The sequence below is a fragment of the Falco punctatus genome (assembly GCF_963210335.1).
Source record: "Falco punctatus genome assembly, chromosome: 12".
Classification (NCBI taxonomy): domain Eukaryota; kingdom Metazoa; phylum Chordata; class Aves; order Falconiformes; family Falconidae; genus Falco; species Falco punctatus.
This window is the reverse complement of record NC_137592.1, coordinates 21,080,101-21,368,458: the sequence shown is the minus strand read 5'-3', so window position 1 is coordinate 21,368,458 and position 288,358 is coordinate 21,080,101. Positions and strand designations below refer to the sequence as shown.

Genomic DNA, 288,358 nt, shown 5'->3' with positions numbered 1-288,358 from the left:
TTTTCCTACACAATTGTTATTCACAGCAGGCTTCAGGGAATTCTTTATTCAATAGAGAATATTTCCATTTCTTCTGCCTTCCATCACTAAAGTTTTAAAATCTGGGGTTCAGAGATTTTTCTGCTAAAAAACTAACAATGATCTGCTGTAGCAAAAGATCTCAGATTCTTCTGTTTCAACACACTTCACCCCTGGCATGCCCTGAGGAGCAAAGATGCCTATACAACTACATTTTGGGATGTGTCTACACATGCACCACTAAGAGATGATCCCCTTTCTTTGTGAAAGCTGTTAAAAACAATGTGAGCTACAACAAATACATTCTAAGGATACTTCTTTAATTCCTGATGCCATTTTTAATTTGATAGACACAGAGAAACTGGATAACTGTCAACAGCCAGCCATTCTTTTAAAAGGAAACAACCCAGACATCTGAAATAGGAAGGTGCACGTTCTCACAAGATGAGAACATAAAACAGAAGTCTTGGTGTCTGTGTGAATATTTTTTTTTACCATTTCACTTAAACTCCTCCACATTTCGGTACAGATTTTGCACTTCTGAGGCAAATTCACAGTTGCTAGCAGAGTGCAATCACAGAAAGATACACTTCTCATAGCAATTATAATAGATTAAATACTGATAATACCAGCTACATCCTCAAATTACACTTTGGTAGCCTCCAGTGACAGTAGGCCCCCACAAACCATTCAGTAGCATCTTCCCAGCTGACCCAGTCTCTCACAGAAGCACTCCCCTCTTCTCCCCTAGTTTTTCCTCTTTCTTTCCAATATCCCTACATATACTCCAGAATATCCAAGAATTGCTAACCAGGGATGCCTCTTCTCCCTATACTTTCAGTAAATGCTTCCTTTCACTACGTTAGTGTACTAGCTCATCTATTTGAAATACCTCAAAGTATCCCAACTTGAAATATCATCAGAACAGCAGTGCCTTATATCACAGACATGAAAATAACTCTACTACAGCAAAGACAGACATGTTCAATAATATATCTTCTTCACTCAGAAAGGCCACCATTTGGCAGCGTGTTGAAGGAGAGAGATACCAAGAGGTAAATAGCAGAAGGGAAAAGTGTTCTTTGTTATGCTAAAGCTCTCCAGCTGGCCTCTGTGAAGGAAGACCAAGAGAAGCATTTGACCCTTTGTGTATTTAACAGGATCTGTGCCAGGAAAAAAAAAAAAAAAAAGCAGCCCACACACAGTCCACACATTTATCAAGTATCTTTCAAGAAGTTAGAAACAGTGAGTCTTTCTTGGGCAACAACTGTGTCTATATTGCAAATAGTCTTCCTCATACCTTGTTGTGGAAGAGAATTTGCATTTCTTCCTATTTTTCCTTTCCTTCCAGGCTTGTAGTTCTGTACGTGCCCTGCAAATGGCCAGCTTGCAAGCAGCCACAAAGCCACCAAACCAGGCTTTGCTAACTGATTTTTCTTTAAAACTATCTATCAAGCAGACTATAGTATGTGCATGAAGCTCTTTATGACATGCCTTGTGCAAAAGAGAAATTATGAGAGTTAAACACTTAAATTTCTCTGGATATGCTGCTAATGGTGAAGTAAAACACATCTGCAAGTACCTAAATGGGAGGTACTTTTAGATTGGAAGAGGATAGTGCTACAGAGGGTATGGGAGGCATGAAAAGAAACAACACAGAAACCAAAACATACTGAATCATGCTGGTCAATTTAAAGAGTACAGCATTGTCACCCAAGTGGAAGGGAGCAGGAATCCACAAAACTCTCAGCTTCCATCACATCCAAACAGGCATATTTCACAATGAATGCTTCTGTAGGGATCTGCGGTGAATCTGGAGCCACCCACGTATTGGGTATTTTGTTTGTTTAAAACTGACATGCTCCTTTCCTGGGCTGATGAATGGGAGATAGAAGTGAAAGGGAATAAATAAATCTCACATGTAGAAAGAAATACATTTCCCCTCTTCATAGAATCAGGAAGAGAGAACTTGCCAAACTCTGAAAACTAGGATGGCAACCGCATGTCATTTTATCATCTCTGAAACTGATAGATGATGTTAATAGGAAAAATAAATCAAGTTTGTCACAAAGTCTCTTTCAGATTGATTTCTTGGCACTACATTGGCCAATACAAATGAATTTATGGTATCAATGCTCAAAAGTCAGAGGCCAAGAGCTACAAGAACAGCCAAGAGATAGCATTTCTTTAACATCTGTAAGTAAGGAACTATACTTTTGCCAGACAGAACTGTTACTTGTGTCCTTCTTCCCACCCAGGTGCCCCACACTACTGAATGCCTCTAGTATTACATAGCTTTCTAATCTCCTCCTTCACATCCATGAAGGGCTCCCGTCTTCACACTCTCAACAAGGCAAGAGGTAGCCATTTACCCCTTTAAAGAACAGAGGTTGTTAAAACCAAATGTTGGCCTGCAGTCCTTGGGGAAAGAGACAGGGCAGGTAGCTAGGAATCTCAACATCTCCCATGCCTGGAAGGGAATTTTTTACTGACTCCTCAGTAAGGCAGCTTTGAGCCTAGTGAAAAGATGTTGTCCAAACAGCAACAGCATGCCATGAATGTGTCCTCACACATGGGAAGAGAGCCTCCCTCCCTAGATCTTACAGCAGAAGCTGCTGGTGCTGTCTGAGCTGGCTAACTCAGCCTTGGTAAACCTTCTGCCATGAGCTCAACAGATTCTGTGTTTTCCTTAACAGAGAAAGAAAATTACATTGGACAAGCATGTTAATACATTTAATTTCAAATGGTTCATATGGGCAAGGACTGAGGAAAAAGACCATGAATTTGGTCCATTTGCATGATACTGCAAAGATGACCTTACCATCGTACAGTTCACTAGGCCATTTTCTGCACTCAATGTGATTAATAAATTCCTCCATCAGTGACTACCAATTCACATCCTATTTTTTTAAGTTTCTTTTTGTTTGACAGATTTTCATGAAAAGCAAGTCATACCAACCTTTCATGAGGTGATTTTTATTCTTATTTCTTTACCTTCAGAACATTTGACACAGTGTTTTCAGTTTCAGTGAATCATAAGAAAAGGAAGGATGGAATCTGCCATCTGGAAATGATTATGAAAACTTATTGTACTGCATAAATACACTTTTTTTTTTCTCTGCTAATTCTAACACAATGTGGTGATATTGAAACAGATGCCAGACTAAACAGTGGAGAAAACAATGCAAACATGAACTTTGCCACCAGCAACCCAAGTACTTAGCTTGATCATAAAGGAAAGCACGAGCTGGAGCACATGAATATTCTGAAGTGGGTGAAATGGTCTACTAGGGAAAGCAAAGTGAAGTTTAGGTAGGTGTGTGGGTTTTTTTGTTGATGTAAGCAAAATCTGGTATCATTGAAAACTAGCTGGACTTAAGCTGCTGAAGTGCGAAATCACAGCAGAAAGATTTAGTTTCTAAAAAAGCTCTAGGAAAGCATGCATCTCTAGCACAGAGGAAGTCAGAAGGAAATCAGCTACAAAGAATGTCTGCTCTATTTCCTCTGAGACAAAGGTATTTCTATCTCCCAAAAAGGGGAAACAACCATAGCTTGCCTTGGGCCCCAGCTCCCTCAGCTAGCTCTTGTTTGGGTTTTGTAATTTTCCTTTTTGTTGTTGAGTTTTGAGTGATCTGGCACCGCTATCAGTCTCCTTTTTAATATTTTTTTCTGTGTTCCAAGAATCACTGATTCTACATTTAGCTAGTAATATGGCATTGGATTGCTTGACCTTATTGAAAAATTTTTCTGTGTCCTGAAAATTCAAGTAATATTTGCATATATTTATCAAACTCATTTATTCTTGATTTAATCAAAAACAAGTTATCAAGAATATCAATATCCTTCTGATGTCAACCACACAGCAGGATTCACAGTATTTGTTAGCAGGTGCTCACCCTGAAGACTTTACAACCATTGTATGTAGGTGGGAGCGCAGTGAGACAGTAGGGATAGAAAAGCTCTGCTAAAGATCTACCCAGGGTACAATCAGTTTACCAGTTAAGCAGTTAAAAACACAGGGCTTTTAAACACTCCTTCCATTTGACATCTGATTTTTGTTCACACTAAGTAAATGCATGTACCTTCATCTTAATGTCCCTCTTACCAGAACATCAGTGTAGGCACAACTGGCAAGCAGAATACTGGATCTGCACTTCGATTTTCACTTCAGCCTCTTTCTCCTCAGCCGCCTTCTCCACCTCTAGATTCCTGTCACTGCCCTGCACCCCCCATCAGCCCTGTAACTCCAGGGGACTTGCTGCTGCCTCAAAACTGTGGAAAGCCCTAGTAAAATAAGTTTACACTATCTATTAACTGGGGCTGTGCTTCTAACTGGAACAACCTAATTTGTAATGCTGTCATACTTCCATCATGATACCCACCTGCTTAGTGGCAAAGCAGGGCTAAAGGGGGCAGACCAAACAACAGGCTCCTGTCCTGTTCAGCATCTGGTCCCCAGCATCAGGATGCAGCCAATGTGTAACCAGCAAACACAAGACCATCTCCTACCCATCTTTGTGTGACAGCTACACAGCAGCCCTCTATAATCTCTTTTGCCTGTGCCCTATGCAAGAGCCCACATACACAAGATCTTTGTCCATGCCTTTCACATAATCAGAAGCTGGAAACAATTCTACCTATTATATTTAGTTTTACGCACAGACTGAGGAGTTATTAATGACTGGTAGGCATAGAGTACTGTCAGTCAGCTGACAAAAGAGCGATCTATAGATCATATGTATTAGGATATAGGATATCTGGATATTTAAAGCACTGATGTTAATCACATGCATGTTATGAATACCAGGTGGCTGCTGATGTTATAAATCATAAAAATTATGCCTCAGCTATTTATCACCTCAAATGTCTAGAAAGTGATGTTATTGTGCTTGATTTTCTGTGTTTCAGTGAAATGCCAGAATGAGAGAATTCTCTGAAACTGTATAAAAAGTAGCAGATTCTGAAAGCATAAGGCGGCAATGAAAGTACATCTTTTCACTCTTGCTCCACTGTATTTTTCCAGTGTAGAAGGGAGTATCCAAACTTTGGAAATTCTTGTGGAAAGAGATGACACTGGTAAACAGACATGAAACAGCTCAGGAAATTGCTTGTCTAGGAAACAGGTATACACTGAAGTCGCACAAGCCACATCCCAGACTGTCTTCATTAGCCATGGCCAAGTAAGGCCTCAAGTCATTGGCCCAACCTGCCTTGAGTTCCTACTGCTTGGTGGGACATGGTTCAAGGTCAAGCTACTTCCCATGCGGGGCTTGATCTTCCCTGCCTGAGAAAACACAGTTGACTTGCCTGGGGCCAAGCTGAAACATGACCCAATAACAGGAAGCAAGGATGGTGGGAGAGCTTGGACTGAAGCCATGAGCCAACATGTAATTAGGCACAAATAGCACCACGTCAGAAAGCACTGCTGAAACCAACAAGTCAGCTCTGGCTGAAACCAAGTCAGTTAGGTGTTATCAGGCAGTTATCTAGGCAGGTATTTTAACTGGAATCACAGTATCATCTGACTTTTAATGCTGCATAAGGGAGGGGGTTGATTCCTTTTATTTACAAATCTTTGGATATGACTGAACGAGACCCAGAAACCAGCAGGTTTTCAGATGTTTCACCCTTAATATACTGACTCCAACCAGCAGGAACAGCTTGGAGACAAGTTGCTTAGTCTGGTCAATCAAATATCCTCAAGTGCTGTATCCCTTTCATTGATCTGATTACAGAAAGGAGTTCAAGTGGGAATTTTCAACAAGTGCTTCAAAAAATACATTTTGAACTGCTACTCAGCCTCATTAGGTTTCCAGCAACCAGTCAACTGCTAAAACTTTTTTGTACATGCTTTTCTATTCCTGATGGCTTGTTCTGCTATTGGCATCTAGGTGCCTGAATGTCCAGTTAACATCTTGGAGGTAGACTGTCTGAAGCTTCTGCCTTAAAGGAACTTTCAAACAAGAGCAAGCTATATCCCTGAACAAGAAGGACAGATAGGCTTGAACAAGTATCTCAGGCTGAATCCAATAAGCACCATAGCTGAATGGGAGATAGATTGGTAAGGAGAAAGAAAAAAATGACATACACTGAGCAACATGCGAAAGAAGAACACCACCTGTTGCAGCACAAGCAAGATATCAGGCTGCAACAAGGCTTTACCTCAGCCAGTCTCCTGTCTGTGCTGTTTCTTTTCTTCTTTTTCTTCTTCCTCCAGAGGCCAGACCACCCTGCTGCTCCTCCATCCAACCCCCTCTCCCACAATCCTCAGTGCTATTTAACTACTTAGCAGGGACAAGCTACAGCTGCACATCATCCATGTCAATCAACCCACTGCCACAGCTGCATATCATCAAGTCTAATCAACCCACTGCCTCCATTCCTCTACAAACACCCATAAAAAAGAGAAAGCACAGCATAAAGAAGGAAATAAAATTGGGGCAAGAGGTGGCCAATATGCTTCCAGAACACCACTGCCAAAGAGAAAACCTAACCCCAAAAAGGGTAGAGCAAATCTGGAGGAAAAGGTGGGTCAGCAGAACTGGGGGAAAACAAGAAAACTGAATCTTTAAAGTTTATTTGACAAACTGTGGCCTTGTATTCCAATGAACTGTAAGACTCATGTCTCTGAGCATGGCTGGCACTTTGAATTTGAAAACCCATCCCATAAAACCAAACAGAGCAGTTCCCCTAGATCAGACAGCAATGGAGAACTCCTGACTCCAAGCCCACAGTCTGCTGGTTCTGATCAGTCCTAAAAACCCCTTGCCTAGCATCCTGAACATCTGCTTTGAGCTATTTCAGGCACAAGTAGCAGGTCTGAAGTGTAGTCCAAAGTCTGTGGTCCCTAAGGAACAACTCTTTGTCTGCAAGCCTTTCAATCAGACACCTGCAGGGCTCTCCAACATAGGCAGTCCAAGCCCGAGCGGAAAGCTTTTAAATACATATTGGCTTTTAAACACACAAGTTTCATAATTCAAGCCCAGAAAGCTACTACCAGCCTAGTCATAGCCAATGCTATTATGAAGTGCAGCATCTGGTAAACAAATTCCAGCTTCTTAAGGGTATCTTGATAAGACTAGTGGCACCATGCATACCTGTCCTCTGGGGTCTGTGTATTCACTGCTTAGCACAGGCAAAGCACGTTAACAAATTGGAGAGGCTGCAAATGTGATTCAAGTGCTGGGGTAAACACAATAGTGAGAGCAGGTAAATTCAATCTGTACAGGTTATCACACAAAAAAAGTGAAAGGCAAGCTGATTGTCACATAAAATCTTTCTGAAAAGACACCACCAGGTATTCAAGAGCTCTTCACTTTGAAGGACAGAAAGATTGAGACCTGCATTCAGCCACTGGAGCCAGACCAAAATCAAATTAGGCTGCAGAAGCACATTTTAATCATAATGGTGATTAACTACTGAGGAAAAACTTCAAAGGAACAGTGAGTTCCCCACATCTTGCTACTTGTCCTATCAAGGGTAGATGCTTTTCTGGGGAAGATGATTTCAGTAGGCAAATTAGAAGCTCAGTGCAGGTCTGGGTGAAACTCAGCAGCCTGTCCTGTACAAAAGATCAGGCTGGATGATCTAGTGCTGCCTTTTGGCATCAAAAATCTGCCTGTGAATTTATGAATCCCTTCCTGCAGTGCCAGTGGCTGTGTGCACGAACAGATGAGATGCTCCAAGCGCAGTGTTGGTGCCTCAGCCCTTGCGCTCTGCACCTGAGGCGGGCACTCACAGACCTCTGCTCTGCCTGCCTGCTCTGCCCTGCCTCTGCTCTGCCAGCCCTGCCTGCCTGCCTGCCCTGCCTCTGCTCTGCCTGCCCTGCCTGCCTGCTCTGCCCTGTCTCTGCTCTGCCTGCCCTGCCTGCCTGCTCTGCCCTGTCTCTGCTCTGCCAGCCCTGCCTGCCTGCCTGCCCTGCCTCTGCTCTGCCAGCCCTGCCTGCCTGCTCTGCCCTGTCTCTGCTCTGCCTGCCCTGCCTGCCTGCTCTGCCCTGTCTCTGCTCTGCCTGCCCTGCCTGCCTGCCCTGTCTCTGCTCTGCCTGCCCTGCCTGCGCTGCCCTGTCTCTGCCCTGCCTGCTCTGCCAGCCCTGCCTGCCTGCCTGCCCTGTCTCTGCTCTGCCTGCCCTGCCTGCCTGCCCTGTCTCTGCTCTGCCTGCCCTGCCTGCCTGCTCTGCCAGCCCTGCCTGCCTGCGCTGCCCTGTCTCTGCCCTGCCTGCTCTGCCAGCCCTGCCTGCCTGCGCTGCCCTGTCTCTGCCCTGCCTGCTCTGCCAGCCCTGCCTGCCTGCGCTGCCCTGTCTCTGCCCTGCCTGCTCTGCCTGCCCTGCCCTGCCTGCCTGCTCTGCCAGCCCTGCCTGCCTGCGCTGCCCTGTCTCTGCCCTGCCTGCTCTGCCTGCCCTGCCCTGCCTGCCTGCTCTGCCAGCCCTGCCTGCCTGCGCTGCCCTGTCTCTGCCCTGCCTGCTCTGCCTGCCCTGCCCTGCCTGCCGCCCCTTCCCTCACGGCCCGCGGGCCAGCAGTCGCAGGGCACCTTGCCGTTCGCTAGGAGCTGTGAGGGCCTCGGCTCACGGGGTGCTCCCCCCCGGGGACCCCCCGGCCGTTAACCCACGCCACCCAGAGAGCTCACCCGATGGAAGCTGTGAAAAACGTACATACAAATCTAAATCCTCCGAACTAACCTCGGAGGAGCGCCAAGCTAGTGCCCCTGCGCGCGGACACGAGACCCAGGGTAACACCTGGGAAGAGCTCTGAGCTCTGACCATTAGCGCGGTGCCTCTCTCTGTAAAACCGGCCGCTTTGTAACTAAAAATCGCAAACAAAATAAGACCCGGTGCGATCGCCCTTTCCGGCCCGCGCCTTCCCGCCGCCGCGGGGGACGGGCGGTGGGGCCGCCAGGGGGCAGCGCCGCGCCGCGCGCCGGGCCGGCCCTTGGGCTGAGGCGGCGGGTGGGGCGGGAGGGCGCGCGGCGCCTCCCTCAGCGCTCTGCAACGGCCGCGGCCACCTGTGTCCGGCCGCGGCCCGGGCCTTGGTTCAGAAATAAATATAAAAACGGTGATGTGAGGGGGTCGGTGAAGCTGTTTGATCAGGAGGGGTATAAAACCTGAACTGCAAATTCAGCCGAAGAGCTGAAACCCAAGGGTTTTTCACTGGAAGTGAAAGTAGAGGCATGGGGCACCAGACCTCGGTGAGGCATCACCGATTAACTCACATTTGTGACAAAGTAATACAAGATATGAACGCATTAAGCTTCCAGAGTGTTTGCTGTTGCTTAATATATTTGCACACATATGCGTCAGGGAAGGTTCCTGTGAGAAAAGTGACCGTGACACACACCAAGATTTATGTTTGCAGAGAATATCCATGGGGAAACAAAAGTTGTAAATGTCTAATTCTTTGGCTTAGTAACTAGTACATTTTAGGAATTTACTAGCCTTGTAAACTAGGAGGATTTGGAGCTTTTGTAAAACAACTGTTTGGCGAGTCAGACTTGCTGTCCGCGTCACACTGAATTTATGTGCTAAGCGTCATTTCTGATGCCATAAATGCCAGAGTGCCTGCAAAACTCTGTAACGTGACAGTGTTTTTGCTCTGCTCACCCTGAATTCAGAAAACATGCTATTTTAGTATAGCATTAAATTCTGCTTTTATTTTTTGCATGTGTTGATAAGTAGGCAGACATATCGTGGCAATGAATGTTTGCAGCAGAAGCACCTATCACCTTCCAAAGCATTCAGCTGCTTTCCAGAATTTGCACTTGAGATATGGCAACACTTCAAGACACAAGCAGCATGACACAGTAGGTGATGGAAACATCCTAATTGCTCAGAAGATGAAGTTTGGCCTCTCTCTTTTTTCCCCCATGCTGTGACTTTTATATTTATTAAGACCAAACTATCAGGAAATTAATTTTAAATTTAAAATTACTGTGCACTCAATACCTATTACTGCAAACCCCAGTCATTAGACTTCTCACTGTTGCCCAGCTAAGCAAAGTGAGCTCCCTTTACCATTGTCATTTGTCTTGTGCTGCCAGATCCACACCTTTCTCCCTAAATGCTGCCTGGCTTGTTTTCCTACATTGGTAAAAAGCAGCAGGAGAATTGACTCAATTCTTTTATCTTACAGTCCCTTATTTTCTTCAAATACAATTTTTTTCATCCAAAAAAGAAAGATACCATAACATTTGGACACAGATCTTGAGAGGATAAGAATCAAGAAGAGGTTTTGCTTCTTACTTCATTTTCTTGTATTATATCACCAAAGGTTAATATCTTTTCTGGCATGTTCATGTTATCAACGAAATATTTCCTTTTAATCAATAGTTTCTGATAGATTACAAGTTGCATTTCCTCTGCTTGAAAGGGAAATGACAACAAATAATCATTTTTAGAAGATAAAGTTAATTCAACAGGAAAGAGCTATACTTCAACATGGTATGCAATATTTTTTTAGATGGTTATTTATTTCCTCTCACTGCAGTTTTTGTGGAATAAAGGGCTGCATACAATATTTATCTGAATGACGGTTTCTTTAGGTTTTCTGTTGTCAATTGTAGATCCAACATCATGAATGAACAAAACAAAAAAACCCACTTTATTTTAAACAGTCTGAAGGGCCCTCCAGGCTCTATCTATTGCTGCTACCTACTCACTTTCCCTTTGATACTGAAACAGTTAAAAATGTCTGGACTAGACTGACCGGGCCAAATTGCTCCCTGGTGCAATTCCACAGAGTATATCGGGGATGAATTTAGCACCATTTCGTCAGCATTATAAAAGCTGCATTCAGTCATTAGCCAGTTGATAAATTATTCAGGAGATTTTCTTCCATGCAGCCCATTAGGGACAAAGAAAATCCTTTTTCAATCAGTCATTGTGTCCTCTTTATTTTCGGTACTAATTTAAGAAAACAGACCGCATTAGCAAGTGATTAATAACATAGGCAGGCAGTGCTGATGGACCATCGCTGCTCTGTGTGTGTGCGTAGGTGCAGCTAGAGGCCGTCCCATGTCCCACACCAAACACAAGCAGCTCAGAGCTGACAGCCTGGTGTGTGCCCTCATTTACCAACTCTGCCTCCCAGGAAAGTTTCACCCCCGTAAGCTGTGGATTAGCCCCATGTTGCCCAGCTGCTGCGCCTCTGACTGCTCACTTAGCTCGGGTGTCCTCTTTGGGGCTGCCAAAGCACTAATTAATGCTGCTCCTGAGGGGAGCTCTGGTGGGCACAGATGTCTCTGGCAGCAAATCCAGACATGCCAAAAGCAATAACTTTCCATTACTACTGGCAGAGGCCAGAGCCAAAGATGTGCAATGAAAACAAAAATTAAGCCTCCATCATCGTGCATCCATCCGCTCAGCTCACCCCCAGTCTGTCATTATACTTTTTATCAGTGCTCATGACAAGCCTTTTCTATTACAGAGTTTGTGAGGTGGTCGGACACTGAGCATGGCATGCCTGGTTTTCTTGATGGTGAGGAGTGTGTCACTGCCACGGAACAGCTACACTAGTCGCTATGGGCCATGCCTATTACAAGCATTCAGACATGTGGCTTTGAGTTGAGGTGCCAAAGTCCCACATTGCTGATTCTCCTGCTTCCCAGACACTACAAATACCCATATACTCTCAGCACCACATTTTCTGGATGTTTTCTGGCCACAGTGTCCAATGGAAGTACCCAGGGCCTGAGTCCTTAACTTGCTTTGGGGATTTCCCACCAGGGCAATTATGCCCTTTCCTTGTTATGCATGTTCTGAGAATAGCTAATGAACACAGTATAGGTCTGGGAGAGAAGGAGAAGTTGTTTCCCCAATCCTCCCTCTCCCAACTATCAGCTCTTGAATGACTAAAGCAATCAGCTAAATTGTGGGAGATCTCAGCTGAAATCCTTCTTCCAACAGCTCTCTCAGAACAGGATATCAAACTTTGATCTCCTCTTTAAGATAGAAATGCCTCTCCCTCTTGTCTCCATCAAATCTGCAGAAAGCCACTATTAAACTCTTTGCTAAATAATTTTTGGTTTGTAGACATTTTTTAGATACAAATCAGAGGATGTCCAGGGATTGAGGTCACCCAGGTGAATGTCCTGGACATAGGGCTGTTGACTTACTGACCTTCAATATCAATAGTTAACTGTAGTGAGGATCTACCATCAGATCCTACCATGAGCAACTAAGACACATAAGCAGCCAAGAGGAACAGAATTATTCATCATAGCCCAAAAACAACGGGATGAGGATGCTTAAAGATATTTTTCTATCAAACATCAAGAAAAGATCCATGGACAACTACTCTTAACTGTAATCACAGAGTTTTATCTGGATCAGTTAAAAGCAGGTCTGCCATGTAAATTAATGTTGGCGGTAAAATAGAATCATACAATTTATCTTTTCCTTACTTCTATTGTTTCATGGGATAGAAAGTTTTCCATCTGCCTAGCAGGAATGCTGGGAAACTGATGCACAGAAAATGGAAAAATATCAAAACTATTCCTGAGTTCAGAAGCGCAGCAACTTGCACATTCTTATCAGCCTGACATTTTAGAACTTTTATAGAATGTGGGGGAGAATTATAGAAGTTTCTAGCAGGCATAGAGGGAAGTATGGGCTATCCTAAAATTGTATTTGTAAAATATCATTAGTTTTACCCCTATTTGAATTATGTAGTTCTTTTAATATAGTCTCACCACAAGATACATACCTGGCCCGTTCTCTCTTATAGGGAAAGAATAAGCGAAGTCAACAGTTAGGATATGTCTGTCATACCAGTTTGGGCTCATTGCATCAGGGCCCAAAAGGTAATGCTTAGCTCTGCAGCAAAATACTTGCTGTTCTGTCACGCAGGTGAAACTAATTCACATTAGGAGATAGAGTTACACATTCAGAAAGCCAATAACCATGCCAAAGCTTTGATGCATTATATAAAAACTCAGTATCAGTTTTCACTCCCCTTCAGTTCTGCCTCACTTAAAAAATTCCCCACTCAGCTCTGTTATTTCCAATCCAATCCAACACGAATTCTTTGCAATATAAGAAAGCACAGAGCACAAACTTCTTCAAAACCAGATGATATTTAAATTAGCTTCATCTATTTGCTTATTTAAAGCAGCATGACAGCAGGGATAGCTGAGCTCCACCTTCATGGTATAATAAACTTGAACCTAGTGATATGTGTAGGGAATTGATTTATGCTGTTGACAGATTCTAGGCTTCAACAATGAACATGTTAGAGAATATGTAAATGCAAATGTCCACATGGTTTCCTGAAGACATGAGTGCTCCTATGGTCTTATACTGATCACTTCCACATTTAACTCTTATTTTTCTCTGTGTAAGCTCCTTAGTTTTCACAGGAAGCTCATGACCATCCAAACTGAATGCATTTATTCACCAGAAAGATTTTTTGAATAATAATCTCCAATTCTAAACTAACCAACTGAACAAAAAAATTATTTCATTCTAAAACAAAGAAAAAATAATTTCACTTTCAGAATTATCCCTTGAAGGTACCTCCTATACGTGTTAGACCACAACCTTGACTAAATTACAACCAACATAGGGTAAAAATCAGTATAAGAAGTGTCAACCTGTATTTCCTATGTTGATATAGATAAATTTATACTCTTGTTTTTTACCATCTCCAAAAAACTTCAATCAGAAACACACATCTGTGATGACAACATAAAGTTCTGTCAAAAGGTAGCATTGGTTTTCCCCCTCTCACCAGCTCCTGTCTCCCTCCCCTTCTCAAGAACCACAGAGCAACCTTCAGTGCCTGCTCTCAAACTGACTTCCAGAGCGTGGGTGTTTTGCTGGTGGATTACAGTGAGACAAAAAAAATGCCAGAGATGTTGTTACTTTTCCACAGAATTCTTGCCTTGCTTAAAACAAAACATAAATTTTGAGTTATAGAAAACCTGTTACAAGAAGTTGGAAGAGGGGAAATCCTGATGCCTTAGCATTATAATTACCTATTGAAAAATGACTCAGTGTTCTTATCAATATAACACAGGTATAGCCATGCTGACAGTGTGGTAGGAAATACTTGGCTCCTCAAGCTTCCAAGAAGAGCCTAACACACCCACTTCACAAAGTGGTGCATGCCGCAGAGCACAGCTCCTTCCCAAAGCACGTCTCATGCGAGCAGACATTAGCATGGTTGGCTTTTTGAGGAAGGAAATGACCTTGCCTATGAGGGGACAAGGTCACAGACAAACCCGCAGCTGCAGTTTTGCAGAGGAAGTACCAAGTACACAGCTGATGTTACCTATTCTCTTCTTGAGTCTTGTATTAAAGGAAACAGAAACCAGACAAATTCAGAGGAAAATCTTGGCCCGCAGCAAAGTCATTCTTACAGTTCAAGCCTCTGCCACAGCTCCTGACAACTTGAATGAAATTTTAAACATAAGGGGGCTTATCTTGCACGTCATCAGGGTATGGTGTTATGAGGGGGGAAAAATAATGGAAGGACAGACAAGGCTGCCCATCTGGCTCCAGCCTGGCAGGCAACAAATACCTGCTAGCTGATACCAAACAGCAAGAGGTGCCCACAGTTTTCAACATAGGCTTATTTCCTTGTCTCTCTGTATTCAGGCAGCCTTGCCTCTAACCCCGTCCCCTTTCCCTGTACTCTAAAGGGAGCAAATGCAAATGGAAGGCCTTTCCCAGTTTGTCTGTGGAATCAATAGTCAAATCAGCATTACAAATTTGTTGTTTGTCCAGGCTCTGCTCAGGAGCATTTTATTGTCAAAATATACAATACCTCCTGGGCTCTGTTTGCCCTTGATCTTGAAACTGTTGGTTTTACAATAGAGACATTTATGCTAATAGGAGCTTTCCTACTGTTGCAAAAGAAAGAGAAGATATTTAATGCCAGGACTGCAGAAAATGGAGCCTTAAAGAAAAGAAAGTCACAACTTTCACGATACTTTTGGTAAGCCTGAGGGCGCTGCATATCCTCTAATAGCCTTGCAGTCTCTGCTGACTTCTCATGTGAAGACTCACAGAAGAGAAAAGTTGGTTTAGCAGCACCCAAATTACAAAAAGCCAAGTTTTCAAAGCAAAACAGGAAGCCAGCTCTCTGCACCGGCTACCTGACTCATGGCAATGAAACCATTGCTAAAGTGCTGTTCAACTCCCAGTCAGCGAAGGCCATCTCACAAAAAGAAGTATCAACGACCCAAAAGAATCACTACTATTTTTTATTTTTATTTTTGCATTTTGTCTTGTTTTTTGTTATTTGGGACAGATTTGCTTTCAAAGATTTTTATGGGCTATGAGGAAGTCTATGAAATCATTACATTATACTTCCTAGTTCTTATGCGTATCCCTTTATAAACCTGAAACCTGATGACGTTCTCAGAGCAGGCTTTATCTCTCTGCTTTAGACAGAGGGAAGTAAATCAGGTTGCCCCAGCCAAGGCCAGGAGTCAATGTCCAAGTTGTGATTAGCACCCTGGACCTCAGCATGCCGTTCAGCCCCATGCAGGGATGGTCTTTGACGGACAGTGGCTCATCGCGGTAGCACTGGTGGGCAGCATTGCAAGCTTCAGCCAGAGGCTGCTGGGGAGGTGCAGTTCTTTATGCAATTGGTAAAAGGGTTCTAGGTTACCAAGAGTTAAAATGAAATCAAAGTTATGACCCAAATGAAGAGTAAAATTGAAATTTTGTTAACTTGGGCTGTTTCTGAAAGACAACATCAAGCTGGTAGCTAGTGTGTAATACAAGTTCAGTCACCTTAATAATGCCCAAAGAATTCATAGCTTGTTCAGCTTTAGAATTTAAAGGACTGTTGTTTGTGCAAGCTCTGCTCAGAAGTATTTTGCTGTCAAAAACTGGAAAATATCCTACAGACTGAAACTTCAGATACTGTTCATTTGCCCAGAGCACAATCTTGGATACTCTTTGTGTGACCCATCTTTCTGAAGCAGCATATGCATCATTCCTCCTGGAAAGCAAAGCAGAGTCACAGAGGACTAGGAGCTGGACAGTGTCAGAAGGGCAAGAAGTCAGTTTCTGAACAACTGAATCACACCCACTGCACTTGGGTAATTAAATGGAAAGAGCCAGCGAGGCTATTATCTTACCAGGAGCTCTTCGTATCAAGCAAGAGGGATGAGTAAAACACTTCAGATTTCATTTAGCTCTAGTGTTTCTTCTTCTAACTCCAACAGCCTGATCAACACCCAGACCTGTGCATTCACCTATTGCCACTATTACAAAGTATCTCCAAGTAGTGAATGCTTTGCATAGTCTAATAATTCCTTGGCTAGAAATAAAAATCCTCCTTTTCCAGCATCCAGCTTAGATTACATTCCTCAAGTCCCTTTCACTACATTGTAGCATAATGGTGGAAAAGGCTATAAAGCACCTCTCAGTATTTCAGCTTCCCACCATCCTTGCCGTAAATGTCCACGTAGATAGCTTGTGTTCCAGCGCACTGAGTACTGTGTTTTTAAAATTATCATACACACTCACAGAAGAAGTTGCATATGCCCTTGAAGGAAGAAATGAGTTGCATGCTCGTGCCTACAGGGCAATCACTTCTAAACTTTTTAATTTTATTTATGGCAATATCATCTAGCTTCAGCAATTAATTACCTTGCTTGGTATGATGCAGCTGCTGTGACTTAGCAACTGATCATTCGTATTCTGGTCACAGGGTGGAAACCCCAAAACAGGTACCCTGGGAGAGACCAAGATTCCTGACCTTAACTGTAGGTGGCATTCTTCATCTGTTCATTTGAGTTATTGCTCAAGAAACAGAGACAAATGAGTAATTTTCAGGTACCTTTGATTCATTTTATCAGCTCTCTCCTAAGTTTAATTAAATTTTACTTTTATTTGGAAAGAATGTAGTTCATAAAATCTGAAGTTGTGTAATTATGTTACCTGGAAAGATTAAAACAATTTTCTGCTGTTCTTGCCCTGAAAGCTGAGGAATTGACATGTGTTTGAGTGATCTGGAGCGTTTCCAGAGAAATTCTTCTGTCATGTGCTATGAAGAAGAAAAAGCTGTAATGCCCGAAGGTTTATCCATGGTCTAGAGACCATTTTCAATTACCTTGCAGCACTAGTGAGTAAATCCAACTACACTTTAAATTATCAGTGTTATCTCTAGGGAAATCTCAAATAATTTCCTTTAGTAGAGGGATTTTGGCATGCCCAGAATTTCTCATGTGTACTTGGTTATCTGAGACAACTCTGCACTCTTCCAGCAGCCTTAGAAAGGTTACAAGGAAAAAAAAGAGAAGACATTTTCTTCTTCAACTTAGCAAAAAATATAGTGAGCTTGAAAAAGAGAACAAATCATGCTTGGCTAGAGTCAGACTGAGCTACAAGCAAGGAAGTTATCTTTGAGTATCCCATGAAGCTCTGAGTACATTTTGCTCTCAAAGCTTTTCCAGCCCTGATTCTTCTGATGTAATGCCATCAGTGGTATCAGATTATGTGCATCCTTCATGACGCAGGCAAACATCCACAGAAGAGTAGGCTAAGGACACAGGGTTCATCTACACTTGTGACCTGGGAGGGTAGACAGCTTCTAATCCTGCAAATAAATCTTCCAAATAGAAATGCAATTCAATTAAATTATTCATTTCCCTTCTCAGCTTAATCAAGATTAAACTACAAGAGATACATACTTGTGCCAGATAACTGAAAACAGATGGCTAAGATTTGTTTTGTTCATCAGAGAAAATGGTAGGTCAAAGACACTGAGTCCCTCAAATAGTAGGCCTTCTTTCTTTAAAAAACCCCTTACTTTATGGGTGACCCATCTTCTCTTAATATTTTTTTCTGTTGTGACAGTGAGGTACAGTCAAAAATGTTAAATGAGCTGTTTATCCACATGGCTGAGAGGATTACAGGAAACATTTCACAGGGATGTACTAATTTTTCCACATTTTTTTCTGTGTAAAATATGTTATCAAAATATTAATTTCAGTCTTCTCTATGACTGAATTAAAATCAAGTATTTTAGTTTTATCTGAGGAAGAACACTAAGATAAAGTCTAAATTAAATATTCTGGAAAGTTTAATTTTTTCAGTGGCAGTTTGAGGCCCAATGCAAACAAAACAAAATACTGAATTCAGCTGCAGAACTGATGTTATTTTTGACCAGTTCTAAATATTATTGCTCTCTATTTCCACAACACTTATGAGCAATAAACCTGAAAGAATATGAATTCTTTGGTCCTTGCAAAAGTTTAGCTGGATGGAAGTGCTATTCTATTTCCTTTGTAGAAAAATAAGTGATTGAAAGACAAAAATTTGGCAAAGCCCTTTCCAGGAGTCATGGCTAGATTTCACTTTACCTTGTGTGGGTTTTCTGAAGATGGTGAAGGGAGACTAAGTGGGCTGTACTCATCTCTTTCCCCTGTCTTCCATCATCACTGCTTGGGTCAACGTGCCTTCACTGATAAGTGATAGGGAAGATGTCATGAGTCCTGTCTTTCCCATTCACAATATTGCTGGGTTCAGCCTTAGCTGAACAGAGCAGAAATACAGATCAGTCACCATGAGAAAAACTGAAAGCCATGAAAATTCTGTATCATGCTGGATAGCACACAGATACACTTATTTTTTCCTGATAGAGAATAAATGAAAAGGTTCTACTGTGCTTGTTTATGGCTTATTATTATTAAACATGCACAGAATGGTGTATTAGAATCTGGGAAAAGGGCATTAATTTATTGGTTTTCCCATTTGTTCATCTACTAAGTGAAGTGTGATTGTATGAAAACTTGAGAGAGCTGCCTATCAGGCCCAAGCCTCAATGGGTATCTCAAAAGGAACCGTGTCCACTGGGTGCAGGGCTGGGCTGCTGCCTGTGGGGAAAATACCATGGAAGTGCTGTGTAAGTGTAAAGACTAATAAAGTCAGTCTTAGATTTGCTGCTGATTACCACAAAATGACAAAATATTTCAGAGTTCACTAGTATGAACAGAATTTTAGATCATTTAGCTGTAATAAGTGGATAGAAAATGCATTACTAAAGCTGGCTCTGTACACTTGAGAATATATTACAGGACAAAATCCTGATGAGATCAAAGCTCCAAACTGTAACTTGGTCTTTAAAGAAGGCAAACATAAATGAAAATTGTGCAGCCCAATCTGCCTAAGCTCGTGGATGATTTAAATTTCAGCCTTACTTACCTGAATTTTGGAAAGGGTCAGCATAACAAGTTCTTGAGTTTTGGCCTTTTGACTTTCAAATTAGATCAGTGTTGATGAGGTCTTCAGTAGCATGGCTGATAAATATGAACAGCCTTATTCTGCATGAGGAAACACACCAAGGCTATATAAAACAGTCCTCTACTACGTTTTGCAGCTCCCTTCATGTTCTCAGATCTGGAAAACACATTTCACAGTGACAATTTAACTAGAGAGTGTGAGCCAAAGCCTGCAACAGGTTTCTAGGTTTCATTTTGGGTAGAGAGGAAAAAATAAACAGCTTTGGCTTTTGTAAACGTTAGCCATTTTGGTATTAACTCCATCCTACAACTCGGGCTGTTTCAGATACACATGTTTTAGCACTGGAGTCAAGCAGTAGGTAAATGACTCCCTCACTCCCTCACAAGCACACTGCCATGCAGAGAGAGCAAATTTAAAATATACATTCATAAAGGTGCATTCTACAGTGCAATATTTTTATCCCTTCAGTGAAGAGACACGTGATGTGGTGCTCCAGATGATATCACATATGTCACAACTCTGCAGGAAAACTGAGGTTAGCAGCATTGCAGTCATGTTGGCTGCCTGGGATCATAAACAGAAGTATCTTTAATTAATGGGCAACTGTGCAGCTATTTAGACTCTACCTTAATAGATTTAAAACTGCTTCAATGTCTTTCCCGTGAATTGTTACAAGGTAAAATTCATGTTCACATAAACGTAGGTTAGTCAGATGGTTGTAAAACCTCTCCATTATGCACACAGTGAAATGAAGATGAGATGGTCATGGGTCCTTTACATCAGCCCAGGGACTGAACTAACACATCAAGGAGGCTGCACTTCATGTTCTGTGCCATGGCATCTGATTCTTAGAGGTGGTTGTAGGAATTAGTTTCGCAAATCCCTTTCCTCAGGTTTAATAAAAGGATTTGGCTAAAACAAAGATCACCATATAATCTGAAGAGAAGCATTCAGAGGAGAAATCCTCATCACATTATAGACTTAATAATCAGAAGCTTCAGGTGACCCACCTGGACCACATCTTTGCAAACATTGCAGTGATTTTTCCAAATTAAATTCATTCGATGCTTTGGAAGAGTGCCTTGGAAAATGAAGTCCATGATTCTTCTTGTATCATGCTGACAGTGCGTAGGTATATTTTCCTATAGCATAAGAATAGATAGCACATTTTCCCACTCCCCTAGAAACTGAGTTAATGCAGAATGACTAATGCATCTGTTTGGACTATCAAAATGCTTGTTGTAAACTCGATGCATCATTTAGCCTAAGTACATTGTAGCAAAGGATACAGTCCAAGGAACACAGTTTCTTTTCCCTTGATTAATAAAGGCTTGGAAACCATGCTTAAGAGCATTCTGTGGTCCCTCAAGGTCATGAAAAAGATCCAATACTTAGGAATTAGAAGTGGTTCACTCTGAGGCATTAAGTAGTACTTTAGCTCACCCTACATTGCTCAATAATTTACTTTAAAAACTTCCATGTGACTTCATCTACCCTTCCCCTCTCTCTCTGCAATGTTTTTCCATCAGGATGGACAGCGAAGACCCTAGGGCTGCCCACTCAGTCTTCAAGCCATGGGCAGTAGTAGCTCAGCAGAACTGTTGGAGGGAGGCGTGCACTTCATTCTTCTATAAAGCGTCTGCTTCAATGGGAAATACTGTGCAGACCTCTGACAGGAATTAGGGCAACAACCCAGATTTATTCGCCTTTTTATGTATGATTTCTTGAGTTCGGAATTTGCCAACAGATAATGCAAGCTGACTTCACAAGGTTGCTATAAAACTTAAGGAAAGGTGGGGTTTTGTAGGAACTACAGGGTCAGGTTTTGTAGGAGCTATATGCAGCATCAGCAAACATTTTCCTTGCAGCCTCCTTCTCAGTGATTTATTTCCAAAATAAACTGCAGTGGTTGTGTCAGTACTTAAACAACTGTTCCCCTGACTCACCAGTGCTAATAAACTTTTGAATACACAAGTAACAGGGGTGTTCAGGCAAAACCAATGAGTCTTTTCTGTCATAACACTGCTGAGGGCAGCAAAGAGAAAGAAAATATTCATGAAGAAAGATTACCAAACCAATGAGCATCACTCGGGACCTACCCATCTGATGCAGGAGACAAAAGCTGGAGTACGGAACAGTATACATGACTCGTGGGGACACAGAGCTGTACCCAACAGCACTGGCTGGAAGGTGAAAACCCACTTGGTACCTTTGAAAATGTATCGCACAGCTCAGTGGTGAACAGAACATTTTCAGAATCCAAAATTTTATACCTTCCTCATGCTGTTTTGCAGGGGGTTTTAGCCTTTTTACAGACAATGAAAGTGTGGTTCAGTGACAACTCCTGTGTATTTGTTTTCCATAACATCTTGTGCACAACTTAGTACAATAAGTTCGAAGAACTTAGTTATAAATGCTTTTGAACCGTTTCTTCAAACAGTGACACAGTGAAAGTACTATTTTCTCTCTGCAGAAAAAAAAAAAAAATATCTTTTAACAGCTTATATAATATGCAGCACTGAATGTCTTGACTAATGAAACCCCAAGGGATATGGAATAGAGCTCATATCACAGGAGCGATTTTAAGGCCCAGAAGCCTATTATTTTGTATGAATTACTATGGAAATACAAGCATTCATTGCAGCATGTTCATTAGGAGCATTTCTGTTTTATCATCACTGGAATACTCTTAAGATCTGCTAGTCATTTCAGGAATGTGAGGTTGCTACAGGAGGGAAACTTTTTAAAGGATGGAAGGTGTTCATCTGTCTCAGGAGCTAGACTGGACAGATCAGGATAATATTGCTGTCTATAAAGGAAGGTGCTTGGAGCACTAGAAAAAAAGATGAATATCAGGTTCACGTTTGTCAACACAGGACCTTAAAATCGTGTATTCCAAGTGTGCTGAATGAAGAGAAGGAACAGTTACCTTCTGGTCATCAACAGAAGGAAAAAAAACCTTAAAAAATAGGGGAAGTGTTTTCACTGCAGTTATGAATTTGAAATGCTCACTGATAACAGCTCCAGTATCATTTTACTGTTCCTCCAGTAATTATTGATCAGCTTAAAAAGAAATTACAAATACAGTTTTATGGTTGTAACTGAGAAATATTAAGAAATATAGATGTCAATAAATACAATAATTTCACATTAGAACAGTTCACTTTTATTTCCAATATTCCTCTATAGAAGCCTACAGTTATCGAATTATATACAACTGAATAAAAAATAAACTAGAAGCAGATATTCTTTATGTCAACGAAAATATAGCTAACTTTGTCCAAAAAATATAAGGATTGGCAACAGCACAATACTATGACCAAGGTAAGGAAAGCAAACTGAAATACTCAAAAGTAAATGAAGCTTTAGTGAAAGTATGCAGTGGCAAAGAATATAGGAAAGAAAAGTTCAGGAAACATGCAGCAAAGGGATATAGCTAAAACAAATGGGAAAGAAAAAAAATAAACAAGGAAAATGTTGTTTAAAAAAACAGAGCATGAAATACAATATTCTACCTTCACTGAAAACAAATCTAGTGTCTACTTTTATACACAGAAGTGTAAACACTCGCTAAAACACACTGGCTTCCAAACAGCATTGCCAACATAAATACTGCCAGGAGACACAAGTTGTGTGTAGTGCTTGCCCCATAGTTAATTCTGTTGTTCTGACTTCTACAAGCACAAAGCACTGCTTACATTGTTCGGTAGTGCTATACCTGTACAATGCACATTGAACAAAATGCTGTTAGTGTGGACGGATTGCTCAGCAAAGTGAGAGGGAGCCTGCCATGGGGCTCTTCCACGGTGCCCTGCGGGGCACCAGCCACAAACCCATGGGCTCCCTCACTGCTGCTCATGAAGCTGTTCAAATAGAGTATCTTTCAAATCTGGCATCTTATCTCTGAAATGCAGAAAACCTACATCGCATCGTATTTTACACTGGTGTCCCTCCACAGCTAAAGATAATCTCACAGCTGTACCCTCGACAGCTGGAATCTGCACTCAGATCTGCGCTAGCTGCGTGACCCATTTCCCTAGCATCCATCTACACACGTTTGCGACAAACTGTCTGTGATCGAGCTTCCCTACTGACTTCAATAGTTTATCATAAAATAGCAGAGTATGAGAACCATTGGGAAATGTGAGGGATTTAAGTGGATGTTGCTCTGGTCAGTTAGAACTGGCGTGGTGGCCAAAGCTTGTGGACTTCATGGAAAACATGCCCACTGGCACGCAGCTACCAGATTCTGCTGGGAACAGACGTTACTGTCCAAAGGCTTTCTGGCTCTGTCAGTATCCTCTTGTTTGGTGACTTCTGCCCCTGGCTAAGAGAGGAGGCACAGTGGTGAACAAGTGGTTCTTAGAGTTTACAGACTCTGCATAGGGTCCACAACATATGCCTGGCATAGCACATACCTGTTCTTGGGACTGGCTTTATTCAATGCTGACATCAGTTTATTTGCACTCACTTTGACGTGTGAGTGAGATCATGTCTTTGCAGCCAAAGAAGACTCAAGTTGAGTTAGTTCTCAACAAACCTTCCTGAGGCTGGTATGTGCTGGCTACCAACAGTCTGTCCAGCAGTGTACATGAGCCAGTCCGTGCCTACCAGTTCTGCTGGGATAAGATTAAGTAAATACAAGGTTGATTTAGGTTTAGAATATCACTGAGACTGGATAAAAGTCACAATTCTTTTCCCTTTCTGAAGAATTGCTGTGGTTCCTCCACACCCTTAAGACACTCAGAATTATAATCATTTTGGGAGGAAAAGATTAAATACTTTTATATTGTGCTGTGGCCTTTTTTCCCAAGTAACAAGTGAAGGACAAGAGAAAATGGCCTCAAGCTGTGCCAGGTGAGGTTTAGGTTGGATATTAGGAAAAATTTCTGCACCGAAAGGGTTGTCAAGCATTGGAACAGGCTGCCCAGGGAAGTGGCTGAGTCACTGTACCTGGAGATATTTAAAAGATAATATAGATGTGGCACTTAGGGACATGGTTTAGTGGCGGACTTGGCAGTGCTGGTTAACATTGGACTTGATGATCTTAAAGGTCTTTTCCAACCTAGATGAATCTGTGATTCACTGATTTAAAGAAAACCTTACCTGCCATGGCTTTGCCTTGAATATTCTTCCTTTGATGTAGGAAAGGTAGTATCATACTTAAAATCTTTTCATGGATGAATGTAATATATATTGAATTTGTGTCAGGAAGAAACATTTCTCCCCTTCTTTATTGCCTCACCAATTAATTTTGTAATGAAATGTTTTCCTTATTAAAATTTCTGAGTTTGTGGCATAGACTTTTTTACAACTAGAAGCGCGAGTTAAAATAAACGTATCTTGACTTGATCACTGTCTCCTATACATTTGAAAAGGTAGCCTATGAAGATACTTGCTGAACTAAAAATACATAGTGAGCCATCGATCTCTCAAAGCTATTTTTCCGATAGCCTAGAACCTGGAAATTAGTCCAAACAGGAAACACTTAAATACAGCATACAAATAGGTAGAAAGTGTGACTCTCAGTAATGACCTTTTAAGGTTCACATACTTCTCAACATTTTCTTACCCAAGAAGCAATGTTCAGCCATCTGAGCCCTTGCAACGAGGTAGCAAATTTCTGTTGACAGCTATGAATGCACTTGCAACTCGGATTTCCCTGAAGTCCAAGTCTTGACCCCACGAGGCTGATTTCCTATGTCACAAGTAAATCAAGTAATAATTTGATGTTAAATGTACAAAGGCAGGTGTTAGAACTTTTCAAACTGATTTGTTATTAAGCAGCATAAAAGTTTTACGAAAAAACAGATAACAGCTTGTGTTTTAACTAATCACTTCACAGAAATAAAGTTCAGCTAATGCTTAAAATGTTGTGCAAACATTGCACATTGACTGTCTAACAGCAGAAAACTAGGGGATGGAGTAATCTGCAGTTTTCATTTCAGTAGACACCAGTGATTTTTATGGTGGAGAAGACAAACAGAAAACCTGTCTCAGGTATCTCAGGAAAGAGCTGCCCAGCCTGTTACTAAATAAAATTACTGGCAAAGTGTTTCCCAGCACAGTAGCATTAAATTCTTGTTTTTCCCATGCCCTACCTTGAGAATAAACAACAGATAACAAGAATGACACTTTTAAAACTGTCCAGTGTTACTGTTTGGAACATACCAGATTTCTGAATGCTAGAATTATAACACATGCATGCATACAGAGACAGATGTTCTTAAGTGTAAAATTAGAGTGCAAAATTAATGCTTGACTATGCAGCCTCTGGGCAATTTTAGGAGAAGGGACATCAAGATCCCTGACTTCTTTCCATTTATCCTAAAATATATGAGCAACATTTCATGAGGGTTTTTTTTGCTTTGCTTACTTGATGGTTGTTGTTTTCTTTTACTACTTTGTTTACTTTTACTATTTTCACATTTCATTTAATAGGTAAGCATTCTACATTTTTTTCCTTTTTTTTTTTTTTTAAAGCTAGGCAATTTAGACTATCATAAAAATAAGACCTATTTGAAAAAAAATGCAGGGTGGTTTAAGTTAGAAATTCAAGAGGGTTAGAGTAATGGTCTCCAGGTAGCAAATTCCAAATCTTTCTGCCTGCCCTCCATGAAAAGTTAGTTGTTGCTCCTTTCTCCTTTCCAAGCAGTCTGACAATAGGAACTTACAACAGTGAAAATGCAGAGTAAATACTCCTGAGAGCACTTGACAGAAAAACAAGGTGTGTCTCAAATGAAAAGCTTAAAAAGACATTTTTTTATGGCAGAGGTTTTGCAAAAAGTTTGTTCTTATAAGCCAATGATTCAGTAGCATTTTCAAGATCAGGAAATCCTTTCTCTACAATAGATACTTTGTCATGCCAACACACAGATCCAAAATTGAGTTGTGACTCATTCATAAGGCATTCAAACATTTTTATTTTCTTCAAATGTCTGGAGTTTGAATCATCCAAATCTCCATCAAAAGAAGCATCAAGCAAGCACTTTCTTCTTTCAGACAGGATGTTTTGAGAAGAGGCTATGCCTTTTGCTGGCCGGCATGGACACATGTGGCACTCGGAGACTGGCAACAGCAGTCAGTGGTGTTTGCAATATCCTGGGCACTAAGGGGCTGCTTACCAACTTGTCTCTACAGATTTTTGCCTCTTATAGAGCCTTTTAAAGAACAAAAGTACTTTGGCTGTGGTAAGGTATGTGTACATCATAATGACTTTGTACAGGCTATGTACTGTTGAAATTAATCTGTTTAGACAAGTTCCTCATCTGATTCACAGCTTAAGTAATGTACCCTGAAAAGCTTTTCATGGGGTTTTATTAATTTCCTGTGTTGCCTCTACTCAAGTATTATATTTTTTTAGATGAACACAGGAACAGTGAAGTTTTTCATCATTGACACTCACAAAACTCCACAAATTGCTTTCAAAAGTGATTTTATCCTCTGGTACACTGTATATTCTAGAAAGCAAAAATAATGAGTTCACAGGGGGGTTAAAGAATTAGTGCACAGATATTTTAAATCAATGTTTGTGAAATCTCACTAATAATCTGTGAGGATTTATTTACTTTCTGAGGAAAATCTATTGTGTTGGGTTTGTTTCTCATTGTGATTATCTGCTGTGCTGTTCAATACTGAGCACTTTTTACTTGTGAGTAGTGGAAAATGGAGTCATAGGTGAAGAAAGTTAGTTTTGGTGTCTTCTCCCTTTTTCTTTTATCTGAGAGTGATTGGGTTTTATTACAAATTTAAGTAATTGCTGCATACAGTGAATTCAAAATGGATATGAGAAGAACCACACAGGGTGAAGGATCAAGAATTTTGCCTTTTCAATCAAGTGCCAACCATACTTTGCCATTTGTTGATCAGGCACAAGTGCATCACGTCACAGAGAAAAACTAAGCTCACATCTTTGAACCAAATAGTACTGAAATGGCTGGTATGGTTATTAATATCATATAGTTAACCAATGATCACTGAACTGTAGATTCATGGTCAATATTGATAATGCAACAGATACACCCCAGTACCAGGCATTTATGAAACATTTAATCAACACCTGAAGATTTCTAAACACATTTCTAGTACCTTTGCGGTTACTGCTGTTTCACCACCAGCTGCAAAATTTCATGCTTCTTTATAGACCATCCACCTCTTCCAAAACTTATAATAACTATTAGCAATCAAGAACTGTGAAATATCTAGGTTCCTGCTTACAAGCCAAGCAAATTCACTAAGCTGTTACAAATTATTCATTCAGCTGCCACTGAAACAAAATACAACACCTCAAATTTAAGACTCTGTTCCTGTGGGCTCCTACAAGCCCCTGTAGGACTGACTAATTTTACCTTGGGGACCAGTTCCATTTGGTCACTGACACAAAGAGAATAAGGTGAGTAAAGTAAAATTATGAATGTTTGTTTGATACTTTACGTCTTAAAAGCTGGTCTACTGAAAACAAGGTACTCAAAATGTTCATTTAAACTTGTTGATTACTCTGACTTTATTTTAATGATAAATCACGTTTTAGTCTCTTCATTGCAACAGTGTTCAGCAGCTATTTGCTAGAAGCTTTACAAGCTATTTTAAATTGTCTAGAATTACGCCATGGATAGGGTTTTTTATTATTTTTCAAAAAGTAGTTTGAATATTTTATTAAAACCAAGTCAGTTCACAAGGTTTTAATAGACAAAGTTCAATCAGTAATGAGGAAATATAAAAAAAACCCAGCTGCTTGCACAGTGTGGGGGCTCGTGTTTTCAAACTCACCAGTGACACAAAAAGGCACACCAAGCCAACGAGATTCCAAGTCTCAGTATCTCAAGATTCCCAAGCACTCAACCTTAAAAAGCCTTATGAATAGGAAGTACAGGATCTCCACATCCCCAATACTTGCTTCTGACTTCTGCAAAGCAAAATCTCAAATGCTGTGAAGATTGGCATATGCAATTATCAGTTAATTGAACACATATACCATGGCCCGTATACTAAGTCGGTGCATTTCCACAAATGGCGTGTCTGACTGTACCAAGATTTTGGAGGTACTAAATATGTAATTCCATATTTTGCGATCTAAAATTAGCAACATTTTTTTGCCATTTCTATCAGTTATAACGGCCTTTAAAAAAACTTTAATCTCCACAAAGTGGTTCTACCACATTTGTTCCACCATCAGCTAGAACATTACAGAAAAACAGTCTACCTTTTCTATGTCAGGTTATTAATCCATTAGAATTACCTTTTCAGATTTAGAGATACACATGCAATATAATATTTCCAGTCTTTGTTCACCTCTGTTCAGAGCTGGAACAAATCTATGTAAGAAATGCCAACTGGAAAAATACTGGTAGGACAACAGATTTGCCAGGGGCTGGATTACACCATGAAACCATAAAACCCCCAGGAGCATGTTTTAACCACTCTTTCTGGAATAATTTGTCCTTGTCTACTGTAGCAAGTCTTATTAAATATAGAGCTAGTTCAACAGCAGCCTTTACTGACACCCACCAGGAGCAGTAAGTGACATTTTAATGTAGATCATGACCGTGGGCAAAATCATGACCTCAGTCTCTCTCTCTGGAATACCATTGACTCCAGTGGACAGAAGGCCAAAGACCATTTGAATCTAATTGCTATTTTTGGGGAAAAAAAAAAAGTCAGATATTATGTATGTCAGATAATATATTAAACAGCAAAGTAGATTGACATTTTTGCTTTATATGCTGGTGTCAACCAGCATCAGGCAGCATTTTAACTTCCAAAGGAAAGTTACGGCCAATAAAAGTCACTACTACCTGCCACTACTTTGCAGAGAAAACTGGCCATTTCCCAGCCCGTATTATGTACTCAGTTGCCATTGGGGTGGATGTTTGCCTCTGTGTGCATTCGCAGCCCTTACCATTATGAATACTCATGCAATAGTGAATTGAAGCTCGACTCTCTGAATTGAACTGTAAAACACAAACTTCCCCGGAACAGGATATCCATTGATATACCAATCCATCTTAGAGAGCTTATGAATGGCTGTCATGGCACAATAAACTTACTTTGAATAAAAAACAATTAAGCTCTAAACAACACTGCAGCACAAACTGAACATGAAGTCTACATAACGGTAAAGCAAACAAACAGAACCTACTAGGAAGGAGCTTAGGCTATCACAGTAAGCCATGTCACATAATTTTCCTCGCTACCAGCCCTGCGGACCCATGAAAAAGAAAGTAAACATCATTAATGCCTCCCTGCAGTCCACCAGTCACTGGGTACCAGGCTGTCCTCTGCTTGTTTGCTAGCACAGGTTGGAGCCAAAGTCGGGATTATCTCAGCTGTACCAAAAAAACCCCATCCCACTAAAGGAAGAAAAACTACAGCCTGCGTTATCTGTGCTCATCCTCCCTTGATCCTGCCACCTTAGTGAAGAAAAGTTCAATGCTAATTGAATATGCAATGCAGAAAAATACTTTCGTATTTCAAGCAGAATGTGAGATGAATATACCCAAATATAGTTCAAGAAAAACAAAGAGCCCAGGAATATTACTACTAAAATGCTCCTCCAAGAGGGGCACGTGATTCTGCTGTTCAAAATTAGTTATACATAGTAAGAAGACCCACATGGTAATGACCAGGAAGCTAAGTAAGAGACTAACTTTTCAAGCCCCTTGTTCAGTAGGAAATGTTTAATGCGACACATTTACATTTACTGTTTTGCTGATAACAAAAATGAGCTCTCTCCTGGAAGATGATGTTGGCAGTCTCTTTGGCCAAAAGACACGTGGCAGCAATTTCCTTCAAGTACTCCAGACAGCACAGTGACCTCCATAGACCTACCAGTCCTCCCAGCTTCAGTGTTGCTCAGAACAGACTTCTCTAGGGATGCAGAATGGGCGACAGAAGTGACTGTCCACCCAGATCCAGCAGAAAGCATGTCTTCTGAGCTCTGATACCAGCACAGGCAACTGGCAAGAGGGTTCCAGGTTTAGAGAGTAAGAAAATGATCAGAGGACTAAGAAAAATCAAAAGCAATTACTCATAAACCTGTAATCAGTCATTTATGGTAAGAGATGGTAATGGAAAAAGTTACCTTTTACTGTAATCCTGTCATGCATTTTGACCAAACTTTTATTTTAGAATTACTGTCAAACTGTCTCAGCAGTAGGCATGACATGAAGAGCATCTCTGGCTCCTACCCTCATGCACTCAACCTGGGTAATTCAGTGGTCTCAGAAACACCCTAAGGCTGCTGATGGCTTTGTACTGTGCACACATCTGTGTCCATTACAAAACCCAGCAGTGCTTTCCTTTTGGGAAACCAAAAAATTACTCAGGTAAACATACCTAAGCCAGGAGAGAAGAGGTAGAACAGTTCAAGCCTCAGTTACTTCCCAGGTGACTGCTGGTTACTGGTGACTTTTGACCATCCCAAACCAACACATAGTTTCAAATGGAGTCATCTTATTCTCAGATTCAATGCAACAGGCTAACAAGGGACATATGAGGAACAGGGATGGGACTTCTTCAGAAACAGCCCCACTTAGAAAAAAATCACGCTTTTTCACTCATTCTTTCTTTGCGCTTTATTGTGAGTGCTAACACTCTGTACTGTGAGCATCAGTGATTGCAACGCAAACATGTCATGTAATCACGCTCTACGGCTCTATTTCCTCCATGAATCTCAAGGTACTTTACAAAGGAAGAGAAATATTGCTATTCCTATTTAAAATGGATGGTTCCTATTTCACAGATGTAGTTACCATAAAATACGGTCCCCTCAGACAGCAGTAATGCTTCCTCAGTGCAGCTCTAGCTATAAAGAGAATCAGCCCAGTGATGCATTCGTACCAACATGCACAGGAGAGACATGGCTTGAAGCATTTTATTTCAAAGTCTGTATCTCCAGAGGACATATGAAGATTAGAGGTCTTTCTCACAGACACACAAGCTCAAGCACCTGTATGCTTTTTTGAATTTATTGTATATGATTTTTCTTTCCATTCTGTTTTACCAGCACATCTTCCTGACAACTGGAAATGGTTAGAAAACAGCAGGAAAATGGGGGTGGGAGGGAAGCAGGGGAAAAAGAGAATATTTACATGCTGCTTTAAATATTTTCCAGATTTGAGGTTTCAGGGTGGGGGGAGGAAAAGGAGGGGCCCATTTTTCTAAAAAGCATGGGAATCCAAAAGTTGAAATCTTTAAATTTCCAAATGCCAAAATTACATGGCATTAAGTCAAAACAGATGTTTCATTTTGGTTTTGCATTTTGAAAATGGATGTAAGTTTGAATATTGTCATTTCATAACAAAATGTTCCATTTTTAAAAGTGCTATGAAGAACTCCATTTTCCTTTTACTTGTTTTTTTTGACAGAAGTTTCCCCAGGGAATTTTCAACAGGAAAAAAGAAGGGGCGTTCTGACCTCCTCTATCTCCAAGCTTGACTTTAATCTGCAATGAAAATGGCTCGCCTCATGGTCTTTATTATGCTGTGCTCAGAAAAGGATGACCAAAGAAAGTTTTAGAATATTCCCTATTGGACCTTATCTGATGATACAATGAATTATGGTCATTGCAGACACTACCTTTTACCACTTATAGTTTAGGGGGGAAAAATAGGATATAAAACTGAAGAAGTGAGTACAGTTTTCATTTTGCAATGCAGAACTGTGTACTTTTATAATTTTATAGCTCTGGGTGTCTTTATTTTGTATTATTTTCCCTGGCAAGTTTTGAATAATATTTAATGTATTTTTTATTATCAATACTTGACTTTTTTTTTTTAGTCGCCATTTTTTGAAAGATGGTATTGTACTCACTTGAAAGAACCTTAGAGCAGTCCATGCAAACATACATATTTAGTATATGCAAATATGTATACCTCTGTATTTTCATTTTTAATCTACTGTGATACAGCATGCCTTCAATACGAAGGGGGAAAAGGAATTCTAAAGGCTGATTTTCCTTGGCTTAACTATTTGCTATATTGAAAATGCTGCTTTGTGAATGGTATAGTTGACACATTTGCCAGGAAATGTAAAATCTTTTATAAATTTTGAAACTAATCACCTGGCCTCTGCAATCCATTTCCCTTGTAAAGATTCCTGTACCACTGCAGTAACATTTATGCAAATACGCCCACTGAGATGAGACTGAAAGATTGGAAAGCAGTTAAAGGGATTTTTTTGGTACAACATATAAGAATAATCTGAGAGGAAGAAAAAAAGCAGTTGCAAAATAGAGTTGACGGTGTGGATCCTGTGCGGGGGGAAGGAGTAGGGAAGGAGAGGAGGGAACACGTGCCTGAGGACTCAAGCTAAGAAATACTAGAATTGCTTTGCAAAAGGCAGAAATAGTTCGTGTGCTATTTTTGTCTTTTGCAAAGCAAGCCTAAACAGCACACTAGAGCCCAAGGGTCAGATTTTCTAAAACACAAAGGATATAGATAAGACACTTTGGGTGCAGAGAGAAAGTGTTATCTGGCATCTCACTCCCACTGCAAATCAGGACATAAGCAATCCATTAACTTTAAAAAGTGAGCCCCCACCTCCACATGCAGGCAAACTGTAAAGCAAGTAGCATTTCCTCATTAAAATATTTCCATAATCCTTTGAACAGTGATAGCGTACAAGAGCTTTTTGGCAAAGAGCAAAGTGCAGCAGGAGCACTGCAGTACAGCAGGACATGTCTTCTTTTCACTATTAAATCTGCACCCTCAGCTGTCCCTTTGTAATACAGTGCAAGAAAATACATCCATTACATTGGGCTCCTTCATAGCTGGGCTGAGCCTGTGGTTTCACAGGCAAGAAGAAAGCCTGCAGCTTTCTGAAAAAGTGATTTTTGCTCGCTTAGTCTGGACCTCAGCCACACACTGTCTGCAGAGATGGGGCAACCTTTTATTCTTTTATGAATTACCAAGAATAAAACTTCAAAGCCTGGTGGGGTTCATTTACCCAGAACAGCATTTTCTGGGGGTGACGAGGTAGCTCTGGAAGTGGGTGAGCTGTAAAACCTGGCTCCTCCAGAGAGCACAAGCTTGCTCTTCAGTCCCAGAGAAGCAGGGATATGTTGCCTGTGGCAGGGATGGGTGAAGCATGTGTGGGAGCTCCCTGTGCGCTGGGTTGGCTCCATCCCAGGCTGTCAGTGTAGAGGCCCATCACAGAACAATGCTATGTTTACCATTAAATGTATTAGCACCACTGTCCCTGTGCTGGCTTTTGATTCATCTTGCTGCCTACAGGATGAGTAAATCCCATTTTATGATGGGAGTGTGCAGCTAATGTGCTCAAGGTTGCTTTTGGTCTGCGATGGGGCAAAACACTTCTGTGCTTGGAAAAGGGTCAAAGCAGAACAGCAGCTGTGGCCCAAAAAAGCTCTCTCCCTTTGTTTCCATTGGGATATTTTCTGTTATTATGCAACTTTAAGAGTAATCAAAACCAAATGATTCCAAGCAGCAGCTAAATAAAGTTAAGGAAGAGGTTAATATAAACTACACGGAAAGATACAGATCACATGGAAGAGTTTTCAGTGTAAGCAGACAAGGAGGGTCGGCCAGTGAGACATAAGGAGAGCCCGTATCCCACTCAGCATCTCACAGGGAGCTGGTGAGAGTGGTACAGCTTTCTGAAGTTAAACTTGAATCGCACTCCGTTTGTCTAGCTATAAACCCATGTGTCACAGTCCCCTGTGACACTCTTCAGTGGCTCAGGAGTGAGTCTTCAGTTCACAAAAAGCAATTCTTCAACTTTGTTTTTACAGTTTGGGTCAAACTTCCTCCTCCTTAAGTGTGTGGTAAGATAGGTATTTCTGATTCATTAAACACAGTATGTTCATATGACTGTGTGTTTCAGCACCAGAGTCTTATTTCTGTGTTTACTAATATTTACAGAACACTATTTACATTTCTCATAACAATCACTAAACCATTGTTACTCAGAATGGTTGCTTTTTCCCTCAGAATCGGCACTTCGAGTTCTCTTTTTCCTTTCTCCTTAGCCTATTCTCATTCCCTTTACTTTCCAAACCCATCCTGTTTTCTCTTTGGCGATTTACAAGGTCCTTGACCTACCACAGTTCAACTCTTGTACAAACTGGATGGACAGATTTTAAGAAAGAGGGTAGGTAGAGGGGTCTAAATGCTTGGCTGGTGGTGCAGCTTCCCCAGAGCTCCGGCTGGGGCTGGGCACTGTTCACAGAGCTAGACGACATCGTTACACACCATTAGCTGCCCAAGGATTAAGCAGGTTATAACACTAAGTTTGCAAGAAATTATTACTTCTTGACATCCCTTTGTTTTGACATTAGCCTCTATTTTACTGTAGCGGGGTGATTGCAGTATTTCTTGCAGCATTTCCTCATTACTCCGAGCTGAACAAGTGCAGCCAGTGATTAATAGCACATTCATTGTGGGTCTTGGATACCTGGTGATCCGCATCACAGTGCTTAGTTCCCAACATCTGCTACATTCAGAAAACATTATGAAGAATGAGGCCTTTGTAATGTTTCTCTCAAGGTTTTTTAAGCATGTTTGCTTGCAGTGTGTTTACAGCAATCATGTCTATTATTCCTGAGCTGGTGGAACTTGTGAGGCCTGAGCTATGTCTTGGCACCTGCACGCAGACATTGTATAAATACATACAGAGCAGATTTTTAGGCTGCTCAGGACTGGACTAGCTATTGCTTTCTGGCAATACCTTAGCAAGCAAATTTGTTGGCACAAAATACTCATTAGTTTAAAACAAGTCTGAAGTGGCTCTTACAGAGTTCTATTTTGAATTGGTATCATGAAAAATCTCAGTAGGAGCCCAGTTCCCTGAGGTATAGACATCTGATCGAGGAATGTACTGGAACAGTTGCATTCAGCAAACACACACTCGGCTTCACGTTTTTGTATGTTATTAAATACTTGCAGAGAATTGATATTTTCTACCGCCACTCCCCATCCTAAAATTCCTTGTGCTTCCACTACAACACTTTCCCTCGTGGGCTTTCATCAGCCAAGTCCCCAACAGGAGAAAACCTGCCCCCCCAAAACATCTCCCAAGCAGAAGGAATGCTGGTGTCTGTGCTGCTGGGGATGTCTGGGGCAGAACTGGTGGACTGTAGCCCCATGAGCCGCTTCTCTCCCTCCCTGCCAAGGGAGGAGAGAGCTCAGCCAGTCTGCTCCACATCTGGTTGACTGCTCAAGCTTTTGGCACTGAATCTGCATGGATACTTGAAGTCTGTCAAGTGGTTTGATGAACATGTCAATACGATGGTCAAGCACGTCAGTTTTCATTTCACGTAGCATTGCCAAAGTATGTTTTTATTTAAAGTAAGGCTATTTTGAAACTCCCTTTCATTCTTCTGTGATGTCTCACAGATTACTGAAACTCATTTTTGGAAGGCTGAAGTGGCCTTTACAGCTTAACCTCCATTCTTCCCAGGCTGCTCAGGGAATCTGCACGCTCTTCTCTACCACAGACAGGTAGAATGGCTTTCAATGTTACAAGTTATGCGTACCGAAAAAATCCCAGTAACACTCACATTTTGTGAGTTTAAACATAACTGCAGAACAATCTTTCTTCCTGTTGGAAGGGGCTGCTGGATCCAAACAGTGTAAGAGCTGTCCCACAACAGGGGAGTCTTCTTCAAGTGACTAGTACACAACAAAGAAGGAAAAAATAAATGTGTTTGAATGTGCCTTTCTGTATACAAGGGTTAAAATCTGCTCCCTTTCTTCCTTGCTCCTGTCAAATTCCCCCCTGCAGCGTGCTTCTGTAGCAAACCTTTCCCTAGGAATATTTTCTGCTCCCTTTCTGCTCCTGAACCATTACAATTGGCCTTATCTCACCCATATCAGTGGTTACAGCAAGGATTATCTGGAGGGACAAATAAAATAAGTATCACAGAAAGGCTAAAAAGCCTTTAAAAAGGGAGCTTCTAAAAAAAGGGGTGGAGGGATCAGCTAATCCATGATACTGGGGGAAGGTTCTTCAGAAAAAGGTAAAAAACCTGTACACAGGGCCATGTCCTCATCCACTTCTTTGTCTGTAACGTTCCAAGGAGGAGACACCTGCTCTGCCTTCCTTCCTTGAGGTGGCTGGCGAGGGTGCCCAGAAGGCACCGCACTGATTGGCATCGCCTACCAGATAGGATGCAGTGTACCCCAGTTAAGCCTGGTTTGAATCTCTCCCTTCCTCCCTCTTTCTGCACTGGTCTTTTTTTTTGGGGGGAAGGGGCCGGGAAATATCACTGACTTCAAAGAGAAGCATTGTATCAGCCCAATTAGCCCAGCAGTCACTACAGGAGAAATGTCCCAGCATTATTTAAGTTCAGGCTAGTAACATCCGAGAGGGCTGTAGGCTTGTACAAATGAGGACACCCAGGAAAGTTAATCCTTATTTGTCTTTAAAGTGGATTGGTTAAACTAAATTAAATTCCCACATAAATGTTTTTACTCTTCCAAAGGGAATAAACACTGGCAGCCTCAGTGGTGTGTTTAACAGTGTCCACAGGGCAGTTTAATTCAATTTAATTAATTTATTTTGGAATTCACTCCTTTAATTAAATAAAAGCTCACTTTCTAAATATATGATTTGATAAATATATATTGACAAGCCCTAAATTGATAGCCCTTCAAACAAGGTTGTCTTTTTTGCTAATCAAAAAATGGGAGAAATAATTCTAGGATGCTAGTGCTGCTTAAGGGGAAGAAGCTGTACAAGAGTGCTTGGCTTTGTTTTAAATTACTAGCCTTTCTATGACATTTTGTATCGCTTTTCTATTCCTGTTTCAGGTTTCCAAGGAAGAGTTCAAGATGCAATTAAATGATAAGAATGTCTCCTGGTTTGGTAAGGAATCATCCAGTTTCTGTAGATTTGTAATGACTTGAACCTTATCAAAAGAAAGACCAAACATCTTCCCTTAGACAAATGCATTAGAAATGGAGACTGCTCAGTCCAAGGCTTCATCCCAGGTACCAAGAATGGACAGAAAGTATTACATTCATTTTTACACAAAGAAATGCCAGCGATTTTAGTTCAGTGAGCTGAAGACTCAGAGAGATCCAAGACCTGTTGGATGACTAGATGACTACAGCTTTTGGGGTAAAAGAAAAATAAACTGATAATATAGGGTGCATTTATGGTACATTTGTTTATGTTCTGACGCCCCTCAGCCCATGGTATTTTCAGGATGCATGACTACGCTGGTGCGTAGCAACCTTCCAAAGCCTTGTTAAAAGTCAGATGCTGAGTGGAAACCTTCACTTTCTTGGATCGCTGTTTATTATCTGAGAAACTTTGGGCAGCTAAGATACGATTCCCCAAGGGGTTATTAGACATTATCTTAATCCAATGAAGCACTTAAGCACTGAGCTTAAGAGCTGTGCTGGATTTTTAAGACAGAGGGCTCTGCAGCACCTTGCTTATCAAGTCCCATGTGAAAGCTGCTTGGTGAGGAACAGGAAAACAAAGCGCTTCCAGCTCACTAAGAGTTAAAAGCACAGCTGCAGCATTCCAGTAATAACATCCGGGAAACATCAGTTCCCATAAGATCCCATTGACCACAAAAATGTCTCAAGCTTAAACACTCAGAAAATTGATTACTGCTACTTTTTACAAAAGCCCTGTTCAGTGACAGCAGGTTTATGAAGTAGATTTATGGCCACCAGTTACAGCCAGTGTCAAGTGGATTTCCTCTCTGGAAAGAGAGGATAGCAGCAGACACTGTCCTCCAAAGGTCTAAGAAAATAAAAACTTGAGGGACGGTTCAGAGACCTTTCTCTTGAGCCCTCGAGAAGAGGGAAGGTGGGCATTAGCAGTCATCGCCTTCCACAGTTATGCAAGCTCCAGATCACACACACTCACACACATGCATCCAACATAAAGCCAGTTTTCAGACTGGTGTACCAACTTCGCAGCGCTGCAACTACGTCTCATTCAACACCCAAGTGTTTCATTCAGTCAGACGGCTGGGTCATCAGTTTTGCTCAGTGATGATAGGGTATAGATACGTACGTTTGCTGGAAGCGTAAGTACAGATTCATCACAGTCCCAGATGCATGAAACAGCTCTGTGGGTATTCTGGAAATTATCCATGAAGAGGCTGATTGGGTTTGGTGTACACACCCATGGTGGTATCGGGGCAACTGACCTTTGCTAAATGTCTGGGTGCTGCCTCAGCTTTCCCTCTCTGAAAATATATTCCCTGGGGTTGACTTGTCCTGAACTTCCCTTTCAAAGAAAGGAAGAGTCTGAGCACACAAAGTAAGTCAAATGTCTTATCTACAGATTTTCTGTTCTTCAGGGACTCCACAGGGAGTCTTCCTGCCTGGAGATGATGCAGTGCTGACTCTTATGAGGAGAGTTTTACCTTATTGATTGGGACCTTTCCATAACGCTTTCACATCACTACTTTCTTCTGGCCCTGGACGGTCAGCTGTGCACTTTACCCCTTCTCCACTTCAAGGAAAATAGCTTATGAGCTAAAACCTCCTCTGGTTTCCACCTCAAGGAGTTCATTGATCGAAACAGTATATGGCTGATTCTTCCCCTGCCTCAGCTCTTAAATACACCACTTCATCTTTTTTACAGGCCTTCATCTCAGCCATCTTACACTTTTCCTTAGCTTCTCCTTTTATTAAAAAAATATTTTTTAGAGGTTGTGTTCCCTGCTGTCTTTCTGCCACTACTGCCCACCTACAATCCTGCCCAAGGCACTAGAGAGCTATTGCCCAGCTGCTGACCTTTCCAGAAACCTCTCCCCGTGATGCAGCACCAGTGACTCTCTGGGTTCCCATCACAGCCCTTTTCCATGAGGATTCCCCCCTTGTGAAGCCCAGCATATACTGGCCTCATCCCACCACTGCACTCTGCATCCAGCCTCCAAGCCTGCACCTGCTGCAGACACGATCAGGGAGGAAAAACTCATCGATCCTGTGTAAGTTTGGGTCCAAGCCTTTGTTTCTGTCCCAGGTCAGTGCTGTCCTCTCCAGGGAGGCAGAGAGAAACCTTGAGTGAGTGGTGGCTGAGCTGCAGAAGACAGCCCCACTGCAGTAAGGGTGAAGCCGAACTGCAGAAGAGGGAAGGGGGGGATTAACATATGGGATAACACCTGCAGCCGGTGGATAACATCAGGCTGACCTAAGAGGCTGAGCAAGGTGGAATGGCCCCTGCAGCCTAAGTCTGCATGAAACCTGCCTCTGATCCAGGCTAGTAATGAAACATAGATGGGTAGATCTGAGCCTAACTTACTTTTAAGCATGACAGCACCGAACCCCATGATCTTAGACAATACTGTAGCACTTGAAGACTAACAAGGTATTAATTTTTCTTCTCCAGGACTATTACTTGGGTTGACTGTCCTCAGCAGGACGTGTCTGTGCATCCATGCACACATATGCAGGGTGGAGAACTCACCATGCCTCGGTAGATATCTGTAAGATAGGAAACTGTCTCTTCCTGGGTGGTATTGATTTCAGCTTCTCATCATACTGATTCTTCCATGGCACCTTGACAATATTCAGATTTATCTGCATGTCTGGCATTAAGTACTTCAAAAACACATACATATGCCAAGACTAGCCTGAAAAAAAACCTGTGTGAGATCTGAAAACTGTATGTATTTTTCCTGCTTTTGATACAGCTTAGCTCCATTTGTAATGATTGCAGCCTCAAATGGCCATAACATTAACAGAACAGCATGTGGTATTTAGAGAGCAAGGATGATGCAGCAGTTGAAGCAAGGTCTGTAAGCAGAAGCAATACATTTTATTAGACTTGCTGCTGTTACAGGAAGAAAGAGATAAACTCAGACCTTGTGCACACTGAACATCTTCTGAATATCTTTTGTTTCCTTTTTCCTCTCTGCAAATGACGCCTTTCTTACGTCTTATGTGATAGAGGTAGGTTAAAGAATAAACAGGTAAAAATAAGAAGGCAAAGTTGGTTCCATCAGAAATAAAAAAATGAATATAACATTTTTCAAATGTTAAAATATTAAGTAAAATCCTGGATTCATGCATGGTCTGTTTATTCCACTTTAGGTCTTAACATCTGAAATATGGCCCAGTCCATATATCTGACTTATTGCTTTCATTTTTATCAAAACTAAGTAGCCCAGAAGCTCCTTGCCAACCCATCTACTTGTGCCACACATGCAGAAAGCAGATTATTTTCTGGTTGTTCCATTCTTTTTTTCCGAGGAGATCTTATGTCACTGTTCAAATCTTGGTAAAGGTCTATTCTCCAAAGCATTATAACTGCAGAAAATCAAAATTGCAGTCACAAATGCAAAATGTTTAGATTCTTGTTTGGGATCAATCTGTAAGTCTAGAAGATTCATCTAATTCTATTTCTGAAACATATGCAAGCACAGATGTGAAAAGAAAGGAATTATTTCAAGATATGAAAACTCAGTAGTAACTGAATCTCACGGGATTTCTTTCAACTTTGGCCAAAACCTTTGCCTTTTCTAATACCAAGGAAACTTGAAGGATGCAGTAAAATAATAGACGGAAATTCTTGCCTGGCAATTGTTTATTTAAAAGCCAGTTCAACAACACATAATAATAATAATAATAATAATAATCATCTGGGGCAGGTGAAGAAGGCACAGCCTTATTCTCTTGAAAGGGCAGCTGACAAATAAGCAGCAGTACAGACAAATAAGGTGATAGCTGAACTGCAGTTTATGGCTTGATCTAAAACTTTCCACAAACAAAACCACAGCGGGTGAATCAGAGCTTTTGCTAGGGTACCCACACTGCCATCACTATTCACGCAGGAAAATGCCTTACTGCGGCAGCAGGCCAGAGCCTCACGCCCTGGCTGGCAGCGGGGCCGCAGGCACGGAGAGGGGCACCCACCAGCCTCGGCGCTGACCCAGCTCCAGGCCCGTGGGGTCGGAGGCGGCCAGGCGTTGGGTCAGCGCTGGTTGAAAGATGGGTCTGTCAGCAATCCCTCTAAACTCTCCGTAGGTGTGCTTGAGGGGCTGACTCAGAGGGAAACATGTCACCTACTGACTCTTGCAGCAGCTGGGATTTTCCCTGAAAACTCCTGTTCAAAACTTCACACGGAACTTCACTGATTTACGGGTAAGGGATCATGCAAGACAAGCAAGACTCATCACACAGAACGAGAAATTGGATCTGCTTACTGGACTTTCTCTCTTTGCTTTGTACAGTTTAGACTTCAGTTTTTACTCAGCTAAGCTACTGTAGATGTCAGAATTTTTTTCCTGAGAGGACCTTGTATGGTACTGCTCTACAAGTACTGTACAAAACAAACTGCGATTTTCCAGTGAAACAATATTTGCTTCAGTTTTATGGGATCATTCTGCTCAGGGCTATTCCCACAACTAGAGCCTCTGTGATTTGTATACATTAGCGTCAGTGGACTTCTTGCCCAGATTTGTAGTTGTCTAGAGTCAGCCTCCTTCCGTACATAGATTGTAGAAGCTTTACATCACTAAAAGAGCTCTTGATGATGACTAGTGAAAGAGTTCTAAAATCTGTTATTTTTTTATGATGCTGTTCTTTTACTTCTTTGTCTGCAGAGGGAAATTACTGTTATCTCTCTTTTTTGTGTGTGTGCCAGATTCTGCTTTTGTTTACATTACTGTTAATTTTTAACAACTATTTTTGTTTATCTGTATTATTATTTGCATTGTTTACAGCAGAAACTGGAAGCCTTTTTTTTTTTTTTTTTTGACAGCTAGTGAGCCATACCATACTTTGTTACATGACCATGCACTTAAAATAAACCCTTTCCAAAATCCATTGCATTTAGCAGAGGTAGCATTCTCTCTCACAGTTTTCATTAGTGATTCCAAAGTCTTCTTTTCCTTTGCATGAGATAACTCTCATTTAGATCAACTTCAAAGAGTCTTTCCTTGAGAAGACAGTGTCAAAGCCATTGTACACATTTACAAGCTAATTAAACTGCACACCAGCACTACACTTGCTGTTTCCAAAGCTGTGTAAAAAAAGAAGGTTCATTTTTTGCTGAGTGTGGTCCCAAATACTTCCAGGATGCTTTTGTGGCTGTTTCATTACAAATTCAAATTTTATATTTCAGAGGATTTAAACAAATAAATAGCTGAGTTAAAAGCTGTGCATATGTTGCCTGGCCTGGCTTTCTGACAAGATACCACCTATTTTTAGCACAAATAGACAGAAACACTCAGAAAAGAGCTCTGTACAATTCCCTGCTGTGTAGAAGGTGAGACTGGATTTAGATGTAATCACATTCTGGTGCATGCTCACTCATGTAGCAATTTGTCTTTTTGCATCAGGAATAAAATATACAAGCTGCCAGTTTAAAACATGCATTTTCCCTTCTTCTTCTGTTATTCTTTCACTGGCAGGCCCCAAAGTCCATATTCTGAAATGAATTTCCAGAGTTAGGGTATGTTTGCTTTCGGCAGATCAGATTTCAAGGCTTTTCTCCTACACGTGAGAGACCTGAGGTTAGCTGAGCCTCGTTGCCTTAAAAACGGGGCTGAAAAAGGGGTGTAAGAAAAACTGACTAATCTGCCAGAAGAAAGGGGTCAAGCACCCACAAAGAGTATGGTATCTATTAAAAAGAGTTTTCATGCTATCACATGTTCAGAGCCTATTTTTAGTTACAAATATGATCCACGGTCAGATGGCTTTTTGTTGTCACAAGCAAAATGCCCGTTGACTTCCTTTCACTGTTGGGTATCTCTGGCTATTTTCTGCCAAAACCAGGTGAAGTTGAGTGGCCAGAAAGATCAGTTGCTACTGATGTAGGGCTTGGCAGTGCCAGGTCCTTGGTACCGGTGTAAGAGTTCATGGCTACCCCTCCTCTGGAACAGATGAGAGGACCAAAGGACAGGACAGCACAGAGGAACTGGTGGCAGCTCAGCACCTGGGCAGATGTGCTCCTTTCTTGGCCTACTCACTGCCCCTTCATGGAGCATGGAAAGGCAGAAAGTTTGCAAAGGTGAATTTAGAGAAACATCAAAAAGACAGAGGAGATAACATGGGGGAGGAGGAGACCACACTCTGTGTAATTCATTCACTCAGTCTCCTGTTAACATCCAGTATCTTCCGTATGCAATGTAATCTCTCACCCTGTAATTCTTCATTTCTGCTCTTTGTCCTGTCTCCCATGAGTGCTACATGCTCGTGTTCCGGCTCCAGTAATTTGGAGTTGCCTCCCCCCACAGCCTGTTGAACAACTATGGCTCCCCTTAGGAAAATGAACACCACTTCTAGCTGCACTGAAAGCTGCTAAATTAATTCTTCAAGCGTCTGCCAGCGCATAGGGTTACTTCCCATTTTTGTCAGCATTCAGCCTTCTGGCCATAATCTCAGCCGCTCAGTCTCTATCCTTCTCCCCTCCAGCCTGCTTTTCATTTCCTGCCACTCAAATCCAGCCCTCCCAGCCCCCTCACCGAGAAGGAAGAAGAGAAAATAAAACTATCCTAATAGCCTTTCACAAATTCACAAAGAATAAACTTATCTGCCAACTGTCAGGCACCAGAACTACCCACATCTAAGACACATTTTTACTTGCACACTGAGCAGCATTGTATATTGCCTCAGAGAAATTCAGAAAGAAGGGAGATTTTTGAAATATCTGCATTTCTTGCCATATATTCATTCTTTTCCTGCAAGGAAATGTAGTGCAGTCAATGTATAAAATAGTGTCATTTTTCTTTGATCTACAACCATACCCATATTTTAGCAGTAGAAAAAAAAAAAAAAAAAAAAAGAAGATTTCCTAACAGCCAAAGGGAAAGAAAAAAAAGATTGCCTATTAAATAGCGCCAGTGTTGATGAAAACAGATTCCGGCAACTTGACATTCACATTGTCTGTTGCTCATTACAGCAGCACACAGTTGTACCGATTACAGCTCAGACTGTCAAGATTTCCATCCTGCACCACTTGACCAGATGTATTTGCTCTGGGCTGAAATGTAGCATGCTGGACATGGGGCATCTTTTATTAAGCAAGCGGCAATTGAAATAATAGTGAGACCTTAGCCAGCACCGAGTTTCCCTCTCAAACCCATAAGCCCATGCAAACTACTACTAAAAGCAAGAAAGAAGTCTCCTGCACAGCAAAGCACTCTTGCAGCAGACGATCGCAAATAATACCACATTATTCATCACAATAGTATCTCATAATAACAGATGGTTATCACTATAGCTATAAGCAAGACAAGGCTTCTAGGGAAAAACAATTTCTTTTATTAGACTAGTTGGCATATTTGGAAGAAATGAACAAGCTTTGAGGAACACAAACTCTTCTTCAAGGCACCATCTGAAACCATTTTCAGCCCGTTCTTTCCCCAGCCACTCCTTACTCCACAGAAAGGATTATTTTTTTTTTGTTCAGGGAAGCTTAAAGATCATAAAACAAGTTACCCTCTCAATAGATTTTGTCCTGGCAGATTGTGTTTACACCACAAATGTTATTTGTACCATTAGCCAGGATGCCTGACTGTGCGGGAATCAGAGGAACTGTATAACAAGGCATAAGTCAAGAGGAAACTGATGATGAAAGTTTTGGTGTAAAAAGACATCAACTTCCTGGCTTTAGTGATTTTTTTAAAGATTATTATTGTATTAGCTATGCACATTGGGATGAACACTGTAGGTGAGAGGATCAGCAGCTGGGAGGGAGGTCTCCAGCCCACGCTGCTGCTCAGGGCAGGGTCCCAACTGGGCTATTGGGCTGCTGGGCGTGTGGCCTTGTCATGGCAGCGAGCACCCCACAGCAGGAGGGGGGCACCCACAGGGACAGGAGATGGGTGATGCTGGCATGCCAAGGGGGACCCTGGCCCAGCAGCCCATGCGAAAGCCATGCCCTGTGGCTCTTCCCTGCTGTTACCCCCAGGTCTTCCTCTGGGTCTCCTGGGGATTGTCACGCACCATAGTCCAGCACAGGTGAAAATCGGCAGGGGCTCCCCTGTGTGCCTCAGGCCAGAGGCAGAGCACCACCCTCCTCCTGCTGCCAGGCAAACCCACCCCTCACCCTGCCCTAGCCCCAGGTGACGGTCCCCTCCTGGCCATGCCATAGTTCTCCTGAGGTTCAATTCCTCCAGGGCCCTGCAGGCAGCACTTCAAGTCCCCATCACACATCTGAAGCAGGGAATTGTGCCAGAAGGTGCAGGGGGGTGGGGGGTGTCACGGGTGGCAGGAAGGCCAGGGAGGCTGTGCTGGCTCACTGCTGTCAGCTCCATGAACCCCAGCTGTTGGTGGGAGCGGAAGAGCTCCCGTCACTGCAGCAATGCACGTGCCTTGCTTTTGAGGAGAAGAGCGGAGGACACGTGTGGCAAGGGCGGTGGGTGACAGCCCCGAGCTGGCAGCTGCCTCCAGCAGACTGCCCTGCTCCACCTCGGGCTTCGGTAGTCCTCACCTTCTCCTAAATACCTTCTCGGCTGGAACGCCGGGCTCGTGCTGCAGCCACCTCCCAAAGCCTTTTGGGGTCTTTAGTCCTGAATGATGAACCTTCCCAGATTAAGCCTGTCACAGCTTGCCTACATCTTTCTCACTGTGCTTCCCATCCCGAGCTCTGGCCGTACAGACAGGTTAGCTTGCACAATGTTATCAGAAGCTCATGCAGTCTGTAATTTTCCCAAGATTCCAGCTCTTGGCACACAGCAAGGTTTTGGCTTTCTGTTTTATTAAGTACAGTTCCAGCCCTTACAGAAGTAGGAGATTTGAAAATTAAATGCTATCAGTCCAGAAAATAAAAGGCAACCAAAACCAGATTCTATAGTTATTCTTTTAAAAAAATACATGATGTCAGACTGTCTCAAGATTTCTGAAGCTTTGGGGTTGGCAGTACAAAACCTGCCTCCAGTTCCTGGCGTCTGGAGAGACATGTATCTGTATCCAAAGCACATCGATAGAGATGTCATCCTCACCCTGTTATCACCCATCATCACTTTGCCAGGCGCAGGCACACACACACCCCCCAAACCCCATTTCAAGCAGTCTGGGCCACATCCTTGTTTAGAGAATAGTCTCAGCTTCCTTGTACTTTTGCTCAGTGCCCGCTTATGCCATGCGGCACATTAATGTAACAGCTGACAGAACTAATCAGCAGTAATAAATGCACTTGCATGACTTGACCCGTATAATCTATTTCAGGACATTTCTCTCTTGCCTGCTTTTTCACTCACCCTCTGCTTTTATGTCTAGCTCACTTATTTTTACTTGTCGTCTGCAAAGCAATTTAAACACGCTGCAGCGCCAGTGTGATTGCTGAGTTACACTGCAGGAGTTACTTTTGGCACTGGCTATCATACAAAGCAGGTCAAATGTGTCTGCAAAGCTGGTTTGGGGCTGCCTTTTTTTAATTTCCCCCCCTCTCTCTAAATGAAGATCTGTATTGGAAAAATGTCATTTGGTGCAAGACTGAAAAAACCACCTAAAAATAAATCCAATTAAGTTTTCAAAAAATATTAAGAAGAGTCAAAACAAAAAGTAAAAAAAGAGGAAATAAAGAGAAGGAAAAAGTGTTCCTTGGAAATGACCACAAGAGTTATTACGCTTGACAGGAGATGTCACTCTTTCGTCCTGGTGTGTTATTGTTGTTAATGAAGTACTTTCACCTAACCCAAAGACACAAAAAGGAAATGCTCAGACTAGGGCAATGAATTTTTTTACAGATCTGTGGGCCTTCATTATGAGAAGAGCTGAAAATGTCTGATTTTATTTCACGTGCAAAGAAGGAAATGATGAGGACATGAGTAATTCAACAAAGCCAATAGAAAGGACCATTCAAGAAGAAATAATTTTCAGCTGTAATCCAGGTAGAAGGACAGCTGTCTGCCCAGGCTGGTGGTGGAGACAAGGCAAGTCAAACACCAGGAAATTCCTTTTCATGAAGCTACTACACATATGTGTGTTTTTCCCTGGGAATACTATTTTGTGCTACTTCCCAAGGGCTTATCCCAGGACATTTGTGTCTGTGTGATCATCTGAAGGGTGATCTTCCACACTGACCATCCTGCATGGCGTCTTAGCTATGATAGCAGGTCTCCAGCACTGGGCTGGCTCTTCCTGCTCCCATAGGTGCCAGGATGTGCAAGGAGAATCTGATACTGTGACCGATGTGGGAAAGGATGTCTTTCTGCCCCCAGCTTCTCACGCACATGGTGTCATTGTTTAAAGTACGGGCAGATGCAATTCCCTATGCTACTTTTAGATAGATGGCTAAGCTTCAAAAGAAAATGAGCATGATTATGTCAGGTTCTAGAAACAAGCTCATTTCTTTGAGGTGTGCAAACCTTAACACTGGTTAATCTTCACTGTTAGGGTGTTCAAAAAGAAAATCTGGAAACAGAATGTCTTCTTTGTTATTTACTGAGCTCAAGTAAAGAGAAAGAATTGTTGGTACAGATCAACAAATTCAGAGTAGATGGGAGAGGGTTGATTTTGCTTTTGAATTTTTCCTGTGCACCTCCTCCTGACAATCCTTAATGACAAATCTCCCCTGAGGCTTACTGCTATTGGTTCCAATTAGATTTGTTAGAAATATCAGCTATTTTGGATAGGCACTCTGGTGTCTCAATGTTTGAGCCAGACCATTCACCAACTGAAGAGGTTCCGCAGTAGTTGAGGTTCTGGACTGCCCTGCACACCACACAGATGTTTCCAATAACTCCTCTTTCCTTGCCTTGTCAAAGCATAAAACTTTACCCCAAGAGGGGTTCTTCAGCTCTTTCTAAAATATCATCAATTAATTAGCAAGCGTTTGAGGCTTCATGAACAGGCATCTATATTTGCACATGCTTCTCACTGGTTTAACTTGCAGATCCCCAAACTCAAGTTGATGGTGTTTCTCTATTTGTCTGTCTGCATTTTAATGAAACAATAGAGCTCAGGAGGGAAGCTTCACATAAAACTGAATTGACTGGCAAAGTTCCAGCCCTTCTCTACACAAGTCTTTTTACACAGTGCCTGGCTGAGCTGTGGAACTCTTTGTCACAGGGCATTGCAGTTCCTAAATGATGACATAATTTCATAGAGTGGGTGGATTAAGATATGTAAGTCAGCATTTTGGGCTGTAAAACCCAAAAAACATTACCTCTAGGACAGGAAGACTCCAAGCCAAAGTTTTCTGGAATTGGAAGAAATACTTTATTGAAGTTCTTATGCTTCTTCCCAGGATATACTATTGACCACTCTCTGTGGGAGGACAGAGCAAGGTGAGGATATACAATCTTTGATTATCCGTTGTCCTCTTTTTTTTTTTAATCAACATATGCAACAAATAAGAAAGTTCTACAGGTATTTTAATTCACTTTAAATTTCCCAAGTGACTTATATATGCAGTCATACAACAACCAGTAATTGTGCTTTCAGTCTGTCATGTTTTCTTCCCTAAAGCCAGTTCTTGGCAGCTCTGCTGAGTCTGATCCGCAGGAAAGCTCCAACACTACTTGAGACCAATGGAGAAACTGAGAGGGTCTTGAGCAAGCATATTCAGAAGGCATCACTTGCTTCAGTTAAACCTAGAAAGAACTGGCCAACAAGAAATCAGCTGGAAGGCTCAACCATTTATATCTAGGACTGCCACAGCACTAAAACTAGTAGGCTGCAACAAGGCTTTTACCATCACATACCAAGTTAACTTCAATAAGTAGTTCCCACACCTTGCCCCAGCCTAGTCACCAATCCCCCACAAGGTTTCAACAGTTCATCTACCATTCATGCTGTTTCTTCATACTTTTCAGGCCAGTCCTTGTCCCTCCTCCATCCAGGGCACTCTTTCTCCTCCCTCTGCTTCTCCCAGGTCTCTCTTCATTAACAGCTCCTCCTCTTCTATCCCCCTTAGAGCTATTTAACTACTTAGCAGGAGCCAGTCACGGCTGCACCTTATCCACATCAGCCAACCCACCGCCCCTGAAGCCAGCCCACAGCTGTATATTATCAATGCTAATTAACCTGCCTTCATTCCTCTATAATTCCTCTCCATAGAACGTGGAAGTGGATGAGCCTACTTTTCATATAGTGGAAGGCAGAAAATGGCCAGCAAGCTGTGACCATGAAAAGGAAAAGAACTGGGTAAAACTCTGTGTAGCTGGAGGACTCAAGCAGCATCAGCAGCACAGACAAGATAGAAAGCAGCCCTGAAATTAAAAAATAGCAAGTAGAAGAAAAAAGGAAGTTTATAATAAAAATATGCATTGGAAGTGCATTTCACAAAGCATTGTAAAAGCTTGAAAAGGGAATTGAAAATATTAAGGCCAGCACAGTTAAGAAGAGATTTTTAAAAGATTGGGAGTGAAAGGACTAAGTTGTTCAGTGCATGTATTGGAGCAAATGGTCAGCTTTGAGAAAATGGCCAGATTTTCAATAGTAATAAATAAGTGAGAACAACTGATATTAGTGGGAAGGCCTGGACAATTTCGATCCAAGGATCTTACAAGAACTGGCTGAGGACTTTTCTGAACTCCCTCCTTGAGTAATTTTTGGTTATGGGGTTTTTCTTTTTCTTCAGCAGATGTTGGAATGTAGGGGAAAACCTGGGAAGAGAGATGTAAATCCTTTAGGATTGTGCCAATATTTAAAACAGGTAGGTAAGATGAAAATTATTACATGGGTGCTTGTCTCTGAATCTTGAAGGATATATCCACATATCTCTCATCAGTCTTAAAGACTATATCTATATTGCACAGTGCAACTCTGCCGAGATAATATCTTGGTTTCAGGAACAATATAGCTGTATCAGTGCAGCCTCTGCCCTATTTTAATTAGCCTGGGCATACCACTGTGCTGATGTAGCTAAACTGTTCCCAGTTCTGGAGCTGGTTCAGTTGGAGTTATGTCAGGTATTGTAGCATATTTTGGTATTGCACCATAAAGACAGAAAGGCTAGACTCCATGTGTCTGACCATGTATTGCTCAACAGAAGGGTCATACTTGCAGCAGTAAAGAGAACTTGGTATTGGAAGAACAGGCAACAACACAACATAAATCTCAGCAGCTCTTCTTCCAGCAGGGTAATTTGTACTTGTCTTCAGCAATCGTGCACTTACGGTGTTACAAACAATGATATATGAGCATCCATGTGAAATGTGGTTCAGATGTTGCCACCATATCATGCATGAGACTTCTTAGTGCAGATGAGGTCAACAAGAAGGTGCCAACCATAGTGATTTATGCACACAGAACCAAAAGGAAAAAAAACCAAAGTTGAGAGAAAACTCTTGATTAGAAGAGGGAATAAAAATACTGAAGACATAAAAAATCATCGCATATTCTAGAGCATAGTTTGTTAAAGAATACAAAATGGGATCTCTCATCTGTGTATCATTTTGTTTTCCTTTTTGGTAGTGGGATTTTTTTTTTTTAATTATTTCTCTTGGAGTCTTACTTCTTCTACAGTAACTGCCCTGGAAGCTATTATCCTAATTGCACAGATAATTTGTGCAACCCACAGGCTAGTACTTGGACTTGGCTTTCCCTGCTGCCAACTTTTCTTTTTCCCCATCAGATTTTCTTCCTTGTTTAGTGCCACACTCCTCATCTTTCTCTTTCCCTCCCTGCTGAGAAAATATGTTTCTTTTCTGGTCTCTCTAAAGCTACTCTCGCCTGAGAAGGGTATCTGGGATCCTGTGGAGCTGTACACAGGCTGCTTGTAAATGGGAAAACAGGGTCTGCAGCACTTGTAAGGTCTGCCGGCTGCCTGGGGCAGTACCCTCCCAAGTTACCTCCAGCAAACCCCTGCTAGCTGAGAAGCATCACCAGTCATTCCTGGAGGAGTGAGTACATGGCTATCCTGTTCCATGAAGCCAGAATTTCCTGCTCCCACGTACCATCACAGTACCTGGTGAGCAGCACTTGGTGCCACCAGCTCGCTGCAGGGTGGCTCAGGCTCTGGCACAGCTGGCGCAGGCTGTATGCATATGGCCCTTTTGCTTTGAAGAACATCAGCAGCCCATCTTGAATGTACTTAGTTGCCTTCATCTGCATGGCAAGCAGACAAGATTTATGGGAGCATGGACCAGAGGTAAGCCCACCTGAGCTCGACAACTGGCCCTCCCTCCTGTCCTTCAAAACATAACAGAGATGAGACTCCCACCAATATCTGCCCTGCTGTTGCTTGGCCTCTGTCCTCAATATTCATGAGTTTTTGCCCTTACTTACAAGACATACCTCCAACATCCCTGAATATACATGCAAATTCTTACGAACAAAGCCGTAGAAAGAAAGAATAGTTATTGTCTGTGTCTGTGTCTCCTTCAATGAGTGAGGCAAAGTACTAAGGGGAGCCCAAGAATATTTCATGGTGGCAACAAGGCTTTCCTTCCCAAGCTAACACCCAATCTGCTTTACCATGAGATTAGGGAAGAAAGAAATACAGTCTTCATGATTAGTTCCAGAATTTGCAGAGAGATGCTTAGCTCTCCTCTCCTCTCATAGAAGGGCTTTTGTGTGTGTGCATATGCTTTTTAAACTCTTTGGCAACCTCCCATCACTACAATAGATTCACTGCAAACATATGCATTGTATTAGTAAGTTATATTGTCCTTTACCTTCCTTCATCATGTCAGCAGTATCAAGTTCTGGAATTAATTTGATGTCCTCTCTCTTCATTCTAATCGTAATAGACCAATCCTTCCCAGCTACTCATGTAATATTTTTAGTGTAATATTTCTAACTCTTGCCATTTGAAGGTTTGTGGATTTATTTTTTTTTTAACTCTGGTTTCTAGAGTCCTGTACATCTAATTTAAAGATTAATTTGCCCCTGGGTTTACAGAGAAAAATTGAGATGAAATTATAAACTTCTAACAATCAAAACCAAATGAAAAGAATTGCACAGCTAGTATTTTTTGATCTCATGATTTTTAGACCAATCTAGTGATTTTTGTGATCTGCCTTTCAAGTTCAGAATGCATAGGGCTGGTGCATCTGCTTCAGTCCCTGTTGCGCTGAGGGGGCACAGTGTTCACACACTGAAATTCTGGCACTTCTTAGGGAAGAAATCTTTTATTGGGAGGTAACTCTACCATGTAGTTCAGGATGCTGCCCACATCCCATAAAGAAAGGAACAAATACTGGGTAACAGCAGCTCCAGCTGAAAGAAAGGAGACATTATCTTTTCCATCAGTAATTAAAGGTGGGGTTTTGTTTATTAATTTTCTGCCTGTGCTTCTCATGCTCGCTCAAGCATTACCTCCCAGCCTTTGCTCTGCAAAAAGCTTGTACAAAGCAGACATGAGTTTTCACTTATCAGGCAAGGACAGCCCATTTCTTCAATTTAGATCTTAAACTCACTGGATCAAAAAAACTTTACTCCTGATCTACATCTTTACAAAGTAGGAACAAATCAGGTTTATGACATCCTATGTTTCTCCTGAGTTTTTTTCAACTAGTGAGGTCTTGTTACAACTCTGTAGGCGCAGAGCAGGGTCCGTCAGTGCAAACGGCTCATTTATCTGTCCCGTGGACACCTGCGTACTGCCAAGTCTCAGCTCTAAGCCAGTTCCCAATACACAGGCTGTACTATGCAGCCCAGTACATATGCATAGTTGAAGTAAAGTAAGTCTTTTCCTGCATTCTCTGCACGTATTTTGTATCTCTGTTTCATACAGCTACGGTAGAGTTTATTCCAAAAATGAAGGTGCTAAAAATATCTAGGCTTCAGAACTGAAATAGCATCCACATACTGCAGCTTTTTTTCATCTAGGTATATCCTTCTTATCAAGAAATGTTCGTAAGACTATACACAACCACATTGCAAATAAAACAGTAGCACATGTCTTTTTTATAATCTTTTTTAACAGCATATACACAGACATCTGGCTAATAATCATTGGAAGACATGGTGCAGTACTACCCCAGTTCTTGCATTTATACAAAATGCTGAACCAAAAGGAATCTAGAAGACTCTTCCTCTCTTCTTTACATTCATAAATTAAATACACAACATGCCCCTTCTGGCAAATGCACACCACATTTCCAACATTTAGTCATAATGAAAACCAGAAGGCCACAGTCTGGCTGCTCTGGAGTGTGTACACGCTGCGGAGAGAAGGAATAAGGACCATTTCCTCTGTTTGCATGTCTCTTGTGAAGGAGCTAAAGTCTCTGCAAAATGGTGGGGTGAGAGGCTGCAGCCTCCATGTCCTGAGGTTCCCCCCTGTGGGCCCTGCATCTGCATGGGGTCTCAGCTGATCATTCAGCTCTGATGGACATCAGAGCTGGGGGGAAGAAAAGACAGGAGGAAAAATAGCTTTTCTATATGAACTAAATCTGATTTCAAAAGGTTGGAGGAGTAGGAAGCGTCCCTCTCATCTCACTGTGTGTTGACTCCAGGATCCTCATTTTGCACATCTTGGCCCTAGAGCTGAGGGCTCCAGAGGCGATGGGCCCAGTGGAGACAGCACCAGCAGAGAGCTGGGACAGCCTCACCGTAGCCGAACGCTGTGAGGCAGCCAGGGGAATGCAGCAGAGCCCCTGGCTTTGTGGGCCCTCTGCAAAGAGGAGCCACGGTGGGCTTCCCCACCAACCTCCCACCTCCCCAGATGCCTGCGGACAACCGGCTGCCACTGCCATCTGCACCTCCACGGGCAGCAATGAGAACAGGGACCCCCTGCCCACAGCACAACTCAGCCACCTGTGAAAGGGTGAGGAAGTGGCACTTATGGTCCACAGAGGCCTTCTAAAATATTTTTTTTTAAATTGGATACGAATATAACATGCTCTTAGCTAATATACCTAAGAGTCAGCTGAAGGCACTGGGGACAGCCAAATCCTTTTCTCCCTCTGTAAATACATACAATTTCCCTCTATCTGTGTACAGCACTGCTGGATAAGAACAGCCACAAACTGTACTGAAATGTACTTTCCAAACAGTAATCAAATTTGCTTAATTTATAGTCACATCCTTTTTGGATCCTCTTTCTGAAAAGATCCTGCTGAAAACATCTCTTCTCAAGACTGCTCGTCTTGAAAGAGCAAACGTAGAAATTCATAAAGATATCGTGGAAGGGGTAGCAATTGCAGATTTGCAGAGACTAAGGGGTGGGCTGAGACAAAACGGTGTCCCAGGCAGGAATTGCTGGCTCTGGAGCCAGTTGTTCGGCTGGTACTGCTAGAGAGGTACCACCAGGAGCTGGTACTCAGGTGTCCCTTTTTCACTGAGTCTGACTATGAGAAGTCCGACTCCTACACCTGCAGTGAGCTGAAAACATGGGCTGACCGCGTGGAAAAGGAAGAGAGGCTGAGCCGAACATAAATAATTAACTCTGTTGCCTCTCAGGGAGCCTAGCAGCCCTTTCAGGGTACGAATAACACCATTAAAGACTGGTGACTAGCAAGAGAGGAATTTCATGGTGAGGGAAGGATTTGTTACCTCCTCCACATAACAAGTGGAAAACTATAAAGAGGGGAGAGCACTAAATTACCTATGCAATCTGCTTGAGGAACAGTTCGGAGACATGGAAAGTCAAAGGTAATGTACTGTTGACAGGCAGAGCACAGGAAAAGGAAAACGCTCTGTTGTGCTAAACACATTACACCACTCTCCAAGGGCTCGCAGGAGAGAACGCTGAATTCTCCAAAGGATGCCAGCATGGAAGCGAGCAGGACAAAAGTTTATTTTCTAGAAAGCTCATCAAATCCAAGCATTAGGCTTTAAAACAGTAGTAAAGGAGAAATATAAAAGACCACTGAAATAAAAAAAGAATTCCAAGAATTGTACGCAATGAATCGTGAAACAGAAATTAATGAAGTAATTGGTGCATCCAGATCAAAACTCCAGATCACATTGTTTGAATAATAACTGTGTTACTTTGCTAGTGTAGAAATAGTTCTTGTAAAATACATTCTTCATAGATAGTTAGAACAATTCACAATCCATGGGGAAAATGAGAACTGCATTGCAAGTATAAATTAATGCATAGCTTTTACTTGAAATACACTTAGATTTACATGCACCAGAGGTGGATCCAGTTTCCAGTGTTTTTTTGTTCTACTTGATGTTAACTGGCGCAGTAGATCTGACCGTGTTCCTATCTATTTGCCCATTCAGAGCAAGCACAAGGGATCTATTGTTCATCCATGCTTCCTGCAGTGGATTAGGAATAAAGATCAGGTTGCTGTCAGGGTGGCTGTTGCAGGCAACCCATTGATGTGATTAAGGCACTACAATAGCAAAAGAGGAAGAAAGATTTTTATCTAACCATTATCTCCCCAGTTTTCCTGCCAGGTAACACTTTTGTATGTCAGGTAACATAACTGTATAGCATTTTCTTCATCATAGATAGACCTGCCTTAATATGAGCTTAAGGGTAACAACTATATTTATGAGGATTTGGAAGACATCTATATTTAAAACCAAATCTTGGGAATGGGAGCTTTAGGAAAATGTTAAATTTATAAGATGTGGCCAAGCAAAAAGCTGTTATCACATCTAGACAGGATTTTGTCATGAAAAATGCTTATGGAGATTTCATACTTACGGCTTCACTACAAAGGGATGATACGGTGCCGTAACGGAGCATGTGAATTTGCAGAGCACCAGTTATCCAGCACTAGCTTCCTGCCTGGACACCCTTAATGCATAATGGATGTGAGGTACCTTATTCCATGCCTTAAAGTAAAAGTGGTAGCTTTGCTATGAATACATAAGCCCAAGACTTTGTCTTTTATGACAAAGTGGAGAGGAGGGGAGAGGCAGTTTGCAGAGAAATGCCTGTTACTGAGCTGTTATCTAGATGAAAGCAAGGTGTCTGGAGTGTTCACAGCAGGTACTGAGGAGGGTTTGGGATGATACCATGCACCTGTGCTTGACCTCTCCTCTGTTGTCCAGCAGCAGATGCACAGTGCTATATCTCCATTTTATTTTCAAAATGAGACAGCTAATGTGCAATAGAAAACGGCCAAAGCTTCATCCCTACTGTTAGAAAGGCGTATTTTTACTGTGTGCTTCGTTTCCCGTGCATAACCTTTGTGGGTGCAAAGCACTGAAGATCTACTGGAAAGGTGAAAAAGGTAAGGTGAGGCATCAGTAAATATTATGCTGGCCTGTTCTTGACTTAAACAAAAAAGACAGCAAAAACAGTTGGTTCTTTTCTTCACTTTTCCCACTAGCACCAGTTGCCTTATTGTAGAAACCATTCTTGGTTCAGTGAAGGGAAAGGACTGGGTAATGTGAACTAGTAGGAACACAAAGCCCTAGGATATGAAAGGGGACATTTTTTTCCAGAGAGTAGTAAAACTTCAAAATTCCTTAATTCAATGCAGAATTAGCCCAGCAATAGCTTTCAGCAGTCATACATGTGTCTTTTATGTAATGTCTTGCTCTAATTCAACACTATTCTAAATAAAAAATTGTTCCATTGAAACCAAACTCTATATAGTTTAAAAATACATCTTAAATTTTGACTGATACTACTTGGTGAGGGATTAACTCCTCTTTTGAAAGAAGATAGGAAAAACTGATTTGACAATCAACACAGAAAGAGGAGCACTCTGCCTCCCCGAATAATACCACCAAAAGGACTGCAAGAATTACTGTGGATATTAATAAAAACAAACACTGGAAATTTATACCTGATATTTATTTGTGAGTTGAACCCTTAAAAGGAAGGAAGGAAGGACAGAAGGAAGGAAGGACAGAAGGAAGGAAGGAGGGATAAGAAATGATAAGGTTCACATGGTGTCATTTTAATCCCGTACTGCATATCCCACCAACTACGGGTAGAGCGGTAATGGGAAACAGCAGTTTGGAAATTTGAAGGCAGTGGAGGAATGTCTTCTACCAACTCATTTTATGCAAATGGTGAAAGGGCACAGACTAAGTCATGGTGGTTTTCCAGTACCAGTAAACACCTAGAGAAATAAATTAAGCTAACACAGATTAGGAGGTGGATGTTAAAATCTTTTCCTGATTTTTTTTTTTTTAATGTTCACAACACTCAGTGCCTGAAATGTGAGACTCCATCTGGCTTACCAGCCGCAGATTCAGATCATCTTGACAACTGATGGCCACCTCAGCATTGCCCTGGTATATGCAGGGAAAGAAGAAAAAAAAAAAAAAAGAGGTGATTTTAAACAGTGAAAGTAAAAAATAATTTCATTAAGACATACAGTGTCCTAGGAAGGTTTTCTTAAGTATTTCTCTCTTCTATAGGCAAGCAAACATAGCTTTACAGACTTTAAAATCTTCTTTAAACAATAATGGGGAAACATTAGTCATTACATACACTAAAATATAATTGTATAAAATGAATTGAATTCATAGTGGAAGGTTATCTTTTCAATCACTGACATTATCACTTAAATAATATTGAAGTTTTGTCATTGACTTCAAAGAACACAGGATTTCATCCTTAATTAATTTTTTCTAGTGAAATTATAAGGCCTAATGCAAAACCTTCTGAAGATAATGACAAATACTCTAGTTGATGTCAGTGGATTTAGTGGGAGTAGGCTGTAAATTAGCAATGTATGAAGGAGCTACTGAAAATATGCAAGAATATTTCCCAAATCTTGCAGAATGCCTCTTTCAAATTCTGTACAGCATATTGGTTGTTCAGGCACATATCAGTAAGTTGGGTGAAATGAAAGGAATATTTTAAACTTGAGCCTACTGGATTTGGAGTAAGTGAAGGCTTGTCTCTCATTTTCGTTGGAAGCAGTCCTAGTCCTTTCCAAGGCAGAGCAGATCATGAAGTGAATCAGTGACACAGTATTGCTAAGGCAGGTTTTTCTCCTGAAAATTATTTGTGTGCACTCAGTGTCTGCTAGACACAGCCCTTGCTTCTTTTTTATGTAGTTTATCACAGAATCTCCTAATCTCTGAAATGATTACTGATAAATAATATTAAGCCACATTTCATTCAGCATTCAACTGACAGTTTCATTTGGTTGAAGAAAGGTTGGAAAAGCATGGTCATAACTGGAGGGTATGGTACCAGACCTGTATCTTTGCTTTTCTTGCTCTTGCTCTGCCAATTTATCCTTCTTTTCAAAGAGATGATGAAGAGCCATGTGTATTTATTCCAAATAAGATCCAAACTCAAGGGCTACACTGCACAGCCAGCCTGTAGTCCTTTGTCACACTGGATGTCCCCGACTTCCCCGGGGATCCCTCTGGCAAGGCCATGTGCAGGGGATGGTGTCCGCATCAGTCATGGCCAACCCTTCCTCATAAGGCAATGCTGGTGTGGTGCGACTGATAAATAACAGGTGGCTAGTGCAAAGGAATGCAGGCACATTATGAAGGCTGTATAGGGTTAAAACATTGGGATTTTGCCTGCAGCTGTCCACAATAAATATGTATAAGTTCATTTTTTGCTTAGTTATGGATTCATCCACCTGTTTTCCTGAGTGCCAGACATTTTGTACTCTAATTATTACCAGGTTCTATCCCAAGTCCATTTAAGTTCGCAGAAAAGAAGTTGTCAGTGATCTCAGGGAACTGGGATCAAGCCATATGGAGCAGTTTCACCAGCATATTTATATTACAGGTTCTCAGTTTTGACCTTACATGAGCAAGGCTTACAGAAAAAAAAAATAAATGTGATCTTTGTACAAGGGACGTAAGATTCTGCGCCCTCCTTATTTCCAGGTAGTTTTAAAAAATAAACCTGTGCTCCTGTTAAATTACAGATATCTTTGCAGAACCACAAAGTCAATGGAGGGTTCAGAGCTGCGGTCCTGGTCAGCAGAGATCAAAGCTGCTCTGCTGATTGATGGCTCCCACCTTGATTTAGACTTCAGACCTTCCCTGGTCAGCTTTCACACTCCAGGGAGCTGCTTCATCTGCAGCACAATGCTGCTTGTAAAGCAGATTTTATAAAACAAACTGTTGCTGCCACAAAAATGAGCACATCCCCTCCTTCTGACCACCACTTTGCTCCCCACTAATACATCTGATGGTTGCTGCTTTCTACCTGTTCTCTTTGACTGTTACCTTACCATCTTATGTCTGACATTTATCTCTGTTGCCTGTGTACCCAATTAAGGCCATAGGGCATCGTACAGATGTAGTTTATCAGTGAATCCACAGGCAGAACAACAGCCCTCAGAAACACAAACCTACCAGGGAGATATAATCTGTAAGTGATGCAGAAAACTTCAGATACAGGCACCAAGATTTACCAAAATAAACAACCACAATACAAAAAATAATAAGAAGAAAGGAATACCTAGAGGTAAGTTCCCATAGGAGTAATTCAAGAGCTCTGTAGATATCCAGATGTACAAAGCATCGAGCATTACCAGTTTCCAGTGAATTTTAGGATCCATTTCATAAATCTACAACCACACCACATAATATACTATATATCAGTTATTAATACATTTAATGATGTAAGCCATCATATCATGCAACCTGGCCTCCTCTGTACTCCCTTTCCCCTCTTAATGAAACAATCAGTGAAGCAATTTCTTGAACATGGCTACTCTGAATTGTTAAATCTCATGCCTTATTTTATAACAAAACCTCTAGGTAATCGACATCAGACTTATCTCTTTCTATTACTGTCTGGTATTTACATTGACGATGTTGGCTAGAGTTGAAACTGAGGTGGTAGAAATGTGGTTTGCATTTAAACAACGAACCCATGTTCACTGACACCTCTCTGCGCAATTATTTTCTGGTGTGAGTCCTTTGGGATGGAGATTCTTGTCAGCCAGGTTTCGTGAGGTTCATGGATATGATTAGGTGACAGTGTCCCAAGTGGCTAGTGCACGCAAAACGATATGAAATCTGTCTTCCAGTCTTGGCAAGTAAATGGAAGAAGAGCTGGCCTAGATTTTTTTTCTTTAATGCATCTTTACTTAAATTTCTACATTAAATTTTTACATTTACATTAAATTTTCTACTTAAATTTCTTCATTCCTACTTTATCCTTAAGTTAGCAGACTAACCTAAAATGTTACGGGTGGTTTTCCTCTCTTCAATATTTTGATTTACGTTAGCTGTTAGCGTAGACCTACTTATGTGACCTGTCAGTAGCGGTCAATGGTCTGGAGCTGGGGAAAAAAAAAAACCCAAGAAACAGGAAGATTATTTCCCCAAATCAGTTTGCTTTATAAAGGCGGGAAGACAAAGTTCGAAATATCTGCTCCTAGTATCACACTGGTGGGTCAAGATGTATTTGCTTGCTGCTGACCATTTTTCACATGGTACTCTCGTGACTATTTGAGTAAGAAGAGCAAGAGGGCCCTCCCGATCCGATGTGGGATGGGAATCCCTCTGTCGGATCTGGATGTAGAGAAGCAGAGCTGCTCGCCCAGAGTGCCCCAGGAGAGGCTGAGAGCTTCGCTCTCTGCAGCCCAGGTTGGTGCCTCCCCAGCTGATCCATGCCTTCTCTCACTAAGTGTTGTGCAGTCAAATCTAAGATCAGAGCTATTCCCTTAATAGATGCATTTCTAAAAAAATAAAATTGTGCTATGATTATTTCAGCACAGAAACACCATATGGTATTTTCTGCTTCTGAAAATTGCTGCAGCTCTGTGGATGTCTAATGATTTACTCACTGCTTTTTTGAGACAGACATCAACATTTCAGAAAAGACTATAGAACTTATAGATTTTTATTGCAATATATTGTATTAAAATACAATGTATACCATAGATTATATATCATCTAGTCAATACATTATTATGTATCTATCATATCATTATTCTTGTCATAAACTATAAATACAGTAAGATTGATGATGAAATTAGAAGTCTTTTCTGAAATCCTGAAAACATGAAATCTGATTACAACAGAATTTCAGGTATCAATTAAAAGCAATTTCCATATCCTCTAGCATGAAGAAAGCTCAAAAACCTAAGCTGAACGCAAACTGAAGAGACCAAAGGAGAAGAAATGTATTTGTCAAAGCCTTCCATAAGGTGATTTCATACTGTGAGTAGAAGCCAGATAAAAGTTGATTAGACGCCTAAATAGTAAAAATTGCTAGCAAGCAAAAACTGAAATGGTGCTTTGTACAAATACGAGGCTGTTACTGAACTCTGGGCCTGAATGCCTTCCAGCCTTCCTTGGTATGGCCCAGAAATTTTAAGAGCTACATTTTCCTTTTAAACTAATATTCAAAAGAAAAAAATAAGATAAGACTTCCAGAAAAGAATCTCCTAGGGGTTGAATGATGCTTTTCACTGGAGTTTGCTGCAGCAAGTCAGGCTGTACTGACTACTGCTGAGAATTAAAGAGGTGATTAGTAAAAAAGCAGCGAGAGATGCCCAGCTGGGTGAACATGTACAGCTCCGATGCAATCCTCAGCCCAGCATCTGAGATGAGATGAAGACAGACTTAAGACTTTGCTTTGCATTCTCCTTTGATATACAAATGCACATGCACAACATTAAAGCTACATTTTTAGTAAAATCACACAGCTATAATACCCGATGCAAAATCGCGCTTGGCTTTAGAGGCCTGGCCTGCATCATAAACCTTATGTATGAGAAGTCAATAATTGATTTGGCTCTGTATTCAAGACAAAATCTTATTTCTCAGAAGCATCAGCATATGCTGTAAAGGGACTTGAAGCTTATGGGAAAAACATGCATCGCAGAAGCATGCTGATTTTACCATAAGTAATCTGCTTCAGGAAAAAAGTTCTGCAAAGAAATATCCCCTGAACTTAATAAAAAATATAAAGTGCTTATTCCTAGTAAGCCTAATTTTTTTCTGGTGAGATTATCCCATGCAATAAATTTGGCAAGAAACACCCCTTAAAAAATTAACTGGTCTTACTAAGTATCATTAATAACGTATTTTAAATCTAAGACACATATGCAAAGATTAATTTAGCAAAAGATTTCCAAATTTTGCAGCAAATTATTTTCCTTACAGATGAGCATCCAGAATAATTTCAGTGTAAGTGGACATCAGCAACAGAAGACTTCATGGACACCAAGCAAGAATTTGTCCTTGTTTTACATAATACTTCGTATGTAATGAACCTAAGAACCTGGAACAGAATAAACTATATTACTAGTATATTACTATATAAACATAGTACTAATGCTAGGAATACTAGTTATGTTTTATCTACCTAATGGTATTAACATTACTGCGAGTGTGGATACTGGTATTTTAATGGTAAGTAAAAGTATCTTTGGAGTACTTTCAGAATGTAAGTGTTCTTTTATTAGTGTCTTCAAAGAGCTTGAAATAAATTTAATAAATCAGAGTAAATCTAGTTTAATAGTGAAAATCTTGACAGTCTGTTTTAATACTGTGTTTAATATTGCTGTGTGTCCTGCGACATTATGAAAAGATTTTGATATTAGGAATCTGAAGAAGTAAATAAGTATAATTTTGCTAGCAGATGAATCCACTATTCACAGGTACCAGTTTTTCATCATTTTGCGTCTGGTGTAGTCATTCAGAGATCTGCAGAGTCAGTGTAAAACATTACAAAATTAGAATCAGGTTGTTCCAAATCCCTTTATGAAGGTGCACAAAATGTACAGCAGGAAACTGGAAAGTCATTCCCAGTGTCTTGTGGGTCTCCTACTGATACTGGGCTGGATTCTAGTTCTGTTCAAGTAAATTCTTCAGATCTGATCCTTTTTACCATCAATTCACAGTCAAAGAAGAGATTTAAGGACCTGAACTCACGAGTCCAACCATGTACAATGTGGCTTCATTGAAGAAAAGGCAAGCCGCACTAATAGGGGCAGACCTTCTATTAGCTTCCGTGGGGCTTTTTTTTAGGCATTTGCTAGAATTCATACAGTTAGAGTCTGCTCCGTGCATTTTGCTGGACAGAATATGCACAAAAATACTTTCAGACTAAATGCAGCTGGTTCTAATCCTCTGATAATTCAATCTACATGCATCCCTAGCTTTAACATGAACCAAGCCATCTGTAAAATGTTAGTTACATTAGAAGACACAAATCTAGTTTTTGACCAGACCTGAGTCAATCAATACAACTTTTTTTCTTTGATCTTTGTATTTTCTGGAATAATGGCAAGAAACTAAACAAAAGTCACCACAAAATCAATTCAAGCCATAATGCCGTCTTAAAACGACTAGGCGCTCTTTTTGATGAGGGGTTTCATTGCTGGTAAAGTTTCTCTGCCTGCCACATGCATTCCAGTGGTGATTCAAATTCTTCTGCTGAAATGAACTTAGAGGATAAACTGTACTTGCAATCATACAGCAAGCAGTAGGAATACTAAAAAGGAAAGATGAATTTTATCTTAAAAGGCATATATGACCCTCCTTGCTTTTTCAGATGAAATCCAGACCAAATTTGTGTAAATAATCAGTATAGACAGCAGGAAGAATGCTGAGAAAAAAACAAAACGCAGCCAATTCTAAGTACACCAAAAGCCTTTTATTCACACTGTATGTTCACATTGCATTCAAACTGTGCTTATTCCATACTCTTACATTCCAGCTATAATGTGGTTTCAGCAAAACATTTACCAATACAGTCTGTATTTAAAATAAACCCAAGGTTGTTATATTAAAAGGAAATGAGTTCACAGGACAAATGCCGTTTTTTTGTGAACGTCCCTTTATGCATCATGTAGTTTTCCTCCATTTGTGAGATGCATGCTCTTATGTCAGGATTCTCATGATCCTACATTTCTTTAAATGAGAGCTAGCTGAGTAGGAATGTGCATTAAGCACTGCTGCTGGGGCAGGGCAGTGTCTTGATTTTGCTGGGTACAATTGTCCATGCAATGGGCAGGTGAGCCGAGTGGGAAACTCATACCTGCTCACCAAATCCTCTCTGGACCATGGGGAAAGACAGTAGCACGCAGAATGCCCTCAAGCAATTTTTTTTTGGCTACATGCGAAGATGATTCAAATGCAGCTCTTCACTTGCTGCCTGAATTAAAATGTTTTCAGCAGTACTCCTTCTACGAACCTAAACCCATAAGGCACAGAAAAATTTACTGCTTGACTCCAGGTCTGTTAAAGCAAGGCTGCTCCATTCTTCCCATTATCAGGCATAAGTAATAAGTTCTCCTCCTGTTGCCCTCCCCCCGCCGCCCGGGTGCTGCAGACTTGTATTTTTCTTGCAATTTTAGTTGTGTTTATTAGCTTTAATCTACATTTTTTGCAGTCCTCAAGATCAGTCACTCTTTTCTACTGATGTCAAACCAGCTAGAATAATTTAAAAGCCCTTCCAAACGTCCGTCATCACAACCAAAATGTTACTGTTTCATTTACCTGAAACCCTTATAGTCTAAGTAGTGATATTTTCATTTAGACTACTGACTAAGGTCTACTAGTGCCTGATGGTGCTTTTTGCCATTCCCACATAGCTGTTATCTTTACAGTCTCCTCATAAACCAGAGGACTAGTTGCTCACCCCCTTCTTCCATGTTGGTAAAAGTTTTGGGCAGACTCCATCCTTTCATCCACTCTACTGGTGTGGTGTGCCATGGCAAAATGGGTGGAAATGGTGTTATCCAGGTGTATGGTCAGTACAGATAACCCCTCTGGCACTCCCAGCCTGGCAGGATGCTGACATAGTTAGGGAGGGACAGGACAAAAAATATTCAGTGCAGATGCTCCTGGGCTTCAGAACATTGCCTGAAACACAAAATATAGTAGCAATCATACTGAAATAAGAAAAATAAGAGAAATAATCTCCCTTTCCTATGCTGCCACCTGTCCTCTCCCAGCAAGAATCTGGTTTGATAGTCTTTGTAGAAAGAACATTTAAATCACATTTTGATCTCCATAAATTGTAACAGCTGGAACAGCAAAATATAAACCAGCTCACAATGGTTTTCCTTATGAAGAAATGCTGGACACATCTCTAAATCCTTTGATTTGGCAGAGAAAAGTAGTATGTATAGCCAATATAGTCTGTCTGGTGCATCTTTTATTCAGAAAGAAAACGAAATTCATTATCATGCATACTTCAACTAAAACATGCAAAGAGACAGAAAGAGAGAGGAAACCTTTAAAAGGCTTACATAGGAAGATCACTGTAACTTTGAAGTCACTTGGAGATCATAAGAAATTGTCTTTTTTAAATCTGAAACAAAGAACCTTCAGAAAATCACTGTCAGTTGTGGACTGGGACTGGAACATGCAGTCAACCTGGCAGGGCCATCTGAGCCAAAAAAATCTCTTATGTTCCACAGTAGAAAAGAACATGGTGAAAGAATTAGCAGAGTAAAGAAAAAAAAATTTAGAAATACGTGGCTCTGAAGAAGACTGGGTTGCCTGATCTGAAATGTGGTAAAGGAATCTACAGAGCTTGAGATATCTGCATAGTCGGGGTATAATGTGCAGGAAGAGAAAGAAAAAACATCACGTAAGAATGTCTGTCAAAACAATGGAATTGGGAGCTTGCTAAAAAAAACCTAAAAAAAAAAAAAAGACGCTATTCATAATGTCACAGGAATGGTTAACTTGAGACATTTTTGATGAATTTGATTCTGTACTGTCCCAATGCACTTGCCTTCCTCAGCTATCAAGCTGTAAAGGAAACTTGCCCTTTACACAGTTCAAACTTTATTTCCCTAAAACATATTACACCTCTGCAGAGATGGAGCTGCAGAACCTAATATCGATGCCCCAAACTACCTGTGGAAATCTTACCTCTGCTGGCTGCTGTTTAAAGGGTGAACTCTTGAGTAGCTGGATATTAAATGAAACTTTTGTCTTTAATGCCTGTCTCACAATTTCGGTAATATTAACTTTTGAACAATATTTTTAACATTGAACAATCCCTTTTGAAAAGCATTGCCTTTGCCTATGACTCCATTTATTTATCACATGATGCTCAGGCAGCAATTTTCTCATACGTTGTTTCCAGTCTAAAACGTTCACTGCATCCAGCAGTAAACCCTAGGACTTGCAGCCCTGACACACGAAGGGAAGGATTTTGCCTATTCATCAATATTATATTTACAACAAAATAAAAAGATAGAATTGCTCTGGGCACTCCCTTTGCCTTCAGCATGATTTCTCAAGCATTATAAACCACATAAAAGGACAAAGGTTACTTCAGTGCCAGGCCAGAGACTTGAGCCAAGAAATACCTTTCCAGGATGAAGATCACAGATACTGAGATCACATGCGTAAAAGAAAAGGGAATTTTCAACTTATATTTTCATCACCAAGTAGAAGAGATGTCAGCCAATAAGCGATTCAGAGGCTACCCACCAAAGCAAGGAAGGCAAACCCCAGATGAGGATGCACGCTGTCTCTCTTGCTGCCATCTGCTGTTTTCATGTGGAAGCATGGAAAATTCCAAAAACTATACCATGATTTTTCTCTCTACTTACTGCATTAACCCTACCTACAATTTAGCAAAATTTCATGGGCCATGTGGGGCAACGTGTTATTCACGCTGATTCATTCACTCCGTGGTTGCAGAAAACAGCACGCGCAGCTCTTTCATTTGCAAAGTCACCCACAGCAGCTGCTGTTACTGAAGATGCCAGACTCAGATCTGCACCTGCAAGAAAACCAACCTGTGGAAGGCTAATGCTAGCTGCACACCTGAAACGCTCTGCAGAAGCTGCTCTGCTAATCCTCCGGGAGCAGAAGGGCAGCAGGGATGCACTAAAGGGCACCCCTCAGGAGCTGCCAAAGTTGTGGCGTGTATTACAAGAAACTTCACGGATGCTGCATGAAAATTGCTCCCACGCTTAGTGAGAAGAGTGTATGCCAGAAAGCTTTTGGAAATAATTTTTTATGTGTCTCTTTTTGGAAAGCGTCTGGTAAATTTTGCTCATTATCTTTAAAAGGAAACCCTGAAGTCGTTTGTGGTGCTATTATTGAATGGCTTGCTTTCTCTGAGATGGGGGTCATCCTGTGGCAGAGGCGGCTCAGTCCTGTGACGTTTTTCACTTGACATGAGGAGGAATTGGTATTGTGTAGGACCATGTGTTTTCAGTTTTTAAAGGCAGTCCTATAAGCAAAATGAAAGGGAAAGCTTTAATTGTCCCAATCCTTTATTTAAGAACTATAATTTACTTATTTGACCTGAGAAATTTTCCTTTACTTCTGCTGCCTATTTTAAGGGAGTTTTTTTGACATGAATTCCCATTTGGGGGAAAGGGAAAGGATGATCACTTCTGCTGAAAAGCAAAGCAAGAAGATTAATAGGGGGAATAATGTATTCATTCTGGTGTATTATATACTTTCTATGAGTAAATTTTAATTGGAAGACTTGCATAAATGGAATGTAAATGTGTCTACAGCACAGCATGGGTCTGGTGCTTGAGAAGCCAAAGTTCAACTCCTGATGTCATTATTTAGGAACTATAATTAGTAAATGTAGGGTAGGTAAAGGAAATTGAAACAAATGTCCTTTATTAACTAGTTCTTCAGGTACAGATAAATCTATTTGAAAATGAGTTCAGCCACCCCAGCTACGCACTGCATGCCCAAGACAGCCTTATTCTGAAGAAGTTAATAATCTACTGCCTTTGACTACAGAAAATCTAACTCCCCTGGTTACATCAGTTAAGGATGCACATCCAGGAATCATGGTGCTGGACAGGTTTGAAGGTTTGTCTTTGAGTCTTTACAAATTTGGTCCAAAGAAAGGTCAGTTATCACTGCTCCTGTTACACTAGCTGCATAAATGACTTTGAAGGCCTTCTTAAAGCAGGAGATATTTTGCTGAGACATGTTTTCATGACCATTAAGAAATCAAGATCAGAATTTTTATTTTCTTGATTGATAGTGATGGTCCTGATATTATTAATTCACAAAGATGCAGTCAGGTATCTCACTAGGCTTTGCAAGTGATACACCATTTCTGTATGACTCGCAAATGCAGTGATGGTATAAGGGTGTCCAAAAGCCTGGCAGCCTCTTTGCTAGATCTACATTTTCTAATGGAGCAGTAAAGTAAATGTCTGATAGTGCAGATATGGAAGTTCAGTTGTGTACTGTGGGTATACAGAGAGCAGCCTTGCCCTTAATCCAAGTTATCTATATATAGATACTATTGCAGGACTAATAGTTTTTTTAATGGGAATAGAGTTTCTTTCCACTTTATTTCAGTTTAGCCTATGCTGACCTGCTTTTGGTCTTCATTTTCCAGCCTATGGTCTTACATAAACATCCTTGTTGGTGTTCGCAGTCTGTAAAAGGGAGGATGATCACTGTGCTGCTCACTGAATTTGGGTGCTAACACTATCATTCCTAAAAGAAAACATCGCACACCTGCCCTGCTAGCTAATAACCAGGCAATAGGATGGATGTCACAGCTTAAAAATGTAGAAATGGAAATGGGAAAGAATCCCAAACTCCCAGAGGGGAAAAGGCCAAACATAAGGGAGAAATTTATCACTGAGTATGGCATAGCTGAAAGACAATAAAAGATTCCTTAATCTGGGCATAACAACAGGACAAAAGAAAACCAAAACCTAAACCACGTCTGTTCGGTTTTATTGTGGGGTCGGCTGCAGACTGCCAGCCTGTTTTAAAATCAACACTTCAGAAACTGTACAGTAATGTATCACTTCTCTGCAGGCACTTCCTTCCCCCGACAAATGGTTCACGTGGAGTAATAGCTTAAACAGAATCGCACAGAGGGGTGAGCAGCACTGATGAAGAAGGCTCTGTATGAGCATATTTATTTACAAACACATGCACACAGGCGATTGTGTGGACCAGCTTCTTATTGTGGATAATGAACTGTATAAAACACCAAGCTAGAGGAGATGTTTTAACAATCAGGGGAAAAAAAATATAAATTCCACATGTATCGCTAATTTATTCTGTTCCCAAGGGGGATCTCCATAAGCTTGTCAGTCTAAAAATCAGCTCATCTTGCAGCAGTTTTAACACTTACTAGGCAGCATCGCTAGTTAACACTGCTAACCTGCTAACTTTACCTTTTCCCAGTTTTTTTAAGTAAGGGGAAGAGAAAAGGAATTGCTCCAGAGCTCATCATAGCTCTCTCAAGTACAAGCTGAAGCACATTTTTTCCTGAGGCAGACAATAAACTGCACCCTAATGTAAATGGCTGATACTAAGCCAATGCACCAATTTATGCCTCAGCTAAATCCTTAACTTAGCACTTATGTAAGACATTAGGCTTTTATAGGGCTTGGACCAAGGTATGAACTTCATGAGGAGCTCACTAATTTGAGAAAACAACTGAGTGTGCTCTTTAGTACGACAAACCAGACCACTTATCCATCAGGGAGAGATGAAGGAAGATAATATTCTATTTTTTCAGCTTTCTTAAATGTTTTTCAGATTTCCTCATTCAATATAAGCTCGATACAAACAAAGTTTCAGAATAAAATTTTTAACCCGCTCTCCAGTTAAAATGCTAAGCTTTTCCCCTCATGAGAAAAAAAAAATAGTATTGCACACACAGGGTTTCAACTATCTCTGCTCAAATTCTGCCAATTTTCAAATGCTTAGGAATCACACTGAATCTGCTCATTCCCCACCAGGGCTGGTGAATGAATTAGCACTAAAGCTCTGCTATTTTTCTCCTACTCGATAGTCACATTTCTTGGAGTCTGCCATTTTCTACATACATTAACACAATAACATGAAATTTGGCTTAAGCTAACAGGGTTTTGTAGGTTCTACACTTGAATGAAAATACACATTTAATGAGGATCCCAGGAAATTATGCAGTTCTTGCTGAAGTTTCATTAGTGGCTTGGAATTGCAATTTTGAGATAACCAAAACAAAGCAGCAATGTGTAAACTTGATTCTTCATGAAGTGAATGCTCAGCACTTCCTCAAAATCAAACCATCTCTATTGAGCCTCTCAATATGTGGAGGCCCTCATAAATCTCTAAAAAATATGCTTTTTATTCTGACTGTTCGCAAATTGTATTTATCCTATTAAATTAAGACATTTCTGAACATTTGGGAACAACTTTGCAAACTGTGATCAAAATTGATTTGCAATAAACTGAAAAACTAAACATGCAGAAGTAAAGATCAGCTATATATAGCTGCAAAAGTCAACCCTGCCTCTTTACGAGTTTTTATGTTAGCCAGCAATGAAGTAGTAGCATTACAGAAATAAAGACTACCATCCACCGTACTACAAAAGAACTCACATAACCAGAGTTTAGCCACTTGAAACCTTTTGTCAAACTTTGATATTTTTGTGTTGGAAGACAATTTCTGTTCTTACTTTACACGACAATGGAGGAAGACCAGGAGACGCTCAGGTATGCCTTAAACTCAGACCTCTAGGAACAATTCACAAAACCTCAGTGAAGCAGATACACAGCAGCATCAAGAAGGCTGGCATCTAACATTTATTATACACAAGTAGCTAGGTGACTTTATCAAAATTAATGAGGACAGACACAGTAGCCACAAACTCATCCCCGTTTAAAAAACCCTATGCCATATTTTAGTTAAAGATGTAATTAAGAGCTATAACAGAAGCTCTCTCTCGTTCTCCTCAAGGCCCTGACAAGACTCCTAGTGCCTTCCAGCCTGTTCAGCATTACAGGTGCTGATTCATGCCCTTGGGTAATTTAGAGGGACTGAACCTTAAGTTGCTTCTGTGGGGAGGCAAAATCCCAGCTCAGAAAGAAAAACTCCAGAGACTCTGTGCTGGAGGTAAGAGAAGTACCCTCTATAAATCAGGAAAGAGTAATTTAATCTTCCTAAAGGTCAGGCATCAAATTTTTTCCCTTACATCAGTGACCCCTGGGAACTTCTTAAAACTCGAGCCTCACTTAAGAAAATTAACAATATCCCATGCCTTATGGTAAGCCAACAAAGCTGTTGTTCTTCAAAACAAGGCACCATAAAGAACCCCACCTTGGCTGTGAAGGATCAACATCTCAAACGAGATCCGGGAGTGATCCCACACTGATCCCACCAGCAGCAGCTGTGGGGCACAGCTGGTCACAAATCGCATCACCTCGTTCCCCCTTCCCAGGCCTGCAGGTGGGAGCAGGGGAGAGGCAGGACTAGGCTGGTGGGGTTGGGGCTCCTTGTCACACATCTAGGCTCTTGCTGCTCACTCTGAAGAGGTGCACCAGAAAAACTGCAGGAGGGAGAAGATTTCTTTCAGATGTTTCCACTTTGGTCCTGGAAACCAGACACCATTTTGAGTAACGGGAGATGAGTGCTGCGGGAAGCACGTTGCTCTTTCTAACAGGTAAGATGAAGTGGCTCGTAGCTTCAGACTCCCAGCTTTGCGTACAAGAATCTCAGTAATTTCATTTTCAGTTGTTAATCATTTTTATGTTTCCTTGGTGGAAAAATGCTTAAATATAATTTACATTCAAGCCACCAAAAAGTGATAAACAACTCCCAGGCTGAAGGTTGCCAAACTATGTCAATTAAAACAAAACCAAACCCAACAAACCAAACAAGATAAACAAAGGTATTCTTACAAGAATTACTGTTCAAAAACCCCCAGTCCAAGAAAAATGTGCCAGAGAAATGAAACAATGGGGGAAAAATAGCCTGTTTCCTTCAAGGGCTGGGTAAAAATCTCTGGAATGTGCGTAGCCTCCACTGTGTATTTCAAGGTGACCTCTTTCTGTGGTTCATATTTTCCATAGCTTCCTTTTAGTAAGGAGGAGACTCCACATGTATGTCCAGGTCCTCAGCTAGGGTCCTGTCAGCGTAGTATGACTACTACCTACAGGTAGTAACCACTAATGCCAAACTGATATACTGTAGCAGAGGCAGTAGCTCACTGCTCACCTGCTGCCCCAAGCAGCACAGCTCAGGCTTTCCCTCCCCCAGCATCGGTCCAGCCACCTCCCGCATCAGTGGGAATTGGAAAGGGTCGTGCTGCAGACAAGAATTTGGATTCCCGAAACTGTCAAACTGATGTAAAATTCCTGCCCTGTGGTATCACGGTTGTCTTTGTTTATTTACCACCTGTACATGCAATAAAGCACTGAATGTTTAGCTGATTTGAAAATTGAGGTGAGATATTTTAAGTTTACTCCATCCCTGAATAATGTAATCTTTCCTTAGCATCAAAATGTAAACCAAAAAGAGACAATCCCCGAGCTTGTTAAAACTTTGTAAGAATTATCTTGTTCATGTTTTTGAATCATTGTCAACTAAGAAACAGAAACTAAACCCTTTAAAGCACTATACCACTCCTCATCCTTCCTCTAAGTTGAGCACTAGGTACTATACCGGAGTTAGGAAATCGATGTGTCCTTAGGGTTTGCACCTGGAACAGTCATATTGTTTATCAGACTACAGGCTATATTAAGTAATTTGCCAGCACCTGTCTGAAACCTACACAAACAAAAGTATTTTTTGCCGTAATTGTAAGTTACTTTGCTCAGCAGCCAAGTAAAATTCTTGAAGACGATATACATGTACCTGCATATGTATTTACTGTAGATTTTTTGCTAAAACTCTGCTTGTGTATAATCTATACCACAATGACATCTGTTGTGCACACTACAAACGCAACCAGTAAATAAACACTTCAATCAAAACCCCTCCTAAATTTAGGTAGCATTCATAAAACTTTCCTGAAGAAGTTAACATAAGGACTTAAAAGCTGGAGTTTGCTATATTTTGTGAAGTCTGCATAGCGTTTGCTCTTCAGAAATTCCCAATTAACAAGTCACACCAATGCAAACTCCTTGCTTTTTAAATTCTTCAGTTTTGTTCAGTTCCTTAACTCCACAGTGATACAGTTTTATTTTTAAGATGTTGGAACCAAAGTTTGAGACTTCAGCAGTACTTGAGTTACATTCTCATCTTAGGTTTAAGATAAGATTACAGAGAACTAGCGCTTTTTGCAGCTCTAACTTTTTATGTACTTCTGGCTCTGCGTGACACAGATAATCGAAGGTATTCATTCACCTCCTAACCAATTTCAGTAGGAATTAAACATCTAGATAAGGATTCATGCTGTCATCTTTACCTTTGTGCCTCAGTTTTCAGTCTATAAAATAGAGGCAACACTTTACTTAGAAACGTGAGGATGTTTGCAGTAACTCCGTCACTGCTGTGCCTGAAGGACCGCCCTGCTGAGAGCAAAAGGCACAGCTGGGCATGCTTTTTGTTTGGTTGGTTTTTTTGTTTGTTTTACAAAACAGCACACAAGTTCCACCTGAAAAATTTACATAAGGCTCTGCCTCAGGGGGAAGGGGCCCTTTTCTGAAGGAAACTGTCCACAGGCTTAGAATTCCCAGGGCAGTTTTCCTAGCTGGAGGAAATTTCTCTCTGTACTCCCAAAGCTTTAAGCATCTTGAAAATCTGGCCTGAGGCAAGTAATAAATGGGGAGTGGAGAGATAGGACTGGAGGTGTAGTGCCTTGTTGTTCTTGCTTTTGTTTGTAAAATGAAGCATTTAAAAGGGAATTTTTACTGGACTGACTGCAGCACTTATTTGCAGTAGCTAAAAGACCATGGAAGTCTATACAGAGCCATCCTACAGCAACAGACCCCATGAGCTGATAGGAAGTCTAATACCTGCTAGTAATTAAGGCCAGAACTTAGTGGCTAATGATGTCCCATTTATAGCAGATTGATTGAAAGGCATCTCTTTTGACAAGACTACAGGATGTACGAAGACAGATTATTTATGTAGTTTGCAGGCAGCCACACTCACATTCATTGCTGTGGCAGATGTTCAGTAAAATTTTCTGGAAAATCTGGTGGAGATTAGGTTTTGATGAAAAATTTCAAGGCATTTTCCTCTAACGTGAGCAAGGATAAACCCCTCTGGGTTATTTTATATTGCACATCAGCAAGATAATGACACTTTTGCCTAAGCAGATGGAAGGTGCTGGGGAAGTGTGTGCTGCATCAGGTCTGTGCTGCTCTCCAGCACCACATTTCTCCCCACTCCTGTTCAACAACATCCACAGTCATTAGAGGACGTGGCTGCTGTAGTGGGTTTGCATGGCGAGGTTTTGGTAACGGAGGGGGCTGCAGGGGTGGTTTCTGTGAGAAGATGCCAGAAGCTTCCCCCCATGTCCAAAGGGGCCAATGCCAGCTGGCTCCAAGATGGACCCACTGCTGGCTGAGGCCGAGCCCATCTGTGACAGTGGTAGTGCCTCTGGGATACCATATTAAGAAGAAAAAAAAAAAGATAATCTGTGCCAGTGTGAGAGCAACCGCTCTGCAGCCCCCCAGGTCAGTGCAAGATGGGGGGCAGGAGGGGCTCCAGGCACTGGCACAGAGATGCCCCAGCAGCCCGCGGTGGAGCCCACCCGTGGCCCCATGGAGAGGGGTGGACACACGCTGCTCCTGAAGGTCGGCACTGCGTGGGAGGGACCCACACTGGAGAGGGGAAGAGTGTGAGGAGGAAGGAGCAGCAGGAATGATGTGTGATGAACTGACCTCACCTCCCATTCCCTGTCCCCCTGTGCCACTCAGGGAAGATGCAAAGAAATCAGGAATTAAGTTAAGCCCAGGAAGAAGGGAGAGGTGGGGGGAATGTGTTTTTTTCTGATTTGGATGCTAATAAACTCATTTTCCCCAAGCTGAATCTGTTTTGTGTGTGACAGTAATTGCTGAGTGATCCCCCTGCCCTTACCTCGACCCACACACCTTTTGATGTATTTTCTCTCCCCTGCTGGGCTGAGTTGGGGAGTGACAGAGCCACTTTGGTGGGCACCTGGTGCCCAGCCAGGGCCAGCCCAGCCCAGCCGCAAGTGCCAGGGCCATGCTGGGGAGGCGATGGCCCGTCTGTCTGTGCAGCCACAGCACCAGCACTTGAGCGCGTTGCAGGGAAGTGCTCGCAGCAGGGCAGGGTGTTGCAATGGGGACGCAGGTTTTCCTGACCAGGGCGAAAAGCAACGCGTCGCAAAACTTGGTGGTGTTGCCTAAACACGGGAAACGCTCTCGGCTGAGGCATGAGGTGGTAGGCAGCATGGCTGACTTGAATTTCTGGTTCTACTTTCTCTTTTCCCTCGTCATCAAGCACATGGCTGGCAGTTGCAGGAGGCAGCCGGGTGGCTGGTGGCGGGAGAGCGCCGGTACGCGGCTCCGAGCAGCCCGAGGGTGCGGAACTGACAGTTCCTCTGGCTCGGCGTTAAGCAGGGGCAGCTTCCCCAAACTAGTGTGACCCAACGTTCGTGCGTTAATCGAAGCGCCTCTCCGGTGTGAGGGCTGGGATCATTATATTAAGCCGCCCCATTAACCCTCCCGCAAGCTGCCCCGCGTAGCGGCTCCAGGGCGCAAACCGAGCGTGGTGCCCGCGGGCGAGGAGCGGGACCGGGACCGGCGCCCCTGGCCGAAAGCTGCGCTCAGCGCCCCCCGCCCCGGGGGCCTTTCGCACGCCGCGCCCCCGCTGGGAGCTGCGGGCCGGGGGCTGCCCGCCGGCGGGGCCGGGGCCAGGTCCGGGGCCGGGCCGCCCGCGGGGGAAGCGGCGGGTGCCAGCGCGGGCGGAGTCGGAAGCACGACAGCACGGGGCGCTGGGGCGGCGCTGGCGGCGGCGGGAGGAGCTCGGCACTAGCGGCTGTGCTGGGGTCGCGGCGCAGGGACGGAGCCGGGCAGCGCCGCCGCCGGCCCCGCAGCAGCAGCAGCAGCAGCGGGAGGTGGAGGAGGAGCAGCCGCCGGAGCCGCCTCCTGCCGCCGCCGCCGAGCGCGGGGAGCCGCCGCCGCCGCTGCCCCGGGCGGCTCATGAGCGCCGGGCTGCGGCGCTGCCGCCTGCCGCCTCGCCGCGGGTGAATGAACCTGTCCCGGCCGGCGTCGGCGGCTTCGCCTCGGGCTGCGGCGCCGGTCTCCCCCCCCGCAAAATGGACGGTTTCGCCGGGAGTTTGGGTAAGCGGCGGCGGGAAGCGTGAGGGGAGCGGGCGGGACGGGACGGGACGGGGCGGCGTGCCGGGGGCTGCGCGGGGCGCGCACCTGCGGCCGGCGGGGGGTCCGGGCCGTTCCGAGCCGTGCCGCGCCGTGCCGCCGGGGCTGCCCGGGGACGCGGTGCCGGCCGGGCCGGTGCGCGCAAACGCCGCCCGTGCGGCGGCGGGCGGGGAGGGGAGGGGAGGGGAGGGGATGCCAGTGCGGAATCTGGTCAGCTTCAAACCATCTGTTGCGAGCGCTCCGGCTGCACTTGCCTCCTTTGTTCTTTCCTCGCCGTGGGCTTGCGCTTCCCCGGAGTTAGTTGCTTGGGCTGTTGCTTTTCGTTGGTGCTTTTTAATTTTATTTTGAAATTATTGTCGCGTTTTCCCTTTTCCTCTCTGGCTGCGGGGGCGGGCGGGCGCAGCGGGCCCGGGTGCCGCAGCGGCGGAGCCCCGGGAGCGCCCCGGCGGCGGGGAGCGGCGGGGCTGGGCTCGTGTCCCCCCGCCGTGCCCGCCCGCCGCGGAAGTGCGGAGCGGCGGGGGACCAGCGCCTTCCCGGTGGCCGCGCATCCGTCCGTGTGCCCGGGGAGCCCTCCCGGCCCCCGCGGCGTCAGGCGCCTCTGCCTGCAGCTGTGGGGGGATCGCAAACATTTACTGCTTGTTTATCCCAGTGTTCCCAGAAAACGGCCGGGCTGCGTTCTCCGCAGTTCTGCGGCGGCAGGCTGCGGCAAATTGTCAGCGGTTTCTTTAGGCAGAATTACCTCGCCAGCCCACTTTCTGAATGATGCGGAGGACGGGCTGCGCGGCGTGTGCAGTCGTCCCGATCAAAAGCGTGAGCCGCAAGTGTCGCCAGATTCCGGGGCTGTATAGCCCGCGCGTTCCGGCGTATGTTCCGCAGATGACAGCGTGCCCGGGCGCTGCGCGCGTGCCTACCTGCGCGCCTCCCCCGCCGGCCGCGCGCTCCCAGCGCTCCGCAGCCGCTGCGCGATCCGCCGCGCGCCCTCTCCCCTAGCAGAAGAAATCCGTGACTCTAAAAATCAGATTAATTTATTTTTACGGCACTCCTGTGAAATCTGTAATAATAGCGAATAGTTCTCAAATTTCTGGAAAAATTGACTCGTTTAAATACTGGCGAGCGTGATCCTAACCTTTCAGGTTTTCAAAATGTCAACTCCAGCATTTTGGGCACCTGTCCAAGCCAAACTGGCGCACCGTAATTAACAGTACGCTTTGGTAGTTTGGCTCTTTGCCTGACACACTCTCCTTGCTTAAAGTAACTTCCACGGTCATTTAATATCCGACAATCAAAAAGCGACACAGGGAGGAATTGTAGGGGTTCTGTGCCCGGTTTTCAGAGGGGAGCTTGTGCCTGTGGGTGACAGATGCAAATGTGCCACGGTTAATATTAATGAACCTCTTTACCCAGTAGCGGAACTGATCACTGAATCAAAGGGCACCGATATTGCTTTTAACGCCCGGAGTATTTGCCCCGCTGAGGTGGATGTTTAGAATAACTGTTTTCTGTTGGAAGTGGAAAAACCCCCTAATTATTTTGAAATAATAAAGCATCATTTCTCCTGTGCGGAGCTTGCTCCCTGAGCGATGGCGTGGGCTGGCCGGGTGGCCCAGCACCTTGCGCTGGTGCAGGGATGGAGGGGTGATGGGCGCTTCGGAGCATCCCGCTGGCCTTATTAAGGGAGGCTCCATCTGGGCCTTTAATTTGTTTCACTGTTTGGTCAGGAAGGCACCGTGGTTTTATTAGAATTTAATGAGGATTAAGCTCCGCTCAACCTTTTGAACTGTGTATCGTGATATTCACTGTTAGTTGGCCTTTGATTTTGCTTTTATGGCGAGCACTGATGCGCAGTGGTTTTCTGGGCTTGGGCTGAGGGGAGGGCATTCCCAGAATCCGTGGCTTTGAAGTACACGACTTTCTTGTTCTCAGGTTTGAATCGTTTTGCTTAGTCCTCTTTGTATTTATAATCACTTGTTGGTTGCTCTAGCTGCTAACAAGCCTGTAGTGTCTGTCCACGACGGTGTGTGAATTGTTCTGAGATAATTTTTTTTTTTAAAACATCTCTAATTAAAATCTAATGGCTTGAATTTAATTAGCTGTCTGCTAAGTGTCTTTTAGGAAGGCCATAAATTAGTGTCATTTAGAATGAAATGTAAAAATTAATTGAAATTATTGTTGGCAAAACTGTGCTATCTGTGTATGTGCATGCTCAGCCAGTCAAGCGAGCTTATTAGAGAGCAAGTTGTCCTTTTAATGCCTCCTGTCATTATCTGGAAGGCAAAATGTTATTACAGATTGTGCCCTCCAGCACAGGCAGAAATACCTTCTTACATGTCTTGCAGTTGAAAATACTTTACGCAGCTGTTTTCTTTTGGCTTCCACACTGAAATTTTTATGAGAATAAAAAGATGAAAGAAACTATTTTATATGTAATTTAGAAAATTGTTTTGGTTATTGGTTTAGTAAATGCTTATGCAGCACTCAAGAGTATGCAACTACTGTATACAGTAAAAAAGTATCTGTGTATTATGAGTTAACTTGTACAGCTTAAATAGTTGTTGATTTACTTTTTCGATAAAACAGAGTTATTTCACATTTGCTGGGACTTCAGTATCTTTTTGAGTATCACCAGCAGCAAAGTGAATATCACCACCAGCATTTATTTGCCCCAAGTAGGAGAGTCGTACCTTACATTTGAGCATTCCCCACGCGACTATTGTCAGAGGTCTCAATGGATTTTGGCCAGCTGCTTTTTCAGATGCATCCCTCGAAGTGAAAGAGTGTGCTTCTGGATGGGAACAAGAGGCCCAGGAACTTGGACGGAGCACCTAGGCTCCTGCCTTGCGCCTTTGCCGAGACAGGAGCACAGCATGGGTGTCTGGCTCTGGCTCTGCCAAGTTCTCTCGCGGCAGCATCTTCAGGGAAAAGAAAACACTGTTAATTCTACCAAAAGAATCAAGCTTAGAGTTCTACCAAAAAAACCCACCAAACCCCCACAAAAAAAAAAAAAAAAAAGGGCAGGCTAACCAGAAAGCCCATGTGGGACATAGTACAGCCAAGGCTGCCGGTAAGGGTCGTCCCGCTGTAGCCCTCTCCCTTTGTGCTGCGCTACTGCCCTGTATCATTTCCACCCTCACACTGCTGCTCGTGAGCCCGTGGTCAGCTGGTTCGGAGATGCCCATCAGAGGGCTGCAAGACTGTAGAAGACCAATGGTTTTGCAAACAGTAATTTTGATTTTTACGTGTCATCGTGGAGTATATCGGTTTACAGCCTTCCTGCCCGCCCCAGCTGTTTCCGTGGTTTTCTGCCTAAATTGGCTTTTTAGAGGGTAGGAGAAGTGTGCGGGGCAGGGGGAGGGAAGTGGTAGGAGTCCTCAGCTGGGGGTAGGTGGGATGGTGGCAGTGTGTGGTGTTGGCAGCTCTTAGGTGGCCCTGTTTGTTTATCTCACTTTCTGTAAGGTTAATTGGCTAAGGTATGAGATCTACTAGGTTTAGGCTGGTGAAGAGTAAGCTGTGACTGGCTGCCTGGGGCTGGTGAGGGGTGCTCCTTGGTGGACAGTTTTCCATTGCTTTTAGCTGTTGCATTGTTTTCCCTGCCTCTGCTAATTGAGTTCTGCAACAATAACTCATTGTAAACAAAGATATGGAAGCATTCATCAGATTATGTTAAAAAATGACTACAACCGTTTCCAAGTTTGTCACCAGCGTATGATGATAACATGGTATAAAGCATTTCAATAGAACTCTCTCCAGCGATGAGGTCTGTGGCACAATAATAACTCATAAAAATAAATGAAGTCTCAATTTCTGAGTTCTAGCTGTGGTTTTTGTGCAGCTGTGCAGGACGTCCTGAAGCTTATAAGTAGTCTTTACTGAAAAATTCTCTTATGATTGAAAATATTTTCATGGAAAAAACAAAATCAATCTTCTCTTGAGGTCTTGGGCAAGCAGAATAATTTACCAAGCAGAATAATTTAGGTTGTTTTTTTTAAAGAGTAGTTGAGCTTATGCATTTTTTTTTCAGAGAAGCAGAAGACAAAGGAGAGAGCTGTAATGACTAATTGGAGACCAGTGTTTTGCTCTGTTGTTGATGTTATTGGAGGAAGAACTGGAGAAATAATAAAAGAATCATTTTTTCATTGTATGTAGGATCTACATACTGTTCTGTCACTGTATATGTACTACTGCTAACTGCAGTATATGTACCAGCTACTTACTGGAGGGGTGGCATGTGGGTCAGTTCCTAATTATTCCCCTCTCCCCCGTTTCTTTTACTACATACTGTATAAAAGTTGTTGGGAAAAGTTCCTGTTCCACAGGTGTGTCTGGTCTGCATCGTGTAGCTGCTGGGGAGGTGATGTGGGTGCGGGCTGCTGCTCTGCGCTGGAAGAGCCAGCAGAGCCTGTTGAGCCCCCCCATGGCTTTGCTAAACCCCAGTCAGTGGTCTCCTCGGGAGCCCCCAGCAATGGGCGGGCAGGTACGCTGGAGGGGCCAGGGGAGCTGGAGCTGAGGAGCTGGTGGTGCTCGGAGCCTGGGGAGCATGTGTGCATCATGATTCATCTCTGGCTGGGTTCAGTACCGAGAAATGCGAGCGTGTGGAATGACTGGCTACAGCAAGCTGGGGTATTTGTCATTTATTTGGGCTAGAATGTGAAGTTTTATGGTTGCCCGTCTAGACTGCAGAAGCGGCAGTGGTGCTGCAGAGCGATTGCTCATCGCCAGGGCCAGTTCAGCTCGGTCTGCGGGGCGCTGCTCGTGGGGTTGCTGTGTGCTATTGTCAGTGTGCTGGTCTTCTGAAAAATAAAAACTTTGGCAGGATGTCAGTCTCTCTTGCCTGAGAAGGATGGCCTTGGTTGGTGCCAGGGATGATTAAACTACAGCAGCAAGGAGAACAGGCTGTTTGCTTTAGAAACTCGGCGGTGGCCCACCTTTTGCTGCAGGGGTCTCTACTTAACGGGCAGCGAGAAGGAACCCTTTGCTCTGTAGCCAGCTGAGAAGCAAAGGATCGTGTATTTACAAAACAATCTTTTTTTTTTTTTTTTTTTTGCACAGAGCAATTGACAATATTTGGCCTGGTTGTGAGTAACACTCTCACTTTTAAAAACAAAAAAAGAAACAGAATCACAAACACAGCATTCTCTATTAGAGAGACTCTCTTCTTAGTCCTCTAGAAAGGCTTTTAATGCCTGGGATGCTGAGAAGAATTTTTGGCCTCACAGTGTGTTTTTCATACTCTTTAACTGAATATTTTTGATATGGGAAGTACAGTTATTTGACACAATTTTCTCTTGCCTGAAGATCCTACTCTGAAAGGATATTTTTTCTTCTGTGCTTCATATTGTGAAGCATGTAAGAGGGAAAAAAACTGGTGAAGAGCAGTGCTCTTACAAGCCCTCTGAAGCATGATTTTGTTTTGTAAGCAGCATTATGTTGCTAATTGTGCTGTTAGTAACATACAGGGAGAGCTCTATGTCACTCCTTGCTCTGCAGAGTAGCAGCTTCCCTTCTTGGTGTGGTTTCTGTCAATTACCGAGGTTTATTTTCCCTTCTCTGTTTAGGTCCTTGCTAAATCTAATCCTTAATGAATGTAATTTTAAGGCCAAGAATGTTATTCCTGCTTTACCCACACATAATGTAATAGGAAGGGCGCTAGAGCATAATTAATTTTATAGCACGTGGCATGTATGATGACAGTGCAAGTCTCTGCTCTTGCTGGTGTTGAGCATTTCTAGTAGGAACGTGCTCCCGTTCCGGAGATGAGAATCACCTGATAAACAACAACTCAAAAGCTTCCCTACTTTCCTTTTCAAGTAATATTTTTATAGTTAGTTACGAGCTCAGGTGAAGCCACTGCTTGCCTCGTTTTTCCTCTCTGTAAACAAGTGAGCACAGGCACCAACAGTTTAAAGAGGAATTGTTTGCTTTCATCTGCTTGTTGAAACGGATACAGAATTTTGGTTTTCTAGGCTTTTCTGTCATTGGGTGCTGAAGGATGGGTACCTGGAAACACCACGTGGTGAGGTGCAAGCTCTTCTTGAGAGTTTTGAGTCGACTTCAGGAAACAGACATGAACTCAGATTTAGGAAGGCTGTGCTCACGGGGCACTTTGCAGCCTGAGCCGATAGTTCAGACAGTGGAAGTAAATGGGTGGTGCTGTATGTGGGGTGGGATGTGAAGAGGGAGACACCACAGTCATTAAAGGCCTGAGCTTATTGCTAAATCTTGGAACATCCAGAATGTTTTTTCTCTTCTGGTATTGCCCCCCTCCCCTTTTTTAATTATTATTTTTTTCTTTTTGCTCCGTGTTGTAAATAGTACATACCATCAGTGAGTACTGCAATCTTCTTAAGCTTTCTGCTCTAAGACTTCTTACTGGGTTGGAAAAACTAGTTTTTTTTATTAGGTTTTTGATTGTTTTGCCTTTCAGTTGTCTCTTCTGCTCATCATCAATAGTTTCAGCCTAATGTTTACTAAAAATAGCTGTGTCTTGATCTTTTAACTGCTGGTTTCACAATTACTCTCCTGACTTTTTAATGTCTGTACTGCTCGACTTTGCATGACAGTACTGTTCCTTGGGAAGGACAACTGTTTTTTTTTTTTTTTAGCAAGTTGGAGAATCCAGTTTCTTTCTTTGGTTGATGGTCTACGCTGCCTTTCTGCCCCATTTAGTGATGTGGATTGTGTGCTCTCACAGCTTTCAGGCCAGACACTTTTCAGTGCGAATTTGTCTTACTGTAGAAGTAGTCTTTTTGTATTTAAATATATTTTCTTTAGCTTTCTGGGGCTGTTTGAACATGAGTGACATGCATAATACAAGTGCAGTGGAAGGGACAAGAGTGGAAGCAACACAGCTGTGCTCTATAAACAGTTAAATATTTTGGAGAGGTGCAGCTACCTTGGATTTCAGATGTTGTATTAAATTAAAGAGAAATACTTATTGTTGTCTCTTGCCTGATCCTGTCTTGTTTCACTGAAACTCAGCTTGTGGCTGTGAACGCAGTGCTCCAGCCTGGAGTCAGTTCCCACTTCTCCTGCCAGTTTCTTTGGGCTTTAAAAAAAAAAAAGGGGGGGGGGGCACTGAAACCAAACTGTTTTATGTTTGAATGTATTTTGGATTTGTGTAAACAGTTTTAATGCATCAAGCTAAATTGGCAGGCTTTCGTAATCCTCTGGGAAAATTGGGAGTTTGAAACCCAGTGGATAAATTAAAGTCACAAATGCTTCTAAGCCCCAGATTTGGCTCCCTACAGGGACGCTGTAAATTAGTTAGGCCTAGAAATGTGGTTTAGCTAAAGTAAATGAAAATACTTTTTCATGAGAACTTTATAATTTTAAAGACAGAAGAGTTGGATTTCTTTATTCTGAGTTGAGGACACACAAACAAGAAAATGGCTATTAACAAGAGAAATTTATCGTTGCTGTCCAAACACAAGAGGTAATGATTTCATCACTTTTTATGGTTTTTAATGAAATTATGACATGAGGGTAGTAGAAACGGGTTTAAAATGCTTGATTTCAGTCAGCAGCTGAGGTAAGCAAGCCCTCACATGCGTGATGGCTAAATTAGCAATCCCAAATATACATAAAATGAATGGTAGAACTATTAGCTTGCTTACGGTTTATTGTATGTTACATTTTTTCCTCTTTTGAGAACAAAAGGAAAATGTCGCTTTTACGTCAGGGTTCTGACAAGCTGTGCGCCCAGCGCTGTGCAGAACAACAGCAGTAGAATGGGCTGTAGTTTGCTTCCTTCCCCCTTATTCAAGACCACAAGCAGACCATGCCATTTTCTCAGGAGGTTTCCTGTTGTGTGTGTTATATGGATCTTGAGTTAATTAGACCTCTGAGTTTCAGTGGCAAGTTCCATTTTAAGAATGGCAGAATAAAGCCTGGTCTTGCAGGTTCCGTTTTTGAGGATGGACGTCACCTCCCCAAACTAACCCGTTCTTTTAGACTTTTTATTATACATCTTACAGTACCTCTGGCTTTTACAACTAATAGACAGACTTTGGAGTGGCTTTGGATTGTAGACGTAATCCTTTAGGTAGGGCACGGCTGACCGAATTCCTTTCCAGGAGCAGTGGATACTGGAAACCTGACTGTGTGGAATGGAAAGAGAAGTGTTGCTGTTAGAGATTTTCTCGTACATTTCTAGTGTGATGTAGGTGTGGTGAAATCATGCTTTTGAGTTGGAGCAGTTCTGAGATGAGTGCTCCACATGTACATCTGGGCTTCCCTGGGAGCAAAGTCCCCTTCAGATGTGTTAATGTGTGTTAGAACTGTGACGGTTTGGGGTTTTTTTTGGATGCAGTTTGACTGAATGGAATTTCAGGAGAGCGTACCTAAAAATGTGCTGCTTGGTGTCTCCAAAGAGAGGTGTGGAAAGAAGGAACCTTGAGTGGTAGGAACTGTAAATTAAACTTTTTCAGTTGCAAGATTCAGAGACGTGGTGATACTTACGTCTGCATAGTATCACTTGACTTTTTTTAAACAAGAACTCTTAACAAGGAGAAAATTACAACTTTGTTTAGCTATGAAATCCTGCATTGAACTGCTGTCGCCTGCTCTCCCAGCATGTACTGTGCAAATGCCATCAGAGGGATCTAGCAGGAAATCGGTGGTTTGTGTGGCTGTCATGCTTGCTCTCTGAACTCTGAATGTGTCTGTTAAAGTCATGAGGCAAGGGGGACAACAATAACCAGCAGCCCAAACTTTTTTTTTTTTTTTTTCTAATAGGATAAGCATGAAAGAGCTGAGTCCTGTTGGCAGGTTTGCAATAGCTGCAATAAGCGCTGCTGTGAGATGGTTTTAGTCTCGGCATGCAGCGGGATAGGTGATGGGGAGGATTTCTGCGTGCCCGTTTTCTGAACGCTTAACATGTGGGATGGTGTTTTTCCATGAAAATGATCTGATGTATTTAAGAAAGATGACTTGTTGGCAGTGCTGTTCCCCAGATTTGGATTTGTTGCTGTATTTTCTATAATCTGTGACCATTGTATTTTCTTGAAGATGCCCAGAGGGGTGAAGGCTTGGTTGGGATGGGGTAAGGCAGCAGTTAGGCTGTGACCGTGCTAACAGCCTGCTTGGTTTTTTGCCTGCCCCAGTTCTTGAAGTGAATCCTCAGTAGAGAAGTGAATGTATAATTACTGTGAATATGTAAGTTGCTTTTGGAAGTAGACACAGTGAAATGCTTAGGAGCTTGATTTATTTGAGTTTATTCTTTACCGTAAAGAACCAGAGTAGTAAGGCCATTTATTTAGCCAGTGTAGACTTGATGATGGTATTCCTGATGTAAATGTGGTTTTCTTAAAGTATTATTTTTGAATTAAAAATGTGTTAGGGGAGATGCTGTATCTGTTAACACTTTTATTTTACATTGTTTTAACGTCTTTTTAATAGGCTGGATCTGCAAAACTACTGTAGCTTGGGCAAGTGTTTAGCCTGAAGCTAAAAAATACTTGAAATCTTGTTCTGAGTTTGGTACATGTGTTTGTTTTCCAGAAAGCTTCCCGAGGGATACATGTATTTTCTGCAGCATCCCTCCCGGCTTGTTTTCCTTTTGTTTCTCACCCGGTACCAGAAATCTGCTGTAGCTGACGTGGCTGAGGACTCTATTTCAGACAGGCCAGGTTAGAGGGAGTAGCAACTGCAAAAAGACACCGTGTTGGTGCAGGGTTTATGGTGAAAGTGGTAGACTGAACGTGTAGTGTGGGGAGTGGTGATGAGGACAGATCCAGTAAGGCAGGGTAATACAGGTATTCATATAATTCCTCATGACTTCAGGTTCTGCCTAGCAGCATAATATTCTTTAATTCTGTAACTAAACCTGTGTTTTCTGGCTTTGGTAATCTAGCAGAGCTGTGTCCTCCAATTTGTATTGTTGGTTTGTTTCTGGTTGGGCTTTCAAAATCTTTTTTCTCCAAGGTAGAGTATTTAGCCTTCATTTATACTTCTTTCAGTTCTGTTTGATTTTTAAAATCCTATGAACATCCACATATGATTGGTATTGTGAAGTGATTGGAAGCTGTAGCTGTGAGTGTTTGGTGGCTTTAAACGAAGAGGTAGGAGATTTGAGATTTTCAGAGTAGCTTTAAAAAGGAAATTGCTTGTTTTCCTGTTAAACATAGAGGAAAATGGGTATTGGGTATAGTAGTAGAAAACCGTAAGCAAATCAGATTCTTGGGCAAAAACTTTTTCTTTTTTTTAGTACTTGATCTGGCTTACTAGTGTTCCATGAGAAATGCAGTATGGCACCATTCCTGTGCTCTTTGCTAGCACAAATGGGTGGTCAGATGCAATCATTGAATAGGTGTGTATCCATATCTATTACTGCTGGTGTGCCTCATCAGTTCTGGAGGTGAACGTGCTCACCCAGTGGGACCAGTCCGGCTGGGTGGCTGGGATGCTCTGTGGATCGTAAGCTAAGGAGTGTCATGGTGTGGGACTGCAGTACCATGGAGGAACAAGGATACAGAAATTAATCAGCCCAGTTCTCTTGTGTGTGAGGGAGTTGGGAACTGCTGGGTCAGGAGCTCTGGTCTCATCCCGTGGTGGGCTTGGTAGGAAACGATTGCAGACCCCAAGTGCGACAGAGCCTCAGGTGGGGCATCTCCAGAATCTACCCAGCACCTCAGTCAGTAATTATGTTACAAATTGATACACATTTGATTTGAAAACTTCCAAAGTGCAGAGAATCCAAGTAATTTTTGTGTGGGATTAACATCAGGCCTCAAGCTTTTCCATGACAGCTGATTTAGTGTAAAGGAAATAGATCAGGGCTTGCAGTCTGCAAATTTATAAACTCTGATGTTTAGAACAACCGCAGCCAAGAACTGAAAAACAATCTGATTTTATTCATGATGTGGAAAAGTACATATTAGAAGTTACTGTTTAATCATAGAATGGTTTGGGTTGGAAGGGACCTTAAAGATCATCAAGTTTCAACCCCCCTGCCACGGGCAGGGACACCTTGCACTAGATCAGGTTGCTTAAAGCCTCATCCAGTAACAAATTTAAATCTAAAATAGACTTCAGTTTTTCATTTTTAGATGCCAGATCTGTATATGTTAATAAGTATTAGTTATTTAAATAATGTTGTGGACGCAAGCTTTTGTTTTAAGATGCATTGTATGGAAAGTACCTGTTTTTAGTTGTAACAGTGCAGATACACCCAGTGAGTTGCTTGACTGGTTATATGTGCTAGCGTTGGAGAGAGGAAGTGGGAAAGATGCTGATGCAGGTGAAGGGAGTTAAATATTCCAGGTAATCTGCATCAATTACTTCTTTAGAACTGTTAAGTACATAGTGTGTGTGGCACAAGAGGAAAAAGAACCCTCCTGTCCTGGTCTTTTGAGCATGACACCTCCATATCTTTAGATTTAGTATGTGCAGGAATCCCACCTGTGAGAGGGGGTAGCTCTTGTGACGCTGTTGTGTGCCCTTCTGGGCTTGCAGACAAACAGCTTTGTCACTGTGGGTCTTGCAATGACTCTGTGTGTGTTTTGGACAGTTGTTTTTTTTTTTTTAATATAAACTTGATGTGTGGTTCTACTTTTCACTGTTGCTGTTCAAGTAGAGAAATTAGACCCTGTGCTTTGGTGCATCTGTAAACAGCCTACTAAAACCTCTATTTAAAAACTATTTCCTACCGAAATCCTAACCCTACTTGGCTTTTCTGTTTCTTTGTCTGTGCCAGGCCAGCAATGTGATGTATGACATGAACATGCTAGTTTCCACTTACCTGGTTCTGTGTGCCCTTTCACAGTAAAACTGCTGACCCTTTCCCCAAGGAAGAGCTTAGAGCTGTGGTCCAGGTGGCTGTGTTGCTTTGTGTCCCTGTTGGAAGCTGAATTCCAGCCCCGTGAGAACCAGGGTGGAAGCTGGCTGGAATTCATAGGAGATGCTGCGGTCCTTCTGCAGCGGAACCCACAAAAGGCACTTGTGAACCTTGAAGAAGTGCTGAGGATGCTGGCAGGAAAATGAAATACATGTGCAGGGTCTGTAAATGTATTGCCACAGTAACTTTGGTGCATCGGATTGGCAGTTGTTACCGATCTCTGATCTTGGTGTATTGCAGAATGGTTTCTTCTGAGTTGCGTATCTTGGTTTGCATTAGTAAACACAGGTTGCTTTTTCATTGGGATAATTTGTCAGCGAGTTGTATGTTATTGGGCGGGATTTCAGCTGGCATCCTATTGTCTGAACTGCAATGAGAGGTCTTTTTTGACATCAAGTCATCCGAGCCTTGAACAGATTTTTGATCATTCCTTTTGTGTGTGTGCACCAAGCTTGTGGTTCTGCTGCAGAAGTGTTTGTAGCTGTGTAGAGTGTTTAATTGGAATTTTAATAGTCAAGCGTTGAAGTGGCCATTGGACTCAAGCATGAAGAATGTAAGCTGTTTAATACTGTGTGAAGGTATTGCAAAACACGTGGATGTGAAGGCGGCGAACTGTGCAAGTAGCAAGCAGTGTCTTTCTGTGTACCTGTGGAAAGCCTCGTACGTGACCTGTCCCGGAGTGTGGCTGGAGCTGTGCGTGTGGAGGCTCTGGGCTGCTGGATGAGTGCTGCTGTACGTGTCTGCTCCGGACCCGGGGTGCTCGCCTGGGACCGGCAAGGAATTGTTTTGTGAGAGGGAGGAAGTTGCTCAGTGCGTTGAGCAAGAGAGTGTCTCTGGACGAAGTACGAACGCGCAGCAGCCCCTCCCCAGGGATTATTCAGCATTTTTTCCTGTTGCTGTTACAGGGGGCTCGGACCATTGATACCCATCTGTTTCCTCCTATTTATTTGTCAGATCTTCCTATTTTAAGTGGTACTGCAAGGCTGGGCCACCAAGAGTTAAACATCTGTCCTTTAACATATTTATGGGTTGTAAACTATGCGTTTGAAATTCTGGCTGTGCTGAAGTCCAGAATAATAAAACCAAAAAATGTCCTGTTAGTGCTGATGCTGCAGATTTCACTTTCTGTGTCCCTGCCCTGCAGAAGACCCTGCTTCTGTCCTTGTCCTCCTGCAGCCTGGTGGCCTCTCCTGTCCCTGCTGGCCCCAGTGGCGCTGAGCATGGCTCCGCTGACCTGAGCCTTGCCCGTGCGGGGTGGGGGCTGGGGAAGAGTAAAGAGGGAAGGTGGTCTGAACGCCAGGTAGGACTTGACTGACTTGGTCATCCTCCCTTCTACCCCCCCAGCATACCTAAATACAGTGATCTGAAACCTTCAGAAATATGAAAATGAGAACAGGTGTTTGTGTGCTCTCTGGATATCAGTTTGGTTATTGCCTGGCTAAGTAATAGAGGTGTGTGTGTAGGTGTATTTGCTAATATGCTTTTAATTATCTGCATTTACGTAATTATTTGCACTAGAAATTTCAATTTCCTGTTTCTATAGCTGTAGCTGCTTTACCAGCAGAAGGGCTTTAACTTGGCTGTTGGTTTTGTGAATTAATGGCAACATTTGCTGTTTGCTTTTTATAGACCACAGAGGGCGTTTTTTCAAAGCTATAGATAAAACAACAAAGGGAATTGCAAGAAAGCAAAAGGGAATTGACAAGAAAGCATGCACAGAGTGTTTGCAGCATATAACGTGTATTTATTGGTATGTGCAGATTTGTGTTTGATAGGGTCACTTCCATCTGCCTTTCAGCCTTTAGTTGAAGTTAATTTAAACAGATATATTTTGAATGGGTTTCGTTTCTAGAACTAAATTTCCAGACTCTGGTATGTGCATGTATACACACACCCTGGTTTTATTTAAAGGGCCTGAAGTCTGACCTTTTCTAGCTCCTAACTGAACATTTCAAAGAATGCCATTAGAGTTTGTTCTGGACCTGGTAATATCTTACAGTTTCAGCATCATCTACTACAGGGCTTTTTGACTTCTACAGAAACTGCGTTAAATCGTTACAAAGTGTTCCTATAATCTCATTCTTCAGTTGAAACATTTCTATTATGTTATATAGCCCTACTTTCAGGTACTTTATGTATGATTAATAAATATTTTAGTTTCTTTTCAATATTACCGGGTCTTGATTATGTCATGCATTGCAGTATATATTTTGGTTTTGCAAAACTTTAAGCTAGCTTTGAAGTAGCTTTTTTCCTCTTTGCTATATTGCTGTTTACAAGTCTTTTGCATACAATACATGGATTAAAACTCAAATATCATCAAAGTTAAACTAATGGGCAAGTAAAAGAAGATAGAAATCTTTTCTAGAAGGAAGTAGTGACTTGCCTAAGATGAACAAGAAGCTACATTTGGCAAACAACTCTTCTGTACTATCCTATGATCTGTGTATGTATTTTTAGAAGAAAAATGGGTAGGGTTGATGTCATATAAGAGTTGCCCCTCTTCACTCTTCTTCATGAGCTTAATTACCCTGGGATGTTCTGGACTCTTGAGTGGCAGTACTGGCTGAACAGCCTTGGGTACCGGCTTCTGCTTTTGAGCTGCATCATTCTCTGCTGTGGAACAGGGGTGCAGAAATCACCATTCCATAGCAATTTTAATCATCTGTTTCATCGGCTTTGATGTGTAGGTGTTAGTGTCCCCTCTTCTGTGCAGTGCATAGTACGTGTTGTATCCAGTGTTTTCCTCCAAGCTCCATGATGACTGTAGCTGGTTGGTGACCTTAAGCCACATGCTACCCATGGGCACCATCCTGCTGGGAGGCAGAGCTGGGTCCCCACTGGAGTTTGGGGTAACCCATCTGGGGGAGAACCCTTCGCTCAAGATGAAAACCATCGCTGCAGCTGTTTGCTAATCCCACTGCACATGTGGTCCTGAGCAGTGCCTAGGGAAGCTGGAGATGGGCGGTGTGACAGCAGAGCCTTAAGTGTGCTTGCATGAAACAGGGGTAGTGTTAATCATCAGGTATTAAGTGCAGTTACGGCTTGCTGTGAACAAGCAGCATATTGTAGTAGGGAAGGAAAAGGCAGATACCTGCCCCTGGAAGAAAGGCCTCTAAATCGGGGGCTGTGGGAGCCACCCTGGTCTACCCTGGGCAGTGTCACAGGGATGCTGACAAGCTGGAGCAGTGCTCTGCAGAGCATGCCCTCTCCCTTCCTGTTGTGTTAGGCTGCCATAACATGTGCTCCTCACGATAAATACCTAGGTTGTCCAACCCTATATAATTCTGTAGAACCTTCTCTCCCTGGCCCTTGAGTATCTATATGGATGTTTTATGTGTTTTTTTGTTTCTTTGTTTGTGTGTTAAAACTTTCGTTTCTTGGAAAATACTGTTTTCTGGTTTTCACTGACTGCTATTGAACTTCAATTTTTTGCCGAAAGTTTATTGAGGTGGGTCTTGAGTATTTTTGCTGGTTTTAGAAGCTGCACTCTGATCCCCCAAGAGGAGGTGGGGAAAGGTGCTGGTCATCCTGCTGGTATACTTTGCAGCAGAGAAATATGGTACTGTGGTCTTCCTTTGCAGTGCTGCTGCACTAGGGAGAATGGTGGAGGTGACATCAACTTAAAGTTGATTTTTATGCATTAAAAATACATGAATGGTGAACTGGGGAGGCCATCCGTGCTTTCTCTGACTGGTACCTCGTGGATTCCCTAGCCCCAGCTGGTGACTGCACTTCTGTTGATGCCCCTGGCTTGGGGTCCCCAACCGTGTGTCCCCGACCCTGTGGTGGTGACAGAATAAAGCCATCCCTCAAATCTGGGGGCTGCTGGGGCATGCAGACAGCAGGGCTAGCACAGCCCTGCTCTGCAAATAGTTCTGTTTGTCCACATCTAGGGGTATGCAACATGCCCCCCTTGTTCTCCTGCTGCCCTTTTAGTTATCATAGGCTTTTTTATGTCACGTCAACCTTTTTCTAACCTGTGCCCTCCTCAGATGCTGACTTTGGTTTCAGCATTATAGAAGCTATTTTCTGTCTCCTGGAAGCAGCTGTTAGAATAGGTTTTAGCATTTAACTTCTTATTCTTGAAATGGAAAACTGAATCATGTTGATGCTCTGAGAACTTGACGTGTGGCTGGGCTACTTCCAGGGAGCTTAGAGCAGGAGGGTGCTGCTGCTGCTGCGCGGTACTGGCTGTTCAGTCCAACGAGGATCTTCTAACAAGTTCTCTTCTAACAAGAACCATCCTTCTTATTAAACAACATGATGGCAACCATAAGGCTTTCTTCTTTCCCTTCTTCCCTTCTTCTAATTTTGCATGTGTGTTTATGTACTAAAAGCATCAGGAAGACTATTTTCCATGCCAGTGTAACACTGAAAGTGGGTAGATTTGTACTTGTTATTAAGGACACTTTAATGAATTAAGAAAATGTTTTGTTGATGTTGGTAAAATAGACTCCAGGCGTTCCTGAAGGCTCTTAAATTTGTGGGGTTTTGATGTTTGGATTTTTGGGTTCTTTTTCTTTTGTTTGCAGAATGGTTAATGTATTTTAAAATAATTAACTATGGAAGTATGACACAACTTGTTTTTCCAAAATAGAGCTACGCTTTTGTAATATCTAACATATAATCTTATTTTAGAAGTATTTACATTGGAGAAGAGGTGGGGTTTTTTGTTATACTGTAAGGGATGCTTCACTACTTTGTTAATCATTACGGTTTGATTATTTTGTTTGATGTGTGACTCATTTTTCCAAGGACTTTTATGGCAGCAATTATACACATACAACAGGAAGCCTAGAAAGAAGTGCAACATCAGATCACTGAAGGTTCTCTGCTCCTTTTACAGATGATTTTTATATTTTATGGTGGCAAAGTTAATGATTTCTTGCTGTGCGTCTTCTGTTCCACATGCATAGTGTATATCATGTCTGCCTTATGACTGGATATTTCTTGAACCCACATGTGCCAACATAATTAGTAGGAAACTAGGGTTTTGTAATCAAACACACGGTTGTACATAAGTGCTTTCCAGTGCTGCTGCTTTTGTTGATATAAGAAGTGACCTGTAGTAGCCCTGTAGAATAGTTACAATTATGAAGAGGTAGTGCAGCTCTTCAGCTACATAGTGTGATCTTGCTGTTGCTATAGGTGTTCCTCTATAGTCACTGCATTTCTCTCTCTGCTCCCTTTTGAGGAAGCCTTAGGGAGAAGCTGCAAATTGAACAGTTCAGCTATTTCCTAACTACCAGTGAAAGGTTAGTTTTAGTTTTGAGGCAGTATTTGTAGTCCTTTAGTAGGTCGTTGCTCCTGCCTGCATGAAAACATCACTAAAAGTGTTGGTGAGGGCAAGCCGGTAGACTGGAGTTCTGGTTGTGTTCTCACTGCGTTCCCTCCTCGGGCCACAGGCGATACGCTGCCGCCTTTGGGACCGTGCTCTGCTCCGTGTGTGTAAACGCATCTGCACGGTACCGTGCTGTGCCGGACCCGGTCTGGAGGTGCTCTCGGAAACCTGTGGCTCGAGCCACGTGGCTCGTGGGGCTGCGCTGGGGGACGGCAGTGGGCTACCCAGTGCCATTCAAGGAGCAGGCTCCCCAGTGTTGCTCTCTTGCCTTGGGGGGAAAAAAAGGTCATTAAATTATTATTATTTTTTCCTCATCCACTTTTATAAAACTTCTTCAGGTGAAGACTGCCCCCAAGTGCAGCTATTACTCAGAGGCATGAGAAAAATGAAAAGTGAGTGCTTGAGGCCCCAGTAATATCTGGTATAAAATGTTTAGGATCAGCCGCGTGCGCATCAGCATGATAATGGGTACATTTCTGCAGAAAGTCGGCTAATTAATGATTTGGGTTGCCAGGCTAGGTGGTTTACCTCATGGTAACTGCTTTCTTGTGTGTCCAGGGGTGGTGGCAGCAGTGACTCTTCAATCTTTTCAGTCATGCTGGAGAAGCCCTCCAGCCTTTCTGAGGAATTTGAGATGCTGAGCCTTGCAGGCTCAGCTTTGCCTTCCATGAGGAGCCCAGGTGCAGGAGGTGGCACCAGTGCCATCTCTGCTGCCTTTGGCTTCGGTGGATTGCTGTTAGCGGCTGTATGGGAGGTTACCGGGAGGAGCGATCTGGCATCTCTGGAGGACAGAAGACGTGGGTCTTGGAAGCGAGTGGGCGAATGGTGGTATGAAACCTTGGTTTGGAAACTGTAGAGAGAGCACTGTGCCTTTGCCAAAGCGTCTGCTCCCCCATTGCAAAGACCTGTCTGTCTCCATTGTGGAGCTCCTCTCTGCCAGCCTGGTGGAGCTGGTTCACTTCCCACCCCAAAGGTGAAAATAACCTCCTTGGGGCACGGCTCCGGGGCTGATGCTGTGAGGGAGGAAAACCTACTTGCTGTGGTGGTAGAGCAGTTGGGGAGCCAGTTGGATGCAGGTGAACATCCTTGTTCCTCTCTCCAAAACCTAGCTTTTTTTGCCCTTCTGCTCCTTTTCTTCCACTTCTTCTCTTCCTTTTCCTTGTCACACCATCCTCAAAGAAGGTGTGTGAAAAGAGTCCAGGTGTTCCCATCTTGGGAATGGGTTTTCCTTTCCAAAGCCTTCTGAAAAAGGTGAATGTGTAGCATTAGGCTATGTCATTGTGTAATTTCCAAAATCATATTTAAACAAATGTATTACTGTTTTTTTGAACTGAGCAAAACCCAACCTTCAATGCAGCTAATGATATAATGATCCCTGTTGATTATCATTATTTGTCTAGTTCTCCTTATTAAGGTAGTTATATGTTCCAGATGACAAAATATATTTTAATTTGGTTTTACTGTTCCTGTGTGTTAAAAGAAAAAGAGAAGCTGACCTAATTCAGCCTTTTAGCATGTATATGTTTTATGTAAATGGCCTCAAATTAATGAATTAATAACTTTAACTTAGTATTTAGTTTACAAGACCAGATTGCAAGCTCCATATTCTAAAACGAGCACGTTGTGAGGCAGCTAATCATAAGAAGGGCAAATAAGTATCACATTACAGAATTTTTCTACATTAAAAATACGACCATATGTGCCTTTGAATAATTCCAGATGGAAGGCTGCTGGTTTATAATTTGTTGTTTTGGATTTGAGTGCGTCAGAGTTCTTTCTGGTTTTTTGTAAACAGGTCGATCCATAGGTATGTTACAAGCAGAAGAAAACCATGTATTTGGTTTGCAAGGTGTGTAAATCTAAACTTTTCACCTATTCATTCTCCTTTCCCACCACCCAACGTTTTGGTTGCATAGCGAGCTATCAGGGATGTGTCAGCGTTAGGTTGGTTGTATAGACCTTTACGTATATTATCATTATGTAGTCCCTGAGCGATCACATTTTACAGTACAATTATTTTTTTAATATGTATTTTTAATAAGCATATTCAGATGCTTATCAAGAGTGTTCCCAGAGTGAATGTGAAACCTTTCAAATAAAAAGGTAAATATTTGAGAAAGTTGCAAACCTCTGAAAACAGCATTATAAGGGAAATTGGTTTGCAGCCTTGGCTCTGGCTGCAGCACTAGTGCACGCTGCAACTGCTTTTGGGAGAAACATACTCTGAGAGCTTGCCAGCTTATTCTCTAATGATTTCTTTCTTAAAAAATATATAAAAAAAGGAGTATTTTATCAGATAATTTTAAAGACACTTTTTTAACAAAAGCAACCTTGGAAATAGGTGTAAGTTTGGTTCATGTTGTCAGAAGCAGTGGTTACACATCCCATCTCAGTATCTGCGGCTGTACATGATGAGGTGAGAAAAATGCAGTTTTAGGTTATAGTTAATGAAGTCTTAATTGTTCCTGTATCTGAGGTCACTTGGGACTCCGTTGCTTCAGGAGTGCTTTGTAGTAATCCTCTAGTGCTCTTACCCTCCTGCCCTGAGCAACTTGATCGTTCTTGATACCCGTGGGGAATGCCCGAGTCATGTTTCAGGTCCTTATCTTCTTGTTTTTTATTCTTCATGATAAGGTACAAGGATATCCCAAGGTAATTCAGGATGATCATTGCTGTTCTTACTATGTGTGTCTATTTCTGTTTTCCTTGGGGTTTTTTATTTGTGACTTCCTCACGTGGTTTTAACAGTATTTTGTAAGTCAGTATTGTAGGAAATAATAACTGTACCTGTGTCAGTAGGTTATTTATTTTTAGTTTCACTTAGAGCACCACATGGGGTCTGTGCATGACCAACATAGATGACAGGCTTGGCATCAGAAGCGCCTGTTCTAAGTTGGTTTTTCATCTTCAGCCCTCCCTTGTTTTATTTCTGCTGCCACAGTCCAATTTCTGGAGTTTAAGGAAGGCTATGTACTGTATTCACTCCATGGCAGGGGAAGGTGTAGGATTTAGTCTTGGCCATGACAATTACAAAGTCAGAATCTCTGGAAAACTCATTTTCATGGCTGAGAACTTTATCCTTCTTTTACTACTTCTTGGGGCTAAAAATATTGTTTATTGATTGCTCGGGAGTCATGTGTAGTATAAAATAGGACTTTCAGAACCTTGTGGCTTTTAAGCCTTTATAATCTTGCCCCAATGACTTTCAGCTGGTTGTTAAGACGCTCCTCACGTGCTTTGGTGAGGTATTAGCTGTTCGTGTCTGCAAACTGTGGGTCTCCTCTATGTAATGCAGGAAAACAGGGGTTTGTGATATGTCCTTTTTAAGATAAATGTAAACACGGATTAGATGTGAATGTTTTCTAAAAATCAGATCAATTTCAACCCATGTTATGAGTATGTGGGATTTAAGGGAAATCATCTTGATTACTCGAGAAGCATCATCTTTGTGGAAAAGTGGAACTTGAGTAAAATAGTTTTGGGAGTACAGAACCTACTGTACAGTGCTATTTCTGAAATTCTGCTAGGAAAGAGGCCAGGATTAGAAGGAGAGCAAAATTTAGCAGTATGGAGGACTAGGATTGCTAACGGTAAGCATTTTCTCATGCTCGTGACTGTACCATTTTTACACAGCAGTCTTCTAAAACGTTCAGAGGAGGGGTAACGTGATAATGCCTCTTTGGGCTCAAGTACTTCTGTGGTCGTCTTTATCTGTGGTTTAGACTTTTTTTTTGGTTTGAATTCTGTATTTTAGAGGGTTTTGGCACTTTTCTATGTGAAACCTTTGCCCAGACCTTTCAACATCTTAGGTGAGAGAGTCCTGTGCAGCTAGATATTCTTGTTGACTGGCTTGTATCTCACTTGGTGTTTAAGTTTAAACATGTTCACAAACCCTTGTGTATAAGGAGAAAGGTATATTTCCCTGCAGTTGTTTTGAGAAACCGAGGAATGAATGAGCTTTTGCAATATTAGGCTTGTTTGTGCAGTGGCTGTTCTAAGAACCCCCTCAGAAATGCTGCCTTGCGAATGAAATCCTACCTACTGTTCGATTCATTTTGGAATTAAAGACAACTTATTTGGTGAGCAGTTCACCTGGAACACTTGACGTGTAAGGCTGGTTCATGTGTACAGTGTGATGTTCTTTGCATGCATTTTTGTATTTTTAAACAGCTGATGTAGCAGCAGTGAGGCACCATCTGGCATTTTGTTAAGCTCAGTGATCATTCTCCTCCATCAGGGTTTCAGGAGGATGCTGCTGCCCTACCCACCAGCAGCTCCCTCTTCTCTGGGGACTCCTTTTTCTCCTATTTTCTACAGTGCCTGTGGGATTCAGCCGTTCAGAAGCATTTGTTCAACTTGTTTTGTGAGGTGACAGGATTTTTGCTTGAGAGTAAGGAGCCCTTGAGCAAAACTGTCTCAAGCTGAGAAAATCTGCCAGCGTGTGCCCTGGCTAGGGGCGGGAGGCTGGTGGGGGGTGTGGGTGCACCGAAGACCTTGGAGTAACATGATAGAAACAGCGTTTTGGAGCAGAAATGTGTAGATTGCTCAGTTATGTCAGCACCAATTTTCTGTGCAGAGCGTAAGGAAGCTGCTGTGGGGTGGATGCATAGACACCTTGAGAAGTGGCTGAATCGGTTATATTTGGTCTTTCTACAGAAATTGCCTTTGGGTAGAAAGTGGGCATGAAGAGCACAGGCCTATATGGAATTAATTTGCTGGAGCTGTGGAGAATTAAGACTTGGAAAAAGGAAAGGGCATGCTGTAATGGGAGGTGTGGTTGGCATCCCCAGCATATCCTTCTGCACAAGTGAACGGTGTTCCTTCAGGTGAAATGTGGGCTAGCGCAAAAGGCAGCATTATATCTCTAAAACACTTAAAAAGTAATATGCCACACAAATCTACGTAAAACTGAAGGTGTATGGAGGAGGGGATGCATTAGGAGCTATTACACAGTGTTGTCAGTGCATTTCTAGAGGTGTCAGAGGTGACTGACTGACTTTAAGGATGAAATATTAACTGAAGAAATACCAAACATTATCACAAATAAGACATTCATGCTGTCCTCTCCTGCAGAGCAAAATTTGTTATGAAAGTATGGACTTTTTGAATATGTAGTAATTTTTGTGCTATGCATAGTGTGTAGTCTCACTTCTGTAGTCAGGGATGCCACAGGCAATTGCAGTAACCTAAATGTGTTGAAGGATAAGATGATGCATTGCATAAAAATCCAGAGTATTGTTGAGTGACAGGACTTTGTGATACAGTTAATTTCTTCTCTATGAAGAAATTACTCAAAAACATTACTCAAAAAACATGCCATGGCTTTTGGCACAGATATGTTTATAAACGCAGAGTATTTGGTCTGAAAGGTACCTTTTGTTTACTTTGATTTTCTGTATGGGTGTGTTTGAAATTTTTAGTTTGAGACTACTGAAGAGGAAAATGGTAGGCATGTTCTTGATTCTGTAAAAAGGTGGTGTACCAGAGTAAAACTGATAAAAAGAGGAGCTGCAACTGTTTAAAAATTACCTGTAGGCAGGTGTTCTCAGGTTAAAATCCTTAAATGTGTAAAAATGTACTGTGAAATGTTTCATATTTTTGTTTCCCTAACTGGATTAGACAGTGGTTTCTCCAACTTTTTTTGGTAGTCTAGTTTGTTTACTTTAATTGTCCAAATAAGAAAATCTTGAGTGACATAAAGAGACCACTGGGGACAAAAGGGTGCAGCTGTACAATTGAGTCTTCTTGCTGTTTTTGTAGACGCCTGTAAACCTCTAATCTGTATAACCTTCCTAGTTTAATGAACCGTGATACCAATATTAGTTGTGACTACATACTTTCTTCAAATGTCTAGGTGTTTGCTCAGTTTTTCTCTGTTTTCTAAATGGGTTAACTAGGTGTATCTGTTTAAATCCTGCATTTCTGATGTCATGCCATCTCGAGTCGTGAAGTGTGTCTTGTTCGCTTAGACTGCATTTTTGTAAATGACACTTGACAAGCCAGCACAGGAATTTACAAACTGGCCGGTAAGTGTTGGCATCTTCAGTCACTGATCAAACTCTGCCATAGTTGCGCTCTCTAAGCATTTTAGTTTTCCGAGGGTTTTTTCCCTTTCCTTTACATCTTTTCGTATAGAACTTATTCTTTGCTTGTTAGCTGATTTGCAGCCATATGTTAGTTGGGTTATTTTTGTGTTTATTTCTTTGCAACCAAGGAGCTAGCAAAACCTGTTGGAATTAACCTGAGAGATGTGCAAATACACATTATTGATGTATGTGGTTTTACTTTACCACAATGTGATGCTCAGAGTGTTAATTCGCAGCTCTGCAAGAATGGTGAATTTTAAGCATTTAACATCTTTCCTGTGTTTTTGACAGCATTCCTGTGCTACCTATCCTGTGCTACAACACATTAAAATGCACTGCTTTTGTCAGATGTCTCAGAAGACTTAGCATTTTGGCCAGTAAAACAGGGAATCTTCTACTGAAATAATTTTCCCCCTTTTCCATTTTTTTGGTGGGTTTTTTCCTTTTCTTACATGTATGCATATATAAATTGCACCCAGCATAGTAACTCTTTGTACATCTCACGCAGAAACTCTTACAAGAGAGGCTACATTTTCCAAATGTCAGATTTGACATTCTTACTAATGGTTGAGTACCCTCTCTGCAACGTGTCTCAACCTCTGTTTTTTAATTACAGACCTTTTAGTGCATAACCTCCCTAGTATTTCAACTTCTAAAGTTACTTTAATCCAGAACTGGTCACCTCGGTCTCCTTGATTTGCTTGTGGACTTCTTGTTTGCAAATACCTGCAACTTTAAGCAAGGTGGAGTGAGTGAATATATTTTTTTGGCAGTGTAGTGCTGGACAGTCCTGTTTTCTTTTATCTCCCTTCCTTCTCCCTCCTCCCTCAGGCGATTAGTAGAAACAGAATTCTTCAAAATAGTGGTTTTGAAATGAAAATAGCATTTTCAGCAGAATAGATGAGGTCTGTCCTTGTCACTACAGGAAGCAGGAGGGTGAGTGTGCATGAGGTTATTACTGGCGCTCATCTTGTCTTCAGGTTCTACTGGCACCTACATTTTTCACCCATGTAGGTTCCCCTTATTTGTTTCACCTTAATAGGAAACCTAAACTAGGGCCAGATTCCAGTCTTCAGAGTAAATTTAAGTTAGTCTCCTAAAGCTAACATGAATTTAAGTGACACACGGTGTCTTAATTATATTTATTAGCAAAAAGCAATAATTATTTCTATGTGTAGACTGGTTTCACATTCTTCAGAATGTTGGTGTACTTCCGTCCGCTCCCAACTTAAACTGCCAGATGCTGAAACAACCAGCCTCTTACCCTGTTCTCCTTAGCAGAATTTCTGTTGTGAGGACTGTCCACCAACGTGAATCAAAATTGTCACAACAGACTTCACTGAAGTCTTTTCAACACATGCAACAAAAGCATAGCAGGCCAGGTCCACTGCCCTTGATTGTTATTGATCCTTGTTGTTAATCACTGCCCTAGTGATTGACATCAGCTGAATTTCTGGCCCAGCATGTCCAGCACTCCCAGTTCCCAGACATAGCCGTGGTGGCTCTGAGACACCAGGAGGACGCTTATCTGGAGGGCGGTTTGCTGTGTCAGTTACAGAAAACCTGTTTTCCCTGAGCTGTTTGTTACAGACTCTTTATTGTGACTTTGGCTAGCTATCAGATGCTTCTGTCTAAACAGAGAATTTTCCTCACCAGGTTTTTCTTAAGATGTTCTGCAGTGAGACACCTCTGGCTGAGACAAACACACACCTAACACCCATTTTGATAGCGACAGCAGGATTTGTTCAAATGCATTGATAAATCAGTCTTGGGATTGTGACTTCAGAGTAGGTTCTAGTGGGAGTAAACCAGTGGATGGTGCCTTGAAGAAAATTTCCATTTCAGAGCTCTTGTCTTTTGTCCCAGATGTTCGTTTCCCTTCAAGCCAAGTCTGTGCTACCAGCATCTGTACTACCTGTGTCTGTTGCTCAGGGCTGAGCAGGAAAAAGCTGTGATCTGCTGTATTTAAGGTAGAAGTCCTTACGTACAGGTATGTCAGGAAGAACATGTGTTTGCATTTCTGGGTTTGGGGTTTTTTCTTCCCCTTCCCCTTGAGTTTTGACAGCATTTTGGAGCATCTGCTGACAAGGGTATGTCAAAAGACTGTAGAGTAGTTATCTTCTATTCTTGCCTTTTGATTGGCAGTGCGTTTTGGCTTGCTGGTTTATTACATTTGTAATCCTATACCACGCATGCCCTCCTAGAATAGATCATAGAATCACTGGAAAATGTAGGCTGGAACCGCTGGAGGTCATCTGGTCCAACACTGCCCAGCCCTGGCAGTGCTGGCTTCAAAGATGAATCGTGTTACTCAGGGTCTTGCCCCAGTTGAGTTTTGAATATTTCCAAGGAGGGAAAGGTTACACCTCTGAGTACAAAGGAAAAAAAAAAATAATTGAATTGAGAATAGTGAAGAGCTAAAAAGAAGGTGGTTGAATTGGAGTTTCCTTTCTTGCAATGTGTGGTGGTTGCCTCCTGCATGCCCTTCACACTTCTGACTAGTTTGGCATGCTTTTCTCTGTAGGCCCTGTCCCACAAGGTAGTGAGGAGTAGAATTGGATCCTGCTAGGCTTTCCTCTAGGTGAGCCCAGTTCTTGCATCCTCTGGTCATACACAATGTGCTGCAGCCTCCTTATCATCTTCATGGCCCTCTGCTGCACTCGTTCCAGTTGGCCAGTCTCCACTGTACTGGGGCCCCCCAGACTGGATATGTGTCTAGGGGTGACCCAGAGTGGAATAATCATTTGCATTGGCCGCACTTCTGCTCATACAGCCCAGTGTGTGGTCAGCCTTGGTTGCTGCAGGGGTGCCCTGCTGATCCCTGCTCAGGTTGTCCACCTGCATCCCCAGCTCCTCTCTGCTGGTCACCCCAGCCCACAATGCTGCTGGGTAACTGGGATAACAGGATAACTGGGGTTATCCTGGCTCTGCTGCAAGACTCTCTGTCTTTCTGAATATTGTGGGACTTCTGGCAAGCCAGTCCTCCCCCGGTTTGGTGTCATCGCAAACAGGGTGGGGGTGTGCCCATCCCACTGACCAGAGGAAGCTGTGCTGACCTTGGTGCTGACCCATGGGGGACACCACTGGAAATCACCTGCCAGCTGGACCATTAGACCATTTGTGGGTTTAAGGGAAATACGTGAGCAGTTCTAGGGGAAATACATGACAGTAAAAGCACGGGTGGAAATCAGCCACCAGTTGGGCCATTGACATTTGGTCCAGACCTGTTAGACCACAAACGCTGCATTGGAAGCCTGATGATCCAACTTGTTCCTCACCCAACCTCTAAAAATGATCATGTATCATCTTTTCTCACCCAATCCTTATGTTTCAGAGATGCACATTTAATAAACAGATCAGTGGAAAGCTGAACAGTGGAACAGAAAATTGTTTTTATTGTCAACTTCTAAAAGTGCATCACTGCTTTTGAGAAGGAATTGGGAATTGTTTGTTAAAAGGACAGAGTGCAGCAGATGAACTATTTATTTATTTATTTATTTATTTTAACCAGTCTGTATTTGTGTGGAAGGTGTACATTCAAAGTGATTTGAACTGGAAAGAAATTAAAGGGAGAATTGCAATTGGTCTGAGTTAATTTGATACAAATTTACATTGTTTGAACTTTATTGCACTGGTCGCATGTGGAGGACATTTATGGGAAAAGCAATTGAGGAAGCGTGCTTTTAAGGGAAATACTTGACAGAAAAACCACAAAGTATCAGGGAGGGTTCAGCATATCGGAACTATTTTTGAATTGTTTTTGCTTTAAATTCGCAGAATTTTTAAGATATCTTTCTGTATGACTTATGTAAGATCTGGGAGACACTTTTCTGGAGCTGGTGGCAAATTGTTAGCCAGAATTTGTTTTGTACATTTTTCTTCATCTGAAAATGAACCTCACTTTATTTTGAATAACCCCAAGGCCTGTAAGCAGGCCTGTCCTGAAACACTTTGAGTTCATCCAGGTGCAGATTTGTTTTTGTTTTTTCCCCTAAGTGTTGATACAATTAGTTTGAAGGTTATAATAAAACTGTGTAACACTTTCTCTCCAAATAGCTCTTTTAAAAAAGCAAACAAAAAACCCCAAACCCAAAACAAAACAAAAATCCTAAGAATTCTTGCAATGAACTTGGAAAAAAATTCCAGATATGAATTTATACAGCTGTGAATGGTACTGGAGATACTGACTTGTCAAATATAAAGGTGACTGGAGATGCATTGGCCTTTTATTCTTAGACACTCGAGTTTGCTGGAGGCACAGAATAAAATCATGGTCTATTGCTTAAGATGCTGGACTGATGCCAGCAGTAGTACTTACAATAAAGCGAATGCCTTCAGTTTTGAGTAGAAGCCTGTTTGGCATACCTTGAGGAGTAGTCACTCTCCTAAAAATAATCTGTTGTCAAATATAGGGAAAAAGTGAGAGCTGTCAACTTGTAGCCTCATTTACCTGATGGAAGATGTGTATTTTTTATGTTTATTATGTTAAGTTTTTATTTATTGTTATAACTTTTATTATTATTTCTTTTCATTGTTGACAATGGAAAGCGTGTTTTTTGTTTGTTTTCCCCCCCCTCTCTACATGTTGCCTGAAGCTCTTCTGTGGTTGAATGTGGAACTGGGCAGTGAGCTGTGCCTGCTGGAAGGAGCTGCAAGTTCACCTTTAACTGCTCTTGCAGCAAAAAAGGACTTTAGTGTTGGGGGAGATGGGGCAGGGTTTTGGGAGGGAAGACCACGTGTACAGTTGGGAATTTCCCTTACGGTGCTGCAGGCAGAAACTGTTCATTCTGTTTTCCCTGTATATAATCGCTGGAGATCTTGGTCTTTGTGGTGACTTAGTCAAGATCATGTGCGATCTTCAAATTTCTGACACAAGTCAGTAACTAGTTTGGAGACGACCACTGACTTCTAAGCAGTTCCATTGATCACCAGGTACATGTGCCACTGGGTGTAACCCTTGATTTGCAATTATGAAGTTTAAATTTATAACTAAAATGTTAATATTTATATTTAAATTTATAATTTAAACAATATTTATATTTAAATTTATAATTTAAATTATAGATATAAATTATATGCAAATATGTTTCAAACATATTGGTCCATAAATCTGATTGAAATTTAAAAATCAAGTAGTTTGGAGAATATAATTTTTATTCTAATAATTCCTAGTAATCTAGTCATTACTTTGCAGCTGCATCAGTCTGAGGAACAGTTGTGTTGAGTTTTTTGGTTGATTTGTCTTCTGTGCTGTTAGAAATGAGCACAAGAAAACTTATGATAAAAATCTGACCCTGATCTGTAAGTTTGTTAGCTGGAGCTGGTGGGGGTGAGTATGGACAGAGCAGTTTCACTGTGTGAACCAGCGGTGGTGATGGGATCCCAAACTTGCCATTTTTTAGCACGCAGCTTTGTAAGGAATTCCAGCAGAAGAAACTTTATTGGGTTGCCCATGATGTTCTATACACTGTTTTTTTAAAGACAGATACATAGTTGAGGGCACTGTTAGCTGGAGAGCTTAGTTTTTTACTGACAGCATCACATACATGCTAAATTGGGATCTTCAATCAGAAAGCAATATAGGTGTGAAAGTATACTATAGGTTGTGCATGTCTTACTATGTAAAGCACGTTATCAGATGATGTACAAATTTTACTCTCTCACAGGATACTGAGCCTTAAGTGCCTGGTTCTGATTACATATGACTTCAGTTCTTTGAGCCTGTGATGTAGCTTTCCGTTTGTTGGTTGGTTTTCGGTTGTTTTTTTTTTTTAGTAGCTGGTGTTCTTGTAGATAACTTGTTTTTTTCTAAAATTCAAAGCTTTGCATAATTTCAGTGGATTCTGTGGTTTCAGCAGGTATAAGGCAGTGGATTCTAACTAAAGCACTTGAGCTCTGAAAACATCAGACTATAATATCTTGTCAGGAAGAAAGCTGGTGATGAATTTAATGTGAATTTCTGTCCTTTTTTTATGATTTGCTGAAACAGAAGGGAAAAATTTGTGTGTTCCTTTGAAACTGAGATTTGATACTTTTCTGTTATGCAGTGGTCTTATCTGAGATTGCCTAAAGTCAATTCTGTTATGCAGGAGCTTTTAGGGTTTTCTGTTGTATGGATGCATCAGGTTTGGAGCCGGCGTTCAGTCCATAACAGCTTTACATTTCACATTCAGTGAACATCATGGTAGAAGAGGAAGAAGAAACTTCATTTCTGCAGGAGCCTGAAAGCCTATAATGGGAAAATACTATATTCTTTGTTTCTGTCATTGATTATGTCAATGGATGTCCAGAAACTGTCAGAAGAAACATTAGCATAGCAAGCTTTAAAATGAAAGAACAAATGGAATTAAACCCAAGGTTGGAGCTGAAATGAGAGGCAATTTTAAGAAACCTGTTTGCTGAGTTCTGTATGATCAGCCCCCAAGATTCATCCAATTAGATAGTCGCTTTTACCACAAAGCAAAAGAGAAGTGCAGAAGTTCCAGCTACTTTCCTGAATGTTTTTTTCCCTTGCAGATTTAAAGCGCTGACTGAAGTTTCATCTGCTCCTTGTTTGTGTATGTATGCGTCTACGTATAAATAAAATCCAGACTGCAAATAATACTTTGTAGCATGAGAACTGAAGAGCTAGAAATCTCTCTTGGTGATGCACTGGCCTTTTCTCCCCCACCATCTCTTGTTGTGCTCCATCCCTCAGCTCCCCTGGCTCACTGCTGCATTTTCTTATTTCCCCCAGGTGCAGGCAGGTGCTTAAAAAAACTTGCTGGCAGGGTCTAACAGCTTTTTCCTCTTTGTTGGCGGGATTTGTTGAGATCACACGGGCACTTGATCCAGGAGCTGGGAAATTGCGTTGCAGTCTGTTCCAGTTAGGATTTTGTGAGTAACTGCAAGCTTCCCATATCTGTATTGTCTTAAGGTTTCTGTTGTTAATTGATTAAGTTGCATGAAGCTGTGACGGCTATGATAAGCCTTACTGGTTTTATTTCCAGTTAAATAGTTATAAAATGTGAATTTCACAGTGTGGCTTGAAAGTCAGGTGGCGAGTCTCTGAATGTATTTGTTTAACCATCTGTAGCCAAGTACAATCAGCATGTACTGTAAGGACAGCGGTAATTATCCTGTCTAGTAAGCATGCAGAATTCCTCCTTACTGGAAGATTATTTTAATGTTCCCTTCGTGTAGCTCAGGGCAGCAAGGAAGTGGATCCCCGTGCTAAAAATAAGAAAGGAAGATGCACATTTGTGTGTTGCATCAGCTTTCAGCAAGCTTAAAATAATGCATTGTGCAAGAACACGTCTCCTTCAGCTCATTCTCTGAAGACTATAGACAATCTTAACTTCTTCAAACACCCCCCCCGCCCCCCCCCCCCCCCCCCCCCCCCCCCCCGCTGCCTGTGCACAGGAATAGTTCACGTGGAGAAAGCCACATTCACCATCGACGTTATAAAGTAACTCATCCATTTTTATGTGGTGCTCTAAATTCAGGAGTATCTGCACTTCAGGTGCAGGTTAAATTGCATGAAGGCAAGGCAAGAATCTGTAACACTTACCAAGTGGTGCAGGTAAGAGGTGGCTAATGTCTCGGGGCAAAACGAATTTGTTTGCAGTTTCTTTCTGAATGAAAAGGCTAGTAGTTTGTTTCCGTGGAAGAGGAGAGGTAGTGTTAGCTTTAACTAAAATATAGTGGTTTGGATTTGATTGATTTGGCATGATGCCTGGTCTAATGAAATAAGTGCATTCTGAAAAGGTTGTTTAGGTGGTCCATGTACCAGCGTACTTTCTTCAGTTTCTTCCACTGGGAAGAGAATTGGAGAAGGGATGTATAATGTGAAAAGGTTTTTTGGGACTGAGGGGGAGGTTGGTGGGGTTCTTTAGCTTTTTTTTTTTTTTTTTTTTTACAAGTGAAATCATATATGGGCGTTTTGGCAGTTTTGGAGTTCTGGGAAGTCAAGGCTTATTGTGTTGCTGACTTTGGAAATGATGCAGTCTTACTGCCTGCTTACAGGGCAGGACAAATAAATGAAGGAATTGGGTGCAGGATCTGGGAGATCATTCTGACGTGTCTAACCCTCAGCTTGCTGTTTAGGGAAGAAAGAACTTGTAAAAAAGCTGTTAGTGTAACTTTTCCAAGTTGACCAGATTGTTATCGCTTGTTGATGTTTGAATCAATACTAAAATACAGCTTCTAACACCTTTTTATATTGGTGGTGGAGTAAAATGGACTCATATCATGGGAAGGGTCACTGTGAGCTTTTTTAGCATGCTGTAACAGGACTGATCTGAAATCATACGTGTCTTAATTCTGTTGTTAGAGCCAGAACCTTTTGATTGCGGCTGTTGTAAATGCATCCTTCCCCAAATACTGATTACGTGTCACTGCATGTATTTGCTCATAAGTTGACTAAAATAACCGTAGTATGAAATACCTTGTACAACTTCTAAAAATAACTACACGTTCCTCTTTGCTGTTTTGCTTTAGTTGTAGAATAGTATTTTTGCTCTCTGCTTTGGTGAGTTTTGTGTTTTGCTTCAATATAGGTGGTACTTAAAAGAGCATAAATGGTTGTTCTAGTAGGCAAAGTAGCTATTAACCTAAATATTTAAAACTTAGCTTGGAGACGTGAGGTTAAAGTATAACTTCCATAAATAAATGGTGACCTCCAATGTTTGAGACTTATATATTTTCTGCTCTGTTTCTCACTGTGACTTTTTTTTAGGTGTGAAGAAAAAGTAATGCATATGTAATTCATACCTGTTAAGACACACACACACACAAATTCACGTACGCTGTTTCCAAGCAGGTATTTTCCTTCCAAGGCGTCCATCCCCCTCAGCTGGACCTTGCTTGGTGTGTGGTACATCACTGCGCACTCCACTGCTGCTCCTGTTTGTTAGAAAGCAGCTGGCAGCAGAGCTCACCTGTGAGCTCCCAGGACCCTTTGTCCAGTGCTCATTGCTCTGATCTTCGTCTTTTCTTGGGATAACAGTGGAAACAACGATGTCTACAAATTCCTAAACTCACCTGAACTGAGTGATGGGTTTCTTGGCGATACGCTGGAAATGCCTGCTGCAGTGTAGGATATAGTTTAAAAAGCATACATGGATCGTAGTGATGGTCTGCACTGTATGTTACTTTGTTGGGGAGGTACTGAATTGTAGAATGTGTGTGCTTGAAAAAAGCAGGAATATGTTTAACTTGGAAGAGAAAAATGAAGAAGCTGAAGAAAATGTTTTAGAGTGTGACTGTAATACTACAGATGAGGCGAGGTGCAGAAAATTGCGCTTTTACTCAGGTGGTTTATTCGTGGGCTCAGAACCAGGGAACTGGTAGGCATGAAACAGGTCTTTACCCTCTAAAATGTTAAAGAGAAACTCTTGAATAAGGTGATGTTTTTGTTTATTTGTTTGGATTTTTTTGTTTTGTTTTGTTTTAAGGAAGATGTGCGTATGCTTTCAAAACTTGCGTGAAGAGCTGACATTACTGTTTGTGCGTTTGTAAAACACTGTGCCATGTCTAACAAAGAGAACTGAGGCAATACATTGAGGCTATTTTATGATAATTATTTTCACTACTTAGGTCAAAATATGAACCTGAGTGTAGTTCACAAATTAGACTTAAAATTGCAAAATGGATTTTTGTCTTTAATTAAAGGTTTCCAGATATTGCCAGATATAGGAGTCTGAACGTACCATTAGTACTCCATTAAACTGTTTTTTTTAATACAGTGGTATTTTAATACAACAAATCGATCTATAAATGTGCAGAGTAGAAATGATACCATACCTAATAGACTATTGATATTCTGACAAACTTTACTAGTCTACAGTTAAATAAATATAAATCAACATTTGATTATTTTTTTTCTGGCTTGAATTTTACATCATATTATAAAGGGCTTAATCATGACCCCATTGCTTTTTACCTCCATATTTTTATGTAGAGTGCAAGGTCTTTTAAAAATAAATAAATAACCTCTGTCTACACAGTGAATATTCCCAGCCTTAGCTAATTACTGATACAGTAATTGTATCGGAGGTATAAGGAATCTACACAGGAATATTCCCAGCCTTAGCTAATTACTGATACAGTAATTGTATCGGAGGTATAATTAGACTTGTGTACCTTAGAGTTGGGTTTGGGTTTTTTTTTTGTGGTGTGGTTTTTTTGGGGTTTTTTTGTTTGTTTGTTTTTTGCTTATGGTCAATGGAACATTTCCTTATACTTAGTTCTGGTTAGCTGTAGGATTTTAAATCTCGTACTTCTGAACAGCGCTTTTGCGTTTTGTTGCTTGGTGTTTCTTACCTCTCAGAAGTATGAAGAATAATAATTTTTTAATCAGTACAAAATTCCTTTTATACAACCCTGCATTAAAAGGTGTTTACTGGATTTTGGTAGTACGTGCTGATCTGGGAAGATGAGCTGAGCTGCGCAACGTGCTTGAGCAGGTTCGTGCCGCTCCGAATGCCCACCCCCCGTGTGCACCCAGTACAGAGGCAGCTGCTGGGGTTGGCCAAGTCCTGCTGCATCAGTTGTAACAATCGAAACGTAGACATGCCAGCTGTGATTTCAAACAAAATTAACATTTTTAGAAAGGTCTTTCTCTTCTATCTCCATCGCCCCCCTGCCCCTTATTTAAAGTGAAATCAGATTAGCTCAGAAATGTTTTGAAAATCTTTGTGATAGACACTGGAAACTAAGCAGTGATATTTGTCCTTTTTTACATAGGAAATTATCTAGTAAAACCTCTCCTAAGTATAATAGGCAGGGGTACTGCTGAGGTGGTAACCCTGAACCAGTAACCAGTGCCATGCCCAAACAAGCCCAGTGCGTTTGTGGAGACAGGGTTTAATTCCTGCCTCCTACCCCTTCAGGCAGAAGTGTGCCATCGATAGTTCGACTTGGGAAGCAAAGCGACTTGAGTAATTAAATTTAGGTCATTAAAGTTTAAGTAACGTTCCATCTCGGAGAGGATACATGTGCCTGGGGAGGCGAGGGGCAGCGAGGAGAGGGAATGAGGAAGGCAGGGCAGTGCACCAAGGCTGGGCTGGGAGAGGAGCTTCGGAAAAAGGGAATTCAGCCCTCGTGAAACCAATACAGAAAGCCATAAAATGCATCAGGCAAACGTATGGGAAGGAAACCAGAGGAGAGATAAGTCTGTGAAGCAGATGGTCTGCTTTATGATGAGTCACCTTACAGAAATAGGAAGTAGTAGTTAAAGGAAAAAAAATGAGGTGGGACTGCGGTGGTAAGTAGTCTGGTTCTGTGAGGGTTTTGGGGTTTTTTTGTCGTCTTAGTAAGGATGAAATACTGTCAGGCTTTTGGGTGTTAAGTGTAAAGATGCTCCAGCCAGTGTATTGAAGCGCAGCAAACTGCTGTGACCCATTGGATACGCCAGAGAATTCTGGTAGCATTTAAAGATGATGGAGTTGCTCTGTTCCAAACGTGTGTTTTTTCTCTCACTGTGAGCAACGTGGTGAAATGGCAGAAATTGTATGACAGTAATCAGTTATTTAATTTGGGTAAGATTAGGCACATTTATGAAAAAATAGAGTAACCTAAGGAAGCAGCATAAGTGAGCAACAAGGAGATAAGGACAGCACGTTGGACTAAGAGGATTTACAGAGGCTTAATTACTGTCTTAATTTGCGAAGGAAGGGGGCAGGACAAACACAAATTTACAGATAAAGGAGTGCCTTGATACAGATGATAAATCCAGAATTGGGCAACCAAATTTTAAGTACGTGGGATAAACCAGATTCCTTTATCTTAGTGCTCGTCTCCAAGGGATGGGAGCGGGGGGAAAAGATGGGTGGGTGGGGGAAGCATATGAAACAATGGAAAGGTAGAGCATCTCCTGTGAACAATGAGCACTCAGCAAAACTAAATCCAAGGAAAAGGAAGTACTCCCACCCGCTCTTTTTTCCTTATCCTTTTTCTCACAGAATTGGTGTTTACGTTGAAAAACACATCTCCTTTGGAGGCTACTGAATGCAAGAGCTCTCCTGAGAATTGAGATTATTTAGGTATTCATATAAGTAGCAAGTAGGTGGTGTTGGAGTAAATAATCTGGTTTTAGAGAAGTGTAGAGTTATCATCACATTTTTCAGCGTAAGCACATTTCAGAGGCGTGGTGCGGTTTTTTTCCCCTCCAGAAGAAAGCATCTCTGAATCTGTTATTAATGAATGGAGAAGCAATTGCTGTTCATTTTTAGAAACATGGCATAGGTTAGATTCACCAGGAGTCTCACCAGACTTAAAAATTATTTTCTGAAGTACAGCCCTGCTGTGTGGGCAGCTCATGACCATGGTGTGCGTCAGGTCCTCCTAGGATGGGAGGTACGTTCATTTGCTTCCTTTTAAAAGCAAAACAAAACAAAAATCAAATGCTTTGATTTGTACTTTGCTTGACTTTTGCTTGGGGAAACCGTAAGAAACAATTTGTCTTACAAACATAGGAGCCACATCTTCTCTCCCACTTCTAGGAAGTCGGTACGAGGTTGTAGCATCAATGGAGATGTTGTAGGCTTTTGGCTCTGTGAGTATAAACAGAATTAAACAGGGATTGCCCTGGCTGGAAACTGAACTGCCTTAGCAGTTCACATGCCTCCAACCACTAGTGACTGTTGGAGCCACGTTGCATCCATCTGTCCAATTCTGGCTACTTTGCAGCCACTGCTGTCACCAGGGAAAGGGGTTGTGGGGAGGAGCTGAGATCTGCCCTGTAGCACAGGAATTTCTCTCTCAGATATGGAAATAAAGATCTGAAGGCTGAGCAAAGGCTGGTGCGGTAGAGTCAGTCAAATGCTGTCAAATGCAACTCTTGACTTCTCTTGCTAAAGTGAGTTGATGTCAGGTTGTCCGAGTTGGATCTTCTTGTCAGTCCTTGAGATCTCTGGGGTCTGTTGTGCAGTTTCAAAATACGATGCAAAAATGATAAGCTGAATTTGTAGGACATGGGTATTTTGGCCAGTCACGCTGGAGAGCAGTTTAATATAGTGCAGATGATGGCTGGTGGTTGTGCCCACCCCCCACCCCCCGTCTTGTGGCACAGGGAGCTCCATAGTTTGTGATCATGAAATAAACTTTTCTTTTGATGGTCAGGTTAAATCCTATCCAGTTGCCATTAGTAAGCATCAAATGGAATGAAATATTTTTTCAGAGGAGCTTTAGACTTTATAATGCTCTTAACAAGTGCTCTTCTCTCATTCATTATGTGTTACAGAGCACGTCTGCAAAGCAGTTTACATGCCTACTGCACTTATACTGGATTTCTTACTTTTTTTTTTTTTAACCCAGGTATGTGCGTGTAAATCCTTGATGCATGAATTGCTTGTGCAGATGTGTTCGAGTAGAAACCCCACACTTCAAAGTCTGTATGTTAGACTTAAAGCGCTTTATTTGGCATGAGGATGCCTTATGTCAAAGTGTTGCCTCAGTGCACGTTTGGGAGGCTTGCAAAAGGAAGGTGCTTAACGAACGTTTCTGCTTGGGGGAAGAAACCCCACCTTTTATTACTGTTTGCATTGAATTACTGGAGTTAATCATTGCTCTTTTGTGTATGAGTTTGAGAGAGAATGTGTTCACTGCAGGCAGTAAATCTAACAATTCAAGATGTTTTCTTCAGCTCTGTGTGTGCAGTGAGATATTCAAGTATGCTTTTCCTGTGTTAGGTGCTTTGAAAGCATTTTTAAAACCAGTTACTGCTGGTGAACAGTGTCTTAAGAAAAACGGTCTTGTAGTGTTTGGGTAGTGTGTATTCTGAAGCACGGTAAAACTGAAGTATAGTTGTGCCTCCTGAAATATAGTTAAAGCCACCAAAGCATCAGAGGTGACAAGTCACACGTTCATCATAGGCAAGAAAAATACAGCAATTGCATTGTTTTCTTCACTGTCAGTCAGTATTCAGTTGGCAATATTCTGTGTACTGTAACTGAAGGGTGAATACACAGGTGAATTAAAAGAAACTGCTGTTTTTAACAGTTGTGTAGGACAGCCCTTTCCACACGCCTGGTGACCTTCAGTATGAGAACGTACTGTTGAATGTCTAGTCCGATATCTTGTATTTAACAGGCACCATCAGCAAGATCAAGAAAGGTGTAAAACCTTCCTGCTGAACAAATGTGGGATGATCTTCCTCCTTATTCTTGATAGAAGTTGTTTCATGTCCTTAAGAAGAGTGCTTCGTATCTCTTCTAAAGCACTTGTTTGGTTTATTTTTATACTCTTGCCTATCATGTCTGTTTTTAAAACTGGCTTTTCGTTGTGGATTTTTTTAATGCCTACTCCTGTCAGTAGTCATCTGAATTTATTCATTGCCCTCCTGAAAAGAATAAGTGGCATTTGTAGGAATGGTTGCAACTTTTGACTTTGCATTTGTTAAATGTAAATGTTTTTATTACTATAAATACAACAATACTTGAAATTAAGTGTGCTGTTCTATCTTTAAGGAGAATATTGATATAGCTTATAGAGCCTGATGTTACCAAATATGAAAATGTTTCTTTTCCAAATATACATGTGTGTTAGATTTCCTAATATAAAGGAGAACAAAGTCTGTAGTTAATTTTTTTTTTTCTCCTCTTCTTAAAATTGTTTTGAGGGCAAAGTTTTCTTCTCCCAACATCATTAAAATGAGGCATTTAATTTTGTTTTACTTTGGCAAAGTAATATGAAACATTTTGGTTGTAAGGAATGTTAAAAACGAGGTGTAATAGAGAAGAACATGAGCCTCTGAAATATTGATTGCCGTTTTTATGGATCTTTTTGTTCATGTTTATTTGTGGTCAGTTGGAGGGAAGTAAGGACTTTGCATCCTGCTAAGTGTGGAAGGCTTTCAATGTGTGTTACTTGGTGTTAGCTTTTTTTAAAACATTACTTATGACTGACACATCCTGGTGTAGTTTACTCTTCCCGCTAGTGACCTTGAAAGCATGTCTGTGCAATAATTGCTTATTGCTGGAACAAAAAATAATTCTGTCTAAGATTTGTTTGAATTCAGGAAGCCGTGTTTGCCAAAGCAAAATCTTGGTGACGCAACTATGTCAGGTTTCAGCAGCCACACCTCTGCTAAGCAGTTTCAAGTTTTCAGCTTTAACCTTTGTTCATAGCTATATTCCTTTTCCAGCAGAACATCTGAGGCGGTTTTCTTTCTTCCTTTTGCAACGAAGCTGTGGTAAAGAAATGGAGAGTTCCAGCAGAAGCAGCAGCAGCGAGTACTGCTGAGGCTTGCAGTAATTTTGTGTTGAGGTAACTGCATGACAGACAGATAAATGGATTCTCTTCCCAATCACTGTGGTAAGGATAACGCTTGATATTTGGAAGCGTTGAATGGTTTAGATGGTGTGGGTTTTGTAGCATAGGATTTCATAATGAGCTATGCTTGATATCCGAAAAGCAACACGGAATGCCATTGCTGGGCTCCGGTCGCCTTCCGTTGCACGGGGATACTGGATCAAATTAAGTAGGTACATCTTCACTGCTGTAGTGTCATTTCCAGTGCGGCTTTGGGGTGTTGCATTAACACTTGTCTTTGGTATTGGTGTTTAATGCAAGAATACCTTTCTAATGAGCCATGCTGCTGAAAGTGCTCCCTCCAGGACTGGGTAAATGTAGTTTTCAGTGCTTTATGATGAGGATTTTCTTTTCTGTATTTATGGATTTGTAAGAATCCCTTCAAAATTAATAGTTTTTGGACAGCAAATACAGTTTTGAAGCATGCTTCACTATTTAATGCGCTGAGCTGCTGGGTTGATCGCTTTGCCTGCGCCGTGCCTCTGTTCCCACGCTGTACGTGCTGCGGTGAGCATGGGGCTGGGTCTCTGATGAGTGTAACTTCTCACCGTTATCAAACGGAAAGTGAGCTTGTAATTACAAATTAGCTGTTCTAACTGCTTTGGGGGAAAAAATAGTTTTGAAATCCTAAAGGATCACTGTTTCAAGAGGAGATCCATCCATTTCTGCCTGGAGCCATCCATATTCGTGCACTTGCATACACATGTGGCTTTTCATTATCAAATACTGAAGTTTTATACTGAGACTTCTGAAATTTGCCCCTCGGATACAAAGTTCTATAAAGCCCCTAAGTGCTTTAAGCATCCTTTTTGAATGTTTGCCGAACACAGAGGGCAGGAATCGAGCCGTGGTCTTGCGAGAGCGTTCAGTGCGTAGTTCATACTCCTTCCCAGCCAGATGCGATGCCAGGGGTTGAACCCTTGTTTACAGCAGAAGTAAATAAAGCAGTCTTTTTATAAATGACTTGTGAAGAAGTAGCGTATGGAGCCTCTGTAGTTTTTGTCGTGTTCAGCTATGCCTCATCTTCATACTGCCCTGATTTACTGCCAAATTGTGGAACAGCTGCCAAAGACCCTTACCAAAAGGAGTTTGTAATCTTCTGTGGGGAGTTACCTTTAAATACAGCACCGTGTTGAGTACTGTGTGACATTCATCACCACAGTCCACTGTTATGAATTAAAATGGGAATGCAAAACTTGTCATTTATGAAAATAGACATTTTTTTTCTCTAACTTGCCAAGAATGCCATGGTTTTTTCTCTTACATTCCTGTTTTCTGACTTATTCCAGGACTCCTCAACACTACTCCTTTCTTGGGGGGGTGGGGGTGGTAAAGGATATAGGCATATTCTCTGTGTTGGGGGACTAAACTGTAGTTTCCACTAGGCATGGACTAGAAAAATGAACTTACAAACCCATTTTTTTTTCTTGGGCTGCGCTGTCCAACTGAGTAGTCACTAGATTCAGATTTTTTAAAAAAAAATATTTTGTATTTAAGATTTTAATATGGTTACCGCAGTATTTAGTGTGGTTTTCCATTAGAAAAAAAAATAAATTTCCTCGTTGAATGCGTTCCCAGTCATTGATATATGCTGACGGGCCTGCTGCAAAGCAAACAGAGATCTGCTGTGGTCAGAGGTTACATCTATCCAGGAAACAGTGAGTATCTGCAGAGAGAACAGCTTCAGCTTTACTTGATGTAAATCTGTACGTGATAGATACAAGATACCTGGAACCAGATCCAGATGCTCAAGAGTGGTGTCTCCCAAATGAGAAATAAAAGAAAACTGCGTACCTCAGAGGAAGTTTGGGGAATACTTCCACCAAGAATCAGGATAATTGCTCAAGTATTTGATATTTGCTGAAAGTTTTCTTGGGGGGGGGGCGGGGGGAAGTTTTTCATTTTTTCCCTGTATATAATAGTCAGAAATGTCAGGCCTCAAATTAAAATGAAATAGAAAAAGCTTGCTGTGAAAGGGACTGAAAAAGAGGAGGTATACAACAGCTGTTATAGATGAAAAAGCTCTCCTAGCCTCTAGGAGACTGGCTGTTGCCTTCCCCTTGGGCCACAAAGGAAGTGGTGAACGCTAAGGTGATGTGAAAATGGGATGGTAAAAGACTTGGAAAAAGCATGAAATAATCTAATTCAAAAGTATTTTAATTGAGCGTTGGTTTTCTGGCTGCGTTTATAGATATAAATGATACACACTCACTTGGTGCGTGACAGTCTCTGAGAAAGGCTAGGGTATGCTGTGGGGTTTTTTGCTTAGTTAGGAAATACGTAAAATCAAGAGGGCTGATAATGGAGGACTTAAATTTATTCTATGCAGAGATGATCCTTGTACTTGAAGACAGATTTATGTGATATTCACAGCCCATAAGTCATTCTTGCATTGCCTCCCTGCAAGACTATTGGCAGTAGAATATGTTACTCAAAATATGCCTGTTTTCAATTAGCTCAAGGAAAATTCTCTAGTCACGGAAAGAACATCCATCTCTATTACCTGCCCCGAGAATTAAACACCGAAATACATTTGGGTGAAGATTACCAAAGCTTACTCAGCATGAATAGTGATTAGTGCTGATTTCTAAATAGGGGAGGATAGGAGGATTTAACACAGCAGCCTTTGAAAGGTTTCTTATCCTGAGATTCAAGAGTTGTGAGCGATTGTGAGAGAGCTCCAAAGTAACAAAGAAGTGCCGCAAAAAGCGTTCTCGGCTTGGAAAGCAGGAAAGGTTTCGGAGCACCATCCATGGCGGGGACGCTGTGTGCTGGAGCTGGTGGGTCACGGCTGCGGGGTGTCGGGGTGCACCCAGCTTAATGGCAAGGCAAGGTGCTGCCTCGTGCCCCCTCGCTCACTTTCCTCTGGGTGGGACAGCAATGCTGCTGTTTGCTGCTTTTCCTCTTTAGCAGCAGTTCTTTGTGTGCTCTGCGTACAGCCTTCCCCCTTTTCATCTCTGGGGTGGGGGAATTTGAGAGCTTTTTAGTTTGGGCTTGTCTTCTCTGTACCACACTTGGACACCCTGGCTTCTTATTGCGTTATTGCCCATTTCATTGTGCTTTGGTTAAAAAATGGTTGTTTGCTCCGTGCAATTATAAGTTACAGCACAGATCGTTCTGTGCTCTCGGCATGTTTCTTGCATAGCTAGTTTTACCTCTCCTGTGTTGACTTTGCTCTCTTAATTGGAGAAAAGGCAAGGGACATTGCCAGCTTTTACAAAAACCTTCTTTTCTTCCAAGGGAAATTGAAATAGTTTTCGCCTGTGACTTTTTCTATTGAAAACCTGGTTTGTGTGAATTGGCATACCTGGAAATGAACAATGTCCCATTAACGAGGTTGATCCTGAATCCCTTTCTGAAGGCAGAATGGGTGATCTTGGTTTGTGTGAGGTTGCCAAAGTAAATGTCAGTTGAAGTCTTGTGGCTTGCACTTAGCTGGAACAATGTACCTGGCCTTTAAATAAAGCTTTTTTTCACTGCCTGATCCAGGATGCAGAGCTAATTTTATTCTGTTTTGCTGTTAGTGAACAGATTTCTGAGGGTACCAAATTAGCAAGCACAACTGTTTTCTATTTACTTCATTTACTTCAGCATGTACATTGTGATGTGTAAAATTTACAATGAAGATACAACATTTTTAGGAGTATCTTGTCAGTCTAGAGGGGAGTACAGCCTGCTTGAGAGCACGTGTGCGTGTGTATAGATTTGGAGGGGTCTGTCTTGTGAATGTATGTCTGCTGCTTCTAGAAAGGGAAAATTCCCATGAAGTGATATTGCTGCATGTGTTTAGATAAAAATCGTGGGGGTGTCTCTTTAGTCTGCTAAAATGCCAAATATCTATGTGTATAATTAGTGGCCTTTTTATTATGGTCAAAAGAAGTGGGTCATTTTGCAGTGTGCGTAGAACAGAAGTAATCACAGTGGCAGGTTACATTGAGGCTTGTTGCTCAGACATGCATAAGACAGTACTAAAGAAATACTTTATATACATCTATATACTCTAGACTGATAATTGCCATTTTTTTTAATAGCGCATAAGTCTGTGTTTATGAGACTTGAAAAATACTTTAGAGATCTTCATGCAGTTCATGGCTGTTCAAGAAGCTCTGTGTGATGCTGTGTCATTAGGGGTGTCACTAAAAAACTGGGCTTTCATGAAAAACTTTGTAGGGAATTTGGAAGTGTCCGCGTTTTACTGTGGCCTGAAGTGCCTGACGGAAGGATCTATGCTGGCAGATGCGTGTTGAGGAGGACCTTCGTCTGCTGGTGTTACGCTTCCCAAGATGCAAAATACTGTTTACTAAACCTAAAAACCTGTCTGTGGCTTAAATGTAATATTTGGAGGAATGGTATCTTTTTATCATATTTTTAGCTGGAAGGTGGGGATGGGAGAAAAGGAGGAAAGCCCTGATCGTGATGAGCTGACTTGTGTAGGTCCTGAGTCAAGGGGTAGCAAGTGCCATTCTGTGTCCTAATTTTTTATTATTTTTTATTTTTAAAACATCCACGGTCTCAGGCTTTTGAAGGCTCAGGCAGACTTATGCCCAGTTCTTAGGAATTCATGTACTAGAGGAGTAGCTCTGTACTGAAGGGCTTCTGGAAAATGTCATTTGTCCTTCACTTGCATAATCTATTCCCAGCTGTACATTTTTTTTTTTTTTTTAATTATTTATTACTTAACGGTAGGTTCTGTGCTTTAATAGCAATCGCATGCTTCCCTTTTACAACTGCTTTTACCTTCTTGACTATTGCATCCCATGTAAACACCTTTCACTTGAGGAAAATCATGAACTTCCTATTCCTGCCACAAACTTGACAAAGCCTGTATTTATTCATATATATTTATCTATATATTATGTATACATATGTAAAAATGTGAACATCATAGATACCTATAAAATAGGTATATATTTGGTTTATATACATATTATATACTTATATGTGTATATATAATTTTTTTTTTGGCTGGTTTTCTTCAATAACCATTAGTACGATGACGGGTTACGGGAGTTAAACCATTTTGGTACAACTGGAAGGGCAGGGGCGCTGGGGTTGCCCCTGTAGCTGTGAGGTGGCAGCGTGGGGGGAGGGGAGCGCTGCCATCACACACAGGCACGCTGTGCCATTCGGTGCGCCAGGCTGCTGCAGTGCCGGTGGTCAGCTCAGCTTCAATTTGCTGGCAGTGGTGTTGCCTAGAGTCGAGTCTTAACAGCTGAGAGAGGTCCTGCTGCTTTTGGGGTTGGTGGGTGCTGCGCCCTTGACTTCTGGGGCGGAGAGCAGGTGAACTCCCAGAATAAATTGAGATGTGTGTAAAGCTAGAATCACGTGCGTCTTGGATGTGTTAATATTTTGTTGTCATCAGGAATGTTTTCTGGAAGAACTTTTCTGAGGGGTCACTGGGTTATTACCGCAACCCTAAACTAAAACCGCCTGGGGCAGGTGCTATACTGAAATGTTGCACCGGGCCACGAGAGGTGGGCATAGCGGGCGCCCTGCTTTGGGTCGCTTTTCAGGAATGGACGATGCTCTTTACAGAGCTCCATTTTTATGCTTTCCAGAGAGCAATTTTTTTAATTGAAACATCCTGTCTCTTGAGGTTGTTTGGATTGAGCTCGCATGAGCACGAGCAAGAGAATAGATGCTTTATGCGCGAGGAAGCGCTCTGTTCAGCATAGCCAAAGGCTGGTATGTGCAAAATATATAAAAGCAAGAAAACTGCTCTTTATTATGGAGGGATAATGTATTTGAAAAGGAGGAAGGGGAATAGAAGGAGGGAAAAAAAGGTATGATGGGTTTCTTCCAGCCCTGAGTGATAGAATCTCTGTTGCTTACATAATTTGTGAGAAGGAAATAGCCCTAATGGCTTTTCATGGATCATTGGTTTATGGGCTTGGCTCCAGAAAATCTTGCAGAGAATAATTTAGTTAAAACGGTGATGCTAATCAAGTGAAACTGAGCGGGTAGATGCTCAGCAAGTTCAATAACAGGATGTTGATTCTGTTGTTGATGCTGTCTCTCAAGTCCAGTAACTGTGGGCTCCCCAGCGTGACTCGGGTGGCACCCGAGAGCTGACTCCGACCCCTTCTCCCCCACCCCGTGGCTGCGTTTGCCATGAGCCAAGGAGCTGTGCATCCGCCGGGATCCAGGCTGGAAGGCAGGTGATGCTCAGTGAGGCTTCTGCATTTGAGGCAGTGCTTTTTGAAAGTCGTGAACTCCGTGCCTGAGCCACCTTTGGCTCTGGCAGAGGCAGTGCTCTGTGGAGGAGTGAGTGTGCTAGCACCCAGTCCTGCCGGCTGCCCCAGAGCTAGGAGCAGCAGCAGGCAGTGCCCAGGCTCAGCAGAGGGGTCGTGGGCTCCCAACCCCATATGTTAATAGGTCTTTCCACCATCCTTGGTGGTCTTCCCCAAGCTTCCCTAGCAGCAACTTTTTGCTGCTTGACAGTGAATACAGCTCGGGAATGGATCGGGTCAAGAAGGCCCTGAACTGTGGGGCACCTGAGGTTCCCAGAATGATAGAATTCTTGTTGCCTAAAAGTGTTAGTTCTTTCTGAACAGTATCGTAGTTTTCTGAACGAGTTCCTTCTTACTGGTCACTCCAGTATGCTTGCACAAGCAGGATTATTTTCACCAAGTTGCCAGTTGGAGCTAGAAATGGAGATACTGTTCCTTTTTACCCTGATGTCAAACTCCCTAGTGGGTCTCTAGTTCAGAAGTAGGTGGTGCCACCAGCTGGTATGAACTTGCACACAGGAGATACTGGGGCTCACAGCACTGAGCTGGCAGTAGGTCCTGGAGCTAATATTGCTGCTAATCACATACTCTGTGGAAAAGCTCTTGGCGATAGCTGGGTTTTTCATCCATGTTCTAAAAGCACGCGGTCTACAAGTTTAATGCGAGCAGTTTGATACCAGTACCAGTTTGAAACCTCCTCTGAACTGCACAGTGACCAGTTCTTCCAGTGGCGTGAAGGTATAGCAGCTGTGGGGGCGTTCCTGTAGGGAACGGGGATAAATGGTTTCTTACACGAGATGTATCTGCCGTTCCTACGGGTGCCAGGTGGGTATCAATTGAAGGATGCTCCTATTATGCTGGCGGAAGAAATGGTGGGAGCGCTTGCTTAGAGTGAGTTTCAGATGGCACTGATATTTAACCATTAGTGGTAATAAGACCCATATTTAGCCTCTTGCATTTAAACACAATAATTTATATCTATAAAAATTTTCAGGGTCTCCAGTGAATTTCCCTTCTTTTCCCACTGCTATGTGAAACCAACAGCTTTGTTCAGGAATAGTTTTCTTGCTTTCTGGTCTGTGTGTGGTTGTTGTGTTTGCTTTTGACTGCATATAATCCCCAAACAAAATTAACTTGATGTACTGTATTTTCAAAATCAATTTATAGCAGACAGAACGTGTTGATGTGCTGTCAAAAATAACCACACGTTCCTATGGAGGAGGGAAGGAAGGGAAAGGACAAGAGTTCCTATAAGCGCGACTAACTGTATTCTCATAAAGCAGAGAAAGGTGGTGAGAGAGAAATATTAAATACTCTGAACAGTTTTGAATAGGTTGTATACTGTCTTCATTTATGCTTTTCTTTAATAAAACCAGCAAAATAGTTACACTGATCCGTAAAGGAAGCTTTGTGAAACATTTCTAGTGCTTCTACTAAAAGCAAAGAAAAAAGAAGTAGTCATTCCCCTGCAGTTGGAAAGTCTTGATTTATTTTTTTTTTTTTAAGCTGTTTGTCCTACCCAACTGCTTTTCTGGTATCCTTGCTTACTTTATCAGGTTTTGAACAGTAGAAACATCGGGTGTGGGTTGATGACCTGCAAACGGCAACGCTTGAACATAAACTGAAATAAATTAGGATGTTTACCCTAGGACTGTAATTTCAGGTTCTTGTATGCATGCAATACCTTTTCTTATACACCAGTCTTGCCAGGGCTTTTCAGTGAGGTTTAGACCTCATCATTTATGCATAGAAAATAATGAGAAAATTAAAAAATGCTGAAGTAGGCTTAATATAACTTTTCCTTTTCTTCCTTTTTGTTATCTCCCCCCCCCCCCCCCCCTTTTTATTGACTGTAAAGTTGCCATTGAGCAGGGATAAAATCAGAATCAGTTACACAAATCAAGTACGTTTTCCTGCTTTCATAGTTCATCATACTGCTTTGGACTTGACAGTAGCCTGCTGCTTTTTGACAACTACAGGCAGTTTTTCACAGCTTACCATTGCGTAATTTATTGAAAAATATTCAAGAAGGTAGCTTTTTTCAAAGCTCGGTACTCCAAAGTATTATAGGGTGTGGCAAGCTGAACTTGTCCTAAAAAATCCCCAACCAAACCAAATGGCAAAACAAAAGTGGCAAAAGGAGGGGGCAGAGGGATGGCTGGTTCATCAGAAGAATGCTGGCGTGCTTTCCAGTAGGTAAGACTAGAGGTATGGCACCTGCAAGATAATATGTAAATTTACCGAAAAACAGTCATTTCTGGGCATGCATATGATTTCTATTGAAGTGTCATAGAGATAACCTTTTTAGGCCTTATGCCTGCCTTACCAAGAGTATGAAAACAAGTAACATGCATGTATGCGTATCTTTACAATTTAATCTTTAAAAATTAATTTTAGATGCTATTGTATTTTATATATTGCAGGCAGTGCAGGTATTCTTGTTTGCTGGATGCCAGGCAGACTTGGGAAGACAAAGTTGCTGTGAGGCATTTCTAAGCAAATGAATCCAAAAGTGTAGGTTTTCTTTATAGTCCAGAACAGTTAAACAAACCAAAGGTATTGCCAGAGAAATGGGATTCAAATTAAGTTTACAATATCTAGAGTTTGTGACTATATGAACCCGCTTTGCGGTAGGGTATGTTGGAGGGAATTCCAGTTTAATTTTGAAAACTTATTTCAGTTTGAAACTAAAACCTAAATAAATACATCCTTTTTCTTTTAGCACTGAGATTTTTAGCAGTGGGGAACTTCTTGTCAAAGTGCTTAGTGCATACCTTGTAATGGAAATTGTGGGAGAATGTGAATAGAACAGAAATAGACCCAGCGTTTATCTGACAGCTCAGCAGAAAGTAAATATTGAGATTTGTTTCTCTTCTTGTAATGGACTATTAAAGTGTAGCTGACTTGGGAATGGAGGGCTGGAGGGGACAATTTTCCCAAACAGTCATATAAAAAAGAAAAGTTTAAATCTAGGTGGGCCTGTTTCTCCCTCTCCCTAGGTGTTCTAACAAATGTAAAGCATTAGTAAAAAGGCTTAAAGAGTGAATAAACTGTATTGTGCCCTAGGGAGACAGTAAAAAGATCATACACGTTGTTTTTTTTTCCTGTTGTAGCAGGGAATGTACTAAATGTGAATGTCTAGCCGAGTGGGGGAACAGACCATACCTAAACTACAGAAGTCTGACTCAGGAAAGATTCACTCAAACACTAGTAAAGATGCAAATGAGGTGCCATGCAGACCCTGCTGAAGTTTATATTCACACTGAGGTGCAGCTTGCCCTTCAACTTCCCGGCTGAAGTAAGACCTCTTGCTTGGGGGCAGCGGGAGCCCTTCCACTCCTGAGCCAGGCAGTGGGCTGTTGGAATTTTTCTTTTTCTGTCTCTCAGATAATCAGCAGAAGCTATCAGTACAGAATTTAAATTACTATAAGATAGCGTGTGGCATATTCATGAACCTCCTTTGAACTGTGTCTTAGGAAACTGGTCAGATTGAACACCTGAAGCCTTGAGCCAGGAGGGCTTGGGTTGCCTTTGTTCCTCAAATGTTTGAGGTTCTGTCTTGAAACAGTTTTTGCTCCTTACCTGCCCCATCCAGTTTGGCAGGCAATGCCACCCTTTGCACTGGGACCAGCCTTTGCTTTTCACCCCTACACAAGCCTGCCTTTTCCTGTGAGGTCTGCCCTGCTTTGCAAAGACACACCTACAGAGCTGTGTTGCTTTCAACACTTAATTACTAGGCTAGAGCATCCCGAGTGCTTTAGCTTCCCTTACAAGGTGGATTTTCTCTATCCTGTACATTCTGAGTAGCCTGCACCTGTTTCCCTTAAATTGGTTTTGGGGAAAGGTTTGTGATTTTGTTTTGCTTTAGACTAAGTAGCCGCAACTATATTACAGATAGGGGTTTACCAGCACTTTATATAATTAATTGATCCTGGCTTTCTATTAAAAATACTTCTCTTCTTGTGTATGCTGCAAAGCATTGGTATCAAACACTTATTAAATAGACTAATATGATCCTGTGATGTTTTGATGTTCTGACAGCTCCCTTCTCCCCTTTTATCTCCTGTTAATGGGTCCCAGATCATAGCAGAAGTCATTATTCAGAATTGTTTTTCACTTTATATGGTTAAATTCCGTTGCATTTGTGTTGCTCCATCTAACACAAAACAGTCTTTCATTTCTGAGATGCTTTCACAAACAGCGAATTCTCCAAACTTTGATTTCCCAGAAGTCATTAGTGGATACCTGCTTTTTCATATAGTCATTGCATAACTCGTTTAATAGCCCTGATGTCACAAAACATAAGGAAGCCACTTCCTTGTCATTGGTTATTTTACCTTTTTATTGTCTGTCTTTAAGCCATCTTTGTCCATCTTTTGAAGTGTTATAGGTCTGTACGTTCGATATTCCATGAGATGTCATATCAGTTCTTGCTTTAACTCTGGATTAAGTTCATGGCATTATACTTTTTTTTAGGAATAAATTATCCAGGTAAAATCAAATTTGCTTTGTTTTTATTTCACTGTTCAATTACATTGCCTTGATTTCTTTTGCTCAGGTCTTGTATTATCAAGATCATACTTCTGCACTTGTAGCGCCAAGATTGCTTTTCCTCCTCTCCCAAACTACTTCCTGTCCCCCTCCCTCTTGTAATGATGTTTTGCGTATCTGCCATTGTTGTGTGTGCCAATTATTTCAGTGCTGGGAGGTGGAGATGATCCAGATCCCCTTATTTCTTTGTTGTAAATGGTCTAATTTTGTTCCACGCTACATGTGGTAATAACCATTATCCTATCCTCGTTTTCACTGTATCATTTTGTTACCTTTATTGAAACAGAAGGCAAAAACTTTGCTTCAATTGATATTTGTTCCTGATTATCTTTTCCTAAACGTCCTCTTAAAAATCAGTGTGTAGGTAGCTGCCTTTCTCTCCCTCTTTTGAAGCTGCAGTACACAGTAAAAGTGATGCCCCCAGTATTTCCTTGCATGGTTCAGCTCAAGCAAGCTCCTAGCTGGTTTTACTCTTCTGTTTGTACCCTGTAATCTCTGAAACATGCTTTTCTTTCTTAAGCTTTTTTTCTGCTTGTAGAAAAAAGTTTTCTGGTTATTTTTAGCATTACAGGTCAGGTTTTTATTCATTCAGGTAGTCTGGAGTTCACCATATTTTGTTCTTTAACTAGGAAAACACACCTGAGTGGAAACGGGTTTCAGTTGGAGTGCAGATACCCTCTGAAATCTTGCCCCATTAACAGATTCCAGTCGTTTTGTGAGCTTTGCCCTTCCCAAATTCCGTGTTGTTTGACGTGTCCCTGGGAGGTGATGGGAAGTGGTCAGGATTGGCTTGTGATTGCTTGAGCGACTGGTCATCTCTCTTGTCCAAGCATGAACTGGCTCTGAGACAGCATCCCTATAGACCTGTGACTGACGATGACTGTTGACCAAAGTAATCCTTCAGCTATCATGTCTGTGTTGTTGCTAACATTCATGGTTTTTTTGTTGTTTTTTAAAAAAATTATTATTCTTTAGGTTTTTTTTTAAATAAAATATGTTGGTTTCCCAAGAGTTCACACTTTTTGTCAGCATTTTATGAGGGATAATCTGTGGACCACCGTCTGTGTTAAGGTGTAAATCTCTGTAGGATCCCAGTTGCTCTCCAAAGTGATAATCGCCAAAAGTCTGTTACATTTCCGTTGTTCTTTATTTCTTAACCACTTATTTGGTATACAGTGATTCCTCATTATATATTTTTTTAATTTTATTTTTTAAAAATCCAGCTTGAATATCTTGCAGCCTTTGGTGCCTGTGCTGCAGTTGCGGTTGGTGTGTAGAGGGTCGGTGTTGCCAGCATGCTGCACAGCAGCCAGCTCTGCATTCTGAAGTCAGCCTGATCCTCCTTGGCAATAAAACATATAGCAAGTTGAGCTCTTAAACTCACTGATACGGTCAGTTGCTCTGTCTTTCTACACTAGTCAGTTTTGATGGATGGATGAATCCGCCGGTGATTTGTGTGTGTTGAGTATTTCTTTTCCTTTATTTTTCCTCCTCCCTCATTGACTATCCGACCCAGCAATTTTAGCCTCTGTAAGTACTGGCTAACCTCTCAAAGGTTATGTCTCTCTTAATCTACTTCTTGTATTTCACAATATGGCAACACATTTTCTTTTGAATCTCTTCATTGCCTGCTGTGGCAGGACACTCCAGTGCTAGTGTTGTTACCTTAATGTGGAAAGAGATCCATCATGCAAGAGAAATGTGTGGCTGAATTAATTTTTGTGTGTGTTTAAAAAAAACTTTTCTGCAGGAGACTGTTACTTTAGGACCAAAGACTGCGTGGGAGAGCTGAAATTGCTGGAAACGTGCTTATAGGGGAAATTCTGGCAGATTTTTAAGTGCTGTACAAGAAATGTGGCTGTCTAAAAACAAGAAGTTGTAAAATTCTTTTTCCAGGCATGATCCATTTACCTTTAATTGAAATTTTAGGTTATGAAAACGTTTAGGAATGGAAAGACTCATCTAAAATGTCTAATCATACCAATAATTGACTCTTTTTTTTTTTTTTTTTTTTTTTTTTTTTTCCCTTTCTAATTCCTTGTGCACAGTAATGCACCTGCTTGAAGGTATGTGTACTATATATGCAGTTGTTGGTGGTTCCTCTCTAAAAGTGGCATGATAGATGTTAATTGTGCTGTGAAATAATGTAAGCTTTGAATGGTTAAAATGTAATTGTACGTCTGGATCTGCTATATATCTTAGTGTACCATTTGAGTGTTGCCTTCATTAAAGGTGCTGACCCTCTTCTGTGCTTGCTGGGTTTTTTGTGGCTTTGTTCTGTGTGTATATGTGCTTTCTCTTTTCCCTTTTCTCTCACTTTTTTCCCCTCTGTTGTTGTTGGGTGAGTGGGTGTTTTTGTTTAGCTTTACTTCTTACTCCAGAAAGGGAAGACATCATCAGGTCTGTTACTTGTGGGTCTGCAGGCCTGGGTGTGCAGAGGGTGTGGGATTTTTTTGGTTTTTTCTTTTATTCTTTGAGTAAGTGGTGAGGAGAGATGGGCAGAGGGAAAGCATTAGCGAGTCATGATGCCTGGCGGGGTTTGATTACATTTGAAATAACTAGTTGTGATTTATGTTGTTTAGTTTTCGATGAGGAGGAAGAGGAAATGGGACACATCCTGCCTAACAACCTCTGTAATGCTCTATGGTTTATCTTTGCAGCAAGTGCAGTAATACTGTTCAGATTATTTTCTATGTGAAAAATGTTCAGCGTTGTCAATTATTGAGGCTTCTACCTAATATCGTCTGTGCTGGTGGACAATTCCAGGCTTGATTCTTCTCTGTAGACCTTCGCAGTCAAGTAGCCCCAGGCATATTGTTGCTGCTGCTCTCTTAACAAGTGAATGTGTTTTTAATTTGGTGCCATCAGATTCAGGGAAGGAGGCCGAGTGATTCAGAAGGGGCAGGCTGAGACAAGGTCTCTGTTACTCTGTCTAGGATTTACAGAGATGTTAGTGTCATCTCCCCTTGACCACTGACTCACAGCAGAGAAGGGGTCTCAAAACTCTTGAACCCAGAAATTACTCATTTATAAATACAGTTTTGTCTCCTCACTTAATGCAGTACTTCCTTCCTCTCCTTGATGATCCCTGAACAGATACAGCACCTGTTAAAACTCAGTTGCATTTTACAGCCGGCACGCTGCCTCAGTGCTAAGCTTGTCCTCTGCGCACCCTAAGGAGCTGCTCTGAGGGGCCAGCTACGTACCTGCCTTCGCAGCCGGGCATGCGTGCGTGCGCACAGACACGTATACGCAAATAAATCGGACTTGCCAGCTGTTTCAAACTACATTTGGGGTTAAGTTGCTTCAGAGCTGTGGGTGGTTCAAGGTGCTACCGAGCCAGCAGAGCTCGTTGCTCAGTGTGGGTGGTTGCCACGGGGGGGGCTTGCCGTGGTGCAAGCTCCCCTCACCTGCTGCAGTGGAGCCCTTCCCGAGGAGCGCGCACGTACTGCCCCGGCAGCGATCGGGGCTCCTCCGTGCTCCTTCCAGTGAGGGGGCATCTGCCTGTGCCTGCAGCGGGGGGACAAGGTGCATCGGGGCCATGATTCCATAAGGAAGCCTGCTCAATCTTGAAGGCCACTTCAATTTGTCTGTGTCTGTGCAGGTGGGATCTTGTTTGCTCCTGTCACCGGGGAACCTGCTTAACCCCGTAAACAGATTATTTTTAAGATGAATTCATGTTGAGATCTAGGGACTATTATAACCAAGACCTGCTTTGTCAAGAAAGGAAGTCTTTATTTGGGGAAGTGCAAATCTTGCCAAGTGCTGAGATCTTTTATTTGCCCCTTGACAAACAAAGGGTTAGTTCCAGGTCTTTCAGCGCTCTGCTTTTGGGCTAGGAAGAAGGGAGAAAACCAAGAAATACGCGTTTGAAATCTTGCTGGTGTTTGCTAACCCAGGTGTAGGTTTCACTATTATGAAGGCCCTGTTGGGTAGTAGAATGAAGTGTAAATTTCAGATCTCTGTCAGACCTTTTGATGCTCGGAGGGAGCTGGAATTGTGTGTGTTGTGAGAATTGGTGGGCTAAGGTGGTGTGTTTCTAAGCAGAAATACCGAGAGGACGCATTAGGTTGAGCAGTAAAATATGTCCTTTCATAACACATTGAAGCACCTCTTTTAGCACAACGGGAGCCTCAAAACGGTCCCCGTCATCAGCGGTCCGTGCTTTAAATAGGCAAGAAAAGCAAAAACAGGATAAAAGGAAATATTTAAAGGAAATAAAGGTATTTTGCTGGCCCTCTGTTCTCCCCTCGTTGCCAATGTCCGCTGTATATTGTTTCTCTCTTGGTGCATGGTGTCTACGTGCCCGTTTCACACCACCTCTGCTCCCAAAGCTGTGCAGTCACCACCTTTACGCATGTCGACAGAGAGGAGCAAACTGTTACAGTGGCATTATTTAAACGCAATTTCTGGAGGAATTTGTAAACATACCCTTTGTGTGAGTGCTGCTGGGAGCTTGTGGTGCGTCCTTCCACGGTGCTCCCAGGAGACCATCATGGCTCTGGCGACACTGGGGCTGGCATGTGTCACACTGTCACAGAGCTGGAAGCGGCTTGTGTCAGCTAGAAAAGCATTGCAGCCAAGGGTTCACCTGAGGAAGGGCCCTGTTCAGTGCCAGGTTCGGGAGACAAAATGCTGGCTGGAGTAGGGAAATCCGTCCTGTCACTAGGAGAGTACAGGAGGGCTTGCGGGGTGATCCGTGTTTCTGTGGCTTGTGTTTTGCTTTTTACTCTGTGCATCTGCAGTGTTGCTGTGTACCTCTGAGTTGTTGGGCATGGCTAACAAGTTACCACTTTGCTATATTTCCCAGTGGATTCGAAATTTGTCTTGTTTCCTTAAGGCAGAAAATTCACAAGTTTGTTTTTGTCAATATGCTTTACTGCTTTGTTTTCATGATCTACAAAGGAATTACAAAATTGTAACAGGCACAAGATTTTGGCACGTATCTAGAAGAACGAATAGAATAAAAAATTAAGGTCTTCTAAAGTTTCAGTTGAAACTAGACGAATTTTGCACTGATAATTCAGATATATGGACTTGCTGTTAATATGCAGCCCCTCCTAACTGTCCTGGGAGTAATCCAGCAATGTCAGCAATGCCTGGAGCAGGGTATGTGTTATTTTTTTTAGGCACCTGAAGTGGTGTTAATCTGTGGGAAGGTTAGAAAGACTCATAATTCTTCCTTATCAGTTCTGTGTTTTGAAATTACTTTGCAAGTGTACCTGCCCATATATGTTACTTTGCAGAACGGCACACACTCCAGTCCTTTCTGATACAGCCACTTGCAGTTTCAATAGGCTAAATAGAAAAGAGTTTTAGAGGCTCTCTGCTTAATGCTCCAGTGCAATTAAATCCTGACTTTGTTTGTAGAAGATACAATCAGCACATGTTGGAACGCCCGATATGACCCATAAAAATAAGAGGCTTTGTTCATTTCTGTTGTGTATGTTCACGTGAGCCGAAGTGAAGTGAGTGTTACCAAGGGCTGCGTGTTCAGGGAGTGAACTCCAGCAATCCTGCTAGTAGAGGGGGCCATGTAGAGCTCCTGACGTGGGGTTTTTTACATCATCAGCCTCTGTTGCTGATGGATATGACTTCGTTGTGAATGTTTCAAAAGTTTTGGTTTTCTTTAAAGCTGCTCTTGAGAGCTGTTCAGTACAAGGAAGAGGATTTCTGTGTTTGTTAAATAAAGCTGGGAAGTTAGCAGCCCTCAAAGCTGCAAAAGGAAAAAGCATGAAAATCAGGCTTCACAGGGATACAGTTTTAAGGGAAAAAATATCCTGGATTAACAAACAGAGGATGACCAAAATAATCCTTCCTTCTCTCCCTCCTTTCCCCCACTCCACAGTAATTCAGCATTCTGAGGTTGGTCTTGTATTTAAGATCTGCTTCATAAATTATAAAAAAACCTTGGATATGGCAGATACCTGTCATATACCATATGGTTTAAACAAGCATCTAATTTAAACTGACACTGTTTCTAGCTGTTCTGTTCAAGCTGCCTTCTCGCTGAACAGATCCTGTTATCTAGTGGCTCTGCCCAGCAGAAAATCTCACGTGTTGGGGGGGGCTTCACTCTGCTCCGGCTACCCTGTATGTTGAAAAATATTTTTGCAATTGTGGAAGAAACTGCCCCCCTCCCAGGAGGTTGATATTCCTCCCCTCCCCTTCCTCTGGAAACATTGGATCATTTCAAAAGCAAATCCAGAGAAGCCGATGCATCGGTGTGTTATGTCAGCTGTGCTCAGTTTGGGTGAGCTTGAAACACTGATTCTCCTGTACCTCTGTCACGTTCTGTCAAGCCAGCAGAAGGCTTGGAGTAAGTTAATGCTTTGTGTAGGTGGTACACTATTGCTGCTTAGGCTAGATCATAAAGAAACTCAAAGCAATGGAACATTTGGGAAAAAAAAACCCAAAACCCACTGAAAAATGGAATGCCTTGCTCTAGGAGTTATTTCATATTATTCCCTAACATGAGGGATGGAGTCTACAACAGTATAGGGGCAACAACCTATAGGGGTAAAAGATGACTTTCTGTTATTAGCTATAAGGATATTTATATTTCAGACTTCAGTTGTACCATTGTACCTTTTCTATTTCAGATAGAGCTAAAATGTAAATGACATATCAGTAATACTTTCTTTCTAAGGAAAATGTCTCTAATAGTAGCTAGTGTTTCAGATTTTAAGAACGAATTAATTGATGTGGGCCAATTTTCAGGTTTACAGTCTACTAGGAAGCAAAACTTTCCTTAATGTATTACTGTATAACACAAAATAACTTTAGTACATAGGCCACTTACCTAGTAACTTAGTACACATTAGTGGAATTTATGTGGTGAAGAAGAAAGTCAATAAAACCTTTGCTGGTCATACTTCATGGGTTATTCTAAAGCAGTTTTTTTTCTATGGAATTCTGTTAAGTCCCCATATTTTTATTTTGTCATCTTTATGAATTCATTAAACATTTTTCTTTTCTAGAAAAAGAAGTATGAGAAATAACAGTACTTGTATAATTTACAATTAAAATTTAAATCTAAAATTCAACAGATGGAGTAATATTAATAGCCTTTCTTTTTTACAAAAGTAGCTCTGATAGTCATAGGGAACATGATGCTATAAAAGAAGGAATGACAGTATCATATAATATTTACTAATACAACCCAAGTTGTCTAAATGCTGTTTAGGTATGGTTTTATTAAATACTGTTTTTTAAAAGACTTTTGTCTACAGGGATGCCTTGTGTTAATGATTTGTTGGAATTGCCATGCTATGTTAAATTCTATCAGGGTATAGGATATAGCAGTCTTGAGGTGAGTCTGGATTCCCTTTGTAGGTAACTGGAGCTTCTCACTGATTTTTAGCCTGTTCAGCACCTCACTGAAGGATGCTCTGTGTTCAGAGCTGTGTCCCCCATCTGTCCTGTGCCACAGCTGCCAGGCAAACTCTCTGCAAAATTGTGCAGCAGGATTCAGAAATTTCTTACCAAATCAAATCTTCCTACAGTGAATCTAGTTTAAACTGCTAATTTGCTAATGATCTAAACCGAACTGACTCAAGAGGTGCATGCCAGGTAGGGGTTGTTTCCACTCTAATCCTTTTACTGAAGGAGAGGTACCTTGAAAGCAGTTATCTGCAAGTGTTTTGTGGCGTGTTTTCAGGGATGGTTGGACTTGTTCCTGCAGCCGGTGCCAGGCTCCATTCGGTCTGTAGAAGAGTGGACCTGTACTGAAAAGCCACCGTGCTCTCTCCACCTGCATTAAGGTGCTCCACACCACATACTTGTGTGTGTGTGGTACAGACAGCCTGAGCTGTGGCTCTGGGTTTGAAAATCAGTAATGTGTTCTTGTCGAGTGGAGGACTTCACTGAAATAAACAGCTAATTAATGTGTAAAAATAATTGCCACTACAGATTCACGCAGGTGGGGTTTTTTTGTTTATTTGTTTTGTTGTGGTTTTTTTTTTTTCTTTAAAGTGCATGTTTTCTGTATGCCAAATGCTCATCACGTTGACTTTGACGCGTGATGCCCGTGCTCAGTGGTCTCAGATGCAGTCTGCCTCTGGACCATTTAGTATGGCTCTCGGAGTGGACGATCAGAATTGGATTGCAGATTCAGTTTGTTGTTTTGCTGGTTTGTTCCTTGCAATGTATAACCTGCCTAAGGATAGCAATTGATTTTTATATGAGAAAAGGAAGGAGACGATGCAAATAAGCAGTCTTCATTCAAGTTGATTTTAATGCCGTAGATCTCATCAGTGAAGAGAGAAAACAGCACAATGCTTCCTCCAGATTGTTGTTTAATTTAATCTTCTCTCCACTTCAACCCACCTCCCTCCAATGCACATATCCTCCATGGGTTTTGAGGATGCTGCAAGAACAAACTGATTTCCTCTGATTGCAGATATGCTTTCAAACCTGTAACTTGCCTTAATGGAAGGTAACAGCGATGAAGTAGACAAAATCAGTTGCCTTATTACCCATCAGATAAATTACTCATTAAATCAAATCATCCTCCTTTGGTGAAACAGAATGAGTGATTTGACTTCTGTCAAGAGACTACCAAAGAAAAATACTGAGGTATCAATCCTCTGTTAAGAAAATCTTGAAAGTTATGAAGTATAGTAGTCTGTAGTCTACAACTGCTCTCTCTTGACTTTGTTTTAAAGGAGCTGGGGGGAGCTGCCTCCTTGTGAGCCACCTTGCAGATTGATAGGCACTTTTCAACAAGGTGGTGTGTAATGACACGGGGGTGGAAAATGCAAAGCAGTTCTTTTGAGAATTTTGAGATACACACAAGTATGTTTTCTGTTAAAATGTAAATAACCTAGCTATTCAAGTATAGGAAAGCTGCACAAGTGACTTGCAACAATTCATTAAGTCCAGATTGCTGTAGTGTAATTTTACACTTTATTTCCATATAGAGTGGCAGAATATTGAGCAATTTGACAGATGAGTGAAAAACTGTATTTTTACTGGGATGGTGACTCTTAAGGTTGCTTCAAATCTGTTACCTTGCAAACTGAAAGCATCCTCAAATTATACCTAAAGAAACACACAACATCTAGTGAAAACTTCAGAAAAGGGACTGGAATTTTCTTTTCTTTGGTATTTTAGCCTGTCTTCTCATTGCTGCTTAATACTGTTCCTTTCATTCTGGTGTCCTGCAATATGATTTGGTAGTGTGTGCTTTCCTGTAGAAGCCATCATTAATGTTGAAAATAGAAAAAAAAAAGCAGCAAATTAATGCTGTAAATATAGCCAATGGAGAAATATAATAAAATGTCCAGCATTACAGGTTTGTTACTTTCAAGTACGGTTTGCTGTGGGCTGTGTTATGTTAGTAAGTCTCCAGCACTTGGTTGAAGGAAATAGCTGAGTCTTCCTGTTTATAGAGGTAGCAGGCAAAAAGTTTCTTCTAAATAAAACTTACACTGAAATTGTAATATTGTCAGCTGCTCAATGTCCTGTAAGCTCCTGTGTCGATTACAAAGTTACTGATAAATAAATCACTGTTATGTTTTGTCTTCTGAGACTTTGTTTTGACAGAAGTTTTGTACACACGCAATAAATTATTTTGGCTTGGGGATAGAAAAAGGAGGAATGTGGTTTTTGGGGAGTTTGTATACTGGACCGAGTATTTCAGTGGTCAGATGTAACCTATGTATACATGATATATACAAAAAAAATATATATTTTTTTCTCTAATTTAGAGCACTTTGCTAAGATTAGGACATCTTTTATGTTTTAAGACTGTCTTGAGATCAAGTGTCACTAACTTTAAAAATATGGAGAGAAGAACGTAGACTGTAAATACAGCGATGCTTTATTACGGCCATAATTTAAAAGCTGTGTAGCCATGTGCATTTACAATTCTGTAATCCTTTTGGCTTTGTGGAGTGCTTTAAGCATCATACAAGTTGATATGAGAAAAAGTGTTTACAGCCCATTTCATAGGGAATATGTAATTCTAATAAGTTTTATGTTCAGGTTGTCTGTAGGTTAGAACTTTGTGTTATAAAGAAAGACACAAAAAGCATCTGCAAAACCTGGGTTTAAAAAAGCAATGTGTAAAGGTGTTTGTCAAGTTTCTATCTAAAAATCCTATGGTGCAATTGTGGTTGTATCTGTCTTGATCATGCAAACTTGCACGTAAGCAGTTAGTTACGTGAAACCTACTGACTTCATGGATCGGGGATACCTTCTGGTATTAAGAAAAATACAAACGTGGCCGTAGTCTGTGTTTCAGAAAAAAGGTGGAGGTGGGGAAATAGTTTTCATTCTTTCCATTCGCTTCCTATGCAAGTATACAGATTGTTCCTTATCCTAATGCCTGAGGAGCTTAGTACAGTCAGTACCATTGTCTCTTCTGCTAGTGAAGAAGTTGCTTTTCCTTGTAGTCCCACCATCCCTGGTATTTTATTCACTTAGATCATGGACATTCATCCTTGTCAAGGAACAGATAGGTAAACTCTTCATTTGAGGCTGTTGAAGTCATGACTTCAGTATGTTTTGGGTTCTTCTCTTGTTTTCCGGCTCTTACTGAAGATGGCTAGGTATGTCTGGAGTACAGAAGCTTCTTGTGGTGAAGTAAGGGCGTAGAGAGCTTGATCACACACTGCTGTAATGATCCCCAGCCCCTCAGGCTGGTGGTGTTGCAGTGTATGAAAACGCCTCATACATAAAATATGATACCATCAAATTCCTGCCGCTTCTGACCTTTAGTAGGGCTCTGAAGCTTCGGTAAGCTGGATTCCTGAAAAATAAAACTGCGTTTCTTAAAGCCACCAAGGACCATCCCCATTTTCCATGTGTGGTGTTTTTCCCCCATGGCATGGTGGGTCCTTGCGTACAGCACTGCCGCGCAGCCCCTCTGCTCAGCCAGACCCCTGGCACCCCTCGGGTCCCCCTCTCCTCCTTCTCTCTAATTAGCCTTTTTGTTCTTTGCTCGGGCCTTTAGCTGCGATAACAGGATTGATGATCCAGAGGAAGAAATTATTCTCCCTGAGCTGTAGAACGGTTTTTTGGCAACACCACCACACAGTTCTGTAGTCAAAAGCTGACCCCTTGTCTTGACCTGTGAAAAACCTACAATTGAAGTGGTGGGTTGTTTGTTGTCTCTTACTGTCCTCTTGGCTTTTCTCCAGAGAGGCTGTCAAAGGTATCAGCTAGGGCAGGTTTTTGTAGCAGGGTTTGCACCGTGGTAGCAGGTTTTGCACACAAAGGTAATGTTTGCATCATTGTAGCAGGGTTTGCAACAATCCCGCAGAAAGAATAAATTGGAAATCACTACTTAATTTTATTATTCGGACTTTCAAGTAAGCCTCACTTCTAGTCTGGCAGATTTTATTTGTTGACTTAGTTGAAAGATCTCTTGACCCCTGTGTTATGAACCAAGCTGGTTCCTTCTATTGACAATTTTTTTTATCAAACAATTAATGGAATTAGTGTGGCTTGTTCTTCCCATTGTATATTCACCAATTTTTAAAGTACAGCTGAAATACAATACTGAGAGTACTACTGAAAAACAAGAGAAGAAACCAGGAGTTTCCATATTTGCCTTTTTGTAAAAAATATGTTTATATCTCTTCTGTTCTTCCAGCAGCATTGTCATAAGCCCTGCCTGAGGATTTCACAACAGTTCAATCCTGTATTTGTAAATAAATCATGATGTTTATTATTGTGACCCATTTTACTGAGAGTACCAAATCTGCTGTCAGCTAAATTCAAAGGAATGACATGGATATAAAGCTGCCTGTACAGATTCCTTTTAAACCGATTTGTGTAGTAGTCTGTGCCATCAGAAGGGTAATTAATTTATGGACTGTACAGCTGTTATACAAAATATGTCAAAACTATGTGGCTGCCAAGTGATCTTCTCATAAGGTCAAACAAAAAATTGTAATAGTTGAAGATCTGAGACTACATCACATTTGCATGTACTAGATGATATTTAAATCAGAGGTATTGTGTTTATGCTGCATGGTCACAAATGGAGATGATGACCCCACCCCTCAGGTGGAAGATTTGGGTTCTGCTGACATATGCAGAGTGTGGAAGCTGAAAGGTGTTCCTAACCATCTAGATCAAGCCAGACTAGCATCTGTGGCTTTTGTTCCTCATTTACGTGCCATATGAAGATGCATGCTTATGTCTGAGCCACCCCAGGATGCATTTCCCATCCCTATCTGCTGCCCAAAGGGTAGCTTTCTATGCACAACAAGGATTGCGCCATCCCAGTGTGGTGCTGAGCCCGTCACCTGCTGTGCAAGCCCTCAGTGTCATCTGCAAATCTCGTGCTGGACATCCTCAGTAAGATTTAGTTTTGTGTGAAGGATTGCCCTTTTTGTCGGTAGTGTTTTCATAAAGGCTTTTCTACTTCCTCACCATCTCTAAGTGGATAGTAATTGTCTGGTGTCTGTCATAAATAGTGGGCTCTTTCAAATCCTGTTGGTTTTTTTACACTTCAAAAGTAGTGAAAAATAAACTGCATTGCAGCAATGTTAGTGGAAACAGCCAACATTTGGAGATGTTTTGATATGGAAGAAAAACATTTAAGCATTTATAGAAGTAGATACTTAATTTTGAAAATGCTGTGTTAGAAAACACTTCTGCAGTTGGTCTGTCCACTGCTGTTTCCCCATTTCTGCGTGGCAAAAGCAATGTTTTCCTTTCTGTTGGCATGAGCTAAATGGTCGGACAGTGGTCACTTAACTATAGCTAGTCCATAACCATAGCTTTGGTTTGACTAAGACTACCAGTTAGTTGTCTTTATGAAGAATTAAACTTTTGCTGAATATTTTCAGGAAGCATAAATGCTTAATATTTATCAGCCTTGTATGATTTACCTGTAGTTTTAAAAATCACTTGTGTAGAACTTGTGTCGTTAAATCAGCATAGGTTCTTGACCAGAGACGAAACTGTGATTATCTCTGCAAAAATACAGACTGCACCTCTCAAGGAGGATGCTGCCCTTTTGCCCCTGGGGAAAGGAAGAGTCTAGGTTGCACGTTTTCATGGGCTACCATATAGAATCCATGTTCTGGGCTGTAGCCTGGAGCATAAAGCCAAATTAAAATTTGCGGGAGAAAGCTTTTCGTGGCTGTGTTTTAGACTTGATGTGTTTTCATCTTGTTTGCTGGCTGGTTCTGTATTGCGCTTGATGGGTAGGCAGGAAAGCAGCTGCAAGCAGCCTGCTGTGCAAGTGCTCCAAGCAGGCAGCGGAAGGCATGCTACAGCTGTGGTTTGAGGTTATGCTCAGTGAAATACCAGCCTTAAAACATTGCCACCCGTCCTACCCTCTACATCGGTCTGCTTCCATCTCCGTCGTGTTGTGCAGCTGATGCAGTAGAAAACCCACCTGACAAAAATAGATATTCAGGTGGTTATTCTTAAAATACGTGTGTGCATTTGGAGGGCTTTGTATTGTGTGGGGGTTTTCTTTTTCGAGTTAGGCAGTGTGGTTTTGGGGAGAAAAATATTTTCCCGATTCAGATCCCTTTCCTGGGATAGTATGACAGAACTGTGTGGCTGCAAACGATCTTTTAATAAGGTCAAACTCTGAATTGTTGTAATAGTTGAAGATCTGAGGCTACATCACATTTGCGTGTACTAGATGATATTTAAATCAGAGAAATTATGTTTATGCTGCGTGGTCACAAATGGAGATGATCACCCCACCCCTCAGGTGGAAGATTTGGGTTCTGCTGACATTTGCAGAGTGTGGAAGCTGAAAGGTGTTCCTAGCCATCTAGATTAAGACAGACCAGCTTAATCCACATGGATTAAGTTGACCGCGTGGACGTGGGTATGGCTGAGTTGTGGAGGACAGCCTCGGGACAACTTTTAAGACCTGGGTACACCTGTTTCTCATGTTTTCTGCATGCTCTCTGTTTGAGAAAAATGCCTGTAGGATGAAGCTCAGTTTAGAGTCTGGGAGGGGGTGACAAGGGAATGGTCTCTGGCACCACTCTGTGCTGCCCGCCATGTCCTGCCCTGGCACTGCTCCCTCGGGAATTTCACTCTCTTCTGTGTCAGTTCTTGTTTCACTCAGTTTTCTGGCAATGAAACATGCTTTACAACTGCAGCTGTTTCCCAATCACCTTAAGTCATCCACAGGCAGAGCTGCTGTTGACAGGCTCAGTTCCCACTGCTCTTTCCAAAGGGTGCTGCCACCTCCCTGCTGCTGCAACAGGGTTCATTGTGCCATATGCCATATGACTGGCCGGGTGAGTTTTCTTGTTTTGGTGCTTGGTTCGCGTTAGTTTGCATGCTGTTCAGTTTCCCAGTGTGCTTCCCTGTGCAGCCCCGCGAGCTGTTGTGCCAGTGCCAGGAGCAGGATGAGGATGGGAGGGATGCGGGAGAAGGGCAGGGATGCTTATTTTAGCAGTCGCGCTGCCATATGCCAACTATAAGTGACCTTAATCATAGCCAAAGGTCCTGCCTTCCATCACTCTTGGTATTAATGCTTCAGAGAACGGGACTTTAATGGGTTTTATTACAGTGCCAGCACCTGGAGTGAAGAGGAGGAGTGAGCAGAGTCTGCTGCATCCCACGGGTGTTAATGGGAGCGCTGGATCCTGCAGGGCTGTCCTTGTCCTTCACTAACCTCGGTACACCTCGCAAGTCTGGCTGGGAGCAGGCCTGACGCAATGAACGTTCTTGACCAAAGCGTGTATTTTAAAACTGCTTAATTTACTTTTGGCTCATCTGATGAGATGGTTCTGATCTGTTGCACTAGTTAGGTGAGTGCAGATTAGATGTGGTTTTAAACAGTCTGGTTTCAGTAAGGTAATTTTTTTCCTCCTTTCTAAGGAAGAAGGAATAGAAGGCTTCAAATCTTTAGGAATTGGGTAATTATTAAAGAAATCATTGTTATTCTCTCTTTTCCATGGGGTGAAGGTAATACTGGAACAGAGATGCATGCAGCTGCTGAACAGTGATGGGGTTAATTGCCAACTGAAACATTGCTGCAGCTCCTTTTCAGGAAAGAAAAAGCAAAATAATTGAAGGATTATTTGCCAGTGGAAACACGATTGATTTCTTTGTATACATATGAAGAAACAAAATTAACTAGTGCTGCCCTCTTGCAGTTCAACAGCAAGACAGTCATTGAACTGGTCTCAGTAGTTATCACTTCATATTGTTTAGGTACAGTTGCAGCTACAGGTTTTCTGAAGGAAAGGTGGGTAGGGGGATTTCCCAGTAATCCTTTGGAGGGAAGATAACAATGAGATTGCCTCGTGCATCAGCTCTTGGATCCTGAAGTTGAAGGACATGAAGAGACCCTGGTTCTGTGAAAACCAATTTCCACATTTCATGTTAACTGCAGATGTTTTCTTAGTAACTGCCAAGGAAACTCAGTAAATAATCTTCCTCTTTTTAATTACTAAAGGTGTCTGTTCTGCAGTCTGTGTGGCTGGGGCTGTGGTGGCTTTGGTGCCACACACCCACCCACCCCCAGTTTCCTTAGCTGGCTCTGGGTCACTGGAAGGCAGTGGCTGGGTTATGGGGCAGGGGACCTGCTTCTTCCTCCTCCTTGTGTCAAAGTGATGACTCCAAAGAGTTCGTGCCCTCCTATGTCTCTCTTCAAAAGCTGGAGGAACAGTTTGCTCCCACCTCTGAAGAACAGGTGGGTTGGAGTGGTTTTCGGTGCGTGAAAGCCTGAAGCGTGTCTAAAATTATTTAGGTTTATAATCTGACATGCTGCCGCGGTCTTTGAGACATCCGCTATTCTTACCAGAACTGTGTAATAATGTTCCTAAATAGCTGTATGTTGAGGACAAACAAACAACAAATGACTCTGTACTTGCGCAATGTGCAGAGCTGTGTTACTGATCTTTGGCTTTATTCTGTCAGATTGAAAAGGGTGGTTTCTTCATGGTGTAACACGGTACTTTGCACCTCCAATATCCTGAGAGGTTTTTTTCTAGGCAAAGGTTACTTTCCTATGTCATATGTGTTTCATTTTGGTCTATGCCATATTTTAAGTAATTCTTTCATCGTTTGTGCCTACCTTAAAATATCTAAAAAGAGTATCTCCTCACCCCCCACCATTCATGTTAAAGAACAGCAGGGAAGAGGAGCTTGAGATGGTATTTAAGCCTGCAAAGGTTAGGGTAGACAGCTGTTGAAGATAGATTACTTAGAAGGATAGGTATGGGCCAGAGCTAGAGGAGTGCAAAATCCTAATGAAGAGTTAAGGCTTTCATGAGACATCTAAAGGCAAATGAAGAAATTTTGATCCAAGTCCTCAGTCCAGCAGGGAACAGGTGATGGGTGGATTGAGATTGCTTCTTCTGTTTTCAGGGTGAATTGTATACAGTGCACCATCTGAAATCTTATTTCAAACGCTGACATTCAGAGGATCGCTCTGAAGGTGCTCTAACATTTGCTTTAGTTCCTTCTGCCTCAGCAGGCATTAAGCTCTGTTTAAAATACTGCCCTAGTGCAACATTCCCCCCGCCCCACGCTGAGGAAATCCATAGTTTTTAGAGCTAAAAATTAGGGCCATAGGTACCTGGAAATACCAGTATTTCATATCTTTTTAGTCCAGTAGGGGATCCCAATCTTTTTTTAAATACATGGTATTTAAAAAAATGATGCTTCTTGCCAGTTCTATGTAATCTGTCGTTGTTGGGAGCACTAACGGCCACTTAAAATTGCAAATCAAGCCTCTTTCTGCGCTCTGTGCTGGGTCTTTACCAGCACGTACAATGTATGTTTGGCCTCATGGCAGATTTTTGCCCACATTTTCTTTCAAGACTTCATAGTTGTGTTAGGAAGGATGTTGAATTTGAAGGGATACCAAATAGTATGTCTGTGCATGTGAAACAATCCTGTGTGCCCAACCCACCGAAGATAAGACTCTGTGTTTCTCCTTGCAATGAAGATTGTTTAATCTGATGATGTGATGCAAGGTAGTGGCAGGGACAAGTTGGAAGCATGAGTTCTTGGTCAATCCTAGTGCCATGACTGCGTGTTGAGGCACATGGTTTCATTAGGGCCCTTTCCTTAATTGTGTGCCCTTTCGTTTTACCCTTTATCGTCTTGCACCATTCAGTTTCTCAGTCCCTTCCTTTTATTAACCATGGTAGTTGGCTGGCAGGCCTCATACTGCAGAGCTGGCTCCAGCTGCCTGCCTGCCTTTTTTTTTAAAAAAAAAAAAAAAAAAAAATCACTGCAGAGGTAGATTCCTCCAGCATGTCAGGGACTGCCGGTAAAGGAAGATACTCCTGAAATCACAATAGGCTGGTAATTCTGGGGAAAACACACAAAACCCATTGTGTGCTGTCTTAACTACATGTGGTGTTATGAACCTTCTTATCAAGTCTTTGTGATGTGTCAGAAAGGGCTGCCCCTCATTTTTTAAATGGAGGCATGGATTTGCCCTCTGTGTGGGATGTGTGCGTGGGGTTGGTTGGGGTTTTTTTTGTTTGTTTGTTTTTTACTATCCCACTGTTGTCTGGAAATCAAAACTTTAATCCAGAGTCATTTAATACGCTTGCAAAGCTTGACGATAATAAACTATTTGAAGTATGATAGAAGAAGCAAAATCTATGCAGTACATATTCACAAATAGTTTTGTTTTGACATTTATCTTGCTGTAGTCATTCTGCCAATTGGCTTCAGGCAGGGCTACCAAAAGAATGAACACATGTTGCATTCATTAGTTCTCATCTGGCTGTGCTTCGTCTTGCAAGGCAGACAGAGTCGTGATGGTGCGAAGCAGACGGTAACGTGTGTGCTACGCGTGCCCGTGTGGTGAGCAGAACCCTCGCTTTGCAAATCTGCTGCTTTTAAGCTGCCGTGTTTTGTTTCGTTTTAATAGAATGGGTTGTGAGTGTGCTGCCAGTGATGTCATGGCTTGCTCGAAAGATGTCATATGAAAAATATTCAGATGCAATGCTACGGGGCCAGCCGCCCCTTCTGCTTCCTCCCCCCTCCGTGTGAACTTCTCACGTCGGGCCTGGCCCGCCGAGGGGTCGGTGGGCGTCGGGCACACGGACGGGCCCGGGGGCGCTTTGTCCCGGCCTGCCCCGTACAGACGAGTCCTTTTCGTTCGTCGCTTGTGGTGGCTCTTCGGGCTCAGCGCGTGCGCGGGCTGGTGGCTTCCGACGGGGAGTGCGGGAGCTGGGGCAGCGGCCGCGGGGGGACGGGGCGGGGGCCGCGCTGCCGGGGCGGGGGGGGAGCCGGGCCGTGCGGGAGCAGCCGCCGGTTTCCCGCTGGGGAGCGGGCCGGGGAGCTCCGCTCCCCCTCAGCCACGGCGGCGGGGCCGTGTGGCGGCGGCGCTGGAGGGGCGGCTGACGTCTGAGGGCTGGCCCCTCCCTGCGGCGGCCGCCGCGGTCTGTCCCCGTCCCACCCCCGGAGCCGCTCGCTCTGCCCGGGGCTGCGGGGAGGCAGCGGCAGCGGGGACCGGCCGCCTCCCGCCCCGCTCTGTGGCCTGGGAGGGGCCGCTGGGAGCCCGCGGCATGCCGGCTCGTCCGGGGCGCGGGGGCTCGCCCTGAGGCCGGCCGGGAGGGCGGCGGGGGCGGGCATGGACGGCAGCAAGGACGGCAGCCTGCCCTGCCTGGCCGCAGCCTGCGACCCCTCGGCGCTCGTCAGCTTCTGCACGGGTAAGGTGCCGGCGGCCGCCGCGCAGCGCGCATGGGGGGTCCCCGGGGGTGCCCTCCGGCGCCCTGCGTTCAGCGGCCCCCTTCCCTGCAGCGGGGAAAGGGAGATCTGTAAAGTAAATACTGGGGTAAATATCTGTCTGTGTGGTTTAAGTGAATGTTGCCGCCCGCAGCGGCGGCAGACAAGGTGTGCGTACTCGGGCTGAGGCGGCTCGCTGCCCCGCAACATCCTAACCTTGAGAAAATTAATTAAAAAAAAAAAAAGTTAAATATGATGTTGATGTATGCGGACAGCAGAGAAAACGACTGGAAGGTGACGATGCTAAGCGAACGCTGGCAGGGCAGGCGGCCCCCGGCGTGGCGGCTCCCGTGGGCGCTCCGTGCCTCCTCGGCAGGTGGGGGGGGTCCCCGGCCCGGGGCGGGGGGGCTGTGCGAGAGCCCCCTTGGCAGCCCTGGGGACGAGAGCCGCTGCTGGTGCCCAAGCTTTCGCTTTGACCCCCCGGGTTTAGGCAGGGCGGAGCGCGGGGAAGCCCCGGCCCGTCAGGCGGCAGCAGAGGGTCGTTCATCGGCGACTCCGACGGGGCGGCTCGGTGGGCTCAGCCCGGGCGCTTGACCAGCGGAGCTACGACCTCCCCTCCCCGCTTTATTTGTACTAAAATTGAAATACTTTAAAGACACTTTCTTTCTTTAAACGGCTGCTATTAACCTAGCCTCTCCCGAGTGCAAGTCAGGTAATGAATAGCAGCATTCTAGCTGCATCAACCAAAAGTATTGTGAGTGAAGTCTTAAAAAGACCAACGAACCAATAGCCCCCACCGACAAATCTCATCCCAGATGAAGCGGATGGCTCCTGTGTGCGGTGGGGAAGGTGTTCCTGCGAATGAAATCGCAGAACAGCGATTCTTTGTTTGCTGATGCACGGCGTGCGGGTTTGGTAAATAGCACAGCATCCTGCACAGAGAAGTGTGCCTTCTGCCCTAAACCGGCATGGGCAGCAGGAAAGCTGGTTTAAAAAACTCCAAACAAAAAACAACAGCAAAAAAACAAAATCAAGGGGCGGTATTTAACACACAGATTTTTATGTGTGTTTAGTGGCAGAAAGGAATGACTTTGCTGCAACGTACTTCCTTAAAGTGAGCAATGTGCTGTGCTTTATCTGCGTCAGAATTCAAAGCATTCCGTTTAGAATTCAAGATGTTGCAACCCTCGGGAAACAGGGAGGGTAGATTGAATATTTTCAAATTACAAGTGCTTCATACAGTCTTTTGCAGGCTTGCAAGGATTTTTACTTTAAAAAAGAAGGGCTAATGTTCAGCTGATTATCTTCAGAACAAAATTCGCAAGAGCAACAATTTTTATAGCTACAAGTTGCGACTTTGTTACTGATGAGTACAGGCTTGTGTTAAGACGTATCTGTTGTCTTCAGTGGCTTTTAGCAAGAGTGCCTGATCGTCTATAAAAAATAGCAGCCTCTCAGACTTGAGCTTGAGGCATCTTGGATTTTGGAAGATAGCATGGCGTGATGGACTTACCTTTGAGATTTGTCTAGTAATCCAGCAAAACAAGGTGCACGGAATACATTCTTTCCTCAATGCGTATGTTCTGCTTTAATTTTTTTCTGCATTTTAGAAAATAATTTTGAGTAAAAACTTGGTGTAGAACTGAGGGTTTTGCTGAATAAGACTTAAAGACAGCATTTATAATTAAAAGAAAATGTGACTTTGGATAGTCTCAGCAGTGTAATGTGTTCTGCTGATTTAAAGCTTGTTTCCTGCTTATGTTATTAGACCTAATATACCTTTACATAAAGTTTGCTGAGCAATGTGTGTTTACTTGCAAGTAAACTCACAGTGATAAGAAGCTGGTATGATGGAGAATCAACAAGTGCTTTGTTCATACGAAATTTCTAACCTCATCCTTGAGAGCTCCTTGCCTTGAGGGCCTTCAGCAACTTTGCAGTGGTAATCAGCAGGAAAAAGCCTGAGATTAAGCTGTAGAAAGAGTTTATTTTTGTAAAACTTTTTGGCCATACATGCTCGTTCTCGCTTTATTAGAAGATTAAGGCTTTGTACTAACAGTATGGTATTTCAGGTGAGGTGTTGGGGGACAACTTCATTTTTTTTAGTAAGTGTCCTATAGTGATATCCTTTTCTATAGGAACTTCTCTACCTTCTCTTTAATTTTGATTTGTTTTGTGCACAGGTATCATTGTACATACACCCAGTTGCTCAGTTCTTGCCAAAGCTAAAAATAAATTCTAATTCTGTAGTGGAGGAACTAGTACTCCCTTTTAACATATGGGATATCAGTGCTGATGGGCAGCTTAATTAGATTTTTAAAAAAGCTTGTTTGATGTCAGTAGGGATGCCTTCTTTTTTTTTCCTACTTGTATTTAATTAGCTGGTTATAACTAAAGCTAAGACAAGGGCTTATGTCATAACACATCCCTTCAGGAAAATCTTAGGTATCAAATTAAACCTGGGCTAGAATTTAGCTTAAGTGATACAGATCAGGATAGAAAATTTCAATTTGACCAAGGAAAATATTTACCTGTAAACAAAACTTCAGTTTGGCACGCTTCTTGATTAAATGTTTGCTTCCAATGACACGACATTGTAAACAGAATTTATAAATGGAAAAAAAACCCCAACACCAATGTCCTCAGATTTGTAGGCATTATTGCTTGCAGAATCTTAGATTGATTTGTATGCATTTATCTTTAATGTTAAGATTAGTAGAGAGTTTTCTTGGGGGGTGTTTCACAGTGGGGATTTGCTAGTTGCTGGAGGTGTTGATGGTAAAGGTGGTGGTCATCTTGCGGTGGCCCTGCAGGGTTTCTACAGGGGTGAGACCAAGCCCTCCTCAGGCTTGGTGCTGCGCACCAGGGGCTCTCACCGTGCCATGGAGGGCAGCTCGGCCAGCAGAAGCTTTGTTCTCTGCCTCGCTGGCAGGGAGCGACGGTGCCCGGTGCATGGTGCTGTTCCTGCTGCCTCGCTTCCCTGCCTGCGCGCTTGCAGAGAAGTACTTACTTCGAGTTAGTATCTTACGTAAGGAACTTTGGTTTAAGTATTTAGATGTCACAAGGGCATTTTTCTTTCTAGTGCCTATGACGTAGGCAAAAATAGACAAATTTGACATAGAAGTCCTACTTGCAGCTTGATATTCTACCTAAAATAGTTAGGTACTGGATGGGGACTAGTTAAATAAACCAAGTAGCAGCCTGTTTCAGGGGATTACATCTTGCTAAACAGTTTGTTTCTTGTCTTGCACTGCCACAACTACAACATTTGTGTTGATGCAGTGAAGCCTGTCTAAACAAGACAGCTTTTGTTGTAATTGCATTGAAAACTTTTCAGCTAGCCTTACTCTAGGTGCTACCAGTAATAATGATGATAAATACAAAACTCCATATCACTATCTTAATACTTATAAAAAAAAAACAACTAAAAAAAAGTCTGAAAAAGTCTGTATCCTCTTAGTTGATTCACCTAGAATGTTACAATATTCAGTGTTTGATTGAAAATTTAACTTGCTGTGGATTTTTGTGCATTTGACACGCAATTTAACTATGTGAGAGTCAGTGCTGTCATAGCTAGTTGTTTTAAAACTAGTTTAAATTATTTGTAATGTGTACTTGTTAAGTAATCAGTCTGTGTTGTCATTTCCATCTCCCAGAAGTATCAGACTCAGAGCAAGTTCTCCTGCCTTCAGCTGACACATTTTTACAAAGGAGGGTGAATTCCCAGCAGCCTGCCTTATGAACCTACACGGCTTACCTAGTACAAGAATTCCAACTGGCAGGACCCAGGGGAAAGGCTTTTGTCATACCACGAGTATGAATCCAGAGTTCAGTGAGCAGCCATTTGTACTGGGGGATGAGGGTCAGGCTTGCTAATAGGCCCAAAACTCATTTAAGCATTTTTGCTCTCGGGAAGTTATATCAGTGAGGAGGTTTAGAGGATTAAAAACTATATTAGAATAGTATTGTCCACAGTCTTGGGCTAGAAATTTGTTAGTAGCTTCTCTGAACTTGCTTTCCTGTTTTCCAGAAAAAAACCCCCAACATTTGATAGGAGCACACTTAAAGAACCACAGTGAGTTTCCTGGCTGAAGGAGGCAGAGTGTTTTATTCTCTAGAAATAATGAAATGCAACCCAGCTATTCTGTAAGACCTGGAGCTCCTTCTGCCCAAGGTTGCGGTAGTCCAAATGCTTTGGGCTTTATTTTGGGGAAAATTCTTTGCTTCCTATTGGTCCCCTGAAAGAAGGGCAAACTGGTCTCTGCCAGGAAGAGCAGTAGTCACCAAGAAAAGAATGCAAATGGTTGCATTTTTGCAGACGTGGTCATTCATGCTTGTAATCGATGGGCTTAAACGCCTGGAAATGGAGCTTTCCAAATGTAGCAATGGATGGGGAATTACTCTCCTTTTGTGTGCTTCTTTGCTTATTATGCTGTACTTTATAGAATGGAATTATGACAGCCACCACTTTTTGCTGGCATAATTTTCCACACCAGTTTGACATCTTCAGCTAGGATTCTTGTCTGATGTTTAAAGGTGAAATTCCATCTCATTATACCATTGCTGCCTCTTACACAGCAATAAATCTACTACAATTTGCAGGATAACGTATACTTATTTTTAAGTTCTACTTCCTTATCGGGTCAGTATAATTTTACTTACTACCTTCTACTAGTTCGGCAGAGTGAAATGAAGCTTTTATTGAGTGGTTATACTGAGTGATTATAAGTACAGTTGGACTGAGCAGTGTTTACTTGCTTTGTGAGTTAACTGAGCCTATGCTTAATGAAGTGAGCTGTAAGCTAGATGGGCTAGCTGTTTCCAGGCTTCATTACATTAAATTTATTGTCAGAGTGCTATTTCCTCTTCAGATGCTACCCCCTGTCCAGGTAACTGAGGGAAGGGAAGTGGCTGGTGTGACACAGCGGTGCACACACAGTACAGACTGGTGCAGTGCCAGTCGTGCAGAGTGTGGGGATCCCTCTGTCAGGTCACACACACTGTTTGACTCTGCATGTCGCACACTGTAGATGTTTGCACGTACTCAGCTTGTTAAAAATCTTCCAATGTCTGTCTTGACTGAGAAACCAAAATAGTGCCATCAGGTACATATTTTGCTAAATAACTGCTTTATTAATCTGTAGCATGTGACTAAATACCTGCAGTATTGTCCTGTAGCAGAAGTGCTATGTAGATACAACATAAAATTACCACTATCATAAAGGTGTCCATAGGAGTTTGCATCTCACACTGTTTAGAAGGTTAATACTTACCCTGACTCAATGGGAAAAACTTGATTTCTTTAACTTGATATTTACCCTTTAAAAATGTGGTTACGTTTTTTGGTAATGTTTCTTCTGCTTTGCCTGTTTGGCGTCTTGCTTCTAACAGTTCTAGGAATATGTGTTAATCATCAAAAGGGGGTTGAGGAGATAATGATGACTTGTGGATGATAATGGTTAGCGTTTTCTTAGCAGTCGCAGAAGGCAATTGCAAGGTGAAGTAACTGCAAGCCATGCTTGGAAGCTGCTGACGTATCAAAACCAGTGAAATATCAAAGGTGCAGTTGACTCAGCAAACTTGTTAAAGGTCAGATAAAAAAGTTCAGACTGCACACACTTTCTCAGCACTGAGTCTTTGCTCTCAAACTTTGAGTAATGCCCAGATTATGAAACCTAAGAAAGTATCTTTATGAACCCTGCGTCACGCTGCTGCTTCACATGGATAGGAAAACTAATCAGGAAAGCAGCAGCATTGGAAGAGCTCCCTTTTGCAGCATGCAGAACTAAAGTGCTTCTTCAACCTGCCTCTTCTGCAGTGAGCCAAAGCAGTTCTGAGAGCAGAACTTGCAAAGAAACACAGAAAACATGCCTGACCTACAGATCCCATCCTGTGAACAGGGAAGGAGAAGGAATGACCAGACATGACAGTCATTAGTCACAGTGGTTTATTGTGTGATGAGAAGATGCTCTGATGTATCATAAAAACAGATGGAATTTAGGTGTCGTGTCTTCTGCTTTTGCTTTTCTCTCCCAGCATCTTTTTTGTGCTTCGTGTGCTCTAAAAATGCATTGATTTGTTGGGGTTTGCCCTTGTTTCCTCTTTGGAAGCATTTAAAACCATGAGAATACCGCAGTCAGACCTCTGATACCTATGAAATGCATCACAGGGAGCATTCCCTTCCACGAGAAGCTGAGTTGGTCTTCCAGGTTTTTGCATGCTTCTGCCACCGTTGCTTTTACCCATTTTGCTCTGTGGCTTTAGTGGCATGGTATCTTGAGCAATAAGGTTTTTGGGAGTTAGTTTTCTTAGGTGATAAAGGGGCAAAAATCAGAGCTGGAAGTGGCTTTTGATTCCTGAGTGGCTTGTGCTGACCACGTACAATTTCTGTATTGGGGTTACATTATGTGGCCGGCGGTGGGGTGGCCCTGGGGGCTGTTGAGCAGGGGTTTGGCAGGGGCAAAGCCGTGCTGCTGGCTGTGCTCCCTCCACGCCAGAGCAGTGGTGCTACTGGAGAAGGGTCACTTGTCCTCTCTGCTAGAGGGTTGACGCCAGGAGGTCTTCCCCAGCTCTCTCAACGGCTGTGTTTCGTGTCATGCTCTTGTGCGAGGGCTTTTTGCTATGTAAGCTGCAAGTCGCAAGGGGTGGCCACACCTAGCTGGCGTGCAGGCTTGCACATGGGTTGCAAAGGGTTAAGTGAAGGTGGGAATTTACAGCATGTTGACACAGTAAGTTACTAAATGTAGATTAGTAGGTGAAACAACCTGGCGTTTAGTCTTGAGTAAGAGCTTGTGCTTGAGTAGTTACCACATGGAAGCTGTGGTGCTGTTAACTCCCTCTTGGGCTCACTCCCTGGTGGTTTAGGTGGCCGTCCCCCGGGTCACAGCCCAAAGAACATTCTCATACTTGCTCGGTTTTAATTCTTTCATGCTAACACTAATGATAAAATACAATTCATAAAATGAGATTATCGGAAAGGTTAGAAGATGCTGAAAATGTATAAAACAATTTTGTTATTGACGTATTCTGTTGAGGGGGAGGGGGGATCCTTTTCATGCATGAAGGATCCTGTTATTTTGGTTGCCAGTATTATATAGAAATAGCATGCTTCTGGATGGTTCTTATATGTATAAATATCTGAATTAGTATAGCTAATGCTTAACAAGTGTGCGCAGAATGAATGAATCTTAAAGCATAAGCATTAGATGATTAAACTGGGTAATTCTGTTTGAGATGATAGCTACTTTCAGAATAAATACTATTTTTTTGGCTTTAGATTGTTCCCCCCACAGATACGATACACAATTAGAGAAATTTCCAGGATTTTTAAAAGAGAACTGAATTGCAGACACTGGAGACCGATGATATATAGCTTTTTCCAATACATTTTTCACTTCATTAATTTGAAGTGTATTAGTATGAAACTGTAAATTTTATTTCTGTGGGTTGCGGGCAGGCTTTACCTAGCATTGCTGTTCCTGATCTCTTCTTAAAAGCTGGAAGTGATGCCCAGTGTACTGAAGAGCTTTGAGGAAGGTGTGCAAGGGAGCGATGGCTGGCATGGCAGGTTGTGTGGCAATGCAGAGGCTGCCCAGTTGCATTGGTGCTGGTGTGCATTTGTAGCAAAATACTCCTTCTCTTTTTGAACTTCTGTATTTTAGCACATAAAGATTCCTCTTTCTGAGGAGACTTTGACTGATGTCAGTTCTTGATTAATTAATGACTTGATTTTGGGGAAGAAGGAGGAAAACGGGAAAAAATGCAGCTTAATTCTGGCTTGTGACACTGCTGTTACTTAGTCCACACCAGATTTAATTCTTGTTTCCCTATCAAGTATTTGTGGTACTTGATCATTTCTAATACTAGACACATCCATGATCAGTCCTGTCTCCCTTGATATTTGTAGGGATCTTTTCTGTACCTAAAAACTGTTGCTTTGTAGCAAATAGTAGGAAAAGAAACCTGGAATATTTTTTTTTTGCTTCACAGGCTCCATCTGTGGAAAGAACAGATGAGTAATCTGTTTATAATACAAGGTGTGATGTATTAAAGCAACTTTGATAGAAACATGATCTCTTTTGGGTTTACAAAATTTGGCAAACTTTCCACATAAGAAATGTATGTGTTTTCCTACAGGACCCTTTGAGAAGGAAGGAAAAGGTATCCCTATGAAAAGGCATATGTTTTTCCCATGCAGGCAAATTCCATGCATGCATTCATGATGGTTTCATATGATTTATCAGTAGCAATTGTGACACTTCAGTTTTGTGCATGACTTCCATGTAAAATATGTTCAAGGTGAAATCTTAGAAGGTCTTAGCCTGCCTGTGTTGTCCAGCATGTTCTGTTTGGTGATTGTTTTTTCTCTGGGAAGTTGTATCATCCCATAACACTGTGTCTGTGTGTTTGTGTTTGCTTGCAGGTGAATTGGTTCCTGAAGCCTGCTTTATGGCTTAGCCTAAATAAAGATGAGACCTAATTCCTTCTTTTCCAGTGGACTTTTCCATTTTAGGTATAATAGTGCCAGGATTAGCAACTGAAATTGTCATTGAAACTGGCTTCATTTTCATGTATTATTTTCTGTGGAAGCAGCTTAACTATAATGTTTTAAAGTACATGTGTAGTCACACATACCGAAGTCTGTTATGCTCTTCAAGATTTCTTCATCAATTAAGCCAGTTTAATTTCACAGTTACTGCATTTTTTTGTGGAGCATTTGTGGAAACTTACTTTTGATAGTGCCCATGCGAAGGAAAACGTGGCAATGGTTGATGGTAGATCTGCCGTCTGAATTGTTTAAAATAGTATCTTTCTTTGTAAAATAATAAATTTTAATATTAAATACTTCTGCAGCTGTTCAGATGTGGTGGGTTGCAGAACGGCAGGATCGATGCCCAAGCAGTCAGCCACAGTGGCAGGCAAGGTGTGAGCAATGCTTTCCGCCCACACCTTGTTTATAGGTGTTAACTTCAAAGCTTTGCTGGGGCTGTTTATTTGCTAACATAATAATAATAAAAAAGGAGTTTAACTAAACAACTAGTTGGGTTTTTAATTACATTTATGCTTGGTTCCCCTTTCTGAGGGTGGCTGTTGACTTATACCGGTATAGCTATTTCTGCTTGCTGTCTGGTCTGAAACGTTTTCTGTGACATACAATGTGAAAATATTCCCTTTTATTTCCCAATACTTGCTCCTCTGTAGTAACTGAAATGGAGATTGTGACTAATGTGTGATGAGTAGTTGCAGATACCACCTTGCAGGTTGGCTGTGTGGGAGTCGTGCAGCTTGTGCTTTATTCTTGAAACTAAGCAGAGAGCAGTGGCTATAACACGAGTAGTTTGTACAGAGAGGTTTTAGTTCCTTTCTATGCAAAAAAAAACGCCGAACAAAACCTTGCAAAACTGCTGTTTATTTGGTTCCACCTGGAAGAAGCAGTAGTTGTTGTAGAGGTGTTCCTCTAGTACAAAAGCTGCAAGCAGTGGCAGCATCTGGGGAGGCGTCTTGGTGGAGGTAAATGAAAGTAGGATTTTGGCTGCTGCTGTTGCAAGTGTTGAGCTGGATCTAACTTGTGATCAGAGAGATTTAGTCTCATGCTCCCAAGGAACAGTGAACTTTTAAAAATATCAAAAGCACACCTTATGTCTGTTCTTGCCTACAAGGTACAGGAGAGGTTTAATGACCGCAAGACCAGGTTTCCTGCTGCAATAGTGAGTGTAAGGTTTTCAGTGCGGAGCTGGGATAAGAGGTGCCTCCTGCAGGAGATGCTGCCCGCTGGGTCGGAGCGTGATGGGCACGCAAGTGTGACTGGTTGCCCTGGGCCGGCTGCAGCAGCGCCTCAGCTCTGGTGGGTGGTCACAGGACAAAACTAGACATGGGGATTAATACTCCTTTATAATTATTACTCCCTCTTAATAGAGCTTATTTTTTACATTGTCATCCTTAGCTTTTGGATAAGGAAATGTAAAGAAGGATGATAACTTTTCAAGGTCACTTTAGCTTGTCAGAAAGAAAGTTGGCATTTTACTGAATGGGCTCTGGTACGGAGAGGTAATGAGGCAGTGACGTATAGGGCTCTGCATAAGTGGAAGAAATTCCTATACCTGAAATACCAGAAAACTAAGATCAGGCAGTGAGTTGCTAAGTCTCTTTCCAAACAGATTTTACCTTTATCTGAAATCACCGTGTCCTGTGACTTGGAGAGATAAGAGCCTTCAGATACCCTGCTGTGTACAGCAGCCCTGGTGCCTCTCCCCTCCTCTGGTGTAAGCGCATTTCTGCTGAGCACAGAAACCCACCGGGTACCACTCTGCCCTGCAGAGCCCAAAGGGAGGGCTTCCCCCGCAGGGTAGGGGAAGCGTTTTGGGAGAGGGACCTCCGAGTGCCCAGGGGGATGCCAGTGCCATGAAACCAAATTACTGTGAGTTGGTGGCCTGTGGAGAGCCGCCAGCCTCCCTGGGAGGGGGTGCAGGACTGTCCCATGGGAAGAGTGTGGCATCCTGCCCTCCCGTCAAGGTACCCGTGAGAGGCTCGCTGTGAATTTGGGGGAGTGCTGCTGAGCAGGGGTGTCTGCGCTTAAAGGCTGAATTTGGGGCCTGAAATGATGCTGCAGAGGACAAGCTTAAGCAGTTTTCCCTTAAGCACAAAGGAAAATGAAGTTGAGCGAGAACAGCGTGCACTGTGTCTGTGTTTGGTATCGATATCAAGAAGTGAATCTCTTTAATGTGGCAGTACACTAATACTGGTATTTTTATATGCATATCCAGCATTTCAATAGGAGGCTATTCTTGTTGCGTAAACATAATACTAAGCCTGCAAGATAACATCCTATTGCCTGTGAAACACAAGCAACCACTGACAGCTGCACAACCTTTACAAACCAGATTTGTAAGTGAACACTAAGGGCAAAAAAGTATTTCTTCGGGAAAGGAAATAAATAAAATAGACCAGCACTCTTATTTTTCCTGACTTGTTGGATTTTTTCATAGTGGCATTTATGATAGAGCAGCTTAGAGTAGCGTAGAATGAGATCAAAGAAACATAGTTTGTACAGTGGTATTTTTGATGTTACAAATTAGATATCAGTCCTGGGGGAAAGAAAAAAGAGCAGTATAATGAAGCAGCCAGAACAACAAATTTCAGAAATGTTCCAACACTTTTAATTACAGTGATAATGTCTAACTTGATTGCTCGATAACAGAAGCTGGAGATTATTAATTTGTGTTTCAGGATTTGAGATTAGTAAAATTTTGAAATAAACATTGCATGGTACAAAACAAATTGTATCTGTAAAAGAAGAGGGTATGTTGCTTTGCCTGATGTTATCTCACTTAATGATTTCAGTGCTTTTCTGTTTTGCTGCTGAAATTATACCCTAGAATTGATGAGAATATGGCAAGCTTCAACGAGTAGAAACAATTTTTCTCCAGGACAAGAACATTTTTATGTTCTTGTTAAAAGCATATCACAAACAAAAACTCAGGTAAGTTTGCTGCCTGAATAAACAATAAATATTTAAGGTGTTGGCAGGTTTCTGTAAGTTTCAGAGTAAAAGTATGTTGGTACTACTGAATTCAGATGTTTTGCAGCAGAGGAGATGCACTACAGTGATGGGGGACACTGGACTTCCTATACTTTGTTACAGTCTAAAGATTGAATGTTTTGCAAACTTGGATTTTATTGGCACATTACTGGAAAAAATATATTGGAAATATTTTGGAAAATCAGAGGTAACCTTTATGAACTGGGGTTTAATTTCTGACAACAAGATACCCTACATATATGGACCGTTCTCTGAGCAGGAATTATCACCATCGCTCTGACAAAAGCAGTTAAAAAATAAGTGGCATGGGGACAGGGAGGGCTGCAAGGGACAGGTGGAGAATCTGAGATTACTGTGAGTACTCTTTATTTCTTTTTTCCCCCTCCTTTGCCCTCCCTTTCCATTTACAAGCCTTCACACCAACTTCCTTGCCTGCAAATGAGTTTGCAAAATACTCCAGGAAAACCAGAGTGTTTCAGGTGATCCCATGTTTTTTGGTGAACTGTGCAATGTTTGCTGGATTTGTGACGTTTTCAATAGCGGTACTTTTGTCTGAGCCTGAATATGGTTATTATTATCCTTTGTTGTGTTGAGCAGATCATTGACAATTGATGCTGTCTTTTGTAGATTTATGCAGTAATGACATATGGTTAAAGAAAAGTGTTATGAGTGGGAAGTCAAAGACTTAACATGAAAGTCAGAATTGGGGTAGTCTCTCAAGCCTATATTTAATCTTGTGGACTGTACAGTATTAAGATGCAGCCTTTAATTGCTTGATCATAGCTCCCCCAAGTCAGAACTTGGAAAAGGTGACTTTGCCTAAAAAGCAGTTGCTTGGTATTTTGAGTTGCCTTTGTTTTCTTTGCATGTCTCCCTGTTATGTTTATGGCAAGGCTTTTAGTCTTGCTTTTCAAATACGTGCATGAATTTAAATATCGACTGCTGTAGTACTTACAGTAGTGCCTCAGTAGCCCGTAAGTGTTAAGTTTTATGCGGTGTGGGACTATGGTTGTATTTAGCAGATGAAGAGTGAAGTTAAAAAGAGATTAAGGTCAAAAGCATCTGCTAATTATCTGAATTTCTAATTAAGTAATTGCCCAATTTGAAACGCTGAAGACTTGATTGTCAAAGTGCATGGGTAGGACAGTCCTGTAGGCATCAAGAGCCTGACCACTTCTGGCCACCCACCTGTGAGAGCTCATCACTTTTCAATGCTGGTGTCCAGTGTTTCAAGTTAGGCAGGACATGCAGGTTTTTCCTCCCTCCGTGCAGCCTTGGGAGTGTGGGAGAGATGCTGTCCTGCTTTGGCCACCCTGGAGCCCCAGGCAGTGTCTGGCTTCCCCTCTGTCCTGCAGAGCTGGAGCCTGTTGGTCCTGCGTGGGGTGGCTAGGGTGCCATCTGCTCGTGGTGCAGAACCCTTGGTGGAGAGGACGGTGTCAGAGATCCAGTCCCTCTTCAGCATGTGAGAAGTTGTTTCGTTAGAAAATTTTAATTAGATCCATTTGGGCATGAGGGAGGATAGGGGAAGTGAATCCAGGTCCTGAAAATTTTAGCTTACATAGTTTCATGCTTGGTGAAGTTATTAATTTTTAAATTAGCATTTTATCATGGAGATGTTCTAATGCTTCTAGCACAACATGAAATACTTTCAACAGAGGAGTAGTAATACATGTGTGCTGGAGCGTTGTTTTTAATGCATGCCTAACTTAGAGCAGCTCGTTGCAGCTGTCTCTTTGATTGCTGCAGGAGCTTCCAGGCATATGTGTTAGAAAAGATGCTCTCAGCCCCTCTTTCTGTTATGACGTGAAAATAGAGTGGCATCAGATATTAGACTGGGATTGCTGCTGAGAGAATTACGTGGGGGATCCCAGGCGTGTACCTGTAACCACCATGAGTTCTGTCTACAGAGGGCAGAGGTTGCTCACCTGTTGCAGAAACACTATTTTGGAAGGTAAGGGCATGTCGTGTTGGTGGAAGGCCAAGCACCGAGGAGTCCTGAGCTTCAGAACAGTATCAGGAACATCAAGAGCTAAGCAGTGTTAGAGGAAGAAAAATACTTAAAAACCGCGGGACTTCTTCAGTGGTGAAAATCCCGTGAATGATCCTACTGATGCATCGTAATGGCGGTGGAGCTGATACAAAGTGTTCAGTTGGGGAAGGATACGTGACAGCACCAGCCTAATTACCTGCCTCTTCAAGTAATTACATGGATACCAATGTCAAATATGAGAAGTGTATGTAAGTGTTGGCTTTGTTTTGCTTTCTCAGTCTACCCATCAAAACTTGTATTGGCAAGTACAAAGTCTGATCTGTTTCTTCTTAGAACTTGTATGCCCAATAAATTATAGTTACCAGAAACTTGGGCAAGCGGAACACTCGTGTTGGTCAAATACAGCACGGGTGGAGTTATGCCCTGCAATTCTCATGCTGATGTATTTCTAGATTATCTGTATTAAAAATAATATGAGTGTTTGCAGCAGCAGATGCACGGGCTTATTACAAATATATTTTTATCATAACTTCTGTTTATTACAAAGTTATTTTTTCAGGATGTTTTTGTATCTTCTTTTATTTTTTCTCTCCCTTGGTTTTTTCGTGTCAGGAAAAAAATAGATATGAAAGCCTGTGTGCACAAATATGTTTAGCATATACAAACAGAGCTACTAATTGTTAGGGTTAAAGTGGCAGATCATCTTACATGTCAGACCAACCCTTTAAAATGAGATTGCCTGAAAACATAGATGACGTACTATATAATGTAATGGTGCAGTAGTAGGCTCGTGGGCATAAACTTGATTCAAATAAACCATAAAGCAGCCCACAAATAGAAAAGATCAGTAGCAACTACTGCATTGCAGAGCATTCATGTGCTATAGTAAAATTATATCATGGATCATCTATAGACTAAAACCTGCAGTTGTATAATGAAAATATGTCATGCTTAATTGAAAATTCCTAAGGAAGCTTTGTCCAATGTAGTTAATATGTTTTTTTTTCTTTTAATGCTGTGCTGTAATGATTTAAATTTCTACTTTATGGCCCTTTTGTTTTTCTAAATTGAATTTTGGGCTGTATGATTATCTATACAGTTACATACAGACCTGTTCAGTTCTATTCCAGGTGGACCAGTTCAAGTCATGCATAAATTCTCAACAACACAAATTATATTGCTTTCAGAGTTTTGGCTGAGGTTTTTAGACACAGTCTAGATTTTCAGACTTGAGTGAGGGTTGGTGGGAGTTGTCTGGGGTTGGGGAGGCTGGGTTGTTTGTTGTTTGTGGGGGTTTTATGGTCAGGTTCTGTATCCATCATTTAACATGGTGGATTGCACTGATGTATTTTAAAGTGAGTAATAAGCAATCTTTTTACATGGTTTATGATTAAAAATGCAGATGAGCGTTGGGAAGCTCACTTCTGATGTTTAAGGCACTATCCCCTAGACATCGTGCTCTTAATTTATGGTCTGATTCTGCAGTAGGATCTGTGCAAATAGATTTACTGCTTGCTGTGGACTTGTTAGATGGCTTGTGAAAGGCTAGTGGAGAGTAATATGTCCTTTTTTTTATTTTTATTAACTAGCTTGTAGGGGACTAAAATAAGATTGAACTATACAATGTTAAATAATCTCATGAGCTGTACAAGGAAGGCAGTTTTGTCAACATGATGGCCCTTGTGCAGCATCAACCCTGAGAAGATGAGTAGTGTTTGACCACATGCAGCTTTACTGAAAACCTAAAGAAATGGCTGTGGAAGAGAGAAATGTAAGGTTTAGCTAGGGTTGGAAGTGCTAACATGCAGTGTATGAGAGCCATGAGTTGGCAGCCACTGTCTGCAGTCAATGAGTTACCTGTACCCATCTCAAAACATCTGCATTATTGTTTTACAAGAAAGTAAAGAAAGAACTTATGCTTTGTCTCTGGCAATAAGTGTGGTATCAAGCAGAGCATTGTTTTAAATTCTGAATGGAAAAATTGGGGAGATTAGGGAAAGAGAACAAAGAAGTAGCAAAGGAGGTCAAATACATGTGGGGTAATTGAGAATGTCTTGCATTTGCAGGAAGGGAGAATTTGGGGAGAACTTCCCACAGCACTTCCATGGCACCAGGTCTAGCTTCTAGGGACACGTTAGAACTTAAAACTAATACAGTATCATTGTATCATGGGGGGGGGGGGGGGGGGGGAGATTTTTTAATCTTCCACATTTGTGTTGTGTGTTTTAATTCCCGTTCTCTTTTTCTTGCCGTGACTTGTGTCCTCTACAAAACCAAGATAATTTGTCTGTGTGTTGGCATCTGGAGGAAGCGAAGGAGATACTGTGGGAAAAAGTGTGGAGTCAAATTCTGCTTTTTTTGTTTGGTTGGGTTTGGATTGGTGGTATTTTTTTGAGATTATGTATTAGAGATATGCAACAGAATTCCCGATCTTTGCACCCTTTATAAGCTAGTCATACAACAAGTGAGCTGCAGAAAACTGCAGAGAATTATGTTTCACTTAACATGGTAGAAAAACAGAATTTGTCAGTTATCTCTTGGGAAATGCAAGCCTCATCCAGAGTCAAATTATTCACTGCTCTTCAGAATAAAAATTACAAGTTGTGCAAATATATACCGTCCTGAGCATATGGCCAGTTTGTAGCCCTAGTGAGAGAGGGGTTTTTTGGGCCAATTATTCCCTGAAACTCTCAGGCAGATCTTTATACCAGTCCAAGTAATTTCTGTTACTTTTCTGTAATAAAAGACTCATACCACTCTGGGGGAAACACAGAAAACCGTGTGGGTGCCATGGCACACAGGGTTTTAAAAATATCTGTGGTTTGTGTGGCTTTATTGGATAAAATGTAGGATTTTCCACCCTGTGGTTTAAATTTCCGTGTGCTGGAGTTTGTAGAATTTGTTTTTCTGAAATGCTGCTTATGTGTAAAATGAAGCCCTTCTGTTTAGTCGAGGCCGGGAGGAATTGACTCAGAGGAGTGATAATGGTTGGTCTGGAATTGTCGAGGGGCCCCAGCGTAGGCAGTTCAGTAGTAAGATATATTTTTGTCAAATGTAGTCAGTTCAAATTTCTCACAGGCAGTGAGCGATAAAGGATGATGCTTTTCAAATGCTTTTATGCTCACGTGCCTGATTGGTGACATGTGAGGCGAGGAGTGATCCGTGGGTTGGGAGGTTTGTTAAGTGCCATCACTGTGCGCTGGATACCCGTTTTTGAAGTTCCTGGCCAAAGTCTAAGGGGTGGTTTGAGCTGATGCTTTGTGTGTTCTGCTGGGAGTGGTTTGACACATGACTGTGAGGGGTCCCACGCGGCTTAATGAGTCTGTTCAGTGCTGTTCACTGGCTGTAAAAAATGAACCCTCATTTTTAGGATCATCCAGGTGTCTCATGAGTACTGAATACAAGCATCCCATACACATCTCTGCTTACTGCAAAAGCAGGAAGAACTGATGTTTTAATGGCTAAAATTAAAAATCAAAGTAGTGGACTAGGATAAAATAATAAGACATCTTTTTGGAAGTTACAGTACTGTATGTTTAGGCCTAGCATGTTTTTGCTGTCATTTGAGTGTCAATACTCGTATCTTAAACCACTTTTTAAGACTGAAGGACCTTAGATCCACATCTGTGATCCGCTACCAGCAAGTGCAGCAGATAATGCTTTTTTTTTTGCAGTGAATCTTGTTCCTAGTGGCTCTTTTGAAGGCATAGGTCATGGACAGCTTGGGAAATGTGACCAACACATCAGAAACTATGATATTTGGTTGTAATTAAAATAACCAGATAACTAAAAAGGTCTTTTTAAAATTAATTCGGTGAATGAATGGTCAACTGCACTTGCAGATTTCTTGCTATATTCCCTTAACAAGTTTCCCTCTCTAAATATATAAATCTTCCTCTGGTTTTGTAAATTAAGAGTGGCTCATGGAAGGTCTGGATAGATACCTGAGACAGCACGATGGCAAGATGTTTGGAAGTGGGAAAAGAGGAGGGGGAGGGGAAGAGATTAACTTCTCTTCACAGGTGACTGACTTTGTACTTGTTTAAGAGCTTTTTCCCCCCTGAAGGGAGAAGGGCATGCCCTTGAAGAGAGATTTTAGTTCAAACATCTTTTGCAATAGTTCTTTAGATTATAATAATGTATTTTTAACAGAAGAAGAAATCTGGAAGAGATTTTGAAAACTTCTATAAAAAAAAAGTACAGTTTTGTAATGTGCAGATTTGTCAAAATGATCGCAGTTGTGTTTACTTTCACAGCATCTTCTTCTAAGCTAATCCCTAGCTGACTGACTTTTCAAGACATTGCCAAGAAGGGCATGTTGGACTTCAGTTGAATATTTGCTGTCATGGGTGAGGTATTTGGGTTGGGAATCATTCATTTTAATCCTCTAACAGTTGCCAGGGTAATAGATGATTGTCATCACTTGAAACAGATGCTGCTTTTGTAGAGTGATAAAGAACAATAAAATATCTTCCCAGTGTGCTACTGTGTTCGTTGATCAACCAAAATATTCTTGATTCCCTAGTGATCTTCTTGCTACTGGCTTCTTTCAGTTGCTGTGCCTCGTGTGCCCTCTCTGCCGAGCAGCCACTGGTGGTTTGAAATGTCTTTTTGCTCATTGTACAGACATAACCCGTCGCTTTGCCTATTTTTGAATCAGCGAAATGGCTTAACCTTCTTGGTGTCCTACTCACACCCCATCTATACAGCTATAACCTCTGACAAGGTGCTGGGCTGAAGCTGAGGGTCCTTCTGGCTCTCCATGCCCTGTCTAGGGTTTAAGCCTCTGTAGCACAGGTCACAGAGGTGAACGCTGGCCAGCTCCTCTACCATCTCATTTGATACATGGGGGAGGTCAGAGCATTGCAACTCACCCTTCCAGGGCAGAAAGATTTGCTCTCCTGTTCTCCTTTGGAGTTCCTAATTACTGACGTAACTGTGGCTTCGGGAGCTGCAGAAGCCATCTGCTGTGTGAGGGTTTTTGGGGTGCTGAGGTCCAGCAGAAACAGTCTAGTTAATGTTAGTAACTGGTGGAGAAAAAAATACGCCCCATCGGGGTGAGCACTTGCGTCTGTGCTGATCAGAGAGACAGACCAAGAGCGGAGGCTTTCCTGGGCTTTGCTGGTTTGGTAATTACTATTATTTGGACTTCACACAGGGAACACAGTAAAGTCTGGCTTCTAAAATGATGATTTGACGTAGTTACTTACTCCTTTTACAAATGTTTTGTAGTGATCTGCTGTATATTTATCCAGCATGGGAATTAATCCGTAATTTATCCATTATAAGACCTTTTAATAGTTCATTAATTAAAGACTTTGGCAGGCAATAAAGGAAAAAAGTTAAGCTTTCATTTTTTTCTTCTTTAAAGAAATGTCAAACTTCTCTTTTCTGTTTGGACTGCTACCCGGTGTAAGATAAGTTATAAAGATTATAATGTTTTGAAACTTGTAATTATTTTCTGCAGTGTTCATTTTGACTGGTCCACTGCATATATTTAAAGGCTAATATTGTAAGGATAGCAAAAGTATTAATTACATGGTATTTCTTTTAAGTCCCATTTACTTTTCTAAAGTAAAAGCTTTTTTTCATGAATTAATGTAAATTTACCTTAGTTCCTTTTTATATGCTGCATAGGTATGTGTGCTTGTAGGAACTTCTACTAGCTCCTGAAAACAGATAGGGGTTTATGTTTTGAAAATGAGGATGCTAATAAAAGAATCTTAGCAGTCCTTATCGACTTGGGGTAGCTGTCGCTGGTCTGGATTTGTACTTTTGAGAGAGCATTGGATATGCTGGCCTGTAGAGCTGTTAAAATAATACTTCTGTATATAGGAGGTACAGTTGTGGCTGGTGATACTACAGTGTTTTCTTCAGAGTTGTTCTGATCTGTTGTCTCCAGATCTCAGTCTGATTACATGCCTTATTAATTCCCCTGCAGTTCTTTTTATTTATTAGCCTGAATTAATGTAGTATTAACCATGAAGGGATACACTTCTGCTTTGGTTTAACCAAACGGTGAGTTAAACCAATATGCAAAGCTGTCATCTTGTAGGAGTTGTTTTATCAATGTAATCTTAATCATTGCTTTCAGTTTAATAATAGTTATGAGTACATTTCACTACTAATAATAGTTTGTTTTGTAATTCCTTGTAGGAATTTTGTTGTGAAGGTATTATCGTGATTCTTTATTTTGGTTGGTTCAATTCTTGGTCTTTCAGTAGCAAGTATCGCATTTTAACTGAATGGAAGTTGGCCTTAAACTTTTTAATCTCTTTCTTGTGTAATAATTATTCATTGGAGGGGCTTGTCTTAGTGTTTCTTTTGCTTACATTTATTTTAAAAGTGCCCTTATGCAAGTATTTCAAAGATTAAGGATTGTGGCTTATATTAACTTTTTTTTTTTTCCCTTGGTATGTCTTCATGAGATTAGTGAACTAAAGTTTAGATTGTATACAATTGCTGTAGTAATACCAGCTATTTTACCCTTACATGTAAATTCACTGTTTATATGTATTTCGTAGAATATGGACTTATACTGTCTTGTTTGTGTAATACAAGTAAATTTTGTAAACTGGTATTAGAAGTTCCTTCCTGACTTTTCACTAAGGCTAAACCAAAATGGATAAGAAATAGAAATTTGGTACCTTGTGATAAAGCAACAAATTATTTTATGATCTTTTTTTCTTCTACTACTTTTTGTGTTGTTGGCTTTTTTTTTTTTTAATGCAGTTGGCCTGTGAATTATTGGAACAGCCAAGTACAAAAATCTGTTACGTGTTATTTTGGCTTGGCAGAAATAATGCAAAGAACTGTCAAAGGCAAAGAGTACGCAGAAGCTGTAATTTCCTTCTTACCACTGAAGAATAGATTTGGCTGCGTTATGCCTTTAATGCTAAACTATCTCTGTGTGGCCAGACAGACTTTTGGAACCTTTTTGTAGCATATTTATTTTCTGTTCACTTCAGGCCAAATGTTACAATGTGATATGCTTTTTTGGCACATACAGGGTGGTGATGTGAAGAAAGTTAGAGAAGGAATTGAAGTTAAGAACTCTGATCTAGACCATTTAAATTGAGATTGTTAGCCGTGACCTAATTGCATCAAGTGGCAATATTTGCATGTTCAACAGTGGCTTTTTTTTTTTAACTTTACAACTTGCTTTAATATTAAGGATCATAGTTAAAATTCTTCAACAGTTCCAAAAGAATATATTGCAAAATTTTACTGCAGTTTTATAGCTTTTTAGTTAATTCAGTTGGCTATTTAAATAAGCTGTTTCAGTCTTCCTTGTACTGGTAAGCATGTTTTTCTTTCTATGCTATTTTAACAGAAAACACATTGCCTCTTATGATTGTAATAGGGCCACACTCCTTAAGCCTTCTGTCTTAGCTAATGATTAGTAACATTTCTGTCTTGAAGCATTAATTTGATGTGTCTAACATAATACCCATTCCTTATTCGCCTGAACATGCTTGTTTGAATGTCTTCAGTATTTCAAAATGATGGGTCGGACATGCTCATGCTGTACATACTTCTTTCTGTGGCTTTTAGTTTAGAACAAAACAGTTGAATGCCTCTTTCTACTCTGCTTTCCTGCTGTACAGATGACAGCATCTCAGCTGCGAGCACATCTGATGTCCAGGACCGCCTTTCAGCCCTGGAGCTGAGAGTGCAGCAGCAAGAAGATGAAATCACCGTGCTAAAAGCAGCGCTGGCTGATGTGCTCAGGCGTCTCGCTATCTCTGAAGACCATGTAGCTGCTGTGAGAAAATCAGCACCAAATAAAGGTAAGCCTGTCTTTGGTAAATTCTTTCTAGAGTTAGAAGGTTATAATTGGGAATGTTCTCCATTGATAACTTCTTTTTTCCCTTTTCTGTCTCATTTGGAAAGGCAGGTTGAGGTGGAGAAGTTAGTTTTTTGAGTGGCTTTATAGTATGTAGCTAATAGATATCTGAAACATGCTTATTAATTTTGCTGTTTGCTAACATTTGAATGTATGTGACACCCCTGAAAACTTACCTTCTTGTGAAAAGGTTCCTGTTTTAATTTTAGGTGGTGAAATGTTTTACAGCTGCGGTCTTTAACCTGCTACTGGGGGTTCTGGGGCATATCATAGACTGGTTTGGGTTGGAAAGGACCTTAAAGATCTTCCAGTTCCAACCCTCCTGCCATGGGCAGGGACACCTTCCACCAGACCAGGTTGCTCAAAGCCCCGTCCAACCTGGCCCTGAACGCTTCCAGGGATGGGGCATCCACAGCTTCACTGGGCAGCCTGTGCCAGTGCCTCACCACCCTCAGGGTAAAGCAGTGGGCTTTGTTTGTTAGCAGTTGTGAGTGTCAGCTTTGACTTCACCTAGAAATTGCTCGGCTGAAGGGGCATATTACAGGCTATGTTTCACCATGTCCTAAAGTTTCTTTTTTTAAAAAAACAAACAAACAACCCCACCCCGCAACCCAAAACAAAACAACCCCCCCCCCCAAAAAAAAAACCAAAAAGGAACAAACCCCCAACAAAATACATTGCCATCTAATAAGGAAGCTTTCTGAATATAGTTACTGTTCATCTACAGAGATAACTCAAAATCAGTAGGTTTCTTGTAAGAAGTGGCCAAGTAGCCACTCAGCAGTATCTGTTTTGGTTAGTGACTAGTAACTTTTATATTGCAACTTTGAAATACATGATTGTTGTAAAGAAACTTAATGCTGTTTACACAAATTTTTACATACTCCCCCTCCACAAACATTTCCCTTTCTATTCTGGATAACTATTTGAATAGAGTTCTTTGAATTTGCTCCAGCTTAACATGGTGCGTTCGGAGAGAACTACAGCTGTGAATGTTTGTGGTATATGTTAAGCCTCTGAATAAATAAAAGGTTAGGTCATATTCTAATTTGCCATAAATGCGTGTATCCCCATCACACTGTGCAGTATAGAGTTCTTTAGGATCAGTCCCTGTATTACAGCCTCGGAGTGCTCCCATTATACCAGTGCCAGTTTAACACTAACCTGACACATCATAGCCTATCTTTGTTTGTACGGCTGCGTTATACTGGCTGAAAATGCTGGAAGTTTGAATTATTTCAGATGTGGCCGAGAGATCAAATTTCTTAATTAAGTGTTTTTGCAGTCTCTCTGCCAGATGGAAAGAAGTGATGACGCTTAATTGGCTTGGGCTCTGAATCTTGCTATTCTCTCTTGCTTGCTAAATGGTAGGCTGTTGTCATCCCTGCGTAGAAATACAGCTTTTTTCTACCTGTTATGCATCTCTGGTCTCACCCAGCTTGAGACCTCTTGCTCTAACTCTATAAATATAGCTCTAGCAAATATTTCAACTAAATCACTCTGCTATCTGCTGTCCCATTATGAAAAAAAGAAGATGACCACGTGGAGAACTGTGGGCAAAACGTGTGCAACATAGAACCATATCTTCCCATGGAAATGCAAAGGAGCTGGGATATGCACAAGCGTGGCTGAAGGCTTTTGGCTTGGAGCTGTCTAGTACTGAGCAAACTGTGCGCAGACAGGGCAAACTTGCTGCGTTCTGCAAAATGCCTTGTGATTGTCTTGTTACTGTGACTCTGGGGGTCTTGGGGCCATCCCGAGTCCTCTAGGTGAATTTGTTCGGTGAAAAATTAATTAATTCTTTTGGAGTGTAGTGGTAGAATATCTAAATAGCTTCGGCTATTACATCTGTACCAATTAATTGACAACATCATGTAACTGTGAATAAAGTTACGGGGGTGGAGGCAGAGATGTACACATATGAGCTAATACATTGAACTTAAATGAGTTAAGACTAATTGGCAGAGTATTTAATTTGTGGTGGATGTGTCCCCTTTGTGTTCGGTTACCTAATATCACCATGCCACACATTAACTTCACTGTTTATCATTAAACCAGCTGCACATAGACGGTATAAAGATGTCATAAAATAAAATGTTCACATAAAGTCACTGGAATTTTGTACAAAAGTTTAAAATTAGATGCGAATTAGCTTGAGCTTGACTTTTAATTTAATCCTAAATATCAGTATTTTAATAAATACTTCAAAACAAGTTCATACATACCTTTTTGCAATACCTTAGGTCCTACTTTTGATTTCTGTATGTTGAGTTCAATAGATAAAGAACTCCTGAAATGTTTTAGGAGAGAGAAATGCGTACTGGTTTTGTGAACAAGTGGGATTAGCAGAAGATCTGGATTGTCATACAAAAATAACATTCAAGGAAGTCGTTAAGTTTTTTTTAATTATTTTATGGGTATGAAACAGGCTTTTACTAGTCAAGTTATGGTTGCTGCAAAGGTAATTGTATTCCTCTAAAACTCATTCTGGTGTTCATGATCCTGTCAAGAATCTGGATTTCTGCATTACACAATTGCAGTTTCATGGTAAATATTAAAGGTAGGTTTTCTTTTTTTTTTAAAAAAAATATAAATAAATGAGTCTTTGATTCACAGAAGTGTTTGTCTCCGCAACAGCCCTTAAAATACATGCTGACATAAATGGTGAGTAAAGAGAATAGATGTGTATGTATTTCTGAATACATTGAGAGAGATGTGTTTAATTTGAAGCATGGCAACACAGTGAGATAAATACTTATAAAATAAACCAAACTTACAAGAATGATGGTACTGGAAAAAAAAACATTTTGAATCTTCCCATCAAATGAAAGATTTTTAGTCTGAGTAACAGAAGATATCTAACCTAGTTTGAAGGAGTTTTTCCTACTTGCTGCTGAAATGCATTTTTAGGAAACCTGTTTTTTTTTCTTGTTGCCACCTCAGCAGTGTCTTTGAATAGAAGTTTCCTATAGGCTGTAAGTAAGTGTTGTGAGCAGGCTGTGAATCATGCCTGAAGGTACAATCCCGATCACTTTTTCACTGATTTTTCTCATTCTAAAGTTGATGGTCCAGCTTAGTGGAAAAAGAGATCTCTTCATCCTTTGTGATATTTTGTCTGCATTGTGTACCTGGTGAGCTAATTATGTTCTTATTTTTCTTATTCATTTATTTGAGATTGACAGATTGGATCAACCATAGCTGAAGATAATAGATAATTTGTTTTGCATTATCCTTGTAGTCTTTGTTTTTCTTTTTCCCTATGTTTTCGTTGCATGCTTATTTTGAACTTAATCCAGTCTCCAGTGAAAAAATTCATATGGGCATGGGTAGATTTTTATTTCTAACCCGTGGGCTATTGATCAGGAGGTTACTACCTATGATTTTGTCTGTCCAGCCCTGTCTCAGAAGCAAGCTGCTCTTCGTACAGGGATAGGTGATTTGTGAACTGTATGAGACAATCTACAGGGTGAGATTTTTTTTTTAGCCACTTTAGTGCCTCCTAGTAAAGCATGAAATGGAGATACTGTATGAAGGAAGTACCTTCAGTAGGGATTGCAACAGAATTAGTGCCTGTCATTGCACGGTGAAAAGCAGACTGGAAGTCTTCGCATGCGGCTTGTTTCCTTTTCAGTATTTCTCAATGCAAACTCATTATAAATAGAGAAAATCTTTTCAAAATAATAAAGCTACAATAGTACTTCTCCATTGTGACACACAGCTAAGAATAACGACATCCTTAATAACAAAGGAGAAATTACCGGGTCCAAAGATAGTGTTGGGGATTACAAATGTGAAAGGGCTTGACTATAGAACAGGTCCCCAGCAGCTACGGGGCTGGGGGGACCTTAGTTTGTGGGTGCATTTGTGGGTTGGGTTTTTTTCTTCCTTTCTTTCTCTCTTTCTTTTCTTTTTGAATAGATGGTTGGTAAGAAGGATTTATTTGGTGGGAAGTTCTTTGCTTTTGGCAGCTCAATGCTCTTGTTGCCACATGTCTCTGCTGTTGATGCATGATTGATGCTGTTAACTTTCACAAAAAATTGCAAAAACAAAGATTACCTGGACGCTGAAGAAAAGGAAAACATAAAGCAGTCTGGTACTTGTGGCTGCCAGCAAGATAGATTGGCTCACAGCTGGTGCCTGGTAAACCTATTAAAATCTTCCAGGGTGTCAAAATGTGTGTAACAGGAGAATCCATCCCTCAGGCTCTGGGTGTGGAGATGAGTTTGTGGCACACAATGGCACCAATAAAATACCTCAGACTAAGTGTATCGCTGAGGTATGAGCTCTTGCTTGAAAAAGTGGTCATCTACCAGAAAGTACATCTGTAGAGAAAGGAGTTCATGTCCTCTTTCTGGACTCGGAAGTGGTGAGGAGGGTTGTCACAGGTTAAAACTTTGAAGGAACATTTCCTATCACTTCAACAAGGATTAGTATCAAATAACTCATATGTAAATTCAACTCACTAAATGAAACTGAAACAGCGGATGGCAGTTTGCAGAGAAGGTCTACCACGCTTTATTTTTATTTAAAACAGTGATACTGGGGACCTGCAAAAGAAGCTGTGTACTGGAAATGTAGATTATTGTTTGGCTGGGGGTTTTTCCCCCCTTTGTGCAGTGGATTTTTAGAATAGGAATAGGGAGAGTTTTCCTTCCTTTCCTGATCCCTCCTTTCATGTGACATAAGTGTCTCCCTTCTACAGGAAAAATCCTAAGTAGTCTCTTGCATCAAATTCTGTCTCATTGCACTAATTTAAGCAAAGTGCTGATGTAGTTTTTACCTTATCTCAACAATGTTTTCATTTTAATAACATTAAGCCATTTTGTTTTACATGAACAAAAATTGAATTCAGGTGTTCAGCAAGCTTCATTAATGAAAGCATAAGATAGACTTGCCTTGGTGATTTTACTCTTAGCACATTTTAATGTGCAGAATTGTTTGAATAACTGGGTACATGTTTATGTTGTCTAATCAGTAGATGTTAAACAGGGACAGAAAATATAGGTGTAGATAGGAAAATGCTTATGGTAGAGGTAGGATATAGGCTTTTATCCACAATATTAAAACTAACCTGGCAAGCTTGTACGTGTGTCATTATGCTCACGGGAATGGTCCGATTGAAGTCTGCAGGCTGTATGCTCACATAACAAATAATGATACTCTTGAGGTCTTAATGGATTTTCCAGATAGCAGTTTTAATGCCATCTGTCTGCATTTCTTCCCCATTTTTTTGTCTTCTCCTCTGTCTTTAATATTTTATTTCTCTTCTGTTACACTTACTATTCTTGATGTTCTTCAAATGTTTTCCCTAATCCAAAGAATTTGGATGTAGGTTGTAGAGGGCACTAATAAACTAAGGGTTGCTAACCAGCTAAACCAAGTTTAAGGAACGAGAAGTGAAGAAAAAGATTCAATCTTTTGTTTTGTTTTGTTTTTTTAACTTCTGTAACCTAATAATCTTGTTCATTGGAGAAGGTATTCAGAGCGTTGTAGAGGAGTATTTTTCAGTTGTGGTGATAAGTGTCATTATTTTTCCATATGTTTGTTAAAATTTTGGATATGTTTTGTGCATTTTTGTGCCTTTCTTTAGAACAGCGTGGGCAAATTCTGCTGAGCAGTACTCCGCTGTTTTCAGTGATGCTTCTCAAAATAAGAATTGCAATGTTGGAAGAGTTAAATGGTGCCACTGACTTTTTCAGATAAAAACTGCTTGTTGTTCGTAACACTTGAGTAGCTCTTTCATCACTGTTCGCCAGAGTATATCAAATTGTTTCAGATTACCGTAGTTGAAATTTTATTTCCTCTGCTTGGAGGTAGCTCATTTGGCAATTGATTGAAGTAGTAGATGGTGCCTCTGGGGAGTTGTAACAAAATAACAAGGTAGTAGGGAGGGAAGAGGAAAAGGGCTGTGTGGTTTGAATAAGCAATTAGGTGTCCCATGGCAAAGTTTCCCCGTGCAGTAGGTTTTAAAATGCCTGCCCAAAGAGCCGAGCATCAGAGCAGGGGCATGGCTCCCCTAGACTCTTAAGAGCATAACACCTGAAAAACTGGTTGTATGTCCCTAGGAGGATCAGGTATAGTTAGAAATGCATGTGTTCACAGGTTAAGTCACTAGCTATAAAATTTTTGTAGGAAATCTCTGAAATAGATAAGTAATTATTCTTCACATTGTAGTTAGTTTACCTACCTCTTGGGAGAGATTCACTGGCATCTCAAGATATTTATGCATTAGCTATACATTCTCAAACTGTTGCATATTTACATGCCTTTATTCACATAGTTCTTTTCCTTTTAATAGGAAATGAAAAATAATGTATGTTTAATAGCCAGTTGTCAGCTGAGATCTGTGAAATTTGGCTTCAGTAAAAAGTATAAACAGCATTTTTTTTTCAACTAAACATAATTACTGTACAAATAATAAAGTTTTTCAAAACTTGTTTTTTTTCTTAAAATGGGATTATTAAACAAGATGAAGTATAACCCATAGGTAGTGAACCGAGTTATTTTTTCCTGATTTATATTGGTTATTATTTGAGAACTAGTATCTCACCTTGATCTGTAACATTTGTTCACGTGATAGAAGAGAACATTTTTTTCTACTTAAGTCTCAATGAGTATTTGACTTTTACTATGTAAATAAAATAGTGGAATAAAATAAAATGCTGAAGAAAATATTTCCCTACCCTTCAGAATACAGTACTCTATTTGAAAAGAGTGTTAGTGCTCCCAACCTATTCTTTGCCAGCATCTTCCATGAGCTGAGGGACTTGGTGTCCTTTTAAACTTTGGAAGCAGAGCGATGACTACAGGTAGTTGCTTTGGTTCAGTTTATTGTAACATATTGAAGTAGGTTTAGAATTTGTCATAATTTCTAGTTCTTTTTTGATGTCTATGTTAGGAAGGAAATGCAGATAAAATCTTATGTTCTGCTGCACTTAGAACTATTTCAGTCAGGTTTTCTGTCGCTCACCTGTGTGAGTTCTCTGATGACTAATAGCGTGGCTGAAGACACACTGTATGCTGCTTTAGTAAGAGTACTAAATTGGGTTTCTGTCCTTCAACCCATCAATTTTATTTGCACAAAACCCCTCACCATGTAATATGTTTGAAATCTAGAAATCTTTGTCAAGTTTTGCTGAAAATGAAGTAATCTAAAGTTGTTGAAGGACTTGGATATTGTATGACTTACTGCTGAAAAAAACAAACAACCCACAACACACCCACAAACAAAAACAAAAAAAACCCAACAACCAAACCCCAAAGTTTAAAAAAACATACTGTAAATCCCTTTTTTGTAACATGTACTTTGTTGAGCTTTTTTGTTTTAAGTCTACTTGAAGTCTAGAGAAGTTATTTTACTGTAGCTGCAGACACTTTCTTCAAATCAAAATTACTTGAAGAAGAGAAAGAAGGGCTGGGTTTTTCTCTGGAAGAAAGGCAGTTTACCTGTCAGGATATTAAGCAACTTGTTGTTCCAGTTAACACAATCAATAACATGATAAACTATATTTTAACATAATATCTGAAACTTCTGGGTTTGTGGAAAAAAGAAGTGACTTACTAAGTGATCCTCAGCACTAATACCTTATATGTATGTTTGGAAAGAAAAGCTATGTTATCAGAGGACACACATTTTCAGAACTCACCACTGTCTCTCTTAGAGCTTGGCTTCAGCTCTTTCCCATTTAGCTAATCGAGGCTGATAAAGAGTTGGAAATAGATTCTTAGTTTGTTGTGGTCTGTTTTTTCTAATCCTACTTATCTTTCATTCACACACTTGTATACTTGACAGATGTTAATGAAATGCTGCTTTTGAACTCGATACTATTCTATGAAAATTATCGGAACGGAGATGAATCCATTATCCATAAACCACATTTTTTACCGCTTTGATCTCTGACAATTTGGCTTTAATCCTGGTCACCATACACTGGCTTTCATTTTGTGTTCAGTTTATGTCTGGCTTTTTGTTCCAAGCTAACAGATAAAGCTGAGTGCTATTCAGTCTGAAAAATTTCAGACTGTTTATGCTAGCAGGTGACGTATGACATGATATTGGCAGAGCTGTGCAATCCGAGCGCTGGGAGAACTCAATTGTTTTAGTCAATTGATCTGGAATTTGTGTTCTCCTGTGCTACTTCTTTATGTCCCGGGTCTCTGAAGCGCAGTTGCCTGACTGCTATGAAGGACTGTCTCTGCAGTGAAGAAAGAAGGTTATAGCATTGTTAATTTTTGACATCTTTTGCCTGCAGAGATGCCCTGGTTAAAAGTCATGGAGAGCTGCATGGTGTGGACTGGTGGGTTGGTGTCCTGGGGTTCTGACCTGGCTGGGAAGACCGTGGCTGTGTGTCTCTGAGCCCGTGGGCAGCCAGGCTTCACTGCGCGGCTGCCTGCCATGTGCACAGGGCTTAAACCTGCCTGCCCTTCTCATAGCTCAACATTTAAATGCATTTTCTTTACATATAATTGCCGGCGATTAGTGGAAGTTTTCAATATTTTTCCCTTTGAAAATAGGTATTCTAAAGGTCAGTTTTAAATATCTAGTTAAAGTGGAATACACAGAGAGTCTATAAGGAGGCTTAAGAGTGTTGCATTTGGGATTTGGGAGGTGTGGGTTTTGTTTCGGGTTTTTTTTTCATTGTTTTGTTTTTTACATTTTGTTGCACATTGTGTGGCACAGTCAACTGTGACTGTCGAAGATATTGTTCTGGAGTGTAGGAAAGCCTGATATATTTTTGATGCTTGAAACAAGTCTGTCAGCTCAGTTTTTCCTAGATATTAATGTTTTGGTCTCTGTCCAAATGTTTCAGTCACTTTTTCAAGAAATTAATGAATCAAGAGATCTGGGTTATGTGTAACCATTAGTCATTTTCCGAAAATTGGTTTATTTTGATTAAAAATCTTAATATCAAACTTAATTTTGCATGCCACTTGTTGAAATTAGGAGGTACTCTGCAGATCTACCATCAATATCCACTTTACTGAAAAGCAAATAACGCCCAAACTGCCATATGGATCCTTTTTTAAAAAAATATTATTATTGCATTCATCTCTGTGTGGAGCAGCGCATATTCCCATCATGAGTTTACAATGATGTACATTTGTTTGTAATCGGGTTTGTACTTGGACATAAGCAGGAGCTAAGGCTTTTCACACCTAGCAGGGGGATTTATTCTAGATGTCATCAGCGAACAAAATAGCAGCGTGCTCCTCGCTTGAGAAAAGTGAGACAATTTGTTCACCATTTCATTAGGTTCCTCTACCCTGCCTGTAGCCCTGTTGTTCTTTACTAGTAGTTTCCACTGAACGCTTTCCCCACCGTACTGCGAATGACCGCTGTTACGTCTCCTGATTCACGTTTCTGGAAGGCCATGCTAGTGATGGTTGGAGAGGCATTGATCTATTGCAATGAGCAGACGGAGATGTTAAGGTCATATACAGTTCAAGAGTGAATCATATCCTTGATATTACACATTTCCTCAAAGAAGATGATTTACTTTGTCACTGGAAATAAAATAAGCTAATTTATAGGCTGCTGATGCTAAAAGTGCTTTTTAAGCTCATGCACTTTTGTTCTTGCATCTAAGTTATGCAGAGGGGTGAAAATCTTCTGAGCTTTAGAGGTTTTGTACAGAATATTAACTTTTAAAAATAAAATCTATATTCCGAATATGTACATTGCAAATGAAACTGTGTTTAAGAAGTACCAGTTGGAAGGAATCATGCTAAGGTGATTTATGCAGAATTTAGGAAGAACAATGATACTTGCAGCGTTTCTGTATTTAACTGTGTCTTCACTTTCTTCAGATTTCCTTTGTTCTCATTTCTGCCTGGGATATTCTGTGTGCTCCTTTTGGCTTTCCTGATCTGAATTTCAGATGTGGTGACATGCTGCTCAGTGCGTTTGAAGCAGTACATGGTTAGCACAGGTCAGCCCCCTTCTGCCTCCATCCAAATACTTCTGAAATCTAATATTCCCTTGATGGGTGTCTCTCGTATGTAAGCTGCTGGTTTAAAATAAGAATTGATTTGCCTCTCAGCCTGCCTGATAGAGCTGCAATGTGACAAATGGACCAAACGCTGGTATTGTTCAAATGGTGCATCTGTGTGAGTTAGCCCTCTTGTGTGCCGAGCAGTAGATTCCCCCTGGCTGCTTTTTTACTCCTCACTTTTCTTCAGTGTGTGGCCTCATGCCTTATCTATCTCACACTATTCCAAGCCTGCAACGAACACAGACCTGTTATTTTCCCATCAGTTGTGTCCTTTGTGCTTGTCTGTGAAGTCAGAGTGACCGGACACGGTGACCCCATGAGACGCAGTAACAACTTGCTGCTTGTGGAACGGGGATGTGGCGTGGAGATGGGGTCAAAAGTGACCGCTGATTTTTGAATGCTTAATGTGAGATTAGCCCAGGGATTTTTTTCAGGGCATATAATGATTCAGAGGGGAAAAGCACAAGTTTAGCACTTGGGAAGAGGAGGGGGGAAAACTTTCTCTGAGGTCTTACTCAGGATAAGAGAGGCACACAAAAAAGGAGAGCGACACAATTAGTAGGAAAGGGTGAAATGTCAGGTTCGAGTTAAATGCCTTGTATTTCACTGATGGTCTGTGGCAGAGGCAGGTCTGGGAGCCAATTGCCAGGCTAGCATTCAGCTCTTTAAATAGAAGAGCCTTCGCTCCCTGTCTTCCTTGCAATCCCCTCCCACATTCACTGCATAGTTTCAAACTTCTGCAGTGAGTGAAGTGGGCATCTGACAGACAACAGCCTTCTTCACATAGACAGTCTTGATTCATCCCTGGAGGGAGTCTGTAATGTTCACTGGATGTGGCAGATGTTCTATGGAGTGAACTTTACCAGAAACTTAATAACTATACCATAGTGCATATGCTCAAAGGTCAATACCTTTTTAAGATGGAAGGGGCAGCTGAAAAACTTCATTTTTGAACCCTTAGAATCACAACCCTTAAATAACTTAATAATTTTTTCAGTATGAAGAGGACTTCTGTGTGCAAGTTCTTTAACTTTAGGAAAAAAACCCAAACAAATGGAAAGGAACAAACCTCGTGTGGTGTTATCTGAGCTGTGATGGTTTTGAACAACAGAGTTGAAATAGTTAGATCTGCTGTTCCACAGCTATTGGAGCCAACCAGCTTCCCAAGGCTTGCTGTAATCTGTAATTCTTCCTTTTGATCACAACTGGAAAGCAATGTGGCATGTCGCTGAATTGAAGTATTTGCTGGCAGCGTGGCAGTGGAGAAGCTGGTGCCTCTCAAGGCATATTTTTGCCTGTCTTAGTGTTCCAGGTCTCCTGTCTCCAGCTGCCTAGGTTAAAGCTTTCATGACTGTGTGTCTCTGGATATAGGCTAGATGGTTGTCCTGAATGCTGGGGCTCCTGCCGTGTGATACCAGGTCCACATCTGAGAGCTTTTGGTTTTTCAGACGGATCTTTGGATACAGCTGTAAAACCTTGCATTCTTCAATGATTGTTTTTTCCCCCCCCCTAGGTCAGCCAACCCTTCGAGAAGCTATCTCAATGTCCTGTATAACTAACGGGAGTACAGGAAGCAGGAAAACAAGCCACAGTTCATCTGTTTCTGTTGCCAGAAAAGAAACTCTTTCATCTGCTGCAAAAAGGTACAGACTTGTAATTAAATTTGATTTTTAAAAAAAAAAAAAAAACAAACCCAAAAACAAAGAGCAAGAGTTTGATTTTTTTTTTTTTTTTTTTTTTTTTTGCCTCTGCATGACTCTCAGCAGAGCTTCCTGAAGTCCAGTAAGGCACAAATAAACTTTTGAGATGTACCATGTTGTTAGGCTGCTTACAGCAGGTTCTTAAAAGAATTCATAAATGGAGGGTATTTCTATAGTGTATAGTGTCCAAAATGCATTCTCACTAAGGGACAGAACAGGTACATATATTTCCAATAAAAAATGGAAAATTCTTCCTTCTGGTATTCATCTGCATCTTTTTTTTTTTTTTCTCCTCTTTTTTTTTTTTCAAGGAAATTAAAGGACAAAACTGACTTCATTTCCTGGAGTGTAAAGCGTAGACAATAGCAAAATAGCTGTGAGACAATAGGGGATTGTGCAAGATAAATTTATGGTTTTGCCTAGAAAATCTTAACACAAATTATGGCTACTTAATCTTCATGAAAAATACCTGTATCAGATCTCAAATGCGTAGAAATAACACTGCTTATTTTTTTAAGTTAAGCTAAGTACCAAACAATAACCTTTTTCCCCTCCATGTGATGGTTTCAGCTGCATACAGCAAACAAAGTTTGTGTATAACTTTCTTCTGCGGGTCTGTTAGTCATTGCATGGGTTCTTCAGTTAGTAGGTTTTGCATTTTTTTTCAGCTTTTTGCAACTTTTCCTATTTGTTGAGAAGAACAGGCTGCCAGAAACAGCCGCAGGGCAGAGAATACTTTAATGTTTTAACTGTGGTGAATTACGTGAACAAATTCTTGGCTTTTGTAGAGTGCTGTAGTAAATCCAGTGATTGGTTTATCTTCCACCATGGATGTAAATACACTGCTATCTAACAATACAGGGAAATCATATACTTCAGGGAATAAAAATGCTATGTGCAAATATAAACCGTATGAGAATAAACCAGGAAAAGCTTTCATGCCCTTTGGAATTTGGAGAGCAAGGGTAATGCCCTGCTCTTTGCTCTTCTCCATTGTGTGGCACTGCATATCTTTCTTTTTATTGAATTCTTACATTTACTTTTCAGCAATAAATCCAAAGAGATCACAGTATGTCTCTATCTGCTAGTGTGACAGGCACCAGTACAAAAGACATTCCTGCAGGAAGGTATTTCTTAGTTAGCACTTTACCATTAATCTTGCTCCTGTGGCTCTTGGCGCTCTGGTGAGAGCCAGCCCGCTCCCCGTCATGTCCAGTTTGCATTTGCGCTGAATCACCTTCTTGATTCACTGGATGCTCTGCACCTGACTGCAGCAGAATTGCAGAGTGGAGTGGCCAGCAGCTCCTTCATCTGAGTTAAGGTCTTTAAAAGAAGACCTGGACAGGCCAAAAGGAGAAAAAAGGAAAACCTTAATATGAGGGAGGGCAGCTCTCCCTGGGCCCCCAAATAACTGTCCAGTGGAGGTTTTGGTGCTTCCAGTGCAGCTGAAGGTACGTGATTCCCTTCTTCAAGGTTTGGTTTAGGAAGACCGGAGTCCTCTCCTCAGCTGTTTTGCCAGCAGTTCCTTTCACTTTCCTGTCTATGCATTCTTCTATGAAATTAGTTTGGTATTTGGAAGAAAATAGACTTGCCTTTTCGTAAAATTAACAGCTAAGAAAGGTGAAAGAAGAGGTCTAACCTCAGGCTTTCTAGATGTGAGCTTTTAATAACAACAAAATTGTTAAACACCAAATAGTTTTCCTGGTAGAAACAAGTGAATGTCGATAGTAGTCCCATTTCATTAACAAAGTTAGGGTAAACGTGACTGTTCCTAACACTCTTGTCACCGTGAAGAGGAGGAAGGCCAAAAGGAAGTACCAGCTGGTCATGGGATACTTCACCCCAGCTTGTCCAGGCTTTTCTTTAGGTTGGAGGTTGAACTAGTGCAGCAGGTGGACGCTGTCATCTCTTGATGTAGAATTATGCTTTACTTACCAAAGAGACCCCATAGCCTGCCTGTAGCTTTTTGTGTTCTAAATGTATGTAGCTATACATCTAGTCACATATAACAGAAGGCCCACTTGTGTCCAGAGCATTATTGTTGAAGTTTGGTGTCTGCCTTAATATTGTACATTTCTAGGGCTCTGGCCTCTGTAGACCTGCCATCTCTGAAAATTTCTTCTATAGATAAACAGTTTTATTTCTTGGACTGTTTAATCCTGGTCCTACCAACCTGAACACTGAGATCATGGAGATGGTCTGATGGCTCAGTAGCTGCACAGCAGCAGCACATCTCGTTTCAACAAAGGTGTGCTAAAATACCCACTGTCACTAAAACCACAGCCCAGGAATGTACCATGAACAGCAGGTAGATGATGTCCAATTGACAGAGATGAAATCATGTACATGTTGGGAAAATTTTAGTGCTATAGTCTGGAACTGACTTGTGATAGAGGTGTCAAAACACTTGAGAAAAAAAACCATGCTGCATAGCTTGTATATCACCAGAGCTGGAAAAGGTTTGTATTTTGTACTGCAGATGACTGTCACAGAGACCTGTTTGATCATTTCCCTTGGGACTAAAGGTTCTTCTGAAAACAGCTGGTAAGAATAGTCTTCATGTTTCAGAAATGACCACCCTCCACAATAGCTGCCAACTGTTGTGATTCAAAGGGTGAAACGTGCAAAGTGAAGTTAGAGAATCTGCACAATTAGGATAGATACTAATAGCTCTCAGCTACTCACATTTAGACTGAAGAAATGCCTCATTGAGTTGGGATTTGGAAAGAATTTTTGGATGCATTAAATGACTGCTTCCTGGAACAAGTAGTCTTTAGAAACCCACAAGAAAAGGTGCTGGTTTTGATTTGTGTCAGTTGTTGCACAAGACCTGGTTGAAGAAGCGTTAGTAGGAGAGCCACTCTGTAATAGCCGGTTATAATACAATTAGGTTGAAGATTTTAGCAGAAGTGAGCAAACCAAGTAAATTCAGCACAAAAGATACTCAATACCCAGACTGCCACATAGGTACATAATTCACCTTCCAATTTAAGTGCAGTCAAAAAAAGAAGCCCACTTGCAACTTAGTTGTAGATAAAAGCACTGTATTGGAAGCCCAGGTATACCTTGGGCTGCAACCCAGAGGGAAACCAGAGCGGTCCAGTGGTTCTTGTACCCCAGCAGAGAAGTTAAGGAGTGAACCTCGTGGCAAAGGTGTGAAATGTGTAGTCAACAGCTGACAAGCTCGGTGAAGACATTGGAGAGGTTGCCACCCTGAACCTGTGGTGTCTAGGAGATGGATCAGATGAGCTAAATGAGTTTGGGCAAGAACACAGAAAATAAGAGACCGAATTGGTAAGTTAGGTGATATGCTGCTATCAGCAGGTGTCATTCACCTGAGCTTGCTGGAGGAGCGCAGGGGTGAATTGCAGGATTGCTGGTGTGTCTTTGTAACAGGGTATTACAAAAAATGTGGTGAAAGGGGCTGCAGGCAACGACCCCTTTTATGCTCCTCTCAGAGACAGGGCATGGTGCCAGGTGAGCCATTGCTCTGACCAAGTAGGACCATTCTTTGTAGATTTGCAGGCTGGAGTTATGGGAATCATTTGTGTGTTCTCTCTCCTCCTGCTTCCTTTATCTTTTTTACTATTATTAGGCTTTACTTTGAAATCCCCAAGTACAGGGAAAGCCTGTCTTTCTAAAAGGTAGTTTCTTTTAAAAAAAGAAAACACACACACACACACACACACACAGGCCCACCCCTCCAAAAAACAAAAGCAACACTCCTCTGTCCTAGTAGATTGGCTTCATTATGAGAAATCCTGTGTTTATAGAAGAGTGAGTGCAGGGGTCTGTGGTTGGACCTGTCGGAGAAGGACTAGTGACTCTTGTTTTCTTTAGTGATAAGATTCCAATAATTTATTTCACTATAATGCAATTCTTGCCGCAGACTGTGAAGAGATTAAGATCATGTAGTGTGCTTTTGCATCCAGCAATGCAAGCTAAGTCTTCTGATTAAAAAATAATAATTTTAATGCTTCTAGTTAATTAAGGACTTCTGGCTATAAATTATTAACCAAAACCCCACAGTTCTTCATGCTTTGTTCTCTGTGATCACATATATACCCTCAAGAAATTTGAAAGCTCTTTCTGTTTTGTTTCATCTGTGTTTCTGAAAAGAAAATTAACTTTGATGGATTATATGAGTTTTTTAACTAGTTAATATGGTTTACAGAAATAATCCTGAGTGATCCTTACAAAATGTATTTTGGGTTTTATATTATTTTTCACATTTTGACCTGTTCTTCACTGCTTCTTTGCAAGCATTTAGAAAAGTTGAACTCATATAAGCATTGAGGGCCTTGTCTTGGTGGTAGATGGTATACTTTAATTGAAATAGCAAATGAAACAAAAAAGGGTCTTATGAATGTTGTATTAAAATCAAGGGCCCATTTTTACTCTTTTTTTTTTTTTTTACTTTTTTTTTTTTTATGTTACTGTTTTAAATTGCTTTTGGGGGAAAGGTGAATGAAAACACAAATAGTCAAGATGGGCTCAGAGCAGGGGGGGAATTGATGTGGGGGAATAGAAATCTGGATTCTTCCCTTCAGAAAGTTACTGATTCTTTTTTACTTTGCAGGTTACTTTGAACCTAAGAGAAAAAGTCTCTTTTTCCTTTTTAGCTGGTGTTTCCATCTTACTTTGTTCGCTGAGAAATTTACCATGGAATATTATTATTTTTTAATCTTAAAAAAATAGGCTGTGTACTACAGAATACTCTTCTCTTTCAGGTCCTGTTATTGTTAGTGTGACTCGGTATATTGCAAAGCATGCTGTTTTATAGAAAAGCCTTTTAATTAATCTTTCTGTTTACTTAATGGATCTTTGCTTTGGATTTTAATGAATTTATGGTTGTTAATGACGTATTTAAAGCTGTTTCAAATGTTAACCTAGTAAATACAGCAATATGAAGTTAAGATGTATTCTTAGCTGTCATTTACTGAAGACATTAAAGAAGTGGCAAGACAGTCTGATGTTAGTCAACTACAGATCAATATAGCGATGAGTTGTTGGGGATAATTTTCTTTGAATTCTGGTGCAGCCAGGGAGAGCCCAGGGGCCAGCAACAGCATTTCACTATTTCAGTGACAGAGCAAAGATAAGCGGTACCATGCGTGTCCAGAAAGACAGTGCCAGAAGTATAGTTCCTTCTTTATAGGCTTAAGCTGATCAGAGAATGGTGCAAGTCACACTCCTGCCCTTCGCTTGCCCCGAAGCACGGCTGGCAGCACGGTAAGGTCGGCGGTGAGCTGAACCAGAGGATGGGTTTTTTTCTGAGGGATGGTGGACTTTTCATGCATCAACTTGTGACAGCTTCGAATGTTGTTGAAACACCTGCAAATGAAGAACACACTCAAATCTAAGTTGTATCTATTTTAAAATCAGAGTAAACTTAGTGCAACGGTATAGTAATAATAAGTAAATAATCTTCCATGCCTCCCTCACCTTTTTGATTTTTGGAGCTTGTGAACAAATCCTATTTCAGCAAATGCTAACCTGAAGAGAGTGAGTAAATAATCAAAGTGTTCTTTTGGTGATTATATACAGTAAGTTGCTACATGCTTCTCCCATCTTTTACAGAGGACATTTTCTCCCACCTTTTTATTTGCTTGTTCTCATTTTTATTTTTCCCTCCCCCCATGTTATACTTTATTTTACAGCGGTACAGAAAAAAAGAAGGAAAAACCTCCAGGACAGAAAGAAAAAAAAGAGGAATCTCATTCTAATGATCAAAGTCCACAAACTCAAGCATCACCTTCTCCCCAGCCCTCCTCACAGACTCTCCAAACACACAGGCAAACTCAAGAAAGCAAGAGTTCTGCTCCAGCTAAAAGGTTTTCACAGTACCACAGTACAGAACTAGAAAATTATTGTAATGATACCAAGTTCATATTTGACAACAAGTCATGTGAAATAGTTCTGATCTCATGATCAAGTTACTAAATGTTTGATACTTTTTGTGCTAGAGAAGATGCATTCACTGTGCGTTGCAACAGACCATATGTAAAAATGCAATTTTTTTTCTTTGAGTAAATTTTTAAGATTACAGAGGTGGTTTTGTTCTCTGTGACTGAAATTCTTATACGGTAGATTACCTCTAATCAGTCATCATTCTAAAATATTTAATGGTGACTCTGAATTGATCCTTCTCAAAATACACTTCACAGGCTTTGGCATAGCTGAATTGTGCTGTGTATTTTGCACATGGCTGTGTTCTAAAACTCATATTAGCAATTTTTAAATATCATTGCAAGTCTTCCTTTGGGAGTTTTCCTTCTTAAATTATTCTATACAGTGACTGCAGTTAGAATATTTTTTTTTTTTGTGGCCCTTCTCTTTTCAAGTCCTGCTAAGTTGCAGGGTTGTTTACTTTTATTCTGATTCTTTCCATGAGTGAAGTTCTGAGTTTACACCCAAATCATAGAACTGCTTGACCTGAGTGAAGGTAGACTTTTATTTCAAATTGCCTCTGTGTTCCCACTCATTTTAGTGGGAATTAGGCACAGAAAAAACTGGTAGTTTGGTTTTGTTGTGGTGGTTTTTTGTTGGGTTTTTTTTTTTCCTTTTTTAGATAGCTTTTTAAGGTCAAGGAAATGGATTTTAAGATTTGGGTGATTACTTCCGAGTTTCAAAACTATGCAGATCACTTCATGTGATTTTTTTTTTTTTCTTTTTTTTTTTTTTTTTTCTTTATTGTCACCTTGTTTAGGATGGTGTGAAATTTTCTAGGAGACTGAAACAAACTCTCAAATGAAATTTATTCTTCTGACATTTACTGTAGTTCACAAGATTATGTTGTCTTGCATTGCTCGAATTCACAGCTCTAATAAATATTTAAACTTTCACTTGACTGATGCATGTCATAACACTCCATAAAGGCTCCTTCTCCATGTCTTGCACAAACTCTCAGTTGTCTGAAGCTGAACTTGTGGCCTGTTCTCCTGCCTGGTATCTCACTGTAAAGATGTTTGTCTGAAGTCTTGCTTACTAATCTTTTGCAGTGTGGCGAGAAAAAAAAAAAAAAAAAAAAAAGGTGCCTTTTGTAGTCTCCTAATGGTTTAACTTGATTTGATTAACTTGTTTGTCGCAGGATCTTTCAGCTTCTTGAGGTGCTGTGGAAGGAGCTTGCTTGCCGTTTCTAAGGTTGCAGTTCAGGACTTACTCCTGCAAAAAGCATTTCTGACAGGATGAAGTACGATACTGTTAGCAGGACACGTGCAGACCAGCTTGAAGAATAATTTGGGCTAGATCACTTTTGAACATGTTTTCCATGATTAAAATGTGCATGAAATTAATGAACCAGTGACTGCAAAACATGCAGGTCCCCATTAATGTACATTGGCTACAATGAGATTGCTGAAAAATAATACTGGAATTCATGGATTCAGTCCTCCATAGTATTGGGCCAAACGTAGCTTGCCTTATTCATGCAAAAAGTTTGCGGATGTTTGTTTTAAGAAGATTAAAGCCACTAATGTGGTTTAGAATGTGCTGTCTGCAAAACAGCCGTATGAAACTAATCTTACAGAACTGTTCTGCCTCAGAAATCAGCGTGTTAAATCTGGTGAACAGTTAATCAAGAAGGGAAAAAAAATTCTACTTTTCTTTCCTACCTTCTGTAGTGATTTTTTAAAAAAATTGTTTATTCTTTAAGGCTAGTATACTGTAGACTCACTTTTCTCCACTTTTGTGATTCGTTAGCAATATAATAATGAAGTATAGAGTTATTTTGTTCAAGTCTTTATGTAAGAGCATTTGGAAATGGAAAGGAATGGATAAGACATTTTGCAACTGTCTTGCTCAATTGTTTTCATTCATCCAGTTAGAACTTTTTGACTAATCTTTTTTTCCTGTTTCATGCTTCAGCTTGAAGGAAGACCTAGCTCTGCTTTTGTCTCCTGCTGCTTGATCTGTTCGTTGCGTACCAGTTCCAGTTATTGTTATGTTATTATCTTGTAATTTTAAAATACATTTTTGTTTCTTTTAGCATAAAGAAATCCTTGACTGCAGAAAAACCTCACAGTGCTTGGGAGAGTTCCGATGACAGTCGTAATAAGCTGCTGAGAGTAGCCTCGACATCTAAATTAATATCCAAAGTGGCAAAGAATGCAGACAAGTATGTATCAGTTTGGTACATAAAAGCAAGTGAACTTTACAGTCAAAATATTATGAAATTGCATAATTTTAATGAATTTATTTATGAATATGCTAAGACAGTTTGCATTTTCGTTTTTACCAGGAGTAATTATCTACATAACCTGCCGATGTTGTGCTTCTAGGTGCCTGTGGAATCTTAAAATCGTTATAAAATGTGAATACAGGATTTGAGTATAAATGTGTTTTAATGGTAGCCATTTGGATTAGCAGAATTATGCACTGTGAGTTAAGATTTATGACTTAATGCCACTGTTGTGAAGCTTCCAATCATTTTTTCCCTCATTACACTTGCATTTTCAAATCAGTCTTATTTCCTTGAAGTTAATTTACTGAGTTTGACATAGTATGTGTTTCTAAAGTAGACTGTAATGGTAAGAATATATTCTTACTATTTTTCAGGTGGGTCTCTCAAGTTACCTGTTTAACAGGTTCCTGATTGCAGGTTCTAGGTAATAGGCAGGATCTTCTTTTCAGCTTCACCTGCAGGAGGTGATGTGCTCATCATCCCTCTCATGCTCTTCTTCAGCAGCAGGTTTTCTCAGTTTGTGGCCTCCAGTGAAGGCCTCACCGAGGATGAAGAGCACGGAGTAGTTACTTCTCCTACTCCTGTCATTAAGAGAGACAGGAGTTTGCTTTTTGTTGTTGACGCCTATTGTTACCCACTTCTTGTCCTCAGTATTCTTTGCCAGTTGGGCTTCCCAATTCATATTCACTTAATTTCTTTTTTTTTTTTTTTAACTTTATTTCGCTGAGTTTGTTGAAATTGATGTGCTGATTCTTTGACTGACCCCTCTCCTGTTTGCCGAGATCCCCACAGTGTGCTGGCAGCTTCTTGCAGCTTGATGTTATCTGCAGATTTCATACATCTGCTCATTAATCTTCATTCAAGTACCCATTAACTAGTCCAAGGCAAAACTATTTGAAAATCCCTCCCACTATGACAAATAAAACTCTTCAGAGCTTTCAGAGTAATTACCAGTCTTGTTATGATTGTGTCTGTAGGCGCTCTCCTTAGCTTGCATATAAGACTGTCAAATACATACTTAGAGTCAAGAGTAGTGCAAGTGCATTCCTTCTTTCCTAGGAATGGGTAGAACAAAAACATCTTAAATTAATCTTGGGTGTGGATATCGGTACATTTACTAAAAGCCTTGTGCTTAGCCTGAAGAGTTCTGCAGAGCAGTGAAGTGCTGCGTTTGAGGGATTTTGGGTGACGTATTTTGCAAATACTTCTTTTCCTTTTAGAATTGATTTTCACTGTTAGAATTTAAAAACCCTTTGAATTTAAATTTATTTTAATTAATTAAAATATTTTTATATTTTTTATTAATTTTTATTATCTTATTTATTCTTACTTAAATTTTATTTTTATTTTAAAATGTTAATTTTGAATTTTTAAAAATTAAAAATATAATTTAAAAGTCCCTAGAATTTAAAATCAATTCAGATTGCAGCAGGATGCTGCTAGGTAATACTTTGGACTGAAAAACCCCTGTCTTGATTTTTACTTATCAGCTTTCTTTTCTTGGTTTTTGTAATGCTACCAAAATATCTTTCACAATGTGGTATACTCAAATTTTCTAATAGTAAAAAATAAATTTCACTCTTACTGGCATTTTGTATAATGGTTCAGGCATGGTCAAAATAGAGTATCTTGATGCATTTTCCTGTGATTCTACTTATTTTCTAAAATACTTTAAATGATGCCATTCTGCAATCTAATGTAGAAAAAAATCAGGTATCTAACAAAAAAGCATACAAGGAAAGATTGGGATTCATTATTGTGGAAGAAAGTTGTCTGTTCATATTTTGTCTTAAAGGATTTGGCAACAAACAAGGCTTCAAACATTATCAGTTGTAGACATTCATCTGATTGAAGGCTGGCTGTTTGTATACCTTGGTCTTAGCTCAGACTTACCCTACAAGCACTATTTGCATTCAAGAGCACACGTTAACACGAATTTCTTCATCACATCCTATGTGCCCAGTTTCTAAAAGAATCGGTTAGTGTTGTTCAAAGGCATATTGTTATATTGCATTTGTCGTTCCCAGTGAAGAAATGGTGGCCTCATCTGCCTGAAGTTACTAGAGTCTTGTGCAAGGAGCAGAATTCAGCCCCTCATGTGGGCCCCAGGAAAGAAATGTTTTACATATGCTTTGCGTTATCAGCCCAGGATATGAACTTTGTTTAGTAAGCTCAGTCTTTAAGTCAGCACTGGCTGTAAATCAGCCTGATAAAGCCGTAAGAAGTAAGAGGGTTCCCACCCCACAGCAGCCTATCGTTCAGTGTTCTTCAGGCAAGGCTGGGAATCCAGTTTTAATTTTTCACGTGGAGTGTGGTGAAGGGTGAGTCTACCAGTAGTCCGAGATGACTTTCCTCATGCGTATGTTTGACCCTTTGTCACTGTTACAAAAATTTGACCTCCATCCAGCTAAAAATACTGGATGCCATTCATACCTTTCTGCTGAATTTCGAATTGAATTCAAGAGGGTTTTTTGTGCAATACATTCTCCCATCAAGGAGTGTTATTCTGGTAAGAAGTAGCTCTGAAGCTGGAAATTAGTATTTCTTCCCTCTTCGGAAATAAAGGACTGATGTTTTTTGTCAGTAGTTCATTCTTAGTCTCAACTGCACTGCTTTGAAGACTTTGCGTTGTACATCCAGTAATGCATGGATCCAGTGTGAATGAAACCACAGCTTGCTAATATTTAATCCATGCATCCAACAGGGTTAATTCCTAGAAAAATTTATGTTGTTGTGTGCTGACAGCTTATTTTGACAGGTGTTAAATGCCTTGCCTGCAGGCCTGAGGGTGTTTGGCAGCTTAAAACATTTGGTTATTACAAGTTTGTTCTCTCAAAATGGAATTTTCCATGCACAAGGAATATGTCCTCCATAATTTAATTTTAAGAGCTTTTTGTATTTTGTTGTTATTACAGTAATTATTAGGAACCCTTGCTATAGGGCCAAAGACTTTTACATGACTCAAAAGATACAGTGAACTGCATAAAATAATACATGGGTAAAAAGGCACTGCAGTGACCACAGTTGTTATCTAGCATCCTATACTACAGTTACACTGTACACAGAATCTGATGAGATTGCCAAGTGCAATAATGTGTAAGAACTTGATGGTATGGGCTTGATAAGCATTTCACATATTATTAACAATTTTTTTTTTTTTTTTTTTTTGCCAGGCACAAAGATGTCATTGTCAGCCAAGGTAAATAATAACATTTATTTTTAAAAACTGGATGAAGTTGAAAAGATTGGCTTTTGACTGAATAGTATTTCCTGTAAATGAATACACTGGGACATCTGCTTATGAAACAGGGATATAGAACTAAAATAGCATTAATAATTACTCCAAGAATTCATCTGGCCAAATGTTACTCAAGACCTATATAAGGATCTTTGAAATTATGGAGAAATGCCTCATCAAATTGGATCTTTAGGAAGGACAGAAATTTTCGGTGGGTGGTGGGAGGATTCGTTTTACTTTTGTAAAACAAAAAGCCTTTTTGATTATTTTCTCTGTGTGTATGTGCATAAATAGAGAGAGCTTATGAAAACAAAAATGTAAAGTTTTGACCTATGTGCCAGTCTTCATCCAAGCAGGTATGAGTGAGACTTTAGAAATAGTTTTAAGATATTCTATTTCTGTCCCATAACCAGCAAAAATGTCAACTCGTGAAAAAAACAGCCAAGGTAAGAATTAACCTATGCCCTTTGGTTGCTTTCTAATTTAGCGCTCTCACAAATCTTTTATTTGGCTTTTCACCATCAAAGAGCATCGGTGCACGATCTCTTAAAAACTTTGAGCATTTAAATAAATATTTCAGCTTTCTTGTTATGGAAATATGTATGCATATGCACTTTGCAGTCTATGTAGGGATTATTTGAGGGTAGTCTAAAATAAATTACTACGCACATAATTTACTCAGAGAAGAATATGTGTTCAAATAAGGTTCTATAAGTCTTGCATTGTTGCCCAAGATACTAGAATATTAAGAACTGCCAACTAAAAGATTTGTTTTATCTCAGCTGTCTTGCCAATGTTACAACATATACACTCTGATTAGACAAGAACAGAGACTGAAGGTTTTAATACAGCCTCCTAAAATGAAAAATTAGTCTCTTCTAACGTGTATATCTTTGCACTGATTAATCTTGCATTCTGTGGCTACCTGCTGCTGCTGGCTTGTTCAGACAGAAAAAGGAGCCGTCTATCTGAACATGGTGGGACATGACAACAAAAGAAACCCACTTTTAGTGTCGCAAAACTACTCTGCTTTGATGTCCTGCAAACTGTACTGAAGCATGCAGTTTCAAAACTGAAGCATGTAACCCAAGTGCATGCTTTTCAAAACATCTATCTATGTACAGAGGTTTTCTGTCATGCTTCTTTGCTAATTAACAAATCTGTAATCTCAAAATTCTGTGCTGTAAGCAAGATTACATTATACATGGTTTGATTACATTTGGTCTCCTCTGGATTTTCTTTCAAAAAGAAAAAAACACTCAAATTTTTTAGGAACTTAATATGTGAATTGTTGTAATGAAAGCAAAATCAACTTGAATCCAATTGCTTTATCTTTTTCTAATTCATAGAGAAATTACAGATTTAAAAACAGTTTATATTGTTACTTACCAAAAGCATCCTTCAAAGACAAGAGGTGTGAAAGGATGTATAAGCATCGGGAACAAAGAAAGGAATGTTCCAGCTGTGGAACAGTACATATGTGCAGCAATGGTTACCGTAAAAAGAAAACTAATCAGTATTGTCCAGACCAGATGCAATTTAGCTTTCCCAGAATTAAACTGTTACATTGAAAACATCCTTTCTAGCAAACACAACTTTTCACAAAATGAGGTTGCATACAGCTAAAACACTTTGAATACTAATTCTTTTCTTACAATGTGCTGCTTACAATTCTGTGTGTTCTGCCAAGGATGGACCATCCTTCAATTTTCTCATCCTGGTAGCTATAACTTACGTGGCCTCGATGTGTGCCCTGCTATCCGTTGTGTTACTCTGCAGATGATGTGAACTTTTGCTGAATGATGAGCAGGCACCTTCCATGTGTGTGCTGCCGTAGTCTGTTCTGAACCCAGCTGGAATGAAAGAGAAGTATGATGCACATGACGTGGCCCCAAGTGTATGGAGAGGAAGTCTTGTCATAGAAAATGCATTTACTAACATTTTAAACATGTTATAGTGGCAGAACGTCATTCTGCCTTTAACATGGATGAAGTTAGAATTAGCAGGATTTAGCCTGCAAAGTTTTGGGTTTTGTTTTTTGTTTCTTATGGACCAATGAATATATCTTTTGACAGCCTTTTGAGTATGTGTCTGTGTGTGTGCGTAAGGTCTGTTAGGTTTTGGGTTGCGTTTACTGCCATAGAAGTAACCACTTGTTGGTTACTGTAGTTGCAGAGGGTCCCTCCATCCTTTCCAGTATACGTTTAGCAATACTCAGCCGGTTCTGTGTAGTGCAATGTCCTGTTCAGGGCAGCTGACTTCAGCCTGGTTTGTACTTGTTGGTTGCCACGTAAATAACCAATTTCGAGCTGGCACCCTGACTCAGTGGGTCAGGAGGTTGGCATGGCACAGGCAGTTAACATGCTTTGTGGAGGTAAATCCTGTGCAGCTGGACAGAGTTGGCTCGGGCAGGGTGGGCTGAAGGGTAGCCTCTGCTCATGCCACTTGGGCAGGACCTTCCTGCTCTGCAACCCAAAGGTGTGAAAAGTTACAGCTGCTTTAACACTCCCTTGTAGCTTGCCAGCCTTTGCTGCCAGACCCGAGCAGTCTCTAGCACCGTGTTCATTAAATTACAGCAGCTCCCTTGAACTGCTTTTGTCAGTGGGCTGTGTGTGAAACACTGTGCACCCACCCCCCCGCACCCCCCACCCCCGGCACACACCTCCTGTGCTAACAATTGTGTCAGTGCGCTTCCTAGAACCTGTGTGAAGGAGGCTCTTGGAAAGACTGCCGGTGTGCAAACTGTCAAGCTTCAAAGAAAATCTACATAGATACGTTGTCTTTATACAGACATGAAACAAGTTTGGAAACGTAGTGCAACCACGAATTATCACAGCAGAAGGTGTTTGCATGGGATAACGGGATGGAAGATGACAATTCTGTGTAGCTTTGAACATCCTGGAATCAGTTTGTTTCCTTTTTTTGATTCATCTGTTAAAGAAACTGCTTTGAAACCTGTCAGTATAGTGCAGTACCACAAAACATAGAGGAATATGTTTTTGCACATCTTCTTTTTTGAGCAGCAGAAGTCACTGCAGTATTATCTGTGTTGTGACCATCTGTGCACATTCACTGTGATTTCTGTTGATAGCATGTGTTAGCTGTACAAGTGAAAGGCTTGAGGAGCGAGTGAGGACCTTAGCTTCAGCAGTGAGAGACATTAGCTTTGACGTCTGAATCGCCTTTGGTATGGAGTCCCCAGAGAGCATGCTGAAGGTGTTGCGTGTGGGTGACAGCAAGACCCAGGCAGTTCTCCCCTGCAGCTGCCCCCAGGCAGCCCTTCAGGTTCTGTGTAGCACCGTGCCCAGGCCGCGTGTGTTACCGGTGTTACTCGCTTACCTTCTGCCTCAGTACCCATTTGTTCCCTCTGTGCCTTTCTCGCTCCCGCTTGGGCTGAGCTGCATCTGCTCCACGTTAAGGTTAGTCCTGGCTTCATGCAGCTGGGTACACGCTGAAGCAGAGGTAATGCAGGCAGGAACACTTGGGTGATGCCAGTGCAATGAGGGAAATACACACACTTCCATATATTTGATGAAGAGATTTTTGGGGTTAGGTTTTTCAACTTATTTTTGAACGCTTCTTCGTTTAGCTTTGTAAACCAGGACAAACTTTTTACAATAAAATCCAGTACTAGGAGGTATTAAAATTATGTGAAAAACCAGTAAAGCTGTGGGTGAAATGAACAGGTGCTTACTAAGCATTAAAAGGACACTAACTAAAGTTACTGTTTTAAATCCTTTACCAGCAGGTGTTTATAATTGCCTATAAAAGCCATCTTGCTTTTCACTTCAGCAGAGACATTTTTGAAGTATTAATCATAAAGTATTTGTATTTTTATACCCAGAAGTTGAAGACCTGGCTTATTTTAAGAGGAAAGGTAATTTTTTTCACTGAGGTTCTGTGTTTGAGTTTGGTTTTCAGTGATAGCAGCTCTGTATATGAATCACTTGTTCACTTATTATAAAGTAATAAGAGACACTTAGATGTTTTTGGATGGCAATAAAAACCGTATGTGAAAGCATTAATGAAAAACATTCACTGCATTCCTGAGTTTGTTTCTTTTTAGATTGCACTTTATTAGTTTCCAGTACTTTTTCTTCTGTTAGTTTAATACTAGTACTATAGTTCTAGCTTCACAGAGCAATTGGGAAGCACACAATGGAAAAATTTACCCTGCTGACAGTGTGCCCTGTCCACCGAGTGTGCAACATTCAGTAACCACCACAGATCAGGTTTTTTCATCAGACACAGATTTTCTGTCACATGCTTACTGAAGGTGCTTATGCACCTGAGGGCAAATGGAGATCCTGTTTATCTCGTTATTATTGGGCTGCTTGCTGTCATTCAGGCACAGTGCTTGGCAGTAAAAACCACAGATACTGTCAGAAAAAGAAAGTGGTATTTGGGATTTTTTGTCGTGGATTCTTGAAGTCATGATTTTATTTAAGAAGGGAGCATTTAGATGCAGTCTTACTGCACTTGTGTCCAGCACTCCTTTTTGAGTCCTTTTTCTTAATAAAAAGCTAGAGTATAATATTAAACTGGAATTATTTCAATGCAGATGGTGACTGTTGTTTAATACCTAGATTCTTAATGTCACCTGGTACATGTGAAAACAGGGGTTTAACTATGATTTACTTACCTAGTTATATAAAAACTAATAACCAAAGATCTATTAAAAAATCACAAGGCAAAGCAGTAAAACCATTCCAAACCAAGGCAAATCTCTCATCTGCTTTTTTTTGACTGTGTGGCTTGCATTGCAGCACCGCTCAATAGTGTCAGTGCATGTCGGCTTGTCAGGTTCAGCAAGCATTGACACATCGCTCGGGGTGAGAGACGGCAAACCTGCAGCCGTGTTTGAATTCCTTCTTCAAATGTAATGGTCTGCGCATGGTGGCTGAATTTGTTTGTATTCATCTTGGTGCTGTTAGCACTGGTTTAAATTAGAAACAGGCTTCTAAGCCTTTGTCCCTCAGGTTAGTGGTCCTACGGAGTTCTTGGACACAGGCCTGAAAGCAGAAAGCTTGTGGGAAAGAAGCTATTTGTAGTATTAAAAAGCATAACTTCACTGGTCAAGTAACTAGAAGGTGAAGACAGATGAATAAATGTACTCTGGATGTGGTAGTTTATTGTATATTATTAGAGTTCTCCTTGGCCAAGCTAGTTGGAGGTTTTTTGGGTTTATCATTTGCTTGGAAGTCATTTGAAGGTTAAGATTCAGCTGCTAAACACAAGTAGAACTGAGCTGAGGGATTTGATGCATCACTTCATGTTGCTTTTTCAAACTAGGGGGGGTGGGACCGATTAAAAAATAGTCACTAATAATTTGCAAGACAAGATTATTGTAATGATTTCTTAAGAATTAAATTCATGACCATTTAGAGAACCGGATAATTTTGTTATTTAGTCACTATTATCTACTTTGTGTATGTATGCGTATATATATATATAAATAGACTTTATATATAAAATCTACTCATTAGACTTTCCATTATGCATACACTTGCTAGCTGAAGAGCAGAGTATTACAGCACAGATTTGTGGGGCTACCTCAAGGTCTGTCTAAATGAGGAAAAGTGTGATATAAAATACGTCCTTCTAATATTTTGTCTAGCTTTGTTGACGAAATCAGTAATCGAAGATGAGGGCTTCTCACATGCCTCTAGGAGACTCCTGTGTATTCCTTGAGAATTTCATTTTGATGCATATTTTTTGGAAACCAGGAGGATTTTGGGTTTTTTATGTCACTGTCTTCAAATTTCAGAAGGATCTAAACAGTAGCTTTCATGTCTCCTGAATTGCTCTTCTCTGTAAGTACTTCTGACTTAATCTACAAAGGCTTCTTTGATCTTTTTTTTTTCTTTTTTTTTACTACTCCTTTCACTACTTACTATTATGGTCCTCTGAAAACCTCGCATATTGCCCTAAGAATATGATTCACAGAAAGTAATAAATTGCCTAAATGTCATTGCATGAGTCTGTGCTGACTCCCTGGAAGCACCAATTCCAGCCTTTCAGGTGGTTTATATTGCCCTATCTTTGCTCTCTGTTATCACCTGCAGTGTTTTTCATCGGTCTTACCTGTCTGCTTGCTTTCCCGGAATTGCTGGGTTTTACACTCTCTTCCAAGAGTGAATTAATAGGCGTTATTTGAAGTTGAATTTTACTGTTAACCTTTGTGCTGCTTTTTTCTTTTTTTTTTCTGTATTTCCCCCTTTTTTCTTTATTTCCCCTTTTTCCTTTCTTGTATAAGGCCTGATTAAAAGCTTATTTATGTTAATGGGAATTTCCTTTTGATGCAACGAGGCTTTGCAGAAAAGTTTCAGCCACTGTCTACTGTTTGTCTACAATTTTTTTTACTGGCCCCTAGTTTAGTCCTGGATTCTTGGCGTTGCATGCTTTACCAGCAGTTTCCTTGCAGGCAAGGTAAGTGCGCTGGCTTAGAGTGACTGTGAGGAAGATGCACTTGTTTCCTTGCAGATCTGGCAGGCTTCTAGGCCTCCCTCTCAGTAGCAGCACCTTGTTTCACTGACGTATTTATTCCTCTCTTCTCTAGCAGGCTATAAACTCTCAGAGAACCTGCAGTAGATACTCTGGTTGCTAACATCTGCCTCCAGCCTGCTGGGACCTATTTGGCTTAGTGTTTACACTAATGAACTTAACACAGGAAAGTAGGAGCACTGACGGAATTTCACTGATGACATGAAACTGAGAGACCGTACTGATATGGTGGAAGCTGAGATTTTAGTACAGTAAGACCTAGATGCTCCTGAGGCATGGACTAGTATAAGACAAAATTAAATTATTCAAAATCATATATGCAGGAGTTGCTAGCAGTGTTTTAGCTGGTTATTTGCTAGAATTAAATGGCAAGGAAGAGGGCTGTGAGATGCTAATCATTCATACAAAGATCGAGCTTATTTCACTTATTAGGAAAACACAAATGCAATCCCAGGATTTATCAGAAGTAATGCTAAAGGAGAAATGCAGCCTTATGGAAAATGTTAATGCATCAAAACCCTGGTGGGTTCTCCTCTGTAACACTGCATGCTGTTACAGCACCCACAGTCATAACAAGGTAAATTTTGTGGTGGTGTGGAGACAGACTGAAACCTTATCACACAAAAAGAGAGTTAAATAGCTGGATGTTTGTATTTTTGCCACATGAAGGCTGAGAGGAGGAAGGGCATGATCACTGTTTTCATGCTCACATAATGGACTTTCGGGCAGCAGATGGGCAGACCTGAGCTGAGGTTAACAGCCCGCACGCACAAAAAGTGAACAACCTGGCTATGCTTTACTGTCACCTGGGAGCTGAGGGGCTCCAAACTATTAGAAGAAGGAAGTTTTCACATGGTGTTCCAGAATCAGCAGTGTGTTTCTGTGTATCCCAGTGACGGCCAAGTCTCTGCTGACCGCAGTCGGTGCTGCAGTACTCTGCCTGCATCACTCCCATTTTCACTCGGTCAGAGAGAGCACTGGGGGACACGATGTGCATCCACTGGGCTGAGCTGGGCTGGGCTCAGCTGTGATGTTCCTCCAGCTCATGACATGGGCTTGCAGAGCCCCGTGGCTGATCAGCGCTCAAATCCACCTTTAGGTGGGCCCTCACCGAGTTGCTAGGCTCTGTCTTTCTTGTCGCTGCGTCTGTCTTTGTGTCATTCTTCCCGAGTGATGTTTTGTGCCCCTTCAGCTGACTGGTGAAATCATGGTGTAGTCAGATCAAGTGTTTTTGCATCTTTGGGGCTGAGTTAATAATTTCCTCAGTCCTCTGGGAATCCCACAGAGAGAGCTGAGACCTACGTGGAGTTTGCTTGGCTCCAGCACACCCAGGGGGCTCCCCTGTGAGGCTAATAAGCCTGAATCCTGGGAGCAAAAATTGGGAGTGTTGGTCCTGCATCCTCTGGCACTTGTGCAAAGAGATTGTTGAGGCTCCAGAGGTGAATTATTGTGGAGCCAAGAGGAGTTTGGCAAGGTCTGTGAATCTGAGCTCAGAGCTGCACAAAAGCAGCTACAGCTGTTCCCGGTGAAGAGCTGTCCCCTGAAGCCGGAGCACTGCATCCACTTGATGCTGCTTTTTGCAGCAACCCTGGGCCTGAGCTGTTTCTTTTTGTGTGGTGTGGGTAATCCCTGGCACCTGAGTGTGCTATTTACAGAGCTTCAATTGTACTTTTGGATTGGTTTGATCCATATTTGAAGGAGTTTCTAGGATGTCTGCCATTGCAGATTCATTAACTTAGCAAGTGCCAAGGTCCTTTCAGGTATGCCTTCCAGCACCTTCCCACCTCCCCCCACCCCTGAAATGCTTCTGCACAGTGGGTGGTGGGGTCCAAGCATCACTTTATATGGGGTAAAGAATTTTTACTTTCATGCCTACTGTTTTCAGCTGGTAGATACCAGAACTGTTGAGGACTTTTTGTTTGTTGGGGTCTGTGTCCCCCCTTCCTTTAAACCTTTTATCTCCCATATACTCCCTTGCCTATGTGTTGCTGTTATGAGATGGCCAATTTCCTCCAACAGATATGTGAGGAAAAAAATAGTCTTGACATACTACTTTGTACCTGGAAGTAGTGAGAATGCAGGAAAGAAACAGATAGTCTAATGGTCCTGAGTGTTCAGCTGAGCCAGTATGCTATGAAAGAGTTAAATCACTGATTTTCTTAACTTGCAAATACAAGAATTTGGCCTCAGGCAATTAATTGCTGTTTGAGGATGTCTTTGTTGATATGCTGCCATACTCTCTAGTATTTCAAAAGATTTTTACATTAATATTGTATCTCCCCTACAGGTTATTCTGATGAAAGGAAATTTAGTCTTAGGCAAAAATCTTTCAGTGGATTCTCTCTTTAGTTGTTGGGTTTTTTTTTTTTTAATTCTTCCTCTTCTGTAGGGAGAGACTGAATCAAGTTATACTTAGCCTGTGCCCCTCTAACAAGTGTGTTAAATGTGTTTCTTCAACATGACAGCTAGCTAATAAAAGCAAAAACGTTTGTTCTTCAGTGGGGAAGTTCAGAGAGCTAATTTGTATCTGCATGCCCTGCAGATATTTTTTTCCCTGAGCTCCAGGAGAGCCTCTTCCCTTCTGGCCAAAGACCTGACTGAGTTCCTCTTGGACACTCCATCTCTTGTCTGCAGAGTCCAACAGGCACAACTGCCTCCATCTTGTATGTGTGTGAGTTGCAGTTTGCCTCCACTGTTCTAAGCAGCGATGAGAAACGTGATCCTACATTTCTGGAGTCGTTTTGCACTGATCTTGTGGAACCAGAAGTGCCAAGTTCAGTGTTAACTCAAGAATTTGACTTGCACAAACCAGTGGTCTTTTCTAAATACCTTCAGGCTACGCTGTGTTTTAATTTATAAGGGTGTGAGCGCCAGATCTTGATAGAAAGGTCATTAATACGTTACTGTTGGTTTTGGCCGTTGTTGTTGTATTTTACAGAGAAAAATACTATTAAAAATATTTTGGTGGAAAATTGAGATGTGTTACTAGTTTGGAGTAATTATCTAAACATTTGTGTCAAACTAGTGACAACACCAATCTTTAGCTTTTCTCAGCACTGCAATTAAGCAGTGCACATTTGGTAAAATAACTATTGCTTCTAATTTAGCTCCTGGGCAGTGATTTTCTTTGTCCTTTGATCTGAGGCAAGTTTTCTGGTGTTGTCAGTGGAGGGACTCACAAGGTTCTCATTCAGAGGAGGTGTATTTATTTGTTCTTAGAAAGAAGTGGGAGAACTGTTTTTGATCTTCTCAGTATTAGTTCCATTGGTGCTGGACTTAAATGGCTCAACTTTCATGATATTAATATTATAAATAAGGAAAAACTTTTATGCATTTGCTAATTTTACATAGCTCAATTTTTACAAATTGTGTTCAGGGATAGTTTTTGAACGTGTGGTGGTTTTGCACTAGTTTTCTGTTATATTTGGACTGTTATAGAAAAACTCCCTTTTCTTGTCTCCAGCACAGAGTAAATCTGTCAGGGTCGAAAGCGACACAAATTCAAGTAAAATGATTTGTTGGTCTCAGAAGGTTGACTTGAGCACACTGAAAGTGGTAAAGGAGTCACATTAATCATGTCTTTTATTTTATAATCATTGCTAAATTTGATAAACTGTGATCTGTTTCATCAGTTTTAAAAAACCTGTTTAAATAGTTAAGCTATTTAAATCAAACTACTGTCCGTTAAGGAGAAAAACAGAAGGTTTTGATAAATTAAGCCATATATGTTGTGAAATCCTCAAAGTGAGTATCATGCACATAGTAGAATACTTGTAACCGCCTTATGTTCAGGTGCGTGGATTCATTGACCTAGTTAGGTTTGAGAAATGCTGTGACAAGCAGTGTTAAAACCATGCCAACTTAGGGGGAGTTACTGAATATATTATATGATTTGGTCACCGCAGGTTTTTCCTGGATGTGTCAATGCTGTCCAAGCCATTGCTGTGTGCTAGGGTCATCACTGCTGTATTCAAAGTTAGTGCTTTCTAGTGTTTTCAGAGCTGGGGTGGTATTCAACAGAATTTCACCCGGCTCTGATAAAATCCTCTATGATCAGAAATATTTCTTTTAAATAACCTGAAATATTCACTATATTTTTCTGTTAGACTGATGATTGTCAGTCTTCTATCTTACCTGGCTGTAGAAGAAAGACCTTGAGTGTCAAGAATTCATTTCCAAACTTTGTGCAAGACTGCTTTATAATTTTGGATGAAAATAGTTACAGGCTCTTCCTTTCTCTTTCTCTTCTGACGGCGGTAAGACGCCATGTTTCTGCAGTTTGTGTAGTTAGGGGTGTTTCATATTTGTAGAAGGGTAGAGACTCTGGCTTAAGGTTGGTCTTGCTCACAACTTCATTTCTTGATCTTTGCATCTTCTAAAATGTTTTCTTTAAGCAAGAGACTATTTTGGAGTCTACGTTGCTTTTGCTGACACTGAAATTATCAGCTTTCTCTTGCCATTTTACATCTCCAAGTTTGACTTGAGCTGTGAAGCTATAATTCTGTGGGAATAAGTCTGAGTTTCTCCTATTTTCAAATTTAGATGTTCTATGGAATGCAAAACATAGATTGCACAATCATGCCGTCTGAGTAATAATCTTACATTTAATTGGGGAATTATTTACAAGCATTCTGTGGGCATTTAAAGCAAAGTGTGTCTCATGTTTGCCTTTTGAAAGAAATACAACAGTAATTGTTTAAAGGTCTTAATTTTAGAGCTCAATATTGGTTCCATCGAATGCAATTAGAGATTTCTTAATACTCTATTGCTCATTCACAGCTATTTTACTCCAGTCCTATTCGACTGTTTCATTTTGGTTTGAAACTCTGACTTCCCTCTGTCTGCTGTGATTTTCAAATCCCTACTCATAAAAAAAAAAATGTCAGAGTCCCAGACTCACAGCAGAATATTATATCACTTTGGGTTTGTGACATCGCTTACATTAACAATGAGTCTTAATAACTGAAGAAGTTGAAAAGTGATAGGTTGCCGTTTTGTTGGATGTGAAATCAGCGAAATACTTGGGCCTTTGCTATCCGTGCGTTTCGAAACAAACTGCGGTGTCAACAGCGTTGGAGGCTGGCATTACTTCTGGTGGGTTTGAGGACTGATTTAACAACAGTTAAACGGCACTACAGTGCTGGTTTTGCCGTGTGAGTAGGACATAAAGGCTTTTAAAGCCTCCAACGGGTTTCTGGTCTTCTGAAGTCAGATGATGATTATTGTCATAGTGTGGAGGGAAGACTCCTGTAGGGCACCTAATACACTAGTTGCAATCATGTATTCCTTGAATCTAGATGCGCTTACCTTCCAACCGCTAGCTAATGTGTTTGACCAAGCCACTCAGCTACTCAGTAATTAGTTTTCTTTGGTGGAAAATAACCTCGTGTTCCTTGAGAAGGAACTCCTAAAGGTTTGTGAGGTGCTCCGATGCTCCAACAGACATGCATGTATTTTGTCACAGCTATAGACAGTCTCACAGCTGGAGTCATTAGGAGCTGTTGCTTCTCTCCATTCTTCAGGATATGGTGCAATATGCAATAGCGTGCAATTGGAACGATTTCAGTAAATTAGTAATTCAGGTTAGTGTATTAGTTTGTGATGATATGTAATTTCAGATGATATTCCTCAGCAAAACTTTGGACACTTTTCTTCTGCAGCATCCTTGCATCTTAGCTTGGCTGTCATGGTTTAGCTAGGTGGGTGAAAGAACCAGCTGGTGGTCAGTAGGTAACAAGTGGAGCCTGCAGGGGCTGGACACAGACCCTTCCTGTTTAACGTCTTTAGCAATGACCTGGAGCGGTCAACATGGCACACTCTCAAGACAGCAGACCGGGGGCTCATTAATATGCTGGAGGGTAGAGCTACCAACCTGGTACCTGAGCAGGCTGCAGGGATAGGTCTGCAGGAACCTCACAAAATTAAGCAAGGACAAATGCCAAGTCCTGCACAGGGGGGAAAGAAAACTCCCTGTCGGGGATACGGGCTGGGGACAGAGGGCTGCAGGGAGCAGCTCTGCTGGAAAGGTCCTAGGGGTCCTGGCAGACAGCCAGGTGCCAAGAGAGGTTGTGTCATCTCCATCCTTGGAAGTTTTCAAGACTGGACGAGGCAAAACTGAGCATCCTAGTCTGAACTCGTGGCTGAGCTTGCTTTGAGCCAGAGGTTGGACTTAAAGACTTCCTGTGGTCCCCTTCAACCTGAAATATCTATCCTGTGATTCCGTGACTGCTTATTCAGTTTCAGATTCGGGTTGTAAATTTGCCTTTATAATTAAATTTGCATGTCTAAAATGTTACATGCTGTGTTTGTTCTATCACAAATTCAACTAACACTGTGTGTGTGCGCTCATGTGTAGTGTTCCGTTTAAAAAAAAAACCAACAAAACAAAACAAAAAACTGAGCCTTTACCAAGCTCACAATTCAAAAATAATTGTTTAATCACAAGCGTTATTTGCATCTCTGTGCTTTATTACTGGTTTCTTCTGCGCTTGTTTGTAGTGTAAACTTGCCACATGACTAATATGCTTTTTTTGTTTCAACAGAGGGAGAATATATCAAGATGTTCATGCGAGGCCGCCCGATCACAATGTTCATTCCTTCTGATGTAGAAAACTATGATGATATTAGGACAGAGCTGCCTCCTGAAAAGTTAAAACTGGAGTGGGTGTATCCTTAATATCAGTAGCTACTTGATGTTCCTTTTTGTCTTGCTTTTTCTTCCCTTTACAATCTGGTCTTGTGTCTTCTCTGTTCAGAGATAAAAATTACTTAACAGTGGCAGAAGAAAGTTTAACAACTGAAATGGTTTGTAGCTACTGTATAGTACAACTTTAAGCTGCAAAATGTGTAAGCAAAGAAAAGACATACTTTTTTTGTTGTTTTGCTGTTGAAACTAATTGCAATTTATTTTTAGTGTGAAAGTGTCTTTGGAGAGTTAGAGTTTCAGAAATGTCCCCCAATATATCAACGTAGGCTTTGCATTCAGATTGTTAGTTTTCAGTCTTTCAATCTCTGTTCATTTTTAGGAGGCTTTAGAGCTATGAAAGATCTTGCATTTCTTGTTGTCCTTGCCTATGGAGTGAGGATTACAGAAGCAGCCATCCTTTGCACTGCTGCTGTGTTTCAGCTTCAAAGCAAAGGGGTTAATTTCTTGGGGACCAGTTTGCATTAAATACGTGAAATAAATCTATCATTTGAAGAACAGAGTTGGTGTGGCTGCTGACAATTCTCCAGGCTTAGCGGTTCAGATGTTAAGTTCATTGTAAGAGAGGTGCTACTGCACAAGTTTGGGTCTTCCTGTCACCCCCACCCCCCATCTCGGCAGATTCTTCAGTAAGCTGTGATTGTTTAAGTAAGTTTTTTAGCGTTTCAGTAAAATAACACATCTAGGCAGCACTTGAGTTGGTGTCATAATCTCAAGTCTGATCCTTCTGATGTTGCTGAAAGCAGGCATGCTGGAGGAAGATCAGATCTACTTTTTCAGCAGCAGTGAGCAGTTTGGACTGATGAAAACTGATCATGAAATCACACCCTCAGTTAAGTAGGTGCAAATCCCGATGTGGACACACTTATTTAATGTCCAAAGGCCTTAAGTTCAAGTTAAACCAGTTTCCTGCTGAGGGCTAATTAAAGATAAATAAATCCAGTGTCTAAACAGACTGTCCGTATATTTTTGGGATCTGTTTAAGGAAATGTTACCCTAAATCAGACCAGTATATTTATGAGCATAGGGTATCTTCTGGATAGGATGGTGAAGAAAACAATGAGGAAAAGGCAGTAAAATTTGCAGGCTTGATATTGGTCTCTATGAAGTTGCACAAAATTGTTCTTCAGTTTTGGAGGCAGGAAGATACAGCAGCAGAAGATCTTGTACTTCATGCACAGGTTTAGCAAGGGGAGGAATACTGCAAGCCAGCTGTAACTTCCCAATGTGAAGGCAAACTGAAACCTGTACCCCTTATTAAAAAGATGTGGGGATAGTGGTTCACAGAATATTTTAGTAATGTCAGGTGTTTTGCAACTGAAAGGTCAATTGAGCCTTGAATTGTTCGATCTATACGTTTTTGTTTGAACACCTTTAATTCTCCTGCCTTCTGGATGTTTGTTTGTAATTGGGTTTTCCTTTGATACTACTCTTTTCAAAGATGCTGATCAGCTATGATCAACCTCACAGCAAAAACAGAAGGGTTCTTGGGTGGGTGGGTTCTTTGTTTGTTTCTTTGTTCAGTTGGTTGGTTTGGGAAGGAGATGTCCTTTTTAGATGTACTGTGTCCTGCAGGTATATTCCACTAGATAGCCAGTACTGTAGACTCACAAAACACACTTAGTTTTTATCTGCCCTGCAGATTACTTCCCATTGAAGAAATGCCTAAGCTGCTTGGCAAGATAAAGTAGCTCCTGGGGAAGTCTGAGCTCTTTACTATGTCTGGTTCATGAGTGATTTAATTTAAATAATTTAATTTGTGTATCCCTGCTTTGTAGTGCAGTCTTCCCTACTGCACTTCGGAACTGGTTAAAGTGTATCTGGCATTTCTAGTAACAGCAAAGTGGGCTTGTAGCAGCTACAGGGTCACAGTCAGTGCTGCTGTGGACAAGCAGTGACTTTATACTCTTTCTCCCAGTATACAGTAGCTCGGTTTCTGGAGGGCATTTCTGACTCCGTTTTATAAGATTATTTTTAGCACTGGTGCTCTTCTGTCTAAGAATAATTGAAGCCAGTGGTAAATATGCTGTTGAATTCTGGTGTACAGGGGATCACTTTTCATGGGGGCCATGGCTATTCTTAGGCAATTAAAAAGAAAAGAACCCCAAACTAAAATCTCTTAAGCATATCAAATGTGACAAAACAGTCCTTGTAACTGGTGAGAAACGTTCCTGATATGAAGACAAATATCTCTGAATTTTCCTGTTGAAACATCAGTCTCGTTGCAAGATGAATATTGAGATTTAGGGGAAACTAAGTATCAAATTCGTCATCCCTTTTTCTGTGGAGAGAGACAGTCAATTATTGTATTAGCAAGCTTTGTTTTGAGGATGTGAAGCAACAGTCCCTCTCATTTTCTCTCAAGGTAGTTTGGGATGGACAATGAAGAAAGAAAAAAATTTCTCCTGCAAAACAAGTTGTTCCTTTACATGCTCTTAAAAAAACATGGTCCTAGAAAACGCAGCTGCTCTTTGGTACTTTATTATGTAGGAGGGGTAAAGGAAAGGAATGGACTGAGAAACCGTGACCGTTTTTTGCAGCCTCGTGAATGCCAGAGTTCAATGGTGGGTGCCAAAATATTTAGCCTTAGCTTTGCATGGCAGATTTCTACTGTGGAAAGGCAGGTTTGCATAAATCTTTAATGCTTTTTCTAGGATGAATGTTCAAAGATGTCAATCTTACTAAATCCTTATCAATACATTCCCTATTGTATAAAGCAGTTTAACAAGATCTGCTTTTCTCCGCTGAGAAGCGTTCTTGATGCTTCAAGATAGAAAAAATATTTTCATAGGTTTGTAGCCCATCATTTTTGAAAGTTCAGTGGTCTGATTGTTTTAGTTTGGGGTTTTTTTATGTGTCTCTGTGTTTGGGGTTTTAGTTTTTTGTTGTTGTTTTTAATAAAAGGCAGTTCTGGAGTTTATTTTTGTTCCATCGGTGGTTAAAAGAAGAGGAGGAAAATTTAGTGGGAAAGTAAATAGTGATGCAGGAGAAACAGAAGCATCCCTTTGTTTCTGCCCTCAGCATTGGTTGTATCAGCATTTCCCTCGATACCGTTTGCTAAGCAAGCCAGTGCATAACCTCTGCTTCAGAGGAGCCATTGTGTTTTTCTGTAATAAATGGAAGACAGCAATATAAAAATCTATTTTGTTTTCCATGTTCTTAAGAGATTAATTGACACCAGAATGCAGCGTCTCTCTTTGAACCATTGCTTAGTTACAGCATGTGTTTAATTTTGCAAGCGTCCCTGTGGTACAGCAGCCCTGGGCTTGAGGGGGACCGCAAGAGGAAGGGTAGTGGGGGAGGGGGATTTTTGAGGGTGGGGGGTGCCACTGAATGTGGTAATGTGTGTGGATTTTTTGGTGGAAAAGTAGTCCTTTTCCAAGAATAGAGGCCAGGCTGTCAGCTTAGGAGAGGTCAGTTTAGATACTCCCAAACTTGGACTACTGCACCTGCTTTCATTTATGAGGAAGGGCCAGCTTCATCCATCTAGCTTTCTCCATGTGAGACTTTGACTTCCCTTTTGCTTACCTGGTTAACCAGGACCTAAGGCTGGAATCCTTTAGCTAAAGTTGCTTAATGTATTTCCCGTATTTTCGCTGCTGTTGCAGGTGCCTTAGTTGGCAATGAAGTGGAAAGCTCTCTGAAGCGCAGGGCGTAACAGGAAAATTGTATTTTTTTGAGGCTACAGAGCTACTGTTAAAGTCTGAGTTACGATATTAATTGTACCTAGTGACCCTGGGAACAGAAATACAGGCAGACAGCCACGTTAGGAATCTAGATGAAGAAAATGTCACCTGTTTCAAAGAAATAACGAGTTGTAATAATGTTTGATTAGTGCTAACCAAGGGTGGTTTGCAGTCTGTAAAACTTCTGAATGTCATTTGGCGTCATGCAGGATTCCTACAAAAATCATCCCTTTATGTATTTTGGGTAGATTTGAATAGGGTATTTTTCACTGTGTCAGTTCCTTTTGAACTTTGTTTGTTTTAAAAATACTCTAAAATGGTCTAAAGAAATATTTCCTGAACTTGGCAGCTGCTGTGCAGAAGCTTGCCTTTTTCTGAAGGGCATTAGGAATTTTCACATGCTTGTTTTAAAAGGCCAAATGAAAATAATACTCGGGTGCCTGGAATGCAGATGCACAGCTCTGTTGCTGTGAAAAATGTTAAATCAGAACGGCCAGTCCTGCTGTTCCTTAACGAAACTTCACATGGAGGGTTTTGAAAATAATAACACTACATTTCTTTTACTTCAGTATGCCATATATATTTTATTTTTAATGTCAGTGAGCATCACTTTTTAAGGGATTTGGTTTCCTGAAGTCCAACTGTGTGGGGTTTGTTTTTTTAAACTGTTAGTGAAATTGTGCTGTAGTTCCAGAAGAAAAGCATTTGCTGACATGAAAGGTCCCCAAGAATCCTTTAAGAAAAAAAAAAGTTGGGTGGTGTTTTTTTCTCCTGGTACACAGTGATTATGAAAACCTTGACTTTAAAAAAAATACACATAGATATGGGTATCGTGGAAGAGACTGTCGAGCCAATGTTTACCTCCTTCCTACCGGAGAAATTCTGTATTTCATAGCATCAGTGGTGGTACTGTTTAACTATGAGGAGAGAACTCAGCGACACTACTTGGGTCATACAGATTGTGTTAAATGGTTAGTATATAACATTTGCATGTAAGTATGTGTGTAATAATGCAGAAATAATTTTTCTTTTATTCTCTCCTACTGTATGTATGAGCTCATTAATGTCATCGTAATTGTAGTTATTTTCCATTTCATCAGTCCCAGTAGTAAACACTGCACAAATGGATGGTGCTAGAGCAGTCCATGCTATTTTAGGATTTCTGGCTTAAATGTAAAACAACAGGATATGTAGGCAATCTAAGAGTGCCAGATTAGATAAAGGATCTTTGCATAAATTACTCTAAATAGATGTCCCAGAAATTAAAATTTGTTTGCAGCCTAATTCTAAATCATTTGTTTACAAGCAGTATGGTAAAGCTGTGGTCTTAAAGGAGAATTAGAAAACCAAATGGAAAAGTGAGGAATAATTTTCTCATTTTTTAATATAAGCTTCACCCGTTAAGACTGTCTCGGAAATCAGAAAGATGTTTGCAAAACAGAATAGAGAAGCAAGGAAACTGAAGCCAGCATCATTGTGGGTGTAAAGGCAGTTGCTGACTTTACAATGGTAGTTTGAAGAGTAGGGCACATAATATAATGGTGAATGTAAGCTCCCTACCGTACCTGAACGGAGCAGAGTTGCCATCTAAACTTCTTTTTCTCCTGTCTGTGCTTTGATAACTGTAATTGTTTCCTGTGGGAGGAATGCTGTCAGTCGTGTGTTCTTCACTTCCATTCAAAAATCTAGACCGAATTGCAAATGTGTTTGGTGTCCATCATTCAGGATTCCCCCTGCTCCCTCTTTCCTGTTTTGATGGCTTTCTTCACCTTGGTAATTTTACAGAGAAAGCAAATAAGAAGGTCAGTCAAAAATCGCTAGGACTAACTAAGAGGATGTGCACTCTGAAATCTGTTTATTCCCGTCAGCTTCAAAGCAATATGTGATAAGCAAAATTAGATTTTTACTTAAACTAGTAGTGCACATACCGGAGAACTTCACAGGTACAATTACATCAGTAACTCATTTCAGGTGGCATCCCTGACATAATCCCTGACTCCTGGGTGCACAAGCCCTCAGCCAACTTCTCCGCTGTTTTTTCCCTAGGTTCCTGCTATCTGTAGGTTTAGGCATAAAACATGCCATAGTGTTTATAAATACGGCATGTAACTGCGTGTAGGAAGCTCATCATGAGACAGTGTGTATTTTGTTACAGTGGACTCCCAGTACAGGGCAAACCTTAGATTTGCCAGTGCCCATGTGGAGGCAGCTCTTCTGGCATTCCTGGCTGTGCACCACCAGCCATCACAAGAGCCTGTGTATGGCTTGTAATGTACATCACATAAAGCCATACACATTACATCAGTACCTTGTGTAATGAAATAGTCTGATGAAAAGCATTCAAGCTGTCTCATTGAAAGTGGGATTTAGGATCATAAGTGTCTTCATGGGCTTCTGTTGAGAAAGAAAAAAAAAATACAAAAAAAACCTCTCAGTTTTGAAGACCTATGACAGCAAAAAGCAAGTCATATTTCTGTCTGTCTTAGTCTTGCAGTTCATCCAGACAAAATTAGAATTGCAACAGGACAGTTAGCTGGAGTGGATAAAGATGGAAGGGTAAGTAATAGAGCTGTTGAGTAGTAGTATCCTTGTTTTGAAAATCAGGAAAAAGTGTTTGGATTATTATTTTTTTAAATCTCATTATCACCTTCTGTTTGCGGTTTATTTTATGCACCACGTTTACTGAGATATCTTGCTGTTTCTAAGGTAACAGCCTGTATCTCTAGCAAAAGACAGTAACAGCTAAGCAACTCAGACATGAATCAAAAAGAGCTGAAGCTCATAAAGTCTTTTGTCTGTGACACAGGAAACTCAATTTTAATTCTGCAAGCAAACACGAAGCTTGTAATCAATTTCTAAGGCCATATCATTTCTGTCACATTTCTTTCAATAAGTCTTCCCGCAGAGAGCAAGCCCCCAGTTCTGTGGGTCACTGTGCTCTTAAGGTTTTGTGGAAGAGGAAACCAACTTTGAGAATTCATGGAAGGTGTGTCAAGCTTTCCTACAAACTTGCTCATTCGAGGGCAAGTGTGTTTAAATGCTCTTGTCCCTGGCTCTTGGCAAATTCTGTCAGTATTTGAATAATTGGATTATCTTCATGAAGTTATAGACAGAGGGGGAAAAAAAGTGGGAGGAAGAGATACTATGAGGTGTAGGAGCATGTTAAATATAACCCTTACTCAGATGTTCAGCTGAATTTCATGGATTTTGTAAGAAATTGATTCTTTTGTATAGCTGTTACGATTTCAACTGAACATCTGTTGACTCTTCTTAGGGCTAGTTGGTTTGTTTTTCCATCAGTGGGATGATTTATTGTCACTTTCTGTGGTGAATGCTGTCCTTAAGCCAACTTAATTCCCATTTCATTCATGTTTCTTTCACATTTATGAAGCTAAGCTGGTTTGGGATAGTGATTGTATGAAATACAGCTATGGATATTTTCATTGAGTGGTTGGTGATGGTTAGGGGACTTGGTGCACCAGGGTTTATTTTTTTAAATTATTTTTTCTTCCTACTTCATATATAAAAAAAGAAGGTTTGATCATTGTTTTCAGTTGTTGCGTAAGATCTGGGGTCTGAAATGCAAGAGGACTCTTTCATTATTTGTTCAATGACTTAAATTGGGCAAAGATTTATTTTCACAACTACCAAATGCCACCATACGTAATTTCCTGCCTCAGCAGCACTGCTAACGTGTTTGTAGCCCAGACACAGGGAGCAGGAGTATCTAGACTCTCACCTTTGAGCTTCAAGACACTATCTAGCAGCAGCATCCACACAGGTCATCCTGCATTTCAGTCTGCCGTTGGTAATTCAGGTAGCTCCTGCTTAACGAAACTTGACGTCTGCGTATGATGCTTTCCCTGTTGATGACACTGTTTGTCCCATTGCTTTTTCATGCAGCCTCTGCAGCCCCATGTTAGAGTGTGGGACTCGGTGAGCCTGGTGACGCTGCAGGTTATCGGCCTGGGGACTTTTGAGCGTGGAGTGGGGTGTTTGGATTTTTCAAAAGCGGTAAGATGGGTGCAGTTACTTATGCTAAATAATTTACCCAATCCTATGTGAACAGGAAGGAAATCTCTGGATGTTTTTTATGCGCTTGTCTAGCTGATCTGTTTTGGTATTAAAAGCGTGTCGGTAAAGTCTATGTATTCTTTATAAAACCAGCTGAGGGTGAGCTAGCTGGAAAAAACAGGAAACTGCACATGTGAAAATTGTGGTAACAAACTAGCACAGTGAATGAATAGCAGGCAAGAAAAGCCTTAACTAGAAATGGAAGTCCATGTGGGGTTTTGTGGCTTGGTTTTGTTTGTGAGGGGCTTGGATTTTTGTTTGGATGTTAAAAATAAGTTTGTGAAGTTCGTGAAGATGAATTTTGGTGGGTTCTGGTAGAAGGGATAACTTTTCTGCTTGCGCAGCTGGAGTTGTTTTTTATCCACCGACAGGAAATGAAAAAAAATAAAACAAAACAACCAACCAACAAAACCCACATTATATTGTGGGTTTTTTTTTTCCTGAGGAATAATTTGTTTAATTTATGCCTCTACTTTTACACTAAAAAAAAAAAAAAAAGTCTTGTTACTTGGCCTGCAACATTTATCAGAAAAATCAGTAGTAAATGAAGATGTGCGACTTGGCATTGCTAAAGTTCTCATTTCAAAATTGGCCACGAGTCCATCTTTTTGTAAAATACGTGTCTATTTTAATCTTTACACTGCCTTTGTATTTTCACCAAAGCGCTGAGACATATCAGACCTCCTGAAAAAACAGACTCTAATTTTTGCATCCCAGATTTTGCAGAATTAATATGTATGAAAATTAAAAAATGCAGAGAAAGAATGTCTGCTGTATTTTGCTGATGGGGAAGAAGATTCACAGCACAGCTGAGGTGGTCAGGGCGGTCTGGAGGTCCCACCACCCCGCTGACAGCAGGCTCCCCAGAGCCCAGCTGGGTGCCCAGTGTCACCAAGGGTGGAAACTCAGTGTTGCTGGGTGACTTGTGGAAACAAAATGCTTGACTCTCTTGCTGCAGTTTCAATTAACATTGAAATGTTGCTAGGTTTGTTATATCTAGGTTCTGTCTTTCAGTAAATAAAAGATTTATTTTTTTTCCCCTGCAAATAGGGGGTAACATAAATAAAACAGAATAATGCGAAAGGAGTACTGTCATTCCTGTCACTCTAACAAACCAATAACACTGTTGAGCTCAGATACTTTACAAACCAATAACACTGTTGAGCTCAGATACTTTTTTTTTTTTCCAAGGAGAATAAATACACATTCCATAATGTTAAAAACAAAACGGATCACTAAGGAGTTTTTTGAGGACTAGATTTTAGTTTTTATTAGTTCTGTTTTGCACCTGAAACTGATTTTGATGCCTTGTTGCAGTCTCATGTTGATTCCTCACCAAACACAGATGTGCCATACCTAGAACTACGGGTTTGCCACGTAATTTCACTAATCCACACAAGAGCTGAGTGTATTGCCAGTGCGGTCTCCAGGGTTTCTTTCCACTTAATAATTTACATGTGTATTTGCATATTACTGCTCATAATAGTACCTGGGCATAAAAATTTCAGCCACCTCTATTTTCATAATTTGGTAGAGAATGCAATTGAACTGCAAGAATCAACTTTAAAATAAATAAGGCCGCCTCCAAATCTTTCTACACATGTCCTTGAAACGACTGGTTTGTGCAAGTATGTGTTGCTGTTGAATAAGTACGTTTTTGTTCTAAGATTTGCTGTCTGTTCTTTTAATTCCTTATAGCCATTTTACCATTTTGTTGTAAAATTCTTCAAAATAAGCTCTTTTAGTTATTTAATACCGTAGATGACAGTCTTTCTGCTCTCTAAGCATTATTTTATTTAGAAAGCGTTACCTTTGCTGCAGTTTTATCAACTACATGATAATGACTGTTGCTACTTAATGAGGAAAAAATGAGGTGTGCTTACAAAATCCGATCGTGTAAAGTTGTGTGTATGTTATGGTGATGTTTAAGAAAAAACAAGAGGATCTGTGTGTCCGTCCTCTGAGACCTGAGGAAAAACAAAACATTTGCAGAACAAGAAAAGGGAGAAACGTCTTTGCTGCTAGCATGATACAGCAAACAAGAAGGAAAGGGGGGAAAAGAAAAAAGACAACAAAAACAAACTAAAAGGGAAAGACTTGGCAAGATACTTCTAAATCTTTCCTCTAATATTATTGGAAACGTTCATATTTTGTGAGATAATGCAAAACCCTATGTCTCTTTAAGAAAAGAGGAAAGTAACAGTTATATCAAGCTCATAATTGCTTTAAAAGGACTTGCTTAATTTATGTTTGTGCCTTTTGTGTTTTTTTACGATGCTACTGCACTGCCCTGTTTCAAAATAGGGTATGGTAGTACTTTGTCAGCACTTTTTTTTTTTTCTTTTTCTTGTAGGATTCTGGTATTCATTTGTGTGTAATTGATGACTCTAATGAGCATATGCTCACTGTGTGGGATTGGCAAAGGAAATCAAAAATAGCAGAAATAAAGGTAATTATTGCACAAATTAATATTCTGAAATACAAGTGGTTTTATTCCCATAAATAGAACAGTTTGTGAGATGCACATTTGATCTTACTTGGAAACGGCAGCTGTGTAATACTGCTGGCTTGTGTGAGGGCACAAAACAAATGTATTCTTAACTTGTATGTTGGAAGGGGTTTGAATGTTGGAGCGCTTATAATTACATTTTGCTCATCCTGAGGAGCCCATACAAATAAAGCAATTCTCTAATATTTTCCTAATTAAAAAAAAAAATAATCCTGGGATCTTTTAAGTAACTGAAGTGATGATTCTATCTGTAGTTGTTTATTTGAAATAAATACTTGCAGACATTCCTTATTTTTATTTTTGTCTAAATTGAATTCCACACATTGATTCTTGGTACATGTATCTCTCCTCATTTAAAGTCCATTAGTACTTTTGTAGATTGTGATCTTGTCATCTTTCCTGTTTCTTTTGTAACCTTTTAAAATTCTGATCGATGAGAAGCATTCAAAGGTGTCGTGCTCAATGTTCATTTAAAGCTGATTCCACTGGAAACACCCAGTCCAATAACTTAGTATTGAAGTCCATAATTTGAGACACCTTACTTTGTGTTACACGATGTCAAGCAAGGAGATATTATGTGGAACTGAGTCATTTTTAATTTTTTTTGAATCATGATTCCGCAAGTGGAATACACTACAAACATGTATATGTCTGTATTATTACAAACCTGCAGTTTCAGATAATAAAATAAGGTTGATTTGACCCCTTTTCTTTAAGTAATGTTGATCAATACTGATTATATTGTTTTTGTAAGTTTTAATGTAATTCTGTGTCAGTATTTTCATTTCCTTGTTAATATTTAATGTGAAGCTATTTGGCATGTGCCTTGTATTTCCCATTTTACTGACATCTGTTTTGACTATTTTCACTCTCCAGGGAGTTCCTTGGTGTTTCAGAATTGGCTAAAAACAGTTGGCAGGGCCAGCTTGCACTTCAGCACTTATTCACATTTAGGACTTGATCTTGCAGTGTCTTAAGCACTTTCCATGACAGGTGGTGTGAGCAGAGTTTCATCCGCTGAGCCAGGGTGCAAAACAGAAGCCTTTTCTCAGCTGAACTCCATTAAATTTTTCAGTCCTTGGTTTCCATACGGTTTGTGGATATATCAGATCCATTTGCATAGAGGGAACTGTGCGTGAGAAGCGTAATTTGTTAAATGCAGATATCAACAACTGAAGCTGAAGCAAGCTGTTTTCCTAAAGCGAGGCAGAAATGGTCAGGTAGGAGAGGGTGCTCCCGCAGGCGCTGGTTCAGCAGCACTTTTCCATATACTCCTGTAAAGCTTGAGCTTAAATCCCGCAGAAGTAAATGCACTGGTGCGGTTACTGGTGTTTGTGGAGTCATTGCCTCCAGGAGGTTGTCTTCAAAGTCAGTTGGTTGAATATAAGTTAGAAGTTAGATAAATGACTGCTCAGTTTTTTTACATTTGTAAAATCTCTTGGTAAAGGATGAAATACTCACTGAGGTGTTGGTAATTCAGTAACAGTATATGCAGCCAGTAAAACTAAAAAAAAAAAAAAATTAAAAGTGGGACCCTGTGTTTCAGAGCTTTGAGTTATGCAGGTTTCTTCTCTTCTTCCTGAGGGGGAAAGGAGAGGAAGAAAGAACCCGAAGGAGCTTTTATAGAATTTCAAAAAGAGAATGATGGATATAATCCTACTATGCTACCATTGTCTCACTTGCCTCTGTCACAGCTTTGTTATCCAGAACAGCAAACTAGTCTGTGTAAAAACTAATCAGGCGTTTCAACCCCAAAAATGTCTTTTATACACCATTCGCTTTCCACAGCAGAAGTCTTAGCTATTGCAGAGAACAGAAGCTTTTGAAATTGAAAAAGTGAATGTAAACCCCTGACGTTTCTACTGAACTTTTGTTAAGATCTCTTACAAAGGTAAAAAAAAAAAAAATATATATATATATAAAATGTGCGGTCATTCAGATATCTGATTTAGCACAGAACACTTAAGGATTCCTTCAGGCATACAAGGAGCTGTCTTAGCTCTTCATATCTCTGTTGTGAAACTTAGGATTGTACATGTGGTTTTAGTAATTAGCGTCTCATCTGAATAAATAGTATTTCTGTTGTTGTTGCAGACTACAAATGAAGTTGTTCTTGCTGTAGAATTCCATCCAACTGATGCAAATACCATAATAACATGTGGCAAATCTCATATATTTTTCTGGACCTGGAGCGGCAATTCATTATCAAGGAAGCAAGGGATATTTGGGGTAAGAATGTCTTGATGTCAGGTCAGTTTTAAATAGTATGATCAATGGTACGATCTGCTCACGCTTTCTATAACTTTGCTCTGTTGTTACCATGTACTGTTTGAGCAGAGAGGTAAACAAAGAAAAAAAGTTAAAATCTGCTTACGTGTATGCAGGGTGTATGGGTGTGGATACTTTATACTAATTGTGTAAAGAGTACAAGCAATTATCGCTTCTGCTTATTTTGTTTCAGAAATATGAAAAACCCAAATTTGTTCAGTGTTTGGCTTTTTTGGGAAATGGTGATGTGCTCACTGGAGACTCAGGTGGGATAATACTTATATGGGGCAAAACTACTGTAGAATCTACTCCAGGAAAAGGACCTAAAGGTAGGATACATTCACAGTTAACAGCAGATTTTAGGTAGTCTGTAGAAGACAAACATAAAGGCTTGCATTAGAAAAGGGAGAGGGAAACAGGCCTGCCTAAGGGTGTACGCTTCCTATTGTTAACAGGTGGTATGAAACTCCAAGTCACTTGAATTTGCTCACTTAAGAGCAGTCTAGAGTTTCTCAGTAATTATTGAGACTGTGCCTGAAACGAATGAAAACTACTTTGCCTAAATGTTTTGCATTGAAAAAATGTGCAGTTAATCAGCTTTGCTTTCATCTTGAGATTTGAAAAAGGCTGGAGGATCAGCTTGAGGATTCTGCCGGCTGCCTTTGCCTATTAAGGCTTATGTGGTACCATGCTTAGTCTCAGAGGAATACCATTAAGTGTTGAAGTTGATGTTAAAAGGACTTGTATGTGAAGGAAAAATATAATGTGTAGTTGTACCAGTTACACATATAACAGTATCTGGTTTAGCAGATACTCAAGTCTTGGCTGTAATATATGTTAAAACCCATCGTATCTGAAATTTGGATTAAACTTACTCTTTAGGGCAAAGCTTCTGTGAAAAAGAAAGGAAAATTATTTGTTACCCAACATATGCAGACCTGGCATGGTTGAGCCCTTAGGTAACTTACAAATTTAAGGAGTATTTATTTTACTTGGCAGCTGTTTAAAACACTGGTTTAAACTGGTACATCAGGAAAACATTCATGTAAAAAGTAAATTTTTAATGTTAAGTCTGTTTTTGAAGGTAAATCTTTTTCTTGTCTTTCAAACTAACTGCAGTGGAAAAGTAATTTAACAGATTATCTGACATTTAATTTTGAGGTTCTTGTGCAAAAATAACCTTTTCAGGGTATAATCTTAACAGACTGAATAGAACATTTATTTACATTGGCTTATTAAATATGGGATCTTTTAGTTGGTTTATCACATTAGATTGGTCTCCAGACTTGATCTTAAACTCTTTTTTCACAATGTGAGAGCATGCTGACTTGAACTGACTTGAGTTATAGGCAGAGTCAGCGAAGTTAAGATGCTCTTTTTGGGTGGTTTTTTAGGCTTTTTTCTGGGATTGCTATTTGATAGCACCAGAATCTTGCTTTTTTTTAAAGTGTGCTTTCCTGCAGGAGTTCTGTTGACACGAAGTCCTGATTGGGATGCGAAAAGCTTCCTTTACTACCTTTGCTGTTTAATTTTCTCATCTGTCTTTTTGTTCTTTCCAATGTTCTCCTTTGGGTAGACTGCTATATTGATAGATGCCAGATGCTGGTTATACTATTTTTAAGTGTGGCCACATCCAGCATTAGACATTAGCTTCATGCATCCTGGAAACTTTGCTATAATTAATTTTCTTTTTATTCCCATAAGACTATAGACAACAAGTCTTGGAGTTTCTTTTAATAAAATGATGTTAGTTCTTTTCTAATAATCACTTGCTAAATACTTATGACTGGAAAGGACAGTTTCTCTTGCATCTGGAAAAACTGTGCGCCCTTGGATAGAAGAGAAATTTAAGTGTTTTGCAGATAGTTGTTGTTACTGCCTTTACAAGTTGTAGGACAGTCAATGTCAAAAAAAGTCTCTATTCAAAAAGACAGGCCCCTTGTTTTATCTTTTTATCCTGTAAGAAAACACTACCACCTTGTGTTTGCAATACTAATGCAATACTAATAGCCTGACAGTCCAAACGTAATTATTCATTATACACTGTTACTTAATTCTGCTCCCAAAAGGCACAGCTTCTTGTAAACTCCAGGTCAAAAAAAAGTGGTGTTCTTTATTATATTTTTTTGTGCATGTAGGAGTATATCAGATAAGCAGACAAATCAAAGCTCACGATGGCAGTGTGTTCACGCTCTGCCAAATGAGGAATGGGATGCTACTAACTGGAGGTGGGAAAGACCGAAAGATCATCCTGTGGGATCATGATTTGAATCCCGAAAGGGAAATTGAGGTAAGAAAGCAAGGGTGACAAGGAAATTGCCTTGAGAAAGATATTGACTGGCCAGACAAAGCCCTCCACACCCTTTGGAGGACCGGTAGTGAGGACAATAGAATATCTTCTGGTTGCTGTCTTTTTAGAGGATGACAAAGTTTTATTACAAAAATGTTTAGATTTTCAACCTGTAAGTGAGCCTATTTAAGGCTTCAGTTCTCCTCTGTTTAAAATGAACAGAAATTTTAAGTTTTTCTTTCCTCCAAGCCTTTCCTTAGTTTCTTTTATTCGTCCCTCTTTTGAGTATTGCCAGTGTTTTTGTTAAGCTTGCCTGTCTGGAGGAAGGCAATGTTACCAGGAATTGAGGGGTTTCAACAGAATTTTTGACACAAGTGAAATAATTGGTAGGATACATGTGTGTATTCCATGAGATTAATTATTTTGTTGAAATGGTTATGTTGAGGAGCTTGTTTTAACTTTATTCTGAAACAAGTGTTTAGTGAATATGTATGTCTTTGGGATTTGGCTATACGGCAATGCTAGGTAAATAGGGACAAACTAGAAAAAAATTGTACATTATGGATTTTTAAAACAATTTTTTTCCCCCCGTGGCAATACAGTGACCTTTTGAAATAATGTGCTAATAATGGATTACTCCACTTACCTAGTGTCACATTGATAGCAACATTTTTTCCTTAACACTTCTGTTAAGTTACATCTAGACTTTATTACCTTGAAACTACCATTGACCTTTAGAAAACATGGCTGAGAGTAAGCAAGCATTAGGCTAAAGTTGCACGCTCTCTTCATATCCGTGGTTTGGTTTTTCTTTTGTTAATAATGTTATGTTAAAGCTGATTTTTATATTGAGAAATATTATGAGAACCCTAACAGACAACTTTCTGAATGATTGATATTCTATCTTGTAGCTAATATTAGTCTATTTTATAAAGATAGATCATTTAGAAAACTGAATAAATGCACACTGTAAAATAGTGTATTAAAGCTTGCAATAAGCAAATTCAATAAAATCTGGAGTCATTGCTGACATAAGGCATATGAACATTTACTTAAGGCTAATCAGGAAGCATTAAATAAATCAGAAAGCATTTACTGTGCTACAAGATTTTTCTTGTTTTTCACAATGTATTTTGGAAAGTAAGCGGTAACTGTCTATTATTCCTGTCCTTACAAGAGATATTGTAACATTTTGGAGTGCGTTCGTTTGGTGTATTTGATGCTTTAAAATCCATATAATTTAATTTGAAATTTTTTCCACTGAGACTTATTAAAATGGCATAATTGTGATTGTCTTGGAGTGAGATACTCTTGTATGCTCGTACTGAACAAATAAAAAATAAATGCGGTAGGTTTCTGGTGAAGTCCTGATCTGGTGTATACATGATTGGATTGCTCCTTTTTACTGGGAGAACTGCAGTCCTGGTACTGTTGTTGTGCGCTATTTCTGGCCTTTGAAAATAAGTGCCTATCAAGATGCGTGATGTGGTTTTATAGATGTTTCTTTTCCTAGGTTCCTGACCAGTATGGAACAATCAGAGCAGTAGCAGAAGGAAAAGCAGATCAGTTTCTAGTGGGTACTTCAAGAAACTTTGTTTTGCGGGGAACTTTCAATGATGGTTTCCTGGTAGAAGTACAGGTGAGCATAACTTTTTCCCGTTTTTTTTTTTTTTTTTAAACTATAACCCAAAAATGTAAAGGCTTTCGCTGCTGGTGTGTTATTTTAAGAGAGTCTTTATTTTATTCATTGTTAAATCACATGTGTTTTCTTTCTAGGGACATACAGATGAACTCTGGGGACTAGCATCCCATCCTTTCAAAGACTTATTTTTAACATGTGCCCAGGATAGGCAAGTTTGTATGTGGAGCTCTGTGGACCACACGCTGGAATGGACCAGGCTGCTAGATGTATGTCAACCGTTTAAATATAAAGCTGGAAAATAGGAAAAAGCATTAGCTTTCTTTAACACACTTGTCCCATCTGATTGCAAGATAAGCAGAAATCCTGTAGTTACGGCTTTGAAAACAGCTATTCAGAAGCTTTGATAAACTTAGTGAGGCTCATCAGACATTGTATAGACTGTAATCTGGTTACCATTGTCTGATGCCATTCTGACAGTCCAAGTTGAATAAAAAATAGTCCTTTGCTTTTGTTACAGTTTAACTTTTTTCTTAGTTATTCAAACAATCTTAAGAGGATATCGTATGATTGTGCAAGGTTTGGCTTTAGATATCCTTCCTTACTGTCATTGTTCATTTCATATCATGGCTAGTTCTGTCCTAATACCCCAGGAAAAAGTATCTTTTTAGACAGAAATTTAGGCTTTTTACTTTCAAGAAGGTCATGTAGTACATGCCACTGATACATTAAAAGAAAATCTATCAGAGGAGTACAAGCATGCTACTAGCTGATTGGTTTTTCCATTATCAGTTCACTTTAGACTTTTTGGGTAGCTTTGGTATAAGGAGATATGTTTGATCGTAGAGAAGTGAGTGGGTGAGTGATGTTTTTGTGCCTCTCTGTTCAGGAACCAGGGCACTGTGCTGACTTCCATCCCAGTGGAGCAGTGGTCGCGATAGGAACACACTCGGGCAGGTAAATAGCTTTTGGCTAAGTTGTGATTATTGAAAGTTTAAAGGAGACATTGTGATACTATGCATCTTACCTGTTGGAATTAATTTGCTTTTTATTCTTTTTGCTTGAGGCTAGCCTAAAAAGCCTGGGTGAAGGGGGCAGATCTTTCTGACATGGGTCAGATGAAGACAGAGGTGTTAGGCTGTTTTGGTTTTTTAAGTACTCTTTCATGAAAGCCCAGATCTTGATTTTTATTTTTTTTAAACTATTTTTTTACAGGGGTTTCAGTAAGCATTACTTATTGGCTTTACCAAGTATCATATATTTTAATATTGTGTGCATATGTTATTTTAGTTCGTAAGATGCGTGTGGTATAGATCTTTCGCTTTACCAAATGAAACACACTTGTAACATTTTAAATTGGTATGGAGAGACAGGTAAACAGGCTCGTGTTTTGATTTTTGTGTAAGACAGAGTTCAACATGGCACATTGCTGAAATGAAGTGCTATTGAGCTGTTCATATTCTTCCTGAAATCGTTGTGTATTTGAAATCTCAGACCCATTACAAGTCGTTAAATAACTTGATTCATAGCCCAAAATGCTTAAAGCAGATAATTAAATGAGTCTAATCTGTTTAGGATTCAGTAAAGCCAAACCTTGGATGTGTCTTTATCTGTTGCTGTTCTGGTGCTGCTCTGCTGCCAGTACGGAGGTCAGTAAGGCAGGGGTAGGGCATTAAGGAAGTTGGGTTTGAAAGTTCTGACATCTGAAGAAAACTGGATTTCTACTTCTCTTCCCCTTCTTGTCTTTTTTGTTTCACAGTGGCGTGTTTTTATCAGGCCAGCACATCATGGTTTTGGTGTGTTTTTTACATACCATTTCCCATGATGAGTATTTCTGTATCATTTCCCTTTTTGGGCCGTGTGCAGATAGTCTGCTGCAGGTTTTGTTACCACTACATTAAGCTGAAGAAGCCTAAATATCCCTGGGAACCCTAAGATGGGTTGATTTGTTCACTCTGATTAATGCTTTGCAGGTTCAACATTCAGTATTAAGTAAACATGGGAATTGCAAATGTGAGTGAAAAAATATATTACTCCTTTGGAATACCATTTCCCTGATGATTTAATCAGAAAAAGTCTACATTCACAGATGTCAATTATCAGTAATAAATGTCTGTCATGGGTCAGAATTTGTTTTCCAAAAGAGAGTAGTTTAGGGGGGTTTGTTTCTAAAACCATGTAATTTTTAGATAGATTATTAGTATTTTTTTAAAGCGAAGGAATGGGAAGACAAGAAACAGATGAACATGGCAAAAGTTCTGTCTTGTTTACGTGAACTCACAAACAAGTTAAGCATTTTTTCTTTGGTAACAGTTGGGAGAAAAATCAATAAAAAGCCAAAGAGTCACTATGTTACAGCTGGCACACTACTCATCCACTTATTTCATCCGATCTATGGATCAGAAGTTCAGTTGGCAGCCAAGCTTTGCATTTCACAGCCCTTAGGACTTTTTCAGGATCAGCTGCAGTTCACGTCTTTCATTCCTTCACTTTGGAAGGAATTTCCTCTCCTGAAACACAGCCTCAGGGTGGACCCCAGCTGTTTGTGAGAAGGGCCTGTGTGGGGCATCCCCATGAACTGCTGTAGCTGCTAGGCTGGAGACATGTTTCATGGAGACTTGCTGGCAGTTGCAGGGTTTGCCACAGCATTGGGTGAGCTTGGAAGATTGAAGAGAGCACGTCTGATGACAGCTTGTGGAAGCATCAAGAAACAGCTGAACTAGATGTCACCAGTGCTTCCTTTCTTAAATTAATATCAAAATTGTCACAGTGCACTGACTCCTTCCATGGTCAGCTTAGATTGCTGCTAGGTCTCCTGTTCAGAAGAATTTTTGGAGAAGGACTGGTGTCACAAAATGCTGTTTCCTGATGCCAAATGAAGTTCACTGTACACTGTTGAGAGGAGCAGAAGTTTTGCATTGTGTTTGATGCCATACCATACCACCTCTGTGCTTTCAGTAAAATAGGGCGGATCTGCATGTATTTGAGGCTTTGGGTGTTTTTTCATCTTAGATGATATTAACTGGAGGATTGCCTGGTTCAGGTAGCAGCTTCAAAAGACCAGCCTAAAGAGATGGTCTGGGGTCCAGCATCAAAAGGCACGTCCCTGCTGCAGCAGCCTCCCTGCCTTGCCCTGCCCTGGCTGTGTATTCTGGGATGCGGAGGGCTCAGCCCGCCCCTTGGCTGGCTGGCAGAAGCACTGTGCAGCATGGTCACCCGCAGGAGGGCATGGGAAAGGGGTGCCCACCCACTTGTGGAAGAAGGCAGCTTTTGGTTGTTACTGTGCTGATCATCAGGTTTTATATCCAGGCACTGCAATTATGCTGCTCAGGATAAACAGGCATCATGCAGTGTCTAGATAAATAGATTTTATTTTACAGTGTAGCGCCTACGTTTTCTGGTAATGCAAAAACCTGTTTTGCTGTCTGCCCACCTGGGCTGAAGCAGTGAGGAGCCTCCACCCTGTGCTGGATTCAGGAAGACACAAAAATAAGAAAATAAGCTTCTCATGTGGCTTGAAACCCAGATGACTTCAACTCAGTGATGCCTCCATGTGTGTTCTTCCCACTTCTCTTGTTGTCCCGTTGGGATGTACTTCTAGAGCAGTTTGGCTGTCATGGTCAAAAACAGTCACAAGACTTGTTTTTCTTTCTGTGGTGGCAAAATAGCACAAGTACCCTCACTCTTCCCCCGTGCCAAACCCTTTTGTGGTTTTAATTGGGTTTTGGGGTTGTTTCGCAGTTGGCTTTATTATTTATCTATTTTGGTTTGGTCTTTAATATCCACACCCCTATCAGCCAGGTAAAATTGTAGAAGTGTTTGGCAGGGCCAAGGAGGGGCATAGTTTGAGCTAAATAGCAGAATATCAACTTCTAGCTCCTAATGTGTTTATAGAACCTGCAAAGCTTCGGTGTGTAGATTGGAAATCAGAAGTCCACTTTCAGCAGAGAATTACAGCAGAGAAACTAAGCATGGTTTCTGCTGCTGCCCCGTGGAAACATATTGGCTGTTTTCCACCAGTTCCATCTGCCTTGCACACAGATTATTCAGCAGTCCGTGGCATGTGGGGCTGGGTTTTTTTATTTGTATGTCATATAATTTCTTTCATGTGGTTCTCTAATTACAAGCTGGTTTTAAACCAATGGGGTCCAGGCAACTTTCCAGACACTTAGCTGCCGGACACTGAATCAGCACGAGCTGGAATCTAATCTCCATCCATAGAAAGCAGCAATGTGTGCTGTTACTCCTGGAGTTTCTTTTAGGTTATGTAGGTTTGTTGTGGAATAAATGGTCCTAGCTTTAGCAGCGTTCCACTGAGCTCAGTGTGAGGCAGCGGGCAGAAATCGCCTTACTCGTTTGCACAGTGTGTGAACTTGCCGTTTGCCACTAGAGATGGAAACCTGGCTGTGGTGTATGCATACAGGTGTGAGATCGGAGGTTTGGAGCCAAAAAATAAATTCAGAGTACAGCTTTAATGTGTTTAGCCATGTTGACATTTCCGTTTTCATTATATACACATATTTTATTTTTTTTATTAAATTATCGTTGTCTTTGCTTTGCTAATGTTCGCGTACTTAGGAGTTAGGTGGGCATTAGAACCGTAGCCAAATGCTCAGGTTCTGCTGACCTTGCCTGTCTTGCAGTCAGTGGCCGTTTCGGTGTATGGGCCGCAGAGTTTTTGTAAGCTTCTCTGAGCTTTTTACATATGCCTCATAACTAATACTGCAGGTTAAAAGTTATTGTTAAATAATTAAAAATGCAGTTAGTTACCTTAGTTATAAACCATCCCAATAAAAAAAAAAAAGCTAGGTTATGAACCATTGAATTTCAGTAAATGGTTATTCCTCCTTACTTTGATCAAATTATTCAAAGAAATGGAAAGGACTGAGGGGAAAATATTGAATTAGAATGTACTTTGTGTTTAAAATTAGTATGGAAATGTTCTCCACTCCCACCTCCTCCTCTTATTTTATTTTTTTTTTTAAACTTTGCTTCATGCAAATTGAAAGATCATTTTTTTATATCACAGCTGTTCTTCAGAACAGGGAAGAAGTAGTAGTTTACAATTCAGCTGTGGCCTTAAGGCTTCAGGATGATAAGGTGCAGTCATATTAGCTATCTGGTGGCATGTTTATCATCCAGTAGACATTTTGGTGATTACTGCAGTGTCCAAGGGAGGGGGAAAAAATTGGGTGGTGTTTAGAAGCGTTTATATATTCTTCACTGAAACTCGTATGGCTTCATGAACCAGAAAAATGTTCCATTAAAAACAGATGTGCACTGTTTTGCCCTTGAGGGGCGAGCATGGGAAGATGAAGGCAGCAGTGAATATTGCTGTTTCCCTTGCTTTTCTTGTTTAGTGGGACTGATACTCATTGGAATTCTCCTCTCTCTAGGTGGTTTGTTTTGGATGCAGAAACGAGGGATCTGGTTTCAATACACACTGATGGCAACGAACAGCTCTCAGTGATGCGCTACTCAGTAGGTAGGCACACCTGTACATTCAGAATAAATGGTGATAAATGCAGTGTCTGTTCTGTTGAACATTGTTAAGCTGTTCCCCAATCACTAGAAAAGGCAAAGCTTTGAAATAAATCACTTAAGATGCTCAATATATACTGAGTACTTGCTTACAGATTTGTCTGTGTATGCTAAATCTTGTGGGTTTGTAACTGCAAGCATTACAGTTGCCTTTCCCAGCTTTTCCTGCATGTCGAACTGTGCTGTTATAATAAATGTTAGCTTTGCTCCCAGAAAAATGAAAAGTTCTTAACTAGTTAACAGGTTAACATAAAAGTCTGTAAGAAGCTTAGTATTTCAGTGATGTTTTAATACACTACTTAATTAATTTTCAAGTTTATTAATACAAAACCATAAAACTAAGCTCAGGTCTGTCTGAAACCCAGAGCTGTTTATTAAATATTTGCTATGGGATTTGTAATCCAAGCCAGTATTGAGTCTCCTCTTCAGACGTGACATGACAGATCAGAGGCTGACTCTCCGTTAAAACTGGATGGAAGAACACTCTTGTAAATCTGTTTCTTGTTTGGTTTTGGATAACGTGCCGTGTCAGTGGGCAAAATGTTCCCCTGCTACTGCCACATCTGCCAAGTGTGGCGATTTATTTTAAAGCACTGATGTTCATTGACACTAGAGGCATTTGATCGTGATTCAAAGGAACTCTTGCCCATGTATTTTATTTTTTTTTAATGGAGATGACATAGGTTAGAAAACTGCTTATAGTGTTTGAATGCTCTAGTTCTTCTTTAGACATTTAGTGCTGCTTGATATGCATTCTCCACCTCCAAAGCTAAGCTAACTGTAGAGTAAATACTGTTCTGCATTTTTTGTGATACAGAAAACTCAAGCCTGCCTGCTGTTGACAATTTTCAGAAGTCCAGTGCAATCTGAGAATTAATACCCTGTCCATTGGACACTTAGTTAGAAAAAGCATAAGTGAAAGAACTTGCCCAAAACCTGTACCCACAAAGTAAACAGATAGTGACCTGAAAATGTGAACATAATGTAAACAGTTATGTAAACCTTGAATACAGTTCGTAAGCAGTAGTTTAATTGAGACTATTGTCTTAGTGATAAATCTGAAATCATTACATTTTGGAAAACAATCATTCTGTTAATTTATGTCAAATATTTTGTGTTGTAGATGGCACCTTACTTGCAGTTGGATCCCATGACAACTTTATTTACCTCTACGTAGTAACAGAAAATGGAAGAAAGTATAGCAGATACGGAAAATGCACTGTAAGTTTTGGAGCAAATATAATCAGAGCAGTTCTTGCATTTCAATGTTATACATACACTAAAATGTTAAGCAGTGGTACTGTATCCGAAATGATGCTTTTCCATTTTTAGTTTTGGTTATACATTTTACGGGGTTTTTTTCAATATTTGATTGATTTTAAGCTTCAGTCTGATGGGTACTGCAACCATTAGTGTTAGGTGGACACTTTTGCATCAGGTATGACTGATTTCTCAGACTACTGACTTTTTCTTTGAAATGGGAAATTAGCAGGAAGATAAGAGAAGTGCCTTGGTACCTGTATACTGAAACTTCTTTGGGGGAAAATATTACACTTACTTGGGAGTATTTTCCCCCTGTTGATAAAGTACTCCTTGGACCTGCATAGTATTAGATAGTGCAATTTCATTAGAGTGTGTAATTTTGAGGTTGCAAATATGTGCTATTATCAGTTGTAATTGTTACTAGAAAATTTGTAATTGGGGGGTTATGTTAACAATAAATTTCTGGCCCAGGACAAATAAATCGTAAGTGTAGCAGCACTTGTAGTGGAGTTTGTATTTACATGACGTTATCCCAGTGCTAAAAAGACATACTTTTTCCCTGAAGTGTTTAGTTATCTAACATCCTGGCCTTAAGTTCAGCTATCTCTTAAAGGTTAATGGGAATATTTACATAGAGAACATCTGAACCTTAATGGGTTTTGCAAATGATACCGTAAAAATGGATTCACATTTGAAATGTAAAGTGTTTTGGGGGTATTTTTTAAGGAATGCATCCCCCACTCAAAGTGCTTGTCATGTGTTTGTCACTGATTGCATTTCTTTGGTTTTGAAAATAAGATAACTTCTGAAGTTGCTTTGTTGATTTGAAAATGGGAGGTAAGGGGACCATAAAGCTAAACTGTGGGGGTTTGGTGTTTTTTTTTATTTTATTTCTAAGAAAAAAAAAAATATTCCTACAATGTTTGCTGCAAGGCTTGCAGTGGAAACTTAGTGTAGAGGGAAATGAACATGCATTAGCCAGTCTTCTAGTGCCGCACGTGGTGCCTTTGAGAGATTCCTACCCATCATTTGGCTGAGGATACCGTGTGCTGCTAGAGCATGGGGGTCCAGAGCAGCCTGTGTTCAGCTGTGGCCAGGGACATGGAGCCGCCAGGGCGGTCAGGGGGGTCTCGGTGCTGGCATGGGGTGCAGCTGGCGCGGGAGGCTGTTGAGTATGCTGGGGACTCCTCAATGGCAGGGTTGTGGTGTGGAGTAAGTCAGAGCATCCTGCAGCCCCCAGGCAGGGTGGTGATGGGGTTAGCCGATAGCACAACGGTCATGAGATGAGAAATCAGATCTGCAGCCTTCCCAGGGACCTCAGGCAGTGGGGAAGAGGCTGAGCCTATGGGGGGGGTCAGGCTGGGAGCCCAGTGGGGCTGGTGGGGTTGGCAGCAGGTGGCTGCACCTCAGTGCAGCATTTCACCCCATCACTTATTTTTTAACCGTAAAAGATAAAATCACTCAGAGATGGCTAATCTTAACAAACGTAATATTTAGCTTGCTGTGTACTTCAACGTCTTTCTGAGCTCTTTTGAATATGTGTGAGATCCTAGATTTCTGTACATCGTATGAATTATGTATCAGGAGAGAACATTTTGTAATTTAAACCAGCAGCTGTATTTGTCTGTCCCTCTGCCTTGGCAGGAAAGGGGTTTGTAAAAATGGGGATGGGAGAAACGGGCGTTGTTACACTCGGGCAGAAGCGTTAAGGCTTCAAAGCAGATTTCTGCTCACCGCTTTTCTCAGTCTGAGTGGCTGCATGTAGAAGCCAAAATTAGCAACCTGGTTTCTGTCGGGGCTGATCTGCCCAGCCCTTCCAGCCTGTGCGGCAGCTCCGTGTTGGCTGCCCGGAGCGTGCTGCGAGGCTGCCCACCCGCTGTCCCGCACCCTGCGCCTCCCCTCCGCTCCGTGCCAGCTCCGTGCCAGCTCCGGCTGACCGCCGCAGGGACACCCAGGCACGCTGCGGGCCGGAGCGCTCTCCTGGCCGGTGCTGGGGTCCTGGCACCACGTCCTTCTGGCGTTCTTCTGTCATTCAGTAGCCTCGCGGGTGACCTCCAAGTAGTATGACTCAGTCCTCCTGGTAGTCAACTTCTGGTTGTTTCTTCCAACTTGAATACGTTATTTGAATACTTTCAGAAGGATTTTATCTACTGAACCGGCATCAGCTTGTGCTTAAGGGCTCTGTGCCCGCTGTTAGATTTAAATCCCCTTTCAGCCACAAACAGGCTCACTGCTGCTGCCGGGGAGGCCAGTCTGTGACCTGTGAGCGTGTTCCCACAGTGAGGGATAGTGTTGGTTGTGACCAGAAAGAATTTCAGATGAGCTGAAACAACCGTTGCGACTAGTGCAGCTGTTTTTTGAGGGCTCCAGCTATGCAGTCAGCAGGGTGAAGGTATGGGCTGGGGTATGAGCTTCCAGCGTGTCAGCAGCTCCAGGGTAGCTGGCGCTGTCTCTTGTTTGCCTTGCATCTGAGAGGTCTGTTAGCAAAGTAGAAGCAAGCGCTGTGCATTTACCCGAGAGAGCTGCGGGGTGAAAGCACCGGAGGCAGCTGTGCTGAAGTGTTTGATACGCTGGACTTAACCTGAAATAATTAGTGTGCCCATCCTATAGGCTTGTGGGCATTTCAACCCTTGCACTACTTATGTCTGAAACAGATAAACATTGCCAATTAATTGGGCAGTTTCCTTTTATTTAAATAGTTTTATTAGCTAGTGATAATATAGGTAATTGTATTCATTGTATATAAAGGTACAGAAAAGGAAAGAGTTGCCGTATCAGTGGACAGCTACCAAACAAAGATTTTAATAGAAAAGGGGATCCTCCTGTTGAAAATATTACGACAATGTTATGTTCCAGTTCATCATTCGGTGACTGCTTGCCTGAGGGGATTTTGCAGCACGGAGCCCCCTGGCCAATTGCTTTATTCCCTCCCCCACCACCCCCAGGAATTTTAACAGCTGCCAAATGTCTGGCAGGATTTAGTAAATGACTGACCAATTCTTTTCCATGTTGGAGTTCACTTTCAGATTTGAAGACTTGGAAAATAAGGGGAAGGGGGAGAAAAAACCCTAGCCAATTGTGCTTTTTTTTTTTTTTTTACTTTATTTTTTCTTTCTCTCAAAATACCAGGTTTGCATGTCGATATCATATATCCCACCCATGACTGCAAAGCAGTTATGTCAATACGCCGTTCCTCTGCTTGAGGCAGAGACTAGTTCATAAGTAAATAAAGCTTAAAGGCTAGCCTTTCTCCTAAATGTTTTTTCAGTCTCTCACAGAGGATTTGGGGACAGGGAGACAGACCCAGTGTATTTCTACACGTAATTCTGGGAGCAGTCAGCATCTCTTAGGGCTCTGTAGAGGAGGATGGTGTGGTGGGTGGTGGCAGCCGGGGCAGTGCTCCAGGGTGGCCCTGGCACAGCGGGTGCAGGCTGGGCCAAGAGACCTTGGGCAGGGGGAGCGAGGGACGCTATTTTCATAATGCTTGCTGAGAAAGGGAGATGAATTGGTATCAGCCAGCGAAGAAAGTGGCGTTTCGTTGCCTGGCAGAATGACCAGGAAGGGGAGAAAATGGCTGGTCTTGAAAGAGGACGAGAAGCGGTAAGAAGAAATGGAAGGGTAGAAGAAGAAAAAGAACAACTTGGATGTCACATTGATTTCCTACCCTTTCCTCTACAGAAAATAATTTTTTCCTACCTTTATACAAATGTATGGCTTCTCTGGAGCCTCTCATAGCTTTATTATTTCTGTTATTATTACTACCAACAAAAAAGCTCATGCACAGGAAGAATATTCTGATCAGCTGCATTTAGCGTCTCCCTCAAAAAAAAAAAAAAAAAAAGGGTGTTTACCCCTCAGTGTGTTCTTGATTGTGATAACTAAGCTATTAGGCCATAGTGTTTGATTTTTATATAGATGACTCTGTGCCCATAGGGAAGACTCCTCTCAAAGCTGACACTAACATGCATGTGGTGTAAGATGCACAGCAGAAACTTTCAAAAAGCTTACGAGAGTATTCTTTAACACCTGTCCTTGATCTTGTAGTTTTATGTGGTGGTTGTAACCTTGTAACCAAGGAATCCTAAGTTTTTAGGATGAGCGAAAGGTTATTTGAATGAGCGTGCATTTAATGGTAATTATTTTGAATGGATAGAGAAGTAAAATACGCGTCCTGTCTGTCACTTTTCTGTTGGGCTCTAAAAATGATCCTGTGCAAGTTGCTTGTCTTTCTCAATTAGTAGCTACGTTTACTTCCTTAATTCAAGTACAAATGTGAGTTCCTCCATATTCTAGCAGTACTTTCTAGGAGTCCATTGGGACTGGGGTCCAAGAGGGACATGGTTTCCAAGTGGAGATTGCACCGTGCAGGGGCAGGGGTGGGATGCCCAGCCGGGGTCTGTTTAGCTGTTACACTCACGTCTGGCACTGAGGGGTAAAGAGCCTCTCCCGAAAGAGCAGCAGGGAACTGCGGCACACCTGGGGTGGGTGCGGAGGCGCTTTTTTGCCGTTAGCTGTCCCGTTGGTGGGTGCAACTTCTGCTTCTGTTTGAATTAAAGTGCGTGCTTCACACTGGTGTTACTGCATTCTTCCCCAGGGACATTCCAGCTATATTACACACCTTGACTGGTCCCCAGACAACAAGTATATAATGTCAAACTCAGGAGACTATGAAATACTATACTGTAAGTATGAAATTAAATATACTGGCAACCAAAGTATGTGTTAGCTGTCCGAATATTTAGAAGAGTGTGTTTGATCAGGACCGTACGAGATGCTTACTGACAAAGGAACCGATCTGAACTCGAGTAACCTGATACCCTGATGTTATTCAGAGCCATGTATTACCTAATGGCAATGCCAAATATAGCTTACTTCTTTACAAGGTCATAAATCAGTTTAACAGCGTAGAATTTACAGAACAAGTGGCACTGCATTTTGGTGTTGGCCCAAAGTTCTATACATTGAAAATAATAGATACAGTTGTCTAATTAGTGTCAACAAAACCAGTTTTTTTAGAGGAATAAAATCAGTGGGTCTGTGCCACCGGTCTGTTCTAGGGTTTCTTTTCTTTTAAACTTTATCTTGGCTGATAGTGTTGAAAACTAAGCAAAGCAATAGTATTTCAGTGAGTTAGTGGTAATAATGTTTGTCTCTTTTAATATGTGAAAATATGAATTTAATATATAGTGGTTATGTCAAAAGTTCAACTTGCATAGTGCATATCAGCCTGTTTTTAAATTGTTTTTTTGTATTGTTGTCTTCCTGTGGCTTTAACTAGATCCAAGAGGATTGTAGTTCTGTTCCTGTACAGGCAAGAAGAGCCAGCAGTTTTAAATATCTGTCACTATAACATGTTATTTCTGCCTGTCACAACTTCGGTTTCAAATCTGGATAGTGCAATATCTCAATCTACCAAAAAGAACTGTTGGTGCTTATAACTGTCTGTATAGAGAAGCAAAGACCTGTGACCCATTAGTACTGGGCTGGTATACTGCAAGATGGACAATCTTTCCTTTCCTAGTTAGAGGTTGAAAAGCAGCCTAAGGCTCCTCTGCCAGTAATCGCTCACAGTTTAAAAGCCGAGCGCCCTGAATGATTGATTGAATTTTAGCACATCAGTGGAGCTGATAGGAAGGAGAAATTATTCTATTACAGACTCTGTTAAAGTGTTTTGTAGAGTAGGTAGCAGGGGACTCAAGCTGCAGGGAAGTATTTTTGAGGTGTGCTGATGCGAAGACGGAAATGAGAAGTAAATGTGACTTAAATATCAAGCGAAGCTTCAAGTATCTGGAATTTGATAAAGGTGCTGATCTGTCTTTGCCTCTACAGTGTGATTCCAGGTTGGTTGTAAGATGCATGTATTTACTGTCTTAGCACCCTCAATAGGTACATATGTAAATAAAACTTTATATGCCATATAACTCATCATTTACTTTTTCTTTTTTTTATTACAGGGGACATTCCAAGTGGCTGTAAACTAATCAGGAATCGTTCTGACTGTAAGGATATAGATTGGACAACATATACTTGTGTGCTAGGCTTCCAGGTGTTCGGTAAGCACCATTTAACTTGCTTTTAAGCTATTCATGCTGTGCTTTTGTGTTTCCTTTTGCTTCAATCTGTCATTAGAAATAGGCTCTTAATGACTATTGAGGATGGTCTTGAGATGACAGACCAAAGAGACTGTCCATAAAACTTGTCTGTGATACAGAGCACTGGGTGCTCTGCAGGCAGTGTACGATTGATTTCCGTTTAGTCTCGAAGTTTGGGATTTGGTATTTCTGCTGTCATTTTAGGCTACCAATTTTGGAGGCACTGAAGCAAAAAGCTGGTATTTTAAAGTGCTCATATGTCACATGTGCATTCCTCTTTGCTTAAGCTTGTGTTGGGATAGGAACAAGACTATGTGAGTGTAGGTTATAGTTCGTGACTTCAAAACATGGTGGCACTTTGATACCTGTAGTCAAAGGTGAGTAACATACGCTAGTTCTAAAGAGTAAAAATGCTTTAAAGATTAAAAGGATTCTTTACCTAGTAGTTTATTTTTAAAATGTACAAAAAGATTTACAAAGCTGACGGATCTGATTTTAATAGTGCAGTCTGAGACGGGCCAGGCAGTTCAAACTGCTTGTGCTGAACGCAGCTCTGTTGGCCATAAATGTGGAGCTGCTCTGTGAGGGGTGGAAAAGTATGGTTCAACCTGTCAGTATTGTAAAACCGAGTTGTATGAGCAGGATGCCGAATATCTCACTTCCACCACTGAGATAAGATAACCTGCCTCTGTCCTTCACGTTATTGGAAACATCAAAAGCAGGTAAAATCAACAAATTCGTTAGACGTGAAGGTTAGGTCTACAAATCTTTTCTTCACAGCTACTAGTTCAACTGTGAAGTTTAATTTTTATGAAGGGTAGAAGAAAATCAGTTAACTGTGAGTGCTTTCTGTAGCTTCTGGCACCTGTTGTGCCAGTTTTAGGACCGTTACATGCTTCATGAGCAAGTAGCCTTAAAAGGATTGCAGTTGATATGTGGGCTAGCGCTGACTCTTGTGTGGCACATTGGTTGAGTGGATGGTGTTTGGTGCTTCATAACCAGGCTTGATTGCCTTTCTGAGTACCAAAGGCCTGAGGCAGGGCAGGGAAAAAGGGGTCAGAGAAGGAAGCTGACTTGGGTGATAAACAATGTAAGTGGTTTTGAGTTGTTTGGAACTTGAAGCAGGTAGCAGAAATAAACAGGAGCGTCCTGTTTCTGAAGCTGAATGCTGTTGCTTATTGCTAGTTTGAAAATGTTGGCTCCCGTTAGCCTGAAAACTGTGATTCGGGTTGTGTACGTGTTTGGTTTTTATTGTCTGTCTGGGTTAAGTGGAGTGCATGGCTGTTTCCTCCTGATGCTCTATGCGCGTAAGCCTGGGCTGACAAGGAATTGCTCCACAGCAATCGTTTCTGCACTGTCTTTGCTACTGTGACTGAAATAATAGTGCAACACAAATGCCTTCTTTGAAACGGAGTTGTCAGAAGGTTCAGGAGACGCCAGCAAAAGTGGAAAGCAAAACTTTTGATGCTAATGTGACGTCTTTCTGCAGGAGCAATGAAAACACTTTGTAAGGACTGAATATTCCTTCTTGGAATAGCCTTGGAGCTGAAGCCATTTTACATTTTATGCAGAGTACTTAAATCTACCAGAAATGTGGAGGTAGCAGGCTGTGGCTCTGTTGCTGCTGAACTTTGACAACTACATTTGGTGGTAGAGCAGACAGAATAAGAGGAGCAGATCTCTGAATCCCAGCGCTTTCCCAGAAGTGTCCTTTACTTCTCAGCTAAGGAGTGAGGTGTGGGTGTGCAGAAGGAGTTTCGTTTCACATCTAGACCATTGGCTTTGTCTCTTTAACAGCTGTCAGATAAAAGCTACTGGTGACTGGGGCCAGGCTGGAGATGAGCAGCTCTGTTTTAAGAAGCCTTTTTACTTCTTGCTTTTAAAAAGTAGACAAGTCTGCTGATCCTGTCTGCATTCCCTTTTGGATTAATACAAACTTTAACTACTCTGGATTAAGTTTAATTAGTCTCAACTGCTCTCAAAATCTTCAGTGTGCCAGAGGACCTGGGAGTGAAGTAGATAAAGCAGATAATGTGATGTTATTCTGGGGCAGAACAAATATATTTAAACTTCCTAGCCAGGATTCATAATGCGTTAATTTGATATTGTCTGGTAGTCTGACACCCTTTGCAGAATCTTAGAATTATGGCTCAGTCTCAGACAAAGGCAAGTATTTTCCCATTAAATCAGACAGTGCAGCTAAGCCAACCTAGCAGATATTTGCTGCCCAAAGGAGAAGTCTGGCTTTGACCTGAGGGTCAGCTGGCTCAGGGATCCAAACAAGCTGGGGGCTGCTCACTTTGACGTTCAGGAGAGAAGGTTAAGTTTACGGGATTTGGGCTTTTGGGGTATGTGTTTTACTAATTTAGCTCTGTGAATAGTGTGTCCGTAGGCTTAGGCATTGCACTGTTGTCAGCAGAAGGGGATGGAAGTGCGTGGTTTGGATGAGAATAGCATCGCTCCTTTTTGGCAGTTGATGTTACTGTGTTGGCTCGGCAGTATCATCAGTCTGCACCCCGCGCACTTGAAGTCATTCTCTGACTTCCTGCACATTTCCCACACTTTGGTCTGAGCAGATTCTTTGAGAGGCTTACTGCTGGCTAGCAGAATTTATTAAAAGTGAAGTGGTGGTGTCGTACCTAATAACAACGTCCTGTGATTTTGTATTTTTTGTTATTTTTTTATTTTGATATTTATATATTTTGTTATTTTAAAAGTTATTAAGAACTAAGAACTTGGTCATATTAATGTCTTGGGTTTTCCATGTTTGCCTGATACGTTGAAAGCAGATCCTGCTGTCTTATGACAGAGGGTTGTCTTACCTTTAGAGCTGCTAAAGTAATTTGTGAACACAAAAGATGTTTAATAAGAGATGCAATCTTGAATATTAGTCTTTTTAATCTTAAATGAAAAATAAGAGGAAATAGCATAGCTGCTTGGCACAGTCTGCCTAAGGTGGTAGCTGAAACTTCAGGAAACTCTTTTGAAGTTCGTTATTATTCCCAGCTGATGACAGTGTTCTATATTTAGAATGCAGGAGAAAGTTAAAATTCATTAATTTTGAGCTACTTGAATAGTATATATTTTTCAGATTGATTTCAGTGATGTGAAATCACTAAAATATTTCTGAATGCTTTCCTTAGCATTTCATGTCTTTATTTAGTAGATTACCTACAATGTAGCTTATTGGCATTGTAACAAGCTTAACAAGCTACCTTTGTTATTCTTAAGAGAAAATAAAATTCTTACTCTGCCCACTGAAGAATAAAAAACCCAGCTTTAAAGTTAAACACTATTTGCCATTTTGTTTAAAAACAAGAAGAGATAGTGTGAGAGTTAAAAAATAAGTTGGTGATTTGAGCTGTACGAAATAGTAGACAGCACATGTTTTTTATTTTACCAAAGTCAGTGATTGTAAGGGAGGAAGGAGATACATTCATATCTGATAATGAACATCCCTCTCGGTCAATTGGACAAACAGGTCTTTTTCGGGGGGGGGGGGGGGGGGGGGGGGTGATGTGAAATTTGAGGGGAGGAAATTCCTCCTAACTCTTGAACTAATCAGAAGCCCAAGTCTGAGCGGTAAAAATATGATACCTTTGCATAAATGAGTATTTATAACCCTTTGCTTACCTTTTCTTCAGCTTTCCTTGCAGATGTGAATCATCAGTTTTGTTACGGGAATCTCTGGGGTCTTTATTTTTTGTTCAAACTAGAGCTTCCCCCCTCCCCAATCTGTTCAGTGCTCTTCGTCCAGGCAATGTTGTTATTCTTTTGTCTAGACATATCTGTGTCATTCTTTTCACTTAAAAGCATATTGAATTGTACTTAAGCATTTGACAGTACTTAGATCTCCGAAGCCCATACAGGCTGGGTTTCTGTGCAAAGTACCATCAATCGTGCAAATTTGAATCACGCAAATACTAAGATTTAAAACAAAACCAAAATAAATCTCTGCATAATGTACTGTACCTGGGCTTGTTGCACACTTTGGCATCAGTTTTGCCTTTAAAATGTTTGTGCATGAATGAAAGTGCTAAATTAAGGGTTGCCAGTTTAAGCAGTAAACTTAGATAAGCTTGAAACAAGACTGAGGTTTTGAACAGGAAACCTGTATTAAGCTGAAGAGGTTACCCTGGCTGAGGGAATGGCGTGGGGGAGTGGCATTAGAGTAGCAAAATATTAATGACATTTAATGCAATGCATATTCCATTTTCCAGTTGAATGTCTTATTTACCTTTTGTTAAGCTTGCCTTTTCCCACAGCTTTATAGAGTTCATTTTTGTTTATGAATTCTCTTTTAATTTGTTTCTAAAGCTACCGTCACTAAGTATCTGCTCTACTCTCTCCTAGGAGTTTGGCCCGAAGGATCAGATGGAACAGACATAAACGCCCTTGTTAGATCCCATAACCGAAAAGTGATAGCAGTTGCTGATGATTTTTGTAAGGTCCATCTCTTTCAGTATCCCTGTTCCAAGCCAAAGGTAAGTCTAGACCAGTCTAGTCTGTGTGCTTGTTTGCATTGCATGAAGCTTTCATTGCCAGGCACCTGTTCCAGCTTGGTCGTTTCAGAACCTGGCAGCTAAATAGCTCGTTTATATCTGAGAACAGTGCTAGAGACAAAGGCATGGTTTTCTCCATTAAGTTTATATATAAAATAGAAAAGATAATATGCCTAAAAGGGAAGTGGCAATAATTTTCCTAAAGTTCTGGAGCAGAGGCTTGCTTGATGCTTTCTGTTCACTAGCCTTGGTGTTGTCCATGACTTTTTGCATAAAGTCTGTCCCAAGTTGCAAGCCTTAAGAAGAGAGGCTGTCTTGTGGGGGAAAACCTAATATGAGTATAGTTCTTTACTCCTATGTGAATTAAGAGCTTTCTTCTTGAGGGCTAAGCAAAAATAATAGGAGTTCTAGATTTCGGTATCATGTGCTCTTCTAGTCAAGCATGTGATTTACGTTTCTGCTTGTTTTCAATAGGCTCCAAGCCACAAATACAGCGCTCACAGTAGTCATGTGACAAATGTCAGCTTCACGCATAGCGATGGTCACTTGATTTCAACTGGAGGGAAAGACATGAGTATTATTCAGTGGAAACTTGTGGAGAAGGTAACTCTACCACAGAATGACATTGTCGTAGACATCAGTGCAACCAAAGTGCCCATCCCTGCCAGTGAAAACGTTGTACAGTCTCCTGCACCTCTCCCACAGCCTTTTAACGAAATGAACCAAAATGAAAGTGTAACTGGCAGCTCTCCGGCTTCTTTGGAGAGCAACTTGGAGCAGTCTGTGGAGGCCAGCGAAGAGCAAAGCGAGGAGCAAAGTGAAGGGAGCAGCCTGGATCCTGCTGAACCAGGCTATGAGGAGCCTTCCAACGAGATGAGCGAGGAGCACAGCGAATCCACAGTCACTGAAGAGCAGCAAGATAACTCACCGGTGTCTTAATGCTCCCAGCTCAGGCAGTTGTCATTTTCCCTTGGTGTGCGTGCTTTCATTACCGGGTGAGGGTTCAAATAGGGAAAAGTAGCTGAGATTCATGACCACTCCAGCTTTTGAGTTTCAGTGAGATTATTTTTTTTAGTCTGAGCTTCAGTTCGATGTGTGGAACCATCCCAAGGGCCTGGCTTGATGGTCTGTGTCAAGATCTGGTCAGAGTTAGTAGTGGACATTACCATAGATCCATTTCAGTTCTGAAATTGCTGTGTCAGGAAGTGGCATGAAATACATACTGGAAAAAAAGTTCGCTCTGAGAATTAGCTGAAGTAGACCACTTTAACCATGTGAAAATGCTTTCTGAAAGAACTAAGCTGATGGGAAGCACTGAGCTGTTCCAGCTGGGGAGTACTGTGCTGCTTTTTCCAGGTGCAAAGACAAACAAAACAGAAAAAAACAACCAAAAAGCTTTTTCTAGGGCTGTTTTCCTTTGTTGTTTCTATTTTTCTCATTAAGAAAAAAAAAAAGAGAAAACAACATAACAGTGCCATGTGTATGGCAATGCCTTCTTGATCTAACACATATGCAATTTTCTAACACTACTAATTCCTAGTGGAGTCTGGATGTGTTCGCAGTTGGTCTGCCCTGGGTGCTGCTAGTTCTAAGGCAAATCCTGTCGAGGAATGTTGTCGGCTGTTCCATTTTCATAGAATATTTAATAACAGACTAACCAAATACAGGCATGTTTCACTTTTCGTGACTTGAAAGTTGATTTAAACTGTAGGACGTAATTGTCTCTTCAAAGAATTGCTTGCCTAGAGAGTCTGAAACTTAAAGAGAATCTTTACAGTGACTTTGATGTGAACGGCAGAGGAAGCATGGCAAGTACACAGAAGTCAGATGGGCTCCAGAGTTAAACTTCAAGCCTTCAAGCAGAACTTGCTCCATCCCTAGTAGGAGAAATATAAATACAATTAATTTAAATTATTAAATTGGTGCTTAGGATTAGTATATTAAGTTGATAGTTTTCTTCTGAATTTTTAGAGGTAACTCTTAAGAATCATTAAACTGCAATCTTACTTCCCCCCCCGGCCCCCAGCTCCTTTAGCAGTTGTGATATAAGCATACAGTAATTTAGATGATGATGATGTGATTTTATTTTTTTTCCTAGACTTGCTGATCTATTGTTTTTGTGATTTTTTTTTTTTTCCTCCCACCCCTCCCTGGGTTGCTCTAAGCCATGCAGCTCTCATGTGGCTATACCTGGCCAGTTACGGGATATCTTGGCATTTGTTATGCATTTGGAAAGTACTTTTTTTTACAAAGTTTGTCAGATAGCTACATTTTTTTCTAAAGTGCATATGTTTCCTACTTTAAAAAGATATAGATTTACTGACAGATATCCATTTCCTATGTACTTGTTTATATTTTGATTACATAGAATTTTCTTTTTTAACTTGCTGCATTGTGCTTGTATTTTAGTTCTTAGTTAGAATATCATGTTTAGAAACTTTGGATGAGTTCATAAGTCTTAATTGTGCAAGCGTTTACGTGATTGTGCCATTCCAAAGTGCATCAAAACTGTCATTCCCTTACTAGTATCTTCTCAGGAGAAATGCTACAGATCAGGTATTTAGTCATCATTTGGAAAGACAAAAACAAATGGACTCCCAAAGGACATTTAGAACATTTATATATTAAATATATAAATATATATATACACACATATATATAAAAAGAATATCCTCTTGTTTACAACAGTTCCAGAAAACCTCAAAGTAGTTCCCTTCAGATGGAGGGAGATATGGATTCCAAGCAACCCATCTGTTTAAACTGTGCTCTGTACATAGGGTTTTACTGGAGAGCTCTCGTTTGCCTGACTCGCAAATTTGCCAAACAGGAGCAATGGAAGATAAAACTCGTCAAAGTTCTTGGTTCCAAATGAGGAATATGCTGTAGGTTTAGCAAATAATCTTAGTAAAGGAGAAAGGATTTTAGAGCTAACAAGGCACAGAGCTCTCTCTCTGTCATTTTTATGAACTCCACATAAGCAACACATTTCTTTTTGGAACACCTGTCACCTGGGGTTGCCATGTAAAGTGAGAGTTATAGTTGTGATATTCTTGTGTTTGTAGTTCCGAAGATTCTACTAATATGCAAAAAGCCTTACAGCTTTCAATTGCTGGCAACTACTGTTTAACAAATAATTAAATCTGTGATAATGGATGGAAATGGGTGGGATTATGTAACTGTAGATGTTTTAGAAAAATAATTGTGAATGAATTATGATTAAGAGTGTTTCATGTGAAGATGTTTGAGCCATTTCTATCTATCATGCATTCCTGTCTCAAGGCAGAAAATTTTGAAGATTAAAATAATCAAAATAATGTGTTGCAGTGTCTTTTCTCCATGTCTGTTCTGGTTCCTTCTGTATATAAAGTGGATGCTGTGATACAGTTGCAATGTCTGGGTCTATGATTTTGGAAGAACCTTTTTAACTTGTGCATTTTTGATAACCTCCCAGACTGCCTAAAAAGAAGCTAATTCAGCATTATTCATAATGCTGGCACTCCTAAGTATCGACCTTGTTTACTTTTCAAAAGTTTTATGACATTCCCCTTTTCCATTTTTGATTAATAGCCTACTAGCATTGTCCTCCTGTAGGTGATTGATGGGCAGCAGGGGATTACAAATAGGCGTTTTGTCCTGGTGTGAAGCGCAGTCTGCCTTTCAGGGTTCTGCCAGAAGCTTTCTTCTGCAAGTCAAGTGAAAAGTACAAGCTTATTTTGGATATAACATGTTAAATACTGTGATGCTTCCACATTCCTGATAGTCTCTGTCCAATTGCAGATGCAGAAGGTCACAATATGTTGAATATATTCCTTGTGAAAGATTCTCAGTCTTTAAAAAAAAACAATAGGCTTTGAATCATCTCCATTTCTTGCAGCTGGTTTCAGTGTTCTTGACAAAGGGAGAGGGTGGGGCAGAGAAGGAAACCTGCAAGTTAGACAAATACCTCATGTTTATCCTTGCTTAAATTAAAAACCCAACAAAAAACCATCATTGCTACCCCCTGACTTTGACTGGAAACTTCAGTGACTCTTATTTTCCACCACATTGTCAGGAGAATGCTGCTATTCTAACCTGAGCAACAGGGAGGTGTCCCAAGGTCATGCTGTGCTGTTTCCAGCACACCCGCAACATCATGAACTGCTTTGCCCTGGGGGCATCTGTGCAGTGCTGTGCTTTTCTAGGCTCTGCTCCCTTTCTCTCCAGATTTAGCTCAAGGTTTTTGCTACCTCTTTTCCTGGGATGCTCGGTAAGGCAGGAGTCTCTCTGAAGAGTAGGTAAGCTGGTCTTCTGTGAACCTCCCTCATGGTGGAGGCAGGATAGGGCTTCAAGTGCCCACTTTTATTTGGGACAGCAGAATCTGCTGTCGTTTTAGGTAGCTGCACCGTTGGTGTTTGTCACATGGAGCTGAAGTTCTGGTTGGAAGTTCCACTGAAGGCGTAAAGCTGTAGGATCATCCCATTTTACACTATTGAAAATTTAAATAGAAAATTCTGCATTAAAATTTTCGTATAGGTTGCATGGTAAAAATGTTAGGAAATGCAAAGCTTATGGATTCTTGCAGCGTGTGTCCGTATTGGGTGCATGCCCTGCAAAGTGGTCTTACTTGGGCTTTACATAGAAATGGCACTTTTAAGGATATGGCCACATGCTTTGGTGGGTTTTTTTCCTCATAGAAGCTCCAGGATAGGTCAGGAAGTGGCTGGGTGTGTGGATGGGTAATGATGAACCAAGCGTTTCTTGGGTTTGATCTGACTGTAATTTTCATAACTATTACTAGTTTTTGCATATGATACTTGTCGAGTTCCAGCCTCTTATTTTTATTCATGCCTGGAACGCATAGATTCTGGGTTTGTCTCTGAAAATAAGGCAAAAATTAAATTTTGATTGATATATTGATTATAGTCTACGCTAAACAATATGTTGTATTTTCTACTTTGTGCCACCCCGTAAGATGTATAACACCCTCTTATATTTCCTTCAGTTCAGTGCAGTATTTCAGTTCAATCAGGATAGAATGTCCTTGTAAAATTTAAGCTTGGCCGAGCCAAACAAATTCTCCTTTCTGCTGCCTCATGCTAATAAAATGTTGGTTCCTGGCAATGAAAGGATTAATACTGCATGAGATGGATTTTTACTTGTGTGGTATTTGTGCTGCTTGTTTGCTTTCCTCCTGAACAAGTCTGAGCCCATTGCCTAATCTTTATTTCTGACAGATGTTTTATGTACTAATACTTTAATCAACTGAGAATGAAAAACTGCTTAGAGCAGGATTATGCATTTTAGAAGACTGGGCAGTGTACATGTCTCAATGTATTTAATGTGCATGGCCTGTCCTTGTGTGCATACACACATATGCAAGCATCAAACATACAGCTGCTCAAGGCCTTTGAGAGAAGCATGGATGACTTCACACCGCCGTGAATTAAGAAGTTTTAGGAGCCCAGGGGAAAAAAGCATTCCCAGCAAGGCAAGAGGACTGGGAGAGGAGGCGCAGTGGTGGGACAGTGGTTGTACCAGAGCTGTTTCCTAGGTTGGGTCCCCGGTACCCTTCTGTGCAGGTCTGGCTGTCCCCCTCCATCTGGATGGACTGAGCTGAAGCTCCTGGCACATCCCCTAAAGGTTAAAGTACCCTAAGCAACATTTCGCAAACACAGGACACTTCCAGATAAATGAAAAGCCCCTTCAGAGCTCTGCCAAGCTCATCACCTTAAATTTGCATAGTTACCTTAAACTGAGCACGGACCTCAGATCCCTCGAGAAAAACTTGACAATGGGGAAGCTCGGCTGGCTCCTGCAGGGCTGAGCGTGTTGGGGAGCGCTGCAGGGAGGGGGATGAAATGCCCCGTTGAGGAGGGACTCTAGGGGACGGCCCTGGTTACCATGGGAGAAGGAAGGGAAAAATCAAACTGAAACAAAAACCTAATGCTGTGCTTAAGGCACTGTATCAAAATGAATGAATTAATTTGAAGGGACCAAGGAGACATTCTTTTTTTTTTTTTTTAATTATCCACTGATAAAAAAGAAATCAAAGAAAATAATAAAAAGAATTTTTTTCCCCACTTCACACCCAAGATTGCCCTCTGTTAGGTTTTGTCTGTATGCTAAAACCTAGAAAAGTTTTCACTGCTTCTGTTAGATGTACTGGGTGGTTACAAGGTAGTTTTGAGAACAAAGAAGTTGATGGAGATTTTGCCTGGGTTTTATTTTAAACAATTCTAGAAAACAGTTCTTTTTTCCAAAAAGTTTCACTAACAAACCAAAATCTGGAAAGAGTGTACATCCTGAAGGGGTATGCGTGTCCTTGTGACTGAAGTGGTGGGGCTTACAGCCCAGTATCCTCTTTGGAAGGCGCCTCTTCCCAGCTCTCACCAGGTGAATGATCTCCCGCGGAGTCAGCAAGGTCCGCGCCTCGCCGCTGCGTAGCTCTGTGTGTCTCACGGTATTTTGCTCTCTGATAACCGCCACACTGCTTTGGTTCTTTGGGACAACTGTAAAAAAGCACTTTCTATAAATCCTTAAAGACTGACTGAAGTGTAGTCAGTTGCATTGTCCCAGATTTATTTTTTGATAAAGTACCTTTTAGTTACTATTTCTAGAACATGCTTTTGTACGGTAGCCAAATAAGTGTTCCGGATAGCTCTTGAGATACTCTGTTCCCTATTGCAGAATGTTTCGGTAATTCGATGTTTGTCATGCATCACTTGTTTTGCCAGTCGACCTTGCTCCGGATCGTCCTTGTCACGCAGCACGCTCTCCAACCTGTGTCCATCGCTGCCCTCCCAGGCTAAAAGCAGGAGGTGACGTCCACTTTTAATGCTGCTTCAGAATTTATTTCAGCTTCCTTGAAATACACTGTCTTGTCATTCCAGTTAGTGCTGTGTGTGTCCCCTTTTAGCCCCTACCACTCTATCAAAGAAGAAATCGGTCCTTGCTCGGGCAGTGATTTTTCATTTTAGTTTCTCTGAAGTCCCGTCACACTTTCTTCTGCATCCGTAACTGCTGCATACGGGAAAGTCATGGAGAAGGAAAGTCTTAAGCTGTCTGCATCAGACAAGGGATACAGCTGCAAATGCTATCCAGTATGTAGGTCCAAAAATCCCTAGTATTTTGAATTCTGTAAATTAGTGTCTCCGGTGTTTTGTGGACACAGACAGCAGAATTGGGAACTGAAAAAACTAACTGAGATCCTAGGTAAAAGGAACATGGAACAAAACTGGTGTTACTGCCATATCAGAGAGGCCTGGAGGCTTGCCTCATACCTCAGGAAAACAAAACAAAACAAAAACAAACCCACAAAATACCAGCTAAAGCTTTTGGCTTTAGGAGGGCAGCGGGGAAAAAAAGTTTTCCATTTGACAGTGGAGGAAGAGGGAGCAAACAGAGCTATGTAGTGTGTGTACAGAGGAGGTATAACTGTGGCAAAATTGCTCTTACTATGTTTCTTCTGGTCCAGAGGTGGGTACAAGCTGCACCCCCACTGTGAGTGGGCTCCCTCTTTTCTAGTGATGCTGCAGATTCTACCACAGGCAGAATTTCTGTGGAAAACCTTGTTTTCAGCACTGCATTGATTAGAATTTTTCCTTGAAGAACTGGACAATGCAGAATTAAGAGTGGAGAGAGCAGTCATCATCTTGTCCGTGCACAGGTATCCTACATTGCTGATGCTAAACAGAGATTTGTCACAGATGTTTGACTTGAAATAGCTGTAGGGCAGACAGGGCTCTTGAAAGGATCCCATTTCCCCCAAGTTTGGCAAATGGAAAATTAAATGTCAATTGAATGTGTGAAGCTGGGCTTCTTACATCAAAAGTTGCAATGTATTTTTCAGATTGATTCACAAATCAGGAGATCTGCAGTCCCGTGGATTTTCTGCCGGCTGGGAGGGAAATGGGTGTGAAGCATTTTAAAGTTTCAAAAAAGCATAGCTAGGAGGGATTTTTCAAGAAAGATATCCATTCCACTCTTTGCTGGGACCATAGAAATCTGCTTACGTTATATTTTGTGTGTGTGTACACACCTAAGTTCTGCTTATATTGGAGTATTTTGAATTAGAGTCAGTAATTCTCTATGAAAAAAAACCCAAACAAACTCCACGAATAGTTATCATCCAAATCACCCTGTCAGAAGCCTTCCTAGAGCTGTGCGTCTGAAACATCTTTCCCTGAGCAGGCTTCTTGCTCTGATGGTTTTTTTTATTCGATTATACAGAATGTTTCAAAATTGATTTTCTCTTTAAGAACATGACGGCTTTCCACGGTATTTCCAGTGATTAAATGGGAGTCTGACTCCCTGCACATCAAAGAGGGGAACGGCTGCGACTCGCACAGGCCTCCTGTCTTCTGGAAATTTTGGTTAAGGCTTCAGCTGCCGAGATGAAGTTACCCTCTGCCACTGTTGCAGTTACAGACGGAATAGGCTGGCTGTGTACGTACGTAAGTGCGTACCCTTAGGGGACCGGTGGGGTGGGGCTGTGCAGGGCTCTCCAGCCCACGGGGGCTTACAGAATGCCACCGAGGTCTCCCTGGGGTTTGGTAGAGCACTGTGCTGTGGCACGTCATCCTTACCAACCCGTGTGATATTCCTGGAGCAGTTTCATTTCCATGGATTGCTTTCTCCTGGAGTGTTTTCAGTTTAGCGGCAGCACGCAGGCTATCGCAACCCGTGAGTTTCTCAGAGAGGAGGGTAAGAGGTTTTCATATGCAGCATTCTCATTTACTGCTTTGATCTTTGCTTTCTTTTTCTTCATTCTTTTATGGATTTAAATCTGTTTGACCAGAAATGGGTGAAGGAACACCTTGTCACAAAGCCTGCCGCAGGTTTGGCTGGAGAGCTTATTTCCACGTTACCCCTGTCTCTTTGGAGCCTGACTAATGTCACAGATGGCGTGAGAGAAATTCTGGTTTAGCTCCGCTATAAGAAAAGGCATGGGGGAGCTATGGGCCATATCCCATTTTTGGTTCCCAAATTATTGCCAACTATAATATTTCCCCACTGCATGCACTATCTCCCCAAGAATCACCCCGCGGGAAGGGTGCACAGGGGGAGGCCTGCAGATGGGGAGAGCTGCCACAAACTGCTTACTTGACAGTCTAACTTTTTGCTGAATTGAAAACATTTGTAGAGACTTGTCTCACTGAAATCCATGGGAAGTGGCTCACAAGTTTCAGGCTGGATATATCTGCATGAAGTTGCATACGCAGAGAGCTTGGCCTGGGGGTACCGTGCGCTGTGCACATGTCCTTGCTGCACATCTGTCCTGCCCTGTCTCTGTAAAATATGTATTTAATGAAATGTACATGAGATGGAGGGAATGAATATCATGTGCAAAAGAATAAGCAAGTTTTTGATCAGCCCAACATGCGACTTTTCTGTAATCCTTAACCTAATTTGTTTGTTTTCCCTTCTTCCTGCAAATTTTCAAAGGCCCTCCATAAGGATTGTTGCTGGTAGTTCTCAAGGAGTTCCAGTTCAGAGTGATTCTCAGGGCAGAGCTGCGTTTAAACAGTAATAAAATGCACCATTTTTTTCCTCCTGTGATCCAAAATCGATCAAGCTACTGCTGATGCTCTGATGAAACATTACAATGGTGAGGCTCCACAGTTACTGAATATAGTAGTGAGAAAAAGCCGATTGAAACTGTAATGGCAAATAAAAGCCAAGTGCAGTAAAGGTATACCATAGTGCAGGTGTGCAGACATGGTTATTAGACTTGTTTGCCCTTAGCAGTTGCTTTGGCTGAGCGATGCTGACACTTGTTTTTCCTTGACTCTCATGCACCAGCCACTGACCACATATGAAGATGAAGACAACTCTTCCTTCCTGACCTGTAGGGCCGCACATGAACTTGGGGCTTTTTGTTGACATTCATTTAGAAAAAGCTCAAGATCCTTCCCTTCTTATGGTGAATACTTCACACCAGGAAAATTTTAAGCTAGCATCAACAAATATTCACATAAGAAATTTCACAGGTGCAAGTTTAAGCTTTGAAGTGGAAAGGTGACTCTGAGCGTCGATTAGAGGAAGGAAATACGTGGGCTCGTGTGACTGACACAACGAAAAAGGGGGTGCACCGCTTAATTTTCTTAATCATAACAACCAAGTAGTCTCCAGACACGGGTATAGGCAGCCAGGTTAATTCAGTAGTGGGTGTATTCTAGGAAATAATGATACATTTCTTGAGTAATTTGAAAACTGGAAGGAAGGAGAAAGCTGTAAAAGGGGATTTGCATGGATGGGTCATCCTACTTTTCTTAGCAAAGGAGTGTGCTCACCACACAGCACATTGCAGGCTAGACAGTGGTGTTGTCATTCTCATTCTCTAAACTACAAGAATTTGAACTTTAAAAAGGTTCTTTTATATTCTAGTAGAGAAAAGGCAATAGTATGTTATGCAAATAGTATGTTATGCTTTGTCAAAACTTGTTACAAAGCAGAATTTCCTGAAGGATTTTTCTCACTGATTATTTTTAACCATTTTTTTTAGTGCTTTTTCAGTCTGTGGCCATTAGAATTAGACATACTTATCTGGGGATGTTGTTCCATTTAAAAAGAGCTCGTAGAGTCAGTATGTGGATAGAAATTCTCTGTTCCACAGAAATCGTGCCCTCGCCCTCAGCTGCACGCTCCAGGAGACCTGGATTTCATTATTTTGCTTTTCTATTCAAGCAGGTTCTGAAGATCTTCCATCCCTCAGATATTCTGTGGCTCTGCATTGGCACTTTCCTTAACGTACAGAAATATATAATGGTTCATTTGACCATTGCGCTTAAAGGAAACACATTGCCATTGAGGAATTAGATATTCAAGCCTAAGCTTTTCAACTTTGCCTTCCCATTTTCCTCTGAACATCCCATCTGTTATACAGGCCACGTCTGACTATGAGATCCTGGGATATTCTGGTTTATAGCAATGGCCAGCCCTGTTGTTTCAGTTGTGCTATAGTGCCCCTTATTCATCTCTGACCACCATGTCAGTATAAATTAAAGCTGGACTGATAACCAGCTGTGTTGCTGCCTTTCTTACCAGCAGGTGAAAATCTGCCTCTATGGAAAGATGCTCACACCTCCCAACTTAGACCTGTAAAACTCTGGTACCCAGTGAAGACAGGAGCATACACAATAAGACTCTTTCCTTTTTCATGTTGGAGCAGCACGTATCTTGGGAAACCCCAGAGCTTTGCAAAAGTTTCTACAAAAGTTTCAGCAATTATATTTTTTTTTTAATTTCGCACTTTCTTAATTAAATATTTTGACTAATTTACAGTACCTTTGTTATAGCTTCAATTGCCTAAATGGGCTTTGTGTACACTTGTACTTACTGAAACTAAACAGTGCGCACAGTTATTTTTAACTTAAGAAATGTCTTCCAAAAATATGGATATATTTTTCATGGGTTTTATTTTCTCATTCACTTGTAGAACAAGTGGTATTTCTTTTTGCTGCAGCTAGAAACTAATAACTGTTTAACTTCTTTATGAAAACTTTGACCCCATGGTGAATGGCATCAGTCATCAGGACCTCTAGTGTGGACAGTGGCCAAAAAGGTGTTTCTTCCTTGTTTTCAGCTGAGAGTAGACTGTGAGTGTGTGGAAGTAGGATTTTGCCTCTCGAGAACATTTAAAGACAGGTGTTTGTTGCTGGTAGGTTTTTTTTTTTGTTTGTTTAATTAGCAAGTTGTATTTTGATGTAGCTGGTCTATAAGGCTCATGTTTAAGCTGCTCGTTTTCCGGGAAGGAATGCCGCAGGTATCCTGCTAGCACTAACTGTGGGGTTTTGCCATGTTGGCTTGTGAGCAAACACTTCTCTCCAGCTCAGTCTCCATCTTGCAAGCAGCTTTGCCAAGAAACTGTGAAGGGCAAGTGAAATTCCACAAGATACTTTCAGCAACATATTAAATCAAAGGTATTGATCTCGTCTTTGCAGACAATGAAAAATTGTCACACTGATGAAGTGCAGGTGTCAGATCCTTGCATCGCACTTCTTGCTGCTGAAGAAGTGCTTGACATGGGTGAGAGCCCTTCCACAGCGAGCAGCTGCACCCGGCCACCACCAGGGAGGCTGAACTCTGCCTTGTAAATTACATTCAGCTGCTTGATCTGGTCATCCACAATACAGAACCAAATGTTTGTATAAGTTTGAAAACTTCTGTATACATTATGCTTCTAATGCACAGGTTGCTTGCTTTCAGCTTTATTTGCTGAAGGAGGAAGTCAACCTTCCAAACCAAGCGAGGCAGCCAAGCATCCCTGCGCCTCGGTGTAGCCATGCTGGCGATTACCAGGTCCAGGTGAGGCTGGGTGCTGAGGGCTGTGCAGGACCAGCCCGGGGCGGGGGGACAGACGCAGTCTGCAGCTGCAAGGATGCAGGGCACAGGAAAGTTCACCTGCGGGCCCAGCTCCATGACATTGCATTTCCTACCAAGCCCAAAATCCACACACAGACCTTCCAAAGGCGTGCTTGCCATGGCGGGCTGGAGGCAGCAGCATTTGAACATTAGTTTTGTTTTCTTAGGACACCGCACCTTTAAAATTTCCAGCCGAGGCCCTTGGAGGCAGGCATGTGTTGATTTGTTTGCTGAACTTTCCTGATGGGCGGAAAAGCCATTAATAGGAAACTCTCCCTGAGTCTCTCCAATCTGGAAAAGACAAACTTGGTAGTGAATTATTTGGTTTATTTTTCTGAAGGGACCATGATTACACGCAGTAGTGATGATTGAGTGCTAATAGCTTCTTGTCAGAGAGGACAGCACTGAAAGGGTCAAGTTTTATGGAGAAAAGGTTTATGGAGAGGTCTGTCTGCATACGCACGTGAAATCGGACCTGCCATCCGAAAACTGCTGTGCGGTGGGTGAATAGTCCAGCACAACGTGGGGTCAGGGACCATCCTACCCCCACTCTGGCACTGGTCAGCTCCAGTCTCCATCCCGGCTGGTGGGACTTTTCCTTCCCCGGCTCCGGGAGGTGGCCCTCCTACAGCCGTGGGTTTTGCAGCATCAGCTGCGTGGGCTTACCCTGAGCTCCACGATACTGCAGTGCATGTTGAAACATTGAAACATTTAGGCACTGGGGATATGACTCGGATGCCCGTGCCAGATACGTGAAAAGAAAATAAGAACAAAAAGTAAACCCTCCAGAAGGAGGGGAGGGCCTGCGTGCATGTTTAATTGAACAAGAATCAGCCATTTAAAAGCCTTTCTGAGAAAAACAAGCCTAAACCTTAAGCTAAAATGCCGTAGGGCCATTTTGAAAACCATTCCTTCCCCTCCAGCTGATATAACAACTGGAACCAATTTCCACCTCCATCCCTCTTTTATCTGTTTTCCTTCAGTAAAGTCTGAAGAAAGTATTTCCTCTCCCGCACCCTCCTTAAACCAGCAGGCTGCCTGATAGCCCCGCATCCACCAGAGATGGAATGAAAACTGCGATGGGATGACTTGTTCTGATACAGACGTGCACAGCTCCCTGTCCCCAGGGCACAGCTGAAAGGTGGCAGTTCTGTACGTGCTGGTGACCGCCTCAAAAAACCCGGCCTGAAATATGTATATAACGTTGTGGGAGAGAAGCATGAGGTTTTTAAGCGCACGTCTTTGAAAATATGAGAGCTTAAGAAGAATTGGGTCACATCTGACTGCTACCATCTGGCCCACTTCACTCCAAGATTACCCAGGAATGTGTTTCACATGTGCCTTTGGAACAAGATTGTGAGCTGCCAAAAAGAAAATATTTTACAGCTGAGCATTGCGTTTTGCTCTGAACGGTTCAGATGCAGTAACCCAAGGAGGAGGATTCCATCACAGGGTATCACGCAGACCCTTTGGGCTCAGCCCCTTTGTTTTGTCTGTGTGGTTTTGTAAGATGGGACTCTTCACTGACTGCTGCATTGGGTTTAAAGGTCCTTGGTTGGGACAGCAGCTTCCCAGCGGAGAGCAGCCTTTCAGACTGGAGTCCTGGGCAGGCAACTGTGACCTTGTGTTAAACCAGAGTCCCAGCTTAGCGAAGGCGGCTGACCTAGTGCAAATTGCACCTACGGGGCACCCGTGGGGATAGCTGTGGCTGGCTGCAGGCACCTCGGCTGGTGGCATCAGAGTGCTGCTCCCCACTCAACGGGCAAACTTTCGCCACAGGGCTTCACCCTTACGCCTCAGTTTCCCTGTGTGTAGAATGAGGGCATCTCACTTCGGTAATGCTGAGGTGTGCTGCCCTGCCAGAAATACGTGTGCATATATATATTTATATAAAGATAAATATTGTGTTAAATAATACGTTTTAAAACATAAAAATAGCTGTTGTGGTGATGATGATATTTACTTGCAAAGATGCACAAATTTCTCCATGGTAAATTGGCATGTGGGCCAGGAACTTAGATGATGAAATAGCACGTTGTGCCTGTTGTACTTGGGCCGAACTAGGTTCATTCCACACATCGTGAGACACCCTTCTCAGTAAAATGGGAAACGTGAGGGACAGCAGCACTACCCTTTGCCTCCACCTGGGCATCCTGTAAGAGGAAAGGGAGCTTTTTGCCAATTACTCTAACCAGGATGGAGTTAATTCTCTCTCTATCTCAAGCAGGAACGTTCTCAGGACCAGTGAGCTGAGCCAGCTGTAGCGGTTTCATTTTTTGCAGCGTACTGGAGATGGTGAGATGCTGAGGTTAGTGAAAAATACAGTCTCTCTGGGGGACGCTGGGATAATGCTGAGAAGAGGGTGGGAGTGCATCCTTCCTTTTTATTTAGCAATTGGAATCGGCCACAGTTCAAGTTCAATTTTGTCTTTAATATTTTAGGGTTTGAGTGAAGGGAATTCTGCTTTTAAAGACTTAACATGATACCTTCATTTATCTGTAGGATATGAGCTCTGTCACACAGAGTGCAGTACGGAGCCGTATGCAAGTATGCAACACTTTTCCTAGCTGGAGCCACCTGTCCTAAGCTTTGGGGTGTGGGAGGGTGTGTGGTGAGACCAGCTTGATGCTTCAAAAGGGTGGTTACGAGCAAGTCTTCTCCAGACCACTAGCTTACAGAAGCATCTCCACACCCTGCCTGCTAATGAGCTGCTGGACTTGCACCAAATTCTTCCACCACTGGCTACAAATAGGCACCGTCTCAGCAGGGTGGCATCTCTCTTGTCTTTCAAGATAAGGCTTTAGGGGTCAGAACAGAGGACTTTGGGTTGCAACATGAGGAAAGTAGTTCAGGGTGCTTTTGTTCACACAGTAGTAGCACAGCAGGCAAAGGGTTCAAATTGCTACATGTTTGTGTCTTGCCCCTCTCAAACTCAAATGGTTTTAACCAAAGAAAAAAAGAAAAAGCAACCCCTGAATCATGCTGATTTCTCGCACTGCGAGGATGTATTTGCCTCATTTGGGAACATTTAGTAAGCAGCTACGAAATCTTGTTTGTCCTCTAAACCAGAAGAATTTGGTAACTTTTATGCCACAGCCCATACTTGTAAATTACAACAGGCTCCAAACACCAACAGCAAAAGTGGTATTCCATGTCTTTGCTGCAGTCTGAAAGCACCAAACAGGATGAGAAAAGAATCGGAATAATAATTCAGAATAATTCATGGAATTATATCTTAGTCCACTCTGCCCTTTTCTGCTAGCCTAAGATAGGCTGTATTTTTCTTAACAAATCTGTCAATCTCAGCTTTCTCTCAAACACACCCAAGGAAGAAGACAGAACTGAGCAGCAAATAGACTTTACCTCAGCCTGTGTTTTTCCTGGGAATATCTGTGCTCCACCCCGACAGACTGTGTGAGCCAGTTGTTCATAACCACGTGTAGCCATCACCAAGAGAAGGGACTGAGGTTTCTGTAGTCTGGGTATCATTTTCTGGGAAATCTTGTTTTACAAACACCTGTTGTTGGGTGTGTGGAAGGTTTAAGAAATTTCTTTTAAAAGTTGACGCTTCTCAATTTTTCCTTTGTTGGTCTCGGAGAACGTCTGCAGCATGGGAACATCATCCTGGCCAGGAAAATGCTTTCCCTAGCTTAGCACTAGGAAATACTTAATCTCTGTTTGAGCTATCAGAGAACTTCTTCCTGCCCCCACACTCTGCCAGCCTAAAATCTCCCTTCAAACACCACTAGAAACATGTAGGGAGCAAAAACTTTTGTCTCCTTCATCTCTGTTCATGTCTAAGGCCATTTTCAGAGCCCACAAGCAGAGTTTTCACCTTGTGTCTCTTCAGGGAGCTGTGGGGCATATAAAGATTGCAGCTGATGCTTGCTGGGGTCAGTAGGTGCCTTTCATCTGAAATACAGAAGGTGTTCCTGGTCCTGTGTGATGTGTTCGCTTCAGTAAGGGATTTGGCTTTTGTCTTGGTGGGACAGAAAATAAATCCCTTAAAGCAAAGTTTGAAATGAACATGACTTTTTTGGGTTTTTCCCCCCGCCCCTCTCCTCCATTTCAGGGCATTTCTGGAGTAATTCGAGCATATTTTTGTCACATTTAGTTCTTCAATTCGCATACGTCCTGTTACGTGCTAAAATCTAGAGCACGTGTAACAGTCTAAACGTAGTCACCTAAGAACTGCAGGGCTTTGTTAATGGCAGAGCCTTCTCAACCTTACAAAGAACGTAATTATTTCACTCTTTCATAATCTCCCCCTCTGTTATTTCATATGCTTTCCTTGCATGATCTCAGGAAGTGCGTTATACTGCCAGTGTAACTGAGGACTTAATTTTTGGTCCATAATTTCTTACAGATAAGAGCATGCCTTTCGGATTCCAGCGTGCTTAGCACTAGGTGGCACTCTGCTATAATCTAAATCAGTTTGCCTCAGTTTAGAAGTTCGGTAAACATTTTAGCAAGGGGAACAACAAAAAGAGGTTAGATTCATTAGCAAGTTATCAGGGTAGTCACCCGTGTTTTGATAGGAGGGGAATTTTCACTAGACTGTAAAGCTGTCTGAGCCTCTGTAATGTCCGTGGGATGAGAGAGCAGGGAGGAAACGAGATCCATCTACTTATTCTAATTGAGCCATCCCTTGTACTCACTGCTGAGAAACCAGTATGGTGTTTTGTGGGGTAAATAATGTGGTGCCCTTTAGAGAAGTGTTGCAATTCTAAAATAAATCAAGGCCACTTCAGCAGAGAATAGGATGGTGATTGCAATACCCCTACTAGAGTGTCTGTTCTGCCCCATTTGTTCTTAGTACATTTGCATCATGGAGGCTGGGGGGGAGAAGCTGCGCTGTTTATAATTTTCATGGATATGCATTGCCATAGGTTTTTTTTTGTTTTAATGGACTGAATGTATGAGTGTGTGTGTGTGTGTGAAGATTATTTTTTTTTTTTAGAGAGAGGTGGGTTTCTGGGACAAATACAGGACCAGCTATGGGTCCGAGGGGAGGACAGGGTCCTGGTGGCGGGTAATGATGTGGGTATGTTTGCAGGGTGAATCATTAGAGGAGGAAACGGAAGGGATGGATGTAGGACTTGAGTGCTGGAACTCAGTTCTAGTGATAAAGAATAACTTTGGAGCGAGGCATTGTGACCCACCTAAGGTTTCATTCCAGGAAGAGGTGGTGTCTGGGAATGCTGCTCAAGTTCCCCTCTAGTGACATCAAAAGCATGACAAATGGAAGAGGGGTGCCTCATGCGCCACACATCTGAGAAGGAGCTCTGAAATGCTCTCGCAGAGCTAAATACAGGCAATAAGACAATTTCCTGGAACATGACTGGGTGAAAATCATCTCCAGTCAGGTATTTCAGGGACCAAATCAGGTGCCAGAATTTCAGTTAACAGAAGTTGCATTGATGCTAAAAAGTAAGTTGGCCCAGCAAGACCAAATCCATGAATCTAAACATGCGGTGCTGAACTCTTAGCACCCATGCTTTACATGTTCCAGTGCACAGGTATACTTTGGGTTAGCTCTAGCCCGGGGCCCCCGAGTACCCCTGCCAGCTGGAGGATGTCCTCTCGAGGCTCATCTTCTAAGCAGGTTTCACAGGAAGGAAACCTGGTTTGCAACTAGTGAGACTGCTTGGGGGTGTGAACCCAAGCACGCTCAGGTGATGGCAATCGGATTTGTTTTAAAAGTTCTCTTCTGAACCAAGCTAAAAAGAAAACAAAATTTTAAAAAGCTTAGGGGCAGTAAGACTGTGTCTAGGGTGGCCAACATCTAGAAATGGAACCCTCCTGCCTGCCTTGGAGGTGAGCAAAGCATGGGAAGGTGTTACTGTTCTCTGTAGCTCCTACCTCATCCCATGCAGCCAAGTCGTGTGTCGTAGGCTGTCAGCCGGTATCGGTGATCAGCCCTGGCAGGGCAGCACAAATGCTGCGTATGCTCTCTGCATACCTTCAAACCTGGTTTATTCATGGATGGGACAGAATTTGTGTATGTGCTGCTCGTCAGGAAGAAACAGATAGTCTTAGAAAACCCCAGTTCGTGAGTGCTGTTAAGGAAAGTATGTGACTTGGAAAATGACTGTCAACCATTGATCTTATGTCAATGTTATTTCTGGGTGGCTTTAGGGGAAGGTGACCTATTGCCCAGGACGTAAACCCAGCTTGGGATTACTGCTTTGATGTTTGAAGGCTAATGACACAGATTTCCTATGTGACCATGAACACGATGGCTGGATTCAAAGGCTCAGCTGCTTTAGCCTAACCCATCCCCCTACTCACAGAGTTCAGGACCTGAGACTGCAGCCAGTATGTGATGGGAGTTAGGATGTGAGATGGACAAACGAAGCATCTCTGCTTTGTTGGTTAAGCTGAGGCATGCTGGGAAATTTCTTTTGTGTTTGGCAGAGCTTGAAAGGCACGTCTGAGGCTGCTGGAGGTACCTGTCCCCTCCGGAGCCAGAGCCCAGTGTCTTCCCAGCAGGGAGGCAGCTGAAGGCATTTTCCAAGAAAGCCAACCAGAATCACTCTTTGTCCTTGAAAACGGGGCTGGCAGAGAAGGGCACTGGTTTTTATGAACTAATTTAAGTGTTAGATATCTTTGCCAGAGATCTTGGGAACCCTGGGCTGGCTTTATTCCTCGGCGTGTGGAGGTGCACGTCCAGAATCGCCGTCCATTGGGAGAGAGCTCCAGGGCAGCACCTGCAGCACCCGGCTTGGAGGAGCTGCGGGGCTTCCACCCCCCCCCTTGAAGCAATGCCAGGGGGTAGGAGGGTGAAGGGAAAAGGGAGAGAGCCTGCTCCAGCCCAGGGCATTTGTTCGGAAGGGAAAACCGGGCTTCAGGTCCCTCTAAACGCCAGACGTTGCCAAAACAGAACAAATCTGTTTCATGTCAAGTGGGTGTGTGTCTGTGCGTTTCTTGCTGGTGAACGCTGACGGTTTAATGCTAGTCTGCAACCCTTGTGGTTTGGGTCCTGTCCCTAATATTAAAGGCTCCCTCCTGAAATACCTTTTCTTGTGCTCTGTGTAGACCAGTTCTTTACTGGCCCAAATGACTGGTGCTATTTTCCTTGGCTATCTGGCCATATAATTTGTTTAGCAGTTTTTTTCCCAATAGTTAGTTTACTGGGCTGTTTTCTTTGCCCCTGAATTTTAGCCCAGGGCTTGTTTTGTGCTGTAAGACAGCTCTGATATTTTGGAATACCTTTATTATTTGTTCCCCTTCAAATACTTGCAAATAATTAGCTTAAATTTCGGTTCCATTACAGATATTTGGTTGGTGTAATGGCAAAAAGGGGCATATTTTGTAGAGTTCTTCTTTTCTAAAGGGAAAGAAAGCCCAAAACTTCTGTGTTTCTATCTGAAGACATATGTACAAAGAAAGATAAAGCCAAAGGAGAAAAAATGGTTATCTGTGCACACTTGTGTAAAGGCTACTTTTTTTTTCTTTAATCTTTCTGTGAGCTATTGCTTCCCTCCCTGTAAAGATTACATTGCAAAAATTTCCATATAAATTCAAATCCTTCTGAGGTGGTTCGTGGTGAAATGTGCTCTAGTTAACTGTTCCTTGTGGTGGAATCCAACTGCAATTGGTGGTTTCAAATCAGTCCAATATGTGGTGGAGTACTGGTAAAACACACTGAGGCAGCCTGTCTTCCAGCGTGTATTTCTGCTGGCAAAGACCCTAGATCTCTTTGGCCAAGCATTCAGCACTGGGATATAATCTAGATTCCCAGCAAATTCTCAGTTAAGTGCAAGATGTTTCTCGAGCACAGAGCCAGAGATCAAACTGAAATAAGGCTCACTCTCAGAAATATCTCGAAAACTGTTTGAATAACCTAGTGTATACAAATATTTTAGGTCAACTATCATATTCTCTCAAGACTTGTAGGCGTTTCTGTATGGGTGCCAGCAGCACTGCATCTCTGAAGAATGGAACCAATGCTGATTTCGTACTTCCACTACTGTGTCAGTGAATCCACCCACAGCTTGATAATGTCAATGCAATGTGATGGAAAGTTTTAATTATCGTTTGGCTCTTGTGTTGTTTTAGCAAATCTTTTGCGTCAGTGTTGTGAGAAAAAGGAGAGGGTAGCATCCAGGGTTATAAATCAGAAAGTAAGTCATCCAGCTGTTTGAAGACAAACTCACCTGGTCTCAGTTTGCAAAGCAGTGCTGGGAGCCAATCTTTCTTTTATTTTTTTCTTTACTTTTAAAAGTCTGGCCTTAAATTAGAGGATAAATAACCCTCAGCAATTTCTTCTATTGCATTCCTGAAGGTCTATAGCATCACATCTGTGAATGGCACACACCCACTCACATGCCTTCCTAGAGCCACAGACACGTTAAGATAATCTGTTGATGGGAGAAAATATGACTTAGGATGTATTATACCAAGAGATGAGCCCAGATCAACAGACCGTACCGCTAACCAGCTACCAGCTTGGTTAAATTTGTGGTGCAGACAGAGCTTAAGCCGGTGTCTCACTTCATCACAGTAACCACTGTGCAGTCTGCTGACCAGCTATATTTAAGTATTTTGGCAGAATCCTGTTTAAAATTGGAAGGAATGCTTTTAATAGTCTGCATTTCTCTTGGAGGCCTGCATTAAGGATATAGTTGCATCCCACACATACATAAGTCTGATTGGAAAGCACGATATGGCGTGGATGTACATTGTGGCTATGGGATGTCAGCAAGGCACATTCAAAGTGCTGTTGGCTGAGTGACAGAAGAAAGCTTCAGACCTTTTAAGGTGAGAGGCCAGGTTCAGATCTTTCGTATATGAAAGCAGAGGCAACTTCGTTGAAGTCAGTGGTGTTACTGTGCTGTAATGCACATGAAAAGATTCTGCATACTTCATTATTTGAACCAAAGCACACACATGCTTTTATGTCACTTTGAGATTCTGTACAAGGAGCTGTGAACCTCCTAAGAAGCCACCGCACTTGCCAGCTGCTGTTAGTTTTCACACAGGAGAATTTAGCTCATCCAGAATTCATGCAGCAGTTGAGATGAGAAATCCATTGCTACTCGGCAGTCTGTTGTATCTGGAAAGGGATGAGTTTCCATATACCTCCAGTCAGGTTTTTGGGGTTGTTGAAAAGATACCTGGTTGGGTTCTGAATTCTGTGCAATTAGAGAGAGCTCTGTGCTTTGCATGCACAATGTACAGATCTCACTTTGCAAAAAATGTTTGCAAATAACTGTAATGGGGCTGGGTCTGTATGTGGGCTGGATGAAGGGGTTGTCAACCATAAGATTTCATGGCTTAAGCATTAGTCCCTTCTCTCCCTGCCTCCCCTTCCCAGATAAATTACAATAAGGAGAATTTATTTTCATATTAAATATTCGGGCTGCTTTTTTTTTTTTTTTTCTGGCTCACAAAATGAAACGATGCTCTTGGATTACACTATAAAGCTTTCCTTTACAGCTAGCAGGACTAGAAATTTATTTTAAAAAGCAAGTGAAAATGTAACCAACAGATGAAAGAGATGATCTTTCCAAAAGTTACTGATTCCTGAAAAAGGCTTGAGGGAAAACACCAAGAAAGAGAGCACCAATACCCAGAGCCTATTAAGAGGATCCCAAGAAGAAAGAACAGTGAAATAAAGGATGTCCTTTATATTTTTTTATTACTATTATCGTATAAAAGCTAAAACAGGAGCAGTATGAGCAATGTGTCAATTATGCCTTGAGCAGGAATAACAATTTCCTGGAAAACAGTGATAAGGCAAAACACCTGGAACGGGGAACATGTAAACTGTCATCCCACCCATCAGAATTTTGCTGGGCAGAGGAAGACATTATTTACCTGACATGTAAGTGAAACATCACTTTGTGGTACTCTTTTTTTTTTTTTTCTTTGAAGAATCAGAGAATGTTCTACAGAGTGAGTCTTCTTGAATTAGGTGATGTGGATCCAAGTCTACTCCTCAAATAGGAACTTTCATAGCAGTTTAATGTTTTGTGGTACTTAAATATTTTTCTAACACTTCCATGCAGAATTATGGAATCAGATGTTGGTCTGTGCTGTGGATGTGGCTTCATTTTTTTATATACAATTTCTCTGTTGCAGTGAGGAACTCAAATTGTGGTCTTCTCAACAAACCTGAGCGTTTTCAAAGACTGCTGACAAGCCTTTGAGTAATCTGTGTTGGATATACACTGACTACTTGTTGGCAAAACAGTTTCTAAGTATAAAAAGACGTGTGAATCTGTAGATAGGTGATCTCATCCTTAGAAGCCTTGGTAGTGGATTCCACAGCACACCCATGCCTTTGACAGCATCTTCATGAGGACACATGCTAGAAGGTATTTCCTGAGATATTTGTACATCTACAGAGACCGACACACCTACCTCTCCTAACAGCAATCATGGGACTCACTGTGACCATGACAAATATTGAGGGGTATAAAAGAGGTATATTTGAGAGAGGTATATGTGTAGGTGAGGTATTGCAGGTGGAAAAACAGTCAAAAGAAGGTGAATAAGGATTATCCAGTGTCTATGAATAGACAACACAAGGAAGAATAAGTCTTTTCAAGTCTCACTTGATTCCTTTTCAGATTGGTTTGGATGAGCTAATTATTCCTCTAAGGCTATGCTGACATTAACAAAAAATGCTTTGCAGTAGGAGATGATCTGTAAGGTAAAACAGTTAGTGCTGGGGAGCCTGATGTCTGCAGCATACGCCTAGAGGGATTTTATTTTTGAATAGCTCTAGTCTGATCCTGTGGACTTGCTGCCCATTAGCACAGCATGCACACTCCTGGAGTCCATCATCCTGTTGAATTTAATGCATAAGGAATTAATTGTGTGCTCTGAAATAGTCTTGGGATATGAACCAAAACACAGTGAGTGGGATCAACCAGGAGATTTGCTTCAAAATTGTGCTGCTGACCCCAATGAACACACAGATGCTGGAGGCCATGCGATTTATCCTCTCTCCTGCTTTTGGGAGGACTGTACCTGGGAATCTGAACCCTGCTTGTGTCTGTGCATCCATCAGTCTGTCCTGCTGGAGGCTTTGGGGAGCTTGGCCAAGCACCCCTGCTTTCCACAGCTTAACTGTAGAGAAACAAGGGATTTAACCAAGAGGAATTCCATTCCGGGGAATCCAAACCAGGATCTTCCGGATCTTGGCTGCAGTTTTCAGTATCAAATCAACATGAAGGAAGTCAGAAAGGAAGATCGGAACAAATCCACCTGATGTTTGTTATTTACTACATGAGCATGAGCGTTTCTCTCAAAGCCAGGAAACTGAAAAGAGAGGACTCACCTGCTGGCAGCAGGTTTTTCCGCGTGTTTTAATACTGCATACTCACATGCTGGGTCTTAAAATCTGTTTTCTGCATATCAGTAAAAAAGGTGCATGTTCACTTAATTACAGCGCAGTTCCTTGCATTAATAAGTCCTAAAGCTTCCCTCCCTATTGTCTGACTTTCCATTTTTAGCTTACATTTTTATATTCCTATGGGAGGTTCCCCACTTTCATTTCCATGCAGTTTTGAAGCTGGGAATCCCATTACTGTTGTTCATATGACCTCTGGAATGTGAGTAAATGTTTCATAGCAGTCTATCTTCTTGGCTCTTCTCCAGCGTCTGTAATTAACTCCACATATATTCATTCCTCTATCTATTGTGCCGGCTTAAGGTCTGACAATAGAAGCAGTGGAAGCCCGAGTAAAAAGTAAAGCTTTATGGAAAAAATCAAATTGGTGTAAAAGGGTGCCTGTCTAAAGAAAGTGTTTTTTGCTTGCTGATAAGTCTTTAAGTGTTTACTGTGCACACTCTCTCCTTTTAACAGGAATGCACTTCTAGGGAAGTGCTGCAAGTATAAAGCAGCCCTTCTAAACGAGCACGCCTACTTGCAGCGTGCAAGAGCACACAAAATAATTGGGCATCCTTAATTTTTTTAAAGCATGATGGTGAGCATGTATCACTTGTGAGTGGACTGGATGAGCTTTTAGTTAGATAAAAAAACTTTTTCATTTAATTAAGTCATTTAAGTACCTTGTCATCCTGACTAGCTAGCGCATTTTTCAAAAGTGGATGCTTTTCAGTTGATATACTTATGTCATTCCTTTTTCCTTTTTCCTTACTATGATATTTGCTTCTGGAAAACTTTCATTGACTCTATTTAATTCTTTAACGAATTACACCAAGTTTTTGACATGACTGTAATTCTAGACCTGGTGGGGAAAAAAAGATAGGATTCATAGAAGTCTGATACATACATCCTTTGCTGGGATATCATTTAATTCTTGACCTATACTTAGATCAGACCAGATTCCGATCTTAACTATGCTGCTGTAGATCTGGAGTAATGACACTGAAACGAGCCCATTAGCAGAGCTGAAAGGAGAACTTGGCCTTTGTTTTATTAAGTACCTCATTAGAATTTCCTGTCTTTGATCCATTTGGTTTTCTGTGCACTGAGTTTATCTTCCATATCTAATTATGTATACTTAACCTTGATTAGCATAACTATTCAGAAACAAAGGCTTTCTTATGGTTTCTAGGTTTAGGCTATGGAGATGCATTAGACACCACTTGTAGAGAAATGTTAGTGCCTCAGCCAGCTTTTGTATCGTATTCCTGCTGATGGCTTTTATGTGTCTCATTCACCTGAAACAGATGTTTTCCCTCCTGCTTTCATCATTCACCAAAAACATCTGAAAGTAAAATTAAAATACAATTAATATGCATGTCTATTCAATTAATTTAAATAAATCAGCATTAAAATTTATTCTGGATTTATTTAGACACTGTCTGCAGCAGCCAAAAATAATCTTGATGCGGGACTGAATTTTACCAGATGCCTCAGTAAGCAGCAGAGACGTATTTTTTTTTTCAAAACAGGAATCTTTATTCCAAAATGGTAGTTCAGTCCTTGAACCAGCCTCTGCTTTCTGTGAGCAATGTGAACCCTTGGATTTTGGTCTGCTGGGAAAATGGTAGAGAAGAGCACTACTTTGAAACAGGGATGATGACAGTCAGTTGAATTTACTGAGATTTTGGGAGAGGATGACACAGATCTACTGGATATAATTATGCTTGACAGTATGGACTAATTTAAAATTCTGCACTGGGCACTGCTTAGTCCAGCAATTCCTAGACTAGAGGTGTTCTAATGTGCTGGAAACACGGATTACAGGATGTTGGAGGCTCAGGTAAAGAGAATTATCCATCCACGGTCAAAGAATTAGATATCCAGGATGTTAGATTGCTGAGTGGAATGAGGAAAGGGGAGCATATTTCAGCATTTGGTGCCTTTCAACAGCTACTGCCTCTTTTTTTTTTTTTTTTTTTTTGTTTTGATTTGTTTTGTTTTGTTTTTTTGTTCTTGTTCACCCATAAAAAATTTGTCAGCTCTTCTGGAGACCATGAGCTAACTGTGATGACAGTGTGGTGGCATGTTTAGAGAGAATCTCCTATGAAATCACCCTAATAATTTTTCAACCCAAGGTCCACAAATATATTTTTAAGATTGGCCGTGATCCCATACAGGTAGCTGGTTTGGACTTTGCTGACTATAGGTTTAGTTGAGATAGAACATCTCTTTCACTTTTAGGATTGAGACAGTTGGAAATGTCATGTCGGTGTGGAAACCGAGTAAAATACAGATACAAGGGCTTTTATCAGAGATGTTTCAAACTCAGTTACAAGATGATAGTGGAGTATGAACACTAAAATATTGCCTATTCTTAGTGTGAAAAAATCAGGAAAAGCTGAACAGGTTGAGATTAGAATCGGCTACACTTTCTTGCATGTTTTCATCCTCCCCAGGTTGCTTTCTATGGCTGAAGATCAGCCCTCCAGATCGTGGCACTGCAATCTTACAAGTGGGCTGGCGAGGCCAGGTTTGTGACATACCTTTGACTCCTGGAGATGCCAGCATCCCAGAGAAGCGACTGTCCCCAGCAGTGCAGCAGGTCAGTCAGGAGCTTTGTCACCAAGGAAGGGGTGACTCCAGGTTCTCTGCTAGGACACCTCTCTCCCTTTCTCTTTTGGATTTTCTTTTGTACATAAAACCACTAAACCACCAAGCACAAGTAGATGGAAGTTCCCTCACTGTGTGTTCTAATTAAGCCTATAAAAATAGCAAAGAATAAGAAACCATTTTTTAAAAAGGTACAAAATTAATCATGATCATTTTCCCTTTCCTCCCCCGGAATATCATTTGTTAACCTTGTTCCTCCCACAGGCTAATGATATAAGATCCTTTAAACAACAGGTGAAAGCTAGAGTTGAACCAGAACACTAAAGAAGTCTCAGACAGTCAGAAAGATTTACCAAGTAAGCTTGAGTCAGCTGTACTTTGTTTCTTTTAACCTAAAACCTGAGCTTTCTGAAAACTGATGTCTTGGAATTTGTACCTCACTGCAACAAAAAAACATAAACATACAAAACACCTGACATTTTCTTTTAATGAAAAGATGCAATGAAATATCCATTTTGCTGGCTTAATAAAGGTTTTGTCAGCATATGAGTGAAAATGATGAATTATATTGTGGTTTGTGCATACCTTTTGTGGGCAGTTGAGTACAGTCCATATGCAGCAAACTATCGGTAAGCTTTTGGGAGTCTGCGAAAACAAATACGTAAATAAGCATGAGTCATGATGTGCTTGCTGGTCTTCTTTCTTTCCTGAATGATTTAGTGCTAATTTTTTGATGTGATTTGTCAGTTTATTGCTTTAATTTATTAGACCTTCTGAGTTGAGTAGGTGTGAGGGCAGGTGTGGGATGAGCGGTTGGGATGTCAGTGCTGCTGCTTCCCCCACGCAGGGAGATGATGGTCTGGTCAGGGTATGATATAGCATTGTGTCTCATTTCAGCAAGGAATTAACATTAATGTCATTGATTATGAACTTACTGCAGTGATCTTGCAAAAAACAGAGACTGATCTTATGATGCAGGTAGCCAAGGCAGCCGTCAAAATTACCTCTTTTCATTCAGGCAGAATCTTTCCCTTATGAGGCTAAAATGTTGCTTGGAAAAGGCAGCCCTTTCTTGTCGTCAATAAATGTTGATGAGATGCCTGTATTCTGTTTGTAAATGCAAAAAGAAAAAAAAAATAATATTTTTGCCCTTCATGAAAACATTAAAAAAAAATAATATTTGAATAGCTTAGTTGAGAACTGACATATGGCAGGGATTATAGCTTTCGTTGGGAAGGACTTTGGAGAGTTTCAGTGGAAATTGGGTTTGATTTGGCCAACTTTCTGAGCCTTTGAAAAATATCAAATGGATAATGCCCAGTATGTTTTTTCCACTAAGCTCGTATGGATGTATTCATCACGCATTCCAGTGCGGATAACTAGCGGTATTATGAAATAGGAAATGAAAGTCCACAGGAACCCACGGCTCTCGGGTTCTGGTAAATCATCTGTTGGATGAGCCACACAGGGCAGGTTGCTGTGATGAGGCACCTGGGAACTGTGCTGTTGGTGGATGGACCTTCCCAGGCTCTGGAGACGTGTGGGATGGCAGGGAAGGGGAGGTTTCATGGTGGAGCTTTGAGGAGGGGGCAGCGTGATGTTGCTTAGAGGCTCCCCTCCCTGCAGTGAATGCCGGTCATGCAGCTGTTAGGAAATGCCAAACTGAGTGCTCAGACCTTAACTTGGAGCTTTTAACAAGTATGCTGCATTCAACTGCTTGACTATACCTGTTTATGAAAAAGCAAGATGCGGTAGCACTTGATCCTTACTGCCACCCTCGCTTTTCTTGTGCTGTGCCTGGCTGTGCTGTGCCTCCTGCACCAAAGCAAAAAGGAGAGCATGCCCCTGGGGCCGGATCCAGCCCCCAGCGTGGGAACGTGTGCCGGTGGCTATAGGCCACTGGGGTACAGAGACCACCTGCATTTCCACTTCAGATAGTTTCTTTAGTCCTGTCCTCGCCTGAGGTGTGCCCTGATCTTAAAATCCCCCCTGACTAGGAATTCAGAAACACCATTTTGGTAATCTGGTCCTGTGTTTGTCCACCTGTATTAGGATTGTTTCCCAGTCTTCAACCCACCACCTCTCTGGCAAGTTTTTTTTGTTTTCACAGAGAACAATGTACTTGCATCCTTTTTCCTAACAGTCTTCTAAATATTACAACTGTCATTGTTGCCTCTTTGCCTCAGTTTTTGTAAGCTGGACATATTGCTCACCTTTTTTCTTGTTTTATACAAAATTCTTCATTGATGTCTTTGCAGTTGGCTCAGATAGTCAGTTCAGTAGAAAAAAATATGTCTGAAGTAGTTTGCTAGTAATAGCCACGTGGGTAGGGTTCTCACACAGAAAGCAGGAAAGCTGGGAGGAATCCACAGATCTCTTGTTTTTCAGTTTTTTCTCCAGTTCTCAGAAAATCCTACAGGTCAGGGTAAGGTAGGTGGAAGACATATCTTCTGTGTCTTCTTTTCAAGTACAGGAGTGTCCGGTGAAGAATTCACTATTGCAAGAGTAAGTGTGATGCTGGCTCAGCAGCCCAGGGTCTCTCACTTAGGAGGAGGAAGCCATGGATGCTGCGCCTGTGCCTTTTTATGTAAAACATAGATATGTTTCAGGAGCAGAAATCAAAGCTGGACACCCCCCTATATGTAAGCTCATCATCTAGCTAGGGGGTGGACACTTTTCTGCAAGCAGGGACTTAGCCTCAGAAAGCTTACTGCTGAAATAATCTGCTGATACACCCAGCTGACACATATCCTGGGGCCGCAAGTGAGGAATGGGAGAGAAAGTAAACTGGAGAGGGAAATTCCTTACCAGTTTCATCTCCAGTGTGACATTTCTTGAGTGGTTGCAAGGTCAAAAGCTGGCAGGAAGCAGGAGGACTCAAAGGAGATTGTGTAGGAGAACCCGTGCTAAAGATGTGCTTTGCAGTGGGTTGTGGTCTTTACATTAATACCCCCTGGGAGTCAACATGCTCTTTCAATAAATGCCTCTCCCTTCTTTATGAGGAGGTAGAACTTCGCAAGATACAATCTATTTTTACTTAAAACCATTCAGTAAATTATGAATATAAAAGTATTTATTCATATTTTCAAGTGTATCCTGAGAGGACGTTCTCTAAAACACTTGGCAGACTTTCCATAACAAAATTCTGTTGTTATCCATTAAACGTCCCCAAAGATTTCAGTCGCTCTCGCATAGCAGCACAGAGCTTTTCACATGTCAGGGGATAATTTATTTCTTGAATTAATGAATGTAATTTCATTGGGTTTAATATTTTAGCCAGGATTTATTATAGTGCAGTCTCTAATTTACGTTCAGCTCAGGTGAATAGTGCCTTACATTTGTCATCATAATGATGATTGATTGGAGGTCTGTTATTACAAAGCAGTGGTGTGATGGCTCCCATTTTATTCCGAGTAGGAACGACTACAAAACCCACTGCATTATGTGACACTTTCTTGTCGTTTTTCTGCAGTCTCAGATGAGGCCAACTGAATTGGAAGGAATCTTCTTCTGCCTTTCTGAGGTCCTTTTTCAGGCCCAGTTTTAGGGAAGCGAATCAAATCTGGGAGACCCCTCCCCCAAACCTTGCATTTCTGGTGTGTGCTATCTACCTATCGTCTTTGGGTTTTAAGCTTTCACTTTTCTTGAGCCTAAAACTCACTCCTAGGTAGAAATCTAACCTCAGCAAATATTGATATTTTGTGAATTTGTCTAAGACATTGCTCACCTCTGCCATAACAAGGATCAAGGAAATAAAAAATTTGTGTATAATTGTCTTTATATCTGTAACATGACAGCATTTATCCTTATCTAACTTTTCAAAAGATGCTATGAGCACTTAGAATATTCCTCAGTTATATTCTTTGTCTTTCTTTAGAGGTATGGATTTTGGCTTTTTTTAGTATTTGTTCAGTATTATTTGCGTTAGCTGTAGGAGTTTACTGCAAGCAGGATATTTGGTATTTGCAGTATGGAAAAGTAACAATTTACTGACTAAAACCGCTTTGCTGGTTGCCTGTGTAAATAGACTTTGGACTGTTTGGATCTGAAAAGACAGTTAGCAGACACCAGAGACTGAGATGAGGAATAAAAATTGTCCCACTGAAGAACAAAATGACATTGAACTGTGTTTAAGTGCGCACACCACTCTGGACATGCACACCCAAGACTGATCAAACTTTGTAACCGTACAGAGCATAAAAGGTAAAAGCCTATATTTTCTGGACCGAGCCTGAAACAATGCCAAATCAGCCACAGCTTTTGCTGAGACCTAAAGACCTCTGCTGACGTAGTCTAAGAGCATAGGGCGCCTTTAGGCCAAACTGAATCTGAAAATCAAAACTTTCAAGGTCCTTGGATTTGTTGCTCCCTTGCAATTTATCGTGGATTAAAGCACTGTTATACAAGCCAGGATTAAAAGCATTAAACCCTCCTAAAGAAACATAAGCATGTCATTTTGTCCAAGTTGCCAGATAATAGGTCTCAAAGTCTTTTTTGATTGTTTAATTAGAACATATTCCTTGTTTGGTTTGGACTGACTAGCCAAGCAATTTGAAAATAAATTACTACAATCTGAGGGCTTTGAGAGTATGTCACGGGCTGACCATCTTCCTCATCTACTTAAGCTTCAATCAGGTTTAAGTGTGGACAGCTCACTGAACTACAGTTACATATATGCTTTACTTGATCATGCACGTGGGAATTATTGCTAGGGTTTAGTCCAGCCAGATATAGTCCTAGCGACCAAACTTAAAATACAAACTTAGGTGATTACTTGTACTGTACTGGTAAGCTGTGGGTATGTATTTGAATCATTCTAAACCCTCTTAGAGTTCAAAAATAATAATTTCAAATATTTAAATATAATATTTATTGTACATTTAAAGTTAAAATTTACATTACAATTGTATATAACAAGTATTAACATTAGTACTAAAATAAGTACAAAATATTATTCCATAATTTCACAAAACAGACCTGCATATTTTTGAAAATTGGCTACATAATATGCTGTAAATGTTACGCTGAAATATAGAATTCATTTGGTGGGAGAGATTCTGTAGCATGCGCTAAGAATGACTAAGTTAACTAAAGTACAAATTTGTCAGAAGCTGCCTTATATGAGCTGAAACAGCTAATGGTGGTTTGTGAGAGATGCATACAGGATCCATTCGGCCAGAAGAGACCTGTTCTCGCTTTCCACAGTGGGAATGAAATCATCCCAGTTCATAAAACAAGCTGTCAGAAACAGCGCGTGCTGTAAGGAGGTGCACGGCACAGACGGGGGAGCACAGATCCCTGGTGGTGTTCAGGGAAATGTGGAAAAGGACATTTAGATATTAAATCCAAGGTCAAATGCTGCGCCTAGCCTCCCGCAGGTATATGTTGGAAAACAGACCTTGTATTTTATGTCCTAATTTCTGGTCTGATTCAAAGCTGGAAATGTTCCTAGACTAATTTAGGCAGCTCGTGGAGTTCTAAATTTTAGTACCTCCCCAGGTCTGCCATTACCTTCGTTCTCACCCCCGAGTGCCCCTCCGCCTGTGCCTGTGGCCAGGGCAGAGTGCGCCCACCGTCCACGGGTGGCGGGGCTCACCAGCCTCGGAGGAGGGCTACCAGGGCAAGCTGAAGCCTTTGTCTGAGCTGGCAACGGTTGTTTTCCACTGGTATTCAAGAATGGATTAAAAATTCGATCGCTTCTAAGGTGTAATATAAGTGATTGCAGGCAGGCAATTTCTCCCTTGCTCTCCCAGTAATTGCATTTTATTATTTCGCGGCTGTATTTTCCAGGCTTCTCAATAATAGTAAATGCTTTCTCACGTTAGTGCTCTCAAAGCCTATTCTGATGGCAACTGCCTTGCCTGTGCTGACTGCACAGCCACAGAGAGCAGGTACTGTCCCTGGCACAAAAAGCTAAGAATCAAAAGACTCAACATAAAATTTGCAATTCTCAGTAAACACTGTGATGTGTTCTTGTGCAATCATAATTACTAGGTCTTTATTTCCATGTATTTTCTGTTCTTTGTTCTAGGAGTGATGCACTTAAACAAGGACCTATCTCCCAGAGACAAATGGCTTGTTTCACCAGGAGCTCTGAAGGAATGTAGTTATTTTTCTACAGGTGCTCTGCAAATGTTGGTTAAGTTACAGGTAGAAAGGATTTATCTGTCAAGGATTAGCTATTTAAACTTGCCCTCTAAACATTTGACTCAAAGTACTTCGGAAAAAATCAAATTTCCTAGGGAGCTGCAGATAAAACAGCTGAGTATTGAACTGGTAGCCATTAGAAATTAATTTTGTTAGCTACTGGTCACCAAATCACATCAGACTTGCAAAGACAGACACTTGGAAAGGATCAGATAGTTTTTAAACTTCTTTTTATTGGGGATTTTCTGAAAGAAATTTAATAGGAAAAAAACCCGAGACCAACAAACCACCTACTGTTCTGTTCGGTTTGGATGTGTTACATTTATAACTGGAGTCAAACCAATGTTCTGCTGGTAAAACTGATTTCCAACCCTGAAGCTTGACCATGTCTGCACTTTTTGGTTCCTCTTCTCCTGTCTCCATAAATGGCCTAGATTTCCTAACTGCCTTCCTATTCCTCACCAGCTTTTCTATCGGCCACCACAGGCTGGTGCTTCTTGACTTACTCTTCTCTTGGACAACCTCATCCTTTCTCATGTCTTCTCTGATGCATGGCTTTGGCCAGCTCTTTTCAACTTGCTCTCCATTCAAAGCTGTTCTTAGTAAACAGCCTTTTCTTTTTCCTTGCAAGCTGCAGAATACGTGTTTTATCAAACTGTATGTATCATATAAATGCATATCTCATAATTTTTTGATGGTGAATAATCCTGATGTTCTGTATTTTTCCCTAGTTTGCCATCTGGTCCTTGAAGTCATGGTGCTGGAGCCTTTACTGTTGATGCCTTCCAAACCTGACCCTGTGAGTTGAAATTATTTTGTCTGATCTTGGCAGATAGCATTATGTTCGGGAGTCAGTGTTCTGATTTGCGCATCCTGGGGTAGATATTCAGTGTGGGAGTGTTTTCTAACTTTACTTTCGTCAGCAGCCCTGCCAATAATCCCATAGGACAAGAGGTTACTCTGCCATCAGCCCAGCTGTCAGTTTTTGCTCTCAAGCTTACTGGTAAAAAGCCATGTTTGTCATGAAAGATGCTGAACAAACATTTAAATTAGTTTATCTTACATAGTCAAATAGTTTCAAATTCATCATGATCTAGCAAGAGATACGGTTATTTAAAAAACCCACAGAAAACAGCTTGTATTTGTTAACTGTTTATTTCAGTGAATATCGAGTGCAAAAGAGTGGGCTGAGTTAGTACCGTGCATTAACAAGGAAAGGGAGAGGAAAACACAGTGACTGATATCATTGTTCAAGCTTGTACTTTAAGTAATGTCACATTTGCGGTAAAGAGATAAGAAGTGACTAGTCTGAGGTACCCTCGGGGAGCTGATAAGTGAACTACTGGAACAAATGGAAGGAGGATTATGAGACTGGGAGGGAATAAAATTAAAACTGATAACATATGGAGTCTTGCAGCTAATTCTTCTGCCTCCCAAAGATTCATTTTAGCTGATGGTATTTTTTAGTATGATTTAATAATGAACAGAGGGTTATGGCTTAAAATGCTGGCAAAAGGAAGAATTTAGCTAATGTCTGCAACATGGAGGTCACAAAAGCTGAGGACTGTACTGGCAAATTGCTACTAAAGCAATTTTCTTGCAAACTCAGGAGTGGTAAATGTATTTCTGACTCAAAAAATAAAAATAAAAAAACAATGAACAAGAGGATGTGCACACAATGATATGTTTGATTATGGTCAAACACTTATATTTATTTAAAAACTGTGAATGCAAGTCCTTGTGCTGTTGTTCCATGAGGTACTTATAAGATGTGCAAACTGTGATTTCTGTGTCTCAGTGGCTGCTGAATAAAGGAGGCCCTCAATGACAACAGTGATGTTCAGAAGGGTAGATAATGGCAGAAAATTTATGATATTGCTGCATGATGAACTGAACTGAGCTCAAACAGGATTCACTCAGTCATATTAATCTTTAAAAAGGTAAGATAGCCACACTTTGAATTTAGCTTTATCAGCCATACTGCAGTGAAATATACCTCTCCATCACCAGAGATTCAACAGAACTTAAAGTAAATAATAATAATAATAATAAAAAAGTAGTGGGGTGTGTAAGCCAAATAGCATTTTTGTGGGAGCTGACTGAGGTAGACTGCTGGTTGTACAAAACCCCCAATAAATATACAAAGGGAAGAAATTTAGAAGCAATGGTTCTGCAAACCCCGTCTCCTCTGTCACTTGTTAGCCCATTGAATCCCACTTACATGGCTATGATGACCAGAATATATATCTCCCTCACCTTTCACCCTTCTTACAGGGTTAACTGTGAAGTCTACATTTGTGATTGCATGACAGCCACACCTCTGAATCTCAGCAGAGTCTGAGTTAGGCACCAAGCTTCCAGCATCACAGATGTAGTCCTGATCATTCTTTGACATTTAAGTGCGTGGCTTAAATCTGATCTCTGAGGTGAGACGGCAGCTGAGAAGGGCATCACACTCCATCTGATGTACCTCAGAAGGGGATATATACTGTATTGTCCTGACTTATGGACAGGAGTTTGCTGCCAGCCAGCACTGAGGCGTGTGGCGTTTGTTTTACCTTGCATGGGGGGGTCTTCCATGAAATGTCACTAGAAATCAAAACTGACTGTCAGGAAGGAACTGCAATTGTATTTTATCACATTGGAAGGAAAGAAAAGCATCTTCCTTGCAGAAAGGATTGATTTTTAAAATCTTTTTCATCATATAATCTATTTTACACTTGTGTGTGCGGTTTTGGTGACTAGTTTGTTGGGACCAGAAATGTGTGGGTTTAAAAAACAGCTTTAAATTTCCCACACTTAAGAAGATAAGTTGTGTAAAATTCAACAAGCTATTATTGCGATAGCATTTATTTCTTATATCTTGCTTGTCTGATAGATCTCTCTTTTTACAAAGAAAAGAAACCTGACTGGTGGTGTAATCGAAATAAATGTTTTTCAAACCTTTTTCCTAAAGTTCTCAAGTGGATGTGTGGACTCCAGGCAAATGATGTAGGCTTATGGAGAAGGAACTTGCTTTCCTCAGTGAGCTCTCATGGCCTCTTTACAAGTATTTCAGAGATCCCAAACAGGCTGAAAAATAACCAGTTGGGTCAACTTCATTTGTCTATATATTGTTCATGTAACTTTTGTTATTCTTAGGGGTGAAATATAGATACTATTTATTATGGTTTGGCTTGTTTGTGCATGTGGGAGCAATGGAGGGTAGGTGTTCTTTGCTTTTGGTGACAGTTGCTTCTGGCATCTCTGGTAGCTTGTACCAGACCTGCAGACAGCACTTACAATGATGGGAGTGACCAAAACTTGAGCCACCCTGGGTCAACAACCAGTTTACAGTCCCTTTGCTGTCCTCTCACAATAAAAATCATAGAATCATCAAATCAGTTAGACTGGAAAAGATCTTTAAGGTCACCAAGTCCAACCATTAACCCAGAACTGCCAAGTCCAACCACTAAACCATGTCCCCAGGCACCAGATCTATGCGCTTTTTAAACACTTCCAGGGATGGTGATTCCACCACCTCCCTGGGCAGCCTGTTCCAATGATTGACAACCGTTTCAGTGAAGACATTTTCCTAATACCCAATCTAAACCCCCCTGGCATAACTTGATGCCATTTCCTCTTGTACTATTGCTTGTTATCTGGCAGAGGAGGCCAACTCCCACCTGCCTGCAGCCTCCTTTCAGGCAGTGGTACGAGCGATAAGGTCACCCCTGAGCTTCCTTTTCTCCTCGCCAAACAGCCCCAGTTCCCTCAGCCGCCCCTCATCAGACTTGTTCTCCAGCCCCTTCCCCAGCCCTGCTGCCCATCTCTGGACATGCTCCAGCACCTCCATCTCTGTCTTGAAGTGAGGGGCCCAAAACTGAACACAGTTTTTGTGCATATACACATCTACAGTACAGACTGAACCCACCCTCCCATAATTTCAACTCCCACTGTCTGCAGAATGGAGCTTTTGTGCCAGCATCAGTTATTTGAAAGTGTAGAACAATTAAAGGCTGACATACTCAATTTGTTGCTTTTGCTGGACTGCTGCTGCCAGAATCTGTTGCTTCAAGAAACCTATTGTAATCCTATTCCTCTGTTTTTTTAAAGCATGTTTATATGAAGCCCCACTCACAGCGGTTACTCAGTCAAATGCCTTTGTGGACAGATAAATAACGAAGAAGCAACAGGAATATATTGAAAGTAGTCATTAACATGTACCTCACATCAAATAAAAAAGTACTGCAATTAATCATAAGGACATCATTTTTTTTAAGCACATTTTAGATTGCTGTTTTAAGTGCAATTTATGCTCACACCCACCTGTGTCTATTTTAATCAAACATTTTGTACTGATGGGTAAATTAAAGTTGTGTAAGAATAGAAAGCTGAGATATGTGATAGAACAAATAAAAGGTTGTTAGGCCCTTCATTCCAGCACTACAATGTGCCAGATAAAAGAGCAAAACCAAAACAGGTAACTTTTTATCAAATAAGAAGACCTGTGCATGCTCTAAACCAGTCTGGCAAAAAGTCAAAGTAACATAATGTCTTTTCCATTAACCATTTGGTGTCACCAGAGCATCTACAAAAAATAAAGAAATATCACCATTCCCATGCAGGCAGAAGGTGCTCTGATCGCTGGTCATTTCTTGCAAACATCATAGATGTGGGAAAAATAATTTCATTTGAATATAAACAGTTTTGTTTCACTGACAGACTCTTCCTGTATAACCATGTGGCAGGGTCATTTGTGCCCCAGCTGTCATTTATAAATGGCATTGATCTATTGATGTTCTTGGTGCAGATCCTGATCAAGTATGTTACCTGAAATCGGCTGCTGCTCTTCACTTTGAACTGATTTTGTTTTTCAAAGAGGAAACTATCTGTATGAGCAACAGTCAAGTTGGAGAGAGCGTGTCTCGGTAGCAAAAATTCCAAAAGCCTTGCTGTAAGCTGTCTCACTATATCAGTAGCCCTCCTACTGTTTCTTGTGCTTGAATTTCCCCTCTGGATATACCACCTGTCTGCACGTACATGTTGAAACGTTGGTCTAGATAGTGGATCAGCCGAACTTTTATTAATGAGCAAAATATGAGTGTAAATTATTTTTGCTTTTACCACTGGTCCAGCAAAGCCTCTCTATCTAAATCAATAGGAACCATTCCCAGAATAGTTCCACTAATGACATTTCCCCCCACAATGGAACATATTGGGAAATTGTTGGCAATATTGGTATTTTTGACACCACAATATGGTGCTGTATCTCCCTCCTCCTCCCCTGTCGCCCCCTCCCCCCTTTTTTTTTTCTTTTTGAAAAGGTAGTTGATACACCTTTCTATGATGTTCTCTTCTGTCTCATTTTGTTCCATTTCAGACATATGATTATTAAGATTACTGTTTTTAATATATTAATATATAGTCTAAACTAAGTTATTCAGTAATCTCAATTCAAATTGTTACAAGAATCCATGATGAAATATTCAAAGTACTTGTTCTAGTGAAAATGTCAAGGTAAGTAATCTTCTAAATAGAAAAAAGAGGGGGGGGTGGGGAAGTCAGCTTTCCACTCAAACAGAAATAATGTTTAAGACTACGTGCTTCTGAATGAATAATGAATCTGTTTCAGAAATTCACTTTTCTTCAATTACTTCAACACCAGAATAGAAGTATCATGCCAAGGTCCATCTAACCCTGTACTGTAACTTTGATGCAAATGATAACTAATACTTAAGGAAAGGTATAAGAACAGGGGAGACACAGAGTTATAGGCACATCAAGCCTTCAGCCTTGAAAGTCTGACTGGTAACTTCCTGAAATTGTAGCAAACAAAGATTTCCTGTTAATGCCCAGGAAATGAGCCAAAACTGGCAGAATTTGGCCTTTTTTTTTTTTTTTTTTTTTTGTGAGAAACAGCATTTCCAGCATTACCAAAATAAAACAGTAAGTGGTTTGCGTATCATTTTCCAAACAACCCTGATGTTCAGATGCAAGCAGGATTTGCCTTTAATGACGGTAGGAAAAAACACTGCAACCCCTGCAAGGCTGATGTCGGTTATTATTAATATGGACCGAATCTGCTTTGGACACAAGCTCTTTGTAAGCAGAAGACCTGAGACTGTGATCGGGATTTGCTAAAAGTAGAACATCCTCTACAGGCATGTCTGGTTTAGGGTGTTAAAAATGTTATTTGACCGGTTTTTCACCGCTGCTGCATCCATTTGTTCCCTTGTGTGGTTACCTTGGTGAGCAGTGTCCTGAGGACACAGGACGTGCCACCGTGCAGCTGGTGTCCGTTCCATCTTGAGAGAAATGGTCACAGTGAACAATTCTACTTTTTAAGCCCTTGGATGAGGTGTGGATATTTGCATGGGCATGCCCATGCCATGGATTTTTTTGCTCATAAAATAGCTAGTATAACCAGACTTAAAGCTTCCAGTGGCACTTGGGCATGTGATGGTTACCTTTCTGGAGCTGTCTGTGATGGGATGCTACCCTTATTAATCAGTGGCTGTGTGTGGGGATGGGGGTTGATGAGGTGATCGGGCTCGAGCTGCCCACACGGTGTAGCTTGCTGCAGCGCTGGGTTGGTGTTTCATTGCGCTCCAGCGGTGCAGGTAATTCACTTTGCCTGGCAGTCGGCTGCACCCAGGCTTGCTTACGGAGAAGTTGGCTGCCTCTTAATCCTGACAGGTTAACATCATGCTGCTGGGTTGCAGAAAATACTGCATAATTATCTGGGGAAAAGATTAATCCCTTACGTGGGTTTAGCAAACTCTACACTTCCTTGAAACTTACAGCTTTGTTCATCTCTAGAGCACTGTGCCATTACAATCCCTAAATGTCCATACATCCATATTATGCCATTAAAATGCCTCTGGCAAAGTTTCTGTGTGTAACCTCTGCCAATCAAGTCTTGCCCTCTTGAAAAGTTACATTCTAGTTCCTAAATCTTCTCTGCTGATTAACTATTTCCATAATGTATCTGTATATGCTAAGATACCTCCAGGTCTTTTGGTTTTTTCCCCTTGCAGCTGGTGTGCTGCGGGGGTACCTCGAGGGGCTAGGAGCCAGGGGTGACCCTCACCCATGGGGTGCAGTCCCGCAGCATTCAGGCACCACATGTAGGGCAGGGTACCAATAACGGGGTCCATTGACAGCCCCTGATGCTCTTAGGGGATTAACAAGGTCTGGTGTCCACTCAGGGAACCCAGCCTGAAGCAAAAGGACACAGGGCTGGAGGCACAGTTCTAGGGTACATCCAAGGAGTCCATCCTGGAGGTAGGCTACCCACAGTGTAGGGTCAAGGTCCAGCCAAGAAGCAGGGCCAGGCATGGGGCTGGAAACTGGCACTGCTGCCATGTCACCAGGGCAGGGACTGACAGCTCCGAGCTGAGCTGAAATGGGGCTCCTGGGCAATGGGCAAGGACAGAGAGGGCAGTTAGTACCCTCAGGGTGGTTCAAACCACCAGTTCGGGTTTTAGCATTTGGTATATGTGTATTTTTTTTTTTTAAATGGTCTCAAAATGTTAATTATAAAAAAACAGTGTCAAAACCCAAGGAGGAAGGCTAACATTCCAGAGCCCTGTGGTGTACTGTAATGCTGAGCTGATGACCACAACTCCTGAACACGAGTCAACAGCCTGGGAAAGCAACTCTGAAAGATGACAGGGATGATGGCATGGCCCTGCACCAAAGAGCCGTCACGCCGTGCGCTCCACGGTGACAGCACAGCTAACGGGTAAGAGCCGGGGAGCAGGGGCTCTGGAGGGGAGGTCTTGTCTCCTTATCTCATTGCTGAAACCAGCAGATTGTATTCGCAAAAGAGATTCAGGACAGTGAAACAAATGATGGAGTAAATACAATGCAACTGTAGTCAATAGGCATTGCCCAACACTTTGGTGCCTCAAAGGACTAGGAGAACATGGGAAAAGAAAGTTGATAAGAGAAACAAAAATAAAAATTGTGTGTAACAGTTTAGCTACCAGAAAGTTTACTTCGCAAGCTCTGGCTTGTAAGGAAAGGAAAAGAAATGAAGGGGCAGTAAAACCAGTGCTGCCAGTAGCTCTGCTGTCTCCTCTTTTTTAAACCAGGAGGTGGGGCAGAACTCTCAGGGCTGCAGGAGATTTGTGGTCACTCCTCAACCTGTCCCAGAGGACCTGGACCCAGAAACATGCAGAGGCATGTTCCTGCTCCCTGAAGTCAGAATTCATACAGAAATCTCATTTTGCTTGTGTCCCTAGTAGCCACTCCATCTTTATTTGTTTCCTATAGAATTTTCTGTTCTTTAATGTTTTGGTTTAAGCTCTAGTAAATTAGAGTTGCAGAAGTATTAGTTAGGTTTTTGCAAAGCTCCATTGCCTCTCTATATGACAGATGTTAGAAGGAATAGAGATGAAAACTTGTACCAAATACTTCAAGACATCTTGATTAGCAGAACATTTTTCCATAAACAGGCTTATATTTTACAACATTTGAAACCCATCTAATTACCACAGAACAGCAGAATGAGTTCAGGATGTCGGGAGGATCTGGAAGGTTGTTATTTGACTGTAAATGGCTTTAATCATCCTGATAACAGAACAGTGCTTTGTGCATAAAGAGTCTTGTTTCCTTCCCCGCACCCCCACCCCCACCGTTTCGTATCAGCTTTCCCTCAGAGGATGTGGACAGTCATGTTATATTCCATTTGCTCAGTCTGCTGATTAAATGGGAAAGATTAAGCTCATGTCGTGTCGTCCTTTTAAAAATCATTGCTTTTACCAGTATGTGTTCTGTATTTCAAAGAAATTTACCCCTTGAAAGAAAGAGGTTACAAGAGCATAAAATAAAGGTAGAGTGGTTAGAATTGCACCTAGTCTATATTTTTGCCTTTAAACCAAAAAGATCTTCATGTATTTTACCTTGCAGTTCTCCCACAGCCTTAGCTGGATGCTTTGAAACAGATCATCTTTCATCGTCTCAGATGTGGATCTGGCAAGGAGCATCTGTGCTGAGATTGAATTCATAGAATCATAGAATAGTTTAGGTTGGAAAATACCTTTAAGTTCATCAAATCCAACTGTTAACCCAGCACTGCCAAGTCCATCACTAAACCATGTCCCTAAGTGCCACATCTACACGTCTTTTAAGTACCTTCAGGGATGGTGACTCGGCCACCTCCCTGGGCAGCCTGTTCCAATGCTTGACCACCCTTTCAGTGGAAAAGTTTTTCCACCTGAGCTCCACACAGTTTGCTTCTATCAGAAGGAAGAAGGTCACAGATAAACTTAATTGTGATGTTACTGCACAATTAGGGTTATGAGACAACATCTGGAAATAATTTAAGCTGCAATTAAAATCCAAAAGGCAGCAGAAGGAAATTAGTATTTTTATAAAAGCAACAAAAGGCATACAATATCCAAGCTATTGAAAGTGAGTTGGACAGATGTTGAATATTTTTGGCTTACTTGATAGTAACGGTTCACAAAAGTTGCTCACAAAAATGATGTTGATTTCATAACCTTGAATTTAATATTGTCACTAGTGTGCATTTATGCAAAACTAACACATACTTTCTCTACAAAGTTATGCCTTACTGTGGAAAAATACATCTCCCCTGGACTTTCAGACCCTTCACACTGACTGTCTCATGCGCCCCAGGGTGCCTTCCGAGTCATCGGTGGGCAGCTGGGGACCCCGGGGCTCTCTGGCAGGGAGCTGAGCCTCTGCTTTGTCTCAGGTCCTGCTTCTCAAGACATGCTGAGTCCAAGGGAGGCTGAAAGTGATGGGACAGGAGGGGGTCCTACATGAAAGGTTCACATGCCAAGCACTGGATAAACTATAACTTCGCCCATGTGCTTCTTTCATAAAGAATGACCATTTCCAATTGTCTTTTACTTGCTATTTTCACTACCACAGCTGGCAATGTTTTAAAACTCACACAGGTAAGCCTGAAGGCAAATCCTAACAGCAAGTCAGAAAGCAAAGCCTAAGAGATCACTTAAGATCTTATGATCCACTACTGTGAATAAATGTACCTGCTGGAATCAATTAATTGCTTCCTTTCCAGTGCAAGCTAATTATTCGTTGGTTTGTTTTTGTCAGGCAGGTTCCAGCTCACTTTATGTTTCACAGCTTCTTGTAATTGCAAAGGGAGGTTTACCAATCCTGTGAATCACTTTGTTAGGTATTTAAGAGCAAACAGGCTGTGAGAGACATCGGGTAGCAGGAGGGTCTAGGAGCAATCACACTGCAGCTGGGGGTATCTTTCTGGTGCACGCTCCAAAGGGGCTGCCACTGGGCAGGCAGAGAGAAAGAAGTTGTGTTGGCACCATCTTTCCAGAGCTGTTTAACAAAGCAGCACAGAAAGGATGCTAATACAGTGAGTGCCTGGTTAACCTTTTCATTTTCAGGTGCTTTTTTTTCTCTCTCTCCCTAGATCAAGAATTTAATGTATAAGCAAGGCTGCCCAGAGCACGCCTAGCTGTTCCCCAGGAACTCAGCATGTTTTTTCTCGGTCACTTCCACAGAAGCAAAACAGGCAAGAAATATGATGTGGTAGAAATCTAGCTGGTTGGCCAGCCATAACGGATATGAAATAGTGTCCATGCTTTGTTTTCTAATAATATGTATATGACAAAAAGCTGCTTTTGGAGAGGGGTTAATTTGTGGGGTTTTTTTCAGTGATACAATAATTGCATCTTTGAATGTTACAGCTGGAATTTTCTATTTAGCCATTCAAGTTTGTTCCTATGGCCCAAGATTTTTCTTGAGGAAGAACACTTCACTTCTAATGTGCTGGTAAAAATGTCCAAAAAAACCCAACTGATTGTTGCCAGCAACTAGGTTACAACTATCAGGTAACTATGGCGCTGTGAAAAAAAGCTAAATAATCAGCGTGGTAAATCGCTACTGTGTGGACCTTTGTAGGGCTGGATAGGACTTGATAAGATGCCATGACTCATATCTTGAAATTGTTCTCTATGTCTCAATAACAAATTATTTAAACAGGACACATCTCTGTCCTGCCATTGTTGGGATAGTTTTACTGACACCAAAGACCAGTTCTCCACTGATAATGCTGAGGTCTGTAAGTAACTAAGGATTGCTATAAAATTGCACCCAAGAAGGGACTTTGAACTTCCTTGAAAGTCTGATTAAGACCAGGATTTCTGAGAGGTGATGACTGCCATGTAGCAGCTTTGGTATGCTTATCCCTCTAGAGGTTTGTTCCAGTTCTCAGCTACCTGTCTGAAATCCAAATAAATTTGGTACTATAGATCCTATAGCTCTGCTGCTTGTGGTATCTATATGTGCATGTCGGTCTTCTTCATTACACGGTTTATTTCTTGTAGTGTTTCTAGTACTAAAACCCAGAAGAAAGACATACAGCCCAAGGTAATGAAATGCATAAATTGCTAGCCTAATATATGGTCACATTTAACTGCTCTATCTGATCCCAGAATCCTATGGTTCTGGTGGATTCTAGTGTAGGCTATGAGTTAATCACTTTATATATGAATATATAAAAAGATACAAAATGCTACACCATTTTTGTCATAGAGACCTACCAGCTGGTGTATAGAACATCCTCCAATGTTTTGGTATTGATCATATACAGCGTTCAAAAATTAGCAAGTACGGAGATCTAGTAATAGATTAGTTTACTGTTAGACCTTATACAGTTATGCAGTTATTTTTGTTTCCCAAGTATTTCTAAGGATCTCGAGGGCCCAAAAGCCTAGGGCCATGGGGACACAAGGACACTGCTGTTGCAGATTGTGCTGCACAATACAGCCTGAGCATGGGAGCTGGGCATTTTTTCTTAAGCCTGTCAGATGGGGACTGAGGGATTTTGAGGGCTACAGATCCTTTAACTAAAGCACCTTTCATCTATCCTATATACACCTAGGGAAAAATAATGAATACATAAAGAGAAGGGGAGAATTTCCTCTTGTGACAAACATCTCTGTGGCTGAGCGTAGAAGTACTGGGATGAGGGAAGGTGGGGTCTAACACAACAGTTGCCCACGTCTTCTGATGAAAGTTGCTGTGTTACTGCACAGCCTCCCACCCACATCGCAGCCACAGGCAGCTACATCCAGCCCTGTCTATAGCAGTCCTAAAAATGTGTGTCCAAACACAGCTGCAAATAATATTTTTAGACACGCACAGGAAGACTGACTATTCTGCGTTGTGTGATTGGAAGACTATGAAAGGTTCTGGGATGCCTCAGTAAATCCAGAAGGGATACTTTCAGCACTGTGGAACATTAGAGGTTCCCAATATTTTTAAAGTTTTATAATGCAGTGACAAAAAATATCACTCAGACTAGGCAATCTTCATGGAAATATTTAGTCTTCTATCATGTGGGAAACAGACTGCAGCTCTTAAGTTCTGTTCTGCAAATTCAGAGTCAAAGGGTAATGATTCCCCACATGGGATCAAATTGATACATTATATGCAGTTGCTGAGAGCAATGATTAGGAATTAGGAGAAGTCCTTGCAAGACTCCTGAACTCTAACTTTTTATTATGTCAATGATGATATTGCTTTAACAGAGATAATTTAATAAGTAAAACAATACTGTCCCTAAAATGGTCATTCTTCATTTTTTCCAATTTCTCTTGCATTAGACCTATTAGCCTAAATTTATCCTTGCCATAATTTCACTGGTGCAAGTGGAGCCGTGTGGAGGAGGTACACATACGCCACTTTGCAGCCATAGCACATTGTGAAACTCTTCATAGTAAGTGGGGCAGTGTGGACTGCACAATCTCTGGTGGTGTTCCAATGTAATCTCATCCTGTTTAAACTGACTGCAGACAGGGATGGGCAAGAAATGTCCTGTTCGGATGATTGTGCTGTTTGGAGGTTCGTTGCAACAGCAGAATTTGTTAATTACCCCTTGATGCTCAGATTTTACCTTCATTATGTGCGCTAAAGGATTTATGCAAACTTATCATATTTCAAGAATGCTCATGATTTACTTTCATAACCACAGCTTAATTAAGCCATATTAACTTTAGAAAAACCCAAACCACTACATGCTCTTGAACCATATACTCGTGGTATTTTCGCTTTGCATAAAGCATAGCAATATTTTGAACCAGTATCCTACATTTTAACAGTTTTAAAGAGCTTTAAACCAATGATTATGAATATATGTTTTGCATATACACCCACTTAGAGGACAATGTGTATGTAACATCTGGTAATCACCGTTAATCTTTCCAGACTGCCCAGCACAGAAGTAAAATGGCACCGGTTATCCCTCTCCTGATCATGTGCCAGGATTTTTATATGTATATGTCTAGAGGTAATGATGTGATTTCCACCTTTACTGAACTGTGATCTGTGTTTTTTTGTCCTTCTCTCCATTTCTTGCCATGAGTCCACAAAACAAAGCCAACACCCTCCTCAACCTATTACATTGAACTAGATATTCTTAAAATATGTCACAAGTACATTTCATTTCAGATTACTAGTATTGCAGCAGGTATATGATAATTTCCATGTTAAATATAAAAATTGAAATAGATCCTGTAAGACACTTATAAACCGAAAAAGGTGCTGTCACATACAAGGCTTATCTCTCTCCTCCTCCCTAGAACCTCTTTTCTTCTCTGTAGCTGAGGGCTTTGAAAGGTGGGGAGCTTTCCACATCTCAGAGCAAAGCAGCCCAATTTTAGTCATAAATCTGCCCTGTGCAGCAGGAATTCTTCTTTCCAAAACATATGAAATGCAAGCCTTGGGGAGGAAGGATTGACTAAATGACATAGAAAATCTGCACTTTACCCCAGGTGGTGGGGAAACATGTGCTTTATGGCTGTTACAGGGAGCCAGGGGAGAGGATTGTGTGCAAATAAGTTTGGGGATGTCAAATCTGCAGGTGGTGGCTGTCACAGGTGAGAGGTGTTAATTAGGAGCCCTGCCTCACAGTCAGCCCCAGTGCTTTCCCACTCTGCTGATTCACACAGAATAATTCATTACCCAGCTCTGCTCTTTGACTGTCACAAACAAATCATAGGCTGGGATTTTCTGCATCATTCTCTCCACCTAGGAGACTGTATTTTGAGTATAATGAAGCTTTTACATTACATTTTTTTTTTATTTTTTTCTTTAGGACAACAGGTCAATAAATACGATTTTAATATGGTTTTATTCATATAGCACCTAGTACATCCAAATATCATACCCACTTGAGGAAAAATCCATGCGTCATTACACAAAAACATTTGTCTCCTAAGGTTTGATGTGGTCACTGAAATTTTTTTAAGCTAAGGTGGTTTTTTTTCTGTTGCTGCACTTATTAGTCTTACCAGAACCAGAATGTGTCAAGACAGTGCAGGAGATGATGTTCTATATAGAAGATAGATACCAAAGCAATTTCATAAGAAAATATTTACAAAGATGCCTTTTATTAATGATTAAAAATGTAGATGAGCATGTGGATATGATGTGATACTTATTCAGACAGAAAAAGAACATCTGCACCTGCCCACTGTAATTTCAAAACATACAGTGCAACTTGCTGCCATGACAGAGACAACTGGCTCATGTGCTTTTAAGTGACAGAACTGTGGACCAAAATCCCTTATAATTGAAGAGGTGGTTTTTCACAGGTAGAGCAGAGACACATATGGAGATGTAATTCAGTGATACACTGGGGCAGCGATGAATAATATTGAGAATTGTCCTGTTACAGTGCCCCTGTGGTGCCCACATGGGAAATTTCCAAGTTTGTAAACTAAGAGCACCTGGGGAGGTACTTGAACTGAATGCTGGCGTTTAGCTCATTAGAGACTGTGATTTTTGACCTTTTTTACTCTCCCCTACAGTGCTGAGACATGAGTATTGGAAAGTATGGAAAACTAAGATGAGGACATTTGGACTTAACTGTGTGATGAATTCTTATTCCAACATACTGCAACGATTATCGTGAGATAGACAGGAATTATCCCACTTACAGACAGCCCAGGCAAGACCTAAGATCAATGCTGCAGAAGCAGCTTAGGCAGAACAGCTATTCAAGGGTCCTTTTTTTTTTTCTTTTTACACATTTCCCAGGAACTTGGCTGACATCTCTAAGGTAGAGAAGAGCAATATTCCTCATACTGTGGCAAGGGCAAGCTATGGTGTTTCCAAGGGGCTAAGCTACAGCCCTGAGCATTGCTTACTAGAAAGGGGAAATTCTTCCCTCCCCAACACCTGCAGAGTTCTCAGTCACAACCAAAATTTTCTTGAACCTTACCAAAAATGAAAATATATTTATTTCATCCTAAGACTTTTCATACTAAAACTTAACCTGAAAACATCCTGAACCTTTTTTGTTTTGTGGGGGTTTTTTTGTTTGTTTTTGCTTTTTTGGTGGTTTGTCTTTTTCAGACTGAGAAGAGTTAAGCTCTTGATTTTCAAAGGGAACTCAGTTTGGCTCTCAAAATTTTATTCTTGCTCTTTCACCTGCACAGAATTATGGCTAGAAATGCATATCGTTTCTTTCACTGGTTGAAGGTTAAGCATGCGTTTGTTGGCACAATCAGATAATTATCTATCCAAGTAATATAAAACAATTGTAAAGATATTTTTATTCAAAATTACCATAAAAATAAGAGAATGTGAGGAATGAGGTCTGGCTTCATCTTTGAACAAAGCAGAGACTTCTAGAAAGTACACTTTAATTACATTCCTCCTCTTATTGGAATAGCTGTACATCAGGAAAAGTATTATAAGTCTTTTCTGTGGCAGAAATGTAGCCACCATATAAAACTTGTAATAAGAATTGTCAAATATAACAATTTTATGATGCCTCTTTGTCATCTGGGCAGTTAAAGGAAGCTTTCCTTAATGAATGCATTGATCTGACAGACGAGGGCCACAAAAGAAGTGACACAAAAGCAATACCGCAGCTTCACAGAAGAACACAGAGGCGAATATTTGTAAGACAGAGGCACAAAGAGGTTTTACTTGTGTGCAGTTGTTTCGCCATTGCTGGTGGTGACAGGCTGAAGGCAGGTGATAGGTATGAGTGCAGCCAGGACCGGGCAGGGCTGAGAGCCCGGTGTGCATTGCCCAGATCGGATGCCTTGGAGGGTATGTGCATCAGGTATGCTATTGAAGTTTAGGTTCTTGGATGTCTTTAAAATCAGAGTGAGATTACAACTTACTTCTGTAGATTGTATGTTTATACTAGGCTGAATAAAATAGCATGGATTTTGGAAAAGCGCATCATTTTCTCTCTCTCTCCATGCTGAAATACAGCTGTAGCCTCAGTGTGGGTGGCTAAGAGAATATCTCAGTGGCAATGAATGATAGCAACCTTTTTAATTTTTTTTTAAATGAAATTTACAGGGGTTAGAGACATTATTATTAAAACAGTCAGGACCTGAATGCTGCATGCTCCCACTGTACAACCCTGCCAAAGCAGTTATGCTCTGGTAGAATCAGATCCTGCTGGCCATGTCTGTGGTTGTTTACACAGGTGTAAATTAAGTGTGAACCTCCTGTGGCCAGTGCAAGCATTACTCATCATGTCAGTGTAATAGAGAGTTGTCTTCAACCCTTCATTGAACTTCTTGAGGTTCCTACCCTGTGATAAATGTACCAAAGCAAAAGTGACGTGGAGATGCTCATCACGTACCATGATGTCCCTTCCCATGTACACAGGTGTTTTGGAGCTGGTACCTACAGCACCAGTGGTGCTTTAGGTAACTGCTCTGTGGTATGTGTGTGGTGACCGTGAGGCCAAGTGTTTGGTCAGGCTCAAAATCTGTTTGCTGAAACTCTTGGCTGCTGCATGAGACCTTTCTTTCTCTCCCACAGACCTGTTTTGTCAGATTTGGTACTGCCAGCTCCCGAGGAGCTGTGGTCCTGCTCACAGCATGGAGCAGCATCTTTGGAGGACAAATTAAGTCAGAAACAGTCTGAGGCAGTACCAGCCCTGGAAGGCAACGATGCCTCAGGTGCTTGGAAAGGAGCCTTAATGCCTGGTGGAAGTCAAGATTTACATGGTAAAATGGATTACTAGCTACTACAGTAAGGTATCTGTAGGAAAAATTTATGAATCCACAGGTAGATAGTAGGGGTTATAAGAAGAATATTATTGCAGCAGTCTAGTGTTTTCTTTCTCACTGAATTGCAAAACTGAGTTTCGTATTGAGATCAATTCAGGTAGTTGAGCTTGTTCTTAACAATTCATTATTGACATTAGCAATACAGATTAAAAAACGTGGCTGGAAGATATTGTTCATCTTTAAAATACAACAGACAAAACTGTTGATCTGAAGTTCATACCAAAAAGTTTGATCTTGCTGTTTGTAAACACACACACAAACGCAAAGGGAATTTACTTGCACTTAAACAGGTCCTGAGAAAATCACTGCTTTTTGCATGCATTTTCTTTTCTATGCTGAGCTCTGCAAGACTGGTTAAAACAAAGTAGGGAAGGATTATTATTATTTTTTGAAAGAAATTTCACTCTTCATAACTGATGACTTATGGTTTCTGAATGTTCAAGATGAGTGGTTTTTTATTATTATCATTGTTACTATGAAGGTAAGCAAGGACAAGGACACAAGCCATAGGCTTTACCTAGAGCACTAGAGTGGACCACGACATGTTCTGTGTGTGCTGGAGCAGTCTGCACCTGTGCTATGGGGAGGAGGAGTGTGTGTCTGTGCAACACAACTGGTGTGCAGGAATCTTCTCGGGATGTTGTGAGCGAGCCTGAGATGCAGACACTGTGATCATGCACTGCTCAGCTCAGGTCTGAAACCTCCCAGCAGGTCACAGGAATGAGCTAGGTCTGTTACGGTTTCCCATTTTCATCTAAACTTTGAAGAAGTAACTCTGAATAAACAAAGGTGCGTATTTTGTTCAGTGGTCTGCACAGATACGATGTACCGTAGTTTTAGTCATGGAATCCACTGTTCTGGAGAGATTTTATTTTATGTTAATGGAACTGTCTCAAATCAAATTTCTGGATTAAATAAAGCATTTGGGAACTGAAGCTGAATCTTGCTAGTGACCTTATGAACAGGATTTCTAATGCATCCAGATTTTAAGGCTTTTCACACATTTTCTTTGGAAATCTCGTTTATATTTTGGGGGCTGAGTTTGTGTTTTAATGAATCAGAAAGTGTGAAAGCAATATGAAAATAAGTAATTAAGTCTTGGGGGGAACAGTCATTCAGAACTGGCTATCCATAGAAAACTGCTTTCAATAGGCTTTGCAAAAGTTGAAGGGGAAAAGGCCTAGTTATACAGATAGCAATCTACATAAAAATAGCTATTTTAAGACTGTACGGTACCCGCCTTTGTCCTCAGAAAGAATACTGTGAATGAAGGCTCAGTATTTTCTGTTAGATAAGTTTCTGTCTATTTATTTCACAATTAACGTAAAAATAGAGAATGTACGTAAAAATATAGTTAATATAAATTCTTAGTAAAATTTAGAAAAAAATATTTGAGTCACCAAAAGCCTGCTCACATATATTGGGAGGAAAACCTGACTTTGATTTTTAACTGTCCAGGCAGTGGTTTAGTGGCTGCCGTGGAGGTCCCTGGCATGTATCTGTTCTGAGGATTGGGATGCTACAGATTGCATAGGCAATGCAACGCTGCAAATAATTTTGATTTACAAAGTTGTGGGGCTTTTTTTCCCCTCTGAACTTGAATAACTGAAGGAGTTTTAATTTTGCCATCATGGGTGTGCTAAAGGAATATTACCCAAATACTTTTGCTCACTGATACTATAATAAGTCTGAGAGATGGAGGAGGTGGGCATCAGCATCCCCAAGCATTCACTCAGCCCAGACGCTGAAAAGGCCTAAATGCAACAAAAAGAAAACAATTTACACAGAATAAGCAAGAATCTGTGGTGTAGTTTGGCCAGGGAGCCACACAGAAGAAAGCACAAGTGCAATTCATAGATGCAACTTCTGTAACAGTCGGCAGCAGCATTGCAACGTTAATGTTTTCATTTTTAGGGTGAATCAAATTACAGATTTTTTTTGTCCAATATTTCTGGTACTGTTCTTTCAGGCCCCAGAATACAGTATTAAAGGAAAGATAAGACTCGGGTTCAGATGTCATTGGGTTACTCAATGACATCTGAACAACACGGGGCTTACAAGCAGTTTGTGGTTTTAAATTAGATTTGCCAAATGTTATGTAAAACAATCAGATATGCACAAATCAGAGCTGCTGAAAGCCATTTACGTGCTGAATTATAGGGAGACAACGCTGAGTGGACATTACCGTCAACAAATAATATGACTTGTTTCTGCAATGAGTACTTGAGATAACTGGTGGCAGGTTTTAGGTAACAGTGTTGACTTAAAATACAAAATAGCCCTACCCTTTCTATGACTTGAAATTAGGAAAGGCCACTAATATCACCTGCAATTTTTCAAATTGCAGACAAAGGCTGTTTCATGCCAACAATTTTATTTGTGTGCATAAATCTGAGATACGACAGCACCTCAGCTATTACCAGACCCTAAACAAAATAGGAAAAGTGTCCATTTTAAAAACCCTTGCTTAACTCTTTAGTCAGCTCAACCAATTACTGTCCTCTTATGGACATAACTAGGAATAATAACAAATAACTAGGAATGTGTCTTGCTGGAAATCCCGGTGCACTTTTTAAAGGTTTGCTTTGATTTGCCATCAAGCTTGTATTTTGAATTCATATGCTTGTCCAGGTGGTAAAATCCAGTATTAGTTCAACCAGTTCGCGTGCACAGCAGCCCAATCTTTTCACTGGGCTTCCCAGCACAGCTGATTTTTTGGATCAAGCAGCACTCTTGTAGCTTTTTATCTTAAATAAATTTGCATAAATCAGAGGAGAATTGGGCCCTGCAATGATTTATGGTCAAATATTATGCCTTGAGTTGATAGTTCTTTATTTTCCTCAGGACTGTGACTGCGAGAGTTTAGATCAACCTGTGTATTGGTTTAGACCAACTCAAAACAGATTAATTGTACCTGACAACTCAGGGAGAGCCTGGGAAAATACTGCCAGTGAAATCTTGGCTCTTACTGGAAGGTAGCAGGAATTGTGCCATGAATTTCATCTGGGAGAGATTTCTTCCTTTTTCTTCTCATGCCTGGTGGAGTCTGCTTAATCCCCTTTTGGGCCAACAAGATGGATCGGCAATGAAGATGGCATGGGTGCTATAAAGCATCAGGAATAAGGCATAAAAAGTTGAGTTCAGAGGGCTAGATAAATATTAATCTGTCGTACGCCCAGCCACAGAAGGGAAAGGAACAGATACATGTTATCTTTTCTTTCTAGAACAGATAGAAATGCTTTTAGATCTTTATAACCCTGAACAAAATTTCTCAAAAATCCCCTTTGTACTGTGGAAAGACTTTAAAGTGGAGTAGAAAGTTCTGTTTCTTAAAAAAAATAATGTAAAGAAGAAATGGGAAAAAAAGCACAACTGCTTAGCATAAGAAACCACACCTTCATCATATACATCAAATGAAAAATCTTCAATCTATTAATTTACATGAGTAGTTTTACACATGGCAGAATAAAGTAAATTCAGAATATATAAAATATTCCAGAACTGTAT

General features: G+C 41.2%; 1 protein-coding gene across 7 annotated transcripts; it reads left to right on the top strand.

Annotated features, from left to right (window-relative positions):
* Nucleotides 1–75,223: 75,223 nt before the first annotated feature.
* EML4 (EMAP like 4) lies at nucleotides 75,224–238,683 on the top strand. Of its 7 annotated transcripts, none has more exons than XM_080408408.1 (24): nucleotides 75,224–75,816; nucleotides 164,948–165,130; nucleotides 176,692–176,821; nucleotides 182,539–182,712; nucleotides 184,866–184,994; nucleotides 188,234–188,259; nucleotides 188,712–188,744; nucleotides 201,345–201,468; nucleotides 206,013–206,162; nucleotides 207,678–207,747; nucleotides 209,095–209,205; nucleotides 211,619–211,714; nucleotides 213,869–214,003; nucleotides 214,236–214,371; nucleotides 216,181–216,332; nucleotides 217,846–217,971; nucleotides 218,109–218,240; nucleotides 218,861–218,928; nucleotides 223,368–223,456; nucleotides 224,636–224,733; nucleotides 229,370–229,457; nucleotides 230,730–230,828; nucleotides 235,221–235,351; nucleotides 235,844–238,683. In XM_080408408.1, the coding sequence occupies exons 1-24, from the start codon at nucleotides 75,792–75,794 to the stop codon at nucleotides 236,306–236,308; spliced, it is 2,970 nt and encodes a 989-aa protein (XP_080264534.1). In that variant the 5' UTR covers nucleotides 75,224–75,791; the 3' UTR covers nucleotides 236,309–238,683. The 7 variants fall into 7 exon arrangements, with proteins under 7 accessions (XP_080264534.1, XP_080264532.1, XP_080264533.1 ...); XM_080408406.1 differs by lacking the exon at nucleotides 75,224–75,816 and adding an exon at nucleotides 110,991–114,406; XM_080408407.1 differs by lacking the exon at nucleotides 75,224–75,816 and adding an exon at nucleotides 127,233–127,250.
* Nucleotides 238,684–288,358: the final 49,675 nt, after the last annotated feature.

Coding starts and splice junctions, on each gene's coding strand:
- EML4 (XM_080408404.1), top strand. CDS start 143,717: ATGGACGGCAGCAAGGACGGCAGCCTGCCCTGCCTGGCCGCAGCCTGC. Junction 143,796..164,947: donor GCTCGTCAGCTTCTGCACGG/GTAAGGTGCCGG, acceptor CCTGCTGTACAG/ATGACAGCATCTCAGCTGCG. Junction 218,929..223,367: donor ATAGGAACACACTCGGGCAG/GTAAATAGCTTT, acceptor TCCTCTCTCTAG/GTGGTTTGTTTTGGATGCAG.